Here is a 249,988-nt window from a genome sequence, read left to right as displayed (position 1 = left end):
ATCAAAATGTTGATACTGTATTTACTTGCTGTGCTCATTCCACTGCCCCCAAGGTGTCAAAATCAATCAATAAATAATGAAGCTTTAAGTACAGATGATTTTTTCCTCCTCTGCTCCAAGCTGGACTGTTACGGTGCGTAACCTTTTTCTCCGCTTTCTCACAGCAGTAGGGTTTATTTTGTTCCCAGCCTTCATCCCCTCACGGAGAATGTCAGGTATTCTACTGTGCGGTGCCACTGGGGGCGCATACGGGGTTATTGTACTGTTACGCATGGGGCAGTGACTGGGCCTGGCACCCTCATTGTTTCATCTTGTGAAGTGGATTTGTGGTTGAACGGACCCAGTGAGGCATCAACTTTATGCTCCTTCGCCCTTATCCCACTAGCGATAGACTTAGAGGGCAAAGCCTATATGAGAACGTTAGTTACGTACTGTAACTCCAGGTTCTATGAGTACAGGCGTAGCCCTCTGAGCTCTGCCTCACTGGTTCCTCAAATACCTGAACAAAAAGGTGTTTTGGGAGCCAATTGTCCAGTCACTTACACAAGGTGAGGCCCACACAACAGGTGGAAGTGGACTAAGGTTTTTTCAGTGCTATACTATTTATATCTATGCAACCAATGTGTCTATAATTGAAGCTATGAAATTGAGGGGGGCCCTGTCGAGCTTTGAGCGGGAACAATGCACTCACGGTACCTCCAGCAGATTTTAGCTAAAAATTTTGACAAAACCACACGAAGTATAAAGAAGTTATACCCAGGGGGTAATTGAAGCCTTTGGGGAAGCCAAGGGAAGAAGAAACCTGTGGGAAAATGCTGAAAGGGGCAATGCAAAGTTGGACTGGAACAACGAAACGGACCCAAAAGAAGCCTCGAGTTCAACCAAAGACGGAGAAAATAATGCAGTGATAACAGCGCTGAAAGCCCAAATGGGAAAGTTAGCAGACTCAGCTAGCGGCTTTTCGGATGTGCGGCAGGAGATGAAAGACAAAGTAAAGAAACTTTTTGGACACATTGACAAAAATGCCCAGACTTAGAGGGGCACTCGAAAGGACAGAATTTGAGAGTGGCTGGAACAAAAGAGGGGAAAGAAATTGGCCAAAAAATGCCAGAGATAGACAGAGCCCATAGAGTCCTACGGAGACAACTGGGGACAACAAACCAGAAAGAAATCAGAAATCTAACATTGCAGGGTCAACTAATCCAAATCTTCAGGCACCTCCCACCTGAAGTTGTTAAACTCCAAGCTGTGCTTACTCCAGCCAGGAGGATGCTACACAACAAACCCTGAGTCACCCTGAGAGACTTTTGTACCCAGCCAAAATATGAGTGTCACACATCGGGTCAGAGATATGTTCTTTATGGATCCGGAGGAGGCTCGTCTGTATGAGGAGCTCCGGGTAACGTTAAAGACTGAGATTGAGGACCCCTCATGACGCACCATAATGAGAACTCCATTTCGGACCTCCAGAGAAAGACTGAGAATTAGGACTCTATCAAGAGCCTCATACAGGTTGGTATACAGGGCGGCTCTTGCCGAAGATTATTGTTTACATTGAAGGTTAAATTGCACATTCTCTCACAGTGTTAGGGCCTATTCTGTTCAAGGGCTTGAGTTTAAGCTTATCTTAAGTGCAAGTCTGAACTCAAATGGATAAGTGAAGTGTACCATTCCAAGCTTTCGGCAAAGGCTAGGGGAGTGGCAATAATATTTCGCAAAAATGTCCCATTTTTTACACCACTCTACGATTGCAGATAAAGAGGGGAGATTATATTTTGGTTACAGGTGAAATAGAGTCCACACCAGTTACATTGCTGAACATCTATGGGCCAAACTGGGATGACCCGACTCTTACAGGAAAGTCTTTAGCTTGATTCTGGATATCTCTACCACAAATCTGATAATTTATTTAGTCCTGGATACTTCCTTAGACAGATCATCGACTCAGACAGCAGCAAAATCTAATGCTTCTAATTTTCTGAAATCATAAATCAACAATTCAGACTTTTTTGATGGATGGAGAATTTTAAATGCAACAGGTAGAGAGTATTCCTTTCATTCTCGAGTTCACAACATACACACCTGAATCGATTTTTTCTTGCTGGATGGCAAACTTCAGCCTGGAGTTCATAATGCCAAATACCACAACATTATCATCTCTGACCACTGTCCTGTGTCTGTTTCACTGAGGCGACAAAGACTTACACATCCTGGAGGTTTGATCCAACTGCTTGCAAGGAAACACTTTTGTGAGTACTTGGGAGTCTCAGATGAGGTTGTGTTTTTGAAATGATTGATAAGGATGGCGTTTCACCAATTTTGTAACGGAAGACTTTTAAAACATATATGAGAGGATGTGTTATCTCCTTTCAACCCTCACAAAAGAAATGCAAGAGTTTAGAACGGTCACAGAGGAACAAATTCAGCAACAGTTCAATACATAAAAGGCCGCTCAACCCTCCACTGAGGTGCACAATAAAATCTCAGCCCTCAAATACCAGCTCAACAATAATTTCTGAAAAAAATTCTAGAGCCTTCATATTGACTAAACAAACCTATTTTGAATTTGGGGATGAACCACACAAATTGCTGGAAAGACAGCTGCGGAAAAGGAAAAACAATAGGACCACTCATACGATAAAATCCGAATCCGGCACTCCTGCTATCTCCCATAATGAAATTAACAATACATTTAGGCAATTTTATCAAAAATTGTACACTTGTCAAGCTCATGCACCATCCGAGGATATGGAACAGTTTTTAAATGCGTGCAAATTGCTTACATTAGTGCAGAGGGATCAGAGGTCCTTGGAGATAGAAATTACACGTGAGGAAATAAGAAAAACAATGAATTCCCCCCAAAAAATGTCCAGGGCCAGATGGGATATGCAATTTCAGTTTTATAAAAAGTTCAACAACATGGTAGCCTCACATCTGCAAAGGATGCACAAGAAGGATTTTGGAGGTCGGCATGCCACCACCGACAATAAATGAAGCTACTATAACACTTATTCCAAAGACAGAGAAAGATTTAGAGCAGGTAGGTTCATATAGATCAGTGTCACTATTAAACACTGACCAGAAAATTTTGGCCAAGTCCTTAGCTAGAACATTCAGTCTTTATATGGCCAAAGTGATACACCCTGACCAGACAGGGTTCATCCCGAACAGACACTCATTTCATAATTTCAGATGCCTTTTCAATATTATGGCTGGACATGGAGCGGGAGGACTGTCTATCCTACTTGCTTGGGACTATCGTAACGTCTCCCGTTTGTCCCTAAAAAAATCATGATTTAATTACAATCCAAGTATTCATAGTACTATTCAGATCTGGAGACATATAGAAAAGCAATTTAAGCTTTAGCTCTATCCTTCACACTACTGATATCGGCAAATCCATCATTTACTCCTTCAACTATAGATGGAGCCTTTGATCAATGGAAGGAATTAGGTTTGTATAGTGGATTTATATATTCAGGGTGCATTTGCATCGCTTCGCCAGCTTCAGAAAAAATATGGGTTGTCAAGGACAGATTTCTTTAGATACCTCCAAACTCCAAACCTTTAGATACCTCCAAACTAGACACTTTGTGAAAACCCATCACAATTTTGAAAGCGCAACACCTGACAAGTGGACTAGTGTCTGAGAGACTGTATAGTGGAAAGACATGCAATTTAATTTATAACCTGTCCATGGACAGGTAGATATGAACTGTATAAATGATATGAACTGTATTGTACAATTTTCCCCCGGGGATCAATAAAGTATTTCTGATACTGATTCTGATTCTGGTATAAAAAAAGGAACGGGAAAAAGAAATGGGGAAATAGGTGAAGACATCTGGGACAAGGGTTTGAAATATGTTAATATCTGTTTCCTTAGGCACTGGTTTTACACAGGTTGCATTACTCAGAGGTAAGGCTACATAAAATTTTCCCAGAGATATCACCAATTTGTGAGAAACTGACCAAGCAGAGAGCAATTTTTTCATTCTTTTCAAGGATTTTCATGGGATGAATTGTTTTTTAAGGGATGTGCACAATGAGAGATAACAGGTCTGTCTCTCTCTGATACCTGTATTGACAACCGCTAAGTGATACACCTTAACTTAAAAAAAAAAGGCCACTCTGTTCATGCGCTTAGAGTGAGCGATGGTAGAAACTGGTTTAAAACAATGCTCAAATCAGAAGGATGTGCTCTTTGAGGTAACATTACAGCTCATAGTGAAAACTCTTACCTGTCGACTCCTCTTTTCTTTCCCTGCCTGGCCAGGGCTTTCTCTCTTTCCTTTCCTGTCTCTCTCTGATGTCTGTGTTAACAACAAAAGTTAAATGAAAATGAATGTAACTCCTGATTTGCAATGCAATTCTAGACGATAAGGTAGCTCACCAAGCATGTGCTTACTGGCAGATGTCAAACTGGGGAAGACAAGAATAAAAGAAGAATAAGAACAGTTAATGTTAGCCAAGTCCTGGTCTGCAGTGATTTTGCCAGCCCAGGACAGCTGTGTGTGTGTTTCCTATCACTGAACAATCAACGTGTTTAAACTGATATCAGTACGATAATGTTATGACCACAGAAGGCAAAGCACCTGCGACACACAGCATGGACTGCCTCAAGCCCTCTCCTCTGACTGCGCTGTTTCTGATTCAAAGTGCACTCCAGCAATCACATTGCTGCATGTACAGGAGGCGGGAGCAAAGCCAACAAACGCCAATAGAAACTCTATTTCTCATCCTGTGGGAACATGACGGTGTTAACCCTTTGTAGAGCTGATTTGATTTAAACGCATATGCAATTAATATCAAATTAGGGGTGGGGACAATTATAGGTCATCAGAAAAGTGGTAGGGACCGTCCCTACCATAAAATACCCCTATGGTTATACTGGATGCATCTGAAAACAGCGCACTGCATCATCTCCTGTCCTATTGTCTCCCTTGTGCAAAGAAACGTATTCTCTTTTTCTGACTTTTAAATCCTGGATAACAACACCGACTGACACCCTTCACCTGGAAAGAATCAGACTGGAGGTATTTGAAAGGATTTGGAGTCCAATGATGTCCTCTATGGAAGAGACGGATGCTTAAGATACACTACAAGTGGTAGTGTTTATCACTCCTAGGTGGCACTGCTCAGGGATGGGAAGGTTGAGGTGTATTATTTGCACATTAGTAGTTAAATTACCTGATCTGTGTGCTCCATTAGGTACGTTTGTTTGCTTGTATTGTTTGTCTTTTGTTATTAAACATCTGAAATGAGGCATGATATCCACCCCACTGTATTACTGCTGTACACATGCTTTACAATAAAGATATTTGAAAGATTATGAAATTGAAATTAGTGCTGAAAGTACTGAAATTACTGAAGTGCTCTGTAGTGTGTAAGCTCAAGGAAGCCATGTTTTGTTTGTCTGAAAGGTTAAAAATGCAGCTGTGTTTCATGGCACAGGGTTAAATGCTGAGTGCCGACGTAGCATTTGAGCTGTTGATGTTAGTCCACTGAAGGCATGAAAACGTGATGGTTTACAATGGGGAAAAAATTAGGGGAAAAAATCAACAACAAAAAAAAGGGACAAAATCATCATTAAAAAGGTTCAGTCGTTAATGATATTAATCATCTGATAGGATTTTTTTTTTTTAATGGACGTTTTAAATTTGATCTCGATGTGTGAATTTGCTCTTACGAGGTGAGCTTGAAATTCCTTAAAGGTTTTCAATATAATAGTATAGTATTTTCCTTCTGGATTAAAATGGTTTTCTAATTGGTTCATACATATCGTCATTCAAATATCCACCATTAGAAACTGTAAAAAACAATAATAATACACATAGGCGTTTTAAATTATTGAGACCGATTAGGCTCTGCTCACGCTGAAGCAGGGCAAAGCTATGCTGATATGATGTGAGGTCACCAAACTCTGTCTGCTAATAACAATGATATAGTTGTTCCACCCTCAGAAGTCCTCCCAATGAAATGACAAAATGCGTTGTTTTTCCATGCCCTCTAGAACGACACAGCAGCGTTTTCTGATCTGATCTGAACACTGTTGAAAAGTTAATCTGTTTAATTATCAAACAAAGACTTTAACTTTATGGTTAAAGTTTAGGTTTGGCTGTGGTTAAAATAAGTACTTATTTTACATAACAACATACAACATATTTACTTGTTAATCCTTAAAATGAAGACACCTGAAAATGTGGCACTACTATATATGTATATATATATATATATATATATATATATATATTATTTTATTTTTTTTTATATTAACAATGGATCAAATGACCATGTGCAATGTGAAAGGAGTCCCTCATACTTTATTACCACCAACTCTTCAGTTCACTTCAGCTATACAGAGCTTTTTTAGCCTCTTTCAGCTCATAGTTTTGGTTTCCAGATTGCAACTTTACTCTTTTGCTTCAGTCTCAGCGCTCTCATCTCACCTTTTTTCCAGATGCAGCAGGCAGCAAAGTCTGATAAACCCACTGTGCCGTACATGCCCAGCACCAAACAGCGGACAGAGTTAAGAGACGGGAACATAGCGTAGCATTTGAGACAGATATTTTACTCAGAAGTAGGTGAAGACGAAAAAAGAAAAGATTTGAGAAAGGTCATAAAAAAAGAAATTAAATTAAATAAAATTTGTGTAGACAAATGTCATTTTTTTTCTATCCATCTTCTCAGATTTATTTTTTCTCCCCAAGACAGGGAATATAATTTTTGCCTTCTTTTTGACACTTTACTGTTGCATATATTGCACATTGCTGCTGCTGATTTTACAAAGCAAATCATTAACGTTAGCAATAACGTGGAGGTGGCAGAGAAAGCATCGAGATGGCTCTGGCTGAAAAAGGGGTGACCAGTGGGGTTGGTAGTATGCCACTTGGACACAGGCCGAGGCCTGATCAACCTCGGTCAGGTCGCCTGGACGAGGGTGTTGCACGACCCAAAACACCTAATGACTGATGATGTGTCCAAGTATGTGCAGTAGATCTATGTTAAACTAGTGGTGCAAATTCTCAAATTTGCAATCAATCAAATTATGAAAAATCAATCAACATGCAGCTTTTTTTTTGGGTCCCTGGGGTTCTGGGACCCCGGGCCAGTGGCCCACTTTGCCCAATTGGTAGCAAACCTTGTTACCATGTAGTGATAACCCTTAACCACAGTCTCGGTCCAGGAAATTGTACAATATGTTGGAAAGCTGTCAGCACTACTATACTGAGATTTCTATCTAAAACAACAACAGCGCTTTGAGATATTAAACTGACATGTAGAACTTTGAGCTTTGATGTATTTCAGGCACAAATTAAACATCAGCTGAAGGATGAAGCATTAGTGCAGTACCCAGGGCTGTTGTAATCCATTTTTTTTCAGTATAGAGTACTTTGAAAACCAGGAAAAGGCCATGTTTTATACGTCCTGATGAAATGCTTCTAAGCACAATTAACGATGTATAGAAAAAGCTGTAAATAGGCACACTGTTGAGTGGTTAGATGTGTGAATAACAGCTGCTGGTCACCTTCTAATCGCAGAGCTGTAGCTCACAGGGCTTTTTCAAGCACTCCTACACAACCCCAGAGATGAGCCTAGACATGATCAACACCACACACTGCAGGGGTCTGAATGCACGCTGCTGTTACTGAGTCTCAGCCGACCTGGCCCTCTGTACAACAGATGTCCAGCTGTGCTCCAGAGGCAACACTGAATCCAAGAGCCCACAGGTCACCAACTGGTAATAAACACTTGAAATTAAGGCGACATCTTGACCAGTTAAAGCACTGGAGAGGTTCACAGGATAACAAATTAATGCAAGAAGCAAACATTATGAAAAGCGAAAGGCCTCACCGTGGTCTCCCCTGACATGCAGTCGCAATGACGTGAAGTCAAAAAATAAAACACACTAATAAAATTACGTTATGGCCCCCTGTTGGCAACTTCACGACAAAATAAGGGGGAAAAAATCCTGTGCCAATGATTCTGCCATCAACAAACTACTGCCCCACACCATGTGAGAAGCAAATAAAACTTGTAGTACCTGTCTCTCCTTGGTGGGCGATGTAGCAAGCCTGAAGTCTGGCAGGAGTTGGCTTGTTTCCATAGGTCATTTGGAATGCTGACAATATTGTTTAGCTTCCACAGACATCTTTGGATGTGTGGCTGTTAGTAGGAACTCAAAGTATTTAACAGTAGTGGAGGAGCAGCTTTGAATTGTCTGGATTCTGACTGGATACTCCGCATGATTTACTGAACAGCCCTCAGTTAGCAGCCATGTTGGCTGTCAGTCATTTGGACTCTTAAAGGGTCAGTTCACACAAATTACAAGGACATATTTTTATACTTGCCTCTAGTGTTTCGGGGGAGTTTTAGCAACCTTGGGGAAGTTTACAATCTACAATTAAAAACTTGCTGGGTATTTTATAGACTGATTCTAGTATTTTTAGACTTTTTTAGACTAGTTTAAATTTGACTGGTTTTAGGCCAACAAAATAAAAAATATATAGGAATTTTAGCATTTCTTCCCCCAGAATTTTATTCTTTAAATGTCGAGGGGGCTTTGAAACACCATTTAATTGAACATTTAACAAAATAACAGTTTCTGGTCAAGATGTTCTTAAGGTGGTGAGGATGAATGGACTTTTATTTGTTTGGAAAATTGTTTTTGAAAAACCTAGCAGCGTCCTCAAGAAACAGTGTCCTTGTTACTGTGTTCTGTGTGTTGTGTATTGCCCTAGGTCAAGGATGTCAGGTTTGACATTTGAATTAATAACCATGAAGCATAAACATTTCTTTTTAGTTTAAGCTTCATGGTTATATATCCCATGTCAAAGGTTTTACAGTAAAATTATTAAACAGATTGTAAATATGATGCGGCTACATTAAAACTTGTGGACCTGCAAATGAAACACCTAAATTAAAGTTGAGTAGAAGTCTGTACATGTAGCTGACACTGTGCTGGCTGTGTGCCAGTTTTAAAAAAAACAATGATTTTGCTGCATGTACAGTATTCGCCTTTAGTTCTGTTTTGCACCTGATGTATGCCACTGATATAGAACACCTATCAGCAAATAAAACTGTCTTTATTTCCCCAAGCTCCTTTGTTGGTGAAAAATGATCCACATAAGTGAAAGAGTGTAATAGTTTTATATCTCAAGATGTTATTATACTTAAAACATTGTCAAATAAAAGGTTTAGAGCGTTTGATGTCTTTTGACCAAGACAATTATTTAGTTAACTAAAGATAATAATGGAGCTGAAACAATTAATCAATCAATCAATTGACACAAACAGCAAAAACAAATCCCTAGATAATAGTCTTAAAAGATATATAAATATGACCAACTCAAAAATATAATTTGTCACGAGATAATGAAGTTCTAATCACAATAATATGTTGGGTATCCCAATATTTCATGTCATAATTTTGAAATACAGAGCTAAATAAAAATGACTAGCAACCATGGCCACTTTTGGTGCCCTGATAGTTTAAAAGACTCAATAACCCACCATACATCACATAAAAACAGAGTTTCAATCACAGTAGGAGTATGAATTACAACAACCCTTCAATTCCTGGTAGGCAGCAAGAGTACCACTAGATGTTTTTAGACCCCCTGAAAACAGCTCTGGGCCTAATGCATCATTCAGCCCCCCCCCAAGTGTGGCCCTGCTGCAGGCAGTGACCTCAGGCCTCCAGGTTGGGCTGTTTTACCATGGTCTTCACTGTTGTTGAAAAAGAACCGCTTTTGAGCTGCTTGCCCTCCGAAGCAGATGACAGTTCAGAAGGGCTGTCAGCCGCTTGCTTGACACAAGGGCAGAGGCAATGACTGCGAGTCAGCCAAAAAACAAGATGGACTGTCAGCCAAGAAGCCCGAGGGGAAAGAGAGAAACAGCAGCCACATTTGGAAGGGTAATGAGCTCAGTTGCGAGGCAGCCAGGAGAAAACATTGAAGGCATTGCATGTTTTACAGCATCTTCTTGTCACTGTCTCTCTCCAGGGAAAAGGTATGCTTGCCTTCCCACCATTGCTCCCTCCTTCCATCATCTCAGTCTTCTTCTGTCCTCACCCCTCGCTTCCAGCAGAGATGCTCTATGGTGGCTGAAAGGCCAATTTCCATCATTCAGCTCATGAATACTGAATGGCCTCAAGTAATTTTGATGAAAAAGGTACAAATGTTGCAGACAATAATCTGCTATCTTTCACCAGTCAAACAGGGATTTCTAGGAAAAAAGGCCAGAGGACGAGGAGGGATAAGGAATAATTTATGTTTCAGTTTTAAACTAATTCAAACAGAGAAAGGCTGTGGCTGTTTACGGGAGAGGAGTTTTTTTTTTTCATTCCATTCCAAAGAAAAGTGAAATATAAGGTATTAACACCCGAGAGAATTGCCTGAAATTGCCATTTCCCTGTCCTGGAAGTGCTGAGGCAGCACAGCCACTTCTGAAATCCTGAGCCGCTGAGCTGCTGTATGCCATATGAGAGTTGAAGCTGAGCAGCCGCCTGCCTGCTGTTTGGGGATGTTCCCCTATAGGAGAGCCACAGTGAGGGAGAATTCACTATCATTTACCAGCTCCACAGATGATCTGACCTTGCCTCAGGTTGCTTCCTGTTGGCTTTTGCTTGTCAGTGGAACTACACTGCAGGCAGGGAGCCGCAAAACGTATTTGACCCGTGAAGAGAAAACTGCACGACACCGACCTCCCAACCTCTACGCATTTTCCCAAATATGAAAAAGAGAATTCCTCCACTATTGGCTGGCAATTGATGCTTAATTAATTCCAAGTATCTACAAGTGTGTATGAGGGAAGAATATAATATTTATTTGAATTCATTAGCCAGATGCCAGTGCATTTAGATTAATTTATTTCTAATGGAGGCCTGGTGCCCCCCCCCCCCCCCCCCCCTTGTTATTGATTCATTTTATGCATTAATTCTTATCACCTCTCCGCATAGGTAACTGTTTACAAGGCCACTGCTGCAGCTACTGCTAATTACCAGACGGTGTAGTAAACAGCTCAAAAGGAGCCCAGTGTAAATGTGATGTGATGTTAATGTGATTAAAAAAGATATACATTTGTGTTAAACAGTACAGGCCATGTTTGAACCAGGGAGAAGTTAATAAACTGCACTGGCAACTAGATAATGTCTATACAGCACTTCAGACTGTACCGAATATTCAAAAAGTCCCAACTTCTCTCTCAAAATACAAAATAAGTATTTCTTCCTCAGTCTTAATTGGGGATTACACTTCTGTGTCTTGGTGGTGATTTTTAAAATCACTAGGAAGACGTAGAGAACAGTGCTGCAGCTATCACTGATGACACAGAGGTCATTATGTAAAATCCTGCTTGCAGCCCTGGCTGAAAACACAACACTGACATATTAGTACCTCATATATAATAGTTGTTATGACTGACATGTTAGCGAACTATTCATTTACACATCCAGTAGGAGTGTCACCAAAATCGAAAAGTGGCTGGTGATGCAGGCTGGTGCCTCTTGTTCCAGCGGCATGTGTCGATTCTGAGTGGAATGTCACTATTTGGTTTTTGATACGTTGCTGCAGTTTTACTGGCTTGTGGCAACATGATGTCACTTGTGTTCCACTGTCATGTACCAATTCTTGTCGACATATGCCGCTGCCTATTATGATTTGCCCGATGCAGTGTGCGACTTATAAATGGCTTACTCCAATTTCACTGTCCTCTGGCATGCCGATGGTGTTCCGCTTTTTTTTTTTTTTTTGCGTCATATGTTGATTCTTGGTGGTATGTCACTGCTGTTTGACCGACTTATGGCACATGAAAATGGAATGTCACACCTCTTCCACTGCCATATACCACTCCCCAGTGGCTTATGTCGATTCTTTACTGGCATATGCAGCTGCTGACTAGTGGTATGTCGCTGCTGTGTGCCACATGAAAACGCTATGCCACTTGTAAGACTTGTGACTGGCAAGGTAGCTGCAAGTGCTCCTAAATCCAGGCTTCCAAAATGTGCCTCCAAATGATTTTGGGTGACATCACAGATGCCACATCCATATTTTTGTGTTACTAACATCATTTAAAGGCACATTATGTAAGATCATGTGCAGATTATATTTAACCCAAATGAGGATTTCATTGAGGAAGAGGAATTATGCAGACTCAATTTAGTATTGTGGTTGATCCTACATTATCTTTTAATTTTCCATAATGTACCTTGATCAATGATTTGTCTAAGACTGTTAAACATGCCGTAACTAACAAGTTTATTTGTATTAGAAAAAAATAAATTAGCTCAATTAACACAAATGAGCTCCCATTGCAGCAAAACATGAAGAAAGTCATATTCCAAGGAGACGGTTACAAATGTACCTTTTGACCAGGACCTTCTGTTCTGTGGTTCAAACCCTATTAAGGCCTTTCTGTGAAGAGTTTACATGTTCTCCCCATTTCTGGGTGCTCTTGTTTCCTCCCACAATGTCAACACATGCAGGTTAGGTTAAGTGGAAATTGCCCGCACATGTGATTATGAATGATTGGTTGTCTACATGTGTCAGCCCTCACCTCTCGCCCAGCGCAAGCAGGGATAGGTTTCAGCCCCCATTATTGGATTGAATGGACCTGTTGAACACTGCATGTTTAGAACACTGATGAAAGGACCAATTTCACGTGGGGACATTGCAGCTGTGACACAGGTGTCCAGGTAATCACAGCAAGAGACTATCGTGGAGGTCTACTGGAGGACTGACTGTGCACAAACAATGTATGATGTCTGTAAACCAGGTGAAACTAAAAGATATCTTGTTTGAAGGCAAAGTGAAGGCGCTTCTCTCGTGTGCAACTATTGTTAAAGCAGACTGAATCCAGACAGCCGCATATCCTTATGTAGACTTTCTGCAGCTACAATGTCATTGTAATGTCATAATGAGCTGCTGGCGTGAGTGTAAGTTAATATATTGCACATGTTCACAAAACCTTTCTTAATTAGTAAAGTTTAACATTTTCTAATGCAGATAAAGTGAAAAAAATGTCCTTCTGATTGATGCACATAAAATATGATTAAAAGATTAAGGATTTTCTCTGCTCTCTGAAGTCAGACGTTGAAGGAAGGACAAAATGCGAAGCACATTCCTCATCATCAAAATATTAGATTTACTATTGATCTCACTCTGACGTCCTTCAACGTCACTTTGAGCATTTAATGAAAGTCTGTACAAACACACACACAGCAGATGTTTTTGTAGCGCTGCTTGACATACATTTCATACATTGTCAAGGTCATAGGTCTCAGAGAAAGCAACTTTTGAGGGGCTAGGGATGTTTGAAAACTTTGCATGTGTGGAAGAAGTGGGAAAACATTCTATGTTTTATAGGTCTTGTGCATGGGTGTGGCAAAATGGCTCGATAGATCCCCCCCCCCAATTTACATGAAATTTGCATGGTGTGATCTCCTCTTTATATACAGGAACATCACATACAATTATTGTATGTTCTATAGCGCCACCTAATGGACACAGGAAGCAGTTGTAACTTGACTGTACATTGTCCAATATGCGATATGTTTGATTAGAGTCCAGTCCTGAGGATTTCTACATGAACGTATTGAATATGAGTCATAGCGCCACCTACTGGCAACAGGAAGCAGTACTGGCAACAGGAAGCAAGCCATACGTGAAAAACATCATTGGATTTACATGAAATTTACACGGTTTGGTCTGCTCATGGTATACAGGAACATAACATACAATTATTGCGTGTTCTCTGGCGCCACATAGTGGACACAGGAAGTGACAAGGGGTAGAAACCCTACTGAGTTTGTGCCGGTTTGTTATTATTATTATTTGTTGTCTTATGCCACGCCTCAAATTGCCGTGAGTTGGAATGGGCTACAAACATGAAACTTGTCACTCACATGTCACTCCGATTGACTTCAAATTTTACACACATGTCCAGCTCAATGTGGTCTAAAAAAACCCCACCTCACTACATTTTCCACCATTTTGAATTTTGTGAAAAACACATTGATATCTTCTCCTAAATCGTAGGTCTGATTGCTACCAAATTTTTTGTGGATCATCATGATGATGAAGCTTATCAAAAGTTGTATAAAGCTTGTTGATATCTTCTTTCGTTTCCAAGATATTGACCAATGAACTTCAAACAGGGTGTGGCTAAGCACATAAATAGACCACAGTCAACGGCCGTTGACCAGTCATCACAAAACTAGCAGGATGTGTCCACAGAAGTGCCTGAAACTTACATTTCATTCATCAACTACTAGGGGGCGCTACAAATGCAGAAAATGAGCGTGTAAAACATTTGCCACATTTGCTTATCACAAAATGTTTGACCTGATTAATATGAAAATGAAACACTATTCCTTACAGTGCATATCAGAGTAGACTAGATGGAAGGCCATATCATCAGTTTCCACTATTGGAGGAAAAACACATGGCTTCTGTATAATTAGCACTGTAACAGTCTCTGTGAGTATAAAATATAAAAGTATGCAAACTCTAACTCATCTATACCAATATAAGATTTTTTTATATATACATATTTTTATAGCTATTTTAACGGACAATAAGGATTTTATCAGTAACACATTTAGGGGTCAATTGACTGCATGAGCAAATCCTCTTGATGATCCAGTTTGCATTCTACAAATAATTGTGATTTATTCTATCAATTGTTGTTCAAAACCAACACACTGAAATCATGATTCTACCACATCGTGTTGTTCGTCACAGCCACAGGTCAATGCATAAATGTGCTGCCCCAGGCTGCTTTTGCAGAAGCAGCTGGGTCCACTGTAACCTCCTGTAGTTGGCTGAGGGTACAGAGAAGATTGGTGGGAACGGATGGCCCTGAGGGGTTTCAGTACCTGGCTTTAAAGACTACAGTCAAGCCAGCCTCCACTTAAAACACGGTCAAACTAGCCCCCATGTTGTTTTGTGGTACTTGTATACACTAGGCATTATGGTAAGAGCGTGTAAGAACTGATTTTCAAAATAAATCCGTCATATATAAACAATGTTCATTCAGCTAACAATTAAAAAGAAACTTCCTGTTGCCACAGACTAATTTCACTCCAGACTGGTTGTTGACCAAAATAAAAGCCTGTTAAAATCTCTTAATAAAGCTATGGCTATGACTCCTACATCAGAATGTCTTGATACTGAGGGAGTGACACCCTGGGGTGATCTACTATTAGTCTGAAGTGAATTTAGTATGTGGCAACAGGAAGTTTCCTATTAATATCAATCTGAATCTCATAACTAAAGCTTCATTGAAAGATTTCAGAGGGCTTTAATTTATAAGTCCAACATCAGAATGTCTTGATACTTTCTAAGATGCCATGCATAGATATTGTAGAAAGCAAGAATTTGAAAAATGTTTGCATTACATGGAAAAAATATAAAAAATAATGTATTCTAGGGTTTTGCAGAATTGTCAAGTACTGATCTTCTTGTCTGGTGATAGGGATGTGTTAAAGCTATTTCTAGAATTTGGTAATTTCCAACTAGTGATAGTATCAAAAAAATACAGTGAGGCAGACTCAGAGACATAGAATAAAAGGCTGAAAGCAACACATAGACGGGACCAGTTTTGACAAGGATTGCCTAATTTTTCTACAAGCAAAAACGTATACCATCAGAATCATTTGAAAACTGGTAGAAAAAAAGAGAGCACAGTGTGAAATTGATTGATTCTGAGGGGAACATGAATGTCAGTACCAAACTCATGGCAATCCTTCCACTATTTATTGAGATATTTCACTCAAACTATAAATGTCAACCTCCGGGTGGCACTAGAAAAAGAATCAGGGGATAATCAAAGTAATTTGTCTAAATCCTCTGGAGACAATGAACATCTATACAAAATTTGAAGGCAATCCATCCGATAGTTGTTGAGATATTTCAGTTTGGACCAATCAGAATCAGAAATACTTTATTGATCCCCAGGGGGAAATTGTAGAAAGTGGTGGACAGACCAACTAACAGACCCACATTATCATCCCTAGAGCCACGCCACAAGCATAGCTAACACCTGCAGGTAAGGAAGGAGCCTCAGGAAATAGAGCCCAGAGAAGTTGCATCAAACTTTCTCAGCCATCCTCATGTGAAGACTTAAAGAGAAATGTTATTTTGAAAGAATTTTATCGTGCTAACCCTCAAACATGAGTTGATTGAACTTTCGTCTGTGGACATAACCACAGGAGACATACCACATTCCATTTGTTTTTTCAAGATTTTGATGTGTGCTTTTGAAATTAAAGCCGGCATTTATCACTCTGACACTTTGAATCATCTTTATCATCAAGTAAACTTGATTTCTCCAACAGAAATCCTGCTGCCATCCAGCTTATTGTGTTGATGTCTGGAGATGCAATGATGTATTGTTATTAGTTCTTAAAATAAATTACTTATTTTCTCTTAAATTACAGGCAAAAAAAACCCAAAGTCAGTGGGTTTTGTGTCCCTTTAAAGGCATTCACGGGGTGAATGGTGTTTCCATCTGCTTTGAGAAATGTCAACAGCAGCAAAGTGGATGGATCAGAAAACAACACTATTTGTTTTATCTGCATGTCCTCTGGAAATCTTTGAACAAAAGCACGTCAAAATTCCATATTTAAGTATAAATGGTAAAGATGTAAACTGAGGACACACAGAAGCAAAAATCCAGTCATCAACGCATTCTAAAACATCACCATCATTTATTTACAATATATTAAACCGTAATGCAAAATTTATAACAAGTGGTCGATTTGTTCAATAATGAAAATAAACATGAACTATTTTCAAAGCTAGCATGAATCATACACATATTTATATATAAATACTGTGTGAAGTTAGCAATATTATGTCTGCTCTTTTGTTTTTTTTCTGTTGAAGCCAGACACTTTGATCGGGGTCAATAAGGTCAAAACACACATTTCCACACTTGTGTTGACTGCATAGAGAATAAAAATGAAGACAAAAGTCTACAAAAAGCATGTATAGTAGAATCACACTCAACTTTTCCCACAATGAAGAACAGCCACTAATTTTTTTCAGCCCTAGATGCCATGTCAAACTCTTCTGGACTTTAAATGGCTTTCACAAATATCTTAATAATACTCAGTAAATACCAGACAGACAACCAAAGGGTGAGATGTAATACTTAAGCAACAATGAAAAAGCAGGTTCCGATTTTCTTGCTGTTTAGAGGCATCACTGGATTATAAAAAAAGAAAACCTGACAAATGAACAGGCCTCAAAGTCATTGAACATGATTTTACAGTATTTGTTAACTAGACACGCGACAGTCTGTATAACCAAGTTACAGGTACCCAATGAGGCCTGAAAGGAGAATGCTGGTGATATTCTAGATTTTCCTAATTGTCTTTAAAACCCATGAAAAGACATTAATCCGAGGAAATATCAATTAATTTCAAAGGAATCACTGCCATCAGTGGATCTGCTTGCCGGATTTGCAATTACACTGTGGTGGACTTTGACACTCAAGTTTAGACCATTGACTGAATAGCAAATCATCCGGACAGTGCTGACCTTTGAGGGGACAGAGAGCCAGATAATCCAAAAGCAGAAACTAGCATAGCCTATTGGCTGATAGGCCTGTCACTTTATATTATACTTAATTTTGTGGCACATGGGAAAATATGTCATACTTAATCTGTAATGATCAGTTTAAATTATAAATTCTCGATGTATAATCGGTCAATGTCACTCTGATCTACTGCTTGCCTTGTTGCCCTATCGGTAAACTATGCGAATGTTCTTTTTACTAGGGCAAAAAGGAGAAAGCTAGCTAGCTAGCTATGGTGAATCATGACACCAAACCATCTGAGAAGTAATGAGTAGAATAATTTGGATTCGAAACAGCGGATGGAAAAACTACACATAGGTCAGGCAAAGTGAATGAGCAGAACAATGTCAATTCTACAACAGATTTTAGGACAGGCTACGTGTGTTGTGTTCCCATTAATTTGAACAAATTATGTGTTGGTTCAAAAATGTTCTAATTAGATATACTTGAAATAGTGAGTCTTATTAGCTGAGTTGCACCATCCACTTTCATAAAACCCTGCTCTACTGGAGTATGCTGCTCCACAAAAGTGGAATGGTTTTCAGGTATTGAAACAAGAATTGATGATACAAGTTTATATCTTGACGCATAGCATAGCACTAGCATATTCCCGGTTTGTTAAAAACTACGACTACTGTAGTGGCAACTTAGGGAATTATTGAACCTTTTTTAAAAATAAAACCATATTTGTGAGCCATTTTTAAAGATTTATTTCTTCAGTAGGAACCAACAGGTTTAGGTTTAGAGTTGTGATGACACCTGAGCCAGCTCCATTCGCTGAAGAAGGCTGAGATATGTGGTTGAAAGCTCCAAAAAACTTGTTAAGTGGACCTTACACATATTATTCCTAAAGGTCAAGAAAACGCATTGTTGGTATGAAAAATATAGCACAACACCAGCTTTTTTCCTTCAACATGGTGGTTGGGGATACCATATGCTCAGTGGTTTTTGTGAGAAACCAACAAATGACTGGTGCCTAAAGTCAAGTACATTCCCTTTGGATAAGGAAATCACATCTAACTAAAAACAAAACACAGACAGCATGTGAATGACAAGCACAACAAAGCCAAAGTCACTTCATCACTAAAGAAGTACTTAGTCAAATCAAGTCGAATGAAAATGAGACGAGGCATTTCGCATAGGTAAGATCAAAAATCACAGAAATGTATTTCCTTGATGGCGGTCCTCTGCAAAACAAATCTGTCAAATGTCAAAAAGAAAAGATTCAATTGGAGAAAAATTCTGCGCTTTCATGGCGAAGCAGTTAGTAATGGAATCCTCTTTCTCTGTAAGGAAGAGATCATTTGCCAGCAAAAGGCAGAAAACTTTTCAGCCAAACAAAAAGCCAGCAGATGATGATGAGAGAGTCTTGAGTGTACGGTGCAGCAGATCATGAAATGCCACAGCTGCAGAGAAGCCAGCTGTAGAGAAGCCCACTTAAATCAAATGGCACTTGTCCCGAAAAGGAAAGAAGAAAAAGAAAAAAAAACTTGAACAAAGGCTTTTTTGTAACACATCGTACTACAGCGGTACATATTGTGGTGTACTATATGTAAAGAAGAGAGGAAGAGTGACAGAGACAACGACAGGGAACAAAATAATCTATCATCATTGCAACCTCAAGTTCTTTGGCTCAGTTACAACCACGGTGGGAGTTAAACAGGATGGCTGCTCAAGCCAAGCAACTGCTGCCTGCATGCAACCAGCAGAGTCAAGTCGTTAATAACGGAGCTGCTGTGTGTGCAGTGAGGTTAGACTGATGAATGCTGAGTCAAAGAGACCATGTGGTTTGTCAAACTATGACGAAATCCTGTGATGATCTCTAACTGAGTGTTAGTAACATCTACAGTATTAGAATGTCTGTTTTTCTGCAGGGTTGTGAGTGTTTAAATGTATGATTGTGTCAGACTGACCACATTTTTTAGGTCAACTTTGCATGCAAGACAAACTGTCACATTTGAATGAGGGTGTATTTCGGAGGATGGATGCTGTCAGCGAGGACTATGATGTTGTCTCACACGGCTTGTCCTCATTGCTGTCGTCTTTCATATGGCTGCCATATCTGTATCGAGAGTAGTAAGCGCCCTGGGTTGCCCCGCCTTCTTCTTTTTCTTCTTCCTCTTCCTCTTCATCAGATCTTTCAAAGCAGTAGCGTCTTCGGCCAGGGGGGCTGGAGCAGGAAACAACAATAAGCTGATGTCATTATCAAGAAAGCAGAGAAGTTTTTTTTAGAGAGCTCAATACACTGCAAGGAAAAAAAAAACACAAGCAAATGTAGAAATCATCATCATTATTATATAATACATACATTGCATTTAGAAAACAATGTGGCAAAAAAAGGGGTTCATAAAATGTATTACTAGAACAATATTAAAAATACAAACTCACTGGTTGCAAGGCAATCTTGACCTACCAGGTGGAATAAAACGACAGGCAGACGTAAAATAACAAAAGAAACAATTTAGTCTGACCGAGAAAAGTGTATATGAATGAGACAACTGTATTCATTTGTAGTATTGTTGTAATACACCTTCCAGCCACCAGTGGCAGCACTAAGCACACTGCAGCTTAGCAGCGCCCCAGTTGAAGAGCAAGGAAGAAATCCTGCACCATCTTTGATTTTAAAGGGTTAAATTTAATGTGAGTAAAGAAAAGGTTTCTTTTGTTACTTGCGCTCACCTGAAATTGTTTTTCTTGTACCTGGAAGTTGCTAAAAGGATTGCCCATCATCCTGTGAGTTTGTATTATGAACATTCTTCTGAGTATGAACCCTTAAAAAGCCCAAAGGATATTGTGAGATGGCCATTAAAGACTGTGATACACAGTGGTCCTGGATCAGGGCTAACTTGGAACACGAACATACTGCAAATGTATAAAATACCAGCAAATACAGAAATGCTGCAAGTCATACACAACAATGGAACTCCATTGGAAAATAAAAGTAGTTTCCAGTGGACAATAAAACACGATTTGCTGAATCTGACCACTTATTGTCAGTTAAATAAGCTAATCTTAGTTTTAAGGCTCTTATCTGATGTTATTTGAGATATTAGCGCACCTAGAATTAGCCTTTTACTAGCTATTAGTTCATCTGTTTTTAGTGTCCCCAATCTTCTGTTGTGTCACTTTTGTACTACTTGCAGTTTTTCTGTATTTGCTAATGTTTGTCTAATTGTCAATGTTTCTCAGTGTGCTTGCATTTCATATATTTGCAGTGTTTTTTGTAATTTGACATACGTGTTTTGTCTCTTTGCTTGTGTGTTCTTGTGTTACAGTATGTTGAGCTCTCTTAACCACCAAAGAGTTGCTGTACATTTTGCCATGTTGCGAGGTTAGCCTTTCTTCAAGCATCTAGTGGGCACAAAATCTCATGCATGTGGTACCACGCTAGCATGCAAAACTGTTTTGTGTTATTATGGTTACTAAGGGAATATATCTATGCCATTCAAATAACAAATACAAAGCACTGTGCACATGTGATTCCATCCTCTCAAAATGTTACAGTTGTCAAGTGAATTAGAGCAAAGAAGAAAACAAGAAATCTGAAAATGAAACAAATGATTAACCAATATCATGACTCAAGTAATCTCATCCCAAATATTCCTAATGAACTCTGACACAAGGAAAATCCACTCCCATCACCAGTCTACATAGAGCTAGGCCAGCTTTTTCACATTACTTAACATTCAAACTGCTGAAATATTGCAAACTGGGGGTTAATTACTGTCAACTGTGCATCTCAAATGAATTTGAAAATCAATGCCCAGGGTCTAATTATCCCTGCAGTTATGGGACTGGAAGGAAAAATGTATTATGGCCTCTCTTAATTGACTCCTGTTATTTTTACCTTTCTGGAGCTACACATCAATGTGACATCTCGGGAGTAATTAAAGGCTGACTTAACATCCATGTTGAGTGCACCTTCTAACCAACTACACTTCCTGGTGTGATAAATTCACAACACACCCAAGTCTCTTCTGCGTCCAAAGAGTCCTCAATTAAAGCCTTAACAGTATTAAACTAGTGAAAAGACCGCCAAAGAGGTAACTGAGAACATTTAGTAGTGGTGGTACGGTGGCGCAGTGGTTAGCGCTGTCACACGGGAGGAAGAGCAGGGTAGAACGAGACCTGATCTGTAAAGCGCTTTGGGAACCGTTACGGTTCAAGAGCGCTATATAGGTGAAGACCATTTACCATTTAAACATCAAAAGCATGCCTAAGTTGACACATCATCAAAAACGCAACCCACAAATTAGAATTAATTTCATGTGCTGATTGATAACAGTGAAAAGGTCTTAATTGGTTAGGTCATGTCATGCTTCAAAAACACTCTTCAAGGTAAGTCCACATCAGGCAACCACCTCAGTCACTGTCCGGCCGGTACAGGTACTTCATCATCAGGCTGTCCACCTTTTTCTTCCTCTTCTTATCGTCTTTTTTGTTAAGGGGCTGGCTCTCAGAGCTCTCGCTCTGTGGCCTAGCTTCTCCTCTCCCTTCTGGGTTGCACACTTTTCGAACCGGGGCCCTCTTCACACTGCTGGAGCTTCGGTAGGAAATGGTAGAGGCACCGGAGCTCGACTCTGACGCTGAGTCTGACTCGGAATCTGAAGATGAAGAAGATGAAGAAGAAGACTGAGATTCATCCCTCTTCTTGGACTTTTTCTTGGACTTCTTGGACCTCCTCTTGGAGCTGCTCCTGTGATAATGGTTGTCTCCTGAGCTGTCAGACTCGGAGCTGTGGTTTCTCTTCTTTTTCTTGCCTTTGCTCTTACTGCGATGGCGACTGCTGCAGCTGTTGGCCCTGTGGGGTGGTCTCATGCAGTCCACAGCAGATGCAGAGCGTCTAACACTGCTGGCAGGGCGAGTACTGTCTCGATTACGGATAACTTTACTGGTGTCCTGATCATTCTTCGATTTTTCTTTTTCATCCGCAGAGTCTTCCAAGCTCCTGCGCTTGAATTTGATAGGCTTGAAACTCAGCACCTCATTGATGGCTTTCTCTAGGTCAGGGTCTAAATAATTGCGATGACTGACTGGTTTGATATCCAAGTTATCAATTGGGTCATTATCAGTAGTTGATGATCTGGCTTGTGGTGGTGGCATGGAGATACTACGGCCGGTGGATGAGTGAGGACTGTATGCTGACCTCTCTGTGAAGGCCACACTTCGACTGTCATCAAAAACAACGTCAAACTCACTCAGGTGGCAGCTGCGTGCCAGTGACATATGGGAATCAGCTCGGCTAACACTTCCAGGACTGTGACCCCCAGATCGTTTGCTAAAGCAAGGGCTACTGGGACTGCTGCCATACAGTGACCGTCCGCCTCTGCCCTCATCTAAGCGTGAGGTGCTTCGGCGGCGTCCAAGTGGGCTTGACATACCTAAACTGATGGTAGACTCTGGGCTTAACCCAAGACGTGTGGAGGCCCGACTTTGTGCAGTGAATGAAATGGTTGATTCTTTGTCAAAGTCACCCCAGCGGCTGTCCATGCCTTTCCTGGCTCGGCTGTTGGCCTCTGAATAGGCCTGAGAGATGACTGATTCTCTGTCATTCATGTCAACCCCTGCCTGGGACTTCCTCCTGGAGTTCACCGAGTAGGTATCGTCCTGAAGATCTGAGCTTTTGGGTTTAGCCTTATGGCAGGATAGAGCGTCTTCTGACTCAGCATTCTCCTTGAGGGCACTAAAGAGTGCATCCCCTTTGCCACCGATAGAATCAAGGTTGGATCGTTTTCTGTAGCTGAGGGAGCTCATCACTGACATTGACCTGCTGGGCTCTACCTCTTTGCCCTCTTTATTTACCTCTTTCCATTCCTTACCCTCTTTCCACTCTCTCCCTTCCATTGTGTCTACATTTACAGCAGATCTAAGAAAGAAACAGCGGAAAGGACAAAGGAATGAAGACAGTGGCATAGAAAATGACAAAGATGAGATATTGGGTCAAGCGGGTGTGAGTGAAGGAAGAGAATAAGAAACAAATGAATGAAACTCAGCAAATCATAAAAACAGAAATGTGATGAGAAATGTAAGAGCTGAAATTTAGCAAAACGAGAGTACAGCAATGAAAAAAAGACGGATTAAGGAGAGTGCAACTGAGGGCTGCATTGAAATGTTAAGATAGTCACCAAAACATTTTTATTGCCAACCAAGGACAAATGAAGACCCCAGTAATGATAACAGAGTACAGAGAGTAGAGAAAGCATGCTACTGCAAGCAAGCTACAGCTATTCTACAGAAAAAAGACAAACAGGATTTGCTTAGAAAAATAAATAGTATGTCCATCTTGCAATTGTGAAGTAATGTTTCTGTTAGATATGAGTTGAGGTTTAGGGTAACCCTAACCGTTGGGTTTCAGTAAAAACACAGAGTACCTGTACTTTCATAGAAACACAATAAGTGCTAGCAAAATCTTTGTGAATTCTGATGGGAAGTTACCTAGTAATTGTTACAGTAATACTTATTTTATGCAAAATCCATATGTTGAACCAAGGTACTGTATGTTTAACACTCATCCTAAACAATGTATCCCTGTGGGCATTACAGAAGAGTTAAGTAACATCATTTGGGTAAACTCTGACAGAAAATGTTTTCCAAATGTAAGTTTAAAGTAATCATGTTAAAGTATAAATATAAAAATATTTCTGTCTCCCTTTTACCCCCTTTTGTTGGTCAATTCTTTGTTAAGTGACTGACAGAACTGGGCAAGAATTCCAATGTACTTGTACTTGTGTACCTGTGCAAATAGCAATTAAAGTCACTTGAACTTGAAAGATACTACTACAAGGGGCAGTGCTGGCTAGCTTGATGTGAATCAGTCAGTGTATGTCTATGGGGACATGCTGCTAAGAGAGATTTAAAAACTCCAAAAGTTTTGGGAGTGGCTCGGCTGAGGGAGGGAAGTTAAATCTTCTGGTAAGGAGACAAATCTGGGGCAATCAAAGCTGTCAGATGGCAGACACATTCATTAATCTCAGCGAGCGGCTCAGGTAGACTATGCCAGCTGGCCATTGGGCATGTCGATAAATCTACCAAGGAGGTGGTTTGTTTTAAGAAAAAAAGTTCCCTCTTCACCAAGCGGGTGACAATAAAGACAAAGCTGCTTGAAAATCCATTTAAGTAATAGCAGTCTCCTCATTTCAGCCAAATAGTCTGCTCCGCTTTATTTCCTCTGGGTCAGATCATGTAAACCATTTCATCCAGACAGTCCAAAAGCAGTCAAATGTTAGTCAAATGGTAGACTGCTTCCTAACTGGTACTGCAGTGATAGTAATAGCAACTGGCATTGTACTGACCTGGAGCCCTTGAGGCTGCCGTCATCCGATAGGTTCTTGGCAGAACCTTTGCTTTTGGACAACCAGAACTTCACCCCGTCCACACGATCCTCCACCTCAGAGTCTGTGTCTGAATCCCCCTGACTGGTGAGGAGTCATAGACAGGAAAACATGTTAGGTGAAGGAAAGGAGAGACGAGATGGCAAAGGAATAGAGAAAAGGAAGTAAGAAATGGCCATTCAGAGAGGAGAGAATAAGGTGAAAGAAATGTTAGTGTGAAAGGAGAGTCAACACAGGTAGGAACATTCCTGTAATTCTCTGTAGCTGTAGAACCAGAGAATGAAGAACAGGTTGTATGTATTAGTGTGGAAGCAAAGGGGACGAAGGCAACGGATGCCTACTACTGCCCCAGCCGTGTATCTGCTGGTTGTTCTCCTCCTTTGTAGGCTCGTCTACCACATAATTTTCTGCTACCACCTCTTTGTTAACAAATGGATGAAAGACAGCACATGCAGTCAGCTCAAAGAGCCCTTGGAAACACACAAACATGCACAATGGAGGTTGTAAAGACCACATGGCAACTTCTCACTGTTGTCCCTTAGATGAGTGCTATCATGGTCCAGCAGCAGCTTGCACTAAGGCATCCAACAAACATTCAACCTTTACTCTTCCAAAGCTACTTGAGAGCTCAAGTAGCACCATAACAGGAACAAAACCCCATGATATCATATCACATCATATCATATCATATCATATAGGAACTTTCAGTTTTGTCCAACCTGGCTTTTATTTTCACACTCTGCTGGACACACACCCAACCCGGACTGGTTTTAAAGTCTTCAGTTCTACATTTGAAAGTGAAGAGGAAAGTGAATATGAATTGTGGTTGATGATGCTGTAAAGGGGTGCTAAAACAATTTAGCATTGGCGTTCCATCCTTTGGGGGGACTTGTGAGACACAGAAAAGAAAATCAAAGAGGCAGACGCATATACTGGAGATATCTTGATATCGCAAGCTCCAAAATCACTGGATTATATACTTCCTCAAATGCAACTTAATAGCATTTTCATTAGACCCTCCATGCCTGTTAAATGCCTGCGTCTTTCAAACTCTATGCCCACAGTTTGTAATGCTGTTATAAATTTGTAGTCTCCATACTCATACTCCATACTAATTTTCTCAAACAGACCAATTTTAAAACATCAAAGTCTGTATAGGTGCTGGGGAGTACCACTGCATATGTGAAAAAAAGTTGTATAAAGGCTACACAGAGCTGTGTGAAATCTGATAAACTGATGTTGGGAGTGAAGTTTGAAAATGAAAAAATCTCACCAGACCTCTGGAGCCCACTCCTTATCTCTGCTTGCTTACTAGTATAACACACCTAACCTAAATTTTGGCAGTCGAGTTGCATTGTGGGTAATGTAGGCGCCAGCCAGGTTTTTGACAAGACAGAAGAATGCATGGAATAAAAAGGATATCATCACTGGTTCTGCTGCATTGATTTGGATGTGAGTAATAGTTTTAGTATTGGTCCAGTAGATCTCCTCCGCCGACAGCCGCAAATGGGCTGCAATGGCTGAAACAATCTTTGGGGGCAACTGCGCCCATGCAAGAAGTATGTCCACTGCTTATTTTTGCCACTGACAGGCTGAAAGTGACAACATTTTGGAAATGACAGAGACAGACCTTTTTGTTAAAGAGTAAGATCCTTTTTGTTTGACCAGAAACAGAAGTCTTGTTCAGGGAGAAGTCTCACGAGAGGTGAGTTCCTGCAGGAAGACAAAGTCCTCTTACACTAACAAAAATGTCTATCTCTGCAGGGATCCTTTCCATAATAAGTGCCACAATGCACCGGGCTTGCATTGGACATTGCGCAACTCTTTTTATGAGTGCAGTGTGCGTCTACGAATTGATTAGTCAATGGACTTTGACATGTGAAAGCTGTGTCCCTTTAACTGTGTAGATCTCTGTGTCAGACAGCAGCAGGGCCTGAATGAAAGAGAAAATATCTTGCACACTGTCTCACTTCTATTTGTTTTCAGATTTATAAATGTTACCACAACCAATGATGAAATATGGCAAAGACTATGAAAGCAACACCTATGTTGAAGAAAGCCTAAATATTTTCAATTGCACGGTGGAGTGGCAGAAAATGTCTTGATTTACTTTTCATCTGGTAATTATTTTTATCACCAGTCCTGCGCACACAAGCAGTCTTATGCATACACTCATAATTTCAGTTCTTGACAGAATGATTTGTTACACAGCTGGGTACTGCACTGCTTTTCCTCTCAATTATCATTACACGTTCACAAACCACTGCGAGCCATGGAGTAAAATAGAGGGCATGTCATAAAATTTGATACGGATGAAAAGAGCGCAACACTCATTAAGTGCCGTCAAAGCCCAGTGCATGCGTGGTGCTGTGAAATTAAGTTGTTACAGCTTAATAGACCTACAGAGACATCAGAGGGGTGGCTCAACATCTCTGCATCTGTTTCAGAAAGCCTCCCATCTTGTCAAGGAAGAGGGAGAACAACAGTATTTTCTTAGGCTTAGTACCACCTATAATTAAAATCATTAGCACTCAGAGACAAAAGCTCCCTAGATTTCAAAGGGGAGATTTCACATAATGGCTTTCCCTGTGAGATCGAAATGCATAGCCGGCTAGCTTTTATGGAATACAATAACCTTGGACAGTAAAGCTGGGACGGCATTCACGCCAAAGACGAGAAAGGAGGGATGGGAGGAAGGACGGGGGTGACAGACTCTTAAGCTGTAATTAGCTTTGCAGAACATGCCTTGACTATTAGACAATCTAGGGATTTGCTGCTGCCTACTGTTATGATGACAGAGCGTCTTTGTCTTTGGCACTATGGACTTGTGAGAAAAGACTGGGTAAACAACACTCAAAGAGAGGAGAGGACTCTCTAACGTCAGGTAGCAGAACCTAAACTCCAGACTTATCTGACCATTTAAAGCTTTGCAAGGATTTATGTGTTGGCCAGGTTTTGGTGAGTCAACTCTTACAGCCCTCTTAAATTAGTCTTTCAGCCTTTTTCTTCACTAGCAACACTGGTTTTATATAACAACTCTTACCTTGAGAAAATGGAAAAATGGAAATGGGGAAATAAAGTGCACCTTGTAACAGTGACACTGCTGAGTTTCCTGTAACATACAGCAGTACTAAAAATGGCTGTTTTAGCTTGTGGTACAGAAACTCTTTCTACTAGAAATTGTTTTGCCAAATACATTTTGGAGGAAATGTAATTGCTGCCTGGATTATGTTTTTATGTCGTGGACTGGCAAATGCTTTTCCAGTCCACAAAGTGTTATGTTCTTGTACCACACAAAAGTAAGGAGGAAGCTGGTCAAGTTGGATGGTGGGCGTACTAATCGCAGGACTTTGACACCAGGATTTGCATCCCGCATGTGGTTAGGTTTAGGTTGCTAAAAAACTTTGCCTCAACATAACCATGAAAACATTTGTTAATCGTTTATTGTAGTAAAATAAATGAAAAACGTTGACAGTAAATGTTTTGTAGCTATGTTCAGTATGAATATTTAGAAACTTTACAGATATGTTCAGTTAAAAACAGTTCCAAATTATGTTGATGATGTTTCATTCAGAACGTATTTGCTGTTGCAAATTAGTAGTACATGAACATAATTTCTAAGAGACAGGTTTGGGTACAGATGCATGCTTCAGGCACTACTCTCGTCATAAAGCACTGTGTGTAGGTTTTTCTAATGTGATAACAGAATCTTTTAGATTGGACTGAGACAGATCTGAAGGTGTAAAGGTTTGTTTAAAAATGAGACAATCTTGGTGAAAATTGGTGCAGTCTCCAATGTGCATTGCTATCCTCCCATTAGTTTCAGTGTGTTGTGTTTTTTGCGTTCCTCAAATTTCGTCTGCATACAATGTGAATCAGTGCATGTTTTCAACATCTACCTATGCAAAAATATTCTAGAGGAAGTGACAAGATTATATATCATCCTCTAGGTGACTGTCATTATTCTCCAAGACTTTCATATCACAACATACAATTTCATACAGAGAGCTATCAGGTCTACAGCCAAAAACCACAATCGCGGGCACTATTTAATTGAGCGCTTCACACATAGTGTCAGCCACAATTTATGTCCTTGACCACCATACCATTAGTTAAGCCCTGCCGGATAGCCAGGGGGAAGCAAACAAACACAGTGCTGAGGAGACATTAATTGTCTGTGACATTCTGCCCCCATTGGTTGTAGATCTCTGTTACACACTATTACATTCATCATTAGCTTCTATGGATTCTCCTGCTCTGCTCTGCTTAGCTTTGCCACTCTGTGTCCCTGGGTCTTATAGGCACTACTGTTTATGCCTCCGATATATGAAACTGTTGACCCAGTGAAGTCCCTTTGGCTTTGGAGCACAGACAGGCATATGCATCCTCTCCAAGACCATCAGGAAACACTGTCATCCACAGTGTCACATGAAAAGGTAACACTGTTAATCTGTGTTGCAAAATCAGTGCGATATGAATTGCACACATTTCGCATCTAAACAGACCAATATTGACATTTAAAGGGACATTTTTAAACTCTTCAGGCTGTAGAACAGCCTTTTATTAAATATCTAATTACAAAAACAAAAGGGACTTTTAGAAGTTTCTGGGATTTCTGTGAAGTAAGGTGACATATTTTTAATGTAAATTGTACTTGATATATATTCATAATATCATATTATTTATTTTTTTGGATGACTTTGTATTCATGTCATTTTGCTTTGGCTTTTAACATCTTGGGACCATGTTGGAAATAAGTCTTCTCACTTGAACATGTTATCCTTTGGATTGGTGTGTTTCGTAGACCCATGAATAAATCAAATTAAATCAAATACAGCTGACTAGTTAATTAGTTACCTAGCCTGCAAACTGCAGTTTTCCCTTGGTGGATTTTGGTAGCTCACTAAAAGTTAAGTAATTAGGTCAATTAAATCAAAAATATATCAAAAACTGATTAGATCAATACATATTTCTGTTAATGATGAATAAACTAACCAATTATTAATAATTAAAGTGGAAATGAGAGATGTCCAATCAGCCTTTTCAGTGATTTATCTAGCTGCAGCTAACTTTCTTTAGAAAACTACATCAGCCAGTGCAGATAAAGTTAATCATGTATACAGTATCATATAATGTATTGCATACTGCTGTATCATCACAGTATAAACTACTGGACCAGTATCTAAAGCATTTTAGCTGGCAAGCTAATGATAATAATGTTACCTGGCTAGAGCTAATTAGAAGTTAACAGATACCATACTTCTATCTCCATAACATTATCTTCCATTAGCTGCAGAGTTAGTTGCTGGAATACATAATTGAAATGAATAAGCTAGTTAACTAGACGCAAAGCCAAAGTGTGTCCACTGTGTGCTCCATAGTATGTGTCCATGTTTGTAGAAAAAGGACACAATAGCAAAAAAGCTGATGTTTGTTGGTTCAAAGTCTGTGTTTTCTATGAAGTGAAAAAGGCTTCAGAATTAGATGTATACATTTCTGGATATCATGTACTTTAGAACAGCTTAATACAAATTATTATACTGTATTATACTGTACTGTATTAATGAAAATCTAAAACCATGTTATGTGTTATCCAAACACAAGGAAAGACGAGCTTTTTCATTCAAACGTGGCAGTGCTAACAGCTCATTAAAATGAAAACACTTTGGTCTCTTTGACAAAAGCCGGCACTTTCCCGCTCTGATTAATAATCTTTTACGTGATCAAAAAAAAAACAAAGACTGGCAAGGGACTGGAATGGCTAATAGCCAGAGGATAATGCTGCGTTGGTGACAGCTTTTGTAAGACATTTGAGGGTTCTGCATTATTAAGCAAGTGCGAATCAAAGACTGACAAGGAACACACCCTTTTTTCTCCTGTCAGGAGGGCAGTCACCACCGAGAACAGTCACATCCAGCCCTTGAGCGGGCTGAAGAAATATTAAGAGGAGCAAGAGGCTGACTGCTGTTCAAACACAACACAGTAGCGTCAGACATAATGCCCTCAGACCAAGGCAAGGCTGTAAACACAGCTGGATATGCCCCTCAGTGGGTAAAGGAGAACTGTGAGGAAGATCTCAGCCTTGAGGGGGGATGGCCAGAGAGATTATGACACTTGTGCCTTTCAATTAAGAGATTTGCAAAGTGTTTAGCCATATGGGAAATCTGAGGAGGGAGGCTTCTTTCATGCAGAGGCTCAAGTAACATATTGTCAGTGGTATTCATGCATTTCAGCATGTGAGGGCATGCATTGAAGACTGGAGTGAAATGTTATGAGGGAATCTCTGAGCACTGTTGATGATGCATTATCCCCGAGCCTTCACACATCAAAGGAAAATCCCCCTTGACTTGTTGAACATGTGTGGATCTGGAACTGAGCCACTGCTCTTTGATTCAGAGGGCCTGACACCTAAAACTGATGTCTTAAAATAGATGAAAATTATCACAGGAATCAGAGAAAAATCACCAAACAACAAAATTGGCCCAGAATGCCAGGTGCATTCCAATGATCTTTTCTATTTTTTTTCTGTCAGGGGGGATTTTTCCTCTAAATATCTGCTCTTTTCTACAGTGTGACAGCCAGAAGCGATGGACTAACTGGACCGAAACTAAACCCAGAGAAAAACTCTGGGTTTTCTCTCTCCACGATCAACTTCTCCACTAAATTTTCAAAGACTGTAGAATGCTGCATCATTTCCAGTGGTGCAAAACAAAACAACACAAAAAAAGAGCTCTAGTTCCTCACATTCTGTTCTGTCTTTTCTGATACTTAGTCACCATGTCTTGTAAACTGGTCGTGATGATGATGGGTGGAGGGACAGACAAAAAAAACAAAAAACAACAAAAGACAAGAAAAACATGAGATAAGAATCAAGTCAAAAATAATACTTAAAATTTGAATGCTTAAAAATATCTCAATGATTATGGATGTCATGTCAGATGATGTGATAGCCCAGTGTTGTTTTTCCTTTTGGCAAACTAACTGTACTGTACTATACACATCATGTTTTTAAGACTCAGCATGCCACATCACCCTGATCTTGTGTCTTGTGAAGAAAGCATTACAGAGCATATTCTAATGACTCACATGGCTGTTTACTGCTGCTGTAGGGAGAAGAACTCTCACTCTGTCTTTGTGGTGGAACTATACTGAAATATTTGTATATATTCAGTCAGCTAACAGTTGAACCATCTTCATGACAACTGAGCAAACTCCATCTGCTGACTAAGACAGTGAGATTCTGCTGCTGCTAATCTAGTAAGTGGACCCTAATTTTGTTTTGTGCCTTTTGTGCACTGGTGCCCTTTAATACATTGATGATTGGACTCCACATATGTAAATGGCGTCTGCCTAGTAACTCAATTATTCCTTGGGCAAGTGCAAATATTTCTGGCTATCAAACTCACCCTTTGTTTACACTCTGCTTCACATTAAGTCTTCTGGAACTTCAAGAAGCTTCAAACCTGGACGTTAATTTTTTTGTACCTGTTGATAAGGTCTTCATTGTCATCACTCTCCATCTCGTCCTCGATGGCTGCCTGGAGGTCACCGATCCTTTTGAAGGCCAGCTTGAGGTCTGCCTGCAGGCTCTGATTAGCAGCCTCTAAGCTCTCAATGTCCATTTCCTGTTAATGAAACAAGAATCAGCTGACCGGGACCAAAGGTTGACCAGTTCAATGTTGCTGATTTATTGTTGATGGATACAATGCAGGCTCTCCTAAAATGTCAGGAGTGTCTGACCGTACTGCTTCTTGATAGGTAAATGTTAGTAAGTTGTCTCATTACTGTCTATCAGATCCTCACCAGTTCGTGTTTTTTACGGCTGGCTTCAGCTTCCTTTTTGGCCAATTCACCCATCTCCTCTTTGATGTCGCGGATCTGTCTCTGAAGACGTTTGTTCTGCTCCTTATCTCGATTCTCTCTGCTGCTGCGCTGGTCTCGTTCTTCCGTCAGTTTCTCCAGGTTCTCCTTAATACGAGCTACAAGGCTCTGTGTAGCAATAAAGAAAGAAGGTTCAACAATACAGTCAGATTGACCATATATACTGTATAATACATATACTGTATGTGTGATCATGTAGAGCAGGCCGGACAGTACACAATGTGTACTGTGGGGGAAAAAATGCAGCCAACAAATAGGACTCTGGCAAAACAAAATCGAACCTGGCTCAACCTTTGCCAGTCTGCAACAAAACATTATCTGGCAGGATGCTGAGAGGGCTAATCAAATATGGGCAAGCACACAGTTCTGGTAGATTAGCTCAGCTCCAACAAAATCTGGGCATTGTGACTGATGAAATGTCATGTTCATCATCTGTCGCCTTGACTACTATAACACCCTTTTGGCAGGCCTGCCAGCATGCACAGTAAAACCTCAAATGCAAATAGTGGAAAATGCGGCAGCACGTCTGGTCAGCAAAAACAGCTCATGTTACTCCATTTTTCATTACTCTCCACTGGCCCTGTTTCTGCTCCCATTAAGTTCAAGTCACTAATGCAGAATGGCCACTAGCCACCCACCTACCTGAATTCCCTCATTTAGGTTTATAAGACTTCTCATTCATGATGATTTGCAAATGAATGATGACTATTCCTACCATCACGAGGCAGGGCTTTCAATCCTAACAGTTCTACTACTCTGTGGTGGAATGAGTTACCCAACTCGATTCGATCAACAGATTGCCTCTCTCTACCACCTTCAAGACCTACCTCTTCTGAGAGTATTTACTCACCTAACACGCTCTTTCTCTCTATCTCTTGATTCTTTTCTAGCTTTTTCTCCCCAAAAAAAAAAAAAAGGAAAAATAGTGCAATGCACTTATATATAAGCTGTGTGGCACTTGGATCAGGTAGAGTGTGAAACTGAATGTTGAGGCGCTTATTCTCAAAGGCTTCTCCTAAATCTATTGTGGCTTGGATTGCACCTCATTGGTACTTCGCTTGGACAAAAGCATCTTCCAAATAAATAAATGTGAAAGCAAGATTGATTTGTAACGTAAATGCCGTATTTCTAACATTGAACTTGTTGATTGTTGTGACGAAAGCAAGACGAAAATAACTGCTGCCCTGATAACGTGTTTTGGCTTCTTATCAGCCTTCAGACTCGTGGATCTATTACTGAAACTGGATGTCATGGATCATATTTCATGTCTTTCCTTTTCTTTTGATGGGAATGTCATTATTTTATTATTTTTCCAATTGTTTGGTCATAAACGATAGTATTGGACAAGTTGACATTTTGACCTGATGATGGTGGTAGATGAAAAGTCACTAGATTACCAAAATTATTGTAATTCATACTGAGAGGAACGTGATAACCTGTACCAAATATCATGAAAATCCATCCGATACCTGCTGAGACATTTCAAACTGCTGCTGGTGCTAGATGAAAAGTCTGAGAATTACACACATTGTGATTAATCCCCTGGAGACCATGAATGTCAGTACCAATTTGTATGCCAATCCATAATGTAGATATTGAGATATCACTGGATAACTGAAAGCTTTGACCTGCTGGTGGTGCTAGAGGAAAGGTCAGGGGATCACCAAAGCCATTCGTCATATTCATCCTCCAGGAAACTTAAATATCTGTACCAAATGCTATTGCAATCTTTTGTTGAGATATTTCACTCTTGACCAAAGTGGTGGTTTGACTGACTAACAATGCCATGCAAAGAGCCCTGCCCCTAGCATGACTAAAAAAATCTAAATACATACAGTATCCTTATTACAGCCCTACTTCTGTTCCCTTGCTTGGGCCACACCCATCTTTGAACTCAACCTTCATTTCGATCTCAACTGCACACCTGTAAAGTTTCGTGATTGCATTTTGCACAGTTGCGACACAAAACCGTTGACAAAGTCTGTCTACAGACAGACATATAAACTCCTGGCAAAATACTGCTTCTGTGGCGGTTCCTGCTACAGCAGGTGTCTCCAGGACCACATCTTGCCATGATGACACACACACAGACTCACAAGGTGAAAACACAGTCACAGTTGGTAATAAAGCACCACTTGACTGTGGCTCCTATCATCCAATATCCTTATTAAAAGTGGACTGCAAAATCCTCATTAAACTGATATGCCTGGAGTCAGTCATATCCTCTATTATCGACCCCGACTAAATAGGCTTTATTAAAAACAGACACTCCTTCTTTAATAGGAGACGCCTCTATAATATTCCAAATAATCCATCACACAGTAATAACCCAGAGATGCTGATCTCTATAGATGCTGAAAAAAAGCTTTTGACCATGTTGAATGGGTCTATTTATTCCACACTCTTGGGAAATCCAGATTTGGGCCACAAATTCGTTCTTGGATTAAAACTCTTTATTCGGCACCAAGGCAGCTGTACACACCAATAAATATATCTCCTCTTATTTCAATCAGCAACGTGGCACACGCCAGGGCTGTCCCTCGTCTCCACCTCTGTTTGGTGTTGCAATCAAACCTGCACAGTGCAACAATTAAGGGGTTCTAGGGATTCATGAAGGAGGGAGGGAGGGAACACAAGGTATCCCTTTATGCGGACAATATGCTGATATATTTATCGGATCCCTCACTGTCTATCCCAAATTTACTTAAACTACTTTCAGATTTTGGCAAGATTTCTGACTATAATATGCAGAGGAGCAAACTAATGGCCATTAATACAGCAGCCAGACAGACCTCTTTGGTGTTCATGGTGTTCCCTTCAAAATGTCTGTTCATAAATTTAAATATCTTTCTACTCTGTCATGTCTACTTGTTTGTTTTTGCTTTTTGTATTATAAAAAATAAATATTTTATATATAACATATACATACATTTATATATGGTCTTAGTATTTGGGTCACGTCACCCAAGTTAAACACATACTGGCAATCTATTTTTGATGTTTCGGAGGTCATTGGCAGGCATATACAACCTCCAGCCTTTACAGCAACATTTGGGCTGGTATCTGAGGATATAATCCTTAACAAAGCCAATTAACATTTTAGTATTGGGAACCTTACTTGCCCGACATTTAATTATTTTTAAAGGGGAGGGGAGCTGCCCTCCATCACTCTCTCAGTGGATTAGAGAATGATGCAGACACTAAAATTAGAGAAGATTAGACATACAGTCAGTGGCTCAACTGCAAATTGCACTTTCAACATTCCTTAAAGCTCCTTCATCAGTATGATATTACTGTTATTTACCCTTTTTTCCCCTCTGTTTCCTTGTTTTTCTCATTTTATTGTTGTGTTTTTTCTCTTTCCTTTCTTATTTTTTTCTATTATTGTATTTGTATGTCTTCTTTACCTGGCCAAATTGGGATTGGCTTGATTTGAAACTTTCTCCTTCATGTTTTGGGAATGAGAACGAGGGTGGGATGGGAAAGAAGGGGGGTGAAGTTATTTCGATGTATCCTGTATTTCTGGACCTTCTTTTGTAATGAAAAACATTATCACATTTTAAATAAAGCTTGTTAAAAAAAAACAACAACTATTGATTGGCTTGAAAGATTGATCCTGCTGAAAGATAAACCGTCGCCCCAGTCTGAGGTCAAGAGCGCTCTGGAGCAGGTTTTCATCCAGGATGTCTCTGTACTTTGCTGCATTCATCTTTCCCTCTATCCTGACTAGTCTCCCAGTTCCTGCCGCTGAAAAACATCCCCACAGCATGATGCTGCCACCACCATGCTTCACTGTAGGGATGGTATTGGCCTGGTGATGAGCGGTGCCTGGTTTCCTCCAAACGTGACGCCTGGCATTCACACCAAAGAGTTCAATCTTTGTCTCATCAGACCAGAGAATTTTGTTTCTCATGGTCTGAGAGTCCTTCAGGTGCCTTTTGGCAAACTCCAGGCGGGCTGCTATGTGCCTTTTACTAAGGAGTGGCTTCCGTCTGGCCACTCTACCATACAGGCCTGATTGGTGGATTGCTGCAGAGATGGTTGTCCTTCTGGAAGGTTCTCCTCTCTCCACAGAGGAACTCTGGAGCTCTGACAGAGTGACCATCGGGTTCTTGGTCACCTCCCTGACTAAGGCCCTTCTCCCCCGATTACTCAGTTTAGATGGCCGGCCAGCTCTAGGAAGAGTCCTGGTGGTTCCGAACTTCTTCCACTTACGGATGATGGAGGCCACTGTGCTCATTGGGACCTTCAAAGCAGCAGAAATTTTTCTGTAACCTTCCCCAGATTTGTGCCTCGAGACAATCCTGTCTCGGAGGTCTACAGACAATTCCTTTGACTTCATGCTTGGTTTGTGCTCTGACATGCACTGTCAACTGTGGGACCTTATATAGACAGGTGTGTGCCTTTCCAAATCATGTCCAATCAACTGAATTTACCACAGGTGGACTCCAATTAAGCTGCAGAAACATCTCAAGGATGATCAGTGGAAACAGGATGCACCTGAGCTCAATTTTGAGCTTCATGGCAAAGGCTGTGAATACTTATGTACATGTGATTTCTTAGTTTTTTATTTTTAATAAATTTGCAAAACTTTCAAAAAAACTTTTTTCACGTTGTCATTATGGGGTGTTGTGTGTAGAATTTTGAGGAAAAAAATTAATTTAATCCATTTTGGAATAAGGGTGTAACATAACAAAATGTGGAAAAAGTGAAGTGCCGTGAATACTTTCCGGATGCACTGTACATGTTAGTCTTCAATAATGTTTTAACAGGTGTCTTTTAAATCTGCAGCGAGTCTATTCAGTCTGTGCAAGCAGCACACTTTATCAGTGAGTGTGCTTCTGCATTAGCCACCGGCCCTGTCCATATTTCACGTACTGAGTGGGTGTTGTACTGTGCCTCCTCATATCTGTATTGATTGAGCTCTGTTACCTCCAGCTTTGATGAGCTTTACTACTCAGGCAACCTGAAATATTCACATACTGCAGTTTTTAATGGTGATGGGAAGTCTTTAAAAGCCAACAAAAAGGCAAAATGTTGTGTGTGTAACCCTTGTGTATGTTTTACAAACTCTGCACATTTCACCACAGGCTAAAAATCCAACTATCTTTAAAAAATACATCACATTTAATAAATATATTTATTTTGACTTTGGAGGGCAAGGAGCAGAGGGAGTATGCCTGGCGATGAGCACATTGCTAGTAATTACTAAACTGAACCTGCAAAATTGAGCGCAGGGTCATTTTATCAGTGGGTAAGAGAGGATTACAATTTCTCCCTGGGAGCGTGCAGATGGTAACCTTTATTCTTCACTTGTGCTTTCTGTCTCAGGCAAAATCTGAAAGTAATTTGAAAATGACAGAATAACAAATGATATTGTCAAGTGAGAGTAACACAAGCTAGAGGACAAAGTAAAGCAGGGATGATTATATCTAACTTGCAGTGGTCTGAAATTTTATGGAGCTAGAGTACATGTTCATGTTGTGCCATTTATGTTCAGTTCCTCAGGACCTTTTTGTGTTCCTGCAGTTGATATCTGACCCAAGCAGCACAGGGCGGCATGGTGGCGCAGTGGTTAGCACTGTCGCTAGCACTGTCGCACAGGAGGTAAAGCTGGTTAGAGCAGGTTGGGGGTTCGATCCCACGTCATGTCGAAATGTCCTTGAGCAAGACACTGAACCAGCACCTTGCATGGCAGCTCGGTCGCCATTGGTGTGTGAATGTGTGAGTGAATGGGTGAATGAGACTTAGCTGTAAAGCGCTTTGGGTGCGCTCCACATGCTAGAGATTCCTCTCCCAAATGTCTACCACCACAAGCACTACTCCACCTGTCTTTAGCTCTCACCTCTAGGCGTTTGACCTGTGTCTTCTCAAACTCCAGCTTAGTCTCCAGCTCACGGATCTTGGCCTCCTGCCGGCTGACGAGGGATTTCTCCACCATGGACTGCTCCTGGAACTCTACCTGGCTCTGGAGGGCTTGCATCTAAGGCAAACATACACACATTTATGTCACTATACTTGTGAGTGCTACACATTGGCTGGATTAAAATCAGAGCTTTTGTGTCTCAATTCAAAGCTTCTCTTCTCACAAAGAGTAGACATTCACTACTACTAGAGTACACTACTCTTCAGTCTATGTGACGATTTTCATCACTATGCAGATGACGCCCAACTCTATATAGCTGTTGATCCTTATGACCTGAGTACTCCCTTAAAAACTGCTGATATCACATTTCTGAGGACCAAAATGTCCTCAATTAAATCAGGACAAAACTGAGATCATTGTTATTGGTCCAAAAGACTAAACTGTGGGTACAATTTACTACACTCTCTCAGCACAAGAGTCTTTAGATTTTCTTTCCAATCAGTCGGTAGAAGGTATTTTGAGTTGTAAATTCTCCTCCTTCTCCTTCTGATTGAACCCTGCTGTGTTTGGTTGTATTAAAACATTTAGCCTCTTGGGTCACAATGGCACAAGGTAGAGAATTTAAAGTATTTAGAATATTTGAAACCTACGCACGCTATGCAAAACCACCACAAAACAGTATAGTAAACCTATTTGTTGATGATGATGATCAACATTGTATCCATCTGCCCAGTTATTCTGTGCAGCACTTCCTGCTTCAGGGTGGGTTGCCAGATAAGGTCGATGAGCACAGGTCTCTGTAAAGCCATGATGGTACTAACCCTGGCAACCTCACTGTGATGACAAACTCTGTTTGTGTATGGATTAACCAAACAAGATAAAACGTATCATTTGATGATGATGTATTTTTGGACTTTAGACAGAGCAAGGCTAGCTCTTTACCCCTGCTTCCAGTCTTTATGCTACACTAGGCTAACCACGTCTCAACTCCAGCTCCGTACTTAACACACAGGCATGCGTGGGGTCAATCTTCTCATCTCACTTGGAAAGAAGCTATAAGCTATTTTTTCAAGCTACTTTGTTGAACTATTCTTTTAAGACAAAATAAAACAATGCATTAGGAAATAAAGCTAATGAAAATTAAATGAAAATAAGGTTTTGTAGAGGTGGTTTTGAGGTTTTACATTCCTCAAAGTAAGGTATAATAAAAAATTGGTTAGGCATCGGGACTGAATCAGAAGAGGTAAATTACTGTCTGTGACATTGCTACTTTAAAATAACACTAGGCAACCTGAGAGGTAAAAATGGAGAGGTTGGGGGTGTTAATGTTTTTCTAGCTTTAAAGAAGTTGCAGGGTTGTCTCTCAATGGAGATAACTGCACTGAAACTGTGGTCTCCGATGGTATCATTGTATGGAATACAGTGCTTGACTAAGACAACATAGCCCTTGTACAGGTGGAAGAGGGGATACTGGTCTAATCCCCCCATCTTCTTGACTCGGTTTGATTTGTCAGGTACAGCTGTGTCTGATGGAGAAAAGGATTCATGCAGCAGCAGTCATTACGAGGATGACAGCACTAGTATGTTCAGCATTATTGCTTGTCTGAGTTGGGAAACCAAGCTGGCCATCTGTGTCATATATTGCCAGTGCCAATCCTGCTTGAATGACACATCAATTACATCAAGGGTTGCATTTGTCAAGAGACCGGTGCAAAGGCAAAGGAAATGGGTTGAGGCAGTGCTGCACATTTATGCAAGTTTGTAAATGGGATTCTTCACTGGACACAAAAGCAGAGGAAACTCTAGAAACTTATGTGTCAGGGGAGGGAGAGGGCTTGCATTATAAAACTGAAAATGTCATGTCATATACAATGTGAGTTACAATTTCTAATTTGAGCTCTTTAGGCAACAGTAAGTGTTGTCATAGTGATATCTTTATATCAAACCGGAGGGTTTAGCATGTCTCTGAAGAATGGAATGGTACTTCTCCTTGGTCAGGGTGTAGTCGATACGGTGTAGGTGTCCAACTTGAATATTCCCACCACCATGTTTCACTGTTGGTTTGATACACTGCTGTATCATTCTCTCTTCTGTTCGTCTCCTTACATTCACCCTTCTGTTACTGCCATAAATCTCAAACTTGGATTCATCAGTAAAAGGGACTTTTTCCAGTCATCCACAGTAAGATACTGGTATTTCTCATCCCACCCCAAGCGTTTGGCCTTGTTTCCCACTCTGAGAAGTGGTTTAGAGGCCACTACAAGACAGCCTTCGTTTGACAGTACTTTTGCTGATTGGAGTCTTGCGTTCTTTATTTAGCAAATTCTGTATCTGTGATGAAGTTGATTTTCTATCTCTCAGGGAACTAAGCTTGATGTATTGATCTTCTGATGTGTGGTCACTTTTGGTCTGCCTGATCGTGCTTTGGATACAACTGATCAAATGTAAAGTGTATTAGAGTTCCATGAACTGCCCCTTTAGAATTCTTTACTCTAGTCATGATTTGACACTGAGAAAGCCCCTCTTTGCTAAGAATAACAATTTTACTTCTGACACTTTCACTTAGTTCTGATGCCATGTTTCCGACTATCACAATGCTACTTAGGAAGCAATGATCTGCTGGAAACTTGAGGCACAGCCATATTTATAACAGGTGAACACTGGCTGCAAGCTGAGTTAATTGAATGAGCCTCTGATGAGTAGATCAAATACACCTGAGTGTCATCTGAACGCATGCTTTAATGGAAGGGATGCAACTCAAGGAAATCTGACTTTTTGTACAAAGGTCAATGCCATAAATTTGCTTAAATTTGATTGCTGACCTAGAAATGGTGCAGAATCCTAAATATTTCCTCTTCATTTTACATGTCATAACTTCTTGTGTTTTTAAACGTTTCAGAATCCTCAAACTTTGTGATTATTTCCAGATAATTTTCCTTTTATGTGAAAATATTAGAGATTTTCAATGTGGTCTCTGACTTTTGGACCTCTCTGTATGTAGTCTGACATATAATCTGACATAGGGTTGAACTCCAACTCATTCCACACTGTTAAATCTCTCTCGGCCCATTTTACCGTGCTCTTAGATGGACTGACTGACTGACTTAACTGGCTGTCCTTGTCACATCAGTGGTATGCTAAGAGAAGAAAGCCAGCATCTACCTTCTCCTGAACCTCCTGCTTTTCTTTGAGGGCCTCCTCCAGCTGGGCTTGTAGGTCACTGATCTGAGCCAAGTTCTGGGCCGACTGAAACCACAAAAACACAGGAAAGGAATATGGTCAGTGAGCAATATGATACTGTAGGTCGATATTAAACGTTTTTTTCTTTAATTCCATCTGATAGAAGAATGAATGATGAAGGATTTCAGTTTTACAGTACATCACAGTACATTCTCAATTATACAGTATGCAGACTATACATACATACATACATACATACATGTACAGCTAAAATATAAGAAAACAAAATCCAAATCCATCAAATGCCAAACAATAAGAAAGTAGCCAAGTAGAGTACCATGTAGATCCAGCAAAACATGATGACATTAAAGTGACATTACCTAGACCAATAAATCTGCTGGAAAGTGTGATGAAAGCATATCAATAAATCTCAATTCAATGTGACCTGTGTGAAATATTTGAAACGAGTGCTTTTTTTCACAGTAGATGAAGCACTCTGCTACAGCGAGTCCCATCAGGAATTCAGCTGCTTCAATTTAGACAAGAAGGATGGCTTCATTTGGAGCCCGTGGAGGCAGATCACTCATCATTCCATCAGCGATGAAAAGGAAGTGCTTTTACTCCACTTTCATTCCACTTCCTACTCATCTGCATATACAGCTATATTAATACTAATGGGAGGCAACTTGGAGCTTGCCAATACCACTGCTTTTCAAAAATGGCTCAATTGGCAGGGATGGATGGTTTACAATTTCATGTAAAGCTTAATGCAGGTATTTTACCTTTTGCAAATGAACTTGGGATTGCTTTTTGACATGATATTGTGGTAGAAATGACATGATATGTGGAACATGCAGGCTAGACTATGTGTGTGTGTTGTGGCAATGTTGACACAGCAGCTTGCTGATATTTTAGGTACATTTCTGCTTCATTAAAAATCATACACCAGCCAGTCAACGTCATCCATCTGTTGATGGATGATTCAGTTGTATTATTTACCAACACTGTTGGTTGTGGAATTGATAAATACTGCACTGGTTGTGTATGGGAATTTTGTTTGTTTACGACAAAACTTTGTGGAAGCTTTTCCATCTCAACAAAATCATAATCTCTAATAACAAGTACAAATAGTATTATTTTTTGTTTCTTCACTTTTTTCTGAAACATGAAATTTGAAAACACTGAATTTTGACATAAAATATTACCAATTGGAAACTTTTGTGTATGGTCTGGAGTCTGACACTGGTTATTGTTAGGAAGAGGAGTAGAAACTTAATGAGTTTGTGTCAGTTTATTAGGGTTCATTCCCCGAGGGGGAAGACCCCTACTAAATTTGTGCTGGTTTATTATTATTATTTATTATCTTACACATACACCCGCAGTGACTGGAATCGGACAATGATACTTAGTGTTGCATGATTATATTGTTGAATTTACTGAATTAAAGCGATGGAAATCTACATTATGCTTAGTTGGCATGCAAACTATATAAGAGGCCCCAGGCCATTATTTGAGACCCAGCTTTTATTTGACTACCGGCTTTTATAGGAATATAGGAATAGTAAAGGATTATTGCTGCTTCTGTTGAAACCTTGCTAAGCTAAGGTAGCAGTGTAAACCAGTTGGGCTCTGAAACTCAGTCTGGACCGTCAGTAAAGGTACAGACTTGGGAAGACTGAAGTCACTGACTCTGCTTTCTATGTTGGCCAGTGAAAAAAGACACTTCAGGTTATACCAACGAAACCTGGTCCTGGAATAATACATCTCTAAAGAACTGACCTATTCAAAAAAGGGAGATATGAGTTTTTCCTTGCCACTGTCGCCAAAGTGCTTGATCATGGTGGGAACTGTTGGGTCTCTGTAATAACATTATAAAGAGTCGGTCTAGACCTGTTCTATTTTTTAAGTGTCATGAGATGACTTTTGTTGTGATTTGGCGCTATATAAATACAATTGAATTGAATTGAATTGAATATGGGTAACCGTAGGTCACAGAGGCTTGCAGAGAAGCCAACCTGCACAACTCCCAAATCACAAAAACACATCATGCGGACCTGCATGTCAAGCAAGTTGATTGTTTGATTCAACTCCTGTTGGGAGGTTGGTTCAAAAGAGAGATGAGTGTGTCTGGGGTTTCAAATGTATGCAAATGTGTGAAGGGGCTGTGTTAAAGCTAAAATTGGGTGTTAAGGTGTTATTTAAAAAGTATTAATTGACTCCACACACATGATTTCCCTCAACAGATAACCAATTCTGATGCTGCTCTGTGGAGTTGAGCTTTATTTAATTCTTATGTCTTTATATTAAAGCGCTCCTGAAATAGAAAATGTAGGTCAAAGTAGGACACAAATTAATTGTGAGATGGGATACAATAGGTAGACACATCAGAAAGCAGAATAATAAATAGTAAAATATAAAAGCCTTTTTTTTTATTATTGTGTAATAAATATATAATTGATGTAATTCCATTTTAAAAATAAATAATTAATTAATAATTTAAAGAATAAAGCTGCTTTCAGGTTTCTTCAGGTCAATAATTACTTTGGTAGCACACTCCAGAATTCCATATTTGTGCACAGTGTATGTGAAACAGACAGAGAGGAGAAAAATAGACCTGGGCAACAGCAGCCTTGTGTTTCTTCATCAGCTCGTTGAGGTCCTCCTGGTCCTCCTCCATCCTAGACTGCAGGTCATTCTTCTCTCTCTGCAGACGACTCAGCTGCTCCTCCAGCTGACAGACAGACAGCAAATGAAAGATTTGTAAATAGCACAATCCAGCTGTGTTGTCACTATGTCAGACAAAATTAGACATAACTGGTTCTCCCACCAAAATCAAAATATCATTATTTACATAAATAACCCCACAAATAGGATCCTCAAATGCTTTTGTGTTGTTGCGCAATAATGATTTCTGAAGCAGGAATTTACTCAAGGTTACTCAAGGTCAAGGTTGTTTAATAAAAAAAAAAAGACAAGACTCCAATCTTGGTCGTATGTCTGTGATGAAGTGACATCTATTTATTATTATTATTATTATTATTATTATTATTATCAATTAATAGGTTGTAGTAGAATACAAGGTAATGATCAAACATAAAATGTACATGCATTAATAACAATGCAGCACCAGTAGGCAGAGACACAAACGATATAATTTATCACAGCCTACCAGATTAGAAAAGAAGAGCTCCTAGTGACAAAATATACAGCTCAGAATATACTCAGGGAAAAATAAATGGGCTGGAAGAGACTCAGATTTACAGTCATGACACTGCATGTACAGTTCAAAGTCACAGCTGATATAGTACATGTCTGCATGTATTATCACTGATCAGCATTAACAAATGTTAATGTGTTGTGTGTTTCACTTCATGAAATTAAAGTTGTAGCCCCTGTCACACTACACACACAGAACATACATACAAATATTTAAAATTAGAAGAGAATAAAAATCTAAAATGGACTTCCGGTATGCTCTGCGAGAGATAAGAGGCACGCGGAAGAGCTCTATTTTAGCGAAGCCTTTTGTTTTATTACTGTTTCCCAGTTTATTTTGAGGATACTTTCAGCCGCATTAAGTGCGCAAAAATGCCTAAAAAGGTGCAGAAGCCGGACTTTGAACCACCTGCTACTAGGATAGTAGCAGGTGTAGGATAAACCTGAGGATTGTTGGCATACCAGAGGGCACGGAACAGGGGCAACTCACAGACTTCATGTCATCATTTTTCACTACACTGTTTGGAAAAGAAAAATTACCCCGACTTCCGGTGATTGAGCGCACCCTTAACCCCAAGCCAGCTCCCAACCAACCTCCACAAGCCATGATAGTCCGGTTCCACCACTTCTAGGCGAAGGAGGACATTGTCAGTCTCACCCACTACCAACAAGGCCAGTTATCGTTTAATGGCTCTGCTATCCAAATTTTCCCAGACCTCTCCGCAGAGCTCGTCCGACGCCGAGGGAAGTTCAAGGAGCTATACGACGTGAGTATCAGATTCCACCACAGATACCCCTCCAAACTAGTGGTAACTTTCCAGGAGTCTGAACACGCTTTTGAACAACCCTCCTCTGCTTCAGCCTTCTTCAAAGACAACATTATCTCGCCCTTGACTCCCAGTAAAATGAGCAGTGATGCCTAGTGTCCGGCAGAAATGTAATTTGACCACAGTGATTAAGTTACTACACCCGGACTGTTAATACCTGGTAATATTGTTCTTCAGCTGATTTGAATGTGTTGCTGATGGGTAAGAACATTCCACAACTAATTTAAGTATGTGATTATCGCTACATAACGTTACCCTTTCGCCCCCTCACGAAACTGTGGCCTCACAGACTGGTGTATCATTTTGAGCTAGAGCTCTTCTACTATAACCTTTGCCCACATTGCTTTATGGACTCCAATCCTGTGGACATGCCACTATAACTATCATTTTATTATAGCCATTATCATTCTCTTTAATTTACCTTCTTCCCCACTATTTGTTCCATTATTGGAAGTCAAAGGTGCATGTATAATGCGATCTATCATTTCTTTTCTCTTTGGTATGTAACTTATATTGAATTTGTGGGCTGCCAGGGCTCTGGCATATCTACAAAGACATATCTATTTGACGTACTGTATTAAATGTGCCATCAATGTAAGGGTATCATACACTCATTATATCTACAAAATGGGTGTTTGTTCGTTTCCGTTTCATCACTATTATATCTACTAATAATGTTATTGTGACCGTGATAGTTCTGAACAACAAACAATTTTTCTTGCTCCCAGTATGCATCACATGCACTCCATTCTCACATTGACAGCTTACAATAGTCACTCTCACTATCTGACCACAAGAGGGCATTGTGAGCTCACGTGTGATCCCTATCTGGCTGCTTCTGTATCCAATTCTGTCGAGTTCCATCTTGGCCATTTCTGCTGTGCTAGCTCTTGTCAACTTGTCTATAACTGGTTGAAAAGTGCAGGTTGCATACTGTCAGCTCAATCTTACATACATTGCTTGACAATCTCTTGTAGTTACAAGACTCTATGCCAGTTTTGAGACTGAAGTAATCTTTAATATGTATAATTTGTTTGTTCTTTTTTAATTTGAATCTGGGAATTTTTCTTTTTCCTTGTATGCAGATGATGTCATACTTTACATATCAGAACCAGCCACATTGCTCCCTGGAGTTCTCCACAGCATTGAACAGTTCGGTACCATTACTGGTTATAAACTGAATATTGGCAACAGTGAACTTTTCCCTCTAAATGTTGCTGTCAAGGACCTCCCTCCCTCAGCTGCTCAATTCAAACTTGCTCAAAATCAGTTTAAATACTTTGGTGTTAGACTTACACGAAGACTTGCAGATTTGTATAAAAATTACTTTATTTCTGCCTTAGAGGGCACTAGACTTGACTTTGCTCATTGGTCCTCTCTCCCACTGTCTCTAACAGTTTGCGTCAATTCAGTAAAAATTAATGTTTTGCCCCGGTTTCTCTATCTTTTGGCGGTCCCAATCTTCGTTCCCAAGTCCTTTTTTAAAACCATAGACCAAGCCATTTCTTCCTTTATATGGAACAAAGGCCCAGTTAGAATAAGAAAGACCCTCTTACGGATGCCAAAAGCATTTCCAACTATATTATTGGGAAGCAAATATACACAGTATTCTGCACTGGCCCCATTGCCATTATGGCCTTAGCGACTGGGCCCCTACCTGGGTGCAGATGGAGGAATCTTTGTCCAGACCAATGTCCCTTATGTTGCTTACCTGCGCCCCACTATCTGTCTCCTTCTAATGTAAGTCGTAGCCCTGTAGTTAGCCAAACACTGCGAATATGGAAACAGTTTAAACGCCACCACGGAATTCAAGCAATTCCAATACTCTCACCCTGTAACAACAACCCAGATTTTCCTCCGTCTCTTTATACAACCCTATCATAAACTTCACACCATCTTAAGATTTGTCAGCAAAACAGCAGTGACAGCTACAATTTTCAGGATGATGAGTGGCACAAGGTCTTGGACAGAATCCACTCCATCTTCCTCAATACCTCCTCCATCTGCGCCTGGCATAGTCATGCATAGTCGGCATGTTTTGGCTTTGCCCCTCATTATGTACCTTCTGGGAGTCAATTTTCGACTCTATTTCTAAAGCATTAAAGACAATCATTGACCCTTCCCCACTCACTGATGTCCTTGGCCTCGCACCCAAAAATATTCCTCTCTCTAGACTCCAGAAGGATGCCCTGGTCTTTTCCACCCTAATCACCAAATTGTTGATTCTCATGGGCTGGAAGTCTACTCAACCACCATCTCATATTGGATGAGAGATTTAATGAGTTGCTTACATTTTGAAAAGATTAGATACACACGACAAAGCAAGGCAGAGAAAACTCTCTTGACCACGAGTGAGCTTTCTCAAGTCTGACTCACTCTCGACTATCCTCATGAACCTAAACCAACCAACCTCACCAACCTCTTTTATTTGCTTTTGCTTAAGGTGTGTGTATTTTTTCTGTTGTGTTGGTGTCGAATTCAGTTGTTGCTGTCAGGGTAGTGGGAGGGGGGAGGGGCTTGTTATATGTCAAACCTTGGTCTTGTCATTTCCATGAAAACAATAAAACAAAGTTCAAATTTAAATTAAAAATTTTCTTTTTAAAAACACAATAAAGATAGTGGTATGGTAATGTACAAAACTAGCATAACAAAAAGGCCAAGATGGCCAGACGGCAGCAGGGTGAACAGGCTGGATGGGTCTTTTAGTATCCATTGGGCTCTGTGTGGGCACCTCACCTCTCCGATATAACCGATGCTTGGTAAATGGGTACCAATGAGGTTCTAGACTGTTTTAATCACCCACTGCAGAGCCGTGCACATCCCATGCCAGTTTGTAATGTTTCCAGTCAGGACGCTTTCTATTGTTCCTCTGTAAAAGTTAATAATAACTTAAGGCAAAATTCCCTTGCCAAGTTTCCTTAAGAAATACACTTGTTTTCGAGCTTTCTTTACCAGCGTGGAGATGTGTGATGGTTATTACCAGGAACCTAAAACTGTTGCTTCACCTCACCTCCACTAATGTAGATAGGAGTGTGTGACTTCATCTCCTTTTTCCTAAAATCAATGATCAGCTCTTTGGTTTTGCTGACATTGAGCAGTAGGTTGTTCTCTATGCACCACTCTGCAAGATTGCAGATTCCTCCCGATAGGAATTCTCATAGCTGTTTGTAATCCGGCCAATGAGTAGTGTCATCTGCAAACTTCACAGAGTTCTCTCCATGTCAGGGATTGCAGTCATGGGTATACAGCATGAATATGATGGGGTTCTGTATGAAAACTGGTGAGGGTCCAGGCTGGCTGGGACGTTGTTTTTGATGTGCTGGAGAACCAGTTCCTGAAAACACTTCATGAGTACAGATGGGTACCGTTAAGATTTTAATGGTAATATTACTCTTAACGATACTGCTTATTGATCCGGCTTTAAAAGTACTCTTCTTTTTGTTATGAACGATCAGCTGGCTAATGGTTACTTTTTATAAAGCAAAAAATAAAATAAAATAAATAAATATGCCTTTCCTGTCTCTCTACTGTCCTGTCAAATAAAGCAAAATGCCAAATGGCAGGGGTCGCTTTATTTGAGGGGACAGTAGAGAGACAGGAAAGGCAGGGGAGAGAGAGAGAGGGGATGACATGCGGCAAAGAGCCCAGGTAGGACTCAAACCTGGACTGGACTCAAACCTGGACTGGACTCAAACCCGAGCCCCTGCGGTAAGGACTCAGCCTTGATATGTGGTATGCGCTCTGCTCTGTGAGAAGAAAGGTAACTTTTAATCATTAACACGTGTTTGTATAATTCAACTCCTGTGGGTGGCTCTAGGCTGCTAGTATGCATAATATACCTGAGGTTCCTGAGGTGGGCAAGGACACGAGAGATGAACTACGAGCTAGGGTCGAAAACTGGTTGTGACGCACTTTCACTAGATGTTTCCAAAGATTGCTCGTGTTTCCGCCCTTACATGCAAAAGACTTGTTGCACTTGTGGCAATGAGCATTGTCAGCATCGCCTCGTGTAACCTGCGTTTTGTTCTCCACCATAGTCGCTAAGAGGGTCTCTCTCCCTCTCTCGTAAATATGACAGGCTCCGAGGGAGAGACTGAAGAATGTCTTAATCTTATTGCAATATTTTTTTAATGTCTCCAGTACCGACAGCAGAACCATTAATTTCATAGCTTACTGATACCATGGTCTTTAATAATTCAGCCCCGGGGCCCATTTAATACCTGGTTTTGGTACACAGAACGGTTGTCATTTAGACTGGACACCTTTTTGGCAAAGCTTTTTGGTACAGGGATGGTGGTGGTTGTCTTAAAGCAGATGGGAACAATCTCCTGTGACAGTGATATGTTAAAAATGTCAGTAATGACATCGACTAGCTGGCAGTCGAAAGCTGGTAGCTAGTACACGGCCAGGGCTTTGACTTTTTAGATGTGCCACTCTATGCAAAGCAGAGGTTTCCCTTTGAGGAGAGCCCTTATTAGCTCCTACACACTGATCACAGGGTGCAACAGGAGTTACTTAAGGTCCCAATGATAACCAAGATATCCAATTAGAGGCTTAAAGCTAGCAGCGACTGCCTCATACCTTCAGCTGAGGGGATGGACTGTGGTGAATGGTAATCCTATTTCTGTAATGACCAGGAAGATATACAAAGGAAGGAGAGGGGCTGGTGGTGCAGGGCTATGGATTAATAAATGATGACTAATGTGACTATGTGAAAAGGCTAATGAATTAATTTGCAAATTGTGAGTAGATGAGGAGTCAGGGACAGGCAGTGCTCACACAGTTGCATCCATTTTATTAGGAAACAGGCCAAACAGGCTGTATTAACTTGAATGAAATAAAGCTTCAAAGTATAGATTTGGATTATGAGGGTAAGATTTATTTATTCCTTATCTCTCTTTATTAATACCACCCACTGCGAAGACGTACCAAGGTGTACTTCAGTAACTAAAAATATCCAAATGGAATCTGGGGCAAATTCATTTACATTTCACATTTTCCTTTTTTAGATCCACTATTGGCCTCATCGAGTGCTGATAAAAGCTTTGAAAGCAGCTCCAACTCTGCAGCTAGGGGAAAATACTGTGATGGACATTTGAAAAAACAGTCAGTAGCATCAAACTTTCATTTAGCACATTTAACAATAGGTTGTCGGTGACATCTGAACCCAATTACGTGGTTTGGCTCTTTGTTTTTGACTTTTGTCTCCTCAGATTGCCGTGGTTCCCTGTGGAAAAATAAAGCTGTCGAACAACACGCAAGACAATTTTCTCAAAACACTGCAATTACAGCAATAGAACGACAGGGGAATGGCAAAAACGATGGACCATCTGAAAGGAATGTTATTTGAATGATTTTATCTTTGTTGAATTGCAATGTATGAAGTGGCCGGGGCTGCATCAAAAAACCCTCCATTTACGCAATAACCATTTCTGTCATCAGGTCTCGCAGCCTTTTACTTTCTCAGCAGGCTGGAGGTGCGCTGCAGAGGTTGTCCTCAAAGACATAACTTCAAAACAAACAGCTGGCGACACATTCATCTTATCTCTGTAATATTTCTTTTCCACTTTCTACTAAACAGACCAACAACATTGTGAAGATAATTAAGTTGCATTTGCTTTCCAAGGTCTTCTGTAGTGGAATACTGGAATACTTCTCTAAACCTCTCCAAACAACCTGACACACAACCAAAATAATAGCTGAGATGAAGTCATCCATGGCTTGTGAAATATGGGCCCAAACACTCAAAGAATACAGGGCCAAAAGCTTGGTTTTATTGGACTGTAGGTGGGCGACTAGTGTCTCATACTCACTCACTTAAAGGGAAAATTGCCACATTTCATGTGGACGTCCACTCCGTGTTGACGGTAAATGTCATCAATTGAAGCAATAAATTCCTCTATTGACAGAGAAAGATGAGTTCTCTTGCTGTAAAATCTGCTGTTCTTCCAGAACCAGTGCCGTCATAGTGATGTAGTTGGAGGCATGGAAGAACTACAAACTATTTCAAATTGGATTTCTAGTCTTTGTCTGTGTGTAGCCGGGGGGCGTGCTGCCGCTCAAAATTAAAACCGGTTCTCTTTGCTTATAAACTAACTGTTTCCAAAAGTGAAAATGCAAGGATGGACAAGGATACATTTTTGGCTGACTCAGATATTCAGCTGTATTCATTCGAGTATGCAGCCGAAGAAATGCAGCAAAGAGAGGCAGAGGCTGCGGCTGCATTAGCCATGCAGGAGGATATGGCCGGCGGAAACCAACCTGAGCTGCTGAGAGCAAACAGCAACGGGTGTTGCCTTTGCTCAAATTGCCCTCTGATGGCTAAAGAAACTGAAACATTCTGCTTAAATGAATTTCAGGCTGGGCAGTTTTTTTTTTACTCAGCAGTCAGAGGCCTTCTTCAGGATCCCAAAGATGAAAGGAAAGCTTTCTTAGTCAATAGAGCACACACTGAGAAATGTACTGCTTCAATTGACTACCTTTACCATCAACACTGAGTGGACATCCAGATACAACATGGCAAATTTCCCTTTAAAAGGTTTTCCGTGGAGTTGTTGACCTCTAGTAGTGCTATGGAGCTGTTTTTTGATGAGTGAATGTCTGCTTTGTTTGTTGCACATGTACGCCCCAAGGCTGGTGACGCAATACACAGTCCTGCCAATGCTTTCACATTATTCCACCCAAGATATGCTACAATGTGCCAGCAAAGGCAGGGAAGAAGAGGAAGAAGACTGTTAGCTAGTAGAGATGTCACGATTTTCCAAATCCACCATTTGATTTTAAGGTCACGATTCGATTTTCGATTTAAACGTTTATATTCCCCACAGTGTTTGTATATTTATATAGGCAGTGACAGTGTAACAGTTCAAAACAACCCCAGATTCACTTGCTTCTCAGTCTGTGTCAGTATGTACAAAATGTCTCTGCTCAGTCGAGACTTTCTTGGTTTCTACAATTACTCTGCAGAAGAAGACAAGAAAGAAAACAAATAGAAAAAATAATACTGGGAGAATCGCCGAGTGGTGACTCCACAATGCTGCTCATTCACTATTATTAAGAAATTCCAAAGAGCAGTTAATTCTTCTCCAGTTCAAGTGCATTTAAACAACAGCAACATATTTGGAAAAAAGCTATCTCTATCTGTTGAGAGGGTAAAAGAAAAATGAAAAACAATTGAAGTTGAGGGAAAGCAAAAGTCATCCGGACATCGTCCTCGATCCATCAACACATTCATCCATCCCTTTTTTTCCCTAGTATCTGTACCTGGCCCACAGCTGTGTTAACACAATTATCTTTACCCTTAAATTCACTGTGGACATAACATTCACCTTTTTAAAACTCGCATTCAAACTTTTCAAGGTGCCATGTCTTATTTAAATTAGGTTCAGCAATGGAGAGGAAACACAAGGATATTAAACCTCAATGATACAGAGAGTAAGCTTGAGGGTAAATGAACAGCAGGAGAAATGTGGCCACGAAGAAGAAAAAAGGCAGTTTGACTGACAGGTGGAAATAGATTGCCATGGGAACAGGGCTTGAAGTAAGAAAAGTCATGCCAAAAGGACAGAAAAATACAAAGGTCAAAAATGCTAAAAATAGGTTGAAAATGGAAGGAAAGTTTAAAACTGAAGATGTAAAGAAAGAGTCAGAAAGTCTTACCCCAAAGAAACACGGTAAAAGAAGCAGACAATTAACAGAGGGAGTAAAAGGGTGACGGGGGATGAGCTCTGAGGGAACAGGTGTGTCCTCTAACCCCCTATATCTGGCTAAAGGCAACGGTTTGACTTCTCTATTGCTGCCCTGCTACCATCACAGATGGTGCAACCTCATAAAAGCCTCAAAAACAACCTATCTGACCATCACTGATGATCGTTTCCAAATGTTGTGACAGCTCTAGCTTTTTCCTCTTATTCAACAAGGATATGTTGTGATATGTTCCAAAACTGCCACCTGTGGTTGTGTCACTCCATGAAATGCTGCTTTTAAAAAGCGGCGAGGAGGATCAAGACAGCTGTACTGACCGCCTGTTTTGTTTTGGAGATGTCTTCCATCTGAACGTGTAGGTCTTCAATTTCCACCTCCATGGACTTACGAGCTTTAACTGCAGCCGCACAGGTGAACTCAGACTCCTCCAGCTGGAACGGACACAAAAATTGAGGAAAATCAGTTCAGTAGCCTCAGCAACCTAATATCAAATGTGCTTGTTCAGGTTAGTCAATTATATGTTCAGTCACTGTACCATACTAACAACTGATTCCGGTCCCAGTCCATAGTGATGACTCCAACAGTGGTTCTTTGCTTCTTTCAGAGAAAAACTGATTCTGTACTCAGTTCGAAAACCTCTGTAGGCCAGAGGTCAGGTATTGCAGTATGACTCAATATGAATGCATTTCATAAGTACACTGTGCCGAGTATACATAGATAATTGTCAGAACTGTAAGGGGGCGTCAGTGGTCGTGGGGTAACTGCGGGGGAGAAGCTGCTCTTGGCCTTGCTTACTACATCTGTCAGTTCTTTATTCTGAACACTATTACATGCATGCACGCACGCACACGCAATCACACTTTGAATTGTACCTTATCTCTGTAGCTGGTGCAGGAAGTATACATACAGTGGTGTTTTCATGGCTGTACCTGGTTTTTGAGCTGGGCAATCTCCCTCTTGCTGGGTGCATTGTTCTTTATGTGGTCTAACATGATCTGAGCGTCAGCAAGCAGAGCCTTGGTTCTCTTCAGGTCCTTCCTCAAACGCTTCTCAGTCTCGATATCACCACTTCTCACCTGGGAGACGGGTAGAGTGAGGTTTGGTGATTCAACTGATGCATCGGGGATTAGCCATGGCCTCAATCCATGTTACCATTTAAAAGCCCAATCCCTACATTTTGTACCATATAACATTTGAGATAAATTTACACACATCATTTAACACAAGTTTGGCTTGTAGATGGAAATCCAGTATGGATGGAAAAACATTTTTTATTTCTGTCAACCAATCATTATAAAAAATACAGGTCTGTTTTATTGGCGTGTTAATATTACTGATGTAAACAAACTTGACACATCACCAGAAAACATTCATAACATAGATATCAGGTTTGTCTCATGTCTCAAGTGTTTGTATTAAAAATGGCTCATTTATTACTTCTACCCACATTAATATAAAACAATATTCCCAATAATTCAGTGTTTTGGGAAGATAAGATGACTGTCTGGTTAAATAAGAGTGAGTCTATGAATTTATTTGGAAATAAGACATAAAATGAGAGTTCTGATGATCTTGAAACCTTCAATCTGGAGTGACTGACCTCACCTCAGATTTCGCCATCCAGAGGGATGCTGCAGGAAATCACACCAAGGTGTTTTTTTCACATGTTCTAACTAAGGTCCTGTTCTAGTTTCAACAGGACTGGGATCAATTGCACTATGTATAGGGTAGTTACCTTGTCCTGTGCTGACAGAAGCTTTGACTCCAGCTCTCTCTTCTCTTTCAGCACCTTCTGCTTCTCATCGTACTCTTCTTCAAGCTGGACTTCTATTTGCTTCAGCTAGACACACACAAAAACACCCAGAAATGAGTAAAGTCATAGTTCTATCTGATGACACAGGATACATAAAGTAGTGCAGGTGTGGCTGCTGGCTGCTATGACAATAATCAACATAGAGTGTATAATTCTAAATGTATATCTAACAAGTCTAAAGCCCTCGAAGGTCTTGTGTCCCTAAAGGCTGCACAGTTGATTTCATTACAAAATAGTAAAGATGTATGACAAACAACATACTGTTGGTTTGACTATTCTTACAATCAAACTACTAGGAGTAGGGACAACTCTGTCTCAAAAGTAAAGTGGAGCTAAATGTTACTGCAATTATGCATTCTTCCTGCAGAAGAAAAAAATGTGTGAGAAACTAGGTAAAGCTAAAAGTCTAGGCTATCTCAATTTTGACCCTTATTTTTTAATCTCTCTTCTTTTAGTCTCTTGTGAGCCACCCTTATGTATATTATTTGTAAGTATTTGATTGGCTGATCCAGTTGTGAGCCATTAAAATCCAGGAAAAATACGATCAAAAATTCAAGCAGAAGAGACGAGAAGCAAGGTAAAATGTTTTTTAAGGAAGTTATAGCTTTGCTTCTCTTTTGTTATGTGTTGTTGTGGTGGTGAACAGAAAGCTCATGTAAAGAGACTTTACAATATGTGCAGCATTTAATTCATTGCATTACTCTTTGCTGTCGTCACAAGTGTTTTCATTGTCTCATTTGTCTCTCAATGTCTGTTCTTACTTTTTCTCTCTCTCCCTGTCACTGTTTCCGTGGTCTCAATCACAATTGTGACACAGCGCCAAAGCGATTGTCAACTTAAATAACAATAGTGAAATAAGTGGATGAACATGTAATGAACTTCCTTACCTTTTTGCTGCAGGACTGTCTGATCTCCTCCACCTCATCGTCTTTGCTCTCGATCTCCTTGGAATGGGTTTGACGCAAGCGCTCCATCTCCATCTCCAGACGCAGCTTGGCCTGAAAGAAAAACAGACATTGTACCCTCTGCTCTCATCATGGCTTTAAAGGAACACTGCTGATTTTCAACCTTATTTCCATACATTATTCTCTGTAATTCTCTGTACTGCATCTGCTTATAGTGGAAGACGTACAGGGTGTTAGAAAAGGAGAAAGCAAAGGTTTTCTCAAGCTGTCTGGGAGCATCACTACAGCTCAGTCAGCTGCTGATGTATAGATAACTTCACAATTCATGTCAGGCTCTGGTGGCCACTGAGGGTGCAGTTGTCCAGCTAGCTGCCAGAACAACCTGCTAGTCCAGCTGGAAGCAGCTAGTACCCCCAACCCATATTAATTGCAATATGTTTGTTGGGCAGGAAAATGTCCTGATCCTCTGAGCTTTTATGCCTGTGCTTCTCTAGTGTATCCCTTAATTCACAGTATGATCATCATCATCTAAAATAGGGCTGGGTGAGAAATCATTATCATCTATCAATTTTCAGCAGAATTGTATTGTGACAATAAGATCATATTTGCCATGATATATGTTATCAGGAAAATGTTAAAGTTATGATACTAATTTCAAACATATTGTCCAGCTATGTGTATTGTATTGCATCAGAATTTTTTGTGTCTGCTTATTGTAGGAGTGTGTAGCTGGCTAGTGGAAATATTATGAAGAAAGTATAGAATGAAAAATATTTCAAAGGATCAGTTCAACATTTTGGATAATAAATACACTTTTTACTCTTTTACAGTGCAAGCGGATGGATATCAATCTCATGTCTGTGTGTTATGTACGAGGTGGAGTCAGGAAGTGGTTAGCAGAGCTATATAAACTAGAAGCAAGGGGAAATAGCTAGCCTGTCTCTGTCTCTGTACCTCTAAAGCTCAATAATCAACACGTTATATCTTGTTTGTTTAATCATTTCACAAACAGGAATGAAAAAAAAACATGGTTGTAGGGGGAGTGCTCAAACTCACATAATAACTCGCCAAAAAACACAAATTGACATTTGAACATTTCTGTTTGTGTACGGATTAAACAAATGACATGTGTGTATTTTCCTGTGATAGGAGCACCGTGCTCTGTCTGTACCTGCTCCAGCATCTGGATTGTGCCGGCCTGCTCGTCCAGCTCCTCCTCCTGGTCTTTCACCTTGGCCTCCATGTCGCGAAGTTGCTTCCTCACCTGAACAATGAAAAATGGTACAATAACAAATACATAATATAAATATAATACAGTTTATTCACTTGAAAAAGAAAGAAAGAAAGAAACCTTGGCCAGCGATGCCTCATCCTTGGATTCCTGGGAGTTGAGGTCCTGCAGCTCGGCCTCCAGCTGGTCCAGCTTCAGGTTGACTGCACACACCTCCAGGTCCTTGTCCTGCAGGACAGAAGGTTACAGTCAGAACAGAGAGGAGGGGGCAGGTGGGAAATTACAGTGGCTGAGTTTTGTGTACACTGCTTGCTGTTTATATAATGTAACTTAAATACAGCATAGTAGACTTTAGCTACAGACAGATGCTACGATAGTTTTAATGCATTCACTGAATACTGTATGCAGTAATTAAATAAAATGTGAATGAACTATTTCAAAGTTATAGGAGCTGCTGCTGGATCTTTGTATGTTCAGCAGTGATAAAGGTTTTTAATGATTACATGCCAATATATATTTAATTTTATGATAAGAAATGATAACATTTTGCAACAATTGATTAATCATTTCAACAGTTCAAAGAAAATGTAAAAAAAATAAAAATTGGATGTCGTCAACTTGGCTCTGGGAACTTGTCATGGGCTTTTTTCACGATTTCTTTGGCATTTTATAGATTAAATGAGGAACCGAAGAATTAATCAATCGAGTAATCTTGTGAAAGTTTGAAATTTGACCAACATTCACAACTAATGGATTACTTACTGGCTTTTTCTGGAGCTTTTCATCCAAAAAGAGCCTTCAGAGTTTCAACTGAACAGTCTTGCACATAATCAGCGGATGATGAAGCTCAGCTAATGAGCTTGCATGTCAATAGAACCATGTCCATGACAACTGAGCAAACTTCATCCGCTGATTAAGACCATTGCTGTGTTCGAATCACTCCAATATTTACTGTCCATCATTTTATTTGAGTGTCCAAATTGTCCAAAGTGTGTAAATGTATCTACTCTACAGTGCCCTCAAGAATTTTCCCAATGGAACAAAAAAGTAGTATCCATGACATGTACACTCTGCTTTCTGCTCAATCTCGCAATGCAATGTGCTGCATTTTATAGGTGTGGAAATTGTTTAGTTGTGCAACACCACACCTGCCTGTGATGATGCAAAATGATGATGATTACTGTGTGAGTGTCCAAAATCTGTAAAAGAAATTAATTTACTGCTCACTTAGTAAATAAGTGATCAAGGAAGTCATTTCGGACACAACGCATGTGAAACGTTTGAAAGGTCCAGAAAAAGTTAAGAGTTCATCTTGAGATTGGATTGTATTTTCAAAAAAATATATATATTTCCTAACTGGTTCTGGAACCCTATTATGTGATGAGTACCAAAATACAAGAATGACATTATAATATAAATTCTCTTCAAGCCCTTTTACACCTTGGGCTGTTATATAATGCTTGTGTAACCCACATTAGTTTCAACAGCAACTAAATGGTTAACTTGCACTCATAATATTGAAGTTCGCCAGAGGGGCGCTCTTACAAATGTTTTAGATCAAGCCTTCTCCCTGGTCAGAAACTCTCTAGACTGAAAACAGTGAAAACAGAACATCACGAGCTATCCCATTAAGAATTAATGATTATTGAGGAACTTTATTTCATTTTGTAGTTATCCAAATAGACTTCTGATGAAGCAATTCTTTGTCGATGACACTGTCCTTTTCTATGTGTAAAGTCCGTGTGGAATCAGGTGAATTGTTGATGTAGTGCTTACTAGAGTAAGAGTATCATATCAAAATTTTAAAAAACAACTGGAGATGAATGTAAGGAAGAATGCTATTTTTTAAGTTAAGATTTGTGAATGTAATTGTGAGTATGTGGATACAGTATGCAAACAGGGCTAGCTAGGTGGTGTGGGTTTATTGGGCTACACCTAGGAGCATATTTTAAGCCAAGAGGTAACTCTGAAGGTTACTTTTGAGGCTTAACTGCTCAAATGAAGAGTTTGGCTTGTGAAATGATTTTCATTAGATTATGTTAACAATTAACTGTTAATTCAAATGATGTCTGTTAGGTATAATTCATAGATCCTCTTGAGAATTGAGTTTATGTGTAACTGAGTTGCGCTAAGAATATATTTTGGCATATTAATATTGACCAAGGGTTATAGTTATTCTATGCAAATGTAATAATACCACAATGTTTACTAGAGTGATAATTGGTAATTTGCTTAAACGATACTGGAGGATCACTGTACAGTACTAACATGATTGACTGATTCTATTTCTTGATTGTATTCTGCTGTCTGCAGATTGTTTTTTTGTGTTTTTGATTGAGCCAGCGATCCCTAGTCATCATTGCAGTGTGGGGGGGGGGCATCCAAGCTTTTCCTATCCTCCCACCAGGATACAGATAGACAAGGATAATAGCTCAAGGCTTAAAGCCTACAGATATACAATACCCAGGTAGTAGGCTGAAAGACAATGGACTGAACTTGACTGAGGGAAAAGACAAAATACTGTTATACCACTGGGGTTGGGATTTATTATTTTAGTTTGTTATTTTTCTTATATGCTGGTTCTCATATGTTGTTGGCAAAATAAACTGCTATTTGAGTATTTGGCAAACTAAGAACATTAGCTGTGGTTCATTCACTCCCAGAGCAACCGGAGAAGAGATCTCACAAACCTCCAGCTGCTGTCGAAGGCTGAAAGCATCTCCGGTCAGCATATCTTTCTCGCGGGCCAGTTTATCCCTCAGGCTCCTCTCCCTCTGCACCTCCTCCTGGGCTGCACTCAGCTCACTGTCAAACCTGCATGCAAACACACACACACACACATGTTGACATACTCCACTGATTAATACTGTCAAAACACACATACACAAGCACAACTACTGCTACACTGATGAAATCTGAGAAGCAAAATTCACAGTGTGAAAGTTCATGAAAAAACAATTTAAAATGTGCTGAGGTGGTCATAAAGAAGATCCTGCATATCACCTCCGTTTTAACAACAACAACAACAACAACAACAACAACAACACATATACAGATACACAACATGTCCCTTGCTAATAGACACACACACACACACACACACACACACACACACAATCTGGAACACAATATAGTTATTTCTCTACAGTTATTATTGTTACTACAGCAACACATCTGGACCTCACAGTTTATGGGAACATGGCAGAGTAAGGTAATACAACTGTGTGAAGTCGCGTGTATCTACAGACACCTGCTCAAACATGACTTTGTGTGTGCATGTACTGACTTCCTCTGTTTCTTCTCCAGGTCGTGGTTGCGGCTCTGTTGACCCTCCAAGTGAAGTTTGGTGTCCTGCAGTTCAGCCGTCAGTCGTTGGGTTTTCTTCTTCAGCTGCTGAATGTTTCGCTGGGACTCCTCATTATCAGCCTGCAGGTCGCTGATCTGCATAAACGCACGTATACGACAAATCAGAACTGACGAAGAAAACTTTCCACACGTTGAAAAGCCTGTTGCTGGGAAACGCAGAGAAACAAATGGCAGAAGAGTTTACAGCCATGCTAGCAGCTCTGTGAGGCTGTACTTAGGCACAGCAGTGCTTTGAGATGAATGCTAATGTCAGCATGCTAACATGCTCACAATGGCAATGATAACGTGCTGATGTTAACCAGGTATGATGATTATCATGTTCACTTCTTCTCAGTTTACCGTAACTGAAAGTTAAACTGAAATTTTAATCTGATGACAGATGAAGGTAAGGGGATCAACGTTATCGCAATTCATTCTCTGGGGACAATGAATGTATGTATCAGATTTCATAGATGTGGAGAAGTTTCAGCGTGAAAACATCCCTAGTGGACTGGTGGACTGACAGACCGAGCTGTCAGGGATAGCAGAAATAGCTAAAATCGAGGAATTCTACAATACATAGGGCCCTATTAAAACAATCTATAGGGCATAGTCTAAAGCACATGGTGCAAGTGCATTTAGGGCGTGACCTACTCCCCTTTTGCTAGTTACACGGCGCATAATCTGGGCGCAATGTAAGGCGCAAAGAAGTTGTATTTAGTCCCTCAATTATTCATAGGTGTGTTTTGGGCGTAACATGAATTAAACCAATCAGAGTGTCATCTCCCATTCCCTTTAAAGCCAGGTGCGCCTGCAAATGTTGTGTAGTCGTATCTTACTATCTGAATAATGCGTCCTTTAAAAAGCAGGAAAATACTGCGGCAGACGAGGTTTTTTGTTGGTTAATGGCGCTATCACTTTCTGCTGCTTCAAGATAGCAATGTGCCTGTCCACACCTCATTTTAAGACCAACACGCCCATGGGTGCACAGATGGGCGCAAGTACTTAATACAACATGGGCGCTGGGCATGAAAATGACAACTGTGTGGGTTGGAAACTAGCAATGACACTTGCGCTGCGCTGTGCGGCGGGTGTAAGATAGGGCCCATAGATAGTAAAGCTGCATGGTAGTCATTATATCACAGACGGAACACAATGACGAAGTAAAAGATTTATAAAGGAAGGTGTGTATCAGTGAAACTCTCTCCAATATATCCACTCACCCTTCTCTCCAGCTGTCGCTTGTTCTGCTGCTCCACCTCAAGCTTGTCATCAAACTCCTGCTGCAGTCTCTTCTTGGTGAATTCAATCTCTCTGATGGCTCGTTCATACTTCAGCCTCCACTCTCCTCCTGTCACATCAACATGTTCAGTCACAGTCTGCTTCATAGCACCCGCAGAACATGTATTTTTCAAAGGGGAAAAATTTGTCACAAAAACAGTATTATTTTGAAATGGGGATTTCAGTAAATAAATACCTCCCAACTTCTGTGTGTCATAAAGTATAATTGCAAGGGACAATGATACTTTAATACTAATATGACGGCCTGCTCCTCCTGTTTTGTGTTTCTCCCTTTCACATTATCGGCAGGTAGAGATGGGCGGAGCCATCCAACTTGTTGTCTTTCACCTGGGAAAGGTTATTTAGGCTGGCTTCTCTCTCTCTCTCTCTCTCTCTCTCTTAACATCATCATCTAGCCTTTTGGTTTGGTTTACCCCTGGTTTTGCCTTTACAACACCACACATACAATCAGCATTGCATCCACCACTGACTTGCAGACTACAGATTAATTTATTACTTTTGCCTTAGTTTCAATTAAAATATTGTTTAAATTATTTTACTAATAATTTTGTGTGGTCTCCCTCTTTGTCTGGCTCACTGAGCCTGGGCTGTGACAAAATGGGGGCTCGTCCGGGATATGAACCCGGGACCTCTCACCAGATCAGTGTGAGAACAGTCAGGCTGAAAGCTAGCGTCTATCTTAAAGCTCTCTGTGCGCACAGCAAAATCACGCAACTGAGTGTTTGTGTGTCAAAACGAACTCGCCAGGTAAAACTGCTGCTCCCCTGAGACTTTCAACCTTACGTTCAACGATATACAAAGCAATAGAATCAGGCAAGCAATTTTTTAGTTGCTCAAATATTACAAGTTTGCAAAGCTTTTCAAAAGTATCAATTCCGAATGCAGAACACCAACGATTAAAGTGGCAGGTGAGACAAACTCCACATAGGTTTGACTACTATTTTTATTCCAATGTCGAAAACGTTGACAGCACCAACTCATAGGCTTTTAACACAGCAGTTTTCACTTTGGCATAGTCTTTACTATCTGCTGGACTCAATGCAGAATATGCTTATTGAGCTTTACCAGTTAAACACACTGAAGCATCAGAGTGTCCAGCCAATTACATGTATCTGCCACTCGCTCAAACAAGGAAAAAAATGTTGGCATCTTTCTCGTTCAATTTTGGCAACAACCTTAAATTTGTGCCTATGTCAAACCTAGAGCAACAACTTAGCCTCCTTAATCAGAAGCAATTTGTACTGTTCCAACTCTAAATTTTGAATTTCATTTTTTCCAATTCCAGTTGCAATTTAAGTTATTTTTGTTGTTTCAGTTTATCATGCTCTAATTGCAAAACTAACAACTCCTTTTGTTGATCAAAGCTTAACCCTGCATTTCCCAAACTAGGCTGCGTCACTTCTTCCTTTTAAAAAAGTACCCTAGCTTCCAATAAGTTGGCTTTCAAAATGGCTTTAATATTTTGTTTCAAAATGTTTATCACCAATCTCAGTATCATAATGTTCGGCTATTTTCAAAAGCCGATCCTTAGTACACTGATTGAGAGAGTGACCAGAAGGAGAGTACTCTGTGCAAAACAAGGTGTAAGGATTGGGCCTAAGTGGAAGTTTTTTTGTTTTTTTTTGTAAATTCTTTGTAAATTTCATGGATAAACGAGCATCTGGTTTGCTAACTTGGTATCCTGACATAATCTCATGGAGCTGGCACATAAGTGGCTGCACATTTTGTCACCAACTACAAAATAGGCTACATGGAAAAGGGAACAAGACAACCAGTATTGAGAGTAAGACCACATGTTATCTGTACATCCCCAGGTGAATCTATTCAAATTTTAAACTGGTTTGAAACTGCGTGACAGCTTTTGTAAATCCAGTGTTTTCTTATTTTGTTGAAACTGAATCTCTGTGTCCTCTTGTCCCACAGACCAAAAACTAACCCATTATCAAGGTAAGGAGAGAAAAACAAACCACCTGCGCAGGCAAAGTACTGACAGCTGACAGAGAGGGTGGACATCTACAGTATCTGAAACATGACATGTCATCAATAACATGTTGAATAAAACATCACAAAGTAAGTAGCAAGATTTATTCAGTTTTGCAGCTTTGACCAAGTGAGCAGCTGATCTTGCTGAAGGTTTAAATATTCTTGATCATATGGATCATACTGTTTTCCTACTGTAATATTATTTCCATGCAAGTGTCAGATTAACTACATAAAATGTACTACATCTGCGTGCATGTTTGTACTAACAGTAAAAACATGTAAAAACCCTTCACAAGCTTGAAATATTATTGCCCATTTCAGTTTTTAATTTAATTTAAATTGTTTTACTGTCTGACATGTTTCTAGAGCCGTCACACCACCATCCCACATTTTGTCACACTACAGACACACTCTGAGCTGGCATAAAATGTGGGGATTGTGGGGGCAATTTTTTTAGTATGAATATATAACATAACCAAAACGTGGTTACAATGAGTATGTAAGGCTGTGTTAAGACTGACGTCAGCACTGTGGCAAAAACACAGCCCCATCATTCATTTCAATGAGATCCCACTGAGGGATCTGGCAAAACACAATGCCACAAAATATGTGCAAGTACACATTCCCGGTAGTGTAACTTTATAACATGAATGGGCTAATTCTCAGACAATGCAGTTCTATTTTCTGACTGAACGCATGTTTACAGAATAGTATGTAACACAGCTACTTAGGCTTAAGTTGAGTGTGTCTGACCTGTGTCATCATCATCCATCTCTCCATTGAGTTCAGAAGCCCTGATGAGTCGAGCCTCCATCACCTCCATCTCCATGGATTCCATCTGTTTCTTCATGCTGTCAAACTTGGCCTGGTGGATGAGAAAGAAGAAGCAGTTACTATGACAACGTGAACACATCTGTCTCCACATATTAACCATGTTTTTCATGTGTTGGAGTCCCAATAGAAGCACACAAGACACACTGGACGAGTCTCAGGGGCCCACGGAGGAAAGTTTCAGCTATTGTTGATGTAGGATTATGTCTCCCGCTGAGAGTAAAAACCAAGAACACAGTCAGTCCCATCATGATGTAATTATTGCTGTCCTGAGCAGGTGTGTTTGGAGTGGGTCTTCTGAACAATTATGATCCCTTTTGTGACCCTGAGTGTTTGATATTTGCAATAAATTTCTGTAGAAAAAAACTGTTTAAAGAACTAATTTGTGCAACTTTTATTTTGGTCTGTGAATGTGGCTGTAATTGGTGCAGGAAGCAGGAAAATTTAGACATTTCGCTCTGAAACCATCCTTTCAGACAGCCCTCCCATCAAGCTCAGTAATTCAAAGGGTTAGTCTAAGTTTTGTGGTCAGATAAAATAAGATGGAGATATTTGGCCATAATGCAAAAAAGTATGTTTGGAGGAGAAAATGTGAGACATTCAACCACAGTGAAACTGATGCAATGCACAAAGTGGACAGAGTAATGCAGAAGGAAGACTACCTCTGAATTCTTCATCATCAAACCATCAGCTAGAAAGTTAAATCTTAAGTGAAAAATGACCCTCACACATATTATGGCATGACTTAATCAAGCTAAAATAATAATTTTGAAATGGCCTCCCAAAGTCATGACCTCAAGCACATTGAAAATATGTGGACTGCCCTGAAGAGACGAGTCCATTAAAGAAAACAAACTTAGATGAACTCCAATATTGCCAAGAAGAGTGGTCAAAGAGCCAACCAGTATTCAACCAGAAACTTCTTGATGGCAGCTGATCGAGGAGAGAAGGGCTAAGGGACATTGTGTTGTATGTACATTTGTGACCCATTTAGATTTTATGTTTCCTGAAGACACACATTAAATTGTTAAAAAAAAAAAACATTTCTAAATATTTTTCTTAAAAAAGGACATGCCTTTCCAATCATTTTGTTACCAAAAACAAAACGGTTGCATAAATAATTGTAATTCCAATACTGGTATAATATACATTACATACAAATGTAAGGGAATTTTGGACCTCAACTGCGCATTCATTTTGATAGCAGTATACTTTTAACTTTTACTTTCCTGAGGACTTCCTGTAACTTTCTGGAGGGTTTTTGGGGTTCCTGGACCCACCGCAATAACTTACTGTATAGAATAATCCAAATATGTACACACATCTGGTCCATTCCATTGCAATATTCCCAACATGCAATGAACTACATTGCCCCTTTGTGCCTCTCCCTCAATCACACACACAAGAAAAAAAAAAAATACATCCCACATTTTTATAAGCCCGGCTATTTGTAGGCAGCCCCTCCCCATGGCTATCTGAGCCGTCACCATAAAAAAATCTATCCCATATAAAAAATACCATGTCAAAAATGTCAAATAGTGAACTAAATGGATCGAGGGAGTAGGGGGAGGGCAGTGGTGGAGAAATGGTCTGACAATATGATTTCACAATTACAGTAGTCACTTTGCCTGTGTGTGTAGGCAGAGGGAGCAGGATAAGAGAATGCTGGCCAATAACAGAAAAATGGACAATTTCAAGGGTTAAGGGTTCGTGTAATGGTCATTTTACAACACCAGGTTGTATAACAAAATTTACATTTGTAGTCCCTTTTTAACACCCAGCAAAACATAACAAAAAACATTCATTTTATTTTGATGGAGTGAGGCAGACGAATTTAAAAGTCTCACAGCCAGGGGAAAGGAGCCGCTCTGGAGCCTGGTGGTACGGCACCAGATACTTCTATATCGTTTGGAGCAGGGTGAACAGGCTGTGGCTGGGGTGGGTCTCTTAGTATCCTTTGGACACTGTGCAGACACCTCACTAACTGATATCACTGATGCTCGGTAGATGGGTACCAATTATGTTCTTGGCGGTTTTAGTAACTCGCTCCAGAGCCCTCCTCTCTGGGGTCGTGCACATTCCATGCCAATTTTTTTATGTTTATGTCAGTATGCTTTCTATCGCTCCTCTGTAAAAGTTGAGATCTTGGCAAGAGAATTTTGCTCTCTTAAGTTTCCTTATGAAGTACAGCCAATTCAGGGGTGAGTGTCTTGCCTCCTTTTTCCTCAAATCAACAATCAATCAGCTCTTAGATTTTGCTGACATTGAGCAGTAGGTTGTTCGATACAGAGTAGTATCATGATATTTTGCGTGGCAATATTGTATCAATACACGGACGCCAAGTATCGATCTTAGAAGTTATTAATATTGTGTGTTATATCAGTGTTTCCCCTATATGCACCTAGCAGGGGTGTAACATTACGTTTTTATGAGAGGAGAGGGCTTCATCTTGGGTTTGAAGGAAAAAAAATATTTATATATGTTGATAAGTCTCTACCATGTTTTATCGCTAGCTTCTCTGTCCTCTCCTCTGCTGTTTGACCGAGGGCGGGGCTCAGCTGCCACACACACACACACACACACACACACACACACACACACACACACACACACACACACACACACACACACACACACACACACACACACACACACACACACACAGACAGAGCGCACAGCAGAGCAGAGAGGCCGCAGTGGAGACAGTGAACCAGGTGAAGTGAAAGTAACGTTTTACTGGAATTGTGGTCAATTCTTGTAGAAAAACGATATTTCTACCTGCTTTGCTAATAGCGAATAGTTAGGAACAAGTTAAAACGGCAGCTGTCTGTATGTAGTCCGTTTATCTTTGTTTGGCTTGCAAACTCAGCTGCTGGCTGAGACGGCAGCCCCTCCTCTCTCTACAAGCGGGACCTGCAGGCAGTGAATCACAGCAGCGGCAGAGGGAGGAGGACAGAGGACAGGAGGAAGAACTGATACTGACCGATGTCTGTGGTCTTTATTCTTTCTAAGCGTCACTCAGTTTAGATTTGTTTTTAGTGAGATATTATTGAGTGTACATAGTGACTTTGCTGTGTCTGCTCTAGAAACAATATTTAGTTCCATTTGAAATATAACTTAATTCTAATCATGTTAATGCACATTTGCATTCAGTTAGGTTGGACTATGTAATACAAACAGTTCAGTTTGTCAGGTGCATGCAACATTTATGACAATGTCTGTCTGCTGGACAATGCCATTTTGCTGCAATAAAAAGACTGAAGTGAGATTAACACAAAACTTTATCTTATTAGATAAAACAGATGTTACATAACTTGCTGTTCAAAAAAAGGTTATAAATTGCAATATATGTTTTAGCAATGTTCGCATATCCTGCACTATCCTGTATGCTGCTGGAACAATGCAAATTTCCTCGCTGAGGGATCAATAAAGGATTATCTTATCTTATATCGCAAATTTTTTAAAAATTGTAATATTATCATATCGTGACGTAAGTATCGTGATAATATCGTGTTGTGGCGCCTCTGGTGATTCCCACCCCTATTGATATGAATTGTCATCATTGTTTGTAATCTGGTTGATGATGGTGGCGTCATCCGCAAATAGATCACAACACAGTTTTCTCCATGTTGGGGATTGCAGTCATGGGTGTGCAGCGTTAACAGGAGGGGGCTGAGCACTGGTGCTTTGGTGTTGAGCACTAGAGTGGAGGAGGTGTGACCACCACTCCAAACTGTCTGGGATTGTGAGGAAAGTGCAATTGCGTGGAACCTCCACTTGCAGAGTGTGGTACTCTTAAGTTTCATGGGGGAGATGGTGTTGAATGCTGAGCTTAAATCAACAAACGTGATATAGGTGTTGTTACTTTCAAGATGTGTGAAGACTGAGAGGAGGGCAGTGGAAACGGCATCCTCTGTGGATCTGTCGGTTCGGTATGAAAACTGGTGAGAGTCCAGGCTAGCTGGGATGTTGTTTTTAATGTGTTGGAGAAGCACTGCATCTAGTTTAGATGGGACACTGTAGACCTTTTTGGTAGAGGAATGAAGTTGGCTATCTTTAAGCAGGTGGGAAAACTTTGCCGAAAGGCAGCTTTTTTGGCTCCGGATATGGCCCTCACCTCTCCACTCATCTAGGCTTTCTAGTTTGGGAATGATTTTATTGTCTTTGTGATCACCACCTCATCGACACATTCGCTGATGTATGATGTCACTGATGATGTATTTGTTTGTATAAGATTGGTGTGGTTCTCCTGGGTGGTGGCATCTCTGAACATGTACCAGTCTGCACTCAAAACAGTCCTGTAGAGCTGCTACCACAATGGTAGCGTGGGAGGGCTTTGTAGCTGCCATGAATGTTCGTATAAACACAGTCCAGGGTATTGTTTCCCCCGGTGGGGGTGTGGACATGCTGATAGAATTCAGGTAAAACAGATCTGAGATCTGTTTGATTAAAATTACAGCTACAAGAAAAATACCAGCCAGCTGTTTTCTCATGTGACTGCTGATGACCTCATACAGTGCCTACAATGCATTTCTTTTTCTGCAGCCAGCTACTGCAGCTGGCTAACTAGTGGGCACAACATCGGCAACTAGCTAACACTATGCAATTCACAGGTAAAATTGTGATTTATAGTTCTGTTGAGTTAGGGCTAGGCGATATAGCTGAAAAATGTATCACGATAAAATGTTTAATTTCAGTCAATTTCCGTATCCATTATATCATATTCATCATGTGCACTTATGGCAGTTTGCATTTAATGCCTTCTATTGAACATTTTTGTGTCAAGTGTCTAGCGCCTGTACTATCGTTTTATCTTCCAGGCCTATGTTAAGTCAACAGAAATGAGTTTGTATCATACTGTATGCCTCTGAGACCTTGAACTGTGTGAACTCTGCCTGTCAATGTTGTATGTCATATATCCAAGTTTAATTATACATGACATTTTACAACATTCATACTCCTTTTGAAACATCACAATAGACTATAAAATCTAAAAAAAGAGCAAAAGCAGGGCTGGTCAACAGTTCTGCTCTTTTTTTAATTCAAGCTGATGTCCTAATGTTAAATTCATATATAAATGAGCAGACATTTTACAATGGGCCTTAACATCAAACTTCATTGGCTGTGTTGTAGAAACCTTTATTGTCTTACTGCTGAAGGGCTAATTGGGCTATAAACTGTTATCCATCTTGATTTGCCATTTTAATTTAATAGAACTCTGCTTAGAAAAAAGCATCAAGTAAAGGAATAGACGTTATTGAACACAGTGAGGCACAACAGGGGACTGTGTGACAGTTTTAATCAAACCTAAATTGCAGCCATACCATGGTGCAAGCATGTGAGCAGTGAGCACAATATGGCTCTCTTATTCTACAGACATGACTGCATTGCCTTACAACAGTTCTCATGTTAGCTTATCTGTGTATGTGTGTGTATTTCTACCTGCAGGTCCTTCATGTCTTTCTCCAGGCGGAGTCTCTCAGAAGTTTCCGTCTCCAGCAGCTGGGAGGCCGACTCCCCGGTGTTCCGCTCATCAGCCAGCTCTGATGACAGCTCTGTGATCTGATGCAATACACAAACATAGGGTTAGGGTTACTCTGTCAGAAATTATGTGGGGGTTTTTTTTAAACCAAGTTTGGGTGAGAACACAAGAGGGCATCCGTTGCGGAAGTGTTTTATCGAAGCGACACACCCCTTTCTTGGAAATCGGTTTGATCAGATTGCACTGCTCTGATGCTACATCACAGCGATTTTATACCAGGACAAATAACAAATTCAACTCTGAAGTAATATCACTATCAAGTTTAGATTTTATTTGTGTTCTGATTGACCATTTAGTTGAAATTACTATTGAAATCTGTTATGACTGTAGGTTTGAATAATAAAGTAAGCACAAAACAACTTTCACCATTTCACTGTTGGTAATGTTCCCATTTTTACCTGTATCATGGAAAATATTATAGTCAGGGAGAGGAGTCTGTTATCTTTCAGCTGAAAAAACATTTGAATTAAATATCTATGATGCTCAAAATCCTGGTGCGTCAGGTAGAAGTATATTTTGATGTCAGATATATTTCACCACATATATTTTTATCTATTTATTTATTTAGATTTGTTTGTGACAATTTGTATGTGTAGTAATATTGTTGTACAGTGTATTATAGTGATAAGTTGTATAGTATATGTAGTGTAGTAATGTGTCAACCATCTGTTGTCTTCTTAGATTCTGTATTATTCTACTAACATTATAAACCTTATACAACGTGATTTGTCAATAATGTAATCAACTACGGTCAAGCCACTTAAGCAAATTTTAATTCTTCTGTCTGACTTTTAAGGAAAAAATTCTCTGAATTCCGACAACTAATTCTCAGATTATTCTTGCACATGACCAAAATCCTCCTCTGTACATGTGTCCGTCTATTTCTGTGTGTTTACCCGGCTCTCGAGGCGGTCGCTGTTGAGTCTCAGCTCATTCCTCTCTTTCTCCACCTTCTCCAGCTTCTGCTTCAGATGCTGGATCTCTTCCTGAGACCGAAAAGACAGAAAATGTTAATGACAGACAGACATACTTGAAGGTACAGCAGATTCAGTGAGTTAATTAATCACCATATAAACTAATTATACTCATAACTGTGTTCTAATTCTTGCTAAATTGTCGGGGTTTATTTACAGGTGTTGTCTTTGAGCACTACAGCTGATGTTTATCTGATAGATATGATGCAGTTTGATTGATATAGTCAATAGTATTATCTAACAAATATTAATACGTGAAAGTTTAATTAAAAATCCTAGTTGTCTCTATCAAAGTTGAAGAGTGCCAGAATGGTCAAAATTCTAGGCATTTCCATTAAAGACATTTTAAATAAACTCTCGAGAATTTTTAGGATATTTTTACGTGAATATGGTCAAATTTAAAGACAGCCACAACAGACATCAAATTAAATAATGCCGACTTATATTCAAGAGTCTATATCAGCCTTCAAAAACCATCAGTCTTGCATTTCACCAGAAAAATACCTGGTATTTCCTGTGTACTATTTCAGTAGTTTTGTTGTAGTAGTAGTAGTGCGTGTGTGTGGTGTGTGTGTTTGTATACTCACATCTTTGCCACGGATCTGTTCCTCAGTGAGCTGCACCTCTATCAGAGGTCTGACGGTGGTGAAGAGCTTCCACCATGGCCAGTGTTTGACGCCACGATTTTTCTTTATGTTCTTCTGGATGCAGCGGATGGCCAGATCCTGGATCTGTCACACACACACACACACACACACACACACAACACACAACACACAACACACAACACACAACACAACACAACACAACAACATTAGGCAGAGGAAGAACACAAGACTGAATAGTGTGTGGTGCACTAACAGCTCTCCTAGAAGAGCTTTGTCAAGTCTGAAAAAATGACCCCAGATAATGTTATGTTAATGATGTCATAAGGGTTATTAGGGTGTTGACAGCACCAAATCTCCTTTCCTTGACTGTCCTGTAGGGGTCCCACAAGGCTCCATTCTTGGACCAATTTTATTCACACTATATATTAATGGCCTACCTAACGTAAGTCAAAACATTAATATTCAAATGTATGAGATGCAGATGTTCAGGACTGGGATTGTGAGGAAGTCCGATATGTCATGTCTTTTTCTGAGAGGTGACACACTCTAATGTGTTCCTGAGATGGGAGGAGCTGTAAATGAGTTCAAGTATCTTGAGGTCACATTGGACTCTACATTAACCTTTAAAAGTCATATGAGGTGTCAAACACCGTAAAATTTAATTTACAAAATTTTAAGCAAAGCAGGCCATTTCTGACTGCTAATGGCACCAGGGGTTTTTACACTCAATTATTTCAGAGATTGTAGAGTATTGTTTCACTAACCTGGTCACTTACAGGTGTAACAACACTTAAATCAATAGAATTACTTTTCAGCAAAGCCATAAAAGTTTTTGATTAAAAAACCCCCCACTCATTTCATCATTGTAACATTCTGTAAAAATATAATTTATTTTTAAAATTTAAAATATGCGTGTTTTATGTATAAGGCTTTGCATGGGCTCGCCCCACCTCCTTTAAATTAATTAATTAAAAGTCCCATATTATGCTCATTTCAGCTCTATATCTTTATTCTGGGATTCCACTAGAGTAGCTGTACATGATTCACAGTTCATAAAAGTCCTTATGTATCTTCTACTGGCCCTTTATGCAGTCCTACAACTCACCCTCTGTCTGAAACAAGCCGTTTTAGACAAACTGAACAACCTCCAAAAGGCACCAGGGCTACCACTAGAGGGTATTGTATACCCAACCCTACTCTTAAAAGGAAGTTTTTTCTTGCCACTGTAGAGTGCTTGCGCATGGTGGGAACAGTTGGGTCTCTGTAATAATATTATAAACAGTACGGTCTAGACCTGCTCTATTTGTAAAGTGTCAAGAGATAACTTTTGTTATGATTTGGCGCTACATAAATAAAAGTGAATTGAATCTTAAACAATGGCTTAAGATGAACCAGAACTGTGATCACTTGACATGTTGCACAATGTACTTTGTCTTTTTCTGTATTGTGCATTTGTATATTGTCATATGTAATGTTTTTGTTACCTGCCTAGGGACTATGGATGTAAATTTGCATTCTTGCTAACTCCGCATAGTTACATCTTATATTGTATTGTTATACTAATGTTCATTAACGTGCTCTGTCCCTATCAAAGAAATAAATAAATAAATAATCTCAGTTTCTCAATCCACTGAGCCCTTGAGAAGAAAATTACTTTACAGAGGCATGTATATGTGCAATAGAAAAGCCACTAAGTGTGAATGCTTTCGTCTTCTCTGATTTGAGATCTAACCAAGTCCGAGACTCTGCCAGAATCTCTACAAAATGCACATTTGCAGCTAGTTGCTTACAACAGTCACAAAGGAATGAGCCCAATTCCAAACTACATCAATTACATGAGATTTCTATTTATCCCAAGAGATGAGGCTAAAACTGCGTCCTTCAGGGGAGAGAGAGTGGTGAAGTATAACCCAAATGCCCTTGAAAGGTAATTTTGTTTGGCAGGCCTGAGCCTAGTGCAGCAAGTAAGAATAAACTGAAATGGTACTGAAAAGGAGAATCCAAAGCTTAATCTTCACCCAGTCACACACACACACACACACACACACACACATTTACAAGATATAAAAAAAACACCAAATGAACTGTGCGTTCACATGAGACAACTTCCACAATCAACATCAAAGCTTCTGTGAAGTAACACCACACAGAAAGTCAACAGATCCCCACTGGCAACTTCAAGAGTCAGTCAGCACACGACAGCAATGTTTTCCACTTCTCAGACTCACTCTGGTGGAACAACACACACACACATGCACACGCACACGCACACACACACACACACACACACACACACACACACACACACCAGACCAACGGTGTGCAGAGAGAAGGAAATGGCAAAGACACAATCCTTTAGAAGGGCAACTTGTAAAGCACCCAAAAAGCTAATTTGGCTACGCGAATGGATCTCCTTGGGTTTGAACTCCTTTTCATTTCACTGTGAACTGTCCAATAAAGCTGAAATGGCATGATGGTCTTCAGAACACACTTTAACACAGAATAAAGCCACCACCAGGACCAGGGATCATAGCCTGACAGCATTTCTTCCAGCTTGACCTCGAACAGAGTTGGCATTGATTGGTTGGTGCGGGTGGTTGTGCAAAAAGGGGTTGGGGCTATGGAGCATAGCATAAAGTCTGTGTGTGCAATGCCCTCGTCAGGATTGAGGTCAGCTGAAAAGAAGCAACAAGTCGTCTATGTTGTAAGTTGTAATATGAAATACAAGGTAACAGTGATCAACTTCAAAGCTGGAAACTGGTCACAGCCAATGTAGTTTAGGTAGATTGTGTAATCAAGGGTTGCCTGCGGAGATTTCTTGTAAACAAACATTCTTGCACACTCGTGCGTGTGCATAAAAAAAAACAGTGATCCAAACAGGGTTCTTACTTTAATACGTCATAAGGAGGAATTTTAGTACTATTAAAGCCCATATTATATATTTAAGAGCAAAATTATTAGTCATAAATTAGTAATCAGTAGAATATTAGACTACAATGAAAAACTCCAACACCCTTCACATCTCTTTAAGTGATCCCACCCACTGTAGCGTGATAAGGTGATGATGAATAATTTGAATAATGACTAATCTATTCATTGAGAAGGAATGAACCTTCCCTGAAGTGTTGTCCACCTGGCCTCTCTGGGTCAGGAAAACAAGAGTCTGTTAAGACTCAAAGATGAATTTTCCCCAAACACCCTGTCTTAAACGATATCTAGGTCATAAAGCAGACCTCAAGAGGTGGACACTAATAGAAGTTAAGTGACAATTTGCCACACATTCCAGGACTTTGGCAGACTCAGTTCATCAAGAACTCATAAAAGAACAAAGAAACTGACTTTGTAATGCAACATGTAATGTACACTAATTCATAGCTTGTAATGAAATTAAATGTAAGTTAAAATGCCAAGTCTCACATCCCCCCAGAGTGCAGATGCGTCTGCTAGCCCCCCTCTTCTGCATGACCCCCTCCTCTTTTCAGAGATAAGGAACCAACAAGTGTTGATTTTAGTTTATTGCTATACCCATATATAGATACACACATGTAGAGATCTATATGCATGGAGTAAGTTTATGTGTCACTTGTTGTTATAACAAAACTGAACTAACCAATTGTTTACAGATTCACACAGACACAATGTTTGCAGCTTGTGTGCTCCCTTTCAAAACCCCTCCCTTTCTCTTCTCTCAGGAAGAGAAAGAGAAGGTAAAGATACATTCCTGAGCTACAAGGAATACTGACATGTACTGGATTTATTTTACCATTTCATTCATTATGTTTTATTCACGTAAGGTGCATTTCATATATGTACACATAGGCATGTATACAGACATAATTGGTGAATATGTTTATGAATTAGATCTTGTATAAATTGCCATTTATACAGTTAACCTGGATTAACCTAGATTAACACTATGACTACAGTCCATGACTGTCTTTATATATGGTGTTTGGTACCTTTCAACAACTGAGTAGGCCAACTTTTAACATGGAAGCATTAGACATGTGATAAACTTAATTACTTGAATTTATTCTCATTAAAGAAATTGGAACAACTAAAATAGTTAAGAAAGAATAGATCTTGGGTGGGTGAAGTTTCGCACCATTCACCTCGGACATTGCCGACCCTTACAGGGTCAAGACTACAAAGCAGGAGACCCCAAAGATCACTCTCTTCCCTCTGGCACACTTGTTACCTGGACAACCTGACTCCTAATGCCCTTACAGCTCTTACGCGGACCTCTTACTCTTGACTCTTATGCTGACTTTTAGTGAGTCAGCATAAGAGTCAAAGTTAGTCATGGAGTTCCACACGGTTCTGTGCTTGGACCAATACTATTCACCTTATATACACTATATTGCCAAAAGTATTCACTCACCCATCCAAATAATTGAAATCAGGTGTTCCAATCACTTCCATGGCCACAGGTGTATAAAATCATGCACCAAGGCATGCAGACTGTTTCTACAAACATTTGTGAAAGAATGGGTCGCTCTCAGGAGCTCAGTGAATTCCAGCGTGGTACTGTGATAGGATGCCACCTGTGCAACAAGTCCAGTTGTGAAATTTCCTTGCTCCTAAATATTCCACAGTAAACTGTCAGTGGTATTATAACAGTGGTAGGTCACGTAAAATGACGGAGCGGGGTCAGCGGATGCTGAGGTGCATAGTGCGCAGAGGCCGCCAACTTTCTGCAGAGTCAATCGCTACAGACCTCCAAACTTCATGTGGCCTTCAGATTATCTTAAGAACAGTGCGTAGAGAGCTTCATGGAATGGGTTTCCATGGCCGAGCAGCTGCATCCAAGCCATACATCACCAAGTGCAATGCAAAGCGTCGGATGCAGTGGTGTAAAGCACGCCGCCACTGGACTCTAGAGCAGTGGAGACGCGTTCTCTGGAGTGACGAATCGCACTTCACCATCTGGCGATCTGATGGACGAGTCTGGGTTTGGCGGTTGCCAGGAGAACGGTACTTGTCTGACTGCATTGTGCCAAGTGTAAAGTTTGGTGGAGGGGGGATTATGGTTTGGGGTTGTTTTTCAGGAGCTGGGCTTGGCCCCTTAGTTCCAGTGAAAGGAACTCTGAATGCTTCAGCATACGAAGAGATTTTGGACAATTCCATGCTCCCAACTTTGTGGGAACAGTTTGGGGATGGCCCCTTCCTGTTCCAACATGACTGTGCACCAGTGCACAAAGCAAGGTCCATAAAGACATGGATGAGAGAGTTTGGTGTGGATGAACTTGACTGGCCTGCATAGAGTCCTGACCTCAACCCAATAGAACACCTTTGGGTTGAATTAGAGCGGAGACTGAGAGCCAGGCCTTCTCGTCCAACATCAGTGTGTGACCTCACAAATGCGCTTCTGGAAGAATGGTCAAAAATTCCCATAAACACACTCCTAAACCTTGTGGAAAGCCTTCCCAGAAGAGTTGAAGCTGTTATAGGTGCAAAGGGTGGACCGACGTCATATTAAACCCTATGGATTAAGAATGGGATGTCACTTAAGTTCATATGCGAGTCAAGGCAGGTGAGCCAATACTTTTGGCAATATAGTGTATGTTTCCTTTAGGAGATATTATTAGAAAACACTCCATAAATTGTCATTGCTATGCGGACGATACCCAGTTATATCTATCGATCAAGCCAGAAGAACCTCATCAGTTAGCTAAGCTCCAAGCATGCCTTAAAGACATAAAGAACTGGATGACCTGCAATTATCTGATGCTGAACTTGGACAAGACAGAAGTTATTGTTCTTGGCCCTGAACACCTCAGAAACACAGTATCTAAGTTAGTACTCCAGTACTCCCTGGCCTACAGCACCACTCTGAGTAATCTCGGAGTTGTCTTTGATCAGGACATGTCCCCTAACTCTCACATAAAACAAACTTCAAGGACTGCCTTTTTTCACCTAAGTAACATTGCAAAAATCCGGAAGATCCTATCTCCAACAGATGCAGAAAAACTGGTCCATGCATTTGGGGGGGAATGAGCACAGCCGAAGATGCCTGATCGAGCCCCAGAAAGCTGTCCCACAGAGAAACGACATGCGTCTTCCTCCCCCCTTCCGGCGCAACAACTTCACTGGCTGTCTGAACCACCAGGTGAAACTTTACTTTTCCTGTGATAGTGGGGTTGATGTAGGGCATGGGTCTCAATCTCGCGGCCCGCGGGCCAGTTGCGGCCCGCAGGACAATATTTTGTGGCCCCCACCTTGATATAAAAGTTTAATGTTAGTGCGGCCCGCGATTTTTGTTCGTCCAATGTGCGCTGAGAATGTGCGCACCTCACGGTAGATTGTGTTGTTATTTTTGCTACACAGCTTTCTGTAAAATTCAAAGATGCATTATTAAACCTTAATAAAGCATTATTCTTTTAATTTGAGCATCATCTCCCCGTTAATGATCACTTAGTTTAATTATTGTGAAGCACTTTGTAAAGTCCGTTTCAACACGAGCTCTGTCAATACATCACTTATCGTTCTTCTGATGTTTAATAATGATGACTGACGCTTTACAGTGGTGACGGTTTGCAGAAACACGTGATGAATTTTGGGTAAAGTCGCCCCAAATATCCACAGCAGCTGTGCGTACTGATCAGCTGTTGGAGAACCTGTGCGTAATTCTCACTGAGGTCTAATGAGTAGAGCAGACGTACAAACGGACCTTAAAAGACCTTTACATCCATGTTTGGCGCGCTGTGTGACAGCAAATGAGGCTCGTACATGTGATTCCACAGTGTGTGACATTAATGAAACAGAACCAGGCGTACCTGCTGCTGTGCCACACGACATATTTGATTAGACAACGCTGCTATGCTCCTGCTGCATCCATGGAGTTATTATAGAAAATAAAAGCCAGTAAATAACGCTTCCATGGGATAATGGTGTCCCACTGTCCCGGCTTCATGCTTTCACTTGTTTCTATGACGACGTTTACAACAACAACAACAGCACGGTAGAATTCTTGAATTTTTTTGCGCTCACTAACCCGGTACTTTCTACCATCTACAAATGTCATGATGGTCATATCATCATGAAAGACAAAAAGAAAGGCGACTGCTACCGGGCTGTTCTGTTCGGCTCAGCTATGTGAGAGGAAGCGCTGCCAGGTTTCTGGCAGCAAGGAGCAGGCAAGAGACGCCATGTTAAGAAGGAACGTTCATGTTCAGAAGAACCCATTGAAGTTAAATAACTGTTAGTAATGTAGTTTGAGAAGTTTGGATTTTTTTTTAGCAAAGCTTTTTTTGTGGAATACCTGGCGGCCCAGCCTCACCCAGACTCTGCCTCCAGCGGCCCCCACGTAATTTGAGTTTGAGACCCCTGATGTAGGGAGTACGATCTCCCTTCACTACAATCATGATATGGAATCGTAAAATATTTCCCTCTGCTTCTCAGTAACCTCTCAGCTGCTGAACGGTGCATTAAGGTGATTTCACTGGTCAATTTTAACGTTATACACTTAGTGTTTCCTGTGTTTACCCAAATTTAGTACATCTTGCCAAAATAATCATTCACTGCGTCATCCTGTAAAAAATGGTCCTCATTTCATACATTAATTGTCTGTCGTTGTATTCATGATTTAATTATTAATTGGTCATCACTGTATTCTTGGTATTGATTCATGGTTGCATTTATTAATTTTTATATTTTTATGTTTAGTCGTAGTAGTTGTGTGTTTCTAGTTAGTAGTTTATTTAATATTTCAATTATAAAGAACTAATCACATGGTTTGTGTGTATGAAGTATTACAGTCACTGTAGACGAGTCAAGAACGCCGTAGCAACCTTTTAGACTGAGACTGAATTAATCAATTTGCTATAATTTGCCCTTTTTAGGGTGGTGCCCCGTATTAACATATTGATTATTTCTGTTGAGGGTCATCCCACCACTTCATTTTGTACTACCTTGTATTTAGGCCATACTTTTAGTGTTGCCTTAAATATGAAACCTAATATTGCTACACCACTACGTCTTACCTTCCTCTTCTTGAAGGCTTGTCTGGCCAGGTATCCCCTGCAAGCAGCTTGGAACAGAGAGATGTTCCTCCTGGTCTGAACGTCCCGCTGCTCTTCAAGCCTGGACAAAGTCCCCGCTCTGAAGAACACCTGCAGGAGGAGAGGGAGAGTTAAGACAAAGTTACACACATTTCTTTTCTTGAAGGTAGGGGCACATGGCCACATACAACTGCACACATTTGTCAGTTAGGGAAAAAATTGTTCTTAACTTCCACTTGGGTAAACAAAAACTTCAAACTTTGCATGACTTGCACAGTCATGTACATGTTGAGCAAGTTATTGTAAAACGTATTACATACATAACTTACTTACTCCTATATGTTTAAAAGAATGATTATTTTAAAGAGCTAAGCTCCATGTTGATATATATTGATATGTTGAATATTTGATATTTCATTATTTCAAGCACAGTACTGAAGGGGGCAACAAAGCATTTCACTGCATAATGATGTGACATAAAAAACTTGAAACTTGATTAGATTTGAAGAAAATGTAGAGTATAAACTTCTGAAGCAATCAACAACTATAGAAGGAGTTTTTGTAACCCTGTAAAAACAAGCTTGCCTGATTTCTTCTGAAAACATAACTGGTGGTGTTAACCATGGATGAATCATCAGATGGGCCCACCGGGCATAGAGGGGGGTCCAGGGGCCATTAAGCGACGGCTCCGTTATTGACATTTTTTTGTCGTTATGTGAAAACTAGGGCTGTCCTTATCTAGATCAGGGTCCTTTAATATTGGAGCATCTGAGTTGAGTAAGGATACCATGTCTGATTTATTTTTAATACATTTTTTCTTTATTTTTTTTCCTACTTCATAAAGATGTGCAGTGTATTCTTAAGTGGTAACACACATCAGCAATTTTAAACGGGTTACATTAAATGCATCATGCGGAAAGAAGACGTAGTAGGGATGTACCAATCCAGGAAGAGAATGTTATAAATTGCTGCTTTTATTAAGTTAACATCGATGCTGCGAAATCAGACAGCAGCATATTGCGTGATCCGACAAAGATGGGCATCAAGACCCCATTGGTGTGAACGCTTACATAGCAAACAATGGGTTTGGGTGTTTTGCGTCTCATTTCCGCTTACTAGACTACTCCTGAACCACATCTGACTCCGGCAGAGCTTTGTCTACTGCCGCCCAGTATGCTCAAAATGTTGGCTGACAGCCCTGCCAGTAAATTATGCAGGAAAAATGCTCTGTAACACACGAACATATGAACTTATTGTATTTTATTGAAAGGATGAGACTCCCTAGCGCTTAGAAAGGGCTGGGGGAGCACTGCAGCTTAGTGGCATTTTTGTGCCAAAGAGAGCCAAGTAAAACAATTTGAAAATAGTTAAATGTTTGACGAGATACCATGCAGATCATCTGTCTAATGGCGAACAATAAGTGACATGGGCTCAGCAGTGTGCATGTCTTTGTTTATTGTATCTGAACATGACCTTACATTGGAGCCAACTGACAAACTACAGACCTGTTCATGCTGGCAGGAGATCATTGTTTAATCATGGTAAATATGCCACCTGCTAAATGGGAAGAATGCACATTTGTCTTTTTGTTACTTTAACATTTATATTCAGTGCTGCTTAGTGCTCATGTTAGTTGTCAAATTTCTTCCCTGTTCAGAGGAACAATCTCAGCGATTTTCTAAGATTGATCATTACAGTCTTGTCCGGAAAGATTCCTGTGTCTTTCATCTCCTTTGCTACTTCCTGAATGCCAATGAGAGCACAATTTCATTTTTGACTGTAAAGCATCACGACAGGCTGACACTGACCCCCTGTAAAAGGCTGTATCATAATGCCCCTAACGCCTTCTTGATAATTTGTGTCTGGGGACAGACCTGCTCTGTTCCTCAGGCCTGAATTAGCTGGAAGCTCTTTGTGGAAGTAGATTCATTAAGCAGAGTTTGAGTGACACGTTGTCCTTCAGTGGATGGGACTGTTCCTAACTCTTTAATTTTCAAAACTGAGTAAAGGAGAAGGTATGGCTTGGAGTATGGCTAGGAATTAAGGTTGTTATTTAGATGTCATGCGGACCTTGTAACTTCACCACTATAAAAAAATGTTGTACTGTGCAATAAATACTTGCCTGCAAGCATTTTATGCGCTTACACCAAGTCCATTTAACAATCCCTTCCCTTGACAGTCCACCCAAATAGTAGGTGTTTCTACTATGATGATTTAATTGCCAGTATGTGCCTAATGGGAGGCACATACTGGCAATCAAATCAGGGTAAGCCCAGTCATGCAATGGTTAGCATTGTCGCCATACAGTTCGACAGCATGAATCCTCCAGCCGGCTAGGGCTTCTCTGTTTGCATGTTCTGCCTGTGCCTGCGTGGGTTTTCTCTCAATGTCCTAAGACATGCAGTTAAGGTTAATCGGACATTCTAAATTGCCCTTAAGTGGAAATGGTTGTGACCACCTCTTGCACAATGTGAGTTGGAATAGGCTCCAGCCCCTGCACAGGCCATGCAGGTATCGATAATGGATGGATTGATAATGGTAATCAAATGGTGTCCAAGCAGGCCATACTAAGTTGAAAAAAACAAAGGCCCTATTACAACTGCAGAGTAAGTCCAGCCTCAAACTTTGAGTAGATTATTTTTTTTAAAGTGTGTGTGTGTATGCTGTGTGTGTGTGTGTGTGCACAATAGCAATGTGACAGAGCTGTGTCTCTGCTGGAAAGTCAAAGAGTCCGGCAGTGCTTAAACAGTCACTAGAAGCATGTTTATTCCCCTTTGAGAGAGTTTCTTTGTGGGTACCTGTGTGTCGTAGCCCTGCTGTTGTAGTGCTGGAACAGTTAAAATGACTGTTTGTCAGCCCTGAATATCTACTGAGCCAGTGAGGGTCTATATAGACTGACACACACATAACAAATCCTACCTTAACCCCTGGTAACAAGTGTGTATGACAAACAAGAGTGTATACGCGTTGTGTAGGCGCATCTTACTATCTAAATAATGCATCCTTTAGATAGCAGGAAAATATCACCAGACTTTGACCAGGTTTTTGGTCAATGGCGCCATTACTTTCTGCTGCCTCAAGATAGCAATGCGCCAACAATGAGCCTGTCCACACCTCATTTTAAGACCAACACGCCCATGGGCGCACAGATGGGCGCAAATACATGTGCTACTTACACAACATGGTCACGTTGTCCATGAAAATGACAACTGCATCGGTTGGAAACTAGCAGTGACACTGGGTGTAAGATAGGGCCCTATGAGTTGTGATTAATGACTCAAAGGTATGCAGCACTAAGTGAAGACAGAGGTTGGCAGCCAGAGTTGTGTGGTCTACTTGTGCTGCTGTTGGAAAACAGCCTGGATTAGGAGGAATATGATATCAGTAGGTGAAGTGAGCCTGGCTGTTTCTCCAAAGAGGAAGCTTTTACTTATTTGTTTATTGATTAAAAATACATTTGTCAGTAAGGGAAAAAAAAAAATTGGTTTGGTATCAGTATGGAAACTCAGGTACGGCACTAGTATATCTCAAATGATACCCAGGTCTAGTAATGAGACTAGATATTTTGTTATATATATATTTCTAGTAAAGGACAAATGATTAAGTTATGAACAGAACAAAAATAAACTTTTTTTTCCTCCATATACATGGATTCAACAACCATGAATAAATCCTCCTCCGGAGCCTTGGACTAGCCTTGGAAGGAAATAACACATCTGGTTAACATGAACTGCTGTGCTCCTTGGAGACCCATTTGTCAGAGTGGGGATGGCTCGATGATATTGATGTAGCCACATACAAGTTGGCAGTGAACCACAGGGGCAGTTTGGCAGTGAGAGGTGGGTCATCTGCCAGCCTGTAGAACAGGGGTATTCAACTAAAATTCGAAGAGGTCCAGTTAGAGAAAATGTCCTCAAGCAAAGGCCCGGAACATCCTAATGTCTAACTTGCGTTGTGATTTAGTGTGATATACAGTTAGGCCCAGAAATATTTGGACAGTGACACAATCTTCATGATTTGGGCTCTGCAAGCCACCACATTGGATTTCAGGTTTAATTCAAGGGGTTGAACAAAAATATCCTATGAAACATTTAGGAATTGTAACCATTTTTATACAAAGTCTCCTCATTTCAGGGGCTCAAAAGTAATTGGACAAATTAACATTACCATAAGTAAAATGTCCATTTTTAATACTTTGTTGAGAATCCTTTGCAGGCAATGACTGCCTGAAGTCTGGAACCCATGGACATCACCAAACGCTGGGTTTCCTCCTTTGTGATGCTTTGCCAGGCCTTTACTGCAGCTGTCTTCAGTCGTTGCTTGTTTGTGGGTCTTTCTGCCTTAACTTTTGTCTTGAGCAAGTGAAATGCATGCTCGATCGGGTTGAGATCTGGTGATTGACTCGGCCATTCCAGAATATTCCACTTCTTTGCCTTAAAAAACTCCTGGGTTGCTTTCGCAGTATGTTTTGGGTCATTGTCCATCTGTACTGTGAAGTACCGTCCAATCAACTTTGCTGCATTTGGCTGAATCTGAGCAGAAAGTATATCCCTATACACTTCAGAATTCATCCGGCTGCTTCTGTCTTCTGTCACATCATCAATAAACACTAGTGACCCAGTGCCATTGGAAGCCATGCATGCCCATGCCATCACACTGCCTCCACCATGTTTTACAGAAGATGTGGTGTGCTTTGGATCATGAGCTGTTCCAATTCTTCTCCATACTTTCTTCTTCCCATCATTCTGGTACAGGTTGATCTTAGTCTCATCTGTCCAAAGAATGCTGTTCCAGAACTGGGCTGGCTTCTTCAGATATTTTTTGGCAAAGTCTAATCTGGCCTTTCTATTTTTGAGGCTGATTAATGGTTTGCACCTTGTGGTGAACCCTCTGTATTTACTCTCATTAAGTCTTCTCTTTATGGTAGACTTAAATACTGATACACTACTTCCTGGAGAGTGTTCTTCACTTGGGTGGATGTTGTGAAGGGGTTTTTCTTCACCATGGAAAGGATCCTGCGATCATCCACCACCGTTGTCTTCTGTGGACATCCAGGCCTTTTTGAGTTCTCAAGCTCACCAGTGCGCTCTTTTTTTCTCAGAATGTACCAAACTGTTGATTTGGCCACTCCTAACATTTCTGCCATCTCTCTGATGGCAGAAATGCCATCTTTTTTTTCAGCCTAAGGATGGTCTGTTTCACTTCCATTGAGAGCTCCTTTGACCTCATGTCGTGGGTTCACAGCAACAGCTTCCAAATGCAAATGCCTCACCTGGAATCAACTCCAGACCTTTTAACTGCTTAATTGATGACAGGTTAATGAGGGACGAGCCCATGCAGCCTTCTGAGTCAATTGTCCAATTACTTTTGGTCCCTTGAAAAAGAGGCGGCTACATATTAAAGAGCTGTAATTCCAGGCGGTTTAGGTCTGCACCTAAACCCCTCCCCAATCTCTCTACAAGAACTCCAAGTCTTTTTTGCATCTTTGCAATCTTGTCCCAATGAACTGTACAAAGGGGAATTCTGGTGTACACATATGGACAGTTGCTCCTCAAAAACATTCATGGTGTTGCACTCAGTTTGAAAGAGAAACTAAAATCCTGCCTTTTTTCACACCTTGACCAACAAACCCTGTATTTTTACAAATGGGCTGCCTGTTCCTAAAGGACCCCCATATAACTGGTTGGGAATAGTATTAATTCTGGGATGTGAATCGTTGTTACACCACTTTCAAGCAATGTACCTTATTGACAGAGAATTGACAGTAAATCATTTTCATATTGTCAACTTTTAACAAATTTTAACAAGCTGCCCAACTCAACTTGGCAGTTCCCTATAGTACAACTGTACAAGAAGATGTGACTAATGTAAAGCTAGTGTATTCAAAATATGGTTTTCTCCACTTTGATGCAGCTCATTTATTCATTATTTCCACACTGCATGAGGTACACATTATAACTAGACAGAGTAAGTGGGTGTGTGGGTTGGTGGCATGCTGCCCTCCCAAGTGGGTTGATTGGACCTGTGTGTGTCTTGTCTGCCAGTAAAAATAATGTGAAACAAGCAGCATTAGTAACATTAGTAATATGAACACCAGAGAAGAAAAAAGTTCTGATTTGGAACTTTATCTGAACTTGGGAAAAGTAGCAGGCCAAGTATAGACTGGCACGCACCAACACTAAGGCAAGGTTAAACTCCCTGCAATATCTGCCAAGAAACTTCTCTAATTGACAGCTAAAGGCACACACTCTTTATTCCACAGACACTCACAGATCTAATTAACAAAACCATCAGCCTGTCTTTTTCGTTGTGATTAGCTGTGTCTTTTCTCACAGAGTTGGAGTCTGGCAGTGTCTGACTGCTGTTGGCAAGGGTCACAGATACAGAGAGCCACAAAGATCAGCTCCTCCCCATAAAAAGAAAAAGATTCAAAAACAAAACACACCAGGACTAGTGAAGGTGAGACTGGAAGCGTGAAGACTACTCACTGCAGCACTGAATTCTCTATGCCCACCACACCTTTTGATAGAAAGGTGGAAAACACTTTCTAATTATCTGTGTAATTGAGAGTGTCACAGAGTGAAAAGATGTTGGGACTTAAAGCCAAGACTGTCCTTGATGGCTGCCAAAAATGTCTGGTGAGTACAGGCTGCCCCAGAGAGCCACAGCTTTTGCCTGATTTCATGTGAAACGTGGAGTATTTTATGTCCTGCAATGAACTGGCAACTGCCTGTAAGTTATAATGTCCAAAGAAAGGATTATGTTTTTAAAAAAACACAAGGGGGCTTGGAGAAAGTGACATTGTGAATACTCATTCCTATAAAGGGTTAGTTGTAAATTTAAGGAGAGACCTCTGAACTGAGTTGTAAATATGTATGCACTGGCACTGATATTTTTTAAACTCCTAGGGTTGAGGTTTAAGGTTAAAAATAAAACTAGAGTATTGGTTGAAGGCAGGTAAGGGAAAGGACTTGGGTTTAATGTTAATGCCATGAATTCTCAAATGAAAACCAGTATTCAAATATTGCCTGTAGAAAGAAAAAGAGGCCGGTCCCTAATGAAGGCTGGGTAAAATTTGTACTATAATAGTTCACATGATAAATTTGCCTCAACACTACCAGCACATGATTGACAGTAAAAGTCTACCAGTAAAGGGAGGGATTCTATCCTCTGAGATGCTATAAGGCTTTCAATGTGATATCCTTCTGTTTTTATTCACTTAATATTTCCATTCGCTTCAGCTTTGCTATTCTTTTGATCGTTGTAAAGCGTCAAAGAAACTCAACATTTTGTGCATGTTTGACATTAAAAGCCTACCAGGTGAGGGAGGGATTATATCCTTTGAGATGCTGTAAGGCTTATAACATAAATGTCGATGCAGGAAGTGTTAAATTTCACTGACAGTATCTTAACAAAGAATGTAAAATATGATAAAATATACTAGTAACAACTCTAATATACACCAATTTCAAATAAAGGCTTCTCTCTGCAGTTAAGATTAATAAAGACCATGGCGACGATTTCCAAAAGTTACAGGATTAAATGGTAACTTATATGTATAATGAGCCGAAAAGTGTGAATGTGCATGTGTGTGACTCCACTCACCCTGCTCAGCCCCATGTGGCAGCTGCTCTTCTCCAGTTCCAAGGACTCCAGCAACTCCTCCACTGCCTGGAAACCAGCAGAACAAACAGTCAGTAGACAGGTAAACAAAAAAAAACAAAAAAACATGGTTTGTTCCGGGCCTTACCTCTACGTGATCACATGACCTCAATGCCATAGCAACAAACACCATTCCCCCTTAACACCATCTAACACAAACACACACACCTAACCCCGATCTGCCTTGAGGGACGTGAAAGCACAAAACAAGTCAGAGAGAGAAGCTTCTCAAGTCCCTTTTCTGTCAGGTTTCATCTATTGTGTTAACTCAACCTTTAGAAGACAAACTGCAGACTGTTTGGTTGCTGGGGCATAACTCAGAGGCTTTTGAGGGCTGATGCTGAGATTGAGGATTAAGAATCTCAATATAATTTGTTACAACTGGGCTACAAAGACACATTTGATAAGTAGGAAAGTGTTGAATTTGACTGTTCTCAGAGGTGTCCTGGGGTGGTGCTACAGAAAAGGCCAAGGGACATTTAAATAACATGATAATTCTTAAGATTTGGCTGATTTGGCAACACCTGTTGTTACTAATGGTAATAAATAATGTCTTTAAATATAAGTCCAGAAGAGGAACTGCTATTGTCTTCTGCGTCACATCCAGTACATGCATGCACCTTTTTGTGAATCCCTTGTGCATGGGTAAGCAATTTAAATCCCATATGGGAGAGACAGACTCCACCAGTAACAATTAAGTATCAATATGGGGTTGGATATGATGAAAATCTGAAGGATTATACGATAAATATCCAATTGATCATGTTAAGAATCCCATGAATGTACTGCTACCTCCTGGCTAGTGGGTGTAAATAAAAAGTCCAACCAATAAAGCCATCACCATATTCGTTCCCAAAGTGTCAGTGTCTTGCTCAACCCGCTCTACCCTGCTCTATCTCCTGTGCGACAGTGTTAACCACTGCGCCACCATGCCATCCACCAATTTATCATTATTAACTTGGGTCTTATTGTGTGGTTTTGTCCATCATTTACATCTGTTATTATAAATAACTCACTGCAATCTGGTCCCATCTTCTTTTAAACATGCAGTTGTTCAGCCTCTTCTGAAAAAAAAACCAAAAAACTAACCTTGATCCATCCCTTCCCATAAACTATAGGCCTATATTCAAGCTGCCTTTCATCTCAAAAAAGAAAGTTGTTGCCAAACAGCTCACTACTGCCTTGACTGCAAACAACATTTTAGATAAATTCCAATCTGGTCTCCGTTCAAAGAGTATTGGTTCGCTTTCTTTATCTGTACAGTCCAATCTTAGAAACCTCTGTGTTATATTTGATCAGGCTATGAACTTCGATTAACATATCAAATCGTTGACATGTTTCTTCCATCTAAGAAACATTGCCAAACTCTGGTCTGAGCTAGAGATGGTCATTAACACTTTTATATCATCCCAGTTAAATTACCACAATTCCCTTTACTCCTGCTTTAGCAAGTCGTCTCTGGACCATCTACAAATGGTCCCGTACACTGTTGCAAGGCTGTTGACCAGGTCCAGCAGGACGATTCACAGATCAGACAGACAAGGTTGACAAACTGAGGGTTTGTTTAAAACTTCTATGATTATCTGACTGCTTATGTTTCTTGCCCCAAACTTGTACAATGTTATTACAGATGGGAATGATGAACAAAACTATGAATATACAATCCAAATGAAAATAAACCAGAATTTGCTCACTTTCTTTCTGATGTCCTGCTACAACATGGAAATAGATCACATTTAGAATCAATGGCAATGATATAATTTCCCCGGACATTTAAACAAATTTCATGGCAACCTGTCAATAAGATTTTGAGATATTTTTTGCACGAAGATGACATTTTGACTTGGGGAAAGCTCATGGAGTGGATGTGTGCTCTGGGAAGTATGAATGTGCTCAATACACTTTGTAGCATTCTGCCCATCAGATTTCAATATTAATGTGAAAGTGAAAATGTGACAGAGGAAAGGTCAGGGGGTCGCAAACATCACTAAGAGGGGAAACTCCACCAGTTTTAAATGTCAGAGTCATTTAACAGAAAGGCGGCAATTTGAAAAATGTTGGCTTTTACAAGACAGGTAGGGTCTAACAAAAGACACTATCAAGTTGCATTATCGGAAGTGTACTGTAGGATTTAGCATTTCTGGTTTGACCCATACTATGGAAAAACAAAACAGTCTAAAAGACATTCTTACAAAGCATGTAGACCAAGGAAATTCCCCACTGAAAACCAGGATAATAATAGTAAGACATGATGATAATAATACACATAGAACTTTACATGTCACGTTCCACTGAGGTTCCAGCAGGGACAGGACACATCTTATAACACTAAGAATGTTGTAAGATGTGGTGGATTTCCTCTCTGTTGTTTGCCTGGTTGGACTGAAAAGCTCTTGGCAGGTACACCATCTGTCTACTGACATCATGGCTACATCATGCTATATTAAAAGGAACTGACAGAAGTGGGCTGTCAGCGACAGGAAGAGAGGGCTTTTTTTTGGCATTTTTCAGACGGGCTCAACAAGCAAATATTCTCTTTTGGTCGCTTTCTCTGATAACAAATTCTTTCTTATTATTTCTCCAATTATATGCCCTTCTCTGTCTCAGACTGCCTCCTTTCATCCATCTTCCTTGCTTACTTTCTTCTCTGCTGTTCATTCCAGACTCCCCAGAGAATTGGGTACCATTAGTTATTTTTGAGTAGGCTATCTTCCCTAAGCTCATCTCCAAGGAATGTTGTGAGCCACTTTACTGCCAGTGTGTTGTGGTGTGGCAGAGCAGAGCTTGATTTCACTAATATATCCAGTTAAATCTTCCCTGTTGACAGTGGCTAATATATTGATATTCCACATTTAACTGGCACACGCAAACAGGCAGGTCAATCAGATACTTTTTAGATTCATAAATGTCAGCCATCCTTTACCTTTTAAGACAAGAAACTTTAGCACATCAGGTACAGAAGGCCTTAATGTAGAGATGTTTTTCCTCTAGCAGCCACACCTCCTACTAATAAAGGCTAATCGCGCCTTTGTGCAAAGCTATATACTGCATAAACAGAATGTAGAGGACATTAATCATATGCTCAGGGATGTTCCTAAACTGTTCTGCCTCCTATACAAAAGGAATGGAAAGATAATGAGACAAGAAAAAAAAGTGGAAAGAGACAAGGGAATGGGAGGGGAGAGGTAGAGAGAGCGGAGGAAAGAAAGAGCTCTTCCCACTGCCAGTAATTAATCAGTACAGTAGCCGTATGCTGCCAGCCTGCGCAATCATAATTAATTACACACAAGAGCGCTCTTGGAACAGGAAGAGGACAGCGGAGAGAGGAGAGCAGGAGGAGAAGAGGAATAAAGGGATTCTGTTCACACCAGGAGATTAGAATGTGGAGGGCAAGGAGAGAAACACTGAATCTCCAGAATTTACAGTTTCAACATTCTATCAATTTATTTGGCTAGCAAGTAGCTGGGATTTTTTAGGAGGTACTCTGTGATTTAGTATTGCACCTCCATTAAATTGGAGGGCTTACAAGAGACCCTTGTATCCTGACTTTTCTCCCTATAACGGAGTAAATCTAAAAAAACACTGGATCCTACATTTCCCTTAATGCAACTCAATAGCATATCTTCGTTAGACCCTCCCTGCCTGGTAAACAGTCACGTCTTTCAAACACCTCACCTCCAGTTTGTAATGCAGGCATTCAGTAGTATCTAAACTCAAACTGAGATTGTTTTGAGGGGGTTTATAGGACAAAGCTCCTCTAGAGCTAAGAAAGGCTGAGTAGAACTAACCACGAAGAGTAAGATGACCTTGATGTGTAAAAAAGGTGGAGTGCCCCTTTAAATCTGAATAATTTCCTAATTATTACAACATTAAGTATACATTGTTGCTGCTGAGAATGTTTCCCCTCTTGAGGATCCTCAAACCCTCAAAAGAGGGTTCAGCAAACCATCTCCTAAACAAACCAGGGTTGAGCGCATTGGTTCACTCATCAGTCATTTGGCAGTAAAACTCTGTCAACAACTTGTTGTTGTTTTCACTTTTTAAACAATGTTTTACTAAAAGGAAAACATCTTTTAAGGAGCAGGCTGGTTTAAACAGTCAGAAATCCAGAGACCTGGATTTTATGTCCCCATGCATCCATTTAACAAAACAAAACAATAAAAAGATGGCTAAAATTTCTTAAGGAAAGTGTTTGTGCTGAAATGTGTGTTATTAAAATCCAATGAAAAAAAATCAATGACGTAAATTTTTTGAAAAGTAAAAATAAACAAAGATTAATTCTATAATATCTTAAAAAAGAAAAAGAATCACCAATTAGCAATATATGTAAATCTTCCTACGTTACTGTTCGCTACGTCAGCGAACAGAATGGGCAATGCAGAATCCAGCATCCAAGCAAAGTCATTTATATAGATGAGTGGCCTGCAACATAGCTTGACTCTGTTAGAAATACAACCATTTATAAATAAAAGGTACTCACCAAGCCAATTGATAACAACACCCTAGAAGCCATAGCAGTGAAGTTTGGAAATGAGAATCTTATGATCAACTCCTAATCAAAATTCGATAAATCCAAGAATATACCAATTGCTATTATTGTCCAAAGATGTGAAGATTTGGCCTATGAGTGATTTTGCCAAAATCTATATTGGTGTTTATACAGGATATTGTTATCATTCAGGTGTTTTAACAAGACTAGCACTTCCAAAACCCTGGATAAGCAAGGTAAAATAGAAATAGAATTTTTTTTTTTGCGATTTCAGCAAATCTTTGAAAAAAGTCATAGCACACCATTCTTGATCATTCTGCATGTTTTGATGCATCTTTCTGTGTATGTGTTGGGGACGGTGTGAGAGGAGAAGCGGGAGAGAATAATAACTAGGAAAAAAATTAATTCAAGCATAAAGCTTAAACTGTGTCCCATTTAAAGTAGCTGAATGTATGCAGAAGTAGTAGTCAATCAAAAAATGACGGAATAATAAAAGATTACAACAGTGTGAATGCTGCTGAATCATCATTCACCCTAATACGGCAGAAAAAGTACAGCAGAAAATAACTAGTGCGCCTTGTGCTTTGGACATCAGGCAAACTAAATCATACCTTTGAGTAATGCATGTAGTAGTGTGGGGACTCCCATAAAAGTTAGTGTAGCTTCTGTCATATCAGCAGTCACTGTCCAGCCACATACACATACAGCACTCCAAATTATCAGGCTAACCCTGTCAAACACTCACCCTCTTCTCATCTGTGACAATGTAGTTGCGGCCGTGCTTCTTGGTCAGATGTGGTGCCAGGACATCAAATCGCCTGCGAAACTCAGAAAACACCATGTGGTCTGGGTATCCTGTGGGCAGAGGGAAAGCAGAACAGAGAGGAGGTTAGAGGAGCATCTGCAGCTAGCGGAGAGCCAACAGCTCTCAATGGTCAATTTTTAAGTTCAGTAGAAATGGAGCCCAAAAAAAACCAAAAACACTTCAATAGACAGAAAAAAGACAAAGTTGTAAAGATTTGACAGGTGGAAATGATTACGATTACAGAGGTTTCTCAAGCTTTTAGGAAGGCATGAACAGTAAGAATACCTATAGAAGAGATTTTTACAGTGGGACAAAGGGATAAACGATCTAAAAGCATACACTTTTGAATAAAGACATTAGAAAGTAATTTGTCCTTTTGACAATAACAGAAACAGGCGGAAGTTATTGGAATCCTTTCAGATTCTCTATTTCTGGAAGTTAAACTCATCACTGGTTTCAAATGATTTGGACAAGAAAAGAAAGAACGTATAGAGTTCATATTTTATTGACATCATCAGAAAGACAGTATAAAAGCAGGTTAAGCGAGAGTAACAATAAAAGAGAAAATTGACTAAACTAAGCTAAGCTCAAAGTTTAATGATTACCATGAGAATATATCAGTGTTTTATAGTTTTCCCTAACCCGTTCAAAACTACAGATATCCTGACTTTTAGTGCCTTGTAAGTCAGTAAAATTCATTTCTATAGCACTTTTCATAACCACAACAAAATTATTCCCATGTGTGTATAATACCATGATGAACAATAATTTCAGGGAATGGTCAAACATAAAATAATTAAAACAAAATAAATAAAAACTACATGAATTGGAGTAATATGTGGAACTGCTTTGTGGAGTTGAAAGATCAGAAATACAATGTAAACCAATGTAATACTGTCAGGACTGGGGATGGATGACAAATTAAAGGAAAATCCTGAATAAATGAGTGCTACATAACATACAAATGCAGTCACTAATTAAAGTAATATAGTAAACTAATATAACAACTTATATAACACCTTTCAAAACACAGTTACAAAGTGCTTTACTTGGAAAAGCAAAATGAAAACAATTTAGCACCACAATTAATTAAAATCGGGTACATAAAATACTAAACTAAACATAAAACAGATCTGAACTGAAATAAATAAAACCTTGGGCTAACATCAATGAAAGGCTTTTAATATGATTTAAAATATGTTACTAATACTGCAAGTAACATATTTTTTAATCACGATGCTTCCATACAGGACACGGGGGATCATTGCCGGAGTATAAAATGAAGTGAATCATAGGCTGTGGCCTTCACAGACCTGAAGTGTGGTCTGATGTGTTCACTCTTCACCACCATCATCAAAACACCAAAAGAGGGAATATCTTTTGGAAGAATGGTGTGCACCCTCTAGTAAAGTCACTTTTGTTTGTTTTTCCTTTATTTTGTCACCCATCTGTATGTTTGTCAGAAGCCTTGCTCCTGCATTCTGCACTAAAAAATAAAATAAAATAAAATAAAATAAAATAAAAATAAATAATGATTTGCAAAAGTCAAGGCAAGAGGAAGTGTCGGAGTGGATAATTTGCTCAACTGTGCTTTTGAGGAGAATTGGTTCGACTTGGACAATACTGCTGATTAGTAAGACTGAACAAGACTCTATGGGCCCTATTTTACACCCGGCGCAAAGCAACGCACAGTGCAGCGCAAGCGTCATTGCTAATTTCCAACAGACGCAGTTGTTATCATGCCCAGCGCCCATGTTGTGTAACTAGCAAATGTACTTGCGCGTATCTTTGCACCCACGGGCGTATTGGTCTTAAAATGAGGTGCAGCATTGTTGGCGCATTGCTATCTTGAAGCAGCAGACAGTGATAGCACCGTTGACCAACAAAAACCTGGTCAAGTCTGGCGCAGTATTTTCCTGCTATTTAAAGAACGCATTATCCAGATAGTAAGATGCGCCAACAAAACGCACGTGTGGGGGGGCAAGGGGCGAAGCACTCACTGGGTCCCTCCGGTACCACAAGCACAAACACACCCACTTCACAAGAAGAAACAATAAGGGCTCCACGCCCAGCCACTGAGCCGTGCGTAATAACGTATAGAACCCCATATGCGCCCCAGTGGCACCCCACAGTAGAATTCCTGACATTCTCCATGAGGGGATGAAGGCTGGAACCAAAATAAAGTCTACTGACGTGAGAAAGAGGAGACGAAGGTTACACACTGTAACAGTCCAGCGAGGAGCAGAGGAGGGAAAAAAGGCAGCTCTCCATGCTCTCCATTTATTTTGAAGTCGATTGGATAAAATTTCTAGGAGGAGTTCGTTACAGTATGGAGCCTGGAAATGGTTAAAATTTCACAGTTCATACAAAATGGCTTACTTCTTGTTGGGTTTAGGCTATGGCTCCATGAGGGTTTTTTTAAGTCTTGGGATGTTACATCTGCCTACCAAATTTCATATATCTAGGTGAAACGTGCTGCTGGGGCTGCTCCGTTGAAAATTTGTGGGGGGGCGCTATCGAGCCATTTTGCCACACCCATACGCAAGACCCATAAAACATAGGACTTTGTACCCCTAACACACATGCAAAGTTTCGTGGCATTTGGAGCATCCCCAGCCCCTCAAAAACTGTATTGTTTTTCATGGCGAATGATGCGTTGCCGCAGACACCTCAAAAGCTTCGTTGTCGAGCATCAGCAAGATCTTGAGCCTTTTCTGACCTAATTTGAGGTGGATCCAATCAACCTGCTAGGAGCAGTTTGTATAAGTAAGTAAGTATAGGGCATGTAACTTCCTGTCGCCAACAGGTGGCGCTATGGCTGTGATTCAATATTGGACTGTGGATGTCTTCAGGGCGTGACTCTCATCATACGTGTGAAATTTGGAAAAGATCTGACCACGTGGAGTTATAGCAATTTAGATTTTCATGGTGAAGCATGCAAATTTGCCATGCTGCCACGGGACCGTCGTTCGATGAAAAACAATCTTTGCGGTGAAGCATCATCAAGGTCTTAAGGATTTTCTGACACAGTTTTGAGGTGGATCTGATCAACATGCTAGGAGGAGTACTTCAAAGTATAAAACGTGTAATTTCCTGTTCCCAGTAGGTGGCGCTCTGACCAATAGTCAATATTGGCATATAGATATGTTCAGGCTGGGACTCTTATCAAACATGTAAAGTTTGGGGCTGATCAGACAATAAACATCTGAGTTTTACCAAATCCCTCATTTATGGTGTTGCACTTTTGCGTTACACAAATTGACTGCCACGCCACGCCCATATAGTTGCACGAAAACTCAAGCTTTATGCAACTGTTCATCAGGCAGGTCTTTAGATGGCACTGCCCAAATTTGAAATCAATCTGATCTTTTCTCTAGGAGGAGATCATTAAAGTAGGAAGCATGAAAATGGGTAAAATCAGCCAAAATTTGCACAGTAAATTCAAAATAGCGAACTTCCTGTTGGGTTTAGGGTGTGGCTCCCAGATATTTTTTTCTTGGCATGATACAAAATGTCATGCATCTAGGTGAAACGTATCACAGGGGCTGCTTATTTAAAATTTTGTAGGGGGCGCGTTAGAGCCATTTTGCCACATCCATGCGCGAGACCCAGACTTTCCGTGCATGTTTAGGCCCTCAAAAATGCGTTTAAAGGGGAGGAAAAATAATAATAATCTGAGAGAGGACTATCCTGCTCGGGCCCTGATAAGAATTTTTTGAATTTCAATAGGGTTTTGGCACCGATTCTCGGTGCTCAGGCCCTAATAATAACAATAATAATCATATGGTTTGCTTCCTGTTGGCGCTATGACTAATACTCAATACGATCATGTAGAAATACTCTGATACTTTGATGCACATTGGACAATGTACAGTTCAGCAGCTTCCTGATTTACAGCGAGACTTCCTGTGTCCAGTAAGTGGTGCAATGACTATGACTCAAAATTGGCATGCAGATGTCTTGAGGCCTGGACTCTTATCAAGCATAAGACATTTTGTGAAGATTTGATCATGTATACTCAAGTTACAGCAATATCCAGTCATGGTGAAATGCACAAAATGGCCGCCATGCCACGGCAACATCGTTGCATGGAAATACAAGCCTTCAACAGCTTTTCATACTGAAAGTCTTTAGATTTACTCAGATCAATCGCCCTGCCCAAAATTTCTTGGGCAGGGCGATTGATCTGAGTAAATCTCTCGGAGGAGTCCATTGAAGTACAGAGCATGTAAATGGTGAAAAATGCACTCAAATTGCACTGTACATTCAAAATGGCTGACTTCCTGTTGGGTTTAGGGCATGGCATAAAGAGAGTGCTGTATGTTTTGGGTAAAAATGTCATCACTTCATCATAATATCACATTAAACATCTGTGTGAAATTTTGTCATCACAACAGCATTAATTCTTCAGTTATGGCCAGAAATGTGTTTATCAAGGTAATTTTGAGGTCACAGTGACCTTGACCATCGAGTCAAAAGTGTCACCAATTCATTGTCTGACCAACTGAAATATGGTCATCATCTTGAGTTATGGTTAAAACGTGTTTTGTGAGGTCACAGTGACCTTGAGCTTTGACCTTTGATCAGCAAATTCTAATAATTTCATCCTTGAGTCCAAGTGAGCGTACCCTCTATTCCCTCAAGTCTGAAATATTGCATTCACGAGAATGGGACAGACGGACAACCAAAAACATAATTCCATAGGCCACGCTATCTCTGGCGCAGAGGCATAAAAATATGAATTGTCCGCCTCGCCATGGCAATGACATTCCATGAAAACTCAAAAGCTTTATAATTTAGCATCATGAAGGTCTTTAGATTTCGCTGAGCAAGTTGGACATGGATCTGCTTAACCTGCTAGGAAGAGTTTGTTAAAGTTATCTGCTTAACCTGCTAGGAGACGTTATAAGACATTATACAACTGTTTTCACAGACGGAGTAGTACTCCTCAGTAACCTGACCATTTCAATGTAAAACAGATGGCAATTTCCTTTATCATTTAAATTAAACAGAAAACAAATGCCATGGTTTCCATAAGTACTTCATTACCTTGCCTGTAGATGCGCAGTGCATCAAGCAGCTTTGATCCTCGGAGCTGAGCTCTCAGGAGGCCCACGTCCAAAGTCATAAGTCCCGATTCGGGGCTCTCTCCATGCGTGACACGGGGTTCACCTCCTCCACTCACTGCCTCTGCTTTGGGCAGCAGGCAGTGGACAAAGTGAACCCTGGAGCGACGCACCATGTCAATCAGAGCATCCTAAAAACAGAAAGGAGGTGATTTTTCTTTATGTGCTTTCTTGTACTTTAATTTAAGATTCTCTTTACATTGTGGCAGTCTTTGCAAGATTGCAAATAAGTAATCTACAAGTGTTAGAAAGTCCTGCACACCCACACAGGTGTTGTAAATTACCCTGGCTAAGACCTCTAGTAACAATCCAAATAATTCTTCAAGCATTCTTTAGCACAAGTGGAGACACCTTAGGATTGTGCAAATCTTAATTTCAATGTTCTTGACAGTTTAAAAAATAGGGTAGATAAGGATTAAAGTAATGACTAGGAATCTGTTTTTAATATGGATCAGCCACTTCCTCCGGATACTCTATTCTTTTAATAAGTCAGTGTCTCCACTGATCTGAAGCATGTGGTGTGCCATTTGGTGGAGTGACCTACAGTATTTGATTTCATCTTTCTTAACGATGGAAACAGTACTTAATGGCATCTGAGTAATTTCACCAGTCAAGACTGAACAAAAACAACCGATCACAGTAAATTACTTCACCAATGACAAAGGACCAGTTTGCAATTGCTATTGATCGATACCCCAAAAAGCTGACCGATAGGGCCAGTTAAGGAATGAAGTACAAGTTCTAATCACTGTGTCCTCCACTTACCACTTGGAGTTTGACCTGGATACACAGGCTCTTCTTTTTGACAGCAGCCACGCCTGTGGTGAAGGTTTTCCTCATGCTTGTGGCTCGTCGCAGGGCGAGCTGAGAGCTGCCCTCTAGACCTGCGATGGAGCCCGACAACACTGTGGCCCCACTGGCCCGGCCCATAAACAGCCCGCTGATGTTCTTCCTGTGGTGGCAGAGGAATGGATAGCATTTTTATGCATACCTACTAACAGCACATCTTCCTCGCTGCATCAGCCAGTGATTGACACTACAATATACAGGGAGCCAGTCTGCGTTCGTAGCACAATCTACTGTTTGGAGACCCATATGTTTGCGGGTTGCTCCCTGCATCATTTGGCATCACTCTGTTGTCTGCCTCTCTCAAATTGTGGATCTCACTTTTTCTAAATCATTATGGACACTGAAAGTCTGAATTTGACATGGATTAGGTGCTATTTGCAACTAAACATGGCCGTTGTGGTGGATATGTGTACTATAGTTCTTGATTTTCATAGCAAATCACTTGTTTGGCTTGGAAAATGCTTGTCAATTAAAAAGAACAGTATACAAGGGAGATCACCCAGAAATATGCTTCAGGAAAAACTTAAAATGACAGAAGCTGAGGTGATCAATTCAATACATTTTAAATTCACTGGGAGTCAATGTATAATCTGTTCTTATGAATGTATTAAGTCACCTGAAAATGTGGCATCTTTTTACAAGTTCACATATACACAGACGATATGTCCTGTCTGTAACTTTGTGTTGTACTGTTGACCGGGTCTGTCTTGAGAATGAGACCTTGTGTATCAATTAGATTACCTGTTTAAATAAAGGTTAAATTAAAAAACCATTCCATCAGCATTTTACGATTCTCTTTAATTTGTTAGTTTGTCATTTAAGCCTTTGAGTCTGATAAATGAGATTCTGACGTTGAAATGAAAAATACTGAATTATAGTGTAGTAATAATTCCATTCACCTCCATTGTATAGGGGTGGAGATGATATAATTATAAATTGGAGACAGATACAGTGCTCACCAGAATTATTGGCACCCTTAAGCAAAAATGAGCAAAACAAGATGCAAAAAAATGTCTTTGTTTATCCTCATGATCTTTCATTCAAAATATTCACAAAAATCTAACCTTCAATTGAAGTAACATAACTGAAAGAACCATTAAATTCTTATCAGGAAACAAATATTTTTCTCAAAAATATGTGCCACAATTATTGGCACCCTTTCGTTTAATATTTTGTGCAGCCTCCCTTTGCCAAGATAACAGGCCAAGTCTTCTCCTATAGCGCCTGATGAGGTTGGTGAACACATGGCAGGGAATCTGAGACCATTCCGCCATACAGAATCTCTCCAGATCCTTCAGATTGAGAGGTCGGTGCTTGTGGACTCTCCTCTTCAGCTGAACCCAAGGATTTTCTATGGAGTTTAGGTCGGGGACTGCGATGGCCATGGCAAAACCTTTATTCTACCCATACGGTAGGTGCTTTAGTTTGTTGTTGATTGACATCTAGGCTTTTTTTCTGGCAACCCTCCAAAACAACTTGTGGCACCTGATGGTAGTTTTGGACAGTTTTTGACTGCAAGACTCAACTACCCTCTGCAATTCTCCAGCTGTGAGCCTTGGAGTTTGTTATGCCAGTCGAACCATCCTCCTCACGGTGCGTGGGGTCAATGTACTGTACCCACACGTCCTCTTCCAGGCTCCTGTCACTTTAAACTTGCCCTGATAGTGGAAACTGTTAAGAGATTTTCCTATATTAACTTCCTGACTTCTCAACGCACATCGTCACTGTGTTCTTGGGTTTTTCCCCATAGTGACAAATGAGTAAGAGAATTTGGCCTGCGTCACCCCATATATTCACACCTCAGATATAACTCATTTATACCCCAGTGAAACAGGAAGTCATGGTGAACTTAAAAATGTATATATTTTTAACATATGACTTGAAATACACTTGAGTTAGATTTAAACCATAAGATTTTCTAGGGATGGCAATAATTGTGGGACACGTGATGGAGTAAAATATTCATTTAATGTTAAAATTTTTTGCCTTTCAATAATTTTACTTAAATGCAAAGGTAAGATTTTTGCAAATATTTTGAGTGAAAGACCAAGACAATAAACAGCAAAGACATCTTTTCAACAGTCTGTTTTGCTCATATTCACTGACTATTGTCGACTCGTAGGTCGCTGTGGATCGTGGTCCTGGTACGCCTGGGTGCTGCTGCCGCCATGGGCCTGCCTGACTCTCATCACTACAGTTATTATGTTTAGTCGTAGTTCTGTCACTATTAAAGCTCCTATTATTAATCTCAGCTAATATTACAGCTATTTCTACTGTTAGTGCTGCCATACATCTTTGCCTACCTATCTGTCTGTCTGTCTGTCTGTCTGTGTCTCTCTGTCTGTCTGTGTCTCTCTGTCTGTCTGTGTCTCTCTCTCTCTGTCTCTCTGTCTCTCTCTCTCTCTCTCTCTCCCTCTCTCCCTCTCTCCCTAAAACCCAACCGGTCAAAGCAGATGACCGCCCACCTAGAGTCTGGTTCTGCTCAAGGTTTCTGCCTCTTAAAAGGAAGTTTTTCCTTGCCACTGTCGCCAAAATGCTTGCTCATGGTGGGAACTGTTGGGTCTCTGTAATAACATTATAAAGAGTCGGTCTAGACCTGCTCTATTTTGTAAAGTGTCATGAGATGACTTTGTTGTGATTTGGCGCTATATAAATAAAATTGAATTGAATTGAATTGAATTGAATTGAATTAAGGGTGCCAATAAGTCTGGAGGGCACTGTATCTCAAAACCTGGACAAATACAACTAAAACTATTTGCATGTATAGATACCACTAGAGGTGAATAGGAATGTTTTGTTTTTTTGTAATTTGGGTGAACGGCTCCTTTATTGATTTAATGATAACTTTTCAATCGACTACCAATTTCACTACTCTAGCTAGTCAGTTTGTGTGACTGTGACTTTCAAACACACAATGACATTTAACAGACCACTTTAGAACACTGGACACAGATTATGGAGTTAATTGTATTGAGTAAATTTTAAACTGTAGGAGCTTTTTAACATTACAAACTGTGAAGTATCACAACCGCTGTCAAGGTGCTGATCCTGCAACAGCCATGATTGCAGGTGCTGTCCAGAGTATTTGACTCCTCCTCGAATGCAGGATTTCATCAAAGTTACTGTAAAAAGTCCACCTGTCCACTCAGATTGTCGAGGGCACACCAGGCTCTCCCTCACCTGACGGTGGGGCCCGAGCAGGGCACGTTTGGACTGTGCCTCCCCTGCCTAGCGGGGGCTGCGGGAGTATACTTGTATACTAGTATACTATGGTGGTGCCTCTGACCGCTTTTCAACCTTTACGGTTCCCAAAAGGTGTAAACACAAAGGCAAGATCGGATTGTTTATTATCCGGATAACATGTCCGGATACAGATCGCATTTTAATACCAGGTGTAAATGGGGTGAGAGTTCTATTAAACTTTTTGTATCACATGTGTGCAATTGCTGTGAGTGCTCATACTTCTGAGAATCCTGAAGCAGTGTGGCGGCATTCTGGACGGCATGGTTGTGCTTGGCGTGGCTCAGCCAGCCCTGAGCGTTGTACTCAACCCAGTCTGTCCCGTGGCTGTGGCCCAGCAGGAAGAGGTGTGGCTTCTCTCCTCGCAGCAGCAAACTGGCTCCTGCAACACACGGGAAATATTTCCATTATTCCTTCATGATGTCAGGAGTATGATCAGTGCTGTCTGTTGTTCCTTCAACCTGCAGGAACCTTCTGTTTAATGCTTTAGCAGGTAGCAACAGGTTGAGTGCTCACCTTTGTTCTCTGCCTGTGCAGAGCCGTAGTAGCTGAAGAGTCTCTCCAGCATGGTTTCCTCTGAACCTCCAGGCTGAACAGCCTCCTCCTCCATCAGCCAAAGAAGGCCTCGAGCCTCATCTTTCCTGGCCAGAGTACGCACCTGTGATGGAAACCAAACGCCCCCGATGTCACCTACTTTTTCTTTCACTTTTCTTTGACCTTGATGGAAAAAACCCACAGGTCATATCTCCAGACCTACATAAAAGTAATTTGATGTCATACCCTATACCCAACAGGAAGTCGGCCATTTTTAATTTAGTGCTCATTTTCGGCCATTTATAGAAGGATTTCCACATCCACCTCAAATTTAGTCAGCTAAATCAGAAGGCCTTCACATTGCTAAATTGTGAAGCTTTTGAGTTTTCAAGGAACAATGTTGCCATGGTAAGCCTGCTAATTTGCTTAACTCCATAGCAACCTTTAGACTAAGACTAAAGTCATTCATTCATTCATTCATTTTTCCTTTTGCAAGGGTGGTGGACATAGGTGAAGTTGAATTATGTTAGTTAGTATCAATATTGATTATTTCTGTTAGCTGAAGTTGAGTCATCCCTCTACTTAATTTTGTACAAATTTGTGTTTATGCCAATGCTACATATTTTGGTGCTGCCTTTATTCACTGTTATTAATGCTACAATGACATTTATGCTTCATAGTTATAATGCCACCTATATTTAGGGGGGTATACTACAGTTTAAACTTCTCTTCTGTTTAAGTGTTTTTCACTATTTACTTCAAATTTGGTCACCACATTGGTCATCACAAGTCATAGTGCCACCTACTGACAACAGGGAGAAAGCCTCAAAGTGGCCACACAGGAAGTGATATTTAACTCATTCGCGCTGTGCCCCATAGTCATGAAGATTCAGAGCCGTGTCAGGAAACATTTTTAACACTAATTTAAGCATGAACAAGCCCTCTGACAGCAAATGGCCACATGGTGTGTTGTCTACAGCTGGAGCAAGTAATTGTTGTGGCTGCTGTTGCTATGGAGAAGAAGTCTGTCAGAGCTTCATTACATTTATCATGAATTGTCATCAACAGCATCTTAAACTTGGTGGACATTGTTTACTGGATTGCTCATTGGATAGCTGACTTTTCTCTGTATGTTTTTACGTACGCCTGACTTTTTTTCAACACAGTTGTTTATCTTTTGTACTGATGATTCAACCGGGACAGTTCTAATGTCCTCCCAAGCCTTGAAAGTCTGTCTGTCACTTAACATTGTCTATGCAGAAAATAAGCAGGACTTTTACTTCCAGAACCTTGGAAGTAAATGAAATAACCATCTCTCACTTTACTGATCTGTAGCATCCCATTGCCCCAAACATGCTCAAACTTTCTCTCTTCACAATGATCTTTTTACACACACTTAAGAAGTTCTTTGTTTTTCCAAGTTCATTCAGATGCCTTCCATCATTTAGTATGGCCATTACCCAATTTGAAAGACTTGTGAGTGCTAGCCTGAATCTAATTCATTGAAGGAATTTAACCACTATCCATGTTTAATGTAGCACAGGATGTCGTGTGATATATGACCACGGCCATTGTGAAAAAAATGCCATTTCATTCAAAAGGGCTGCTTTTAACCTTTTATAAACTGTTTAAAGGATGGAAATATGTCATGTTAATCCTCTTTCCAATTACTTTACATTTTTTGGAGATCTTTGCCCTTTTCATTCTTGAGTGAAGTCAAAGATATTCCCCAGAGAAAACTCACTATTGTGTTTTCCCTGGTTTGTCATTTAAAAACATGACTTCAATCACTTTAACACTGGATTGATTCAATTTAGAGGGCAATAATTGGCATTTAACCAACCGTAGCCAGGGATTCTAACCTTTCTAACTTTAACAACTCTTCCTCCTACATTGTGAGCCACACAACACGTCACTAAATTCGAGATAAGTGACAGCAATGGGATTTCAACAAGCCTTTCTTTACCAATCAAGGTAATTGTGTTTCATGAGCAACTATTCTACTATTAATCTATTTTCAATGAATACTAACAAATAAGCACCTGCTATCAAGCGGTGTTAATAAGACAAGGGTGCCCCATTTCGCCCTTTTTCAGTTGATACCTAATTACTAAATCTGTATATTGCTCACTGTACAAAGATTAAAAGTATCATGGCAAGTGTCTTCACAGGTCATCTGGGTTCCTAGTAACTGAAACCCGAGTTAAGCTGGGGCCAAATTATATTTAGTCCAATTTAGAATGGTAAGATTCTGTTCTGACTCTTTATTTGGGTCTGTTTAGGTCGACCACATTTTTGAGCAGGTCTAATTATCTTCTATCTATCTATTTCAGACCAAGTCTGATCTTCCTTAGGCCCTATTTCTGAAAATGATTTATACATTTGGGTATGTTTTCTATGTGACTGTTTTGAAACAGGTCCAAAATTTTGGACCCATGAAGTAATGAGTCAATTGGCAGATGACCCATTTGTTCTTAAAAGACTATATTTAGGTCTGTGATCAGTCATACGGCCCTGCCTGGTCATGTGATTAGCATTCGGTATGGAACAGAAGACAGACTGATCACATGACCAGGCAGGGCCACATGATTAAAGCCTCGATGGCTGCGTTCCGATGGAACCGTGCCCCCGCTGATCCTGCAAAATATGACAGCCACAGTAGCTTGGAAAATAGTGATATGGGGCGTCTAACTAATCTAACTGCTGCTAACTGTAGCTGAGTTAGCTCAGTTAGCCATTCAGCTAGCAGTCTTATTAGCTGACTCTGGGAGAGCACTGGGAGAGTTTTGATGGCAACGGATCCGGGCTCAGCAGCCTCCCAGTGAACACAGCCGGACCAGGACCAAACACAGCCTTTAAGACTGAAGAAGAGACAGGGAATATAGTACCAAGGTGATTTACAGCAGCTCCGACCAGGACTCTGATTCCAAGGCGTGGCGAGGAGGGGCATGAAGTGGAGGAGGAGCATTAACAGGTGGCTCACTTCATGTGTGTGCTTGTAATATATATTTAAATAGTTAAATTAATATCAGAAACGTGTGACGAGTAGTCGATTAATGGCTTGAACTAACGACTACTAGTCAACCAGGAAAATCTTGGGTCAGGGGCATCTCTAGTAAAAATGCTCTGGATTTTAGTAGTATCACTCCTTTTTTAAAATCATTTGGATCAAACAATACTTGAAAGATTATAACAACCCATGTATTGTTTCCTGAATGTGTTATTTGAAAAATCTGGAGGTCTACAATTTTAATTTACAGTAAATGCAATAAGCTAATAAACTAAACTTTGATAAACAAGCTTTGGATGCTTGGAAACGGGCCTTCAGTGAGCCCTGAGCTGACACAACCCCATAAACAGCCGATTAATGCAACAAAAACTGCTCTTCTTGTCAGTCAAAATGTTTGAGTCTTGCTCTGCAGTTTTCTAACTGTTATTAGTCTATTCGTAGAGTGGCTGGCCCCCATTAAGCCAGTGGGATTCTTAAATTTGCGACTTGGTTAAGTTTAGAGAACATAATTATCACCCACCACAAAATACAGGAAAGTAAAGGCAAGGATAAAGCAAAATTCATCCTAAGGGGCACATGGATGTTAGTATCAAATGTCAATCCATCTGACAGTTATTTAGGAGAAGTCATTAGGATACATCCTGTGGGCACCATCCATACAATGTTTTTTGAGATATTTCAGTCTGGATCAAAGTGATGGACCAACTGACCAACCAACCGACTGCCCACCCATAGAGCCAGCATGGCACAAAAACTACTTGTTAGAAACAACTACTCTGTTCAAAGATACAATCAAAAATGATTAATATGACCACTTCCTGATCCACCACAGGTATGGTTAAGGTTTGGTTTGGTTTAGGAACAAAAGCAACTCATTTGCTAAGGTTGGGGAACCCTCGTCATCAAAACAAAGACACATATGAGCATGTTCTAACATCCCTAACAACAGTGCGTCATCAATTGTCAGTGCTATGAGAAACCATTAAGCTATTAGAGAACCTTTATTATTGAAGTTACAACTGCTATCATTAAGAAGGATAAAAGAAACCAATGTTAACCGTCTTTAACTTTGTTGACCTATCCATCCACCTTGAACTCCCCCCTACAAGGTTGTGTGGCTGAATAACAACATTATGCTACTTCTGCCTTAGTTGCTTAAACTACAGTCTTGTGTGGTTTCCACTAAGCACACACATATACAGTAGTATATGCAGATTGTAAAGCCCCCTGAGGCAAACAGTGATACTGGGCTATATGAATAAAAAATGACTAGCATATTTACCCTTGCTTTTTACAATCGATTTCAATACAACCATACACACATGCAATTTGAAATAAGTAACATTTGTTAATGCCACTTGCTTAAGCCAATACACATCAATGCTCCAGATTTTCTGAAAAGGCCAGGTACCACACATATTTGTACCACTAATAATTGAATGTGCTGTGTAAGATACCAACTGCTGAGAAGAGAGACCCTTTCAAGCCAACAAGAGGGAAACAAGCCAAGAGTTGGATTAAACCTGGATTAAAACTGTCCTGTCTTTATATAAAGTCTTTGGTGCCTTTCAAAACCTGAGTAAGCCAATTTTTAACATGGAAGCATTAAGCAAACTTAATTATCTAAATTCAATCTTTAGAAAAGAAATTGGAAAAAAGAAAATAGTTAAGAAAGAATAGATTGGGTGGGTGGAGTGAAGTTTCGCGACACTGACATCGGACATCGCCGGCCCTTTTACAGAAGACGACAAAGCAAGAAGACACCCCAAAGATCACAGCTTTTTATTATTCTATTACTATATTATTTCTATTACCCTCACATGACTCTTCTTCCCTTCTGTTGAATTCTTGACTTATGCTGACTCACTAAACTGCGATCCGCCTCGTCCCAGGCGAGCGGGCCGCTGGCCCGTTCACCCAGAGACCTGCTCTTGGCCCTGCCTTGCCCTATGAGAGCGGGCCCAAAAGACGCCCAATCTCAACTGTACCCTGAACCGCACTGAACGTGCTGAAGTCCAGCCACCTTTGAAAATAAGAACTTTCTGAAAGAAGTCTACTCAACACAACAGTTAGAATGGAAGAAACTCCTGCACACCCAACCAAGTGGGGGTGTCTGAAGAGGTTATCATCTAGCTGCCTGCTGACAGAGGGTCCGGTTCAAGTCGAACAGCCACGTGTGAACAAGTGCACAGCCTGATCGAGCTCCAGAAAGCTGTCCCACAGAGAAACGACATGCATCTCCCTCCTCCCTTCCAGTGCAGCAACTTTACTGACCATCTGAACCACCAGGTGAAACTTTACTTTTCCTGTGATAGTGGGGTTTATGTAGGGAGTAAGATCTCCCTTCACTACAATCATAATAAAGAATCGTAAAATATTTACCTCTGCTTCCCAGTAACCTCTCAGCTGCTGAACGGTGCATTAAGGTGATTTCACTGGTCAATTTTAACGTTATACACTTAGTGTTTCCTGTGTTTACCCAAATTGAATACATCTTGCCAAAATAATAATTCACTGCGTCATCCGGTATAAAATGCTCCTCATTTCATGCATTAATTGTCTTTTGTTGTATTCATGATTTAATGATTAATTGTTCATCGCTGTATTCATTCTATTGATTCATGGTTGCATTTATTCATTTACTGGTATGTCTAGAAGTTATAGTTGTGTGTTTAATAAATATTTAATTTCTAAAGAACCTGATCATGTAGTTTGTATGTATGAAGTATTACGGCCACCGTACACGAGTCAAGGACTCCGTAGCAACCTTTTAGACTGTGACTGAATTAATCAATTTGCTATAATTTTCCCTTTTTAGGGTGGTGCCCCTTATTAAAATATAAATACTAATTGTTTCTGATAGCCAAAGTTGAGGGTCATCCCTCCACTTCGTTTTGTACTAATTTGTATTTCTGCCATACATTTAATGTTGCCTTAAATATGAAACCTAATATTGCTACACCACAATCAAACTAATTGGATCGAGGCAAAAGGCCTGGCACAGCATATACAAAATCATTGTCTGCTTTTGTCTCAATCTAAGAGTAAAGATTTAATTTGACAAAATGTCTTGAGTTGTAAACAACAAACACCTGGCAGGTGAACAGTAAAATAACACTTTATGTGGTACAATAATCTGAATTAGCTCATTACTTTAGAGAAGGGAGAGCTTGTTTCTTATTCAGTGTACTTCAACTGTATTGTAGCAAACTTAATAGAAAATATTATATTATAAAACAGTTCCAGTAAACAGTAAAAAAGTTCCAATTGACATTTTGATTAAAAATTAAGCATTGCGATCATGCAAAAAGAGCACTGTAAGCATGTCAAAAGTCAACAAAGACAACTGCCATTTCATTTTCATTAGAGACCAGCTAAAATCAGAACAATATGCAATTGTATGTCGTAGTTTAGGTTTCACATTATCTGCCAATTAGAAAATAAAAATCAAAAGTTAATTTCACATTAAACACGTATGAGGTACAAGCAGACCATGATGACATCACATGCACAGAGATGCCTGAAAGAGACAGTGTAATGAAGTTTCTTGTGCTTACCAGAGCTTGGGTTGAGGCTTGGTCAATAGTTGCTACAGATAGTGAGGTACTGGACTCTATGTCATCTAAAGCAAACTCTATGTTTTCCTAGAGGCAGGAGGGGAGATAAGCTTAGGTTAGTAACCTACAGGAGATTTTCCAGCAGAAAATGAGATCATCAATAAATCACAAACATTGTAGCTATTAAGTTCTTCGGACTGTAGATTGGGTTGTGTGAGTGTACATTTGTTTGTAATTAGTGCAATGTTTCTAATCGTTCTAGAGCACTATAATTAAGTTAATTTGTCTTTGAATAAAATGAGGCATCCGCATCTAAAATCTGACTAACCTGACTAACCAAAACTAGATGCCACTAAAGGAGAGCAAGTAAATAAAAAGAAAATATATAATTTTGTTGTAATTTGAACAAACGATTTCAAAAGGTATATTTGACTATATTTAAAAATATGTTCTGACTCCTCAAAGAATCTTAGGATAGAAAAAAAGCTAATATGCTAAATGTACGTTCTGTCCATGCCATTGCTTAGTGTCAAGCTCTGTTGGCCCAGCAGCACCTCCTTGTATCTCTCCAGCTCCTGGACGAAGGTGCGTTCATGGAACAGGGTCTGCAGCCTCTCTTGGGTGTAGTTGTGGCAGAGCTCCTCAAATGTGGCTCCCCGCTGCTGCTGAGCCCGCTGAGGGTTCTGGAAACCCGGAGTGTCCACGATCAGCAGGGAGCACAGAGAGTGCTGACTGGACTTCAGAGCCCTGAATGACACAAACATATCATGAAGGTTTAATGATGAAGCTTTGACAATAGGCAGCTGCAGACTGCTGCACATAGCTTGTTTTGTCATTTTGTTTACAATGACAGAAAACAAAGAAAATCATTTTCAGCTTTGACATATGATTCTAAATATTTTACAGAAAATCCATATACAACAGGTGGACATGACAAAAGAAACACCCGCAGACAGAGTTTGTGTGCATGGTACGAGCTTATAAATAAACTGGCCTCTTATGACAGAATAATTCATAAAAATAGCATTTATACAAAGAAAGGGCAGACGTTTGCTGACCATATCATGGTTCTATAAATGTATTTTTTTATTTTATATTATTTTGTGTTTGTTGCTTTCATTATTTGGTTGGTTTTTATGTGTGTGCTCCACTTGTATTGTGGTACTGACTGCTTTGTCAGTATTTATTAATAAGAATGTCTGTATACATTCATATAGCGTGTGTAAACTGTAAATATCAATATGGATATGCATGGTTAGTGATGCTTAATTTAATTAATTTAATAATATAAAGAACCAGAAACACCTGTAATGTTCCTTTGTGAATTGTACTAAAGCAAGTATTAATTTAATTACATTGAATCAATGTTCAGCTAGTAGTTAATTATTATATGTATCCTATATGTCCTGTCGATACTGTATGTATTGTATTGAGGAAATGTTGTACAACCATAGAATTACTTTTTACAGTCACAAGTCTACAAACATAAATGTGCAACTTTCATAATTAGGACCAACATCTTTGAACACCATGTGTGTAGGGTAGTATACTGAGACAAAGGAACATGAAAAATCTGTACAATATAAAATTAACTGCAGACAAGTGAAACGGCTCATTGATTTCACAGCCAAGGTATGAGTTACACTGCTGCTCAAAAGTTTGGAAGTTTGGCTCAAAACGATCCTAACATTCAGCACTACCTATTTGTGTGGCTTCTCTACTTTGGTCCAGCTCAAGTCAAAGCAGAGGAACAGGTTGGAAGCTGGGCATGATCTGAGAGTAACGTTACACTGAAACTCTTGTAAGGAGTAAAGCACATCTCTGAACTATCTCATTAGCTTCCACAAATGTCTGTTAAGTGAAAAAACCTGTTTTGTAGGCCTTACTTATTTTATGTGCAAACACAGTTATGCAGTTTATTTTATTATTTTCATAAGAATCAGCAGCACGCAGTTGTGATGTTCATACTCAGTCTATTATTAGAGTAATGTGCTCTGAATTCAGGGATGAACATATGCGTAATGATGACACTGTGTATGTGTGTTTACTAGCATTACACAACTGTGTATGCTCATGTGTATACACATTTGTGAGTGTCCTTATGTAATGCGAATCTTGGCAGTGCATTTATGTGTCGATGTGTGTCACTCTGATCTCTCCCATCAGATACAGACAGGTATTTGGATCTAACAGCACCCTCCCTGAATGCAGGGATGAAAATATGTGTATATATTATGTTTAAAAAAAAAAGGTCATGGTGACATTGTATATGTGTTTACTAGCCTATTATAAGGTGAGACCAGTTGAGAACCACTGGCCTAGACATTACTAATGTGGCAAATGACAATTAATGAAGGAAAAGGCTGATTTTCAGCAATCATCACTCCTGCGTTTCAATGGCACATTCTGTTAGCTGATCCTAAATTATCTCATTATAAGACTTCATCACATTCATGATTAGAAAACCTTCAATCACCTGCAATCATGGTAGCACAGCTAAGAACCATTTTGCTGTTTAAAGACACAATAAAATTGTCCTTCTTTGAGCTACTTTAGTATCTGAAGCAAAAGCATCCGCAGGTCTCACAATGGCCAGAAAGAGAAGCTTTCTTTAGAAACTCAACAATCAATTGTTGTTTTGAGAAACTGCCAATAAATTAATATCATACAAGGGTGTGCACTACACACTTCATAGAACAGCACAAACTGGCTCTACCCAGGATAGGAAGAGACATGGGAGACCCCAGTGCACAACTGTCCAGGAGGATACATATGTCAGAGTCTCTAGTCTGAGAAACAGGCGCCTAACAGGTCCCTAGCTGGCAGATTTATTGAACAGTACCCGCAAAACACCAATGTCATCATAAACAATTAAGAGACGAGTACATTATGATGGCCTTGATGACTGGAGAAAAGTGGACCGACATGAATCCAAGTTCGAGGTGTTCGTCTCACACAGAAGAACTTTTGTGATAGAAGAAAGCAAGTATGAATCTGCATCCCATGTGAATGTTTGTAGAGAAAGAGACTGTGTCTGAAGCTGTTTCTGGTTAACAGACATATTTTCACAACTACATCCAATATGGTTATGAAAAAGAACTCCCAACAGGATTCAAATAATAGTAACAGAGGTCTAACCTGTTAATGAGGGAGATGACTAGAGTGAAGAGCTCCGAGTAGAGTCCAGATGCCATGGCCTCCAAACACTCCAGAGCTGTTACCTTAGTGCCTGAGGGACATTAGGGGGTTAAGAGAAAATAGACTAGAGTCTGAGCCAACAACAACACGATGAAGAAGGTCAAATCAACTTCAAATCAAATCACTTCTAATCAAAGACCCTCAGACTACAACTTATTGTTCAGGGCCAGTACAGGTGTTTTAGGGGTACATTTTTACTATTTTCAAGCAAAGAATAATATATTGTTTGCTATATATAACTCCTTGAGACAGCATTTTAAACCTGGGACACAAACCTGGAAAACAACCACTTAGGGATGCCTAACAAACATCAATATTTCTTGGGTAATGACTGAAATGTAGTATAGAAAACTGTCAGTTACCAAAAGCTGGCTGTAGTTTTTCTACAGGACATGTCCTGATTTAAATCATAATTTTAGACTACATCTTATCAGGGCAAGGGCTTCCCACATACAAGCAATTCAGTATTTAACAATGGCACAGTAAATAAGATCTCACATTAAACTGCATTTCTCTAAACTGTCCACCATATCAGGGGTAGGGCAACCATGGCTGACCACATCTGATTTTTTTGTGAAAAGCTAGCATATCAGTATGCACAAGATCTTACAGAGGAGATTCAAGACTCTGCAGTTTGGGTTTTTACCTGAGCTGTCACCTTGACCGGCCTCATCCGATCCTCCTCTAGATGAGGTGGAGTGCTGCAGTCCTTTGGCTTGGTGCTTAAAGATAGAAGAGGACAGCTCCTCCAAGGTACAGCCCAGCAGGTAGGCTGCCTTCTGGGCCCATTCATGCCGGGCAAACTGCCTACGCCCAGCTACAAACGAAGTAAAAATACATTATAACACAACTAAAAATATGCAACAAGGACCTGAGGAAGAAAGATAATTAAGATGTCAGATATAGAAAGATGAAGAGGTTGGAGGATGAATGGGGTAGAAAGGATGCTTAAATTGAGATACATCAGAAAACCTCACAGGCCCTCTTATGATTGGTCACTTTCACGATCACCCCCACACAGAGCTCCCTCAACCTTGATTTAACATTAACTGAAAACACACTGTAAAAGTACAAATACAGTATGGTAAATGGTCTTCACTTATGTAGCGCTCTTCAACCTTAACAGTTCCCAAAGCGCTTTACAGACCAGGTCTCATTCACCCATTCACACACCGATGGCGCCCGAGTTGCCATGAAAGGTGCTGGCCTCCATCGGGAGCAACTCTAGAGCAACACTCTACCTCCCGTGCGACAGTGCTAACCAGTGTTCCACCATGCCGCCCATATCAACTTATGGTATCAAACATGGCTAAGTCTTTAACCCAGATAAGGATTTCTTATGGCAGGTCTGTGTATCGTAAAGAGATCTTTCGTCTCTGTTGCTACCAGGAATGGAAAGTATTTTTTTCTGGATATGGGAAACGACTGTGGGAGGTGTGGAAACTGACAGCTAAGGTGTTAAGATTCATACTTTAGGTTGAATTTTTTCCAACAATAGAACATTTAGTTCCTTTTCCATTATGATGCCATCAGATGTATCCATGTATAGAGGAGTTGATACTCACACTGCTGTGGGAAATGACTCCTATTGTATATGGAGATTCCAACTGCATCATTAGAAGAGCATTTCAGTCCATAATAACATGACATATTGTTAAATGTGCCTATAGCCAGTTTAGGCATGCTGCATATTAATGTGAATACACCCCTTGAAATTGGAACTATACAAGACAAAATTTCACTACCACCGACCACATTGCCTGTTCCCCATTAATCTCTTCCCGATCCCAGTTTGTGACTTTTTACAAACTGTATAAGGGTGGGAATCACAGACATACTCACGATACGATCACAATATTTTACCCACGATAACAATAATATTATTATGATTCCTAATCCTCATGCGATACATCAAGATATCTGTGCAAGACCTCTTCTTCCATCCTTATCTTCAATCCATGCCTCCTCTCCTGTCTATCAAGGTAAACGAACACTTAATAAGTATATGACTTAAAGCAACAGTATGTAACTATTTTACCTTAAAATAACACTACCAAATAATTTTGATGGTACACTGACTTGTAATAGAGAGAATGGCGCCTATTTCATTTCCACTCTGTGCAGCGAACACCTGATCTTGCACTATATAACTTGGTATCCTGTGAGAAATTACAGCACACATGGGAGCACAGTATTTTCAGTACGGACATCCTCATCATCATCAACATGTAATCATGTTAATCACACAATCGGGCTTCACAGGTAAAGAAACAACCGTATATGTACGGTATTGAGGAAGTGGATCAGATGATTGATCTCGGAATGTTTTATTCTCTTTTGTGATTTCCTTTAAGATTTTGGACTTAAAGAAAGACGAGGCTCCACCACCTTCTTCTCCACCATCTCTGCCATGCTGTGTGTTAATGAAACTAAAAAAAAAAAAAAAAGACCACGAGAGGAGTAGCAGCAGGCTGGGCAGGAGGGACCACGACAGCCAAAGAGGCCGGTGCGTTTACCGGGGAAACTACGGCTCACAAGCCACTGTATCAGCACTGTTGTTTTACAACCAACTGCAAAAAAAACACACACACAACCAGAGCTACACATAGCCTAACACAGCCTATGCTTGACACAAACTGTTAACTCATAGTCCTTCAGAATTAACGTTTTCCATTACTCAATTCTCTGATAAACAATTCTGGTCTGTTGTGCTGGCTCTCCATATATACACTTATCTCATGTGCATGAATTAATCAAATCGTGGTAACAAATCATACTTTTTTTTCCCTCTATTGCCACTCTAGGGCTCCATATGTTACAGGACTAATTAAAAAAGAAAATTGCCACATATAATTATCTTGAGATGACTTCTTCCTACTACAAAAGCAGTTTATTAGCCTCATGATTTTATTCAACTGTCAGTCTGCTACCACCACCCGCGCATTATCAGTGTTCAGCCCACTGATGGAAGAAGGGCTCTAATTTCCTATCCATTAATTATTCTATGGGCCATAAGTATTTAAACACAGCAAGACTTAGTAGGCTCACTGCATATTAGACACACAGCATTGTAGGCTTGACAATGCCATACATGCTACAATGACTTCGATCACCAGCAGCTCAACTTTTACGTTTTTGTTGAATGGAGGATAGGCTAGTTAATGTAAAAACTAGAGAAAAAAAAAAAGTTTTGTCCTGTTTTCTTCTGCTTTTGATAAGATTATTAGGCCGTGCAGTGGGTGTCATAAATGACAGACGACACCATTCTCTAGCCCTGATTTTACTTACCTTCAAGCTGCCTTTAAATTCTATTCTCACCCAAGCAAAGAGCAAATGCTTGGTGGCTTGACTTGGCCTTATATCTAAACTGTATCAGTGGCTAGCCCCACTGGCTTGATAGGCAGTTTTATCTGAATGCCATGGCCCACTCAGTAGTCCAGCATGGTATTCCGGTACTTTATTCTTTCCCCTCAAAATTCAAGCGCTTCAAGCACCTTGTGCGAACCCTGACTGACGCTAAAAATTAGTGGTCACAGATAAATTGTCTTTTAAATTTTAAATTTTAATGTTAAATATTGCCATGACTTGTGGCACTGTGCTAACCATGTTCTGGTAGTTAGATCTGTAACAGATCATGACTCGTATGATGTCCTGTATGATATGAAATACAGTAAGACATAAGCATTTACACTGCTTTTGGGACTTGCCACTGCATTCAGACAGAGTAGTGATGAGATGCGACTGGCAGAAAAGAGAATGTTGGAATTATGAGATTGCGCGTGCTGGCCACAACAACCCCATGGGCAAGCTGCAACCAAAACACAGTGGAAAAGTTGGACACTATATAAGGACATCTGACACTGCTTATCTACACACATCCTATTCCAGAAAGTAATTCTCATTCTCTTTAACACTAAGCACTTAAAATGTGTGAACCCTATTATAGTATGTCCAATTCTACTTTATCTAGAGCCCCAATGTTACTTAAGGTATCCTTACTTACATAAAATAGATACTGTACTAATTGTAAAATTCTGTGTTGCACTTTGTTGGGTCGCAGAAATGGGGTTCATCTCATAAACCTTTTGACTTCTTGTTGTCACTGATGCTACTGACACTAAGAGCTCTACGGTGCATTTAAAGGGCCACTCCACCAATTTGACATGTCAAAGTCAATTTACTTGAGAACTACAACTCAGCCTATGAAAACAGTTGTTGTGTTATCTGTGGCTCTGGTGGAGTTTTGTCGAGATTGAGAAAATTACTCAAGTAACAGTATAGTCAGTTGACTATCTGGGTTGGGAGTTTTTGGAGGTTGACCAATGCTAGGTACTAAATGCTAGGTCTAGATATCAGCCTGTGTTTTTTTGTTTTTGAGATCAATTTTTGTTTAACTAAAATAAAATCTGTTTCATGCAATTGCCCTGACAGCTCCCTAACAAATGTTTGCAGCCATTAAAAGGCATCATACGTTTGCCACTGTAGACATTTGAAAAAATGTAATAAAAGCTTTATAAAGCTTTTCAGAGCTATGAGTGGAAAGCACATTCAAAACAAACCTAATAACTCAAGTCAGGATATCATCAAGAGACTGATAAGCAGTCTAAATCTAAGTATGTATTTGCATGAATGTCTGTATGAGGAGAAGTACATCTCCATTTGGTCTGGAGGTGATTCAAAGCCTGTGTGTTAGAACAAACCAAGGCAACATGACAGTCTGCACAGCCAGCCAATCAAAGAGCTTAGACACAGAGAATCAACAAGAGCCCCTGCCAAGCAGAAACTTCATGGGGATACACGCAGTAAGCTGGGAAATACAAGTTCTGTACAAGTCAAAACACTAACTAGAGAAGTGAAAATGAACAAGCTTCACTGTGTTTTTGAAAATGTTATAGTGTGAAAGCAGCTCGGGAGTTGAATGTGGCTGAAATGGGGAGGCATCACAGAGAGCAGTTTGGAAGGGACAGCAAAGTTTTGATACCTGTGATTTTAATCTCACAGAACAGAAAAGTGTGATACAGCGAGCGGGGAGAATTGTCATGAGGCAATTGAACACAAAAACACAAGAGAGAAGGAGATGAAGTGAGGAGGGGGAGAAGGAGCAGAAACAATAAAAATGCTAATGACTTAAGGCCTGGAAAGAATGATAAAGGCATTAAGACAGAAAATACAAACAAGAGAGGCTCTGAAATAAAGTTTTTAAAGTGAAAAACAGTCAACAAATTGTGTGTTGTATGTCCATTACCTTCATCTCCATCTGCGTTTGATAGGGAGCAGCATGCAAACATGCAAGTAAAGAGAGGGGGTTAGAGATAACATAGTTCATGGATTCATTAATTCACAGTCACAGGAAAACATAACCATTAGCATTGAACAATACTGAAAACCCACCATCATGCTTTGGAAGAGCAAACTGAGAAGTTAGTCATGTCACTGTTGGAACCACACGCCTCTGTTTTATATCAGTTGATGGTAAATTATGCTCTTTACCAGGAGTCCTTCAGGGGTTTTTCCCCCCAAAAGGCCAATGGACTCAACTGGAAGAATGTCCTCTAAGTACAGTAACAGCCTTTTTTAATTCCCAAGACTGTTGTTTTGGTGATGCAGGGGTGCAAAAACTAAACACCTAATCTCAGATGAGGTGTGTTGACTAGTCGCCTACAGTTTGGGGAGATACAAAACAAGTATTTTTCAACAAACCACGCAAGAAGTCATTGTGTGTGTATATTTGCCTACTACCTTCATCCTTCCCTGCACCCAGTTCTATATTGTGCTCTCATTGGGGAAAAAATAGGGTTTCCTGCAGCGGTGTATAGCAGAGGTGGGCCACCTCAATTTAAATCACCACCTCAGATACATCATAAAAAAGAAATACATTTTTAGAGGACCTTCTGTTGAGATTGATTTGTCAAATTTCCAAAGTCAAAAATGAACTTTGTAATGCCCTTCTACTGTCTTGGGAGCTGTCCTGGCCAACCTCAGCAGTCAGCTGACATGGGAGGGTCGCCAGCTGATTAATCAGAATCAGAATCAGAATCAGAAACTGTTTATTGCCAAGTAACATACATTACAAGGAATTTGCCGTGGTCTGAAGGTGCTATTGTTTTGATAACAAATATGTAGAATATAAAAGGTAAAATAAGAATAAGCTCACCTGGGAAGCTCATGACAGCTGGGACAAATTAAGATGAGGTAAAGACACATCTTGGAACTGTTGAACTAGAGGACCAATAGTAATACTGTGGTGATTTGAGGAGTTTTTTGAGTCAGATCTAAAAAATCTACAGACAAATCGTAGCAAAAGTCATGTAGACTGCCCTAGCCTTAACAAATAGTGTGGATACAGGACAGTATATGGATGTGCTGCTTGACTTAGAGGACCTTTACCGACTACATTTATCTGCTAACTGCAATCCAGTGTTACCATGTTTTGCAAAAGCAAAAAGAATCCTTGAGGGCTGCTTCATACAATGATATTTTAGACAACGTGATTCCAACTTTGTGGCACTTTGAAGGCTCTTTCCATTTTCAACATGACAATGTACATGTACAAAGCCAGGTCCATAAAAAATTGATTTCCCAGTTTGGTGTGGAAGAATTTGATTGAACTGCATGGAGTCCTGACCTCAATCCCATCCAACACCTTTTGGATGAACTGGAATGGTGACTGCGAGCCAGGCCTTCAGTGTTGGACCTCACTAATGCTCTTGTGGCTGAAGTCTCAGAAATCTCAGAGATATTCCATAACATGGAGAAATAAATAAATAGATATCACTAGAGTGAGAGATTTGTTGTTTTTTGTAAAAAATGTCAAGCCTGACACCTAGTGACAGTTGGTAGAAAGTAAACTCCAATCAGATCTTTTTATTTATGTGAAAGGGATTTGCATTTAATTCTGTATGGCAAGTTGAGCAGGGCCGTGTTGTCATCAATGTTAAAGTAATGAGGTAAGGGAAGTGAATACATAGTTGCCAGGACAGAGACACAGCTGGGTAAAATGAATAAAACGAGTGTCAAAATATATGAGAGTACGAATGGAACAGTAGGAACTAACCCCTCCACCAAAATGTAGGTGACTTGAAAACGTGCTGAGTTGTATTTACAATGTAAAAAAACAGAAATTACAAGCTTAACAGTTGCACATTAAGTCAACAAGTCCTTCTTCTCTCCATATAGATTTTTTTCACTGGCCACCAGCTATAAAATTATTTGTGAAGCTTATAATGTCCAGTTGCTTTTGACACAGTGTCAGAGCCGTGACCATGTAACAAAGGTCACCAGCCAGAATCGAACCGGCTGTAACCATTCTGCAACAAAGGTAATCCGATCTCCACTTTTAAAAGATCTTTTTTTAAAGTCTGTCAAACACTAAAAACCCCAGCCCTTCTCAATTCAGATATCTCTAAAATCCTCAGTTGATCTAATGCTCCTCTGCACACTGCAAGTTGCCAACATTCTCCCTCCCTGACATGCTAAATGAATGGTGAAGTGAGCACTAATGCACAATATCTTTGAACTGTTTAATTAAAAGACTTGCAGCAAGAGAGTAAATGGATTTTACAGTGCTTTTGATTTTTCCCTTCCCTGGAAAATACCACACTGGGTCATTTAAGGAAAGGGGATGTGACAGAGTGAGTGACATCACAGTCCTCAAATTATACTGAACATGAACCAATAAAAGAGACCAAAACAGGAGCTAAGGTTTGCCACTGCTTCTGGGTATGTTGTGGAGAAAGACAAAGGAGATAACATGAGTGTATTTTGTTGAATTGATGCATTTCTTTAGTTCATTTTCATTCAATCTATTTATTATTTTATCTACCGTGTTTTAAATACACACTCAAGTGATGAACGGAAATCAGTTTAAGTTATACGTTTTTTGCGAAAGGAATGGGCAAGGTGTTTTTGACATTGTGTCACTGGTCAACAAAACTGTGTCATTTGGGGAGGAGGAGCCGGTCCAGCCTGGCCTTCAGGTCCTCTAATTAGGATTAGGGTAAGAATTAACTTGCTCACCGAAATATTTTTGTGTTCCTTTCTGGGTATGTTTGGCCCCATCTCAATGTGCCCTTTTCTGGTTTGAACTCTCACCCTCTAAAATGTCTCTACACCTCTGCTTTCAGTGCTCCACAGCAGCACTGTAGCATTTACTACCTTGCAAACAGTCAAGGACACGTGCACAATTTTGATGTCTATGTTCTCATCATGTAACGACCAGTACAAGCAATGAGCCAATCTCCCAGTGACGTGATGTACTCAAGATTTGGGAGTTCTTTACCTTTGGTGGCTCCTGCAGCACCCAAGTGGTAAACGGCCCCCAGGATGAGCCATAGGGCCTTCTGCTCTTCACCAGAGATGCCCAGGACTTTCATAGCTGCCTGCAGCTTGGTGAACTGCTGCGAGGCTCGCTGCTTGTCCTCAGGCTGGAGAAGATGAGGTCAGAACAAACTTTACTGATCCCTGAGAAGGTGAAATCTGTCTATCTATCTATTCACAGTATATATCTCTATATACAACGAGATATACAGTGGGGTCCAGAAGTCAGAGACCACTAGTCAAGAGATACTTCTATTTTGCATTTGTTTCGAATGTAATACAATTTTTTTCACCACAAATAACAATAAGATAATATCAGCTTAACAATTTGAGTGAAAAGTTAAATCTTTGAAAAATGTGCAGGAATTTCAGAAAATCTTAGTATTTGGTATGTCCCCCTTTTGCTTTACTGACAGCATGCACTCCAGCTGGCATGGACTCCATAAGTTCGTGCAAAACCTGATGGCCCATGTTATCCCAGACTTTTCCCAATCTCAGACTTTTGGACCCCACTGTGTATGTATATACAGTGTATATATATATATATATATATATATATATATATATTCCTATATGTCTTTAAACTCAAACATCCATATCTGTATCGGCCTGTATAGGTTATAATACAGGGCTCAGCAAAAAAACAAAGAAAATATGAACTGGAACTCTAAGAACAGACACATTACCTCAGTTTAACTATCTACTGTGATTACCTTAGACTGTGGTAGGATCCCAAAAGCACTGTTCTCAGCCAGGTGGTTAAAGTGCAGCTCAGTTCTGGGAGAGAGGAGGAGAGAGGTAAGATGCTGGAATCAGTAAGATCCTCTGTGCCAGTGAAATGCCTCTGGGTGTTGTTGAACATGGTGAGTGAGGTGAAGAGGCATACGGGAAATGGGGGGAGAGAGGGGGGCATGACATGCAACAAAGGTCACTGGCAATGCTGCGGTTATACGGCATATGCTGTAACCATTCAGCTACCAAGGTGCTCCCTTAAACATGCTTTCAATGTCACATGAGTTTCAACAACACTATATTTTGCTTTACTTTATCCCACACACCTGTCATTTGTGACATAAGGTGATATGTCAAAAGCAGAAATCTAATTTTAAAGCTCTTCAGAGTAAACTACTTAGTGTCCATCAAATAGGAAATGATGGGCATCGTTAAAAAATAGCTTGAAATCCTGAAAGCTTGAGTGGTCCTGCGTGAAAAGATAAATGGACATCCAATAAAACTGCTTGCCTTGCTAATCTACACATTAATTTTCATGGAAAACACAAAAAAAAACCTGATGAAAACCACTAATTTTGGATGAAAAAAGGGGATGGAGAAACAAGGAGTGAGGTTAGCTGTGACTCTGACCTGAAACTTATTCAACCAAATTATAAACAATTCTCACTCACAGAAAACTGTGCTATCTTACCTATTTTACACCTTTCTTACATTTGCTGGCCAGTTTAGTTTTTTATGATTATTTCTCAAGTAAACAAGTAAATTCCATCAAATTACACGTTTAAAAAATAATCTTAATAAGAACAACAGGCAGGAACTGGAAAATCTAACAATTAGAACCATGTCCCACAACACACTGCAAAATGTTATCTCCTGACTGTCAACACCAACTGGCCTGGAATGACTAGAACAGGCTTGGTCCAACTCTGGCTGAGTTGTGATGCCCAAATCAGAACTACAATCAACTCAACAAATTTTCCTGGAATTGGAGACAAATAAAAAAAAAAAAAACAGAATACAATCAAGAAACAAAACTACCCCTTTGAATCAAACATGTAACTGTATAACTTGGGAAAAGTGACATATTTCAATACGTCCTTGTTATGGTATTCAAATGCTGTAATTTAGTTGACAAAGAAGTGCTAGAGCAGTCACCTCAGACTGCTGTCGGCTCCAGCCATCATGTAGTAAAAGACGTTGAAGGTGGACTCGGCCTCAGGTCGTCTGCTCACCCTCAGTTTCTCCAGCAGCATCGTCTAAGCAGGATGAGACAATATGAGTCAGACAGTTCTTCTATGGATATACTCAGCAGTCACAGTAGTGAAAGTGTGAGTGGAATCAATTTTTTTCTACAAACCTTCAAATCTTGAGGATTTGGTTGGTTTCCGTTTATATTAAAACTGTTGCAATTCAAGCTGATAGCAACAGGTGTGTGCTTGCTTGTGTGTGTTACCTGGATGGAGGCAGAGGCCACCTGCCCAGCCTGGTCAAAGTCGAGGGACACTACGTGGGAGAACCGGCTGGCATTAGTGTTCATAGAGGTGGAGCTGTTGCCAAAAGCCTCCAGAATGGTGTAGACCGCCTGCCACTTCTCAGCTGTGTCAAAAAAAAAATTGTATCTCATCATTTGTTTTTGTTTTTTTGGATGAGTGGAAACTTTTGCAAGCTGGCTATCAACATTTTATTGAGAATCCAGAATTGTGTTATGGATGTAATAAGCTGCAGCACATAGACAAAGTTCCAGCAGGTAGACATAACCTTATACAAATTAGTTATACATTATATCAGAGACAACCATGATGTTAGTAAATCTGCATCAACTCAGTACTGATCATAAACTGAAAACAACAAAGCTAACAAGAACACCAGCTCTAACTGTGGGTGCATATGGAAATTAACATATTATTAATTATATTTAATACAGTCAAACAACTGTTTCTAAAAACAACTTTCTCCAACAAAATAACAGCTAAAACAGAAACATACTGTATTAAGTTACTGAAACTCACCCAGTAAATGTATATGGTATGGGTTTTATTGAGAAAAATCACTGTTGTCAGGAGGGTTTGTTGGTGTCTCGACCTGAATTTCATGAACAACCTTACCACTGCTGATTTACCATGGGAAATAAAAACATAGACTGAACTTTCATTAAAGAATAACTCCAGTTAATTGCAACTTTGATATTTTCATAGTTTTGGAACAGAAAACAAAGGTGCTCAACAAAACTATCCCCTGTATACATCCATCCCAGTTTACAGGCTTTCTGCCAGTGTATTGCAAGCCAGGCCAAAGCATCAGGGAACTTTTTTTTTTAAATGTATTTTTAAACTACAGTTACAGTGGGGTGGCTGTGTTGGAAACAGAGGTATGGTAGGAAAGCTCACCAGTGACATCTTTTGGTTAAAACGTGAACCCACAATAGGAAAACAGCAGGATATGATCATTGTTCTATACCCTCAATGCGTACGTAGAGTGATGTTCAACACTTGACGCATCCAACTATCACATCCTCACGTTACCTAGCAACCTTAGATAGCTAGCCAAACAGTCAGAAGCATAGGCATTTATGGATAATGTCAAGGAGGAAAGGTTCTCAAATTCCTCATTGCCATCACCTCCAGTATTTGGCCATCTCAAAATTGGCATTCATTCAAATATTCACGGCTCCACCGAATCAACACCGCTAGCCCAGACTCGGTTCGACAATGTGCAGCCGGTGACCACCTCGTCCTTGATAACATGGACGTTACATCATGCAGAACTAAACACAGAGTCATTGAAGACTGTATAGTTTAATGCAACACTGTAACAATACTACTTTGCTTGCTTTCACTTACCCAGTCTTTTTTTTCACTCCTGTCCTCATGAAGGAGAGGACACAATTAAAAGCAAATGGAATGTATAAAGTGCCTACTCTTCCAGAGGCCTTAAAGCTACCTAATCAGGGTAATCAGGGGTTTTGTGTTTTCATTCCTCTCCTCCAGCCGTTCTGATTCATACTCCAATCCAGAAGGTGGAACCTTCCGTAGAAGTTTGTACAGAGTCAATGTGATTGGCCAGTTTTGTGCTAGCTAACCCTGATTGGTTGTTTGATTGGTCCAGTTTTTTAAAAGACTAAATACAAAGGTGACGGTTAGGGTTATTATTATTATTATTATTATTATTATTAGGGTTTTTAAAAGACTAAATACAAAGGGGAGGGTGCTAACAGACACACATTTTTTTAAAGATACCGAAATTATAATTCAATAATACTGCCTACTTTAGCTTTAAAGTGATCAGTGCAAAAACGTTGATATATTTGTTTTAATTTATTTTGCTGTTGTTGAAATGTGCCCACCAATCCAAAGATGTTAGACTCAGTAGCCAATCAGGACTTTTTTCAAGTTTTTTGAGTGCAAAAACTTAGATATTATTTATTTTAATTCAGTTTCTTTTGTTGTTTTTGAAAACCCAGAATTCCAGAACTGTACATAGTCAGATTCTTTGTAAGACCCTGCTGTAGTTTTTTTTTTATGTGTGTTGAATGAATTACATATTTTTAATATTTTTAAATCTCCCGTGCCAGGCCACCTGCTCTGTCAAAAGATGTTACCGATGTTTATAGACTCACTTCCTGCTTCAACTTTGGCTTACTGTACTTGCTATAGTTGTGCACACACAGTTTTCCGGTGCAATGATGGTATTTTATTAGTGACATATCTGGTGTGTTCAGTTTCAATTGTACCTCCAAATAAAATGGTTTCGATAAACTGTTTGTTAACCGTATTGGCACTCATACGTTTTCTTATGGAAATTAAGTTTAAAACAGTGGGGGCCATATTATAATTTAGGACAAGACAATTACAGTTTGCACTTCTGTTACTTATCCAGAGAAAAATTCTCACAAACTCAACATCAGCCCAGTACTATACAAATTCAGTCTCAGGAGGTGATCCACATCATACGAAAGTCCTGTATAACTACATGTCAGAGATCTTCCACAGCCTACTATCCATCTACTATATCTATATATGTATGTTTGTGATAACTCTGCTCCCCTCTTGTCTGTCTGCACACTCACCAGAGAAGATTTTGCCTGTGCTTCCGGCAATCGAGACCAGATACTGGACTAGGTGCTGGCAGTTGGTGGTTTTGCCACTGCCGGACTTGCCCAGCAGCACGATGGATTGATCCTGTCGGGTGGTGAGCAGGTTGCGGTAGGCCGACTGAGCCACAGAGTAGATATGAGGAGCCGAGTCCTCTCGCCGACAGCCTTTGAACATGTGCATCACCTGATGGGGGAGGAAGAAAGGTAGACAAAGAAGAGACACAAAGTGGGGGGGACCACAAAAGGACAAATACAAGGCACTGAAATAAGAGTCACAACCACAGTGGTGTCAACCTAGCATTTTCCAATATTTGTGATAATCATCAAGCTTGACAGGTGTTCTGCAAGCTTTATCAATATAATTAAGACACTCAAGACCTGTGTGAGGTAGAATTCAGTGCACAGTTCACACACATTCTAGAAAAACAAATATTGGGTGTTCTTTCAAAATATTTTACATATTTTCATGTTTTTCATTTGTTGAGAGCAACTTGTCTACTGAACCCACAAGTCCATTTTAAGAATGCAAAGCTCAAGTTTTTTGGCTAGAATTTTTCAGCTAAAAATGAATGGACTGCTTGTGTTATTTACGACATGGACACCCGGATGCTAAACAGCAATATCAACTGGCCCCTGTCATAAGTCTAAAGCTTACCTTCTCAGAGTACATGGAGGGAGTGCTAAGGGGGTTGATGACAACCATGTTGGGTCCAGCATAGGTGTGGATGAGGTTGCCTCCATAGCGCTGCCTCAGGCAGTGCATCACACTGGATTCATTCAGATAGAGCAGTGAAGCCAGGTCCTCTGATCGGTCATATGATGGAGGGTTGGCCTACAAAGAGAGAGATGACGATGATGGCATTCTAGCAATAGTTAGATACTTCATTTTTAACCGCAGGACTATTAGTTGACATTGGAACTAGTCTAAGGTCCAGTCGTACTGTAAGATGATCCATGGAAAAAACTGCGCCTGGGTTCATGACTTGAGGGACAAGTAAGGGGCATCAGCATGGAAAAATGTTGAGAGGCACTGGGAAAACCCCATAGGCAACTGGCTGATGCAAATAAAACTGAGGTTCTTCTATTTTTTATTGCCAAACTGCCTCCAAGTTTGGCAACTTTTCAACATTTCATAGGTTTGATTATCCATTAACCAGGAGGTGCACTATTACCACCAATGCTGTCCTATTTGAGCCTACAATGAAAGCCTGACGGAACCTATTTCTGAAATGTCGAGTGAATCACGCAGCCTTGACAAAACGTGGTGGTTTTCTTTACCAGTTGGCCGAAGTCTGCAATCAATCATGATGAATTTGACATTGTTGTGTATATACGTCCCTCATGAGAAGAGTTTGGAATTCTTAAGATTCTTTCTATCTACATGTGAATACAATACCTTTGTTTGTTGTTGGATATGGCGAAACATTTTGTAACACTTTAAAAACAGAGCGCTGCAAGGGTTCCTATTTTCTAATACTATGCTGGTTTAGTTGTTGGCTATTTGGACAATCAGTTTATTAAAAATAATAACGCTTCTCCCATGATGCATATACGTAGCATATACAAATATGAGAAAACACTATAATAATAATTGTTTTCAAATGACACAAGCTGTACCTGAGCATCTCCACCACATCTCCGATGTGCATTGTTATTGGCAACAAATGCCATGTGCAGACCCAAACCAACAATGTGTTAGTCAGTCTCTCAATACTTTGACTTCTCTACTCTATTTGTGGCTCTCAGCCCCAAGCCAATCGGTACCTACTGAAGACGTAAATGTTTAAAGACAACTCAATTTATAGTTCAATTTCTAAAAAAACAATGGTGCTTTTCCTGGAGACTACTTAGAATGGTGGTTTCCTCCACATTTGGTCCTCAGCAGGATGGTGTATGTGGTGAAAATGACAGTGTGTGTTCATGGTAATGAAAGAACATGTTAACCAAAACAACGGTGTAGCTCATTGTGTTACTGGACAACAATAGAGCTCTCTGGCACAGAGGAAGAAGATACAGGGGGAGAATAAGTATTCAACAACAATGTCAACTTTCTTTTCATTCAACATCTTTCCAATGCAGCTTTCATATGAGCCCTAAGGTGCTCCCGATGGAGGACGGCACCTTGCATGGCAGCTTGGTCGCCATCGGTGTGTGAATGCATGAGTGAATGAGACTTAACTTTGGGAACCATGAAGGTTAAAAAGTGCTAAGTGAAGACCATTTACCATTTACAGGGAGGTCAATGACATCATAACATCATCAACCAGATTGACTTTTTTTGTCCTCTGGGTACTAATGTTTAGAGCCTTACTGACAACACCATAAATATCAAAGTTGTTTGTTCCAGCAAACACATCTTCAGAGATTTTAGAAACGTCCGATTGGGAAAAATACTGCGGCCAAGTAAGTAAATGACAACAGTTGGCAGCGGCCGACTGCCAAGCTTCCCAACTGTCCCCTCTGACAGCTCCCAGGAATGATAGGATAGGTGGAGGAGAGGTCAGTGTCCTCTGTGGCCATCTGCGGCAGCCTGACTCTCTGTCTCTGAGGCTCTCTCAGACAGACGGAGTGACAGGTGGAGTGACAGGTGGAGAGTAGACCTCCTTCATCCTGCCCAGGGACTGCTGATGCCATTTAGCTTCAGGTTAGCTATGCAAACATTTTTTTGTATTGTACATGGTACCTGCTGGATAAATGATTAACTAAACTACACTTCATTCTGTTTTATTTTAAATGAAAATTTGGCTTGACTGATTGATCAGTCTTATTTTATTCATAATGCCCAAAAGTGAATACAAAAAAACGGAAAAGTGAAAAATCATTGTGGTCCAGTGGTCTGGATGAACAGTGTGTATCAAACTGTGCGGAGCCGCTGGATTGGAACAGATTCCTACGAGTGCACTACCATTCCCATTCCATCTTCCATATACCTTTTCTACGTCGTCTTCGTCCACGTCCAGTGTTGTCCCATCATGCTCCAGTTTGATTCTCACCTTGCCCTCTGGCAGGGAGCCAGCCTCTGTTTTCACCACAGTGGCTAGGAGGAGAAAAGACAAGAAACACTGAAGCTAGTCGCCTGCTGCTCACACTCATCTGTTTATCTCAACTGGCTAATTAAAAGGCAAAACCAAAGCAGCAAAATGATTTTCATGTTTAGAATTTTAAAGCTGCAGACCACCACTTGGACGAACCCAGAGCTTCTCAGAGCACTTACAATTAGAAAAGACAACACAACCTTTTCCCTTTAAAGCTCGCTTATCAACATGTAGAATATCTTTTGTTTAATCTGTACATCATATGTGTCAAACTCAAAGCCCACAGAACGTTTTTTTCCCCAGCCACGCGTTCCGACAAGTCAATGATCAATCAGAACAAATCAGTCGAGAGCAGTGCAGGCAGATGTGCAAATACACACTTACTTACTAGAAATTCGTATTTCAAAGGTTATTTTCCTAAATATAATTCCCAGGGGAGCATGCCCCTGGATCCCCCTACTTTTTCTAGGTTTTCTGTAATCACACAATAGTTTGTTACATCAGAAGAGATGTCTCCCTTTAGATACCTTAGGTGTGCAAGGGGATTCCACAGGAGTACTAATTATTCCTTAATTTTCTGTACAATTTAAATAGTTATGTTTTGCCATCCAATAGAATCACAGGATCTAACCAGGTCACCCCCAATAGGAAAGTTCTGGCTATGCCCCATGTTATCTGGCCCGTGAAGTTTAATTTCTTGCGATGGCTCCTTCAGTGATTGAGTTTGACACCCCTGTTGTACACAAACAGAAAACATAAAGAAGAATATTTGTATAAAAAGGTATGTATAAACAGTATTAGCACACACCAGCTACCACTTCTTCACTGTACACAGACAGCAGTCCAGGGCCACCACACTGACACATGTTATGATGTATTAAAAAGGAAATTGAATATATTAAAATTTAACAATGATGTGAGAAACAGTAAACAGCTAATTTTGCCAGCCGTGCTGACATTTTTCCATCCACCAGAAAGGTGGTAAATTAATTTGGATCTGCTCCCATTTTCTGTTGCTTTCTTATTTCTTCCTACTTTTATGTCTTTCATCTATTACTCTTCCCCAATTCATATACTGTATAGCAATATGAGTGAATATGTGTTTTATAGTTTATTATTGCTGAAACCTATCCCCTTCGAATTGTGTAAATACATTCATAAATGTATTTCAATCCTATCCTCAAAACTGCCCACAAAAATGTTTGAAATTGGAAAACATTGTAATGTTTAAGAAGGAAATGGTGCTATATGTGCAAAAAAGCTAAGTAATCTCATCTCACCCAGGGAAAAGCCATCTTTGTGGACTAGCCAGACTTTCTCTGATCCATACCAGGCCTGCTCTGCTGCGATCTGCTCCTCTGTCTTCACCTGATGGACAGAAAGGACAAGTGAAAAAAATCACTGGACAGCAGGGACGAGAAAATAATTATTGTCAAGCCACATCACTGGACCACTCATAGTCACACTGGGTCTTTCTGAAACTGCCAGTATTTCCAGTCTGATACCAGCGCATGCTGAAAAGTTATGATGGAAAATTTGTCAAGATGACGACCATGCAGTGGATGAAAATGGACTCAAAGGTCTAACAGTCCACTGAGCACTGCATGCTCTTCAGGGAGGTGTGTGACATGTTTGTGTGAGAAACTTCAAATCAGGCAGACGCCAATATAACAAGCCTCAGGGTGTGTGAATCAACAGCAATCCTGGTAACCAAAGTGCCAGGGATTACCTCAGTTCAGTGAACACAAAGGGGAGGAAGGAACACAACAACAATCAAACTAAAATAATCAAGCAAAACAAACAGTAAAGAAAAGTAAGATTTTTTGGATGTAAATCCAAAAACCAATAATATCAATTGATGGCTACTTAAATTTCACATAATTGTAATGGGAAAAGTGAACAAGACACACTGCACGTCGCAAGCAAAGGGAGAGAGCACAGCACAATATTCCACAGTACAGGGTGATCATGGGGACAAGTTTGTGGTGAATTACACTCAGGCACAGTGCAAGCCAGACCTGGGATTGCTTAGCTGCAGCATGAGATGCCTGAAGGAAGGCCACAGGGTCCTCTTCGACTGATCCCTGATGATTTGGCCAGCATGAAGAGGTCAGAGGTCACAGTTATATATGAGCAACAAATGTTATACAGTCACACATACAGACAAATAGATAAGATAAAATAGATAAGCAGACAGATGGAAGATCATCTGCATAGCTGTAGACTGTGTCATTGCATCTGAACAAAGGCTAGCTGGTTGTACTTATCCAGCACACCTGTGAGAGAGAACATTTTCATGGAATAAAATGGTTGCGTGACAAGTCATGAACAAAGATTCACCATGACACAAAACATGCCAAAAGATTTTGGGTTTGCTGTAAACCCCACCATCACGAGTAAAGAACTGTCAATTTCATCTCTTTGTTTCCAGTACAAACTCTCACACTGACTGGAAGCAAAGGAAGAATCTGCTAGTCTAGCTGAAGGTCTAGTAAAAACATCTTCTAACAACTCTATTATCTTATTTAAGTACTGTACCTTCTACCTAACAAGGTTATCACCAATACATCCATGAGTCAGCTAGGAGCTGTTGCTTTGTTTTGCCGTCACTCCACCCAGCAGACTTTGGTCAAAAAAATTGCTCCAATGTAAATGCTCTTAAACCACAGTGTGGCTTTCGCCTTTCTTTTTTGGTATATTAGGTTACGGCATTGAAATGAAATAAATCAGGAGTTACATATTCCTATAATTTCCCCCTGCCTAAACTAGGCTGAATGTGTCTTACATCAATCTCTGTACTGGATTAACAGAGATTAAAGTATTATCGCCAGACTGTTGCTAGGTTACTTTCAGACCATTCTTAAAATGTGATTCCTTTCATGCCAATGTTTCTCCTTAATTTCATCCTTTGCAGCTAGACAAAATTTCTCCCCTATTTAGACTATGACACTAAACTTTCTACTAATGACAACCAGGATTATAACAGTAAAGCTAACAACAAAACTGATCAGTCAAATAGTGGTTGTGGAATCACTTCATGTTAAGGGTTTCACCAATGCTAAAACGAATACAAAACCAAAAAAAAATCCACATCTTATCCATTATATCAGATGTGGACATTGACTGATCTTATTGCCTGTCAGCTTTTTGTATTGTTTGCAGCCTCATAGAGGTGTCGGAAACACTGCAGAAAAAGGAAAATGGGGAAAAGGGTGGAAAAGTTAGAAGGATTCTGGGCCTTACACTCCGACAAGCCACACAAGTAAAACCGATCAAAAACACGCGGCTGGAGGGGTACCTGAAGGGGGCCCTGGGGCTGCGGGGCCGCAGGGGCAGGGGCTTGGACAGAGGACGAAACACCGACTGCTGACTCCAGCTTAGCCACAAAGCAGCAACAGAGAGACAACGACAGCCAGCAAAAGCAGTGTGAGTAAGGCATGAAGAGAAGGAAAGAGAATGAGGGGAACAACAGGGAGAGAAGACAAGGTCAACATGGAACTTTGGATGAAGAAAATGCAGTACATAAAAACAAAAAAAGAGCATGGAAACTTGACAGAGTAATGGAGAAGTGAAAATGGCTTTGCAATGAGAAACCATGGGGTGAAAATGATTCCTATACATTGACAACATTCCACTGTTGTTTGGAAGTGAAGGTCAGTTTAAACAAATACAGTTATTGTTAGCTGTGAGAGTGACACATTAGTAAGATGTTAGTTGAAGGAAATGTGCTATAACACTGTAGAGCACAGCCAGAGTGGAGTGCTGTGAATTGAAAATGAGAATTGATCTAATGATGATGAATCATCACTAGATGGATAAGTACAGAGCTATCACTCAGCGGGTCTGTGGAAATCAATTTGGTTGTTGGAGGGTGTTATGACAATAAATGATATTAGATAGTAGAGCTTGTACCCCATTCAAGATGTTAATAGCCTTTCTTCAGGACAACCATTGGACTATAGGGTTTCTATGATGACAATGTTAAATGACTGACAGCTGACACAAGTCCTGGTTGAATCATCAGTACAAAGGTTGAACAGATGTGTTGGAAAAAGGTTATTTGATAACAAGTCAAAGGTACAAGCCTGGGGACAAAAAAGAGTCAACTGAAAAGTCAACTACAACACCCAATGAGCATTTCAGCAAGACGCATTCAGTCACAGAGATTAATATTCTGTTCCATGCTCCACTAACTGATGTTAGTTACCGAAACTAAAGATTACACATTATGAAACCTGAAAATACATTCAGCAGTTTAAATCCGGTCACTTTCAGAAGTTCAATTTGGATGAATTCAGCAACTACAGTGCTGTGAAAAAGTATTTGCCCCCTTCCTGATTTGTTGTATTTTTGCATATTTGTCACACTTAAATGTTTCAGATCATCAAACAAATTTTAATATAAGACAAAGATAACCCGAGTAAATACAAAATGCAGTTTTTAAATGATGATTTCATTTATTAAGGGAAAAAAGCTATCCAAACCTACCTGGCCCTATGTGAAAAAGTAATTGCCCCCCCTTGTTAAATCATGAATTAACTGTGATTAACCACATTTTTTGGAAAGCTGAGTTCAATTACTCTAGCCACACCCAGGCCTGATTACTGCCAGACCTGTTGAATCAAGAAATCACTTAAATAGAGCCTGTCTGACAAAATGAAGCAGGCTGAAAGATCTCAAAAAGCAAAACATCATGCCGAGGTCTAAAGAAATTCAAGAACAGATGAGAAACACAGTCATTGACATCTATCAGTCTGGAAAGGGTTACAAAGCCATTTCTAAGGCTTTGGGACTCCAGCGAACCAAACTTGGAACAGTGGTGAACCTTCCCAGGGGTGGCCAGCCTACCAAAATTACTCCAAGAGCGCATCGACAACTCATCCAGGAGGTCACAAAAGAACCAAGAACAACATCTAAAGAACTGCAGGCCTCACTTGCCTCAGTTAAGGTCAGGGTCCATGATTCAACAATAAGAAAGAGACTGGGCAAAAATGGCATCCATGGGAGAGTTCCAAGGCGAAAACCACTGCTGACCAAAAAGAACACAAAGGCTCGTATCACATTTGCCAAAAAACATCTTGATGATCCCAAGACTTTTGGGAAAATATTCTGTGGACTGATGAGACAAAAGTTGAACTTTTTGGAAGGTGTGCGTCCCGTTACATCTGGCGTAAAACTAACACAGCATTTCATAAAAAGAACATCATACCAACAGTCAAACATGGTGGTGGTAGTGTGATGGTCTGGGGCTGCTTTGCTGCTTCAGGACCTGGACAACTTGCCGTAAATGATGGAACCATGAATTCGACTCTCCACTAGAAAATCCTGAAGGAGAATGTCCGGCCATCAGTTCGAGACCTCAAGCTCAAGCACACTTGGGTTATGCAGCAGGACAATGATCTGAAACACACCAGCAAGTCCACCTCTGAATGGCTTAAAAAAAAACAAAATGAAGGTTTTGGAGTGGCCTAGTCAAAGTCCAGACTTAAATCCAATTGATGCTGTGGCATGACCTTAAACAGGCCGTTCATGCTCGAAAACCCTCCAATGTGGCTGAATTAAAACAATTCTGCAAAGAAGAGTGGGCCAAAATTCCGCCACAGCGAAGTAAAAGACTCATTGCCAGTTATCGCAAATGCTTGATTGCAGTTGTTAGACCTAATAACAACCAGTTATTAGGTCTAGGGGGCAATTACTTTTTCACATAGGACCAGGTAGATTTGGATAGCTTTTTTCCCTTAATAAAATGAAATCATCATTTAAAAACTGCATTTTGTATTTACTCTCGTTATCTTTGTCTAATATTAAAATTTGTTTGATGATCTGAAACATTTAAGCGTGACAAATATGCAAAAATATAAGAAATCAGGAAGGGGGCAAATACTTTTTCACAGCACTGTATATGTATGTCCCCCCCCCCCCAATTGCAACAATCCCAGGGCTGATTCCAGCATATTTTAAAGGCTTGGTGTCGACTAATATAAAGCAGATCTAAATCCAATCCTTTCTTTACTGCATTCTGTTGTCCTGACTGCCTCAGCCTGCTAGTGTGGCAGCACTGTGAGAGGAAAAAAAATGTGGGCGCAGCGATGCCATGACTATAATTTCTAACGTCCAGGTTAACAAAATTCAGAAAACTACTACCCTAAAGAAGCGGTTATCTGTCCTCTCTTTCTCATAGGCAGAGAGCAATGTACAAAACCTTCAGGTAGCATATTCTCATTTTTAGCCAGCACAGACCATTGCATTAATATTTTAAGCTTATAAATTTAGTTATATATCTCAACATAGTTTTGGATCAGGACCTTTAGCATTTGTATCCATTTACTTGTAAAAATAGGGGTGTGTCAGATAAGTAGTTATTTCAATAAGTCAGATAAGTCAGGTATATATTTAATCAACACTTAGATAAATATAAGTATTGGCTTGGACTTGGAATCAATAGATGCGCAATATTAAAGACATTTCCAGCAACAATCACGAGACACACATAAACATTGACGCTGTCATTGATGGTCGAGTGTGTGCGCATAACATGACTCAGAGCCCCAGGGCCTGCGAGCTGGGGAGTTAGCTGCCACAGTGGTTTTGACATTATCATGGACGCAGGCCAACAATAAAGGTAAGTGTCATGTAGCTTTCGTTTGTGAGAGCTGTCCAGCTGTCGGTGGTTCAGAGCTAACTTAAGATTGTCTGCCCTGGCTAGCTTGACTTTTAGCTCATCATTCTTCTTGTCAAAGTGTTCAATGTGTTTCGTTACAGTAGCTCTCGATGGCATAACGTACTCGGGCTCGAGGTACCAAATTAGATCTTTGAATCCCTCACCATCTAGCACACTGATCAGTAGTGTCTAGGTCTCAATCGCTTGCCACACCAACTGGGTGAAGGCTTTGGACAGGCGTACACCCCCCCCCCACCGGCTAGCCGCAACGTGATCTTTGACTGCAAGCCATCCTCGGACATGGCAGCCAGGTACTTGTTCTTAATGTGGTCCAGTATAGTGCTAGTACTACTAAACTGAAGAGTAGCATCACACAAATTACATTTGACTTTGTTACCTTTCTGGAGGAAATGGTCCCACACCAAGCTTCGTTTAGCGCACTTAATTTTTAACTTCAGGCTGTTAGCGGCGTGTGTATGCAAATTAACATATTGACCGACATGCATAACCGATCAAAAACACGGTTAACCGTTGACATCCCTAGTGGTAACTATCCCTTTAAATCTCAGTTTGAAAGTTTCAAATGGGGGGGCACAAAGACAAGACATCAATAATATGCAGTTGGACAGCAGGATGATTTACAGGGGCACTGAAGATCCTCATCAGGCGTCTCTGAGCCTCCTCGGTGGGACTGAGCGGTGCCTCCTACAGGTCAAAGCAGCAACATAAAGACACTGAGCTTACTGATAAAGATGAAGCAAAGCCCTTGACTACATGCAAACAAAAAGTTACAAAACATGGATATGTGATTTATTACTCTTCCAAATCAAAGGCCACATCTGTCTTGACTTATGTTTCCGGACTCTGTACACACACTTCTGTCATCAACATTAAAATAGCAGTTTCAATTATTGTGGAATCTGATTTGAAAAGATCATGTTAGTAGTCCTCCTAAATAATGAGTAAATGTTCAAAGGTGTCTCAAACAGTATGCAAAACAGAAAATTAATGAATCCAACAAGCACAATAATACAACTGTCTGGTTAAGAGAAAAACGTGCAAGACACAAGACACTAAGCCAAGGAAGTGAATAAATACAGTGAGCCAGCAAAAATTAGAGTTAAAGCAATAGAAAAAAAATGTAAAAAATGGACAGATATTGCCAATCTTCGGCCCTTCAGCCAGTGGGGCAAAACCCAGATCCTAATGCAACTCATGCAAGTACACTGTAGAGGTTGTGGATTTCCAATCTACTACATCCCTCCATCCCACAATAAATGTTAAGTTTCTGAGAATCTAGCAGGGGATTCTTAAAATGACTTCACTGGTCAGAGGCAGTATGTGCTTAAATGAAGACCCGTGCCTGTTCACGGGTTTTGCTTTGATTTCCTCTCTCAGGATTCAGCACTGCAGTAATTTGCTCTACATGGGTCTCCAATTCAAGACTAGACACAATAGGCTCCTTAAGTCCCTTGTTTGGCACAGTCTTTGTTGGGGCTCTTTTTGCCTTCGTAAAAAAGTCTCATGAGCTACATTCTGCTATGTGAGATCTCATGCGTCAAAAAGAGAAAGCTCCTATATTCAGCAAAACCACAAAAGCCTCTGTAGTCTCGAACAACTATACAACTCGCTATTTTGACAGAAAAACCAAGTTTGTGAGGAAATGAGCAAGTTGAGGAGGAAATTAAGGGTTTGAGACTGTTTTGGTTACCAGAATGGGTGTCAGGAATTGTGGTCAGGAACTGTTGAGTGTCTGTTATATTATAAAGAGTATGGTCAAGACCTGTTCTATTTGTAAAGTGTCAACAGACAATTTTTGTTGTGATTTGGCGCTATATAAATAAAACTGAATTGAATTGAATTTAAGTAAACAAGTACTTTCTACTCCTTCAACAACTACTGCTGAGGTACCCAGGAGCAAGGCACTTTTATCTTTTATGTAGTTTATACTAAGGGTAGTAATAAAAGAAAAGCCATGAGGTGATTCTAAAGGATTTATCCCCTTGGGCACAAAAATGCTATCAGCATACTGGCCATTACTCTACAATTGTCATGGAATTGTCGGTCAAGAATTATTATTATTATGTTTGTCATGGCCATGGCAATCTATCAGTCGTCGTCATTGTCGTCGCATTGTCTCAATGCCTATTTCTATGATGGAAAGCATCAATATTACCAAGATGTCAATCCTGCCAACGTTTTCATATATTTTTCAGTCAATTCCACCACCTGCTTTATATAGAACAATAAGCGTCCTAGACGTATTAAATGACACTACTAAACTTTCATGTTTCACAGTCTTTGGGGAAAATATGTTTATCACATATATACCCTGAAGATTTTCCAGTAAAGGTTAAGACACGCAAATTAATTTCTGTCTGTAGCTTTAAAATGGAAGAATATTCAGAGACCTAATTCCACTCAATGGATTAAAGAGGTCTAGCATTAGAAAACCTGACTTACATAGTAAGAAATATAGTATAGTCCTTAATTCAAACATGCATTTTAAATGGCCATGCATTATCCACACACCAATGTCCCAAATGTTGACCAGAAATGCAAAGTGTGGACACTGTACCTCTTGTTGACTGACAGGAGGTTGTTGAATGGGAGTAACTCCAGGAGAGGGAGACAGTGGACCAGTATTGGGACGGGGAGGATCAGGGCTCACAGGAATTGCAAGTGGAGAGGGTTTAGGAGCCGGGATGAAACGTGATGGAGGAGAGAGGGAGGAAGATTTTTGGGTCACTGGGGTGGTAGAAGGAGGATTTGTAAGGGTGGGTTTTGTTGCAGCAGTTGGTTTGGGTGCAGGGATAAAGCCAACAACCGGTGGGAGAAATGAAGGTCTGGAATGAGTCGATTTGGAAGAAGTTGGAGCTAAGCGCTCAGAAGTCATGCTGGTTGGGTTTAGAGCCATCACAGGAGATTTTACTTCATGTATAACTGAACCAGAGCTTGAAGGTCTGTGATTGACCTCCTGTGGCTTTAGGGTGGATATATTCTCTTTCTTTTCCTCTTCTGTCTCCTCCGGCTCAACTTTTTCCTCTTTCTTCCCATTTTTCTTCTCTAACTCAATTTTTTCTGACCGTTCATCCTTGCATTTTCGTGGGTGGGGCTCCCTTGTCCTGCCTCTGATGACGAGGTTTGTCAATCCTCGCGAAAGGTCATCTTTGTCTTCTGTTTTAATGACATCATGTTTAAAAGAGAACCCTGACATCTTGTGGGCCTTTGACACTGAGGCTGGTGTGGGTGCTGGAACTGCTTTAACTGGCTCAGCAGCAGGCTTGGCTACTTCAGCAGCTTTGTCTGATGGTTGTGTTGGCACAGTGGCCTCGTCCTCTTCTGTGGGCAGGACCTTCCTGATAACACGACGAACCACCTTTACTACTTTCTTACGTGGCAGACCCTGGTCATCTGTAGTATCCACCTGGCTGATACTCATGCCTGGAAGTTTGATATTACCGTTGGCAGTACCATTAACCACGCTTTTGCCAATTATGCCATTTTGCTCTTGCTCACAGTTCATAACTGGCTCTAGGCTCAGAGCAGCTTGTGGTGGTTCAGGACTCCTAAATTGCTCTGCCATCTTTGATGGTGGCTCAGGGCTTTTGAAGCGCTCTGGTACTTTAACAGGTGTCCTGACTTTAGGTGGGGAGGGACTCCTGACCCGGGCTACCGACTCCATAGGGGAAACTGATGGGGGACTTTTTGCCCGGAATAAACTCCTGCCAGGGTCTAGAGCTGGCACTGACTTTGTCCGGTTGGGCAGCCCATCACTGTCTGACTACTCATGGAGAGGAAAGAGAGGAGGTATAAGGACGTGAATAATTAAGGAAAATCCCAGCATCATGTCTTTATGCTAACAAAAATCAAAACATTGGTATGTTAGGCTGAGCTGAATGTGTCTGCAGTCATAGTTTCCAAAATTATTTAAGACTTGTGAGGGATAAGAGTTTAAGACTAAACCTAACACCAACAGACAGGCCAGTTAACTTGGCAATATTAGATACTAAACTTTGTTTACAAAATATTCAGTGTTCAGCCTTATCCATAAAATGAGACGAATTCCCTCTTCATCCATTTGACTATATTTGATACCTTTATGGGTATGCTGATCACATAACATTTCCACAAATCCAGACAACAAAAGACAACTTTTAATCAGAACTAAAAAAAATGTGCAAAGGAGGTTTAAACAGCCAGCTGCTTACTACATTCCTCATTGGCTCTTTGAAGAAGCCTCATGCAAGAACCACTGGTATGAACAGCTTTACTCTTAGGTGACATGTAAGAGTGATTTAAGATAACTTGCTGCATTGACACATATTAAATACCACCATACTAATACCACTACTGACACTGCTAAATTTGTTATGTTTTTGTCTGCAGGGTGAAGTTCTTCATTTATCTCTTGGAGAACATTTTTGTGAATGAAATCTCATCAACATGCACCGACTTGTGCACCAGTGACATTCATCATGTTTTTTTTCTGAATCTGAACACTAGTACAAGCAAACCTCACAGAAAAAAAGTGAGACTCTTAGTACATGAATATGAAACTTTTTTTTGCACAAGGCCCAATATTTCGCCAAGTCTGATCTAAATGAATGATGTGTGCAACACTAATAGATAGTCGAGTTCTATCTAAAAAATATATATGCTTGATCTCTACAAAGAAAACCCAGATCACAAGACCTGGATTGCTCCTTGGCAGACACGAGACGGTGCCAACATGAAATATATGTATCCAAGAGAAAAATCTAATAAATGACAATATTTACTTACACTTAAGCTGCCTGGCTTGTTCTCGTCTTTGATCTAAATTTGTTGATACAAAAATGAAAAATACATCAAAACTTCACACTACATGAAGCTGTTTACACACCATGCAAACCTCAAAACATGCTAAATGAGAGAGTCATCTTTTGCATAGAAATGATTGCACTGCAGCATCTCTTTCTTTAGATACAAACATTCGGCCCTACTTTTTCAAGAAATAAAAACTGATCACTCACTGTATTGTAAGTGCTATGGTTAAGTGTCCAGCTCATGGGATAGATGGTACGAAGTCACAGCAAATACTACTATAACATATGCTTATACATCAGTGAAAGCCATCAAATTTTTAGTGTGATACAGGCACACACACGTTAATACAAAGTGTAAAACACAGTAACACCATGCAGTAAGAGTGCTTTATGAAATGTCTAAATGAGACTTCCCTTTTTCTCCCAGAAGGAAAAGCGAGATGAGAATGCCATATTGGCTGATCTGCTGTCATGGGCTGTGATGAATGAGGGTGAGAGCAGGAGGAGGAGGAGGAGGATGTGGTGGAGGGGAGCTAGGACAGGAAGAATGGTGAGAATACACAGAGAGAGTTGAACAGTAATGAGGATCATAACATTTTCAATGTAGGCAGAGCCACATCTTGATGGCAAAGCAAAAGGGTCTAGGTGAAGTAGAGGATGAACGGAGATTAGAGCCGGTTTAGATAATTAAAACAGAAATTACAAAGCCGTGTAATATAAGCCATGAAAGGAATCAAAGATTATCATCCCACTAAAACCTTATAGTGCACAATGCTCTTGGAAACCCTTCTGAATGGAATGGAGAAAAAAATACAAGCATGCTAGTGAGCTAATCTTGACCCTGGTATCTTTTAAAAAGTAAGAACAAAATGCCAAATGCCCTCAGATGCATACTTGTGGCCAGGATACCAGACCATCTTCCCCTGAAAAAAAAAATTTGTATTTCATCTTTCTGTCTGCCCAGACACATCAAACAGTTACTTTTCAATCATTTCTCTTTATCTTCATCAATACATTATGGTAAACTTGCATCAAACTTCTACTGGGCTTTTTTCGCCTACCTTTTTGCTACCATGAAATCACGTTACTATTTGAGCTTTGGGTAGGTGATATGACGATATATACCGTAAGACTATGTAAAGTTTCTACTGTCGCAGATTTTGCATATGCCAGGGATTTCATCCATATTGCCCACTCCTATTTGATTTACATTGTGAGCAACACAAATTCAAGCTGACCACTTCTCAATCTAGAAACAAAGTAAAGACTTAAACTCACTTTTGTGAGAGATGTTCAAAAGCAATAATTTGCGTAAACTATCACTGTAAATTGCTTTCACATGAGTATGTACTGTATTTAAATTAAATAAAAATTTTAATTACATTTGTAATTTATTTAATTTGTGATGTGATCAGCCATTTCCTATCTCAGTTTTTACCTCACTTTTAGTAGAATAATAAATTTACCACCATAGCCCTCTAAAATGGGATGTCATTTTTGGGACAGTAGTCGCACTGTTTCAGGACAGGTCTAGTAGAGTTCTGAAAAAGTTAATTTAAGGTCCTGCCTGAAGTTTACACTGTAAGTCCGAGGGTTAATTCAAGGGTCTCTGCCTTGTAAATTTGTACACAAAACAGAACATAGCTGTGATTTTGGTAGGTCTCCAAAATTTTGGAGGTCTTTGGCTTGATAAGATAAGCATCAACAACCTCCAGAACAACTTTTGCTGGGTATGGGACAGTGTCCAAGTCTGGCTCGGGGTTATTGGGTTTTATCAGTGGTCACTGAATTAGCACACTGACAGCTTTATTTTTGAATTATACAGTGGTACTGTCTGGCTGTGGGCCAAATTACTCCCTCAGAACAAGGCAAATAAAACCAGCATAGGAGGGTGCTGAAGTAATACATAACACAGCACACTCGTTTTCAGCAAGAGACCGGATTGCTTTAGAATGCAGAATGTTGCTGGGGATTGTAGTGCAGCACATTGTAGACAATATGGAAACGGGCCAGTAGCCTACTGGCTATTAATAGAAAATCCAAATCATCTTGCCGGCCGGAAATAATTGTGTCACAGTCCAGAGTTTGACACATGTGCTGTAGACTGTTATAGCACAGTGACAATATATGAATATATGATACACAGTCACACACTTGGGAAGTTACTGTGTGATGTGAGAGCACTGATTCATTAATCACATCACATCACAATAAAGATCAAGCCAACCACATAAACAGTATATATGACAGCTGAGTCAATATTTAACACAAAAAACTGCAAAAGCTAAAAACCACTTATAACACTCCAAAGGCATGTCTGAAGTGTCTCTCCAGACAATAGATGATAGACTCACGTTCACTCAAGCTACCACACTAAGAGAAGCACTTGAATTTAAAATAATTCATAATATCTCAAATTGATTACAATTTTATTCCTATTACCTGAATAACACCCTGTGTGTTCTATTCACTATTTATAGAGCAGCCAGGGGCCCAATTTGTAATATCCACAAAAAGATTAGATGCTGTATGAGGGTTAACTTGGACTTCAGTACACAATGTCTAAAAGCCTTGGAAAACTCTTTGCAGATTGCTAGAATGTGGCCTGGGTATACAATTCGTATTGGAAGCAGTTGTTATTTAAACACAAAACCCAGATCCCCCTTTCTTGCCATCATGTGCAATGAATTCCTTTTTGCTCTGGAATGGTATTACCTGTGGACCTCATGTGAGTCTGTACTTTATAAAACAAATTAGACCGCATTTCATTCTAATTTACTGACCAAATCCCGAGAACTACCTTTGAATATGACTCAAACATACCTAAGTGAGTCTCCTAACATTGCACCCAAAATGGTCTAACTCATAGGAATGATGACCAAAACTAAGAAAAACTTGCAACCCACGCGATATTCATTCTCCTCATCACACATTTCAACAACAGAAATTTGTAGAGTGGTGATAAAAAGATACAATCATCATGATACAATTCAGATTAAGTCCATGAAAGAAAACAAAGCCCAAAATGTTACATTGCCCCCAGGTCCTCCTAGCTGGCTACTTTTTCCTACTGGCTGGCTACTCAATATCCTTGTGGAAAGCCCTGGTTTCCAAATTCCAAATAATCGGGATTATGGCTTTTGCCATAATTGAGCAGCCCCACATACATACAATGAAAAACTTCCTCAGCTAGTAACTCATCTTAAATATGAAATATGAAAATGGCACAAAAACTGCTATTGTAAAATGCTACTCAAGCTGCCCCCCTCAGCTAGCATTAGTCTAAAAATAGTGCCACTGGCTGTAGAGCCTCTAGGCCCCACGCTTGACTTGATTTTCCACTAAAGATCCAACTCCTCATAAAAAGTTGGCACAAATTGTTCTACCTGTTGGAGTGAAGTAATTCCACAACTCCTATATCCAAATAGTCCCCACAAGTCACCGATCAAATCAAAAACTGGCCAAAGTCGAGGAGATCTGAGCAAGTGGCTAGACACACACAGAGTGGAGAGTAAAACAGCAGAGCTGAGGAGAGTGGCAGCGCTCTGATAGGCTGGCTATTCCTGACAGTGGACAGACAAGAGATGTGGGGACAGCTGTTGTGATATGAGGGGGTTGAGTGGTGGTAAAAATAGGAGCTTCTTTTCTCCGGCCATTAACTCCCCCCAGTCCAATCAGCAACCATACTGTTCAACCAGACATGCTGCTGCAGTTGTTGTCATCTCAGCTGCTTCTGTGTGTCCACATGTGCTTCTGTTTGTGTGTCTATGTGTAAGCAAATGCAGCTAAGGGTCTGTTAATGTAATTGAGAACATACTGGGGACAATTGCTTATCTTGTAGGTCAGCAATACATATATTACAATATAGGAGCTGGAAGTTGTTGTAATGGGTATGTAAGGGGCTTTTCAGAAACAGCTGTGGGATACTGGTGTTTGTTTACATATGGCTTCTCATTTCTTAAACAACCATGTCGGAAGACATATCCTGTGGTCGTGGAAAGGATGTTAATCTGTTTCAGAAAGGTCAAATTATTGGCCTGCATCAAGCAAAGAAAACAACTAAGGAGATTGCTGAAACTACTAAAATCGGGTTAAGAACCATCCAACGCATTATTAAAACCTGGAAGGATAGTGGTGAACCATCATCTTCGAGGAAGAAATGTGGTTGGAACAAACTCTTGGATGATCGTGATCGGAGATCACTTAAACGCTTAGTGAAATCATATCGTAAGAAACCAACAGTAGAACTCACGGCTATGTTTAATAGTGAAAGTAAGAGCATTTCCACACGCACAATGTGAAGGGAACTCAAGGGATTGGGACTTAACAGCTGTATAGCCCTAAGAAAACCACTGATTAGTGAGGCTAATCGGAAGAAAGGCTTCAGTTTGCTAGGGAGCATAAACATTGGACTCTGGAGCAATGGAAGAAGGTCATGTGGTCTGATGAGTCCAGATTTACCCTGTTCCAGAGTGATGGGCGCATCAGGGTAAGAAGAGAGGCGGATGAAGTGATGCACCCATCATGCCTAGTGCCTACCGTACAAGCCTGTGGGGGCATTGTTATGATCTGGAGTTGCTGCAGTTGGTCAGGTCTAGGTTCAGCAACGTTATGTGCCCAAAGAATGAGGTCAGCTGACTATCTGAATATACTGAATGACCAGGTCTTTCCATCAATGGAGTTTTTCTTCCCTGATGGCACGGGTATATTCCAAGATGACAATGCCAGGATTCATCGGGTTCACATTGTGAATGAGTGGTTCAGGGAGCATGAGATATCATTTTCACACAGTCCAGACCTCAGCCCCATTGAGAATCTTTGGGATGGGCTGGAGAAGACTTTGCGCAGCGGTCCGACTCTCCCATCATCAATACAAGATCTTGGCAGAAAATGAATGCAGCTCTGGACGGAAACAAATGTTGTGACATTGCAGAAGCTTATCGAAGCAATGCCATGGCGAATGCGTGCCGCACTCAAAGCTAAAGGCGGTCCAACGAACTATTAGAGTGTGCGACTTTTTTTTGGACGGGCAGTGTATATATACACACATATATACATATATAGATATACATATATATATACATTGATATTGTATTTTTTTTTACTTTTATTTTTCACTTAAATATTGTAAATGTGTATATTTTTTATTTTCTATTTCTTATTTTTATATTTTGTACATACTTTTAGTTCTAAATTTTTGCTACTTTCTACTCTTGAATGGGAGCACCAGTACTGTACAATTTCCCCCCGGGGATCAATAAAGTATTTCTGATTCTGATTCTGAATGTTTGCACCAAATTTCATGGCAAGCCATCCAATAGTAGTTGAGACATTTCAATCTGGACCAATTGACCGACCAACATGCCTTCCCTAGATCCACACAGCTATTGTGGCTAAAAAGCAACCATCTCAATTTCCCACATCACAAGATGACATTTTCAAATGTCTTGTTTTACCCGACAAACAGTCCAAAATCCCATGAAAAATATTCAATTCAGAATATGATATGGTTGCCCACAGAAAGGCAAAATTCAACTTTTCACACATGCAACACATTACAGCGTGAGGTTATAGTACACTTGTAGTGAGGAGAGATTTCAGCTGCTGCTCATTGTGCAACTGAAAATATATGAGTTACAACAACCTTTGAACTTCCAGAATATCTGCACAACATCTGCTACATCCAATCTACTGTGAACATACCTTTACGTTTTGCCCAATCATCATCTGGTAGCCCACATCCAGTGCGTCAGCGGTCTGAACCTCAAATCCGACGAGAACCTTCTCTCCCCTGTTTCATCAGCTCTGTTCTCTCTCTCTGCCTTTCCTACCATTTGTTTCAATACACAGGACTATAACATTCTATATGTGTAGATTTAAGTGTGTTGTCAGTTGCATTGTCTTCCTGTGTGAAACTGTTCTGTGCAGCAGAGAGGAAGAAGGCTGAGCATTTAAAGGAAGGCAGCACAAAGAAAAGCAGAAGCAGAGTGTAACGTGTTACCAGAAATAATACACAGGCTTTCTTGTGATGCTACCTCTCAAAACATAAATACTTAAAAATGAAAAATTATTAGTTTTATCAGTTGAATGAAAACCTGAAGTTCAGTCAAGTTTATTCTCCCATTAGTAAACAGAGATGTATTACACATAAAAGCTCTGTCCAGCTGGCTTGAAAGTATTAGTTTCACTCATTCAAATCAAATAACACATGTTCTTGCCGCAATGAACAGGTACCACAGCAGGACTAACCCTGCCTTCAAGGTTTCAAGATGTATTTACAAAGCCACCACAAGTTGGATGTATGGAGAATGGAACAAAAAGGTGAATGGAAGTGTGAAGTGTATTATCTGGGTTTTTTTTATACTGGCTTTCTATAAACTGCATAAAATAATTTCCATTCTGTGTACCTGCTCAACTTAAGTAATTGAGCTGTGGTTCATGAGCAAATAACTAAGGTTTTCAAAACACACTCGCGTTACAGTCAAAGCACAAGAATCAATTAAACATGTGCCTGTGTTCTAAATAGCATGTTAGAATATGTTGACACTGTATTCTTCCCAACTGTCTGTTTTCCAGAAAAGTAACTGACAAGGAGCTAACACGTCGCTCATTACAGGGTACCTGTAATAGCTGCACCTGGTGTCTTTTTGTCCGGTGTTTCCAAAAAGTTGATCACAGTTTAAACTGTTACTCAACAGACGTATCAAATTTCTCATTACAACAGAGAGAAGATAGTGTGGTCATGTACAAATAATGTGCAATGGCTAATACATTTGGTGTCAGGTGTCAGATGTGTGCTATACATGTATGGTTCTGTAGGTAGGTGCAGCATGCTAAATGTTACATGTGAAACAATTTCATAGTGTTGGTAGAAAATTCAACAAAAATGTGAAAAAAAATAAAAAACTGTATTTGCTGGCCAGATGTCACAATAAATCCTAAATGTAAATTGGTCTCCTTGCTGGAAGTTTGAGACTCCCGTTTTACATTATATCAATGTCTTTGCAAAATTTAGCTTGGAAATTTTCCCTGCAATGTCCGCACACTCCTAGCACCTAAAGCATTGGTAAAAGTACTTACAGTTAAAGTCGGGATAGGTCAGTGTTCAATACTGAAAAAGTCAACGCTGGCTTAAAGCAAAATACTGCAGTCAGTGTCATATGCTTTGTACATCCAAAAGTCCACCTCTTCCCAAAACATGAAAAAGGAACATAACATATATGACACAGGGTTGAACAAGTGAATACAGTCTAATAATACAACACTGACTTGAGTTTTTCTTCCACAAGCAAGGCAGTGAGGTTTTTTTTTTTCAATCTTTCACTGCTAAGGCAAACTAAATCCTTCAAAAAACACATTCGACTATCCATCCACAGCAGATATCAACCACTTACGGATCTGCTGCAGTTCCGTTTCTTTTCCACCACCTCTGCCTTTGGACCACAAGATGGAGCCAGAGGACCAAGAAAAGCTCCACAGATATTCTAGGGAGGGAACGGCAAAGCTATATAGATTAAGTGCAAACAAACTCTGCAATGAAGTTAATTGAGTGTCAGCTTCAATCCAGCTGACAGTGGGGGGGGGGGGGGGGGGCGTTGTGTACAGGCCTGCCTGTCTTGGGAAATTAGACTGTAGTTTAAAGAAGAGGGTGGGGTAAGAAAAAGGGCGAGGGAGCAATGCAGTGATGTAACACTGTATTTAAGAGTGACTACAAGTACTATGAATGGCAAGGAAGTGTGCCGTGTGTACTAGGGCTGGTGTAAAGTCAGCTGAGAGGAACCCAGCAATTTGTAAGTCTTTGACTTTCCACAAACTATTCTTTATCAGGTTTCAGTTTTGAAAATACCCTAGCCTTGTCTCCAAATTATTCAAGAACACATAATAACACTTTCCAACTATTGACTATTTAGATGAGCACATATTTTTTAAATCTTGCCTGGAATAGATTCTCTGTTTGCAGAAAAATAGTTGTTGTCCTCAAGAGCTCCAGCACATAGTTCATCTCCTTCAGGCTACAGAGCTACAGGCATTAAAGTAACAGAATTGAAATGTACCTTTACCCAACAGCCTGTGACATTCCACTTATGCACCCAGTAGGCCTGCCACAATTATTACATGATAGCCTGATCGCAATTCTTTGAGCTAAACACAATCGTTTTGTATAATCGTTAGATTCCACAGAATCTAGAAAAGTTTTGCAGTTGAATATTATCTATTATTATTCACATGTTGATATTTAGTCATATTTGCTTCTATTCTTAATATATTATGTTCAATCCAGGTCTACTAATTACATTTATGTTTAATTTGTTTGTTACCTGTAATGCAAAATAAAGAAATTCAGAAATACATGCATGTCCCTTCAGGACTGACTGCCGATACTTAACAACACTTACTTACTTAACACAGTTATTAGCTGCAGGTGCAGATTGGAGCTGGACAGTGATTGATGGATGGATGGATAGATGGATGAATGGATAGATAAGAGTTAATGCCAAAAGTCCTATGTGTACAAACAACACACACACACACAGTTTGTTTTGTCTCCTTCACCTTGTTTCTGGGGTGTTTTGGTCCTTAAACCTCGTCATTCAGACATCAATGTGCTCCTCTTAACAAATAAAACTGGGTTAAGCTTATTCGGAAACTTAAATCAGCACAAATACTGGGATGCCATGACTGCAAAATTACATACACACACACCCCTCTCCATTCCTCAATATCAGCTTGCAGCCATTCACAACATGAATACGCGAGATGCACTGCATTAGATCTTGTCCATCATCTCGCACTAAGAAAAATAGTCAAGCTTCAGACAGAAATCTAAGTTCACTGGTTAGCTCGACTTACTTCAGAGTTAGGCTCACACCTCACTATGAGGACTGTTGAAATGTTACATGCAGTCACTGAGTCCAGCAGTTGTTGATCAAAAATTAACACCAATTTGCAGTATTATTTGAAGTACACTTTATGTCCACAAATTACATGACTATTTAGTTTAGACAATAATTCCTATGTAAAGTGATTCAATAAATGAGCCTTCATAGAGGCAACCGGTATAGCTGTTACCAGGCCCAGTGTTGAAGGACTTTTCCAAGTTGAATTTAGAAAAATCAAAGAAATACTGACATCTCACGACATGATAAACAGACAAAACAGCTTCGCTGACACATCTTGTTTCCTCTGTCTGTCTGGCTGCAGTAATCTCTGTTGTGTGCGTGGGCAGGACAAAAAATGGACAATGCTTTTTACATAACTCCTAAGAATCCAGCTCCTCTGATTTCATATGCGGGGTCAAAGGGCAAGGTGTCGAGGCTACAGCGTACAGGCCAGTGACGGCTTCCAAGACCAAACTGAGGCAGCGAGATTGGTCATTGACTAAAACCCTCAGTGAGAGTGGATGAAATTCTGTGTGGTTCCATTGACTGTATTGATGGTTAGGGACAATGTGTGTCAGTAGCCATCAGAGTGCAGCTTCTGTACTCCATAATGGATTCAGATTCAGTGTCCTTCTGGTGTTGGTTACTCATCTTCCTTTATTTTAGTGGTAATCACTTGCTTAAATGAGACTGATATTAGTTACAGTACTTTTCAGGTGTCATTCAATCCTGTTCATGATATCATTCAACATCACATCAGAGATGTGTCCAACCACCGATAATCTAATCTAACCGATTACTAACATCTTGCAGTTTCTTTAGGCAAATATCAGCAGTTTTGACCATGAAGTTATTTTATTGGTTTAAATTCTAGATGGCAGTTTTAGATGAGGTATGTACAGATCTGCCAGTGGTCCAAGAACAAACCAGAAAACAAGACTACAGACTAAAAGTCTACAGGCTGGACCAAAGTGATCCAACCAACATACAGACGACCTGTCATTGCCATCCCTAGAGTCCCACTACTAATATGGCAAAAAATGTCCTAAGGAGGGACAAAGCAAATCTCAAAATAAAAATATGCTATAATTGTAACACGATACAAGAACATACTGCACATGTTCTGTTGAATACTTGTTTGCATCCAGATTAAACAGCTGTGTAACATTCAAAAGATGGAATACTGGGGTATGTGTGGGTTATTTACATATACAGCGGAGTCCAAAAGTCTGAGACCACATTGAAAATCTAAAATATTAATATTCAATATAAGTTATGACATGTAAAACGAAGAAATATTTTGATTGTGCACTATTTTTAGATCAGCAATATAATTTAAGCAAATTTGTAGCATTGACCAATTTAACTCCTATGTACAAAAGGTCAGATTTCTTTCAGTTGTATCCCTTCCATCGAAGCATTCAGATGACACTCAGGTGGATTTGATCTACTAATCGGAGGCTCATTCAGTTAACTCAGCCTGCGGCCAGTGTTCACCTGTTATAAATATGGCTGTGCCTCAAGTTTCCAGCAGATTATTGCTTACTAAGAAGCATTGTGATGGTGAGAAACATGGCATCCAAACTATGTGAAAGTGTCAGAAGTCAAACTGTTATTCTGAGCAGAGAGGGGCTTTCTTAGTGTCAAATCATGGCTAGACTAAAGGTTTCTAAGGGTGCTGTTCATGGAACTCTAAAACGCCTTGCAGAAACGGGATCAGTTGTATCCAAAGCACGATCAGGCAGACCAAAAGTGACCACACATCAGAAGATCAATACGTCAAGTTTAGTTCACAGAGAGATAGAAAAGCAACTTCATCACAGATACAGAATTTGCTAAATAAAGAACGCAAGACTCCAATCAACAAAGGTACTGTCAAAAGAAGGCTGTCTTGTAGTGGTCTCAGATGACGAGTAGCAGTTACTAAACTACTTCTCTGAAGGGGAAAGGAGGCCAAACGCTTGGGGTGGGCTAAGAAATACACCAGCATTTTACTGTGGATGACTGGAAAAAGTCTCCAAGTTTGAGATTTATGGCAGTAACAGAAGGGTGTATGTAAGGAGACGAACAGGAGACAGAATGATACTGCAGAGTATCAAACCAACAGTGAAACATGGTGGTGGGAATATTCAAGTTTGGGGGTGTTTTGCCTACTCTAGAGTTGGACACCTGCATCGAATCAACTAAACCATGACCAAGGAGAAGCACCACTCCATTCTTCAGAGACATGCTATACCTTCTGGTTTGCATCTTTGTGGAGAGGGATTCATACTACAGCAGGACAGTGACTCCAAGCACACCTCAAAGCTTTGAAAGAACTACTTGAAGACCAAAGAGGACAAAGGAGTCCTGACTGTCAAGGACTTTCCTCCAGTCACGTGACCTCAACCCCAACGAACATTTATGGGGGCACTTGAAGATTCAGAAAGCCAATCATTCTGTGACATCACAAGAAGCCCTTTGGAACATTCTAAAATCATGCTGGGATAACATGGGTTATCAGGTTTTGCACAAACGTGTGGAGTCCATGCCAGGTAGAGTGCATGCTGTCATTAAAGCAGAAGGGGGACATTCCAAATACTAAGATTTTCTGAAATTCCTGTACATTTCTCCTATGCTAACCTCTGTCCCTCCCAAATAGACGGTCTTGCTGACAGTGCCACAGGCTCAATGCGACTGACACTTGACTCTATTGCCCCTCTTAAAAAGAAGATAATAAAACAAAAAAAGTCAGCTCCATGGTATAACACCCAAACCCGCAAATTAAAGCAAACAGTGCAGGAACTTGAAAGGAAATGGCGCTCCACCAAACTGGAGGAATCATGTTTAATTTTGCAAGATAGTCTTAGAACTTATAGGAAGGCCCTCTGTAAAGCCAGAGCAGCCTATTACTCAACATTAATAGAAGAGAACAAGAACAACCCCAGGTTTCTCTTCAGCACTGTAGCCAGGCTGACAGAGAGTCACAGCTCTATTGAGCCATGTATTCCTATAACCCTCAGCAGTAATGACTTCATGAGCTTCTTTAATGAAAAAATTCTAACTATTAGAGACAGAATTGATCACCTCCTGTCCTCAGGTGGTATCTTACCTTCAAACACAGGAATCTCAGAAATAGCTGTAAAACCTGATGTATATTTAGATTGCTTTTCTCCCATTGACCTTCACCAAATTACTAAAACTATCTCTTCATCTAAGCCATCAACTTGTCTCTTAGACCCCATCCCAACCTGGCTGCTCAAAGAGGTTTTACCTTTAGTCAGCACTTCTTTACTAGACATGATCAATCTGTCTTTATTAACAGGCTACGTACCACAGTCCTTTAAAGTTGCTGTAATTAAACCTCTTCTTAAAAAGACCACACTTGATCCAGAGGTTTTAGCCAACTATAGACCTATATCTAACCTCCCCTTTCTCTCCAAGATCCTTGAGAAAGCAGTCGCCAACCAGCTGTGTGACTTTCTACATGACAATAGGTTGCTTGAGGACTTTCAGTCAGGTTTCAGAGCTCATCATAGCACAGAGACGGCACTGGTGAAAGTTACAAATGACCTTCTCACTGCATCAGACAAAGGACTTGTCTCTATACTTGTTTTGTTAGATCTTAGAATCAGAATCAGAATCAGAATCAGAATCAGAAACTGTTTATTGCCAAGTAACATACATTACAAGGAATTTGCTGTGGTCTGAAGGTGCTATTGTTTTGATAACAAATAAGTAGAATATAAAAGCTAAAATAACAATAAGAATAAAAATAAAAATAAGATAAGATAAATAAATAACAAACAGTGCAGTGACCAGAATAAAGTAAAGTAAAGTGTCCAGAGCTGCAAAGGTGAGAGCACCTTTGACCAGAATGTCCCATAAAACAGTTAAAGGTGCGAGAAATTCGGGAAACAAATCCACTGGAGATGTTCCCCTGATGTTCATGAGCTCTTCTCTGGTGAAAGAGCTCCGTGAACCAAAACAAAAAACACTGTTTACAAACAAAACAAGGCAAAACAATGCGCTCCAACAGACCGAGGCAGCCATCCGCGGCGCCATCTTGGAATCATTCCACTCCTTCCTGATCTTTACCTTCAGTTCCTCCTGGATCGTTCTCACCTCGTCTCTGTAGTGCTGCATTCGACACCATTGACCATCATATCCTATTACAGAGACTGGAACATTTAATTGGCATCAAAGGAACCGCACTAAGCTGGTTTAAGTCGTATTTATCAGATCGATCTCAGTTTGTACATGTTAACGATGAATCCTCCATGTACGCCAAAGTCAGTCATGGAGTTCCACAAGGTTCTGTGCTTGGACCAATACTATTCACCTTATATATGCTTCCTTTAGGGGATATTATTAGAAAACACTCCATACATTTTCATTGCTATGCAGATGATACCCAGCTATATTTATCGATCAAGCCAGAAGAACCTCATCAGTTAGCCAACCTCCAAGCATGCCTTAAGGACATAAAGACCTGGATGACCTGTAATTATCTGATGTTGAACTCAGACAAGACAGAAGTTATTGTTCTTGGCCCTGAACACCTCAGAAATACAATATCTAAGGATATTGTTACCCTAGATGGCATTGCCCTGGCCTCCAGCGCCACCGTGAGGAATCTCGGAGTTGTCTTTGATCAGGACATGTCCTTTAACTCCCACGTAAAACAAACTTCACGGACTGCCTTTTTTCACCTCCGTAATATTGCAAAAATCAGGAAGATCCTGTCTCAAACAGATGCAGAAAAATTAGTCCATGCATTTGTCACGTCTAGGCTGGATTATTGCAATTCCTTATTATCAGGCTGTCCCAATAAGTCCCTGAGGACTCTCCAGCTGATCCAGAATGCTGCAGCACGTGTACTGACAGGAACCAGGAAAAGAGATCATATTTCTCCTGTATTAGCTTCTCTGCACTGGCTCCCTGTAAAATCTAGAATAGAGTTTAAAATCCTTCTCCTCACCTACAAAGCTCTTACTGGTCAGGCACCATCATATCTTAAAGAGCTCATAGTACCTTATTACCCCACTAGAGCACTCCGCTCCCAGAATGCAGGGCTGCTTGTGGTTCCTAGAGTCTCCAAAAACAGAACAGGAGCCAGAGCCTTCAGCTATCAAGCTCCTCTCCTGTGGAATCAGCTCCCAGTTTGGGTCCGGGAGGCAGACACACTCTCTACTTTTAAGAGTAGGCTTAAAACTTTGCTTTTTGATAACGCTTATAGTTAAGGGCTGGCTCAGGCCTGCCTGGACCAGCCCCCTAGTTATGCTGCTATAGGCCTACACTGCCGGGGGACTTCCCATGATGCACTGAGCTTTCCTCCTCTCCCTCTTCATCTTTGCACATTCATCACAGTCCAATGCATGTTACTAACTTTATTTCTTCCCCGGAGTTTCTTTGTGCTTTGTCGACTCGTAGGTCGCTGTGGATCGTGGTCCTGGTACGCCTGGGTGCTGCTGCCGCCATGGGCCTGCCTGACTCTCATCACTACAGTTATTATGTTTAGTCGTAGTTCTGTCACTATTAAAGCTCCTATTATTAATCTCAGCTAATATTACAGCTATTTCTACTGTTAGTGCTGCCATACATCTTTGCCTACCTATCTGTCTGTCTGTCTGTCTGTCTGTCTGTCTATCTGTGTCTCTATGTCTATCTCTCTGTCTCTGTCTCTCTCTCTCTCTCTCTCTCTCTCTCTCTCTCCCTAAAACACAACCGGTCAAAGCAGATGACCGCCCACCTAGAGTCTGGTTCTGCTCAAGGTTTCTGCCTCTTAAAAGGAAGTTTTTCCTTGCCACTGTCGCCAAAGTGCTTGCTCATGGTGGGAACTGTTGGGTCTCTGTAATAACATTATAAAGAGTCGGTCTACACCTGATCTATTTTGTAAAGTGTCATGAGATGACTTTGTTGTGATTTGGCGCTATATAAATAAAATTGAATTGAATTGACTAGAGCCTTCAGCTATCAAGCTCCTCTCCTGTGGAATCAGCTCCCAGTTTGGGTCCGGGAGGCAGACACACTCTCTACTTTTAAGAGTAGGCTTAAAACTTTGCTTTTTGATAATGCTTATAGTTAGGGCTGACTCAGGCCTGCCTGGACCAGCCCCTAGTTATGCTGCTATAGGCCTAGACTGCTGGGGGACTTCCTATGATGCACTGAGCTTTCCTCCTCTCCCTCTCCATCTTTACACATTCATCACCCTCCAATGCATGTTACTAACTTCATACCTTCCCCGGAGTTTTATTTGTGCTTTGTTGTCTCGCAGGTTCCTGTGGATCGTGGTACTGGTACGCCTGGGTGCTGCTGCCAAGGGCCTGCTTGACTCTCATCACTACAATTATTATGTTTAGTCGTAGTTCTGTTACTATTAAAGCTGTTATTGCTATTATTAATCTCAGCTATTATTACAGATGTAACTATTATCAGTCATATTTCCATTATTATTATAATTATAGCTGCTATTTCTACTGCTAGTGCTGCCATACATCTCTGCCTGTCTGTCTGTCTATCTGTGTCTCTACGTCTATCTCTCTCTCTGTCTCTTTGTGTGTGTCTCTCTCTCTCTCTCTCTCTCTCTCTCTCTCTCTCCAACCCAACCGGTCAAAGCAGATGACCGCCCACCTAGAGTCTGGTTCTGCTCGAGGTTTCTGCCTCTTAAAAGGACGTTTTTCCTTGCCACTGTCGCCAAAAGTGCTTGCTCATGGTGGGAACTGTTGGGTCTCTGTAATAACATTATAAAGAGTCGGTCTAGACCTGCTCTATTTGTAAAGTGTCATGAGATGACTTTTGTTGTGATTTGGCGCTATATAAATAAAACTGAATTGAATTGAAAATTGAATTGAATTTCCATGTTGTTATTAGAGCACAGCAAAAAGAGCAATCTATGTCCACACTGATTTTCTTCATAAACTAATGTACCAATACGATGTTCCTTCATTCTCTAGCAAGGCATTTCACATGTGATTTGACTCATTCAGAGTGGTATTCTTTTAACAGGCAATTACATTATCAGTCAATAACTACAAAGCCTGTGAAAGCCTAGTTATGTACGCATCCACACATAGCAGTAATAGGATGCTGAAGAGAACAATGAGCCTGGTGCACAGTCTCTGGATGACAGTTCTCTCTGGCTGACAGAAGCCCCAGGGCTTAGGTCAGCTGAGGAATAGTAGATAAAACAGAGCCATTCACTGCCCTGTCTGCTCAAACAGAAACTGAACAGCAGATAAGCAGAGTGTGTGGCCTTTGATTTGAGTGTGTACAGTATATGTGCTGAGTGAGTGATTGTGTGCATTAACTTGCCTGTACATTTCAGGTTTCAATGAATTTTAGCGTGAAACAAAATCAACTGCTTGTAGAGAAAACAAAGCAGACCATTGGCTTGGGCTTTACCAGTTTGCAAGCCAGAATAAATTATTCACCCACCAGCAGCCTACTATGAGTCTGCAATTGGTCTTAAATATCACACGGACTGATGATGTGCACGGTCGTGCCACAATAACACATGACAGATCCACTGGTTAAATTTTGTGCAACAAGCACCAGATTGTTGCAAAATAACCACAGAAACCCCTGTGCACATCAAATGTGTTGTTTTGATGAATTATTCTACACAGTTTCTACTGCAGTGTACATCGGCAAGCGTGTTGGTGAATGACACAGTGAAAACAGTCCGTACAGTTCCATGAAAATCACAGATCAATTAAAACATCTCTCCTCGCTAATAACTTCCTCATGACTGTCCATTCCTGCCATCCTCATCTCTCCAAAACACTGGGTAACTCTCCACAGGATTCCCAAACTGTCAGTACATCATGACAGGGGAAACCTGTGTTTAAAGGAGGTGAAAGTAGTGAATGTGAATGGCCACGATTGTCACAGCCTCTAACACACCCACCTATAATGTATGATAATGTATTCTTTCCAATCCAACCCTGTATCAAAGTGACCCATGAGTGCGCCAGGCAAGCCTGGCAACCAAATTACCAAAAGTGCTGTGCAGCAGGGTTCATGAAAATAGCCCCATATCTCAAATATGATCAAAACCAGGATAAGACCCAACCCTAACCAGTATAGCTGAGAGAATGACTTGCCACTGCGCACTGAAGTATTGAGCAATGCAGGAAGACAAACACCCCCCTTCTTGAGCCCCCCTGACCAGAGATATGATCCAACAGAAATGGTGGATGTATGTTTGGGTGTACATGCTCCTCAACTGCAATTTCCTCCTGAATCCAGCTCAAGATGTAAATAGTAACAACATCCTTCAAATAGTTCAGAGGGGAGTTCCTGTACCACCCACACTCTGACTTTGAAGTTGCAGTAGTCACAATGAAATAGTTGGACAAATTCTTGAGACAGGAAATGGCAAAATAAGACCTCCCTGGCTTGACCTAAAGATGTTCATGATTATAGATCCAGAAAATATTGTCAAGACCCAAAGAATGTATCAAAGGAGAAAGTGAAAAATATAATGAAATTAGGCCCAGCGACAGAGTAGCAGCATTACTATACTATACTGTCTTGACTCCACTGAAGACAGTATTTTGAGCTCTGTAGGCGCAAGCAAGCATCCTGGGCAACAACCAAAACACTGAAATGACACCTGACTTAGCTTTTTTTTAGTCTAATAAATAAACTCACAAAACTGAACCATACATCCTTGTGAATTCAAGTTTCTCTATTTCACTCCAATCACCCGACCCTATTATACACCTTTGCTTTGTACCGTGACATAATTTATCGTTGGCTAAAATCAACGCAGTTTGTCATAACACATCAGTTAGTATCATGGATCACGTTAGCTGGTGAAGTCATTTGGCAGGGTAGCCAACTTGCAGATCCACTCAGATAGTATTTTGCTAGCCATAACATTAGTAAGCAAGCATGCTAAGGTTAGCCAGCTAGCTGTAACTTAGGTAAGCTGCTTGGATCTGGCATTGGTTGCTTCGGAACGTTAGCTGATAAAGTGATTTGTAAACAGCAAGCTAGCCAATTTACCAGCCAGATCAGCTTTGGGAGTCTGGATGAATTAGCCAACGTTATCCACACACTGATTCCATTTCTAAGAAAACGTTAGCTAATGTTGCACACTGTTTGTGCTATAGGGGATCTGAACAGCAGTGCATAACGTCACATCCTTTGGATTTTCCCATGTCCTTTACATAGAAAGCAGTCCACGGGCTGTTATAGGCAACCGAGAAAGTCGGGGAGGGTCTCATTTTTCAAGTGATCTGTTAATTAAGATATTTATGGCAACAAGGACAAACGATTTTCTACAGATGTTTTTCTTTGCACCTTTTCCCTGAGGGCAGTAACTGAAAGGGATGATGTAAGGTGCAATCGTCTAAAAATTTTGACAGCGTTGGACTGCTTTGCCATGGTGACAGGACAGTTGGGTTTGTTTGCAGCCTGTAATTGTTGTAATTGTTCAGTTTAACTACTTTGGAAAGTTTTGTCTTGCTTTTGACACTTGGGTGCTCGAATCAGGCCACAATTTTAAAAAGGAGTATACTTTCAACTAGGGATTGGTATACCTTGGTATCAGTGTCCTTGAGCAAGACACTGAACCCTAAGTTGCTCCCGATGGAGACCAGCACCTTGCATGGCAGCTCGGTTGCCATCGGTGTGTGAATGTGTGAGTGAATGGGTGAATGAGACTGAGCTGTAAAGCACTTTGGGAACCGTGAAGGTTGAAAAGCGATATATAAGTGAGATCGTTTACCATTTACCAGTTAATGACTGTACATTGGTAAGGCGTTGGTTAGACCAGTCATCTCAGAGGTGAACTGACTCGACATGACATGACATTGTACTACTGCTCTAACCTTGGAAGACTTAACATCAGTCTATGACACTTTGATCCATATCTTGTACAATGAACAGACCCTCTCTACAATATCTGACAACTTGACTTTTGGCAAAATAAGTTTTAACTGACAGTTTGCTCTGCAAATCACACTGCAAACAAGTCAAGAGAGCAGAGAGCAGTCTGTTACCATGGAAGCCAGGCGCTTCTGTACAGGCAGTGTACTTTGACTGTGCTGCTGTGTCACTGTGCTTAATGTGGAGAGAAAGGAGACTGCTGACAGCGAGGTTTTCAGTCAGCAGCTTTCAGCACTAAGAGAGGCCAAACAAGCTGTGGTATCTGACCAAGACAGAGACACTGACACTGTACTACTGCACCACTGGCCACTAGCTCTCACACACTCTCACAGGGTTATCGGCTTCTGAAAGGGGGAGCGGGGAAAGAAAGTAACTGGGTTTATGGGAAATGTGGTCCTGATTTTAACACTAACATAAGCATTAACAATACTTCCACGATAAGGAAGGGGCTACCAATCGTTAGGGATCAGTGTGTGTGTTCATGGTAACGAACCCAGTAATATGGCTCACTGATGTGTTTTTAATAGTTTTAGGACAACAATGGAGCTCTATGGAATAGAGGAATAGGATATATCAGGCTTTGGATACCTCCACAACTGCAAATGGGAGTTGTGTAACATAAGAGAAATTAAGCATATCACCAACTTTACTTTGCACTGAACTTAACCAAATCCTACCCAAGTAACTCTCTTCATTATCTCTCCCTCTAACACAGACACCAAACACAATACTGTGTTATATACTTTCTCAGAGCACCTGCTGAACTCTCCAGACCTCCCTTCTTTGCTCTTACAAATCTTTCCTTCAGCAGTCTTCTCTATTATTCATCTGACCTGCAGCATCTCACAGCAGAGAGAAATTTACCATGAAGCTGCCAGGAAGGTCGGAGCAAGATGAACAAATGTACTGCCACATCATTTAAACAAGCCTAGAGTAACAGTACCTTTCTAGTGCCCACAGACTGGCACTAGAAATATCTGGTCTCAGACTTTTGGATCCCGCTGTATATACATTTAGACAGGCAGTGCACTCATAAATATATATACTGTGGTTACACAGCTTGTAAATATATTGACATCTGATAATCCCTGTTGTCTGTTGAATTATCATCTGTACATATCCCTGTCTCTGGAAGGCATGAAGGTTACCTCCCAGCACCACGAAGGCCAGCTCAGCCTCACTGTAACATCTGGTAGGGGATCCCGATCTGGCTACTTGGTTCTGAGAGGCTATGAAGGAGCAAGTGAAAGCTGAATGAGTAGGAAAGAGGATTAAGAGCCGAACAGTGTTGGGTTAATCTTCTTTGGTAAATCAGAAGCATCAGCACATAATCCTTTGACAGGCAACACAGAGTGATGGGTGAGTATCACACACTGTCTCACCAATCATAGAGATTAGCAGACAGGTCACCCACTAATCTACACCACCAATGAAGACGCATTATGCGCTGCAAGACAACCAATATCATCCACTGATATTAGAAGTTGTAGTGAACTACTATTACAACTTTCTGGGCAGTGGTGTCATGTTCTTAAATTACCATCATCCAAGAGCATATGATAGTCAAATATGTATCGTATTGTCTTTTTATGACAGTGGGAAAAAAATGAAAAGCTTCACATTAATGTCAAGGCATTCAGGTAAGACTTGAGGTGTGTTAGAAGGGTTACAGAAATGTTACCAGGTGCCTTTTACGGGCTTATTCAAACTGACATATAAAGTGTGACCATGGACCTTTTAGCCATGTTAGCAGAGTGGCTCTAGGAATGGCAATGTTGGTCTGTCTGTCGGTCCATCACTTTGAAACAGACTGGATTCCCATAACATTAACATTAACATAACAATTCTACTGACTTTGGTGACCCCCTGACTTTACCTCTAGCACCAACATGAGGTTGAGATTTTTGTTTTTTAGTGAGATATCTCTGGATGGATTGCCGTGAAATTTGGTACAGACATTCATGTTCCCCTAAGCAGGCATGCAAACTGGTTAGGGGTGAAAAAGGTGAGAAGGATGCGTGAGATTTTTTTATTTTCTTTTTAAATAAGCAACTAAATGCTCATTTCTGATGACTTTTAGCAGAAAGTAGAAAGAAAATGGGACAGAGTTTAAAAGAAGATAGCAAATAATAGACCAGATAAATTAACACTTCATTATTAGATTATTAGTGTTCATCTTACCCTGTTCTCCCCTGTAGTATAATTAATAAGAATTGTATTCTAAAAAAATGTAATTGCCGATCTAGGATCAGTGTCATTATCCCAAATGTAATGTTGACCTATAAAAGAGAACATTCAAATAATTATTAAAAACAAACCTTACCTCAAACATAAGTTAGTGATTGCAAGCTAGCAGAATAGCCAGCTGCCTAGTTAAGTGATCGTTTGCTATTGTATCGAACACGTTGAATGGAGGATAGGATAGTTAATGTAAAAAGTAGCGGCAAAAGAAATTCCTTTAAAACTCTGTTTTTCCCCGTTTTCTTCTGTTTCTGATAAGAGCTAGCTCACGCATGCATTACGCGTTGTATACATTACGTGTATTTATCATCTGCTGCAAGCAGAGAGAGATTGCGATTGGTGTTTTTTGTTGAGAAGTAACTTAAATCCAGGTTACTGTGACTGTTCCCCATAAATTAGTCAATCTGTTAAGGCTTACAAAATATATTTAGCTACTCTTTTGACAGGTGTATCATATTTCAATTTGTTCATTGAAATGTAAAGAACAACACAGGACCATTGAACTTTGCCACCTCAGATGGTACCGATACATAACTTTTCCAGGTCTGGCCCACGGAGGGTCATTGCATGTAACAAGGTTGTAAAATTAGCTAGCTAGCTAACGTTACCTTAGCCGTCTGTCACTCCAGGTGAGTAATTGTCTATTAACTAGCTTAAGCTAACATTAGCCAACAATGCTACTACTTCACCTTACTATCTAGCGTTGTAGGCGCAGCATCAGATGTTCGCGCCATTGAAAGTTGCTTTGAGTGGGCAGGCTCTGGGCATGGTAACATGCTAAACTAAGAAGGTGATGTGGGTCGACATTGTACCTAACCTGCTTAACATCGGCATGTTAGCATTGTTACTGTGAGCAAGAAGAGCATGACCCTCAAACTTTTGACCTCTGATAAACTCAGCTTCTTTCATTTCACACACATGAAACTGCACCAGAAGCATGTATAACGTCTTTAAATGAAGCGTCATTTTTGTGATTAACATTTAGTCTCAGCAGGGACATTTTTCAGTTTGCTATTTCTGGCTCGGTGTGTGTATGAGGAGTGTGTGTATGAAAGAGAGGGAGAGTGATAAATAGAGGTAGAGCTATCCTGATGTGTGATATTTTTAGACATCCACTCTGATGTTCAGCCACTGTTCTGTCTTCCATTAATTACATCCTAAATTGGCACATTGTTTCCGTATAGATGTAATGAAAACAGAGTGTTTGTGTCACCAATGGCACAAGAGTCACTCATCACATTGCTTACAACATTCCTGTCTCCTGCCTCGTCTCTCCTGACCTGACTGCTTTCTTCTCACACACTGAGGGCTACAGGAAACACTGAGGACTGAACAGGGCCTTTCAACGCCTGTTTATCGGAGCCACAACGCACTAGAATCAAAACCAGTACTGCTCATTTACAATGCAAACATGCTCGTCAATGTAGTAGTAGTATTCTGCTGTAAACCTGATTTGACACGTGACTGATGGACTTTAAATCACTTTCAAAGATATCAGTTTGTGAACTAAAAGGTTATTGGAAAAAGTCTCCATGAAAAATAAGTTCTTACTCTCAGTATGTGGTTAAATAAATAATCATGACATTAAAAAATGGCTGCTTTAGAAGCCTGAAGCTCATGGGAGAAGAATCAAAACAAAGAATCCAGTTGTAATATCTCACTGTAACCACAATCACTATAGAGGGGATTATGGACAAACACAACAGAGCTACACGAGTAGATCAAAACATTTCATCCTCTTCAGGCAAATGTTTCTATTTACAGATACTCAAGTTAGATAGAATTACTGTGAGTACTGTGGTGGTTTTATTAAAAAGGATTAGGCTGGACTGACTGTAAGGACAGGTGTATGATTAGGCATATTTGCTCATTCATACACCCAAACATTCATGTAGTTTGACTCATTTATACCAGTCTGTCGGTTACACACAGTCTAAATTCCTGTCTGTTGTCATTTCGCCTTAGGTTTACTGCCACTACCAAAGCATAGAATTATACTGCACCTTGCAGTCAACCCTTAGAATCTGACTAAAACAATGTGTCAAAAATTGCACCCTGCTTGCATCCAATGATTTGATTATCATCAAGTCTAGTCAAATCTGAACACAGGGCCAGATTTACTGTTGCTTTTGGGCCTGTTTTTCAGGCGCAGATGAGACGCATTCTGCCCCAGAATTGTGCTGTATCTTTCAAACAGACGCAGCAGGCCGGAGTAACAGTTTGCAGTTTTGTCAGTTGTGCAGATGTTTGCATGGTAACAAGAGGAGACATATCAAACAAAGGTTGATTATGTATTCTGCTGGATTTACTAAGGTCACGCAAAATCATATGCAAAGAGTGCATGAGTCTTGTGTCCGCGCCACAAAGCAAGACAGCTAACTTGTTTAACCACTTGAAAAAACACCACAAACTGCATTACAACGAATGCATGAAGGCCAAGAAGAATAAGGTCGCTAACATTACCTCACCGAACCCCCATCCTTGTCCAGAGTTAAGTCAGACATCCATAATAGCAACGCTGTACAGGGTGTCACCGTATCCATCCAGATCCCAAACACAGACTGAAATAACCAATGCAATCGCATTCCATTTGGCCAAAGATATGTGTCCAATAAAAACTATGAGCAATGAAGGCTACAGAAAAATGGTCAACACACTGGACAAAAAAATGTGATCCCCTCACTTATTTCTAGTGGCACTACCTGCGCTGTATGCAAAACGTTGAGGGGAAATAGAGAAGCTGTCGAGTACTTTGCAACTACTACTGACCTATGGTCAAGCAGTGAAGAGGACTCACTGGACTGGTGGAGGGAACACCAGAGACTCTTACCACAACTCTCAAAACTGACAAAAAAACAGCACACCTAAAAATCATGGGTCACTACCTTTCATCTATTTATTCAATTTATACACCTGTAGTTTGGCTTCACCAAGGGGCTCTCAACGTCGTTAGGGACGACAGGATGAGTTTTAGCCAGCATCAGGTATAGACAATTTCGTTTTCAATCGGCATTTTCTGCAGCTATTCTACTATTTGACCTTTGGCACTTAAAAGGTACATTTTGTTTTTAGCTTACTGTTGTTTTAAGCTTACTAAGAATATTTGTGGGATTTTGCATTTTTAATATATATTTTTTTTAAATAGTTTTATTAACCCTTTAACACAGAGTGTGTTGTATGAGACACACAAAGCGCAACGTCTCAGCTTTCAGAAACCGTTGGAATTTTTCCGATAACGCAAACCGTGACGTAATTATGGTCATCCAAAGTGCGCTTGCGCAAACGTGTCGCCGACGACACACTCTGTGTTAAAGGGTTAACTAATTAATCTGCTGTTTTGATTGTAGTACTGCTGGTCCTGCTACACTATGACCTCACTAACTCTGGTTCCTAAATAACTTTTGTTATCTACATGGTCTATGGTTTTTAAAAATCACAAAAATTGACAAGGTGCTATGCCACACGAGACAGATGCCATGAGACCCAAAGGTTTATCAAACACTAAAACACTGCAGTTTTTTATACTATCAGACAGGATTTGATAACTCTAGAAAACTATCACAATGACAATAATTTTATCCTATTTGTCTGGCCAACACATTGCTTTGCTGGATGACATTGCATTGTGTTTTGTGGAAGTTTTACAAAACAATTCTCTTTAGCAAATGCTTTCACAGACATTAAGTTCTCTCCCTCCTCCATCAGCCCTTAGCCTCAGAACCTCATTCCTCTTCCTCCATAAAAAATCCCAGGGGTAAAGGGTCAGGAAGTGGCCTATTTGTTCCAAAGCAGATTCCACAAATACCAGAGTGAGACCTAAAGGGAAAGGCCTGCTTCCCGTTGTTTCCAGTCAGCCTGTTAAGACAAGTAAAGATGGCTTCTTGGAACTTTAACCTCCACTCTCTCTCACGCTCCAGCCTCCCTTCTCCTTCCAGGCCCCTTCAATCTGGATTCCTACTGCAATTTTCAGATTTTTGGGGCGCAAAAGCCTCCCACTTTTGCTAAACTATTTCCACACTGTATATTATCCCAATTAACAGGCTTGTTATATGTGTAAGAACGTGTTTTTATCATGGGAAGTATGAGAATTTTTCAAGTCTCACAACTCATGTACACATTCCATCCTTTGTATATATATTTATGTCATTACTAACTCTACATTCAATGTGTTTTTTAGGGGGGTTTGTTGCAACATGCAATGAAGGAACCCATCCAAATTCAAACTCAGGACATTAACATGCGTCTTAAATCAACAGCTAACTGGGACACCCGCCAAAACGCACATTTAATGACCATGAAAATATTAAACACGATTACTGATTACTTTAAAATGACGTAATTTTGATGGAAATGAAACCAGACATGCTGGCTGCCTAACTTGCTCTACTGGCCTAAGAGCATGAATATGTGCCTGGGAGATCAGGTATGACTACTGACATCTATTTTTATTGTCTTGACTGTTAATACTCCTTTTGATGACCGAGATTGAAATGACAGAGAATCAACGAATGGAAAATGCAAGCTTAATAAGTGTTGTACTTACTCTTACTGACCCATGGGCCTTTTCTCAACAAGCACAGTCAGAGTTATCTGGATAAATTTACTGAGTAAAACACAGAATCTTATGCTGGTCCTGTCAAATCAAACTGCCTTCATCTCCCCTACCTGATTTCCCATTTGTTTAGGCAACTTTGAAATGTCATTAGCAAACAGGTCTTGAATAACACAGGTGTAACAGGTGCTAGGTGTAAAATGGAAGTCCCGTGATGCCCGAGGTAGCTCAGCTACAAGGTTTGGCGATCACTCTCTGCATAAGAAAACGAAGGCTTATGCCGGAGCAAGGCGCTTCTGCCGCTGATCATGTGTAGATACGTAACCTAAGTGATCACAGTCTGTGATCTATTTCTTCAAGATATTCCAAATCTGCAGACTTCAGTTACTGTAGTTTTCTTAATGGAAGGGTATCATACTTGAGCCAATACCTATATCACAGCAGGACTCCTGTATCTGTGAAGCAAAGCTCAAGCTCTAATTTAGATATTTATGGTATTATACACACAAGACCATCACCCATCACCTTTGTTAAGCCTGTTTGCATGCATGGGTGTTTTGAGAAATGACTACAATTTATGTGCGCTTGGACTGTCTGCAGCCTAGGATTGGAAGAAATCACATTACATACATGAAGTCATGTTAATAGTGTCGGAGTCTCTTTTTATTGACACTTCTGGTGTATTTGCTTAAATCCTTATCCTACCGCATCTTAAATCACCATTTCCATATCCAACAAGTTTACTATGCATTAGCATATTTTAGTATGCTAGTAATTCCCAGCATGTCATCTGAATTTTCAATGTAAATCTAATTTCATATTTTGTAGCCAAATGATTGCAATCTGAGTCTAAAATCTCAATATGGGTGTCCCGGTGTTTTGAGTGGTTTTGAGTGGTTCATATGGCCGCAACGTTCCCAGTACTATACCAGCCAAGAAACTTTGTACCATGTCATCAGCACCTATATTACTCCCTCTGGCTCATCACACTGGTAACCCTCCAAATAAAGGCAGAACTGCTGTATAACAAAATCAGTTCAGTATTTAAAAAATCAGCTGTTAGTCAACAGCTACCCTCAAATGCTGTAACAAATATTGTAATCCTTGGGCGTAACATTGAGACAGTTGAGAGACTTTTTAAAAACACATATCACTATATATATATATATATATATATATATATATACACACACAATATATATAGTGGGGGTCCAAAAGTCTGAGACCACATTGAAAATCTAAAATATTTTCACGTAAACCTGGAAATAATCAAAGAGGATTCAAAAACATTTAAAAACACAAGACGTTATGACATGTAAAATGAAGAAGAAATATTTTGATTCTGCACTATATTTAGGTCAGCAATCAATTTTGTGGCATTGACCAACTTAACTCCTTCGTACAAAAGGTCAGATTTCCTTCAGTTGTATCCCTTCCATCAGAGCATACGTTCAGATGACACTCAGGTGGATTTGATCTACTTACGAGGCTTGTTCAATTAACTCAGCTTACAGCCAGTGTTCACCTGTTATAAATATGGCTGTGCCTCAAGTTTCCAGCAGATCATTACTTACTAAGTAGCATTGTGATGGTGGGAAACATGGCATCCGAACTAAGTGAAAGTGTCAGAAGTCAAATTGTTAATCTGAGCTAATAGATGCTTTCTCTGTGTCAAATCATCTATCTTGACTAGTGGTCTCACTAGACCCCCCACTGGGGTCCAAACGTCTGAGACCACTAGTCAAGATACTTCTACTTTGCATTTGTTTCGAATGTAATACTATGTAATGTAATATGTAATACAATCATACAACTTGCAACCTAGAACACAGCAGTATGACATGATAGCAGCATTTGAGCTTCCCACCTAGAGCGGAACCTGCTGCAAAACACTGGAGGAGAGGAATAGGTAGCAAGTATGTGACAGAAAGCAGGAGCTAAGACACAAGTGAAGCAACAGCATCCTACTGGGTAAAGCCTGATTGGTTTGAAAACCCAAAGAAAGCCGGTAGGAAAGTTAGTCAGTCCCAGTCAGCTCTGTCTGCATTTACTCTGCTGAATGCTGCAGATCAGGTTTTACTGGAGAAACTCAGTGACCTGGAACAGGCCTCTGCTCAGGGAATGTTCAGCACTTCAGGTAGCACAGCTTCTCTGCTGCCTCCACAGAATCATATATAATGAAAATTCCACTATAATATTTCTAACATTGGCCACACTCAATCCATATCATTATCATATTCTTATGATTTTGTACATGGACACCAGTAATTTTCATTCTGAAGAGACAACGGGCCTGCTCAATTTCTGGCATACTTAATTAATGCTCAGAATAATCAATAGAAAAGTTGATTTTGAAAATAGCTGATAAAAACTCTAGTGCACACCTGGTCTTAGCTAAACTTGAGCCTTGTTTGTTGGTTCACGAAGAAAACTCCTCCTTTCCTAAGACATCCCAGTCCTTTTTTTTTTTAAGAACATCCAAAACATACTGGTCACAGCTAAAACAAGTGCATAAGTCCTGTCCGTCTGCTTCCAAATCTTGATTAAATCTTAATGTGTTCATGTTTGCGCAGAAGACTCCTGGCACCAGCTTTAGGTGGACAGACACAATTCTGAATGAACCTCAGCTGCTGCAGTTTACTGGGAACAGCCAGAATGCTAATCTTTCTTCTTTTAGAGGATTGTTCCAGTTTATTACAATGGAAGCGTATGGCTGCCACGCCAGTAAATAAAAAACAGATCAGTATCGTTATAAACTGAAAGGTTTATTGTTATAACAAGATGTTCTTCACATTATAAGATATTTCACATTATTATGACATACAAACTTATCACGTTGTTACAAGAAACATTTCTTGTTATAGCAATACACTTTTTTAATCACATTTTAACGTGAAACCTTTCAAATTATAGCGTGATTACTTATATTGTTATAATGTGAAACATGTCAGCAAACCGTGTGCGGAGAACGAATAAATTCAGGAATATGGCTCATTTAGAAGAGATTTCTGCTTCATGCTTGAGACATTGCGAGAAGATGGATGATATTGTGATGAGGCTGAAGATACTGTGATAAGTATGCGTACGCTAAGATCCGACACCAGTAACAGGGATTCGCTTTCACCAGTTGAAAAGACAGACGGCAGGTCATATCTGCTGTCACTAATTAATGTAACAGTAAGTTATCAGAGTGTAAAATCTGTACCGAAAATCAGGTATCATAATATTGAAACACCCTGCCCTATTCATTACTGGTTTAGAGAATTGTATCAGGAATATAATATGTAGAAAAAGCTAGTAGCTGCTGTTGGAATTGGGAATAATGTGACTTGGCAGATGTAGTGTCCCTTTTAAACCCTTTGTCAGGACTGAATGATGGCCCTTCTGTCAGCTTGCCGTTATACTAGTAGTCAAGCTGGTGACACACACCACAACACAGACAGGGCTGCTGTTCAACACACACACAAATCACAAATCAGAGATAGGCTCATGAAGTTAAAGTTTACCCCATGGAAATCATTATAGCAGCTCCTCATATGACACACACAAGCAAGTCTCTAGTTATAGGCAGAGTGGGATTTTTCCTACAAAATGCCTCTGTGGAGAAAGAGTCTCCCGTAAGAAAAAAGACATGGGCTACATAGAGTCACTCCCTGCCTCTCAGAGCAGATGAATTCAGTTGTGGTGAGAGGAGGGATGAGAGACGAGAGTCCCTTTCAGTCTGACTGTGTCACAAGGACCCCTGAACCAAAGCCAATGGTTGCCAACAGACAAAGCCCTCTGACGCTGCCAAGCAGGCCCTACTAGAGGACACTAAGCTACTGTTAATGCAGGGTATCTGCACACTCTGAGTACAAATGTAATGACTGTTTCAACGCCTTCAAAAGGAAAAAATAACTGACAAATTAGGTTACTCTATACTTGATTAATCAATTAATCAATCAGAAAATTGTTGAAACATTTTCCAACCAACAGTCCCAAACCCACTTTAATCAACTAATAATTTCAGTACTGCTCTACACTAAGAAGTTTTCTGTGCACATTAGATGGCATTATATAATAACAGTTAAAGAAATTGCTGCAGAAACAACCAATGTTGCAGCCGATGACTTAACATACTATTTTTGACTACTATTCAATACTAGTTTCATTACTCATTATTTTCAATGGCTTATACTGTGCCATTTTTATTTAATCAGTTAAAATCTGCAGATTTTCACATTAAGAGCATATCAGGAAAGCGAGGGATTATGCAACTTGAGCCACGGGAAGACCTTTAATGTGAAACAAAGAATTAGTGAATAAAAGCAGCATATCTGCAACAGAAGAGAAAGTTAGAGCAGCAGAGTGGTGAGCATGATGTTGCTGTACTGATAAAAATTAGTGCAGTGGAAATGTACATTATACAGAGTTTATCAACACAACAGGTAAACATGGAGGAAGTGTTGGGTTTGCAATATCAAAGGGAAAAGGACAGATAAGAAATGAAGGCCTTTTCAATTTGTGCATTAAAAAAAAGATCTGAGTGGAAAAATTGGTGTATTGATAAAAGATTGCGATTATTTCAGTCCACTAAAGAAATGGAAAATATGAGTGTGAAAATCAAACTTGAACTGTAAAAGTAGGGGGATAAAAATAGGATTTTGAAAGGTTTGGGGGACATGTCCCCCCCATCCCAGGATATTTCCTGTATAGAAGAATTTTCGTGGGGTCCCAAAAGATGTTTTAGCTAGCGCCAAAGGAAAATCACTGGCACCAAAATTATAAGAACTGAGAATATATACAGCAAATGAAATCCTCTACAAATGTTTATTTATCAAAACAACTGTTGGACAAGCAGAACATAAACATACAACGTCTTTGACTTCCAGCAGTTAACTCCCATCCACAGCCGCTATATAAGCCATTTAAACTGTAGTGTTTTGACTGAGCCTGAACCTGAGCCTGAGCTGTGAAGCTAGCACTAATGGGATCTCAGTTTTACTGTCCAGAGTCTGGCTGTATCTGACTCTCCTGGTAGTTTTAACGGTATTATCTAATCTCAGATAATACCGTCCAGAGTCAGGCTGTACCAGACTCTTCCAGTGGTTTTAACTGTCGTATTTAATCTCAGTATAACTGTCCAGAGTCAGGCTGTCCAGCAGGGCTGTACCTGACTCAGCATTGTCAGTCAAATCAAATTTGGCTGTTCAATACAAAGATTCGACAGATAAACTCCTATGTCAGCCTACATGAGTCTCATGTTTTACCTGTAAGACTCACATATCATATGTGATATGAAAACATCAGATTTTCACACTGCCAGTTCAGTTATAAAATCCCAATGCACCACGGAACGTCTCTCTTGCAGGATGTGACCTCTGCAATTGACTGCCTCCCCTCTCCCCCAAACTCACCAGCAAAGCCAGGAAAAACCCTACATCCCCAGTGGAAATGACACCCTTACATTAATCATACAGTCTCGCAAAAACAATGTCAGTTTGAATCTCCATTGAAACTGACAGACGTAATGAAAGAAATACACTAGAGTATAACATTAAAGTCACTAGCCTTTAACAAACCGAATATATAAATCGAACCCTGAGTTTGGTTAACTAGCACCCAAGAAAAAGAGTAGAGGATTAGGATTTATCTAAAAAAAAAAAGAGAGAAACACGCACCCACACACACATACAGTATTATGTCAAATGTTTGCAGTGCAGATTAGTACTCTGTACTTGTTGCATAATGTTAAAAAGAGAAAGGGCTTTTCAGCCACAGAGAAAATGTGTGTGGGTGATTCAAAGCAGTGCACCATTGTTGATCACTGACAAAGCATACAGAACAATGGGACATGGAATCTGTATAAATTAAAAATAAATAAAACTCACACATTTCAGCACTGCTGTTGGAAAAATCCATGGGGAAACACTGAATGGGCACCAGAATTCTACTCTTTCAACCAATAAAGATACACAAACAACTTTAGCAGGAACCTTGACTCTACTTGCCTCCAACAAGCACCATCTCTCACATCATGATCAGATGCTTCCCACAGGATTTTATGAGACTATGGTGGGTGGATCTTGGACCCTGGGGGTATGATTCCCCGGAAGAACATTTTGTTCATTTTAAAAGTTAAATGCATTAATCTGGTGAACTTTGAGAGCATCTATGAAAAATGTTGCGCTCTTGTAAACAATTTTGTGCTCTAGTAAAACAATTTAATCATAAACACATTGGTTGATATGAATAGTATAGCACTGGAAAAAGTCCACGCCCCCACCTCAGGCTCACCTTGTTATAGGATATAGGCCTAGTCTCACTGGGTCCATCCAGTACCTCAAGCACAAACACACACCTACTTCACAAGATGAAACAAAGGTTCCATGCCCAGCCACTGTGCCATGTGTAATCGCGCATAGAACCCCATATATGCCCCAGTGGCACCGCACAGTTGAATACCTGTCATTCTCCGAGAGGAGATGAAGGCTGGGAACAAAACAAAGCCTACTGCGAGGAGTGGAGGAGGCAGCTCTCCATGTGCCAACAGGCAGGAGGGAGAGCGACATAGCGTATGCCATCACTGTGTACTTGTGTAAGAACATCCTTTTCAAACAATTGATCGAAAGGGCTTTACTATGTGAAATATGTCCTAGTAATATAGTTAAGAGTACAGTAACAGCTGCAATGCAGTTGCCATACCAGTGCTTTACCCCTTCATAAGCATTTATATTGAAATTTTAAGAACACATATACCATTTTAGTCATACTTAGTTATTAAAGTTATTTAGTCATCCCTTTTTATGACCAAATATAATGTATACATGTTTTTTTAAATGTATGGTTAATTATGGTAGGCCGCCACAGCAAAATCTTTGCCGCCAAAGAAAAGAAAATCATGCAACTACACATTAATGTCAAAAAATGCTCATAAAACTTTGATCTTATTTTAATTCATTGTCAAAGTCGAGTCAAGTCAAGTCTGAAAGCTCTCTTTTCAACTCAATAAAAGGCACAAATAGTTATCAGAACATCAAGCATTATCTCACACATCATGATCAGACATTTAGATATCATGTCTTAGAAACAGCTTGACAATAAAGCAGAACCCAAATCCTATATCCCTGAGAATCTGGGATATTGCTGTGTTGAAGTGCAGTAAATCTGCCGGTCAAAAACGTTTCTGACACTAGGCACTTCAAAAATTGTGAGAAAACATTAAAAGATTTTAGATTGAAAGACAGTCAACCAAGATATCAAAACAGAGCACCGAAGAGAGCGTAGCAGTGACTTTTCTTTGTTTGTACATAGTAAGTGGACAAGCTGCTTACATGTCTGGCCTCCCTGCGCAGCCCCTCGGTGTTCCTCAGCCAGCAGCGACTCAGCTCACTTAGCTCCAGGATGGGCTGCACCTTCAGCTTCACGGTGTCTCCTGACTGACGGATCATCTCCACTATCTCATCCCTGCTCTTGCTCTCCACATTCCGTCCATTTATCTCCACCAGCCTGTCGCCCGGCACCAACCCCAGTGCCAGGTCCTTGGTACCAGCACCAGGCTCTGCAAAGTGGACCACACGCCTGTACACTCCTCCGTCAGGGCTGCGGTCCAGCATAGTAGTACGACGCAAGGAAAATCCAAAGTCACCAGTGTTGCGCCTTTGGAGCTCTAGCTCACGTGTTTCTGGTGCACTTGGTGCAACCACAGCCGGCAGCTGCAACTGTGCAGGGAAGGTCTTGTCAACCACTTCAGGGATGCAGACTTTTTTGGTGGCTGGTGCTTCAGGCTGCTGCTTGAGGCTGTGCTTGCGGAGCATGCTGAAAACTTTGCTCTCCACCTGCGGGGATGGGGCTGCAGAGTTCTGGCCTGACGGTGTGGAGCCCTCTGAAGGGCTCTCCTCTTTGCTCCTCTGGGAAAAAGAGAAGCGTTTCATCATCTGACCCACCTGCGAGGAGTTCTGCTTGGCAAGTGAACCAAAGTGAGCCACGCGATCACGTACTGAGCTGCGGTGTCCATCCGGTCCTCCTCCACCCTCACCCTTCAGGTCATCAGTGGAGCTGGCAGGACTCAGCTGATCATCCAGGACCATGCTGCTTCGGTTGCTCAAGCCGTCTGATTCAATGTCAGTGAGGGTGAGCTCGTTGCTGCTGGCCACTTTGATAGGAATCGGGTTAGAAATCTCGAGCTTGTTCTTGGACTCACGCTTGGCCTCCCTCTTCAGGTTGAAGAAACCACGCCGCATGCTCATCTCTTCCAAGCTGCGCAGCTCTGCTGCAGACATCCTCTCCTTTTTATCTTTCTTCTCCTTCCTACTTCCTTCCCTCTCCTTATCCTTTTTCATCAGATTAAACATGGTGACAAATGACACGCTGTGTTTGTACGAGGCTCTATTTTCCCTACAGAGCTGGAGGTCCTGTTCAGTTCAGGTGCTTTTGTTGTGACCAACAGGAACAAATCCCCTGGGGAAAAAGACAGGGAGAGCAAACTAAATATTAATGAAAAAGCTGGACAACATTGACAACAATCTAATACCTTCATATTATTTCTGTGACAATATACTGGGGATGACTTTGGGTGCTTTAGAAAAAGACAAGGATAAAATCCTCTATCTTAGTATAATTAATTGTATATTTGAATATCAACGTAGATATGAGAGAGATACGGTTCATGTGTAAAACTGACACACAGGAAAGTCTGTTTTAAGCAAAAACTAATAAAGGTACTTTTTCACATTATGCAAAAATCATATAGAAATCCAATATTATCATAAAGATGTTCAGCCAAAACATGCAATTGAAAAAAGACCTCAACTTCTCATTCCACATTTTTTCACTTTTTAGTATGTTTAAATATTATTCAAATATATACTTCATAACTTGACATTGAAATTAGTTGCATTACATATTATGATATCAGTATTACAACAATGTATTGCCCAATGTAATTTCAGAATTAAAATGGACAACAACTACTGAAAGAAGTGGCAAGAGTAATAAGTAGCCTACTTCCACTAGAATCTGGCTATTGCATATTTTGTATACTTTATTTATTTTGCAAGACAATAAAACAACATCAAACACTTATGACTGAGATCATGCAAGAACAACATCAACATTGCTGGAACTGTCCACATGTGGAGATGGCCTTAAAAATATAGATCTACATCACTGAAGACCTCCAACACACTTTCATTACAGAGGCCCATTGGAGGAGCTTGGCAGGACCAAAACACATTCCTGGCTTCATTATTAACCGGGTCTCTCCACAAACCCTCAAAAATCAGGGACTCTTCCTGCCACAAACTACCACAAGCACACACACCTTAATGTCTCTTTATAATCGCCAGGGCTAGGGACGATTAAAACGCTAATGGTATCAACAGTGCCTACTGTAAGCTCTCTTCTGTTTATCTACTTGGCTGCTGAGGTTAAAACGATGCTAGCTAATACCTGGCGCACTAGCGTACACAAAGGAAGACTTAGCCCCACTCCACATCCAATGTGAAATCAGGGGACAAAAAGAATGACAGGGCTAAAATAGGTGTAGCTTTTCGGCTACATTAGCTAGCTTAGCTACTGTTTCGTAAGTGGGAGTAACGTTACCGAATAACAAATATTTGCGTTTTCATTCCACCGCAAATGAAAAAGCTGCAAAAACACAAGCCAACAGTAATTCATTATGATTTTGTTTAACTTTCGGGTGAGCAATCTAGCTTGCTAACTAAAGCCTTGGTTCTTTGCCCTCATTTTTTCGTGAAGCAAATGCTGGAAACAACACATTGGGATCCTGTAAAAAATTATCCAGTCAGCCCGACTGACTGCCTGCCTCAACACTGCACACACAACGTCCTCAAACAAAAAGTGTCCCCTCACTCTAGGCAAACGTGTGTATTATAACAAGAAATACTCACTGTTCTCCGGTACAGCAAATGGAGCACCACTGGTACCTTGTTAATGGGTGCAGCTCGGCTCGTAGGGAACAGAAGCCGCAGACTGGCTTTTAGCTAACGTTATCAAAGCTGGCTGCTCCCAGTCCAGCTCTGAAGTTTCAGTACAACAGCAAAATGCGGTCAATCAGCTACTCCTACTGGACATACATTGGAGCTACAGCCTGACTTCTGCACCAGTGTGAGGGAATCTGTTGTAGATCATGGGAGCATTCCTCCAACAGCTCCTGTGCTAAGGAGGCTTTCCAGTACCTGAGAATAATTTACAGTTTAATCATTATTGTCATCTGGTTCCTGTCCTTCAGAGGGGGGAAACAAATAATATTGAACAGTCTCCTAAAATATGAAGTTTTGGACAAACTGCAACCTTTTGACAACAATAACAGTGAATCTTAATCCACAATTGGTGGATTTTGCGGCATATCTACAGAGCACACACTGCAGTAGATTTCCAGCAGGCTACAGAATGTTAATGTTCTGTTTGGAGTCCTAGAAACCTTGGGCTCTCCATAACAGCTCAAATACAGTGGATTTTCAGATGTTCTACATCTATGGTTGGTGCTCACAGTACTTTTTAAACAGCACTACCACTCCCAAATCCCAAATAAGTTTTTTTGAATTGAAGTTTTATGACAGTTTATTCGTGAGAGGTCTAACAGGGAGTTAGAACTCTATGGGTATAATACTGTACATTTCTTTGTCTGTGAATTACCTTTTGGAAAACAAAAGGTATTTCGTATATATACAGTGCTTAACAAATTTATTAGACCACCACCCACTGTAAGGTGTTTGCCACCTCTGCCCTAAATTAACAGTATTGCTGATTACCAAAATATTTTTTTATCTTTCTGTAATGCTTAATCCACCAGTATGTGCAAGCTCTTTAATAAAAATGATATCTTTAATGCTAAAATATAATTATTGTTGTTATCCATGAATTTTCAAATTTACTGTTTTACAAAAAAGCAGAAAAAAATAGTAAAGCACATGATTATTTTTTGATTGAGATGCCAAATTACAGTTATTTACTTGCATTCCTGAACAGAAAAATTAGTTTTAGTGGTTGTATGTTATTCTTGATTAATTTCTGACTTGTCATGCTGGCTCAAATTTGGGTATAAAAATGTCAGAAACTGTTTATTGCCAAGTAACATACATTACAAGGAATTTGCCGTGGTCTAAAGGTGCTATTGTTTTGACAACAAATAAGTAGAATATAAAAGGTAAAATAAGAATAAAAATAAAAATAAGATAATTATCTTATCTTATTTTTATTTTTAAATAACAAACAGTGCAGTGACCAAAATAAGGTAAAGTGTCCAGATAAAGTGTCCAGTAGGGGGTGGGTGCATTAATGTAACGCAGGGGGGACAGGGGTGATGTACGTTAATATAACGTATAACTTGTGTTTGTGTTGGGGGGGGGGGTCAATGTAAGTTTGTCAGGTTGACTGCAGAGGGGAAGAAACTGTTTTTGTGGCGGGAGGTTTTGGTCCTGATGGACCGCAGCCTCCTGCCAGAGGGGAGGGGGTCGAACAGATGGTGGGAGGGGTGGGAGGGGTCAGCAGCGACCTGCTCTCCTCAGGGTCCTGGAGGAGTACAGGTCCTGAAGAGATGGAAGGTTGCAGCCAATCACCCTCTCTGCAGAGCAGATGATACGCTGCAGTCTGCGTCTGTCCTTGGTGGAGGCAGCAGCGTACCAGACAGTGATGGAGGAGGTGAGGATGGACTGTATGATGGCAGTGTAGAAGTGAACCAGCATTGTTTGTGGCAGGTTAAACTTCCTCAGCTGCCTCAGGAAGTACATCCTCTGTTGGGCTTTCTTGATGAGGGAGCTGATGTTCAGCTCCCACCGGAGGTCCTGGCTGATGATGGAGCCCAGGAAACGGAAGGACTCCACAGTGTCCACTGGAGAGTCACACAGGGTGATGGGGGCGGGTGGGGCTGCGCTCTTCCTGAAGTCTACAACCATCTCCACTGTCTTTGAAGCGTTAAGCTCCAGGTTGTTGCTGTTGCACCAGGTCACCAGATGGTCAATGTCCCATCTGTAGGCAGAGCATGAATTCAGTTTGAAATTCCTCACTCCTGTTCAAAATGGTGAAGCGTAGGGAACTCACTGAGAAAGAAAGAGTCCGAATTAAAGCACTTCATGATGTTGGATGGTCTTTGAGACAAATAGGGCAAGACATAAAGTGTTCTCATAGTGTGGTCAAGTATGCCTTGGACTCTATTGCAGAGACTGGTACTTACAAAATGCGCCAAGGAGGAGGCCGAAAACGAAAGCTAACTGAAACAGATGTCAGGCACCTCAAGATACTAGAGACAGAAGGAAGACCACTGCTGATCTTCAGGCAGAGATTAATGCTTCTAGATCGGAATCTGAGTCTCCAGAATGACCATAAACAGACGAATGAAGGAACAAGGCTTAAAGGGAAGAATAGCTGCTAAGAAGCCATTATTGAGGCCTGCAAATATCCAAAAACGCCTGAAATTTGGCAGGGAGCACAAACACTGGACTGTAGATGACTGGAAGAAGGTACTCGGGATGGACAAGTCCAAGTTTGAACTCTTCGGTCAGCATCGTCGTGTTTATGTCCGCAGAAAAGCTGGAGAACGTATTGATGCTAGATGCATTGCACCCACAGTGAAACGCGGTGGAGATTCCATTATGGTATGGGATTCCATTTGTGGAAACGGCATAGGCAAATTAGTTAAAATAGACGGTATCATGAACAAGAAGGTCTACCACAACATCTTGGTGCATCATGGAATCCCTCCTGGATTGAACCTGATTGGTCGTGGGTTCATATACCAAGAAGACAATGACCCCAAGCATACTGCAAAGCTGTGCAGAGACTACTTGACCAAGAAAAGGGAATCTAGAGTACTGGAACTGATGGACTGGCCAAGTCAAAGTCCAGACTTGAATCCCATTGAACAGATCTGGGTTTTATTGAATTCAAAAATAGATCGCACAAAAGGTTCATCCAAAGCAAGTCTCTGGGAACAGCTAGAAACTATTTGGAACTCAATAACAAAAGAGACTGTCGAAAAGTACATAAAAACAATGCCAGCAAGAATGCAAGCTGTTATCAGGGCCAAAGGAGGTCATGCAAAATATTAAGATTTTTGGTTAATATAACCAAATAATGACTATTTAGTTGTTCCAGTTTGTTATTTGCCTAATGAATAACAATAACATTTTTAGTTTGAAACAAGTTTTTGACAGATTTCTAAAATATTTGTGTTTTCTTGTTTTTATGACAGGTGGTCTAATAAATTTGTTAAGCACTGTATATATATTATTGTTATCATTAACAGTAACTAGAGAGATGGAGGAGACAAAGGTCCAAAGTCAGACCAACAATGTTGCAATGGAGTAAGAAAATATGACAAACTTGTTCATTTGGTGTAATAACAATGTTTTATGGTCATTTCCATATTTTGTCACCTTAATCAAATGTGCATGCCCAGTTTGTGGCTTACTTTTCTAAACATTGGGTTTTAATAAATCCAAAGAAAAGAAAAAATGTTTAAAGGAACAATGGTCAATTTTGCTGTTACAATTATTATTTTTGCAAACACATCATTATATTTTGTCAGTTGGAATCCAAACAATGCGGAAATAAAGCAAATATCAGCTGTAGTGGTGTAAGTACACCACCACTGGACTCTTCAGCAGCTGAAATGTGCTGTCTGGAGTGATGTTTCTCCATCTGGTAGACTGATGGACGAATTTGGGTTTTGGCAGATGCCTAAAAAATGATATCTACCTGAATGCACAGTGCCTAATGTTTCCAAATGAGGCAGGTCCATATCGAAAGGACTGGCCTGCACAGAGTCTGGATCTCAACTCCATCCAACACCTTTGGGATGACCTGGAACGTTGACTGGGATCCAGGCCTTATCACCCAATATCAGTGTTGGACCTCGTTAATGCTCTCGTGGCTGAATGGGAGCAAATCCCTGCTGCCAGGTTCCAAAATCTTTTATAGCAGTAGATTCATGCCCATGATTTAGGAATGACATGTTTGGGTGTACTCTAGCCTTGCATAGCCAGACCTATCTCCACACTTTGCAGAAAGGTCTGGCTCAACCCATTATCATTCTGGAATAGGGCAAAAAACACTCTGGCTTGTTTGTTTTTCTTTAGACCAATCATAATTGCCTTGGGCAGCGCTAAGCCCAGGTAACACGCAGAGAGAGGAAGGGGAGGAGAATTCTGACTGAAATAGTCAGCCAATGGCAGATTTATCCCAACAGCCCACATCCAGTGAGTCAGATTAGGTGTCCTCATACTTCTTGATATTTCCAGTGCCTGGTTTGAATCCTGGTGTTAAATAGCTTTCATTTTCAGCTTTGTATGCATTTTATGCAAGTTTATGTTCCATTTTATGTGAATAAGCCTTTGAAATACAATTGAATGATGAAGCTTTTGTTCTTACCTCTTTAACACGTTTCTTAGAATTTAAAGTCTTGATGACTCCCAAGGTAGTTAACGATCCCATGTTATGTTTATGATGATCCATGATACTAACTGATGTATTATGACAAATGGCATTGATTTTAGCCAACAATAAATGCTGTAATGGTACAAAGCAAATGTGTATTAACATTATAGGGTTGGTTTTTGGGGGCGATTTTTGTCATTTTATTTAGCTGATTTAGAGTTTGTGCTGTGCAACGGGCTCTCGGTCGGCAAGCTAACCCAGAGAGGCCGGAGGTGATGGAGAGAGGCAGCAGGGGAACATAACGTGCAACGTTAGAGCCAGAATATTTTCACATCTAACTCAGTGGATTATAGATTTATTTTGACCAAAAAAAAAGAGTTGGTGATTGTTGGAACAGTGGGAAGACTTACGGAGACGGTTTTGTCACGCTTGAATGAAGTGTGTTTTATGATTAGTTCACAAGGCAATAAGTTGGTCTTAGTCTGGTGGAAGAGAGAAACTTGAATTCAGAAGGTATGCGGTTGTCTAATTAGGATAGTAGTTTTGTTAGTTTATTGATTAGACAAAAAAAGATCTAAGAGAGTTTGTGGAGCGTAGCAAACTCGCCGCTCGCACACATCTATGGGGGCTGTATCCGGCTCGCTGCACAAACACACCTGCGTGAATATCTGCAATCGCCAGTTGCTGGGCTGTGACTGGCTGAAAAAACTTGACATATAGCCCAACCCTAGTGTATAACTAACGAATGCTTTCTTCTAGCAAAGAGCAATGCAAGGCAGGGGTGGACAACTCTAACTGTAACCTGAGCTAAGGTAACGCTAGGTTTAGCCAGCAAGCTGTAACCTAGCTATAGGGCAGGGATCTGGCGTTGCCTCATAGCATTAGGTGATGAAGTAACTTGCAAACGGCAAGCTAGTTTGTATCATGGAGCCAATGGTCCAAATAAAATATAGGAATATTACAGACAGTAACGTTATTCTAAATATGACTGTAAATAAGTCTGGTGTATGTCACTTCACTTTTTTTGCTCGTTCGCCACTGGTGTCACTAAAAACGACTTTCTGAAAACTCTACACACGACCTTTAAGAATTAATCTTTGCTGACCACAAAAGTTGAAGGGTAAAAAACAATAAAGGAAAATAATTTACTAGTGTTGTTGTAGTGCATTATAAGGTATTTAGAGATTAAGTGTATAGCTTGTTTTATAATCAGGTTCCAGCAGGAAATAATTCATCACACTTTAACACACTTTTGTCACACTACATTTTAATTTCATTGTTTCACAAAGCAGTAATGACACAAATCAAATCAATCAAGGCAATTGTATAACAATATTTATTTTTTAGACACTTTTCAAATATCAGTGGAACTGTTGAAAATCCCCCTTTGGACATTTAAATTTTGTAAACTGCATTCAGTGAAATCCAGGAGTTATTATAGGTTTAAGCATTGTGATTTTTTTTCTGAACTTGTCTTGCACTTCAGTGACCATTTGCCAACATTGTACAGAATGCCTACGAACAAACCCCAGCCTACTAAATTCAACCAGATTTAATTCAATTTATGAGATTACTAGACCTGTTAATCATTGGTGGGTTTTTCCAATGTTTTCACAAAATGTATAACATGCAATATACATACGTAACATACAATATAAAAATGAGATGGATTATTTGTAATATGAATACACAGGATTTGCCTATCCAAAGTAACCGATTGCCATGAATTAAATAAATGCAATGGTTGTGGTCAGCGAAACCATGTTGTGTGGAAGATGTCAAGACCAGCCATAGGTCCTGGATCTCTACACCATCACAGAGGTCAGATTGAGGTCTCCGTCAATCTCCAGGGTGGTAATGTGTTGGACGGGGGTGAAACGATGCTTAAAGGTGTGTGTCTGCATCCCATTGGCCACAATCCTGAAGGAGTGCCTCTCACAACAGATAGTCAACTGAAAGAAAAAAAGGGCATTTTAAAATGACATATTTTGAAGACCCTCCCTGATAATAGTAAAACTTGCCATAGTGTCTTTTTTGATACTACCACTAGGAGCTGCCAAGGTTCCACACACACAGGGGCTTTAAGACATGTCAGGCTCTAGTGGGAAGCAGTGGACCACAAAAGAAAGTGATCCGACTTACTGAAACTTTGAATATTGATGGAAGAGACTACTACACTCGTGTACTGTTCTTGATTGTAGAAATATATACTCGGAAAAATCTGTTAAATAATGCTGTTTGCCAAACAACAAAATAAAGACCTGACCTCTTTGGTTGCTTCAAACAGGATTGCATCTGCTGTGAACCCATGAGAGTCAGAGTCCTTTATTTAATTTCGTTTTGCATTCTGAATCCACTTCAGACATTATTGGCAAATTTTTTTTTATTTTTTTTTTTAGAAAGTTTTGAATGGAAATCTGTGATTCCATGTCTTTTGTGCATCTACACTGACATTTAGTCTATAGCAAAAAATTGAGAACAGTCAGATGTCAGAATTCTAAATGATATATATATATATATATATATATATATATATATATATATATATATATATATATATATGAATATATGTATAAAACATTTGACTATGCTAAGTTTTGAGCGAGGAAAAGACAGGTTAAATTCTGGCTTTACTGGCAGCAGGATACAGTGAGCGCCAGGTTGCTTCCATCATTAAAATTTCAAGAATGGTGGTTCATAAGCACAAGTTCAAGCAGCAGACATTGGGGACAAAAAAAAAGCTACAGACGGCAGAAGGCAAACACAACTCTCCCCTGACCAGGATGACTGCCAACTCATTTGAATGTCACTCAACAACTGTAGGATGACATCAAGTGACCTACAAAAAGAATGGCAAATGGCAGCTGGTGTGAAGTGCCCGTCAAGGACAGTTCGAAACAGCCCCCAGCTGTTCTCGGAAGCCACTGTTGTATTAAATGCGGGCATATTACCAGTATCACTCCACCTACACCTGGTCAGTGTGTGCATTTGCAGTGGTACCGTGAAAGGCTGTCCCCGTTTGAAGGGAATTCCTCCACCACGCTCCTCTGTACCCCACTGCTCCCTCAGCTTGGCGTTTCGAACCACAGTGTTCTCGTTGAAACGTGGATTATAATGCAGAGCGATACCAGACTGATGGCTAAGATTCACATTGAACCTGAGGGGAAACAGAGGAAAGAGTGACTATAACATGAGCCTAGGGCTCCCGTATAAATGCTTTCACACTTTTACAACTAAAGGTCAGTTTACTAGTCACATGGACTACTACTTTGCAGGTGAAAACAGTTCTAAATTGTCTTCAGTGGTTTTGCAGGAGCTTTTTCAAGTCTAAGAAAACGTTCCTGATAATGAGATTCAGGGTTATGTAAGGCTGTGCTTGAAGACTGTGCTGCATTTTAACAGAAAATCTGCATCACAAACGGTAGTAATAAGTAGTAAGTAATTTTTACATCCTGCATTAGTGGCACAAATGTCACCAAGTCTGAAGCATAACTGTATAGTCTCTATGTAAATGATTCTCTGAAGAAATTAAACTTCCAGTGTTGGGCCCATTTTTGTTGTTCTTGGAGTTTGAGAGTTTCCTTCTCTGGGCAGCAACTTGAACTATAGTGTATCATTAGATAGCTTAATTGAATTTGAGAAACTGTGCTCGTCTTTAAAATGAGGAAACAGTGGTTATTTCCTGTTTGGGGAACAAAGCCTGCCACAGAAGAACTGAACAAAAGGTATAGTTCAAACACTGAGATTCATCCCGTCAGGCGTGGCATCTGCCCACTGAGGTTTATGCAGATAAAATACAGACTAGGGTTGTAAAATTCTGGGAATATTCAAAGTGGAAATTCATTGGAATTTATAGGAATAAACAAGAAACAATGGGAATAAAATGGAAAAATAGGGGTTATTTGTTCAGGCTGTATTTACCATGTCATATGCAGATAGAAACAAACCTTGTAAAATATCATAAGCAGACGTAATTCTAAACCCTTAGTTGAGTTGAACTTTAAGTAAATTAGTTGACTATGCACTCATTCATGAACAGAAAGTTCTTTGAGAACAAAAATCCCTTAATTTGCCAAATAAATCCATCTTAGTTAACTAATGGAGAAAGGTGCTTTCAAAATTCAAGCTGACAATGTGGGCTACGGGAAAACAAACAAATAATTTATAAAAGAAAGGTTTTGCAATGAAGAATGAATGGAGATTGTCACAGTCTGGTTCTCAGTCCCTCCCTCCAGATGCATTGCAGCTTCCTTGGACTCATTCATTGCCATTCTCCTTCCATCTCACTGGCAATCACCTCATTCCCCTCAGCTGAGTTTCCCCACCGACTCTCTCCCGTGTCCACTTTCCCTCATCAGCCACTCACCATTTATAACGGTCTATTTCCTTTGTTTCTTGCCAGATTGTTATTGTTTCTATGTGCTTCATGTCTAGGCTCTCTAGCCGCTGTTCTCTTTATGTGTTTACCTGCCTGCCTGCCTGGCTGGCAAGTTTTGACCTTTTGCCTGTTATTGGACTTTGGATTCCTGTCTGCTCCTTATTGGATTTCTTTGCCTGTGTTGGACTGCTTCTCCGGTTTTCGTAAGTCTTTGTACGTTGTGTGTAATAAATATCGCTGAACTGCACCAGATCCGCTTCTGCCGTCTGCATTTGGATTCTTCTTCTGTATTCCTGTTACCCTGCTTGCATGAAAGCATGCAGTCGTTTGGCTCAGACATGTGGTGGGAGAATGCACTGTGCCTGTGCACATGGTTATAATTTTACTGAATTCTGGGAATGGGATGCTGGAAAATTATCTGTACATGTGATGGAACAGTGCACTGCTAAATGCAGCGCATGGTTACAATTAAATTAAATGGTTATGCACTGGTAAAAAAAAAAGGCAGCTCTCCATGCACTGACAGTCAGGAGGGACAACACATTCTACAAGTACATTCTAAGGATAGATGTATGGACTAGGCTGCATGTACACACTAAGATCTACGGTCTAGGTACGGTCTAGACCTGCTCTTTTTGTAAAGTGTCATGAGATTACTTTTGTTGTGATTTGGCACTATATAAATAAAACTGAGTTGAATTTAATAGATATACAGTCTAGGCGCAGCTGTATAATCAAGGCACAGATGTGCGGTCTAAGTCCAATACAGTCTAGGTGCACATTTATAGTCTAAGGTCAAATGTTAGGTTGAGGGCCAGATGTACGGTTTAGGGGCAGATGTACGGTCTCTGTGTAGGTCAGGGGGGCAGAAATGGGCTACCATCTGTCATGCAGAGTGTGCCGGTTAATATTGCAGCCAAATTTGCACCAGGTAATTTCAGCTTTTCTCTGGTTGAAGTTGTCCAGGTGAGTACAAACAACTAGAGTAGTTATTGGCTGGCCTTCCGTGCCAGTTCGTCTTTATCCTCTGTGTCAAGCATCCCAGCGATTTCCTTGTGTTAGTGCGTTTTGGTTACTTGGTTTTTGACCTCGACTACGCCTCTGCCTATTCCCATACTGGATTTTTCTGCATGGTCTGACTGCCTTCCTGTGTACCAAACCCTTCCTGCCTTAAGTAAAGACTAAATTTACTTACAAAACCCTGCCTGTGTTGAGTCATGCGTCTGAGTCCTTTTCCTTGTGTTACCAGTCGTTACATGGGGCTAAATATATGGTTAGTTGTATTGTATTGTCTTTTACTGGGTTTAATTTTATTCCTCATTTTCTTAACTACTCTACATGCAAAGTCCTCAGCGTTGAGGCGTGAAGTTATGCTGTTTAATTTCTATAATGTAGGTTTAATAGTGAAATCCAGCAACAATCAGAAAGTAAATCAGACCTTGAGGCATTGGGGTGAACAGTCCCCTGGATAGTGATGGTCCTGCCAGGTTGAAGTCCACCACTGATCATGGTTCTGTATGGAACAGCCTGTACAGAGACGAAATCGGAAAATTAATTCTACAAATACACTCATAATCCCTGATACTGTTTTAATCTATGAGTATCACTAATTTACAAACCAAGCACCATAAAACTGCTGCTGAAAGAGCTAATGAAATACACTTGCTGTGACATCACTAAATAGGGTGTGGCCAGAAAAGCTTCAAAGTTCAAATCTGCAGAGAGCAGTGCAGCAGCAGTTGCTTTTTACATTTTTATATAACGTGATCCGTTACAGAAAAGATTAAAGTGTTAAAGGCTCTAGTGTGATACCCAGAGGAGGAGGGAGCTGCCTTTTACAGGTAATGGTAGTTTGAGTAAGAATACGACAAGACACACTGCTTTTTAAAAACTTGCTATTTTATAGCGATCTACAATAATCTAAATATTCTGCAGGCCTATGTCAAACAGGTGTCCAGGCTGACAGTTGGCACCATCACAACGTGACCAAACTAAGACACATCTGGGATGTTTGATGTTACTTAAGACTTTTTCACTTTTTTTTTTTTTTTTAATGGGCCAATTAAATTAAAAGCCCAGCGTATACACAGGCAAAAACACAGCATATAGCTGATAGCCCTATAAATGTTTAAAGGTTAGATTAGTGTTTTGGAAGCGATACATTGGTCATAAAAGTCTGTCAGAACCACGGACACCTTCAGGAGGGGAGAGAGGGGGACAGAGAGGTTCTTTTTGAAGTTCACACATTTTCACCTCTCTTCAGGTGATCACTTTGAATAGAAGGTAGTAGCGGACATCATTACAGAAGTTCCAAGAAACTACTGTAAATCTGGGAAACATACTGAACAAACCATGGCCTAGACATGAAACATGACTCTGCAGTATACTGCACACATTGGTTTATGTGTGAATGTGTTCTTGTGAAGGAAGTACCACGTTGCACTACCAGTATGCTTCTTCACAACTGCAACTTCAAAAAAAACCCTGGGGGGCTGTGTCTGACAATTTCTGTAAGTTTCTAGCTGTCTTTTTCCATTCTCAACACAACTATTTGTCACTTTTTATGTGAACATCTGAAAGCAGTGCTATGAATGCTTTCAGGAGAGACTGTCTGAAGATCTGCACCATATCCCCCATATTTAAACAATACTGCATCTCCTCTATGACTGGCTTTTCACTCCACTTTCCAGTGTGACCAACCCAAACCGTATGTTCGATTTATATACTATGACAATTATTATGTAGTACTGTATAGAATTGGTACGTAGTATAAATTTGGGACCCAGCTATACTTATAGGTACACAGAACAAATTAAACCAAAACTATCTACATGGTCAGATACCACTAAAGCTGTTTTGCTCTCTACATGGACTGTTTACCTGCATGCAACCAAAGCCCGCTTAAACATGATACTACACAATACTGCTCGGACTACAAACAGAAACCAGAACGCTACAGACACCAAAAAACTTGTCCCTTGCCAACAGATTCTGCATTCATATGATGTACTGTATATTAGTAGAACTGTAACCCCACCCTGCCTGATACTCACAGGCACTGCAGGAGGAAATCCTGGCTGCGAGGGGAAGCCAGGCTGTGTGGGGAATCCAAGCTGAGGTGGAAACGCTGGACAAGGGAAGGCAGCCTGGGTGGGATAGGCTACAGGTGAAGCAAACGCAGGCTGAGCAGGAAATGCCGGCTGTCCAGGGAACTAAACACAAAGAAAATGTAATTGAATTTAATCTCATTCACCTTTCTGTAATATACTCATATACTCTTCATGTCAATTTATCTATGAGGTTTGGGATTATTTGTAACGACAGCATCAACATCCAGTACAGTATCCAACACAGTTAATGCGATACTGTTTTTTGCTTGAATTCTGGTAACATCCTTACCATAGAGTTCTGGAAGGCAATGGAGGAAATTTTTACATTCCCGCCTACTGAGATGGTGTCCACTCTGTGAAATGGGATACGATGTCTGTACTCCATAAAGTGGCAGCCATTGACGTTCAGCTGGAGAGAAAAAATATGGAATTAAAATAGTGTCTAATTTCTGAGCACAGAAAGAAATGATTACCATGCAAAGAAAGTCTGAAAAGAAGAATAACCTGAAAAATCAATTTTTGATTTGCTGAAATCGAGGCTCATTCTAACACTGTCAGGTTGAGCGAGAGTGCAGAAAAACTTTGCGTGATAATAATTTCTGTGTAAAATTATGTGCAGGCAAAAGAAAACAAATCTGTGCTGAAAATGACCTCTTCTGCACTCACAAAAGAGACCCAAAAGTAATTCCATAAAGAAGCAGGATTTGTAGACATGGTGAAATAACATCTGCCTGAATTACATTTCTAGAGTTGTGTGCGTTTGTCAGAATATTACTCTGACCAAAATGAGAAGCTCATTTTCAGATTCTTAGCAATTTTGGCCTTACAGACCTGGTAGGAATCATAGGAGACTGTGATGAGCAGGCTGAAGGTAGAGTCAGCAGGGAACGGAGAATTGTGCTTCCTCTCTTCAGTGCCCCAGCTGCCACACTGGAAGGTGTTGGCAACCACATAACCAGGGTCATACCGTGGGTTAATGTGGAGAGCAATATCTGCATTGGTGCTGGAACCACACTGTAAATTCACATGGAACCTGGAAAAAAACAGAAGTCATTGCAAATCCTGCATTGAAAGTGTGACTTTACTATAAGGTGGGAAACAATTACAAAAATAATCCCCAAATGATGAACAGTGGCAAATTGCCTTAAGGTACTGTGGAGTCGCGATGGAGCAATGTTTTGATAAGAGGATCCATGTCATATTTGTATTTGTTATTCTACATGATGAAGGCACATGTATGTGCAAAAGCAAGTGGTTGGTCACATAAGCAACTGAGCAAACACCATGTGCTGATAAAGACAGAAGGGGATAACAAATGTATTCAGCATGTAGCCAGGTGAAAAAAATAAAAAAAATAAATGCAGGGTCATAAAGACATAGATTAAAGCTTTGTTCATTTAAATAAAGTCTACAATTTAATGAGGGTAAATTGCAGTGATTAGGGTTTGTTAATCTAAATAAAGGTTTACACTCAGTAGGCTAAAATGCATTGATAACACTTGATAACGCCGATAAAGTTTTACCACATAATCAAGTTAGGTTGGGAGGTACAAGCATGTGCTAAGAACAATCTACACTGTTGTTGTGTTGTGTATACGGTATCAGGTAGTTAATTGGCCACATTCCGTGTGTCAATCAGGGAAACAAGGTTTTTATGGTTGGGGAAAGAAGGAGTCTCCACTCTCATGGTTTGAGAGATAAAAGTTAGAAGTTTACAGGTTAGAAAACCTGCTAATTTACACTGGCTGCTGTTTTCGGGATGTTTGGATTAAACACCTCTTGGTTGGACTGTGTGTCGAGGGGGTCGTTTGGAGGAATTGGACAGCTGTGTGATGGAGTAACGGTTTTGGAGCGTTTTGGACTGCTTGGACTGTGTTGAACTGGCTGCTCAGTTTGAGTGAAGAGGGATTCTTTCCCAGGCACAACACACCCAAGCAACATTCAGGCCAGCATCTTTTGTTGTTTTGTGCCCATGAGTAACAGTGTGTGGGCCCACATTGGTATTGTGAATTATTATTATTAGTTATATTTTTCTATTCCGAGCAAATTTGTAAAGTTACCGTATTGGAGAGAGTAAAGCACCTCGGCTTACTCATAAATTTGGTAATCACCAACGACTGAATCGAATCAGTGAATACTTACAGCACCTTGGTGTTGCTGTGTTGATTTACATTTCTCGTTAATAACGATTTTAAAAGGTGTGTTGTGTATTTTGTCATTAAAAAAACCCTTTACCTATTGTTTTCACCAGTGGCGAGCCGTGCATTTCACACCTAGGCCTTCAGTGATGTCCTACACTGAATGAATCCACCTCTTAATACCATCATTATGACGCCATGGCTCTCAAAACCATATATTTATACAGAAACAAACAGTCGAGTACAACTACTTTATTTCCGGAGCATTTAAAATCAATACACCCGTATTAACAATTAAGAGTAGTAAAGTAAAAGTTATATGTTCGCTTGGATACTGTCACAACTTAAAAATAAAAGGCAATCAGTCTACAAAGTTTTAAGTCCACTAAACAGCACATTGTCGCACCCGCAAAGCAGTTTTCTTCTCCTCCTTCAGCCATTGTGGGTTGAAAAAAAAACAGCGAAATTAACGCGAATTAAGTAGTTTTAGCTCGTTCGAGTCGCTAACGGGACATCAGCTTCTATTTGGTTAACTGCACTCTAATAGCGCTGCCTCTCACTAGTGCGTATCCAATCAGAGAACGTGAACGTGTCACGTTCAACGTGATACCTGCTAGCTGGCCCTGATGTCGCCAACTCGAAATCTGATTGGTTATCACAATCTGTCTGTTTCAGTTCATTTAAGTGTACAGGCGCCCCCACTGTTAATTCTGAAGGCCTCGGGAAGATTTCTTGGAGCCTGGCAACACATGACAGCTGAAATATGATTGGATGAAAGCTCTAACATAAATATACAATGCTGGAAGCAGCGCAACCAAGAGGAAAGCTATGAAATGAAGAGAAAAGACTGAGGAATAATTTAATACATATTTATGAAAAAATCAAAATGAAATTTATGTTCTGATGATGTTTAGGCCAGCAGAGAAGGCCTTGCTGGCCCTGACGGCTCACCACTGGTTTTCACTTAATACAGTATATTGTAACATCATGTTGCTATCCAACATAACCAAACACCATTGTTTCCTTTAATGCAATGTCTGGGTTTTATTTCCTAATATAGGGTAAGCCAAGTTATTTTCACAGTATAGTATCAAAGTAAGTAACAACCAACTGAGGGCCCCCAACTTTTAGGTAATTAGGATGGGGGTGCTACAAACATGTTTGTTATGCCTCAACAATGAATTGATTTTCAAAAGCACTTTGGGAACCATTTACCATTAACATTTACAAAATCACAAATAAATAACACTAACAAGGGCCTTTTTAATCATAAGGATATTCTTTAATGATAAGGACAGGTCTAAAGATTAACCAATATTTGAAAAAAAAAAAAATTGGCTCAATTGAAAACGAATGGAATTCATTAAGCATGATGTGTCCTAATGTTAAATAAACACCTTAACCTGACAACATAAGCATAAAGGTAGTATTTTTCCCCATTGCGAGAAAAAGACACACAATCCCTACTTTAAGATGACAAAGCATGCCTCTATGGAAATGGCCAAAACAGAAAACATATCTAATCCACCCTTCCCAGGTGACAGGATTCCTGGGCATGGTTATGGACTCCAGGAGGACGACCGTTGTACTGACTCCTGAGAGGCAGCAAGGCCTTCAAAGCCTACCCCTCCTATTTCCAGCGGCACTCTCAGTTCGACTCGGGAGTGGGGCTCTGCCTTTGCCTCATGTGCTTTATACCTGGGAGCCAATTGTCCTGTCTCAGTCCAATTTATACACAAGGTGAGACCGAGGTAAGGTCCACACAACAGGTGGGCATAGACTAAAGTTTTTTCAGTGCTATATTATTCATATCTTCATAGATCTAACCTCTTGATTTTGCTCTTCAGATGTGCACCAGATTGGTGCATTAACTTTAAAATGTACAAAATTTCTTCCAGGGAACATGCCCCTGGACCCCACTAAAGTTCCACCCACCACAGTTCCATAAAATCCTGTGGGAAACACTGCACAGATGGTCTTGACACATGTGACAAAGTGGGTGAGAACTCTTATAGGTTCATCTTACGCGTTACATTATCATTTCTACATGTGTCCATTTTGTTATGACTTACCATTGCTTTTGTAACATTGCATCACTTACTATCCTGGGTTTGTTTGCGTTAGCATTTGGTTACAGTCCACATCAAAGCACTTTAAAGCAAACACACACTCATACGTTAGTGTCAGTTACCTTTAGCAAGTTGCAAGTTTGAACATGGTTGAATTGTTTGTCCCTTTGTTCATACTTACCACTGTTCCTTTTTTTAGACCCATCATGCAGGACTATTGTTAGGGAGGGGGCTGCCCAGCATTTCCTCATTTTTATGGTGCTGGTGATGTCATGGCTGACATCATTGGGCTAAACCAATTGGAGGGGTTTTCTTTTCTGTCGAAAGGTTTTCTTTTGTTTCTCTTACACATTCAAAATAATGTGTAGTAATTATTTACCATTAAAGAGCCATTCAGTAAGGTCAATGAGCTGAGGTGTAAGCCCATGAATGGTATTTGATTTCCTGATTATAAGTTTACTGTGTAGTTCAACCCACTTTGCTTTGGTGCTGGCTGAAGCAGCCTTGGTGTAAATTGAACACCCTATATATAGTCAGTTTGGGTTTTTGCTGGGGGAGAGACAGTTGAGGCTGTGCTGCCAGTCACACGTGCTGTTAGGTTGAGTTGCTATGAGCTCATTTTCTTAGTTTTCTTTGTATTTTTTTCTATTTCTTTTTTTGGTTGCATGTAAAATGGAGAGCACTATAAATAAATATTCACCTCTGGGAACTCTTCATGTCTGCCTACCTATCACCTTTCTTGACACTTGAGCCAAACTATTTTACAATACAATAGAGAACGTATGTTTGCATGTTCTAAAATTCCATTTTGACAAAACCACACAGACTGTTTCACTGTGGCACTGCTCATGGATGGGAAGTTTGGGATGTGTATTTTATTTGCACATTACTCAAGTTACCTGATCTGTGTGCTCCATGGTGTTGTATTTGTTTTGTTTTTTTGGTTTTTTTATTTTGTATGTTTGTTAACTGTCTGTTTTCTGTCTCTGATGTGGTGTGAAAGCAATATTATGCAACTATTTAGCAAAATGTTAGCAAAGTTGTCGAGTTTTTGCTCATAAGTCAAGTCAGCCTACCAAATCCAAATCCTTCAGCTTGTCAACAAACGCACATGAACATCTGTCCATGAGGGTGAATTGCACTGTGAAAACTGCTGGGGCATCAAGTGAGAAATAGAGGAAAGCGAAGCTGAATGATGATGAACAGGGTAGTCTGACCTGTTGGCTCCAGGCAGAACTTGTCCACTGATGCTGATGGACTTCCCCTCCTGCAGACCACCGTGGATTGATCCTGTGAAGGGGATTCTCTAGAAAGGACAGGACTTAACATGTAAATAGCTGCTTTTCATTCTAACTGCTAATATACTTGTTATTGCTGGTGAACTAGTCCTTTTTAGTCCATCCCTATACTTCAAATAGATGATTAGATTGGGAAAGGTTTCCTATAATATGGAAATGGGTCAATTTGGTTCCTACTGTACATACAGTAGTCTAAGCCTAAATTATATTACCTATATTTTGGTTTATGTACACCTGTACAAACAAATATCATAATTTATGAAAGAAGGTTTTATAGATCTTCATTAAAAACTACACTAACTACAGCCAAGTCTAATACAGAGACGCCAACCACTAGTGATGGGTCATGCGCACAAGCATCGGCTCTGAGAGCCGGCTCTTTGTAGTGAATCAGAAGAGCCGGCTCGCATCGAGTGAGAGCCGGCTCCCAGTTTTTTTCCATTCGCTGCTTAGGTTTCACTTTCAGTGCTCAGTCCCAGCTCTGGTTACGACAGAGCTTTGTTATGATTGGCCAGCATGGCGACCAGCATACGGCATTCACGTGAGAATCAAGGATGTGTAAACAGAGAGGGGGGCGGGGCAGACACTCCACTTGACTCCACTGCAAGTGAAGAGAGAGACAGAGCGGTGAGGACTGAGGAGCGTGTGTGCGTCTTGCATTGTCATGTAGTTTAACTATGAGTGACACTAGAAAGCGAAGCAGCATCTGGCTGCAGTTTAAAGATATTGGGAACAACAGGGCAGATACTCACGGAGAGGCGAAATCGTATCAGCCCATCCAAGCTGAGGCATCTGATCTTCCTGAATGCCAACCTGCCCTGAGGACTAATGCTGTTTGCTATAGTTTGGTTCTGGTTTTGGTTCTGTTCTGTGGATTTGTTTGAAGTTTTTTTGTTCATTTGTCCAATAAAAAAGTTTAATTGAGGACATTATTAATGTTAGCTTGAGTTTGGTTCTTTTCTGTGGATTTGTTTGAAGTTTATTGTTAATTTGTGAAATAAAAAAGTTTAATTGAAATAAACAAATGTAAGAGTGGTTTTGTCACAGAATAAATGCACAGAATTAGGCAATTATAAGGTCTCTCATAAAAACACTGAAAGCAAAAGGGTTTTCAACACATAAACCATGATTTTTTTGCAAAGTTAAGGTAAAATATAGGCTACAAAAGATCCTAAATAAAGAGCCGTTCGGGAGTCGGAAGAGCCGGCTCTTCTTTGGGAGCCGAGTCAAAAGAGCCGGCTCTCAGAAAAGAGCCGAACTTCCCATCACTACCAACCACTGCCATTTTGTTAGGGAAGAATTTTGTTACCAAGTTAATCAATTCACTAATGAACTTCACATAAACCCCAGAATTGTGGGGAAAAAATGCAAATGAAATAAAATGAAATGAAATTACTGGTTATGGATCCTCTAATTCATCCTTAGTATAATTCATTTGGATAGTTTCATCTGCTCTTGCATCTACAGATATAAACATGGCTTGCCAGCTAAGCTGCTGCTTATAGATCATGTGGCCTGGTTCCTAAATGCCTCATGTTCCTAAACCATTTTGGAATAACTTTTTCAACTCTTTCATAACATTTTGACGTCTGTCTATTTTGTTTCATTATTATCATTGTGCGTTTTAATATCTTTACCTTTATACCTACTGCAATTGTTGAATCGTTATTAGTCTCCTGATTCTCCTCTGGTATTCTTGACAAATGTAATGTCTCTTTGGGTTCATTCCTTGTCAAAATCAAGGCATTTATTTAGTGCATTTTATTTAAATAAGTTTTTTCCCCAGAATAAAAGGTTTTACTTTTCAGTACACCACATTACTGAGCCCACAGTATGGAAACTGTATGGCTCTGAGAGAATCCCTGTTCTAAATTCATCCCCAGAATTGCAAGACCAGCTGGAATTAGCAGTTAATCGGTTATAGCTTCTTCTAAAAGTCAATATAGTCTTTACTCTAAGGCTGACAAACAGTGACAACACAAGATTCCATTTAAGGCGTGTATTGTCTCTCAATATGTGATTAAACAATACCTATATTTATTTAAACAATCTTTTTAAAATGACATGCATACTGTATATCATGGGTCACTAACGGACCCAGACGCCGTCCTATACGGACCCGGACCTATAATCAATAAATTATTAAGGGATTTTAAATTTTGACGGGGCGCTTCCATTTTAACCGGCGCAGCTTTTCTAGTCTTTGCGGCACTGGTTTAGCGGCTCAAGAAACTCACAGACCAATTGCATACGTGTTACGTCAGCCCACGTGATGCTACTCGGCCAATCAAATCTCATTCCAGGCGATAAACATTGCGACTCTGAATACAGACAGACGAGAGGTGAGAGGCGAGTGACAGATAATAAGACGAGTGAACGACACAGGGAGAGAAGACGGAGAGACGAGTGAGCGGGAGGGAGAGAAGACACATTATGCGAAATTGGTTGAGACTGTTAAGTCAAGATGTGAAACAGTTAACAAAGAAAAAGGGAAACTCAAGCTGTTGCTACACTTTTTGTTTTTCTAAAATTTAGCACTTTATTTTAAGATGCACAATTTTTCAAAAGCTATTTTATTTATTTTCTCTATTTTATTTTTAAATGCAGCCCTTCTTTTAGTTAATGAGAGAAGGACATTATACATATCTACAGTATTATATATCTGTATAGTTCAATGTTAAATGACAATAAATATGGTCAAAATGTTTTTGAATTGTACTTTCTATATTTGATTTGACAGTCAGATGTTGATTACATGCAGACGCTGATACAACTACTAGGCTACTTCAATTTATATCACACTAAATCACAACGCAAGTTAGACATTATGATGTTCCGGACCTTTGCTTGAGGAAATTTTCTCTAACTGGACCTCTTCGAACTTTAGTTGAATACCCCTGCAGTATATTCTACATAATAAATAAAATAATAAAATTGATTGAATCTGATTTTGGGTTTTTTCCCCAGTTAATTGAAATTAGAATTTGGTAGTACAATGCGCATCAGTTTCAATTTCCATTTAATCCACATTTTGCCTATTTTCGACCCAACACGACCACTTCGGCACGACCTCCTTTCAGTTAGGAAACACGACCCCACTTACTTTGCTAGCAGTTACAGCCAAATTCAGATTCAGGAAGCCACAGTCAAACTCTTCGTAGACTTGATTCACACTGCTGCCTTATTATTAAGTTTGTTAACACGTAGAGAACGCACAATTAAGTTGAAATAGCTCTGAAATAAGTGTTGTTTGGTGTATTGAGCGTCAGACGATTTTAAGAGCAGATGTTGATGATGCGTAAAATATTGTGCACGTCTTGTTCTCCTGCGGACAACTTTGCCGATCAGCGGGGAAATCTTAAATTATCGGAATTTCCAAGCTAGTTGGGCAACACCAGCAAGTAACGGGACGGACCTGAAACAACCGCGCGCTCAACGATCACCGTTTCTCAGGAAAATAAAAACTCGAAAAGATACACACATTTTAATTACTTACTGGTCTATAAAAAGGTGACTGCTGATTAAAAGCCATTGTCCGATGTGAATTGTTCAGGTTTGTTGAGCTGCAGGAAGTGTGCTCTGGACTCTGAGACTGATGCAAAATGGGAAGTTTACAGTAAATTACCCGTTTAATCCGCAGATAGGTTTCGATTTCACAACAGTAGGCGGTGTTTAAACGACAACCCTATCAATAAAGTTTTTTTTTTTTTTTTTACAATTTTCACAGTGTAATTGTATTCCTTACTGCATGCAAATGTTTATTTAAATGCATTAAACTCTAAATCGTACATGTATAACTAAATAGATGTTGGTCTTCCCATCAATTCTTAGAAATATGAATTGCTTCCATGTTCCTTTTTACTTAAATTGTACTATTTTTATTCCCTGCTCGGGCTGTTAGGTTTTAAACAGGTGTGAAGTGCTTTTCATAGACAGAAAATTTGTCAAATGTGGAATAACATTTTTCCTGAGTTTACCTTTGATGTATGATTGATTAGTTGATTAGCTTGTGCATTAACAGGACAGACCTGTTTATTTGGCTGGACATCATGCCATAAAAATGACAAGTAACCTTTTCTGAGCGACGAAGAAAACGGAAGTTTGCATGCAGCACCAACATCAGCCAAAGCTAGAAAAAAGTGCTAAGAGTAGTAAACCAGTGCAGGATGTGGTGCAGCGACTCCAATGCTAGAATTTATTGGAGCTCAACAAACGTTCTCTAAGCTAACTGTGGCAGTTATATATTATATTTCTTACTTACACTGGACTTGCAATTTCAGCTAGAAGTTTTGGAGGGTAAGACTATACAACAGAAAAGCAGTATGATAATATTTTGATCAACATGACTTAAGCAATTGATAATGTAGGAAACCGTAGACAATTGTACATAATAATTTGCATGAATGTGCCACAGCATTTGCAATTTGCTTGAAAGAATTGCTTTTATGATGTGCACAAGTGACTAGATGATGTGGAGGCTGAACAAGTAGTTTATTCTATAAAACATTAAAAATATGTATTACAATTCATAAAGCCAAGAGTTACAATATATAAACTCAATGGAAATTATGTCTTAATAGAAAGTGAAACCCAGCATTTTAAAACTGCAGCTCGTTGAGTTGGAGCTAATTTGAACTATTTTATGTACTTTTTGCAAACTTCACATTGTATACATACATGTACAGTATATCTTATAAAAATATGATACAGGGAATCATATTTTATAAGCTAAAGACATGTTTTGCATGTAAATTCCACTACAGTTTTCAGAAAATTGTCTTAGAATATAGGACAATATTTCACAGTGAAATGAAGCATAGACAAAGTAAATAAAATTTTAAAAAAGTCACTTAGTATCCTAAATTTGTACTTAAAGTACTTGTAAATGTAAATGTATTTAGTTACCTTCCATGACTGCTAAAGATACCATACCACCATGTTTTATATTCTTGCAGTGTATTTCTCCTACCTTTCAGGCATTGATTTCAGTTCACTTGACCACAGTATGAAAATTAACTTACATAGACTTGACATAGAAAGTTGCCTGAGTTAGACAGTCCATCACAGTTAACATTATGTTTACTTTCATTCTTGTGAGATGAGGCACTAGTACAGATGCATATGAAAAGCCTGAATTACCAACAATTGTAATATTAACTTTAAAAGCACACATCTGAATTGGATTGCCCAACTCCAGCAAGTTTCTAGACTCTGTGAGGTTATTTTCATAAAAATAGATGAAAATCAATGGAATCCAGTGATTGCCTAGAAGGTATTCTGCGGTCACTGCAGATTCTACACACTGCAGGGTAAAATCCTGTCTGTATTTCCACTGAAATCCTGGAATAACTCATCTACTAGAATGGAGGAACTTCCATGATGCCAGACAGGCTATAAAAACTAAAACTAAAAAAGTCTTAAAGGCACACGCATGTGAACAAGTAAAAAAGAAAAAAACAATTAAACTAGCCGAAGTGCACTACTTTGATTTGTGACCAATCTGTGTGTGAAGAACCCACACTCAGACTGACTAGTTGACAGTAAGAGATTATATGCTTCAGTATGGACTTTAGACCATGCCAATTACTACTACTGTTTACTCTAGTAAATGAATGTCAAGTATATCAGTTTACTGTCCATACTCAACGACAGAAAATAAGAGGTAAAATGACAATCTTTATTATTACATTAGAGTTATTCAAGAACAGGGTCCATGGAGTTTTACTTCAATGGGAGAGCTGCGTCCTGGAGGCGCCAGAACTGGCCACAGGTACCAGGGGACCCAGCTCAACCCCCCCAGTTTATCTCCTGTCCCCACACTAATAAAAATACACAAACAAATACACTCTACATACAAGTTAAAAGTGTAGGGTCTAGGCTTGTGGCACCGTCCAACTCCCTAGGGGACCACGGCTTTGTCAGACGGTGCAGCAGGACAGACAGGAACTCCAAAAGCGGCGTGCTGGAGGCGACAACAATGTTGGAGAGTGGCGGCGGCGGCTTGCGCTCCTATAGCCCCAGCCCTAACTAACTAAAGGAGGCAACGAGCCTCCACTCCTAACTCAGGAACACACTAACCCCCTGTTGTATCTGTCTTCGTCGCCGGCAGCCCTAACCGGTTGCGAACGACACCCTCCAGTGTGAATACCACAATGCCTATCCCCCCCCTCTTCCCAGCTGTGCAATCAGTCACAGCTGATGTCCATTAGTTCATTATGGTCGGTCCAATGCTAAGTTCAACAACTCACCTCACCATTCACATTACAATAGTAACAGTTTCACCAGCTTATCTTTGACTAGATAACTAACTGGAGGAAGAAATACATCTGAAGTATCTAAAATGGGAAACATTCAGCGAGCATGAATGTGCTCAGTAAATTTAATGGATCTTCTGTACAAGTAGAAATGTTGGTGAAATGGTTGCCTTAGAGGAAAAGCCAGGGTGTCACCATAAGCATTAGGATTCATCCTCTGAAGATCATTAACAGTCATAGCTGAGGTGGGAGAAGGGGGGCAACATGCAGCAAAGGGTTGGAATCGAACCCACAATGCTGCAGTAGGGACTCAGCCTTTGTACATGGGATGCACACTCTACCATGTAAGCTACCAGGGAACCTCTTTACAAACTTACTTCAACATTCTTCCGTGCCTGTCATGGCCGTAACCTAAGAACCCGTTGGTGGAGACCAGTGGTGAAAAAAGCCGTCAGGCTGAAGAAGGAGGCCTTTCGGGCTTGGTTAGCCCAGGGGTCTCCTGAAGCATCAAACAGGTATCGGGAGGCCAGGAGGGCTGCAGCCTCAGTGGTCACTGAAGCAAAAGCCCGAGTGTGGGAGGAGTTCAGGGAGGCTATGTTCTCAAGGAAGTTCTGGCAAACCGTTAGATGACTCAGAAAGGGAAAGCAGGGCCTAGCCCAGGCTGTCCTCAGCAGGGGGGGGGAAACTGCTGACCCATAATACTTTACGTATAATAGAGTATTTTTTACACTGTAGCATGACATGAAGTTAGTGACCAGTAATGTCCCTCCTCAGTCCACCAGCAAATGAATGTTTGCGGTATTATTAGGGAAGTTGATGAATGACCAGTCATGTGCCTCACAGGAGTGGAGGTCACAGAGAACAGTAAAATGACTGCAGATAAGATACAGCCATAGTGTCAATGAGTGTCAAAGGTAAAAGACAAAGAATCAATACCAAATCAAATTCCACATTCCAGATGCTCTTAATATGCAATTGTGTTTTTTGAAGTCTGTAAGACCTTCCATTCACATGGCAAGTGTCAAGAGGAGATGAACTAAGAGTATGACACAGCAAACCTTATTTATTCTTATTTAGTCAGTTATTTCTATTTTAAATACTTCTGCTATTTGAACACAGCCCTCTTGGAACCTTTCTCCTCTTAAATGTCCCCTTCAGTTGTTCCACACTGGATAACAGTGTGACATATTGTATATTCTGTATATGCTTGTTCCTGTCTTTTTTTTTATGTAGTGCTTTTCAAAGCTAAGTCCTTCACATAAAAGGATAAAGGTAATATTTTAGAAGAAACTAAAAAGAGAAAATGATAGGGACATTTAGAATTAAAGGAGTAAAAAGTATAGAATAATACAGAGTAAATCATTGGGACCAAAGTCCATAAATTAGGCATAAAAGAGGAGAAACCAATGGGGAGATGCCTAGGAGTAATAAGTTATATGTGTATTGTGTTGGTTTGGGCTGTTTTTCATGGTTTAGGTTTAGCCCCCTTTGTTCCAGTTGCACATGAAATAAAATGTTTTAACATTTACTGTCCTTTTAACCCCAGTTTGGTCTCTAACAACACCTTTACGGCTCTTTAGGGTTAGGGTGGCATGGTGGCGCAGTGGTTAGCACTGTCGCACGGGAGGTAAAGCTGGTTAGAGCGGGTTGGGTGTTCGATCCCCGGCTGCCCCTGTCATGTCGAAGTGTCCTTGAGCAAGACACTGAACCCTAAGTTGCTCCTGATGGAGACCAGCACCTTGCATGGCAGTTCGGTGCCATTGGTGTGTGAATGTTTGAGTGAATGGGTGAATGACACTTAAAGTGCTTTGGGAACCATGAAGGTTGAAAAGTGCTATATAAGTGAGATCATTTACCATTTAGCTGCTAAATGTTCCACTATGTTCATCAGCTAGTTGCTAAATTTGTTCATTTGTGTGCTGAAAACAGCTGCCTGGAAACAAGACTGATGAGAGCATTGAGACTGAACCAAAACTGTTGCAGATCGGAAAACCAAAACACTGAGCTGAAAGATGCTAAAACACTTTGTAGGCCTTTGCTTCTCTGTTCTCATGCTGGCAGCTCTGTGAGGCTGTACATCAACATGATAGCAATGTCATAGTGCGCATGTTAGCATTCCGACGTTAGCATTTAGCCCAAAGTTTACTTGTAAAAAGTTGTGCGTGTAATGATTCTCAAAACTGGTTTGAATTTATTGGGCTTAGATTATGCTCCTGTTCTCAAATACATCTGTCATCTTTGTAAAGCAATCTTTTTTTGTAATGTAAGCTGTTCATTTCCTATTTTGGTTGTGATGGTAAGACATTTCATTCTGGTCTTGACTAAGTCACAATATAATTTAAACTTGGTCTTGACTTGAATTTGACTAGATCTGATCTTGGTACTGCCTCCGATGTAAGTGGTATTTACTACCTGCTTGTATAGCTTAATTGTATATTGTGACATTGTATCCACATGGACTGCACATTGAATTGTATTATCATGATTTGTATCATTTCTGATACATAACACATTCAGTTACAAAAGGAGCACACTGAGTCACTGGAGATCAGCTTTAATATATTCAATTGTTCAGATCAGAAGCATATGAAGTATCAACAACAAAAAAAACCAATACAAAACACCAATCCACCAACAGTTGACACAATGTCTGAAATCTATACATAAATATGACTGAAGTACCAATTAAAATGATCTAAAATTAAAACCCTTGTACAAACACAAACTCTATATTAAATACAATCTCCAGCACTGTATGGTCATTGTTTGATCATGTTTTAGTGGTTTCCACTGCGCTGGTGAAGCGTATTACATTCAGACACATTCAGTTAGCGTACATTGTACCCCTGCCTGAGGAAACACAACACACACACACACACACACACACACACACACACACACACCCTGTTCACTAACACGACCAAGAGTACAAGAGTGTACATAGGAAACAAACATACCTGTGGCAATATCAGCCAGGAGTCAAAGTAAGACTGGACAAATGCACAGTTCACTTGTGGCTCTCATTAAATCTCAGTGTTGGAGGTATCACTCAGTGGTTTGCCATTTGATCCATTAATGATTGACTGAAACAGGATGTCACGTGAAAGTTCTATCTATTTGTTACAGCAACACAAAGCCAACTCTGCCATATAACATATAGTAATTTACTTAAATATAGTAATTTATAATAAATGCCTGAATTTAATGCATTTCATGGATCACGTCAAGTTTTTTTTCACAGTACAGCATAAGACAATGTCTCACCATGATAGTTAGAAGCCCACAAGAGGTCACCTGATATATAAACTAATTTTCATAAGAGCAGCGGTCAATGTGGATGAGTTATGTCATGACAATCAAAATAAAGTAAGGTATTCTTTATTCATATTTTGGGGGAGTACACTTTTCAAAGGGTCAGTTCACTCAAATTACAATAATGCATATCATTATCTCTTATGGTATCTCTCAATGCAGATACTGGTTTTTATTTGTCCAGGTTTGGAGATATTTGTCTCTGAGATTTACCACAATGCAACAGAGGTGAATTATATGTTCCTTTGTGGTGCTCACAACATCGGGGATTACAGTTTACAAGCCAACAGTCTACAGTCATGCTGTGGAAACTCTGTGAGTCTGTACTTAAGCACTGTGTTGCTTTAGCTAAATTCTAATGTCAGGATGCTACGGTGCATGCTCACACTAGCAATGCCAACATGCTGATGTTTAGCAGGCATGTTCAATGTTCACCGTCTTTGTTCAGTGCATCAGCATGCTAACATTTGCTGATTAGCACTGAACACAAAGTGTAGCTAAGGCTGTTGGGCATGTCATTAGTTTTTCAGGTATTTGGTCATAAACCATAAACCAAGTATTGGAGAAATAGAATGTTTGACCTGATGATGGCACTAGATAAAAAGTCAGTCACCTAAGTTATTACAATTTATCCTCAGGGGACCATAAATAATGTCTCATTAAATTTCATGGCAATCAATTCAATAGAGATATTTTAGTGTGGCTCAAAGTAGTCGACCGACCACACAACATCACCATTCCTAGAGCCACGCCGCCAGTGTGGCTAAAACTTTAACAGTAACTTGTATTTCCAGAGACAGTGTCCCGGTTACTCTTGGTGATAGTTGCCATAAAAAACTGTCCACATTCTGTTCTGTGGATTATTCAAAGTAACCAGGACACTGTTTCTGCAAATAGATGTTCCTTTTTCATTTTCTAACATTTTTTAGTGCTGTGAAAATTCCTTTCCCACATTGTAATGGAGTGGAGGTAGAAATCTAAGACACAGATACAGTATCTCACAACCTTGAATAATACAACAAATCTACATGGATAGCACTAGAGGTTAATTAAAATATAATGTATTTTTGCAATTTGGGGTGAACCAACCCTTTAAATGTAAACTTTGTGTTGGAAACCTTAGCATAAATGTTTTACTTCTCCAATAATTCGGAAGAGTCATAGCCTAGTAAGAGCTGAAACCAGCAGCCTTCCAGCTATGAGGATGTGTGTTCTTTATGGCAGCATATTGCAGCCATCATGATAGAAAATTGTTTTGCTCACTTTCTTATTATAATGAGAACATCCTTCTCACATTATAACAAGATATTTTTCATGTTATGACATATTTTCTCTTTCTAGATACCAAATGAATCCGTTTTTACAAGAAACTTTTCAGTAATGGATACCATGATGTTTGCTACATACATTAAAACATAAATAACCTATAAAACTTCACACACTACAAACTACACAGCGTGCAGTCAGGAATGGTAGTCTCCACTGCCGTTAATTAGAGGGCATGCTGGGTTTTGGTTCAGAGGCTGCTGAGCTGAATGTGCATTTAAGTGCACCGTCATAAATGTCAAGCCGTCTGGTACGGACAGGAAGTGGTGGAAGGTCTGAGGGTAAGATATGTCCGCTCTTCCAAAATAACATATGCAGTGTGGTAGCCAACTGGTAGAGTTGTTGCCAGGTTGTTGCCAATCGCTGATCTAATCTGGCACCAAATCCACACACGACAAGGCAAGGCATACAAAACAATACGAAAGCAGCCCACACTCATAACCCAATACATAAAAACATCGTGACATAGATGTTATATGCCTGATCAGTCATGTTACTCAGTATGACTAATCAATCATGTCATATGGTTGCTCTAGGCTACAGTGTTTCTAAGCAATTACTGGATCTTCTGTCTTATTATAACAACAAACCAATCATGTTCAAGAAAGTTTCTTGTTTTAATGAGCATGTTGTTATAATGAGATGCGTTAATTTTGAGATATGTTGTTATAACAAGAAGATTCTTGTAAAAACTGAATAATTAAATATCTAGTAATAACAAGAAAATGTCATAACATGAAAAAAATCTTCTTATTATGTAAAAAAAGGATCTTTTCATGTTAGTCTACAGCAACAACCCAAAATCTTTTTTTTTGTTTTGTTTTTCGTGTTTTATTAGCATAAATACAGCAGTTGATTTAGATGTGGTAACAGATGTGCTTTGGCTGATACTTGAATCTTGACATACTTGACATCCTTTTTCCAAATTCCAAAATCCAAATTCACATTCACAAACAACAATTCAAATTAAATAGTGGGGAATGGCTTAGAGGTAAGTTGGTTGGCCCACACACTGAAGGTTGGTAAAAGTCAGTACCTGTTCAGAGAACCAGCCCAATTCAGACACTGGTTTTAGACCCAATTTATACCTGGTATCAACGTGTAATCTGTATCCGGATATTTTATCTGGAGAAGGCTGAACTCATGTCATTGTAGGTGTAAATGTACACAGAAAACATCTCAAGCTGTCAGTTAATGCTCATCAAATGACGATATGTGCGATTGTTGTGTTTCACTTTGTCTTACATTTTAAGTTACATTAGCTTACTTAAAAAGAGTACCGAAAAGTAGCCAATGGATATCACAGCGGTATCCCTCTGTCACGTAACCATCCCCTTAGCTGCCCTTTCAGAGTATCCCACATCACTTCCCTTGACCTGACACACACACATACACCTACCCACAAGCTCTGCCTACGTGCAGGCAGATAACAAGATCAAAATTGCATACAGATAACATAGGAACACCAGGTGAAAATAGGCTCTTCTTTTAAATAATAGTGTCAATATTTGCTCAATCCAATATAGTCAAATACAGATAAAGTTTCAGTTTTAAATCAGCTGGTGCATTTGTACATGTATGGACAGTGTGCATGTAGGCCCTGGTGGCAGTAATCTCTCAGGCAGTGATGATGATCCCACGGCCTTCACCAGTGAGGAGTGTTGGGAAACAAGTGTGAATGATAAAGGGACAGGTAAACAGAGGCATAGACAGAGGTGAAAAATGTACGATCAAAAGGAGACCAGGCACAAAGGGAACAGGCAGAGGTGGATCAGTCGGCACCCAAAGGAGAGGAAATCACAGAAAGAGGAAAAAGAAAGAGAGGTGAAGCTTGGACACCCAACAGGGAATATTACTGCTGTATAAGTCTGAAAAAGAATAACGAAGCGTAGAGGGCGTAGCAGTCACATTAGGAAAGGTCATTTATATTAGTTCATACTCAGCAGGACAGCTTTATAATATTCACAAAATTCACAATTTACAAAATCATATTTACAACATTTTCCATTTGTTTGACGGTGTATTGTTCCTTTTAGCACCATCTAATTTCTGCTTACATGACATGAAAATATAGACTTTGGCAGAAGTTTGTCGACTAAATAAAATGAGATTCCTGATTGTTGGCGTGAATGGTGTCGTAGGCTGGTTCACCCTGGGTCATGAATATACCTTCTCTTTCTATGATATGTACTCAGTTGTCTTCCAGAAGTGTCCAGGGTGAGACAGCCTGCGGTTCAGTTTGGGGAGTCTCTCCAGCATACCTGCCAGCTGGGTGAAAGTTGGCCTGTTGTCTGCCTCGGAGGACCAACAGGCAGAAAGGATCTCCTGTTGGGATGGAATGAGGAGGATTAATATATCACACAGGATGCTTCAACTGTGGCTTCCATCGATCAATATGTTGGCCGTTTTCTAATTCAACTCAACTGTGACGGTTTGTATCACCAGCAGGCATCCACATTGACTTTGATGTAAATGATAAATCGTATGCAAAATATCTGAGGCTCTAGTTCCTATTATAATGCTACTCAGACTGTATTTAAGGCGACGGAGCCCTGGAGGTACAAGGGATAAAGAATTTGTGCTTACTTTTTACTAATTAAGCTTTGATCAAGCTAGTGCTAACAACAAAAACTGAATACTAAAGTGGAAAAAGATAGTGCTAAAAAAAGAGTTGGTTATCAGATTTTAAACCAGAATCAAAGATGACACATGGGGACTAGACAGGACTGTGGGGGTGCTTGAAAAGATGCCAAAGATGTTATTCTCTTTAAGCTGTAGGAAGGTTTTAGCCATCCAGGACTTAACGTCATCAAGGCAGTTAAGCAGGGACTTTGGCAACATAAATCACCAGGTGTCAGTGGAAGGTACAGCTGATGATTATTTGCATAGAAATGAAAAAAGATGTTGTATTCATGAGTCCAGATGAAGCATATATAATGCGAATAAAATAGGACCTAAAATGGAACCTTGTGGTACTCCACAGGAAATAAGTTCTGTCTTGGAGGTGGGAAGCAAACAAGGACCTGAGGTTCCTGTCCCTGTGTGTCAACTTGCCAGATATCCAACAGCGTCTCAAACCTCCTCCACCTACAACTTTTCCTCATTGCAATTGGAGGGACGTCTGAGAATTTACATGACATTAGATTTAATATGCTTCATATACATACATATGTATATATAGTATATAGGCATACACAAATCCAGTGTGTACTTATACACATGCAAAACATACACGTGTACTAGTGTCATGTTTGTCTCAACCCTGGTGCCGATGCATTTCATTGCAATTCTCCTTCCATCCATCAGATGCCCTCAGACTTTTCATCCATCACTACAGATCCTGCCACTCCCATCTCCACTGCAATCACCTCGTTCCCCCCACCAGAGCCTCTCCACCCATCTCCCCACATGGACCTCATTCCCTCATCAGCCACTCATATATATTACTGGCCCAAATCCATTGTTCCTCTGCCAGTTCACTAAAGTTGCCATGTGTTTCATGCCTCCGTAATCTATTACCTGACCCTTGCCTGCCTACTTGCCTGTAAGCCATTACTTTAAAATCAATCATTGATCTGATCTTATTTGCCTGCAATCCACTTTGAACACAATAAAAGAAAACTAATCAAGGCTAAAAGACAAGTATGTTTTGGAGCGTTGTTTGATTGACAATCATCTCGGCCTATCACACTCAGTGTTTGTGGTTGTCTCTTGTTGATCCTATCTCAACTCCATCCAGACTCCCTTACCACAGGTTAAATTAGAAATTGAAAAATACATTTTCTGGCTCCAACGAGTGGTAAACCCATATCCACATTTAATCCCTCTCTTCCTTTAGTCCGTCCTATGGGTGTTGCTGCCACAGCCATGTTCTTCTATGATCTATGTAACAGACTCACCGTGACCTCCTTGCCCAGGTTGCTGGCTGCCAGCACCTTCTTAATGCCCTCACTGCTGCCCACTAGCCAGATTTTAGCTTCCACAGGCTGTTTGGTGATTGGCCAGTCTCCGACCTGCAGCTCATACCAGATTGTGCTGAAAATGACACAACACAAAAATCAGATCAGGAAAATTGTAGTGACAGCGAAACCACCTCATATGCTATATACACATCCTAATTGCTAATATAGCATAAATTGAGTGTCTGTTGATTAACCTGAGCAGGCTGTTTAAGTGTAATCAATATCAATCAATACCCAAATGCATAAACGTCAGCAGATTTGGAGAAAGGCAGCTGGTCCTCATCCACCTCTGGGCTTATTTTTCGAACAATCTCTGGTGCCAGGTAGTAGATCCAGCCTTGAGGTATCCGGAAAACGTTCTTTCTTCTAAACACACACACACACACACACGCACACACACATATATGTATAATACTAATGAACACAACAACCGTGTTTTACCAAAGATAAAGATTTATTAGAGGAATTATTTCACTCCTACCTGCCTTCTTGGACCACTCCAGACATCCCAAACAGGCCAAAGTCTGTAATGACCACCTTGTTTGTGTCATAGAACACGTTCTTAGACTTCAGATCCTTGTGAATGATGCCTTTGGCATGCAGATAGCCCATTCCCTGTAAAAGAAGTGGACTTGCTAAACACAATACATTTCTAAGACAAAGAGTGAAAGAGCTGAAGCTAGGTATTTTTATTAATATCATTTGAAGGCCCTATGAATTTGAACTATTTTATTTAAAGAATCTAACCATGATAATATAACGATACCAGGTTTCTGTATGGATACATCATTCTCTTGTCTAAAGTAAATACTATATATTATCATTTATGTGTGTATGTTGTATACTTTAAAGCCTGGTAATACAATACAATATACATACTGGAATTTTGATTTTTTGCAAAATAGAAGTATCTTGACTAGTGGTCTCAGACTTTTGGACCCCACTGTATGTATGTAAGTATGTATGTATATATATTGCATTTTTTTCGAATGTAATACTATTTTTTTTCTTTACAAATGATGATATCAGGTTAACAATTTGAGTGAAAATTGAATCTTTGAAGAATGTACAGGAATTTCATAAAATCTTAGCATTTGATACGTCCTCCTTTTGCTTCAGCTGGCATGGGCTCCACAGGTTTGTGCAAAACCTGATAACCCATGTTATCCCAGCATGATTTGACAATGTTCCAAAGGGCTTCTTGTGACGTCACTGATTTTACTTTTTAAATTCTGTCCATCTGACAGAGCTCGAGGGATGCTTACCTTTACAATCTCCTGTGCAATCTGTCTGGTTTTATTGATGTCTAGCATGTGACTTCTTTCTCTTACAACAGAGTATAGAGTCAAACCTTTACAGAAACTGCAGATTAAAAGAGAAAAGGTTTGTTTTAGTGACAATATTGCACATCAGAACATAAATAGTGACCAAAAGAACACATCACATGTAATAATACAAAAAAGAATATATAAAATGATACCAAAGTATAAACATGCATTTGAGACTACAACTGTACTGGACATCAGCAGAACTGAGATCTCAGTTTTTAGCGGACAAGTCATGCTTCACCTTGTGATGATGGCGAGGTGGGGCGGAGCCATGCAGGCGCCCATGAACAGGACAACGTTCTCATGTCTGGTCTGTCTGTAGTTCATCACCTCCTTCTTGAAGAGCTTCAGGTGATCCTGGTTGTTGCCATCAATCTCCAATAGGCGAATGGCCACCTCACCATGCCAGCGACCCTTATGCACCTTCCCCCAGCGACCCTGGACAGTCACAAAATGTGTCAGCTGTGTGGGACCCAAATGCTGATATTTTACGTTTTTATACCATAAATATTATCTGTCTTCACCTTGCCAATAAGCTCTCCTAGCTCCAGCTGCTCATATGGGATGTCCCACTCCTGCAGGTACACGCTGGTCTGGCTGGAGATGCGGCCCTTCCAGCGCCCATCAGCCCCACGACGACATATGGAGGAAGGCAGGTCCTCCAGCTCGTCCTCATCACACTCCTCAGTGGAAAAGTTATTTTTTCTGCCGCACAGGTCAGCTGCTTCCGCATCCTCAGCTGGGTATTCTACCTTTGCCTCCTCCTCGTGGAAAGTGGAAAACTGAATGATTAATTAATGATTGATTTTAGTAACAAGGTCAAAGCACTTTACAAAGAAGTGCAACAACAAAAGCAAGGTGAGACACATAAGAACTAAAATTCAAGTTGGAAAGCAATGTTTTAAGTTAATACAATGGTACATATTTAGCTGCATGGGCCCATAAGGCTCAATGTAAGAGTCCAGAAGTCTGAGTCAACTTCCAGAATGTTTGTTTTTATCTTTATTTAATACATTTTTAATACATTGTTATATGTATTGTATGCATCATTATTTCATAACCATAGGGGATGCCATTTTGGTTGTCTAAAATACAGGTATTTACATCCCCTGGTACTATTACCCACTTTATCCAGTTGGTAATCCAGCTTTGCTCAAAGACAGAGGAAGTACAAGCACACATAAGAGTTCTTCCAACTTCCACTGATGACAAAATATGTCAGTGATAGAAAAAAAGAAATATGCTCCCCAGCAGTACATTAACAAGTGCTGTAAACCACAATAGCACACCAAACGTAAGACTCATATCACCAAACCAGTTTTCACTTCTTCTTTTTGGTGATGTAACTCACTGCATGTGACCGCCAGTACTCACCCCTCCTTGTTCCGCTGCAGTTAACTGTGTCTCAGTGACAGCCACCTGTGACATTCTGAGAGAAAAACCACAAGAATTAGCAACAGACAAAAATATTTTTAGAATTTTTAAGATCATATACATACTAGCCTGACTGATACTCTACAGGGCTTTTTAGGTGATAGACATACTGTATATATGTTAGAGAATTTGATATACTGGAGGATTTTGTTTTTTAATGTTTCATTCCCCAACCCTGACTGATACTGGATTTTTGATATTGACATGTAACAGTTAAAAAATGTTTGATAAATTATATATATTATATATTTTAACATCAACAGATAACATCTTTTAATGGACACACGGTTTGAAAATGACCTCAAACATATCTTTCACATTTCTGTACTGAAATTTCTTGTTACTGGTCAGCTGTCGTATTGGAAATGTGATAAGCTACTATCAGCCAATATGGTACCCATGTTGCTGTATCTTACCCAGACTCATTGTAGCTGCCAGATTTTTGAATAGCAGTATATGTGGAAGCAGGAACATCTGTTGGAAAATACAACTTTAGAATACTGCACTACTACAAGAGTAATTCTCATCATTCAAAAATGCTACATCAATACTTGTTACTTTATGAATTCAGAACAATGGATGTTAAATGCTTTTATGTCTCAAGCTCTCAAACCACCACATATTAGGCCCCTTATTTTTATATATTTCAGAAAAAAACCTGCTTCACGTTAACCCTGACACTTCTTTGAAAAACATTTTCTTTAAATGCTTAATGGAGTTGCTTAAAGGGGTACTTCAGCAATTTAGTATTGCTCAGGTTACAACGGCGGGGGACTTGGGGGGGTTCCTCATTCGAATGGAGGGTCTCAGGACAGAGGGTGTTGTAGGCTGTACAGATTGTAAAGCCCTCTGAGGCGAATTGTGATTTGTGATACTGGGCTATATAAATAACACTGACTTGACAAGTGGACTGGTATATGTACTGAGAGGCTGGTGATGAGGGAGGCTGGTGAGAAGGCAGGGGAAGGCCAGGCAACTGCAGAGCAGATGAGGGAAGTGGGAACAGATGTGTAGATGAGTAGGGCAGTCAGGTGGTGGGGAAAGGAAGGAAAGTCAGAGGGCATCTGGTGGATGGATGGAATAGGGAATGTGGCTGGAGAGGAGGGACAGAGAGACAGACTATGACACCATATCATTGTGTCTCCACACTTGCCCTCCGTTTGCCTTTCTGGGTTCAGTTGTGTATTTTTTTTTAAAGAAAGATAAGAAACATCAAAGCACAAAACCACCCTTGGTAAAAGAGAATATGTACATTTCTGACAAGCAACATTTTTAACATTTGTATGCCAAAATGCAATCAAAAATAGTTGTCAAAAGTTATGCAGTTTAATGTAACAGCCCTCCTATGAATCCTACCTTCATGAGGGTTATAATGTTTGCTGTTTTAAAGAGATGTTGATCCAACTTCATGATTATTTTAGAGGCTGAAGTCTGTGCTGCTGTTAAACTCTACAGCATTATACAGAGAGGTGTAATGTTTTGTCCAACCCATTTAGATCACATACAGCTGTTTACATTACACAAAGCTTGCGTGCATGTAAGTGATACCAGTGACAGGGTGTTGACCTGGGAAGTGGAAGCGGTTGTCCCGAGAGCCCTGCGGAGACGAGTTGGATGGGGGGGTGACGCTCACACTTGAGGGGTTATTCTGCGGGAAATGAGCTGGGGAGGAAGGTGTAGAGGAGGTGGCTGATGACGGGTTACTGCTGGAGTCCAGCTGATTTAAATTGGGGGGAGGCTCCTGGTAAAACACACGCGTACACACAATTCTATTATCACTTTCCATTGACACCATTTATTTCCTGTACACTAACCTTGACACTGTTCTACATTTCTTATCTTTACCTAAACAATCACCTTGAGAATGAAAACAGCTACAGCCGACCAGAACAGAATTCCCAACATATTACAATAGAAAACAAACATGTACTTACCCTTTTGGTTGTTGCCTTTGGTAAAGTGCCAAACTGCAGTGGGATCTCTGCTGTGTGATCTATCCGATTATTGATATCTGATGGCACTGATTCTGCTCTGCGCATCCTTGGCACTACAAGTCAGATTAAAACATTAGCTAGTTTGTCTTACAATACACAAGTGTCTTGTCTAATGTGCTTCAAACCTCAGTGATGGGAAACAAAATCCACAGTCTACATTTGTGCAAAAATACAAATCAAGTGTACATGAAGCTAATATGAGGCTTCCACAGTCTGAGTTAGGCAAAAAAATAAAAAAGCAAGTACATATGTTCCAAAGTTACTTTGTCCTTGTCTTTTTAACACAAACATTTTTTGTCTTATTATCACACTGCCACAGCTCAGCACAGAAACACTGTCCTACAAAACAATACAACACTCCCTTGTTGCCAGTCTTCTGTTTTTCCTAAAATTCCCACGACAATTTATATAATATTTATAAAAATGAAAAATATCTATATTTATCAACACTGTAAAATGTGCCAAAAGTTGGGTGAGCATTCCTATGGAGGCCCAGTATTCACGCTAAATGTTCTCTCCTATCATTAGGTCCTGCAGTGGGTATCAGGCTGTGCCGTCATAAATCTTCTGGGCTCTCCAACACACTGCACCACTCCCAAGCCCTGACATAATGTAACTTTAAGATGCCTTTAAATCTTACTCTCACCCAAGCAAAGAGCAGATACTCAATGGCTTGACCCGGCCTTATATCTAAGCTGTATCTCCTTACGCTAAAATGCCATGGCTGGCCCCACTGCCAGCAGGCAGTTTCATCTGAACGTCGTGGCCCGTTCAGTAGTCCAGCTGTTGTCGAATATTACAAAGAGTACGGCCTAGACCTGCTCTATTTGTAAAGTGTCATGAGATGACTTTTGTTGTGATTTGGCACAATATAAATAAGGCTGAATTCAATTCAATTGAATCCCTGCTTATCCAGCTCTACTACACTAGCTCTTACAAGTAGTTACTAGTTATATGAGATATAAACTTTTTCGCATTTGTGGCGTCACCTTGGTTGCAATAGCTTGAGCCAATTTTGACTTACAAACAGGTTTGAAAATGTAGAATTTAAAAACTGTATGGAATATCAAAAATCCGAACCAAAGTACATGGTCCAGATATGCGCCAATTTTGATGCCGATTGCTCAAAATTTGTAGTGAAAAACACATTTGGAAAATGTATCCACATGCAAATGGATGTGGTTTATATAGATGGATGTGTCTGGACCCACAGAATCCAAGAAAATGAAAAATAATTTAAAAAAATGTTTTGAGACTTATGGTTCAAAAGTTACAGGCCAAAATGTGTGTTGTTATAGCGCCACCGTCTGGCCAATTGTTTTTGTCTGAGTAGTGGGTGAGATTTCCAAAAGCACACTTTTTGTTCTGAGCTGTTATTAGCTCCAACCATAAATAAACTGAGACCCCAAAAGCATCTCAACCATGATGTAATTTTCAATACCCATCAAATCCCAATGTTCCATCTAAAACCACACTCCTTGCGTATGCTTCCTGTCTGAAATTACACTTTTTAAATTTCTATTGTGATCAACCCAAACATTTCTGCTTTCACTGTGGGTGGAAATGTGTTCAGTTGGACTTTGCGACCATTGTAATGAGCATTAGCACAAATGTATGTAAAAAGGTATTTCCCTGACAAATTAATTTATAAAAGAAAAAGTGAAAGAAAGAAAATGACGTTGAGTGTTTCTTACATGTGAGAAATGATATCCGACATGAGGGAGCATCTTTGGTACATTTGTTGTGGCACTTTAACCTGTGAACCGATGGATATGACACACCCCAATGAGACCATAACAAATAGTAGCTACTATTATAAACAGAGAGGGGGAGGTTATATTTGCATTCTCTTACTTGCAGTGTTTGCACTTGACACCAAACATCATGCTCTTGCGACACACTTGGCAATTCTGGGAGAGCCAGGACTTGGTTGAAAACCTACAAAGGACAGCGAAAGAAAGAAAAAAACATTTCTTTATCTTAATGGCATTATTCTCATAACATTTGTTTCAATTTATAATAAATAAATAAAGTTATGAAGTAAGCAAGACCAAAATTTTGAGGGAGAGTAAATTATTTTGTTTGATATTACAAATTTGCCCATCTTTTTTCCGTTGATGTGTAGTGACCCTAAATTTAGTGACTATAGTATTGGATGTAGTATCAAAGTAACATACTTTACATAACAGTAAATTTCCTGCCTTATTCGATTTTGATATTTCCTGTACACATCTGAAATTTCTGTGACAGGAGCACAAGAGGAAAGGTTAGGAAGTCACCAGTGGTCCTCTGGGGACCATGAATATGCTCTGCAAATCTCTTTAAATTCTGACCTTCAGTTATGTAGGGATGTCATGAGTCGGTCTGGAAGATTGGAATTGAGGTTGATCATGGCACTGCAGTAGCTATAAAAAACCTGATCAATTTATTATCCCATGGTTAATGTTACATGCTATCTGGGTAAACTAGCTGACAAAATTTCTTATTGTGCTCTGTGAAAACACCAAAATCGGAGTGAGGCGCAGAGCAACACCAACAGCAGCCATCAGTTTCAATTCATGATATTCACAAAGACAGTGTGTCAGCGGGCAATAAACACAGAGGGCTCTATTTCTGTGGTGCTCCAACCACTTCATATTTTCCTGACTTTGAAATTGGCTTTGCCCATCTGTGCGGTACTTCCGTGCTAAGATCGTACGTTGTACAGGCGCAAACAGGAGGTTGTGCTGAGAATATACATCTCTGAACCACGTCTGTTTTTGGCTCAACGTCAATTCGCTGCCAGTATAGTGATTTTATTAGCAAGAGTAAACTACATACTTGCATTTAAATCAGCCTCAAAAAATAACGTTTAAGGTGGTTAAATCAAGAAGGTCGGTAAATCAGTCTGCATTGATCTATACATTTATATGGGTGATTCTTACAGTGGCCACAGCTGCCTTATACAATATCAAAACCGTCTCCTGCAGTTCATTAAATCCTGACAGAAATGCTGATAATATGTTGTAGCCTTTGAGAAGTGCAGCACAGTGCCATTAGCACGACCACCAGCTGTGTTTACCTTTGGTAGGGATCACTGGAGCTCCACAGATGAATATGTTCATTTTTAAACTGGACTTTTACATTAACATTCACCCATGTGGAGACGAGATTCAAAGCTCCCACTTCACATGCTTTCTTTGTTCTGGCCTAACACGTCAAGCAGTGCACGTGGAGACAAACACAGAAACACACACAGCGCACGCATGCTCATGCGCACACACACTTTTGGTTCTTTTAGTTACATTTATTTAGTTTGTGTATTGTTTGCTTTTGATTTATCTTTTGAAAAAATGATTTGAAATATACATGCTTGTGTATGTTGTACAAGAGTGAATGCTGCCAACCTTTACTGTGTAGAAGTCCAAAATCCTTCAACCCATACTAAGCTATGTCACTCAGCCAGTTCCTGAGGCAATATCAACAGTAAAATACTGTCTGGTAAGATAAACAGTGGGTCAGACTGAACGCTTTGCATTGTTCAAATTCCTGGAGTCTCACAACATGCCATTCTCTCCAGACAGATGCACCAACTCCACAGTGGTTTAAATCAGAGGGCTCAGTGTGAATTTGGGTTGACGTCGCTCAGAGTTACACTGTCTGTCCCAGCTAGACTCTCATGGGGAGTTAACAGGAAACCACAACAATGATAGTGGAATGTCAATCAGCCGGACAATTCCAAAATAGTATGTAGACATGTCTGTTTATAGAAACATGAAACATACAGCAAACTAGTCACTGTAGGTCACCTAAACTATTGACAAAAATTGTAATTTTAAATCTGTGAAAAAAAGCATTAAAGGGGGAATCCACAGATTTTACACGTTAGTCCAACTCAGCCTGTGAAAACAGTTGTATCATGTCTTCTGTGGTTCTGGAGGAGCTTTGTCAACTATGAGTGTCTGTGTATTGTTAGTCCCCCAACTTCATGGAACTACAATACTAAAACCTGATTTATACTTGAGGTAAGGGTTTACAGTGGTAATAACAGAAGTCCCTCAGTAGCTACAGTATAGCCTCTGATATATATAGTTGAGTATTAGATTTCATCCATTGATATCGCAGCAATGCATGCACTGTAATTGTGTTTACATTCTTTCATTCTCTGTGATAAAGAGCAGCGCTCCACTGCAGAGGGCTTGCAGAGATGGTCTGGAGATGGATTTGTTAGATGTGTGTTAATGAAAAGTTAAAATATTGTTTTGAGATTAAACTATCCAGGATTACTCTTTGATGGTTCACTTTTTTCTATAAAGTATTTATTCTAAACAAGGGAGCAGACTCACCTGTGTGTTACAGCCAGGCCAATGTCTCTTCTCAGTGTCTGAGGGGAACTCCTGTGCATGGTCACATCTGTGAAGAACATTAGAATGCAGTATGTCAAAAACACACACACACACACACACACACACACACACACACAGAAGCACCATCTGTTATGGAAACTCACTGTCCAGCAAGGTTGGAGTGGCAGGCATCATGTATGGGGCTGAGGCAGGGACAGGGCCTGGTGTTCGGGCAGACAGCAGCGGCGACCACAGTGCTGAGTCCTCAGGACTGTTCCCACAACCGTTGATATGAATAGCAGCTAACACTTTGTTCTTCTTATAGGACCTGCAAGGACAGAGAGCAACTAACAACTACTATAAGTTCTCACATACAGCAGTCCACTTCACCCTGTGACACTGTGACAATTCAGTTGCTGATAAAAGAACATTTGTGCTTAATTTAACTAGCAGGTATAAACCATAGCGTAATAGTTAGGTCAGAGCACTGACCTTGGAGACTGTGTTGGACAAAATTGATTGACTATTTTGTTATTTGTACAGTTAGTTTGAATCCACTAGGGAGCAAGAATGTGCTCAGTGAAATGCACTATTCTATTACGAGAAATCTTGTGCAGATAGTGGAAAGATGACTGGAAATGAGGGAGAGAGAGATGCAACAAAGTTCCCCAGCTGGATTCAAATTGGGGACATTGCGTTTTATGGTCGACATCTTAACATGGTATTGTTTATTTAACAAAGATTTAATGTTCGTGTGTGTGCTTGTTGGGGGGATTAGTTATCCAACAGAATCCTTACAGTGCATCTCATTAAGCAGTGATATTCCATTATTTTATATCTTATGACAAACATAATGGCTAAGGCTATACCTGTATACAATGACCTATGTCTCAACAGTTTCATTCCTGTTTGATATTGAGCAGCTGAAAGATGAGGCAAATTTTCAAACAGGATACTCTGATCTACCAAGAAAACATGACTGCTGTATTAATTCTAGTACCCACTTGTGTGTAGCCGGTTCCTCAATGCGGTTGGCCAGCTGTGACTCATGACTCTTGCTTTTCGTCAGTGCAATGTTGGGTAGGAGCTGCAGCAGTTTGCGGGATGGTGGCAGCGGTGGTGTGTGAGAGGGCTTGGCAGTGCGTGTCTTGGAGGCACGGATGGTTTGAGGGGTGCTTGGCTCCAGGGTGAAGGCGTCAGTCATTTCCTCAGGTGATACGTAAAGTCTCTGGTCATCTGAACAAGGTACCACTGATATGGAGATGGAGCGGCCGTGGGTGCTCGTAGGCTGCAGGGGGGTGGAGGGGTTACCAGAGCTGGAGGGGGGGCAAATGGGTGAGAAGGCATCACTGTCCTGTTGGGGCTCAGTGCTGCAGGAGCCTGAGTCAGGCCTCAGGTCACCTCCTTGAGTTAAAGAGTAAAGATCACAAATGAGCAAGTAGGCCTAGAGTAAATATTGTCACACTTGGTTGGGAGGTTTCTTGTGAAATATAATCAATTTTATTATATGTATGTATAAATTTAATTAAAAATGTATCTACTATAATCCCATCTGAAATTTAACCCAGTTTACTGATCATTCTCTTTTAGTGCAACTGCAGCAACCTTCTAAACAAGTGTTTTAAACCAGTGTAGTACACACTATAGCATAATGTACATAGACCACTAAAGAGTCAGTGTACCTGTACAACATAAAATAATAATAACAATAATCATAATCATAATCATCATCATAAACAGTGGTGGAAAGTAACTAAGAACATTTACTCAAGTGATGTACTTAAATACAGTTTTGAGGTACTTGTACTTTACTTTCCATTTTCTGCTACTTTACACTTCTACTCCACTACATGTCAGAGGGGAATATTGTACTTTTTACTCCACTACATTTATTTGATAGTTTGTTGTTACTTTCAGTTGAAGATTGTACATAAAACATGTTTGATAAGATTATAAAACTCAACACATTGTTAAATATTAAACCAGCGATTCTCAACCTTTTCACCGTCACCGTTTGTGACCTCATACAAAAAGTGTCTAGCTGTGTCCTTGTTATGTCTTTGAGTTGTTAGCAGCTCCACACATGGAAAGACACATTTCCACTCTAAACCAGTCATATATTTTCATTTAAATTATTGTTCGAGGCTAAAAGAGATAACACAAAATTAATACTTTTACTTTTGATACTTTAATTACATTTTGCTGACACTACTTATGTACTTTAGGGATTCGAATGCAATACTTTTACTTGTAATAAAGTATTTTTGTCCTGTAGTATTGGTACTTTTATTTAAGTAAAAGATATGAATACTTCTCCCACCACTGATCAACGCCACTTTGTTTATGCACTTTTTACAGTAACAAAGTGGTTAACTGTAAAACAAACAAACAGTAAAGTACAGTAAAAATTGTTTTTATTTTTATTCTGATTTGGGATATTTGTATGTGTGTGTAGCGTGAAGGGAGCAACAATTTTAATTTAGTAGTGTTGTAGAATGACACACAGTGAACCTGGGGCTTTTAGGGGCCAGTAGCTGCTATGCTGGGCTGGTAATGCTTATGAGTGTTCAGTTTTTAAATCAAGTATCAAAAGAAACCACATATTTGAAAATGCCCTTTCAAACATGGAATATGTAAAATGTAAAACCAGGATGATTAAATATATCACATATTAATTTATCAAAATTAAGATTACACAGAATGAATAAATCAACCCTGATACTATTTATTGTATTTTCATTTATTTATTGTATTTTATGCAGTTGAATGACCCTCACAACATGCACGGCAGCCAGTGTTCCTGGATCACCTGTTTCATTAGCACTCTTCAGACAGGAGGGGGCAGCAGTGAGGTGAGAACGATCCTCTGAGTTGGAGCCCAGACATCTCATCGTGTCCTGCAGCTCAGAGCTGGACATTTGCAGCAACCCATCCACTGAGAGCTTCAATGATGCAGCCTGCAGAGGGCAAGGAGGATTATTATTTACAGAGAGAAGATAATATTATATTATCTGAGGACAGTAACCAGAATTAGTAACCAGAAAAAAAATAAACAGACCCGCTCTAGTAAATGCTAGTTTACGTTTGTATCATATGCACAGTGACCTTCATTCGATTTGTCCGGGATTGTCCCGGTTTCAAGCTGTGTGTCCAGACAAATATCTGTTAAACACTAAAATGTCCCTGTTTTCAACATTCACTACCAAATTGTCCTGGTTTTCACCACAATTAAAATAATAATTATATTATTATACTTGTTGTTGTCGCTTACATGGATGTTTATCCCATTCCACTCATTACCTAAAAACATAAACAATGCACCACGTGCTTGAATTACAACACTGATTTGTCTGTCAATCAAAGTGTCGTTGTCAAGGCTGATGCTAGGCTATGAGTCATATAACGCTTGCGGCTCTTTCTGACAGAACCTGTCAGTATGCTAACAGTTAGCCGTCATGCTGAAGAAAAAGTCTGTCTTTTCTAAAGAGCTCCTTCCGTCATAAAATTCCCGGCAACGAAAATGCTGCATTCATAGTGTTGAAAGGTGCGCTCGGTATGTGTGCTCAGCGCTGAAATACTCATCCCCATCCTTATAAAAATGCCTATGATGCGTGGATAAGCGCATACATGTGCGCATGCAAGAACGTGCAGTACAGCCCCAGTTTGGGAGTTTGAAAATATGGTCACACTAATCTTATGTATTCCATGCAAAACCAACTCCATTTTTGACCTGCTTTTCATGTGAATCAATCAATCAATCAATTTATTTGTCACATGCAATTATACATGGCGAAATGCAATTGTGCTAGTTCCTTCAAAGAGAGTTTAAAAAAAAAAATCTAATAAACACCACCCCCGAGCTTTGTTTAGCACAATCAATCAGCTTGTACCCATGCTTGCTCCCATTGCGTTCTCTGTTACTTCAACTGAAGATTGTTAATTATATTTATTGTCAACAAAATCAACAGCATAAGATCCAACACTGTGTCCCTGTTCTCCTCTTCTGATCTTTCTAGTAGTGTTCCAAATTTACTGCCCCCCATTACCATGCACAACCTCAATTTCTCATCTGCAGCTGTTCTCCTGCCAACTTGATGTTCTACACTCCATTTTTTTTAAATGTACACACTATCATAAACCTGTATCTCAGGGAAAGCCCTAGAGTGGTTTGTGTCATATTTGTCAGACGTTTTTTGGTCTCTATGTGTCCTCATCCGTTCCACTGTTATATGGAGTGCCTCAAGGGTCAAACCTTGGTCCTTTTCTTTTCACTTTGTATATGCTTCCCCTATATATATATATATATATATATATATATGGGCGGCATGGTGGCGCAGTGGTGAGCACTGTCGCACGGGAGGTAAAGCTGGTCGAAGTGTCTTTGAGCAAGACACTGAACCCTAAGCTGCTCCAGATGGAGACCAGCACCTTGCATGGCAGCTCGGCCGCCATTGGTGTGTGAATGTGTGAGTGAATGGGTGAATGAGACTTGGCTGTAAAGTGCTTTGGGAACCGTGAAGGTTGAAAAGCGCTATATAAGTGAGATCATTTACCATTTATATCCTACCATTGTTACGCGGATGACACTCAGCTATTTGTTTCACTACAACCCGATGAACTTTAGCCGCTTTAAAAGACTGGATGTCACTTAATATTCTTCAACTAAATTCTGATGAAACTGAGCTCATTACTGGCCCTGAAAATGCTCCAAATAGCATTTTCCAGTGTATTGGCCCACCTTCCCCCTATGTCCAACCAAACTCTAGGAATCTTGCCGTTATAATTGGCCCTCAATTGAAATTCGAATGCCATGTCAACAAATTGGTTCAATCCTGTTTTTTTTTCAACTCAGAAACATTGCAGAAATCAGACCATTATTACCGGCTTTTGATTTAGAACATATCATTCACGCCTAAATTTTTTCCCGTCTCAACTTCTGCAATACCCTTTTCACTTGCCTTAGTCAAGCTGCCCTAGCACAGCTTCAGCAATGCAGCAGCTAGGCTCTTAACTCGGACTGGCCGTAGGTCTCACATTATTCCCTCATTCCTCATTGGCTTTCGGGGATGTTCAGGATTGATTTTGATCGGCCCAACCGTTTTGCGCAAAACTTCTTCATAGGAATGAATAGGAAATCGTCACGAAGAGAGCTCAGACCCACCCCTCTTTGAGGCCACACTGCTGCGCCATACTTAAACGTAGAAAAATGATCAAAAGTTTAAACAAGTCACAACAAGTGGGATTCTATCTGGCAAGCCAGCAAGAGGTTCTGCAATGCAGGATGTGTGGCCTGGCCGTCAGACAGCATTTACATTTTTTTGTTAAAGTAACTTCATGAAGGTTAAAATGTTCAGTTTATGTTTACACTGTTTTAAGTGGTGAGGTATTGATTAGACTTTACGATCATTATGAAGGATGTAGTTGTTGGTGCTGTTGAACTGTATTGCAATATACAGAGAGGTGTTTCTGTTCCTTAGCCTACCCTGACTGATATGAAAATGAAATGAAACTACCATGAAATTAAATCAACACCTCTCTAAAACAGTTTCAACAAAACATTATAACTTTAGAGGATGTATTACAAGGTGGACCTAATAAACTAGCAACTGAAACTGGCATAAACAGTGGGGTCCAAAAGTCTGAGACCATATTGAAAATCACGTAAACCTGGAAATAATCACAAAGTTTGAGGATTCGGAAACATTTAAAAACACAAGAACGTATGACATGTAAAATGAAGAACTGCACTGCACAGGTTTGTAATTCTTTACAGTTCTAGGAAAGAGTGGAAATTAGTCTTGCCCTGACTTTTCAATTTAGCTTAATTTGGTTGTTGAATACCATGGAACTGCGTGGTACCAAAACCAAATAATAATAAGTCCAGGTTAATAGAAATAAAGGGCACAAGAGAGAAAAGAATGAGTTAGCACATGGGTCACTAACAGGCGGCCCGCGGTCCGAGTCCGGACCCAGGCGCCATCCTATACAGATCCGGACCTATAATCAATAAATTATTAAGGGATTTAAAATTTTGACGGGGCGCTTCCATTTTAACCGGGGCAGCTTTTCTAGTCTTTGCGGCACTGGTTTAGCGGCTCAAGAAACTCACAGACCAATTGCATACGTGTTACGCCAGCCCACGTGATGCTACTCGGCCAATCAAATCTCATTCCAGGCGATAAACATTGCGACTCTGAATACAGACAGACGAGAGGTGAGAGGCGAGTGACAGATAATAAGACGAGTGAACGATTCAGGGAGAGAAGACGGAGAGACGAGTGAGCGGGAGGGAGAGAAGACACATTATTTATTGCGAAATTGGTTGAGACTGTTAAGTCAAGATGTGAAACAGTTAACAAAGAAAAAGGGAAACTCAAGCTGTTGCTACACTTTTTGTTTTTCTAAAATTAAGCACTTTATTTTAAGATGCACAAGCTATTTTATTTATTTTCTCTATTTTATTTTTAAATGCAGCCCTTCTTTTAGTTAATGAGAGAAGGACATTATACATATCTACAGTATTATATATCTGTATAGTTCAATGTTAAGTGACAATAAATATGGTCAAAATGTTTTTGAATTGTACTTTCTTTATTTGATTTGACAGTCAGATGTTGATTACATGCAGACATTGATACAACTACTAGGCTACTTCAATTTATATCACACTAAATCACAACGCAAGTTAGACATTATGATGTTCCGGACCTTTGCTTGAGGAAATTTTCTCTAACTGGACCTCTTCAAACTTTAGTTGAATACCCCTGAGTTAGCAGGATATATTTAGCAGAATAGAGTGACTCGCCTGTGATATGACATTGCTCTCAGATGTTTGCTCATGTCATATGTCGGCCCTGTTCCAGTGTGGCGTTGGCCACATTAGCAGCAGTCATAGCATATCATGATATTTGCTTATTTAAACCTCATTCTGTCTTGCCCATTAAATTAAATTATTAACGTTAATTCTGCTGAATACCAAGCTTTCGTGCATTTCTCGCATGTTCCAGTTAAATGTCATAAAAGAGTTTGTATATTTAAAACAGAATCATTGGGTATAAAGGGGCACAGTTGAAGAAAACTATTGAGATGTCAGACTATTTCTTGTAGGCAGCAGGACAGGCTTAAACATAGGTTATGCAAGTGGAGAAGGGAAGGTATTCTGTGAAAAGTTGGGTCATCAGCTAGATTTCTGGAACATGGGCCAACAGGCCGATTTCCTTTTTATTTGGTGTGGATTCAAAGAAAAGTCAGGCCGTCATAGAGGAACAATAGGCACATTTGCAAACAAAAGCAGAAATAAGACACACTCATATAACAACAAGTCAGTATCAATAAGTATGGGACTTCATGTAGTTTGCCATAAAAGGCATTTGGGGAAAAAATGACTTGTGGGTCTAAACTGTCAAAAATCCGTCCACTTTCAGATTTTTCTGAACTACTGTACAATGCCTGACCTGATGCAAGACTGATTCCTGGAATCTGCTGACAAACTGTGAAAACAGGGTTTACACCACACTGCTTCTGTTTTACTGGAATGTGTTTTCTTAGCCCTTGGTGTGTGTGTGTGTGTGTGTGTGTGTGTGTGTGTGTGTAGACAGGTATTACTCATATTGTGGGGACATAAATCAGTTTACACAATCACACTGTGCTTCCTTTTGTGTTTCCCCATAATGTAAATCATTAAATTTTAGGGCCGAAGACTTGGTTTAAAGTTAGGGATAGGGTTAGGCAAGTAGTGGTGAGGGGTAGGGTTAAGGTAAGTCTCCAGGAAATCAATGTAAGTCAATGTAATGTCCTCTGAAGTGATGGAAACATGACTGTGTGTGTGCGTGTGTGTGTATATTTAATGAAGAAAAAGGGGGAAAGGGTTTGGCTTACTCTTCTGGCAACTGGCTTTTTCCTGCATTGTGTCCATGGTAAGTGAAATTAAGTGGGCATTTTTCTTGAAAAAGTTAGCTAGCTAGCAACAGCATGGTACGTTGATGTGTCTTCGGTGTTCAAATCAAATTCCTCCCAACGTTAAGTCCGACCCGCCTATCCTGTTTCACTTGGAAATACGTCAAGATATACAAGCTAGGTACTATAAAAATGCCATTTTATCTCGACTTTAAACATCAGCATGTTAGCATTGTAATTGTGAGCATGTTAGCATGCTTATGTTAGCATGTAGCTCAAAGCACCACTGTGCCTCACAGAGCTGCCAACATGGCTATAAACTCTTAACGCTGAGGTGTTGGATAATGGTTGTATCTGGCACACCCTCTGTTTGGGAGATTTTTTTTTTTGTGTGTGGTGTGTGGTCAGAGCAGTTGTCTCAAGGACACATCCAGAGCTGTGAGGTGAGTAACCAGCTCTTGCTGGGGGCCTAACTGGACTACTGGGTTGAGTGTTTAAATAACCCACCACAAATCTGCATGAAGACTAGTAAGGTAGATTAGTTTGAGATAGGCAGTCTAGGTAGAGGGGGACACTATTATTGTCTCTCTTGTGCACTTGCTGACCTGGGCAACATTGTTGTTCTGGTGTTTTTGGGTTTTCTTTCTGCTGGGCCTTTTTTAAATCTAGTCTATTATGGCAGTAATAGAGGGTTTTGTGGCTGCTCCATGTGAAGGATTTCTGGACCGTTGCACTCAGAAGTCAGCTTCTGGAAACTGCAGAAGAATATGGAATCGATCTAAGTGGTCTTGGTGGTGTTTTTACGGCATAAAGACAATGTGAAGGCTATGGTTAAACTGCGGTTGGTTGAGGAAGGTGTGCTGGTTGCAAAGCAAGAGGGACCTGGTCAGTCACTAGCAGCACAGGCATTTTCAGTTCAGTCAGGAAACGTAACCTTTGAGCAATAAAAATAAGCTGGAGGTGGATACACAAGTGGCAATTGAAACTCACTTATAAATCAGTCAAGGCTGCCATACTGAAGACGTATGAGTTTCAGAAGCGTATCGCCAGTGTTTTAGGATGTGGGAAGAAAGGATAAACCAGTCGCATATGGAGTTTGCGAGGGAGCTGACTAATAATTTCAATCGTTGGTGTATGGCCTCTGATGTTGATGATTTTGAGAGGTTGTGCAATTTGGTCATCTTGGAGCAGTTTAAAGATTCTCTTCCCCGTCGGGATGCCACATACCTTACTGAGCGTAAGATTACTACTGTCTCTGAGGCTGCGGGATTGGCTGATGAGTTTGTACTCATTCATTCATTCATGACCAATAGCCGGCTCTCGTTAACCTATCATTAACTGCTAACCGACCGAGATTAAAATGTACTTTTTATTACAATTTTTTTTTTTGTTTCATGAGAAAGGGTTTATTTTTGTGCACACACAACAACCTGAGGATTCACATGTCATAGACTGACACACATTGAATCCCTCAGCACTGAGACCGCTGTGTAGAACATTTATTAGGCATAATAGCCTGGATCTCCGGTGGAGAAAAATTATCCTCCAAATTAAATGACAAAATACGCTGTTTGTTTCTGCCCTTTTAGAAAGACACATAGAACCATTTTCTGATCTGATGTCACTATCAACAGGACGACATGATTGGTCTGTGCCTTCCAAAACTGCTACAAACCAACGTTGGAAAAATATATATGTTTTCTTATGTCAGATGAGACCACTATGGTTAAGGTTTGGGCTTAGGCTTAGGTTCAGGCACAGAAACAACTTGGTTGACTTTAGGGAGAGATCATTGTTTGGGTTAAAATTACAACTTGATTAAAGCAACAGTATACCTTATAGAGTGTCAATATAATTTAGATGGTACACTGACTTGTAATAGGGGGAATGGAGCCTCTTTCATTCCCACTCTGCTCCCCAAATGCCTCTTCCTGCACTATGTAACTTGATTGGGGTACGGGTACGATCTCTCGCAAGAAGTACATTGCACTTTCAAAGAGTCTGAGGTAGATTCATATTTCAATGCATTTGAACATATAGCCGCTACATTACATTGGCCAAAGAGTGTGTGGCCTCTTATACTCCAGTGTAAATTGGTGGGAAAAGCTCAAGAAGTGTGGACTCAATTGAAGACTTAAATTATGACTGTGAAAGCCACTGTCCTCCATGCTTATGAATTAGTGCCAGAAGAATATAGACGAAAATCTGACAAAAACTAAGACATTCTAAGGAAAGAATTCATGAACATAGTAGTGATGTTAGATTCACAAACAAATCATTCCTTTTGAATGACTCTTAAAGAGGGACGCAAGTGGGAGTGAATCAAAAATCCTGCTTCTGTATGGTGCATGTGTGGTTGTGCATAAGAGTCAGGTTAACTTCCAACTCTGAGAGTCTCTCTGAGTTAACTTGTTCATTCTGCACACAAACCTTGCGCCAAAGAATGAGAGTGAGAGCCGCGACTCAGCACTGAACCAAAGAATGAGTGACTGAACCACTGAACCAAGAACGATGCATGGTCCTTGGCTCAGCACTCAGCAGACGGTGGTGTGGAGTTAGCGGTGTCTTCACATTAAGTTCAGTTGCTAAACTACTTTGTGAGATACATTGCTGGAGAGTTAATAAACAATGACCCCATCATTTTCCCTTTTCAATATAACTCTTATATAACCCTGTCCCAGACAACCGTCATGTCACTTATGCTTATCACATCTCTTTGCTATGTTAGCCAGGTAGCTAGCCAGCTATAGTTTGTCTTGACTGACAGTTTGGTACGCCCTCCAAACCGAACAATTCCAGTCATTGCATTTACAAAATTTTAATATTAAAAGTCTGTTTTTTCCACCGGATACGTTAAAAGTTTCCCCTGAACATTTATAGCAGAGGCACTGTTCATATCTTGACGCAACAGCAGCGAACCATGAGTTAATGTTAGTGATGATATACATTAACAGCGAAATATTGCTGAAGATGAAATGTTTTGATAAGCAAGAAAAAAAGAGTTTCTGATTGGAGTTCAAGCCACTGAAATAATGGTTCAAAACGAAGCTGTAGCATTATTTTTTGTTTTTAATATACCTAAATATAAAGATAAATTTATCATTAGTGAAGATTACCAGTGCAATACATATATATACATACTCAACAGTGCAATATATATATACATTGTTATTGTATATATTTTTTACTTTTATTTTTCACTTAAATTTTGTAAATGTGTATTTTTTATATCTTATTTTTGTACATACTTCTCATTTCTAATTGATGCTACTTTCTACTCTTGAATGGGAGCACCTGTAACTGCATAATTTCCCCCCGGGGATCAATGAAGTATTTCTGATTCTGATTCTGATTAAGCTATTTAAAATAGAATATAGAAGAGAACATGCAATGCAAACTAATTTGGTCCCAGCTCAAATATATGATTATGTGTATATTCTTTATATATAAATAATGTCGGCTGATGTATCGATATTGGAATTTTTTTGCTTGCTAATATCGGTATTGGCATTGGCCCCTCAAAGTCTACGGCCCAAGGGCAGTTGTTTACTCTCCCTGTTGGTAATCCAGACTTGATTATTGTGTGACACCACAACAAGTCAGGAGCAAGTCGAACAGAAATCTTACCAGCAAGTATTGACTGGTCTTGACTGCCGCTTTATTTTGCACAGAATTCACTCATCTCAAATAACTCTAATATTAACTACATTCTACTAGTGCACCTACTCAGGTGTGAACATAAAATTCAACCAACCAAACACATTTTTAGTAATTCAAGCCCTTTGCCCCTCTTACAAAACTGTATTTCTCTTTTTGATATCCAATAGTTTTACAGTTTACAAAAACACACTACCAAACTCATCTCTCTCACTCAGTGTTGCTTTTATACCTAGTGGATTTATCAAAACAAAGATATTTTGTTCTTTATCAAATCTTCCTGGTAGCCTTACGGTTAAGGCACATGCCACATTCCACTACCGGCCGGGTGACCCTAACCCTTGTTGCATGTCATACCCCTCTCTCTTTGAATGTTTTCCGTCAAAAAAGAAAAAAAAAATTCTTCCTGTTGAGCTGATTAGCTCCATTATCACCACACCCTCTGAACTAATTGTGCGGATACACCTACATGAACCAAAAAAGCAGGCGCACAGTAAGTGCTTTCAGTTGAACGGACACCAAGACTACCGCTTTGCGCTGGTCCTTGTGCTTGCACAAATAGGGCCCTAAATGAGCTTCAACTGAAAGTCCTTACTGTGCGTAAGAAAATATAACACAGTAAGCTAAAATTGTATAATGATGAGAGAGATAAATAAGATTAAAAAACAAGATTACTTGTTCATCCTTGTTACATTGTGACACCTTGTGTGATTTACAGTAAAACACAGTCGACTCAGTTGCTTGTGCATTTGTGGGTAATCTGAGGTATCTGAGTCCCACACCGGGAATATTTAACTGCATATTTGCACAAGCTGGTGAATCAACGGTAATGATGGCGTGCCCTTTGACAGAATACGAACAGCATCCTCAAGACATTGAGGAAGGAAGGATGGCAAAGATTGCCATGTTAACAATTTGCAAGCATTCACACCACCAGACAATTCAAAACAGCTTGATCAAGCTGATGTAGCCAATGTAATAGGCTCCAGCATTGCACTCATTGTACCTTTTCTTTCGATTTACTTTTCTTCCTGTTTGTCCAATCTGAATATCTGATGATCACAGTGCTTTCTATACTAGCCCATTACTACACTGCAAGCGAGAGCTGAAGCAATAAGGATGTAGTATCAGGGTCACAGGTTGTCATTTGTCATTTTGATTGGCTGCCAATCTTCAAGAGGTCTTATGTAATATGAGTGCAGACGCCAGGGAGGAGGAGCGACGCGAGAGAAGAGTGAGAGTGTAGCAGAGTAGAAATCTTTTTCATGGAGAGATAGATAGATGGACAGAGACAGATAACCCTAATCACTTACGCATTTTGGTTTCCTGTGTCTAATTGTTGACCTAAATGAACTGAAACTGACTCCAAGCTGAAAAACTGATCCTCTGCTGTGAAATGGTTACTTATTATTAGCCTCCTATTCATTTACAGTAAATGTGATTTGGTTTTATAGAAATGAAAATGGTTTCCCCTCCATCAAAAAGTAAAAAGGCAAAAATAAAGGTTTGAGAAACAGACTTAACACTTTGCAAAGCTGACACATACCGATACCTGGGCAGTGCCTGGGCATGCCTCAGCTACATGTGTTTACAGGTGACGAAAGCCTGAAAAGAAAGAAAGGAAAGAAGGAGAAACACTGATGGAAAGACAGGACACTGATTGAAAAAAGATTGAGTAGGAAAGAAAGATTTCCCTTTACCCCATGAGGGTAAATCGCACAGAAAACAGCCAAACTCCCCTACCAAAATATCTTCCTCTGACTCTAATTACTGGTTTCTCACATACATACTCAAACAAACTGAAACTAATGTCTGAGTAAACAGTAAAGCACACAGACAGGATGAACGGGGTAGAGTCCACACAAAAAGGCACGTTGGTTTGCATGTATGCCTCCACCTAACAGGCAAATAGAAATATTTCCCAAAACTCACCACTTCCAACAATGATACACAAGACACAAACAGCTGAATAAACAGAATACACACACACACCAAAACTGACAACGCATACTGTAACTGCCTGAAACAGCAGCAATATTTCATAAATGTACTTAGAATTGTTCTACAACAGCACTCCTGTCAAATAAGGAAATGGAGAAAACACCTATTCCAACCCTTCTATCATCAGGTTATATATGCTAAAAGCTGACAGACAGATACAGTAGAGGTCTCATACTGTACATTACCATGTGGTTGACAGTATCTACTGAACATTGGAGCCCCTGGTCTCACAGTCCAGACACTGTAGAATAATCCGTGAGCACAGCAGGCTGCTGGGAAACACACTACCAGAGAGCCAACAAATCTTCCCAGCGTTGTTATCACACTCCCTGTTTTTCTCCTCCCTCCTTCTTACATTTCCCTCCCCCTCTCTCTCTGTCAGCAAGGCTTTCCACATAGCCAGTCAGCTAGTCTGTCTTTCTGACACGCCAACGCTGTGCATCATCGACCACCGCAGGATCTTATTTAATTAGGGCAAGGAGGGAGAGGAAAGAGAGGGGGTGAAGGGAGTTTGATATTATAAAGAGTACGGTAGTAGTTGTGCGCTATATTGATTATGATTTGGTGCTACATAAATAAATTTAATTGAAGGGGTGTATTTAACAGCAAATCTGAGCCAAAACTGGTGACATGCAATAGCAGAAAATATGCACTGTCTCTGTAACTGATGATTGCAATATTATTTTTGAGTAACCAGTCTGTTCTATAGTACAGGCTAAATGTGGAAAACCTGGACCTAAAAGTGCTTTTTTACCCGCATGCCCTTCATATGTTTATGTAGACTTTGTGTAGACTTGTAGAACAAGATGCCACAGCCTTTTTGGCATCAAAGCTCTTTCTCAAAATTTCACTAAAGAAGTGTGTTCAAGATCACAAAGCTATACATATAGCTTTGGCTACGAAGGATTAGAATATAAACGTGCATAGAAACAGGTATATCAGGCTCTTACAAGCCGTTAACTCTAGTCCTGCTGTGGTCCCTCTGTTTGACTGGTTAAAGTGTGCTCTCCCTTGTGAAAAATGAAATTATGGTATTTATTAGGGCTGACCCCTAAACTTTGATTATTCTAATCATCAGTGGAGAAGCCCCCAAATTGAATCTCATTTTGTCATTCAAATCACTGCACATTGTTCGAAGCGTCAGCCTCATGTTGTCAGTCAAAGCATACAGACTTTTTTTCCCGCTATGTCATTCTACACAGAGTAAATCGGGATAACATGGCAGAATATAAACTTTTAAAAAACAAAGTCTTGTCTCAAAACTACCTATCTACAAAACTAACTGTGATAGTAAAATAGAAGGGTAATGGAAACAAACAGTTTCTGTTCGCTGCTCAAATGCTCAGAGCCCCAGTGCTGAAAGTTAGACTTTAGACTAAACTACTTTTGAACCACACACTGCTATGACCTCCTCTACCGCCATCCAGTGTGATTGACTCTTCAGTTGACAGAGCTGTCAGCTGTCAGCAGCAGAATAGATCATTTGTTGATCCATTTCTAGGGTAAAGACAGTAATGGAAATTGTTGGCGGTGTTGTTACCACAGGTATGTTTCACTATTGTTTATAGTACACTGCTCAAAAAAATTAAAGGAACACTTTGAAAACACATCAGATCTCAATGGGAAAAAAATCATGCTGGATATCTATACTGATATGGACTGTGTAATGTGTTAGGAACGAAAGGATGCCACATTGTTTGATGGAAATGAAAATGATCAACCTACAGAGGGCTGAATTCAAAGACACCCCGAAAATCAAAGGGAAAAAATTATGCAGGTTTGATGCGATTTTGCTGAAATTCCATTGCAGCAACTCAAAATGGTACTCAGTACTGTGTATTGCCCCCATGCAGTGGCGAGCCGTGCATTTCACACCTAGGCCTTCAGTGATGTCCTACACTGAATGAATCCACCTCTTAATACCATCATTATGACGCCATGGCTCTCGAAACCATACATTTATACAGAAACAAACATAGTCGAGTACAATTACTTTATTTCCGGAGCATTTAAAATCAATACACCCATATTAACAATTAAGAGTAGTAACGTAAAAATTAAAGTAAAGGAAAATTTGAGCAGCAATGTCATCAGCTCGCTTGCTAGTAGTAACATCTTCAAATTTGACAAAACGCGCCTTGACACCTGTGTCCGTCACATAACGCAGGATGAGTGCGAGCTGTGCTACATTACCCACATCTGTCGTCTCGCCCACCATAACAGCGACAAAGGGTGCTTTTTTTAATCTCCATTTTGATCTCTTCTCCCATCACTTCAGCAATAGCATAAATCAGGTCGTTTTGTACTTTGCCTGACGTCCCAGTAAACACTCTGTTAGTGGACAGGTGGTAGTGCAAGTCTGTGTTGTTTTCAGCGAGAAAAGAAAGAAGCTCCACATAGTTGCCTCTGTTTGTGGACTCTGCGCTTTCATCGTGTCCCCTAAATGAAAGTTCCTGTTTACCCAAAAACATGACACAATCTATCAGTCTTTTCAATATTTCCCTATTTTTCTTCACCTTTTCGTTGTGGAGCTCCGTTTCCCTGCGCACTTGTTCATTGAGCAGTAGATCCACTCGGGTGTCCCCAAATGTGTTTAAATGCACCGTGGCTTGTAAGTGTCCAGCCGTCATTTGGTGTCTCGTTGCTGCCTTGCTTAAACAACTCAAGTTTGCAAACCCAGTGGGGCTCCAAACACCAAATCGATCTGTTGCAAACAGCAGGCATTCCCAGCAGTACAATTTGCAGTTCCTCTCTGAACCTGTGAGCCAGGGATACCGCTGGTAGTTGCTGCTTTGAAAGTGGCACACAAACCCTTTTCCCGGCTGGGACAGGTTAGGGTTAGGGTATATCAGCGACCAGATAAATCTCTTCTCCTCCTTCAGCCATTGTGGGTTGAAAAAAAACAGCGAAATTAACGCGAATTAAGTAGTTTTAGCTTGTTCGAGTCGCTAACGGGACACCAGCTTCCATTTGGTTAACTGCACTCTAATAGCGTTCACGTTCAACGTGATACCTGCTAGCTGGCCCTGATGTCGCCAACTCGAAATCTGATTGGTTATCACAATCTGTCTGTTTCAGTTCATTTAAGTGTACAGGCGCCCCCACTGTTAATTCTGAAGGCCTCGGAAGATTTCTTGGAGCCTGGCAACACATGACAGCTGAAATATGATTGGATGAAAGCTCTAACATAAATATACAATGCTGGAAGCAGCGCAACCAAGAGGAAAGCTATGAAATGAAGAGAAAAGACTATGAGGAATAATTTAATACATATTTATGAAAAAAAATATTAAAATGAAATTTATGTTCTGATGATGTTTAGGCCAGCAGAGAAGGCCTTGCTGGCCCTGACGGCTCACCACTGCCCCCACGTGCTTGTAAGCATGCCTGACAACGTTGGCTCCTAATGAGACGACGGATGGTGTCCTGGGGTATCTCCTCCCAGATCTGGACCAGGGCATCACTGAGCTCCTGGATAGTCTGAGGTGCAACCTGGCGGTGGTGGATGGACCGAAACATAATGTCCCAGAGGTGTTCTATTGGATTCAGGTCAGGCGAGCGTGGGGGCCAGTCAATGGTATCAATTCCTTCATCCTCCAGGAACTGCCTGCATAGTCTCGCCACATGAGGCCGGGCATTGTCGTGCACCAGGAGGAACCCAGGACCCACTGCACCAGCGTAGGGTCTGACAATGGGTCCAAGGATTTCATCCCGATACCTAATGGCAGTCAGGGTGCCGTTGTCTAGCCTGTAGAGGTCTGTGCGTCCCTCCATGGATATGCCTCCCCAGACCATCACTGAGCCACCACCAAACCGGTCATGCTGAACGATGTTACAGAACGCATAACGTTCTCCATGGCTTCTCCAGATCCTTTCACGTCTGTCACATGTGCTCAGGGTGAACCTGCTCTCATCTGTGAAAAGCACAGGGCGCCAGTGGCGTACCTGCCAATTCTGGTGTTCTATGGCAAAGGCCAATCGAGCTCCACGGTGCCGGGCAGTGAGCACGCCTCATGAAGGCCACCCTCATGAAGTCTGTTTCTGATTGTTTGGTCAGAGACATTCACACCAGTGGCCTGCTGGAGGTCATTTTGTAGGGCTCTGGCAGTGCTCCTCCTGTTCCTCCTTGCACAAAGGAGCAGATACCGGTCCTGCTGGTGGGTTAAGGACCCTCTACGTCCCTGTCCAGCTCTCCTAGAGTAACTGCCTGTCTCCTGGAATCTCCTCCATGCTCTTGAGACTGTGCTGGGAGACACAGCAAACCTTCTGGCAATGGCACGTATTGATGTGCCATCCTGGAGGAGTTGGACTGCCTGTGCAACCTCTGTAGGGTCCAGATATCGCCTCATGCTACCAGTAGTGACACTGACCCTAGCCAAATGCAAAACTAGTGAAAAACAGTCAGAAAAGATGAGGAGGGAAAAAATGTCAGTGGCCTCCACCTGGAAAACCATTCCTGTTTTGGAGGACATCTCATTGTTGCCCCTCTTGTGCACCTGTTGTTAATTTCATTAACACCAAAGCAGCTGAAACTGATTAACAACCCCCTCTGCTACTTAACTGACCAGGTCAATATCCCAGAAGTTTAATTAACTTGATGCTATACTCTGATTAAAAAGTGTTCCTTTAATTTTTTTGAGCAGTGTACATATGGCACACCTGTCAGTCAAATACAGTCCACAAGATCAGAAATTTTGACCAATGCAGATACAAGAAGCTGAGGAAGTTAACAATTAAGGTTTGTTCTGTCATCTTTCACATTTGTTTAGAGCTACAATAAGTCGATTAATCGATTAGCCAATCAAAAGATGGCTCCAGCTTCTCAAATGTGAGAATTTGCTGCTTTTCTTGGTCTTATATGATAAGACTTAAAAACATTTTGGGGCTTTGGGCTATTGATCGGAATAAACAAGACATCTGATGACGTCACCTTGTACTGCTCAGTAGCATACTGCTATGGGAATTTTCCCACTGTTTTCTGATGGTTTATAGGCCAAATAAGTAATCAGTTCATCAAGAAAATAACTGGCTGATTAATCAATGATGAAAATAATTGCTGGTTGCAGCCCTACATTTGTCCTACTCTGATTCTCAAAGGACTCTTCCCAGTTGTGTCATACAGTAGCAGTATAAAAAGCTGCAGCTAATAATGGTAAATGATCTCACTTATATAGCACTGTTCAACCTTCACGGTTCCCAAAACACTGCCATGCAAGGTGCTGGTCTCCATCGGGAGGAACTTAAGGCTCAGTGTCTTGCTCAAGGACACTTCGACAGCCGGGGATCAAACCCCCAACCCTCTCTACCTCCCGTGCGACAGTGCTAACCACTGTGCCACCATGTCGCCCATTAACAGTGTGATTTAGGTGCACCAATAAGCAGGCACAGATGCCATTTTGTAATAGTACTTGCTAATTGGCACATCTAAATCAAACTTACAAACATTATTAATTGTATGAGCTGCAGCTATGACAGTGGGCGAAGAATCTGTAGCAAGTTTTTTAGAAGCTGAAGTGCAGTTATATTACTTCAGCCCAGTTCTAATGTCCACCCCTATGGACACTTTGTACCACATTTTGTGGTGTCAGTGTAGAGCTCAGGGCTGTCCCACTGTGACATCAACATATGTCCAAGGGCTCTCTTGCCCACTTTTTTGCCCACTTGAGCACTTTCTGCACACATTGCCACAAGTCCACAATGCTGAAGAATTTGCTGGAGGTATATAATTCCCAAATCCTAGTATTTCAATATATACAAATCAGTAAAAGTCCATAATCATTAAAAATATGTTAAATGCAGAGAAAGATCTAGGAAAAAAGGTATAAGAGCATTTGATCAAACAACATTACTGATAGTATGCTATCATTGGGCTATATTCCAAAAGTGATACTACTTATTGATGAAATATGAACCTCATATGTCCCCCTTTAGTTTCCACAGAAATCCATACAGCATCTGGAGCCTTTACACTCTTTACCACTCAGACACTTTATCAGTGATCTGATTACACAGCTGATGTCAGGTGAAGTCAATGAAAGTTCATTGTGAATGTGGAATGGAAAACAATGATGGGAAAGATACAAATTGCGCTTCCCACAACTCTTCTACCTTGATGCAAAAGGCTTGTGAGAACAGATGAGACAAAAGGCTTGTGAGAACAGATGAGACTTCTTCAAAACTTTCTTCATTGAATTTCCCTTACCATGGCTACTGACTGAAATATTATGATTACCAGGGATTGACTCCTTCACAACCATTCAGGGGAAAGACTCCAGGTAACATACTTTATTAGAATAAAACGTTTGTGTCAATTAGATAATGTCTGACTCCTGCAGTTCATCAGAAAAAAGAGGAGTCTTATAAGATGCCATTATGCAGCCCTCTCTCTCTTTATCGCTGCCCCTTTGTGCATATTACTGAACTGTCAAAGTTATGTTAATATTGTGGGAACATGTCTGATCCCAGCTTTGCCCCTAGGGGCATTGCTCACCTCTTCCACAGTAATACATGACAGGAATGCACATGCAAATTGTGAAATGTGCATACTAATGAAGTATATGAAAAAATATACCAACCACAAACTAACTGTTTTCTTAGCTTCTTAATCCTTTTGATAGTTATGTATTCATATTGTATGCGAAAGATAGTAAACAGAAACTTGATGCTAAAAAATACTGTTCACTGAATATATACACATGAATAAGACTTCCTGCTGGTGGCCCCTAGAGACAGCAATGTCCATTACACTCTACAAATCGTAAGTGTTGGACTTAAACAGCCAGTAGGCTCCTTCAGAACAGCTTGACAGATGGCAGAAAACCCCCTCCCCCGACACCTTTCCAACATCGCTTTAGGAAGGGCTGTGTCCGACCATTTCTGTAACTTTCTGAAACCGACAGTCTGACATTCACATTACACTTTACAGCGTGAAATCTGAAAATGTGTGCCATTATCACCATACTTAAATGATATCGCATCTCCCCCGTCTCTACGGCAGCCGGCTTTTCACTGTACCTTCGAGTGTGGCCATTCGGAGCAACTATAAAAAACACTTTTGACTTTTGTGGTCGGACAACACATCATCTGAACTAATTCAAGCGTAACCAACCCTTACTGACCAACATAGTGGAAATGACATCACTGAGGGCCTGTTGAGCTTCATCAGTAAGTTTGAGTGTGTATCACTACGTTACTGTAGGATTGTTGTAGGAAGTTATTGTTTTGCAAGTCACAAGTAAGTCTCAAGACATTTAAACTATGAAATTATGAATGCAAAGATTAAATTACCATGTCGACTATGTCGAGAGCTCATTGACCCAGTCTCAACTTACCGTTTGTGGTACATCCTCAAATTTCGAACATAATTGGTCTGTAGTTTTTGTGCTATATATTAAGCATTAGAACCGAGCTTTTAATTGATTACTCAATCAACAAATAATTAATCAGCAACTAGTTTTATAATCTAATAATCGTTTAGTATTTCTTTAAGCAAAAATGCCAAACTTTGCTGGTTCCACCTTCTAAAATGTGAGATTTTGCTTTTCTATTTTATATCATTATAAACGGAATACATTTGGGTTTTGGACTGTTGGGCGGACAAAACAAGACATTTGAAGATGTCACCTTGGGCTTGCTCTTTCTTGTGTAGAAGTGAACATTTTGTCCGGATGGTGGTGATAGAGGAAAGGTCAGGGGGTCAAAAAAATATCATTAGCCATAAATATCCATATATGTTGCTGTAGACCAGAGGATTACCATCATTAGCTCCTACCACAAGCAGTGCAAACACAACATGCACAGGTACAGTATAATGCATTTGATTTGTATAAACTGATGCTCAGTCAAACACATTTATAAATACTGACAAATACAGCCTACACAGATGTGGTCAGCAGAAACTGACAAAAACCGGTGTCATCTATTATAAACTTATTCTGCTCAGTGACCAAACATTCCTGCAGAGTGACTCACAGTGTGAAGTGAGCCACAGTTCACAGAATGACTGAACCAGGGAAACTGGAACGTAAACTACACTGAAGTTCATTTTACCAATACCTCTTAGTACACAGAACTAAACGCAAGTGCTAAAAGTAAAGAAAGAACCAAAATTTGAGAAAGGTTATATTATAGTCGATTGGATATGAAAGCCGGCTTTACTAGAAAGGGTAGTGGATTGTGGTGAGTTCAGTGGTGGAACTAACACTGTGCCTACACAGGAGGCATTGCGTGAGCAGCACCTTAGCTTTAGTACTCCGTCTGTGTCTACACAGGATTTGTCCAGACACAGTATAGAGTGTAGGTCACACACGTTTTGTCAGAGCCCAACACACAATCACTGTGGTTAAGCACATAAAAGGAAGAAAATAAACTTGAAACATAAAAATACCCATTGGGTGTCAAACATGAGCCGTCACGTGGCCTGTGTAGATAGCTGGATTGTTTAAAATAGAAGTGTATCTGTTCTGTCAGACGTGTAAGACGGACAGCGCAGACTGAAATGCCTCCTGTGTAAACACGCTGTTAAGTACATACTGTAGTATTATGCTTAAGCCATCAGACAGAGTGTCCATTGCAATGGACATCAAATATTTGTTGGTTTCAGCCAATGAAAATGCAAAGTTAAAATTTACCTTTACTCCAATAAATAACCAAGAAATGTCAGGTTTTTACACAAGTTGTGACAGAATAGGGCACAACATTAGAAGACATGCTTGACTTATTGTCCTACCTCAGCGTGATCCTGTGAGGTTTGGTAAAAGTACAGCTGCTCCCATGCAGGCTAACTATCCGCCTGAGCTTCTCCTGCTCTCTGCTCTCTGCGTTTCTGAGCCCACCTGTTGCTTCCTGCTCAACAGTGTCAGGAAAAAACTGAGTCACCATAGGGCACAGCTCTAACCATACCTCCACTGTTTGTGGTCACAATTCTCTACAAGGCACTTTCAAGTCCGCTAAGCTGTGTGCAAATGTGTGTGACAACATACGCTTGTGTCTGTGTGTGTTATGTATCTGATATGTGCAAAAGCTAGTTTGGGTGTGTATAAATAGCACACTGGGGAGGGACAGAGGCTTTCAGCGCAGCTGACTCGACACATTCTAGTTTGGGTTTTGAGTGCTCAATGCTCATCACACAGCAATACACCAGAATGGCTGGCACAACTCAAAACAATGTAGGACTCTGTCCAACCAACACACTGCAGCGCATAACTACCAGACCTCACTAGAACTGTCAACCGAACATGGAATTCAAGTTATCTAAGGCTCTGATCATCTCATGCAGACCCATGCAACAGTGATGCATTCTAATTGCATGTTATCATGAAGTTGTATAGCTAACATGTTAGCTCCTATTTACACTCGGGTTGCCCCCTAAACATTGAACAAGAATCGAAGTGTCAGCCTCAAGTTGTCAGTCGAAGCATATAGACTTTTTTTTCTTGCCGCGTCATTGACAGAACAAAACAGGATAGCAGCACAGGAGGTTCTAAACTTTCACTAACCTAGTCTTTTCTCCAAATTACATATCTGTCAACTTAACTATAATGGGTAATGTGGTGCAATGCGGTGAAGTGCAATGCACAGCTGCGCAATGCACACCCAGTTGCTTTCCTCTATTTCAGCACGCTCAGCTGCTAGATGCTCCCTTATTCTCCACCAGCTAATTGCTAGCTTGAAAACTAAACAAACATGAAACTAAACTTTCAAATGGTTTCAGCTTTTACAATATCGATGACATCTCAACTCTTAGATGCTTATGCTTCAACTTCAACTGACACTTCAACTGCTTCAAGTGCTTTCACTTAAACTGCAACTCGCACATGCAAACTATTGCATTAAAAAAAATAAAAAATTAGAATCTTAAGACATTTTAACCTCTTTCCAGAGTTTCTGCCTCATACACAATAAAAGTTTGAACTGTCCTGCACCTAGGGTTGTGTCGAACAAATTTGAGACCTCACTCTTTTTCACTTTAGCACCTGATCTGTTTAACTAAGCTTTCAGAGGAAACAATTTTCTATTGCCAGGCCATCAACATCGATAGATATAACTGGATATTGTCCGCCTAGCAATGAAAATGTATGGAGTGTTTTCTAATAATATCTCCTAAAGGAAGCATATATAAGGTGAATAGTATTGGTCCAAGCACAGAACCTTGTGGAACTCCATGACTAACTTTGGCGTACATGGAGGATTCATCGTTAACATGTACAAACTGTGATCGATCTGACAAATACGACTTAAACCAGCTTAGTGCAGTTCCTTTAATGCCAATTAAATGTTCCAGCCTCTGTAATACGATGTGATGGTCAATGGTGTCGAATGCAGCACTAAGATCTAACAAAACAAGTACAGAGACAAGTCCTTTGTCTGATGCAATTAGAAGGTCATCTGTAACTTTCACCAGTGCTGTCTCTGTGATATGATAACCTCTGAAACCTGACTGAAAGTCCTCAAGCAACTTATTCTTATATCATGTAAAAAGTCACACAGCTGGTTGGCGACTGCTTTCTCAAGAATCTTGGAGAAAGAGGGAGGGTTAGATATAGGTCTATAGTTGGCTAAAACCTCTGGATCAAGAGTGGGCTTTTTAAGAAGAGGTTTAATTACAGCTACTTTAAAGGACTGTGGTCCATAGCCTGTTAATACAGATTGAGCATATCTAGTAATGAAGTGCTGACTAAAGGTTAAACCTCTTTAAGCAGCCAAGTTGGGATGGGGTCTAAGAGACAAGTTGATGGCTAAGATGAAGAATGGTTTTAGTTATTTGGTGAATGTCAATGGGAGAAAAGCAATCTAAATATACATCAGGTTTTACAGCTGTTTCTGAGATTCCTGTGTTTAAATGTTTGAAGGTAAGGTACCACTTGAAGACAGGAGGTGATCAATTCTGTCTCTAATAGAAGAAATAGAATTTTATCATTAAAGAAGCTCATGAAGTCGTTACTGCTGAGGGTTATAGGAATACATGGCTCAATAGAGCTGTGACTCTCTGTCAGCCTGGCTACAGTGCTGAAGAGAAACCTGGGGTTGTTCTTGTTGTCCTCTATTAATGATGAGTAATAGGCTGCTCTGGCTTTACAGAGGGCCTTCCTATAAGTTTTAAGACTATCTTGCCAAATAAAATGTGATTCCTCCAGTTTGGTGGAGCGCCATTTCCTTTCAAGTTTCTGCACTGTTTGCTTTAAGTTGCGGGTTTGGGTGTTATACCATGGAGCTGACTTTCTTTGTTTTATTATCTTCTTTTTTAGAGGGGCAATAGAGTCAAGTGTCAGTCGCATTGAGCCTGCGGCACTGTCAACAAGACCGTCCATTTGAGAGGGACTGAGGTTAACATAGGAGTCCTCAGTTGTATTGAGACATGGCACTGAATTAAATGCCGATAGAATCACTTCCTTACATTTAGCTACAGCACTATCAGATAGATATCTGGTATAGGCTTTTTTGCCTCATGGTGTGTAGTCCAGCAATAGGAATTCAAAAGTTATTAAATAATGGTCCGATAACAAAGGATTCTGTGGAAAGACAATTAGATGTTCAATTTCAGTGCCATATGTCAGAACCAGGTCGAGGGTGTGATTAAAACAGTGAGTGAGTTTCTGTACCCTCTAACGGAAGCCGATCGAATCCAATAATGAGAGAAATGCAGTACCAAGGTTATCATTATCAACGTCCACATAAATATTAAAATCACCTACAATAATTACTTTGTCTGTTTTAAGGACTAAACCTGATAAAAACTCTGGGAATTCAGATAAAAATTCAGAGTAGGGACCTGGAGCGCGATAGACTATAACGAATAAGACTGGCTTCAGTGTGTTCCAGGTTGGGAGTGAAAGACTAAGAACAAGGCTTTCGAATGAGTTATAATCCAGTTTAGGTCTAAAGTTCATCAACAGGCTTGAGTCAAAGATGGCTGCAACTGCACCTCCTCGGCCGGTGCCTCGAGGGAGATGAGGGGAGGCGGATTCTGTGTTTACATCAGTGATGCTTGGTGCTCAAACATTATTACTATTATATAATGTATGGCTATTATAGTTGTCATTGCTATTATTAGTTATATTTTTGTTATTATTGTAGTTGTTATTGTTATTACTGTTCACTGTTACTATTACTCTCTCTCTCTCTATCCCTCTTTCTCTCTCAACCCAATCGGTCAAGGCAGATGACTGCCCACCTAGAGTCTGGTTCTGTTCAAGGTTTCTGCCTGTTAAAAGGAAGTTTTTCTTGCTGCTGTCACCAAGTGCTTGCTCGTGGTGGGAACTGTTGGGTCTCTGTAATAATATTATAAAGAGTACAGTCTACACCTGCTTTATATGTAAAGGGGCATGGTGGCACAGTGGTTAGCACTGTTGCACGGGAGGCAGAGCAGAGTAGAGCAGGTGTCCTTGTGTCCTTGAGCAAGACACTGAACCCTAAGTTGCTCCCAGCATTTATTTTAATTTAATTTATATTTTATTCTATTCTAAATTTAAACATTTGTAAACATTCTATGTGTGAGTAGCATGAAGGGTCTGCAATTCGACTGACTGGTTGGCGGAGAAAAAAATCTGGAAAATGAATTTTTTTTGTCAAGGAGCCACATTGCTTCACTTTGCAAGGTTGGATCTACTTCTGTATGATGAAAGCCTCAATGGCTGCGTTCCCATGGACACCGCTCTCACGCAGGTTTAGCAAGATATGACAGCTACAGTACCTTGGAAAATAGTGACATGGGGCACTGATTTTGATGAATTTACTGTTTGTCTGACCACAAACGAGACTAGAAGTAGCTAGCTAAGGTGCTGTTTCTTAACTGTATGTTCAGCGGGTGTCTGGTGTTGAGTAGTCTGACTCACTGGATGTAGGCTGTTGGTATAAGTTGGCCATTGGCCGACTACTTCAGTTGGAATTCTCCGCTATGTGCTTGTTACCATTTTGCAAAGGCACCTTCACTGCATCCTGGGCTTCGTGCCGCCCAAGACGATTGTGATTGGTTTAAAGACATACAAACAAGCCAGAGCATTTTTTCCCCTATACCAGAATGATAATGGGTTGAAACAGACCTTTTTCCAGCTGGCACAGTGCTAAAAAGTGTGGAGATAGGTCTGGCTGAGTGCTGAGTAATGGGAAACGTTCATTCTGAAGGACTATGACAGTTTGAGTCAAGCATAGAGGCTGTATTATATGGAAGTGTATAGCTGCCATGCCAGAAAAAAAAACAGATCAGTATCACGTTATAATGTGAAAAGTTTATTGTTATAACAAGATGTTTTTCACATTTTAACAAGGTACCTTTCATTTTAGAGATAGAAGATATTTTCAAATTTTTATGACATACAAACTTATCACGTTATAACAATATAGTATTTATCATGTTTTAATGTGAATATATGTAACGTGATAACATATGCGCCACTGGGGCACTTAAGGGGTTCTATGCACTATTACGCATGGCGCAGTGGCTGGGCATGGAGCCTTTAATTTCATCTTGTTAAGTGGGTGTGTGTCTGTGCTTGTGGTACCGGGCAGACCCAGGGAGGTACCCTTTTAATCTCTGAAATTCTTCACATACTCTATACTTGACCCAAACTGTTAACTCATAGTCCTTCAGAATTAACGTTTCCCATTGCTTAACACAAGACACCCACTGAATATACAGTCTAATTTGTGGTCTGATAAACAGTAAATTCATCAAAGTCAGTGCCCCGTGTCACTATTTTCCAAGCTACTGTAGCTGTCATATTTTGCTGGACCCGTGTGAGCGGAGACGGATCTGACTGCAGCAGTGGTGGGGCGTTCTTGTGTTACTCACTGCCTTTTTTTTCCTTCTTTGCCCTGTAACTTTACTGACTACACCTCGGCTCGGCTGCTTTGTTGTCATATATTTTCTGGTAAGTGTCAGTGAGCCTCTTGCTTAATTGCTAATGTTTTGCACGGAAATAAATACAGGTTTGATTAAAATTATGATAAAAGTGGTTTCAAACTCATACAGAATGTACACATGAACCAAACTGCTAAATATTTCCCCTGTGGGGCATAGTTAAGTCCGTATTGTTGGCAAGTTAATATTAGCAACAATGCTATCACGAGGATAGCCGCTAATGCTAACTTCAGCCAAAGTTAAATGACAAAAGAACCACTAAGTTATCACACAAATTTTCGCTCTTCTTGAATGACACTTGGTTAATAGATAATAATAATAATATCCACTACAGACACACATAATATCCGAATTATGATTTTGCTATCACTAAACTGAAATTGTATTGGTATATTACAGTTTAGAATAACCTCTTACTGCTTCATGTCTCACCCCAAAAACATGTATTGCATAATATTAAGGAATTAAAAAGTAAAGAGGCCCTTTCATTTCAGTCTTTAAAACATTGTTAGTCTGTTTAGAAAAAAATGTTTTGTCATCAACACTGGGTACTTCCAGTAGTATAACCACAGGTAGCTGCAGTAATTGACAAATAATCTCTAATCTCTTTTTTAGTAATCTCAGAGAATATCTGAGTTGTATAATCTCTGAAGTTTTGAGTTCCTTTGACCTGCAGGTGGGGCTAGAAAAAATGTCAGGGGTCATCAAATTCAGGAGGATTCATATACCCACACAACCTACAACCATAGCATGGCTCAAAAAGACAAGGTATTCCATTAAAAACGTTAACTACAATTACCGCCCTGCGGTTGTATGCCTCTGCCAACCAGTCAAGTTGCAGTTTACATCCATGTCTGTCCAGACTCATATAATATATTTAGTGAATACTTGGAAGGAATTGAATAAAATGTATAAGTATAAATAAGTGTATTTTTTGGCTAGAGATACATATGTATAATTCTAGTTAATATACATTGTTGAACTGAAAGATTATCAGAGATGTATTGGCTATTGTGAGGTCACAATGACCTTTAACCTTTGAGTGTCACCTATTCAGTGTCTGACCAACTGTGAAGTATGATGTAAATGTTGTCATCTGCCAATTTCCGCAGGGTCTGCTTGGACCCCAATGCGGTCGTCCACGTGCAGCTCAAATGATGCAACCCTCCTCCACCTCAGTCTTAAAGTCCCGCTCCACACCACATCCATCCAGATCTTTAGCCATCTTCACCACCACCACCACCTGTGTCTAGACTCCATCAGGGGGATATTCCTATACAGCTCACGGTATCACTAACCCCTCAAAATATAACGTGACGATGGGGTCTAATCATCAAAGACTCTTCATTTTCTTCCAATATGGGTGAATGAAACGAACCGGGTCTTCTCATCACTGGCATAGTCTTATATCTACATCTTATATTAACAGCTTCACATGTTAGTGCTACCATGGCTGAAAACGTTCTACATTAATGTTGGCTCCAACTGTTAGCTCAAAGTCTCATTTCCAGTATAGAGCTTGTGGAACGTAGCAGACTCGCCGCTCGCATCTCCCATCTGAAACTACAAGCCGTACCCACACCTGTTCCAGAAGAACAAGAACAGTTAATGTTAGCCAAGTCAAAATCACCCAGCAGCACACCCTGTCACAACATTTAGTTTGCTAGCAAACTACGTTTTCTGTTAATGTTAGCTACGTACATTTCTGATTCTGATCTGATTAATAGTGTATGTGTGTGTAGTGAGTTAGCCAGCCCAGGACAGCTGTGTCTTTCATATCACATCACACTTTCTCCCCCTGGCTAGCAGCAACGCGATCTTTGGCGGCAAGCCATCCACGGACATGGCAGCCGGGTACTTGTTCTTAATGTGGTACAGCATAGTGCTAGTACTACTACTGAACTGAAGAGTAGCATCACACAAATTACATTTGACTTCGTTGCCTTTCTGGAGGAAATGGTCCCAAGCTTTGTTTAGCGCACTTAATTTTTAACTCCAGGCTGCTAGCTAGCGAAGCTGTTAGCAGAGTGTGTATGCAAATTAAGCTATAGATCGACATGCATAACTGGGCAAAAATATTTGCAGTGGTTAACCAAATAACGGTCAACGTTTTGAGTATTATTCATAGCGCCACCTTCCTGGTAACAGGAAGTAACTCGTGAAAAAAAATCATTCAGTTTACATGAGATTCACATTGTGTGGTCTACACTTGTTATGCAGCAACATCTGTTGACGTGTCAACACCGTCACCAGGGCAGACGCATGACGCCAAACCAAACAGGAAGTGGGAATAACTCAAAAATGTTTCAACCGATCAGCCTCAAACTTCACATGGTTATTGATGGACCACTCCCAGTCACACCTATGTGACATTCATGAATCACAGTCATTGCTCCATCTACTGGCAAAAGCACATAAGCCTTGTCTGACAATAATCATTCAATTTACATGAAATTTGCACGGTTTGGTCTGTTCTCTGTTTACAAGAACATAACGTACAATTAGTGTGTTCTCTAGCGCCACATAGTGGACGCAGGAAATGACATTTATGTCCTTCCTGCAATGTCCATTATTCGTGAAAATTCGTGAAAAATAACCCTTTTTTCACAGGAGAGTAGGCAGTTTAAAGAGGACTTATTATGCTTTTCCTTATTTTCTGTTATATATATATATATATAATGTAACAATGTCGGATATTCATATTAAACGTTGCGAAATAACGAGGTAAACATATGTAAAAGTAAAAAAGCTCAAACCTGCTCTGAACGCTCTGTTTCCGTCTCCTTTTCAACCTTCATTTCTGTCAGATGTCAGACAGGACACAGATTTCCTTAGATGGTCATCTGCTCAGGGCACAGCAGTGACAGCACACCCAAGAAGAAGAAAAAGAAAATAGCACACCCACACAGTAGAGGGACGCTCTGGCCAGGATTACTCTTTACTACTACTCAGGTTGTTCAGTATGTATCACAGAAAGTGCTTTTTCTGTTGTGAAGGAAAGTAGGTAGGTAGGAGGTAGTTTCTTGATGGACAAATGGCTTTACTTGTTGCTAAAGTAATCGTTAACTACTGCTAACTGTATTTGCCGTTTGCTAGTTAGCTGTGCATCTAGTGGTCCTCTTAGCCTATCTATCTATCTATCTATCTATCTAGATATACACACACTATACTCTAAGAGCCCGGGCCTGAAAGCCTTCTCCTCCCTGCGGTCCAAAGCTCCTGTGCTGGCGGTGTAAACACAAAAACTCCCCTGGTGCTCAGAGCGAACTGAGCTAACAGCAGCTGCAGTAAGCAGCAGTTAGCGGTTACTTTTTGAAGTTTTCTGTCCATCAGGATACCCCGTAAATCAGAGTTGATGCAGAGCTGCCAGAGGACATCAGAGGGAAAACCAGAAAACATTTTTTCCATAAAATGATTGAGTTTCACCAAAATCAGTGAATAAAGTTGTGTGTTTTTGTACAGTAGGGCCAGTCCCCAGAAACACTCTGCATCTATTGTTTTTCAAAACTACTTCTTGTCTCATTTGTGGTCTGATAAACAGTTAGTTTATCAAATTCATTGCCCCATATTGCTATTTTCTTTTTTAGCTGTCATATGCCGTTGAGCGCAGCGGTTCAAGTATGAGGCAGTGCGGGCTGTGCTCAGGGCTCAGAGGCTTCTCCCTGCCCCTCGTGGGCTGCAGGGAGCTAGTGAATCAGAAGGAAAGTGGGCTTTTAGGGAGGGGGTCCTTAAAGAGAGCTCAAACGGCTTGTGTCAGACTGAAAGTGAACTGAGGGGCTGCATTAAGGGCCAGTATAAGATGAATAAGGACTTATTTGAACAGTGAATCATGCAAAGCTATGCTAGTGGTGTCCCAGAGTAAAAATATAGAGCTGGAAATGAGCATAATAGCTCCCCTTTAAGAGGTCAATAAAAGGACAGGAAAAGGAAAATTAACTGCCAAAGCTATGAACCACAGTTAGTGCATCATCAATTGTGCGCACTTCACTCACCACCCTTACTCTTCCACCTATAACATGAGCCACAGCACAACAACATACTTGTCTTCTCCTCCCACTTCTCTTTCACGTCATTGATTGTCACGATTTTCTTGCCAAACAGGACATGCTCAGAATGCGTGGGAGGGAACCACAGCTAAATTTAGCCTCTTGCCATAGACATGTACACAACAAGGGCCTTGCTCCTCCCAGCCCCTGAGAGGGTAGGCAGCAACAGCCACTCCTCACGTACACCACATACTGTTGTGGTGGTTCACATGCATCAAGCCCAAAATCTGATAGTTGCCCATTTGACAGATCTGTGATCTGTGACCTTTAGGGCAACATAAAAAATATGAATGTGATAAAAGTACAATCACGGCCCTGACACTGATTGTGGGAAAGACTTACAACTAAACAAAACAACATTCTTTGCAGACTGAGTTTAACCTCCTCACCACTAATCAGGCAGTTAAATTACTACACAAAACCCGGCAAACTTTTTTTGAATTTGGAGACAACCCAACAAACAGCTCTACAACTAAGGCAAAGATATACGCACAATTTAATCCCCTGGATCAGATCCCCCCAGCAAGATGTTCTTACCAATACTTCTGATATTAATAACTTCTACACTAAACTTTATCAGTCGGAATTATCTGCAGATCAGTCCCTGTTGGACACATTCCTTGGCAACCTGCCTATCAACTCCATCAGCCAAGACACTTGATCAACTTTTCCTTAGACGAGGTATCTCAGGCCATCAGGTCTATGCAGAGTGGCAAGTCCGCAGGACCTGATGAGTTCCCAATTGAGTTTTTCAAAACCTTTTCAAATATCCTGGCAAAACCCATGCTTGAATCAGAATCAGAATCAGAATCAGAAACTGTTTATTGCCATGTAACATACATTACAAGGAATTTGCTGTGGTCTGAAGGTGCTATTGTTTTGATAACAAATAAGTAGAAAATAAAGCTAAAATAAGAATAGGAATAAAAATAAAAATAAAAAATAAGATAAGATAAATAACAACAGTGCAGTGACCAGAATAAAGTGTCCAGATAAAGTGTCCAGTAGGGGGTGGGTGCGTTAATGTAACGCAGTGGGGACAGGGGTGATGTACGTTAATATAACGTATAGCTTGTGTTTGTGTTCTGGGGGGGGGTCAGTGAGAGTTTGTCAGGTTGACTGCAGAGGGGAAGAAACTGTTTTTGTGGCGGGAGGTTTTGGACCGCAGCCTCCTGCCAGAGGGGAGGGGGTCGAACAGATGGTGTCCGGGGTGGGAGGGGTCGGCAGCGATCTTCCCTGCTCTCCTCAGGGTCCTGGAGGAGTACAGGTCCTGAAGAGATGGAAGGTTGGGCCTCTGTCCTCTGTTGGGCTTTCTTGATGAGGGAGCTGATGTTCAGCTCCCACCGGAGGTCCTGGCTGATGATGGAGCCCAGGAAACGGAAGGACTCCACAGTGTCCACTGGAGAGTCACACAGAGTGATGGGGGCGGGTGGGGCTGCGCTCT

The 249,988-nt window shown here is 40.2% G+C and overlaps 3 protein-coding genes and 1 pseudogene across 5 annotated transcripts; all 4 read right to left on the bottom strand.

Annotated features, from left to right (window-relative positions):
- Positions 1–19,665: 19,665 nt before the first annotated feature.
- LOC139284844 (unconventional myosin-XVIIIa-like) lies at positions 19,666–175,718 on the bottom strand. Its single transcript, XM_070905181.1, has 44 exons — positions 175,673–175,718; positions 173,096–174,221; positions 130,046–130,133; positions 128,661–128,767; positions 126,386–126,562; positions 125,704–125,914; positions 123,091–123,233; positions 122,793–122,893; positions 121,619–121,682; positions 120,868–121,012; positions 117,835–117,846; positions 113,236–113,406; positions 112,530–112,620; positions 109,946–110,138; positions 109,392–109,478; positions 102,807–102,948; positions 102,513–102,672; positions 98,967–99,153; positions 98,125–98,332; positions 93,016–93,125; positions 87,725–87,790; positions 80,102–80,230; positions 72,099–72,242; positions 71,434–71,523; positions 70,438–70,557; positions 64,918–65,029; positions 62,103–62,230; positions 60,821–60,975; positions 60,225–60,348; positions 57,655–57,762; positions 57,475–57,567; positions 56,286–56,396; positions 55,321–55,425; positions 54,515–54,661; positions 53,903–54,016; positions 44,453–44,569; positions 41,821–41,904; positions 38,638–38,775; positions 32,715–32,900; positions 32,397–32,536; positions 31,656–31,700; positions 24,873–24,995; positions 21,942–23,446; positions 19,666–19,750 (listed from the first exon to the last, which is right to left on the bottom strand). The coding sequence occupies exons 2-43, from the start codon at positions 174,113–174,115 to the stop codon at positions 21,943–21,945; spliced, it is 7,500 nt and encodes a 2,499-aa protein (XP_070761282.1). The 5' UTR covers positions 174,116–174,221; positions 175,673–175,718; the 3' UTR covers positions 19,666–19,750; position 21,942.
- LOC139284954 (proteoglycan 4-like) lies at positions 135,606–140,687 on the bottom strand (annotated as a pseudogene).
- A 5,699-nt stretch (positions 175,719–181,417) lies between the features above and the next one.
- Positions 181,418–196,735, bottom strand: LOC139284970 (galectin-9-like). The gene is made up of 8 exons (XM_070905373.1): positions 196,648–196,735; positions 193,071–193,159; positions 188,478–188,679; positions 187,936–188,055; positions 187,590–187,748; positions 185,975–186,063; positions 183,159–183,315; positions 181,418–182,110 (listed from the first exon to the last, which is right to left on the bottom strand). Exons 1-8 carry the CDS (start codon positions 196,681–196,683, stop codon positions 181,964–181,966), a joined length of 999 nt encoding a protein of 332 aa, XP_070761474.1. The 5' UTR covers positions 196,684–196,735; the 3' UTR covers positions 181,418–181,963.
- Positions 196,736–204,848: 8,113 nt separating this feature from the next.
- On the bottom strand, positions 204,849–239,530 carry LOC139285080 (kinase suppressor of Ras 1-like). Of its 3 annotated transcripts, none has more exons than XM_070905526.1 (18): positions 239,369–239,530; positions 219,896–220,043; positions 218,091–218,490; positions 217,251–217,414; positions 217,087–217,153; positions 214,616–214,699; positions 214,456–214,517; positions 212,702–212,814; positions 212,334–212,508; positions 211,184–211,241; positions 210,708–210,762; positions 209,858–210,115; positions 209,575–209,771; positions 209,271–209,367; positions 208,487–208,620; positions 208,240–208,371; positions 207,943–208,078; positions 204,849–206,368 (listed from the first exon to the last, which is right to left on the bottom strand). In XM_070905526.1, the coding sequence occupies exons 2-18, from the start codon at positions 220,002–220,004 to the stop codon at positions 206,222–206,224; spliced, it is 2,388 nt and encodes a 795-aa protein (XP_070761627.1). In that variant the 5' UTR covers positions 220,005–220,043; positions 239,369–239,530; the 3' UTR covers positions 204,849–206,221. The 3 variants fall into 3 exon arrangements, with proteins under 3 accessions (XP_070761627.1, XP_070761625.1, XP_070761626.1); XM_070905524.1 differs by lacking the exon at positions 239,369–239,530 and adding an exon at positions 230,826–230,916; XM_070905525.1 differs by lacking the exon at positions 239,369–239,530 and adding an exon at positions 230,826–230,916 and having other exon boundaries at positions 209,858–210,094.
- Between the last annotated feature and the right edge of the window lie 10,458 nt (positions 239,531–249,988).

The sequence above is a fragment of the Enoplosus armatus genome, chromosome 5 (genome assembly GCF_043641665.1).
Source record: "Enoplosus armatus isolate fEnoArm2 chromosome 5, fEnoArm2.hap1, whole genome shotgun sequence".
Classification (NCBI taxonomy): domain Eukaryota; kingdom Metazoa; phylum Chordata; class Actinopteri; order Centrarchiformes; family Enoplosidae; genus Enoplosus; species Enoplosus armatus.
This window is presented reverse-complemented; position numbering and strand designations above follow the sequence as displayed.

Coding starts and splice junctions, on each gene's coding strand:
- LOC139284844 (XM_070905181.1), bottom strand. CDS start 174,115: ATGTTTAATCTGATGAAAAAGGATAAGGAGAGGGAAGGAAGTAGGAAG. Junction 57,568..57,654: donor ATGAGGCATCGCTGGCCAAG/GTTTCTTTCTTT, acceptor TTCATTGTTCAG/GTGAGGAAGCAACTTCGCGA. Junction 55,426..56,285: donor GACAGTCCTGCAGCAAAAAG/GTAAGGAAGTTC, acceptor GTGTGTGTCTAG/CTGAAGCAAATAGAAGTCCA.
- LOC139284970 (XM_070905373.1), bottom strand. CDS start 196,683: ATGGCTTTTAATCAGCAGTCACCTTTTTATAGACCA. Junction 188,056..188,477: donor TCTCCTATGATTCCTACCAG/GTCTGTAAGGCC, acceptor TTTTCTCTCCAG/CTGAACGTCAATGGCTGCCA. Junction 182,111..183,158: donor AACGGGGACAGCCTTTCACG/GTACCACTGCAA, acceptor TTTTTCTTTCAG/TTGACTATCTGTTGTGAGAG.
- LOC139285080 (XM_070905524.1), bottom strand. Junction 217,415..218,090: donor GAGGAACCGGCTACACACAA/GTGGGTACTAGA, acceptor CTGTCCTTGCAG/GTCCTATAAGAAGAACAAAG. Junction 212,815..214,455: donor TCGGATATCATTTCTCACAT/GTAAGAAACACT, acceptor TCTGACTTGTAG/TGCCAAGGATGCGCAGAGCA.